At 42.5% G+C, this 288,358-nt stretch overlaps 7 protein-coding genes across 11 annotated transcripts; 5 read left to right on the top strand and 2 right to left on the bottom strand.

Moving 5' to 3' along the window:
• Window positions 1-450: 450 nt before the first annotated feature.
• syt10 (synaptotagmin X) lies at window positions 451-15,572 on the top strand (the record flags this gene model as incomplete). 2 transcript variants are annotated; one of them, XM_080491832.1, is made up of 7 exons in its annotated part: window positions 451-640; window positions 1,326-1,722; window positions 5,976-6,537; window positions 9,075-9,195; window positions 9,450-9,621; window positions 10,725-10,854; window positions 13,417-15,572. In XM_080491832.1, 7 exons carry the CDS (start codon window positions 454-456, stop codon window positions 13,486-13,488), a joined length of 1,641 nt encoding a protein of 546 aa, XP_080347958.1. In that variant the 3' UTR covers window positions 13,489-15,572. The 2 variants fall into 2 exon arrangements, with proteins under 2 accessions (XP_080347958.1, XP_080347957.1); XM_080491831.1 differs by having other exon boundaries at window positions 454-655.
• An 18,273-nt stretch (window positions 15,573-33,845) lies between these two features.
• tnnt2c (troponin T2c, cardiac) lies at window positions 33,846-34,984 on the bottom strand (the record flags this gene model as incomplete). Its single annotated transcript, XM_080491609.1, has 1 exon — window positions 33,846-34,984. One exon carries the CDS (start codon window positions 34,982-34,984, stop codon window positions 34,151-34,153), a length of 834 nt encoding a protein of 277 aa, XP_080347735.1. The 3' UTR covers window positions 33,846-34,150.
• A 5,788-nt stretch (window positions 34,985-40,772) lies between these two features.
• Window positions 40,773-44,859, top strand: LOC308127019 (transcription termination factor 2, mitochondrial-like). The gene is made up of 2 exons (XM_080491761.1): window positions 40,773-40,834; window positions 42,276-44,859. Exon 2 carries the CDS (start codon window positions 42,296-42,298, stop codon window positions 43,481-43,483), a length of 1,188 nt encoding a protein of 395 aa, XP_080347887.1. The 5' UTR covers window positions 40,773-40,834; window positions 42,276-42,295; the 3' UTR covers window positions 43,484-44,859.
• A 269-nt stretch (window positions 44,860-45,128) lies between these two features.
• On the bottom strand, window positions 45,129-58,401 carry cry1a (cryptochrome circadian regulator 1a). Its single transcript, XM_080491760.1, has 13 exons — window positions 57,527-58,401; window positions 50,093-50,201; window positions 49,868-50,010; window positions 49,594-49,778; window positions 49,408-49,496; window positions 48,937-49,077; window positions 48,505-48,816; window positions 48,023-48,174; window positions 47,256-47,458; window positions 46,867-47,097; window positions 46,722-46,787; window positions 46,439-46,543; window positions 45,129-45,590 (listed from the first exon to the last, which is right to left on the bottom strand). The coding sequence occupies exons 1-12, from the start codon at window positions 57,682-57,684 to the stop codon at window positions 46,443-46,445; spliced, it is 1,890 nt and encodes a 629-aa protein (XP_080347886.1). The 5' UTR covers window positions 57,685-58,401; the 3' UTR covers window positions 45,129-45,590; window positions 46,439-46,442.
• Window positions 58,402-65,234: 6,833 nt separating this feature from the next.
• On the top strand, window positions 65,235-235,252 carry btbd11a (BTB (POZ) domain containing 11a). Its single transcript, XM_080491604.1, has 17 exons — window positions 65,235-66,320; window positions 181,591-181,740; window positions 207,152-207,362; window positions 214,153-214,305; window positions 214,497-214,662; window positions 216,652-216,741; window positions 220,423-220,524; window positions 222,214-222,307; window positions 224,101-224,236; window positions 226,773-227,005; window positions 229,299-229,477; window positions 230,599-230,704; window positions 233,011-233,113; window positions 233,208-233,289; window positions 234,109-234,177; window positions 234,314-234,427; window positions 234,896-235,252. The coding sequence occupies exons 1-17, from the start codon at window positions 65,459-65,461 to the stop codon at window positions 235,133-235,135; spliced, it is 3,090 nt and encodes a 1,029-aa protein (XP_080347730.1). The 5' UTR covers window positions 65,235-65,458; the 3' UTR covers window positions 235,136-235,252.
• A 4,950-nt stretch (window positions 235,253-240,202) lies between these two features.
• LOC308127253 (uncharacterized protein) lies at window positions 240,203-247,018 on the top strand. Of its 3 annotated transcripts, XM_080492167.1 has the most exons (8): window positions 240,203-240,231; window positions 240,328-240,550; window positions 242,123-242,325; window positions 243,030-243,131; window positions 243,219-243,314; window positions 243,468-243,578; window positions 243,945-244,068; window positions 244,226-247,018. In XM_080492167.1, exons 2-8 carry the CDS (start codon window positions 240,523-240,525, stop codon window positions 246,853-246,855), a joined length of 3,294 nt encoding a protein of 1,097 aa, XP_080348293.1. In that variant the 5' UTR covers window positions 240,203-240,231; window positions 240,328-240,522; the 3' UTR covers window positions 246,856-247,018. The 3 variants fall into 3 exon arrangements, with proteins under 3 accessions (XP_080348293.1, XP_080348292.1, XP_080348294.1); XM_080492166.1 differs by having other exon boundaries at window positions 240,203-240,550; XM_080492168.1 differs by lacking the exons at window positions 240,203-240,231; window positions 240,328-240,550; window positions 242,123-242,325; window positions 243,030-243,131 and having other exon boundaries at window positions 243,298-243,382.
• Window positions 247,019-261,528: 14,510 nt separating this feature from the next.
• Window positions 261,529-281,813, top strand: igf1 (insulin-like growth factor 1). Of its 2 annotated transcripts, none has more exons than XM_080492036.1 (5): window positions 261,529-261,800; window positions 262,990-263,149; window positions 276,103-276,356; window positions 277,897-277,932; window positions 279,188-281,813. In XM_080492036.1, exons 1-5 carry the CDS (start codon window positions 261,753-261,755, stop codon window positions 279,245-279,247), a joined length of 558 nt encoding a protein of 185 aa, XP_080348162.1. In that variant the 5' UTR covers window positions 261,529-261,752; the 3' UTR covers window positions 279,248-281,813. The 2 variants fall into 2 exon arrangements, with proteins under 2 accessions (XP_080348162.1, XP_080348163.1); XM_080492037.1 differs by having other exon boundaries at window positions 261,532-261,800; window positions 276,103-276,275.
• The last annotated feature ends 6,545 nt before the right edge of the window (window positions 281,814-288,358 follow it).

Raw genomic sequence — 288,358 nt, forward strand, 5'->3', positions numbered from 1 at the left:
GAATTGGCATCTTTATTTCTCTTTTTATTTCAATGTCCACAAATGTCTCTTCTAATTCGCAGGACTGTTGAAGTCTATTTACATAACTATACATAAGCATGAACTCTAATGATCGACATGAATACTGATGAGAAGGATCTATTGATCAGACTTGAGTGAAGACTTCAGGTTGACGGGGACAGAGACCTGTTGGAGGCAGGGCGCGGGGGGGGGGGCTTTGCTCCTGGGCTCGCTGGGTGCGCTCCAACTAGTGGAAGTAATCCCGTTACTGCCACTAACCCAGCAGTGGCTGCGCGCGGCACCGGGTTCGGAGTGTTGACTGTCACCGAGGCGCGGGGAGCGCGTGTGGCGGAGTCGCTGCTCGGTGGATCAGGACGCAGCGCTGCGCCTCCCCGCTGTCTGCCGCGCGCCGCGCCGCGCCGCACCGGACGCGCAGCGCACCGAGGCGCACCAATGAACCGCCACCCGCCCGGCTCCTCCGGCGTGCAATGGCTTAACCGGAGAGACATGAGTGTCCGGACGGAGGACAGCATCACCTTGTGCCAAAGGGCTCTGCAGATCGTCACGGAACTTTGTCTCACGGGACACGTCGACCGGGAGAAATGCTCGGATATTTTCCCCCTGGAGAGCAACATACCAGGTAAAGGATACGCAGGTAAATGGACGAAATCACTATTTTCTATTCCCCCAAATTCCCCTCAAATAAACACTTTCCTCTGTTTTCATGGAAACTTTGAAGCGATTATAGGAAATATACTTTTATGACTTATTAACGTAACTTGTTTCTTTATATTTGTATTATTATTATTATTATTATTATTATTATTATTATTATTATTATTATTCTTATTATTGTTATTATTGTTATCATTGTGTGGTGTTGAACTCTGTGGAAATCTACCTGTTACGCTTCTTGCTGCAGCTGGCTGGTGAAAAAGCAACAGGTGGAAAACAGACTAGGTCTTTCAAATTCTTCCCCTGGCGCTAACGTCTGCACCATTAGGAAAAGACTGCATGCTTCAGCTGCATCAAAAGATGCACAGGCAGTGCAAAGTTTTCATATTTGCAAAAAAGAGGAAATGTCAGCTGCAGATAAGAGCTCAGATTTATGGTTTTTCCTTATGCAAGTCACCTTAAATGTTGTTATGTAACTGTTTATAGTCCTCCCTGATTTAAAAAAATATATATAAGAAAAAGGTGCATATGCTCTCCCCTCTTTCTTACAGCCTGCTTTCTCTCCTGTGTTTCTCCTTCTCCCCTGCATGTTTGTCTGTCACTCTATCCTGCGTCTCCTTTCCTTTCGCATGTGTTGACTGTGTCGTCAGACATCTCTATCAGTCTCCTGGCTGTGGTGGTGGGTTTCTGTGGCCTCGCCCTGTTGGCAGTCTCTCTCTTTGTCTTTTGGAAGCTGTGTTGGCCCATTTGGAGGAGCAAGGCTCTGTCGGCCCACATTGCTGAAAATGGCCTCAGAGTGGGCTTCCCCGAGCCGCCCCCGCCCAACTCCCCGCCGGTCACCGAGTGCAAAGTGGCGGAGGTGGAGAAGAAGTACCCGCTGGAGGCGAAGGTGAACGGACGCAGCACGGTCAAGCTCCTGGAGGCGGCCATGAAGATCAGCCAGACGTCTCCGGACATCCCCGCCGAGGTGCAGACGGCCCTGAGGGAGAAGCTGAGCCAGCAGGCTAAGATCCAGAGGCAGACCACCGAGCCCACCTCCTCCTCCAGGTACCGTCAGGAACCAGCTGCAGGCCCACTTTGGTTATTTCCCACTAAAAAAACCCCCCCAAAAACCCCCACCAAACAGAAACTGTCCTGACAGTTGGTGAGTCGCCACTGTCCTGGAGGTCGTTTGGCACGTGTCAGGCAGACCATCAGCGACAGCCTCGTGACATTAGATCGCCGCCACCCAACAAAAAACATCTTCTCTCTGCAGCTACGGACCCTGTAATCACTTGCATGTGTGAGTCAAGCTTCTATGGTAACGTCAGGAAGCCACTCCAGTAATTAAACAATCAGCCGTGGCCTCTCTTTGTTTCGCAGTCTTGTGTTTAAACCAGAACGTCCATAATTAGCGTTGCTGCGGGGCGGGAGTTGTCACTGGTTTCTGGTGAGAAGCACCAGGCAGCTGCGCTCCGTTTCTCAAAGGAAGACGCTATTGACACTTGCTTTGGCCTGTCGTCAGGACTCGTTAATTAAACTACATATCAGTCAAACTCCATGCGACTTTGAAACAGAACCACCAACTTGAATAATCCTCGATTCCGCCCACATTTTTGTGGCATTAGTTTCACTGATTGTCTTTGTATTGAATGATAAAAAGTAGAAACCGCTTAGAATATGGGATGAAAACTCAAGTCAAAGTATTATCTTTTTGTAAGGAGAATCCTAATATCTATATTTATATTAAAAAAGAGGTATCCCACGAAAAAGATGGCAAAAGTTTTCCTGGGTTTTCAGCGTTTATTAGTAAAGGGAACATGAAACATTAGGTTGTTAGCATGAAAGATTTATTTGGATCAACTGTTTGGATCAACTGTTTGGCTATATATATATATATATATGTTAATATATATATATATATATATATATATATATATATATATATATATATATATATATATATATATATATATATTAAGCGCATTTGGGGGTAAAAACACATGGATGAGTTACTCAAATTAATTACTGGAATCAGATAGAAATGCAAATAATTCATTGACCTTGAAGAAACTATGAACCTTTATCTACACTTGCAGCTTTCAAAATAAAATAGACATATTTACATATAAGTACTAAGTCATAACAGATTTGTCGACTAATGTGCAGCAGACTGGTCTTGAAGAAATGGTCGTGTTCATAACAATACCTCACAGGTCACGTGAACACATCCTCGTGTCAAACATCCTCGCGGACTGAGTAAGTGACTCATCCAGTAAACAGGAGTTTAGTGAAACAGCAACTGTGAAGTTAGGCTACTGTTAATTTAAAGCTGTTAACTGTACGTCTTGTTACTGTTACTTACAGTTGGACATTTTTATGTTGCTATGAGGAGATCTGGGCCTTTTCAGGATTATTGATGCATCTATTCTTCAGGAAACAGGAGTTTGCTGAAATAGCAACTGTTTAACCGATGTCAAACTCATTTAGAGCTGCTAGTTGATCACAGATGAACTGTTACTTACAGTTGGATATCTTTTAGGCTTTGGTCAGAGGAAATGAGTTAGTTCAGGATTACTGATACTTTACTTCTCCTGTAAATGGGAGTTTAGTGAAATTGGAATTTTTAAGCTGAGTAGTAGTGGTAGTCTATCTATTACTCAAAGTTAGTTATCTTTCATGATACTGTCAGAAGAACTGAGTTAGTTTAGGATTATTAAGGCAATCCTCCTCCAGTAAACAATAGTTCAGTGAAACAGTAACATTGAAGTCAAGTTAATGCTCATTTACAGCTGCTAGTTTACAGAAAGTCTTAGTAGTACTTCCAATTTCACGTTTTCCATAATGTTATCAGAAGAACTGAAGAACGCATGATTGAGATGTTCCTTCTCCTGTAATCAGGAGCGAAGCGAAATAGTAACTGTTAAGCTAAGCTAACATTCATTCAGAGCTAAAACTTCATCACAGGAACTTTGTTACATATAATTGAACACATTTCATGCTGTGGTCAGAAGAACAGTTCAGGAATGTTGAAATGTTCCTTTCCCTGTAAACAGGAGCTCATTGAAATAGTAACGTTATGCTAAGCTAGCATTCGTTTGGTGCCGCTAATTTAAGTTTTCTTACTGTGATTTAGAGTTCGACGTCATTCGTATTGCTCAGTCAGTCAAAACAACAGTTTCCTGACAAAGCGGCTCTTAATTCATCACAAGTATTGTTCTTCTCGTGAAAAACCGGCAAACCGAAAAACAATGGAACTTACGTTGTTGCAGCTGGATTAGCAATGGCGGCGTTACGGTACCACATTACATTATTTCCAACTCTGCTTTGTAACGAGTGGTTTGACAGGAGCAACAACAGTGACAGAGACATCACGAGCCGCGGAGCTGAGGACTGCCGGTAATCCCCTCACAGTCGCTTCATTGTTTCCTTTCCCGCGGACATTTGACGGCATTGTTTACCGTGCTCCAATGTACTATTCAATTTTCATGGGCGCCATGTCATTTGTGCCACGGCTGGCGGATCACTGCGATTGTCCTACTGTCAGAAAGGAGGAGGTTGCCAGTTGCTAGGTGATGAGATTGGCGAGTCAAACACGGCCATGATTTTGTCGGGAGATGTCAACTTCACTGAAATTTGCAGCATGCGGGGTAATTGGGTACCGGGCCTCCAACCTGAGGGCTGGAAATGTGTTTTCATTTTGGGCGGTGATGGAAAAGAAAAATCAGTTTTCTGATATGATCTCATTCCATTTTCAAGTTAGAACAAGCGGTTTCCTGCCAACACAATTTGCTGGATTGGAAACGAAGCCATTTTGTTCTTCGAGTGTTTGGCAAAATAAAAGCAAAGTGTGTTGAGATGGCTTTAAAGAGCCACTTTACAGGGGTTGGATGAATTGGGTCAGCCACTTCAGATAATTGCAGTTTACATGCATGAAGCACATGGATTTCAAGTGTCGTTTCTCTTGAGAAGGATTGTTCCATCATGAGAGATACAATCACTTACCACAACGCAACGCTGTCCTCAGAAGCCATTTCTATTAATGGATTACAATTATGCCATGGTAAAATGGTCAATGGATTTCCCTTATATGGCACTTTTTTAACTCCTTGAGCATGTTTTTTAAGCAGTAAATGTTCTACTAGGTCTAAAACCAGGAAAACTTTGTTCCTTTCTTCAGACTTTTTTGTAGTTCTGCTACTAAAGCTGTGGCTTTAATAACAGGCCAGAATAGGTGAAAACAATGTAGTTTTCATGTAGGGCCACTAGTGGGTGCTGGTTTAATGTAATAAAGCCACCTGTGCATGCACGGAGACGACAGAACGCTGTGAACATTGACGCCCCTTTAAACTTTCTTTCTCGTTTGGATCCACTCAGTGTCGGTTTGTTTGAAAGAAATAAAATGCATCTCCACATGTGATCCAGATGCTGGTGTAGTTCAAGTTCTAGATCAGGGGGTCTGCAACCTTCACTTTGATTTTACACCAAATTAAATATGTATGGGGCCGCAAATCATGTTAATAATCTGAAATGAAGAAAAAAAAAGATTTTTATATGTACAAAAACTGAGGTTAAATTCATGACGGTTTAATTCAAATTTACTTTACATTTTTAGCTTTTGGTGAGATTTTTTCTATCTTATGGATTTCTGGCTAATTTCGCTGCTCTAGCTATTTATAGCCGCTCTCTCTTTCCTAATTGCTACAGCAGTTTTTGCTATATAAGCATTTAGTTTTAGTTTTTTCTTCATTTCTTAATATTTTCCCTTTTTCTTTTTTTTCCCATTTTTTCATTTCTGTTCCATCTTTTTCCTTTTTATGTTTTTTTTCTTTTCTTCATTTAATGTCTTTAATCTTGTTACTTTTCCTTTTCTTTGTTTCCCAGAAATGAAAATCGGAACAAGCTATTTTAACAACTTTTTTTTTTTTCCCCCAGTGGATTTAGCTATTTTATCCTTTAGCAGTTCCAGCTAATCTCGCTGTTTTCGCGGTTTTGTTTCTTTTAGCTTTTTCGCCTGGAGATTAGACCATTTTTGTAAATCTGTGTGGAATGCAAATAAACTGATGTAAACAGATGGAGAAACATATAGTCTTGTTTTTCTCAACTACGTCCTATAGCAGTTATCACCTTTGATTCCATGGAAAACTCACTGCTGTACCCAAGTTTACAAACGCCACGCTGATCTTATCAGACTGCTAAAATCACAGTCTGAACGAGCATTTCAAGTGTAGATATGAAGAAAGAAATGAAGATATCCATATGCCAATAGTTCAAACTGAATTTTGCAACATTTACCAGATACCCTCTACCCTTTCCAACAGGCACAATTCGTTCCGGCGCCACCTGCCTCGTCAGATGAATGTCACCAGCTTTGACTTCAGCATGGACACCGCTCCTCTCCGCCAGTCGTCCACCACGAGCATCGGAAGAATCAAACCCGAGCTGTACAAGCAGAAGTCTGTGGACTCGGAGGACGAGGCCAAAGAGCCCGTGGAGACTTGTGGGAAGCTCAGCTTCTCTCTCCGTTACGACTACGAGGAGCAGGCTCTGGTGGTCAGAATCCTCAAGGCCTTGGACCTGCCCGCCAAGGACTTCACGGGAACCTCCGACCCGTACGTGAAGATCTACCTGCTGCCGGAGAGGAAGAAGAAGTTCCAGACACGCGTCCACCGCAAGAATCTCAACCCCATGTTTGACGAGAGCTTCTGTTTCCCCGTGGTGTACGACGAGCTTTGCAACAGGAAGCTGCACTTCAGCGTCTACGACTTTGACCGTTTCACCAGCCACGACATGATCGGCGAGGTGGTGGTGGACAACCTCTTTGAACTCTCTGATCTTTCCCGGGAGGCGGTTGTGTGGAAGGATATCCACGCGGCGACCACGGTGAGTCTGCTTTCGCCTCCAAATCCCCACATATGTCAAAATGATTGCCATTCGATCTTTGTCGCAGCAGGCTTCTGTGCCGTCACCGAGAAAAACAAGCAGAAAATGTGATTCTATGTTGCTCTCTGAACGGTCTGTGGGAGAAATATCGCTCCAATCTCCTCTCCTGACAGTGACTTTATCAACATCGTTCCACACAAGTGGCAGGCGGAACACCCTGCATAATTCAAGTGCTTTGGGAAATGCATTTCGTTTGTTAAACACCCACGTAGCATTTTCCAGTAACTGGCAGGGTTTCTAAGGACATAAATATCACATTAGAGACTAGAAATAACCAACATCAGATACATTCAACAGCTGAAACTCCAGCGTAGGTAAAGTGATTGACATTAGAGACCCCGTATGAACTTTTTACGGGAAAAAAATAAAAGAATTGAATGCATTTAGTCCTTCATTAACGCTTGTCACAATTTTCCTCGGAGCCTTTGCAATATTAATGAATGTTTTCACCGTGATAAACAGTGCGTAATTGTTTTAGGTTGACTCTAATTTCTATGAACGAGTATCAACAAAGGAGCAATTTGTTTTGCAGTGAGACTGACTTCACCCCACACTATTTATATAGCAAATACATTGAATGTATATAAAACCTTGTTTACCCGACAACATTTCATATGAAAACGCATTGTTTTTGCGAAGGAAACCTTTCGAAAATGATGCTTGTTTTCATGGAAATGGCAGAAACACTGAAAAGAGTGTAGTTTTTGTGTTGGGCCACCAGTGGGTGCCGTTGTTTGTTTTTGAAAAGAAAGCACACGCATGCGTGCAGAGATCAACATGCTATAAATGTTAGCAATGGGAGTTCACGGACATTCTAGTGGATAGACGAGCCGGTTGGATTGTTACTACGGTGACTGTTAAACGAAGACAGAGCTCGAACTTTTTCAGAAAGTTGCATTTTTGTTCAGACAAAGAAAAAACTTTTAAGTTAATGTGAAAATGCAGGTAGCTTCGACTGATGCGCTGGTCCTGGTCTCAGTTAGTAATACAGTACAAATAGTAGTTACTTGCAATGAAAGATTGAAAAAACTGGTTATTCTGCCATGTTATACAGCTGGCAGGAATGGCGGCTTCAACACTTCTGACTTGTCGCAATCAAAACTGATGTAAACAAAACGGTTTCAAACATGAAATGTTACGTCTGGATCAGGAGTAGACTCAAAAAATGTATGATTTAGGTGAATATTGTAGTAGTTAAGTTATAATCATGGGATAATGATAAATTACTGATCATGTGTTTTTTTTTGACAGATTTGGCTCATACGTCTCAGTTTCTCATTTCAGCCTGTCATCCTCATCTTTCTCAGTGGGTCACCTGAGAACAACTTTACAGCTTCAGACTACGATTAAAAAGTTGTCTCAGAGTTTCAGGTGGACTGTGAAAATAGGAGGTATTATGTTATTTTACGCTCGAGTTGTCCAATGTACAGTTGAGTGAAAACTGCACCGGAAAAACACAACGCAAAACGATCGTTTGCTCAAGCATGGAGAAAATTGCCGCTGGGCTCGAAGAGACGCTTTTCAATGCTCTCAGTGTTGAAGTGAAACCCCAGAGTTTATTGAAAAGCAAGATGGTGCTAGTAGGGATGTAATGATACCGTTTTATTGAAGGACGAGAAAAAGTAGAAGTACTAACCTTTAGCTACTTGCTGATACAGAGTATTCTCTGCCTCTCAAAATGCTTTAGCATGTAGCATGTAGCACCGCTCAGCGGTTTACCTCTGGTGAACTCTGCTGGTCCGAATGTCTCTGCTGATTAAGTTGCTGTTGTTGTACGAACTATCGTTCGCCTCGTCTTGATTTATTTGTCAGAACATCACCTACAGTCTGTCTTACTTTCGTTAAATTATTCCCACAACTAGAACTGAAATGTTGGGACAAGGAGGCAAAATATTGGTGGAAAAGACCTTAAAATCTGATTAATCTCAAAGCTATAATAATTAAAACAAAAAAACAACAACAATACGATCATAGCTTTTGATTTTTGAAGCTTTTTTCGGGAGTGTCTATCCTGAAGTCACCTAATCCACCTTCAGGCCATCCATCCCCATCGCCTCCTTCACCACATCCCTCCACATCCCTCCATCTCCTGAATTCTTCCTTTCCTCCTCCCGTATGGCAGCCCCATCTCCAAAAGAAATCCATTCAGTACTTGTAAAGACATTCGATTTGGATAAAGGCTGGACTGCTGTAACAATGACTGAAAACCAGTAATTACAAACCTAGTTCTGGACGAGCAGGAGAGACCACAAAAAAAAGTTAGAGAGAGTAAAAGTTCAGTTGAAAGTACCTAAAATGCATTAAAAATTAAAGGAGATAAAAATCTCAATAGCCTGGAACAACAACTTGATTTAATGCTCAGTGCAAAATCCATGACTCCAACACCAGGCTCTGTCTTTGTTTTGGCATTTTCGATCTGCAGAATGTGGTCAAGACACTTGAAATGCATCGTGACGTCCCTCTTTCTTGTCCTCCAGGAGAGTATCGACTTGGGAGAGATTATGTACTCGTTGTGCTACCTGCCCACCGCGGGGAGAATGACCCTAACAGTCATCAAATGCAGAAACCTCAAAGCCATGGACATCACCGGCTCCTCAGGTAACTCCACAGTAAATGAGGCGCACGGCAATAGCAGAGTTAAACAAAGCTGGGCCGAGGCGGCCACTTCAGGAGCGAGGCGCCAGGAGGCTCCCGATGATTTGGCTGGACGAAAAGCACTTTGGCAGAACTTACAAACAGCTAAATGTTTTGGCTGATTCAGTCCCGTTGAGTCATCAACGTCGGTGCGGTCCAAACGTACGGATGATTCGATAACGGTGGACTTTCTTTTTTTCTTTTTTTTCCCTGTGCAGATCCATATGTGAAGGTTTATCTGATATGTGACGGACGGAGGTTAAAGAAGCGGAAGACGACCACCAAGAAAAGCACCCTCAATCCGGTGTACAACGAGGCCATCATCTTCGACATCCCCCCGGAGAACGTGGAGCAAGTCAGCCTGTCCATCATGGTGATGGACTACGATCGGTTAGTTCCCGTGTACCTCATAGCCTTTAGATTTGGGGTGTCAAACACAATCTTGTTCATGTTCTACATTCAGCCCACAGCACATTCAGTGTCATAATAACCTTTAGATTTCAAGTTTTTCTTTGCTGTGTGATGAAAATGTCTTTATTTCCACACAAACCAAACAATCACGACTGAAAACGATGATGATCTCAACGTTAGGCCAATTTTGATGAAACCTTCAGTTGCAAAATACAGTGAAACGTTCCAAAAACTCCTGTCGCTGTTGAATTATGGGTGTTTTTACAAACTCCCCCTGACAACATGGCTTTTGAGGCTAATGCTCGTGGCTCACTTTCATTTCCAATGATATCTCAGCTCAGGTCTCAGTCCTGTGTTGTGTCTGCTACTCTTAAGAAATGTGTTAACAACAAAAAATCTAGGTTTTATTGTAGTAATTTTTCCACTTTGCTTGGTGGTTTGGCCAAATTGGAGCCTCTTGCAGTCCGGTTATGGCCCAGGGGCCTTATGTTTGATGTTGCTGACACATCATCTGCCTTTCTTGGTGTTTTTCAACCTTGTTGTCTCGCCCTGACTTTGTGCTGCTCTCTCTCTCTCTCTCTCCCAGCTCATACACACAATAATCAGAGAAGTGCATGGCAATGTCAATTTCCAGCTTCTTTTGAAAGCTGATTATAATTATAGCCTTGCGTCTGTATTTAGTTGACCATCAGCAGAGTGTGACTCCACGTTTCTCCTTCTTTTGTCCCAGCAGTGGAAAGGTTGTGTGTCCCCTGGAGGTGGTATGTGACTGCACTTGAGTAGAGGTTTTAGGCTTATGGTCTCCAGGGATGTTTCTTTTACTTTTCACCCCGACATGTCAAGATAAATATCTGTACTTTCTCCTCGGATCCTTCAAACCTTGTTTTAACTGCAAGACGATTCAGAGTCGCAGTGAAATGATGGAAGCTGATGGATGTTCTTTGATTGAGTGACGCTTTCAGACGACCCAACAGTTGATTCCAAACACTAAGAAATTCCTGACACTCACCACACTCCACTCGAAGCCGTCTGGATCCAGTCGTGTGTGTGAAAGTGTGTGTCGTTGGTTTGTCTGCCCACAGGGTCGGACACAACGAGGTGATCGGCGTGTGTCACACCGGGCCGGACGCCGAGGGCCTCGGCCGGGATCACTGGAACGAGATGCTGGCTTACCCGAGGAAACCCATCACACACTGGCACGCTCTGGGAGAGGTACACACATCTTAGAAGATAGAACATTTGTCTATTTGGGTTTTTTTTTTTTTCATTTTTACAACGTTGCAGACGCAGCTGCTTACAAACCACCACAATTGATTTCTTAATTTTTATGAAATTTTAAACGGCTCTCTTCCACTAGCAGCAGCCAGAACAAGTTGTTGTTGTTGTTGTTGTTGTTGTTGTTGTTGTTGTTGTTGTTCTTGTTCTTGTGCTGGCTCTTATAAATCTTGGATAAAAGGAGTTTCATTCAATTATCTAGGAAAAAAAAATTTAAAAGGATCGGAGAGATTGCTTTTTCAGAATTTGGAAAATGTATTCTCTGTTCAGCCCAAAGTCAGATGAGAAAATCTGTTTCCTGTCTTTGTTGTTACCAAATTACATTTCAATGATTTAAAATCAACGTAAAACACAATCATGTACAATTTACACAATGTGAAATATGTTGAAAAAGATTATACTCAACAAATTTACACAGTATTCACTAAAACGTCCTAATATAGGACAGTTCTCACTGGAAATCTTAAATAAATGGCTCCGTGCTCTTGTCCTACTATACAATGTTTTATTGGCAAATGAAGCTACTTGTGCTTCAGGTTGAGTTCTAGGAGTGCTCTGCTTTACTGAAGCTACATTTTACATCACTGGTTATCATAGTTTGAGGTTCAAAGCATCAATCAAGTAAAATACCTGCAATGAAAAGACGCTTTAATGTAAAATCATACCAGAACCAGCAGCTGCATCTTAAATAACTAAGTATGATCACTTTGGTGCACTTCAAATAGGAATCAGCTTTGACCCTTCCTGAAGTCTTTTTCTCTTTCTTTTGACAAGGTGTTTCACAACACTGTAATTCCATATTTCACGTGTTATTTCTTTCCTCTCTTGCCACAAACTTTGCCCACCTGACGAGTAGGAAGGCACAGGTGATTACTCATTTTCAGTGGCAAAACTACTTCATGTTTTCATGGAAACAAAACAAACTGTGATCACAAGTAAAGAAAAAAAAAAAAACAAACTTTACAGTCTTGTTCTTTTTGAAACTTTTGTGTCAGAATCGCTCATTCTGGTGAAATACGTCAACGTGTATTAAATGCATAATGGAAGTACACAATGAACATTCATATGTACAGAAAAACAAACTTTTAATTTGTCCAGATGTGCATTTTAAGTTGGTTATATTTGTGAAAATGTAGATGTTCGAACTAATGACAGTGGGTCCGATCACTGGTGCTTGCCTTCGCTGTAATGTTTTACAGTGGACATTTTGGATAATGAGGAATCAAAGAGGGGGTCGTCAGCTTATCTTGGAGCTATAAGTTTATTGATGAAATGACAACATAACGTTCTAATAAAATCTATGTAATGCCACCTTAGTCCACTAGGTGGCAGTAGTGAGTCACTGTTTCTCAGAATTTCAGTCATTTTCTACAGCTCAGAGCTACAACTTTATCTCTGCGGTCAACAATTTTTCGTCACTCAGGAAGTGACTCACTGCACCATCTAGTGGCACAAGGTGGTAATACAAGAAAGAGCGGGCTGTGGCTCGCGAGTTAGCTTGATATCTTTCTTAGCAATAATAAAGAAATAACTTTTGAGTAATTTTTTGACAAAAAATATCAAATACTATACCTTTAAGTAGTACTTGCAAACTTATTTGATAGTAGTCAACAGACATAAGCGCTGAGTTTTCATACGAGTGGATTAGGCTCCTTCATCCATCTTCTAGTTGTTTGGGTCATATGCAAACAATGAAGTTAAATTCCTTTGTAACTTTCCAGTTCATACACACAACACATGCAGTCGACTGTAGTTTTTATGCATTTGGACATATTCAAAGCATGGTCTAATGGCAGTAAATAGGCATTGAAAGATGTTGTGCATGTTTCAATAATTAAAGATAGACAACTTCAATTTCTTTTTCACAGTATAAAGGATCCTGGGAAATATAGACGTTTGTTGTTGAAATCAACAGGAAATGAGTGAAATGTTTGTCTTTTTGATGATAAATCAAAGGTTTTGTGTGGAAAACCATGAAAACTTAAGCTACACTTTTAAATTTGATGAAAATGTGTGTAGCCTTCACTAGGGCAGGGTAATAAGAAGTTTGGTTCTCTCTCGAGCAATAGGTATTGGTTGAATTTATTCTGAATTACTTTGTTTTGACTAAAAATGAGATGAAAAATTAGAGGAAAAAAAATTGACAAGATGCTTTTGTGGACAAAGGAGAAGCTGCAGATGCGCTCTCTAATGAGGAAACAGACAAAGGCGCACAGATTTCTCTGAGCTTTGAAGGATCTCGTGTTGAAGGCTGGAAATTATTTAGATAACAGCAAGATTACGCACTGAGGGCAAAAATGATTACTCCCATGAGACGACCTGGGCATGTTCCGGTGTAATTTAGGTGTAACTACCAGGCAAAGAGACAATTTAAAAGGTCGGGCAGGCCTGGATGTCCAAAGATGAATTTGCTTGTGATCACAGTGTGTCCACGAGACGAGACAATGAGGACGGATTCCCTCCCTCTGTAAACGTGTTTGTCATGTTTTTACCTCGCAGTGGCCGGGAAGAGCGGCAAGCTTTGAGAGCCAAGGTTCGTGTCCTTCGCCCAAACCTCCACGGACGCCGTGACGATGTCAGGTAGCGCGACCACGACGCCCCCGGCGGGAGACCACACCTTCTTTTCCAGATGAAGTCTCTGCAGAGAGTCCCACACCGAAGTCATCCTCTTTTGTTCCTTCATGTCAATGCAAGTCCTTCAGGTGCTCTACAGGGCAGGCTATGCACCGCACTCACAGTCAAGAGTTTGTTTAGCGCACCTTTTGAAGTTCTCCATAGGTTTTATTGACTAAGCGGTCCATGCAGACCCCTCCATGATTTACCTGCAGCTGCACCAATTTTTCAACATTTCGAGCAACATCTTTCTGGCCCCAGCGTCCTTTATTGTGTTCACGTGTTATTCTTAGTCAGCGGTTCCCAACCCGAGGTCCAGAAGCCCTTGAGCGGTCGACATACGTGGAGGCAAAATTAGATTTGCATTTGAAGAAAACCTTTTCTTAAATGCAGATTAAATTAATTAAAGTACCCATCGCTTTCATTTTGAAGGTTCTTACTTTGGTAAGTGAAAACGCAAAGGTTTTGTTGCGTTTTGGGTGTCCGTGCGTTTACACGACAACGGTGGTCCGAGTCCGATTCCCATCCCTGAACACAACTTGTCATCACAACCCTACTTGATAGCGTATTGTTGTCTGTACGCGCGTGTGTGTGTGTGTGTGTGTGTGTGTGTGTGTGGTTTCATTACAAAAACAATCAACAGCACCCACGAGTGGCCCTACATGCGAGCTACATCGCTATCAGCGTTTCTGCCGTTTCAGTGGAAACGGACGGCGTGTTCAAAACGTTGCGAGAACGAAACACGTTTCTGAAACAAAAGCGCAAAGACGCTGCGTTTTCACTTGAACCGTTGTCGTGCAAACGGGAGCGGGACGGAACGTTGGTAACCACTGCTCTAAATGGGACAACGTTGAAGGGCTACGCTGCTCAGATCCTCAAACATCCTTGCCAGGGAGAAACAAACACAGTCTTGCAACAGTTTCAGTTGAAGAGTGCAGATAACTGAGCGTCCACAAGGGCTGGCTAGTTTTTATTTTAGAAAATCCACCAGCCTCGAGTGTGTAGACGCAAGAATCCAGTCTGCAGGAGTCTCATGATTACAGAAACAGTAGCAGATACATGTAGCACACTCACGTTCAGAGGAACTGACAAAACAAAATGTGCAGTAACTTTACAGTAAAGTTACAATCCTACATCAGCCTACAGACATTCCCACAGATTTCTATTCATTTTGATATGAAGTTCAAATTATTAAATTTAGTTAGCGTTCAGATTAGTATTTTATTATCCTCTCGGACTCTCAAATCCCTTTTTAAAAAAGTGAACAGATGATGTTTGCTTGGACTTCATCTTCAATGGACCACTTGAAGAATAAAGTACTGCAGGAGTGAGTTCCACAACATAGAAATACGTTTGCGCTTTTGCACTTCCCGTCGACTTGTCTCGAAGTTGTTATTCAAATACATTTTTTGGTTTTTGATTCTTTACATAAGCTTGAACCTTAATCCAAAAAAGCCTGTAAAAAAGAAAATTATTTTTAGATGGAGTGTAGCAGCTAAGTGAACACTTGAATGTCTCTCGGCGACGGATGATGACAACGTTTCATGCAAAATATGTTGTGGATTCTCAAATTCCTCGCTGCTGAATCACACAGTTAATAATGACGACAATGAGCTCGGCGTTTAAACTCGCTTTGTGTTGCTATCAAGTGTATCGTGAAATCAATATTCAAGTAGGAGGGCCGTTCCTCCAATGAACAAACTCGGTAATTTAATCATTTTTTTTGATGACATTTTCCAAAACACATGAAAAAAAAAAATCCCATTCTGTCATCCCTGCAGTACTTTACTTTTTATTAAATAAAATGTGTTACTTGTTCAACTATGAAATTTAACAAAGGGTTGGTTTTCGTTTAAGATTTCTTCATTTCAAAAGTGTCCAAATGGTCCATTCATGAGGAATTGGGAAGTGGGAAAGTACCTAATTGCAAATTGGAACATCCAAATGCCGTCTTTGTCTTTTTTTTTTTTAAATTGACTCTATTTATTGACGTTAAAGTGAAACTAGTCAGAATTCATCAGACCAGCATGGTTAAATTGCTAGCAACCAAAAAAATAAATAATATTTCCAAAGTGGTAACTTCCAAGTTCCCAATTCCATTACTATGATTTGACCATTTTCATTATTTCACTTTTAGTAATGCTTATGTTTGGACTGGCTAGCTCTGCGGTAACGTTTTCCAAAAAAAAAAAAAATGAATAAGAACATGTCGTCTGCATAGGACAGTTTGTGCTGTTTTTTTGTGTATTGGACATGCTGCTTTAGCCAAATATATGTAGCAATCAGTTGCACGTTCACACCACGTTCACATTGTAATTTACATCAACTTGTAACAACAATAACAACAAAAAAACAGGTAACTACATAAGGATGACTGTTATTCAACTCGTCAAACAATAAGAAAGTGTGCCATGTAAACAGCGGGTTAAGTTTATTTTAAACAACGAGTAGATTATTATTGATTCAGGGAATTATAATCTATAAATCAAGCTCCACTGACATTCAAATATTTGCATAATTTAATGTCAATTTTTACATTAAGCCATATGAAATTAAGTTCTAAAGCAGAACATTGAGTCAGCTTCTCCGCTCGCATGAGTAATAAGAAATTTAATAAAAAAACAACAACATAGCAAATAGAGAAAGGCTAAATACTGTTATCTTACCTGCACACGCAGGTAATGATGCTTTTCCCCGCCCGGCTCTGTCCTTCATATTGAAAAGAAATATTTTTACTTGTAGCATGCTCGTCATTACTTTGCACACTTATCGAGAAAAAAATGTTTGGAGTATTTTAAATCTGAAACTTTGTGTTTACAGTTGTATATATATATATGCTTGTCAATGGCACTTGAACTTGTTTGTATATAGCAAAAAAAAGGGAAAAAGAAATCTACAAAGTTGTTGTAAACCTATGGAAATGGAGACATCACGATGTATTTCTATTGTTTAGTGATGCTTTCTACAGCTCAGACTTGTAATCGAGTGAAATTTATACGCGTTCTGTAATAGTTGTGAACAATTAGTCAAAATGAAGAAATCAGAGTGACGCCAACTCTACCTATGAAGTTATTCCATGTTTAGGAGATTAAAGGCTTCGAGCTGTAATCGTTTGGTTTGAATCTATATCGAGCAAGAACAACTGCAACTACTGTCATGATGTGTACAGTTTGTGATAACTTTTGTAACAATTCAAAGTCGATATTTGGGATATAATTTATTGTATCTGTTTCATATGTATTTTAACAACATAAAAAATAAAAATAAAGACTCACAGCTTGTCTTTGTTTGTCTGGGAAGGAGCAACATTTTGTCTGGAGTTAAATTGCGTTACGCGACATGACGTTGTGTAGCCTTGCACTGTGTTGCACTGCAGTTCGGTTTATCATGATACGTTTTGATCAAATACATTAAGTTGGGTTACGTAACAGTGTGAATTTAAAAAATGTTACGTTGCATTATGGTATGCGATGTAACCTCACAACGTTTAATACAAAAGTTGCACTGTTACACTTACATTACCTTACATTGTGATGCATTCTGTTTTGTTACACCATCACATCACGTTACGTTACATATTGTTATGATATTTATTATAACAATTACACTCTGAAAAGTTGTGGTGCATGTTGTTAATGTTTAGTTCTATAACATTACATAATGACATGTTACATAACCTTACCTCATATTACAGTTATGTTGTATTTTTTACATTATGATACATTATGTACATGAAGTACATTTTGCAATATTACATTACAATCCATTATGCCATTTCAAGATATTGGATTTCTGTACGCTCCATTACATTGTGGTACAATTGTGTTATGTTACTTGCTTTATGATACTTTATGTTGTATTAGGTTCTGATACATGTTACTATATGTTGCAAAACAATTACGTTGTGATACATTACATTACAACGTATAACATTAAGTTGTGTTTTGTCTATGTTTTTGAGGTTACATTGTACTTACAGTATTTTGCAGTTGCATTATACTATGTTACGATACATTAAATTAGGTTACAAAACACTGCATTTCCAATTGTTATGTTATGTTAAACTGATATGTGAAAAAACATGACAATATGTGACAGTACATTGCTTTATGTTATAGTTAGGTTGCTGTACACAGTGTGGTTACATGTTACATGGACCAAAAATAATGTGATTAAATGCCTAAACGATTAAATCGGTACCATATAAACACTAAAATCCGACAAAATTTTCACCATCCGATTGAAATTACGATAGCAGGAGGTGGTGAAGTCTAGTTATTGGTCTGGTCATGGTCCACATAAACAACACATCGGCTTCAGTTTACCTCACGACAAAAGGAGACAACAATTTTAAACATATTTAAAGTCTTCAAGATAGTTGAAAGGCTTGACAGTCATAAAGATCTCAATAGAAACCTGTTTGTTTACGTAAATGGGAAAATCTGATCCAAGAATCGGAAGGAGTTTCATCAGATTGACACAAGAGTGACCATATAAACGAAGCTGCTGAGACTCTGTCCAACAACGTGACGCCTCGCTGAGCGAAACGCTTCGCACCAGTCTCTCACACACGCTGCCAAGTGACACCCAGTAAGTTTAATTACTGCTTTCCGTGAGGCTGTTCGCGCCGAATGGTTTCGTCTCGATAAACTACGGAGAGAATAATGAGATTATAGACCAGAGACGAAGCAGTGTTGTCACTCAAAGCTCCATAATTACTCAAACTAAAATGAATTTGACTCTTTGGTTGTTGAATATGTGAAGTGATTGTACAAGTTATTATTTTTTAAAACAGTTTTTTTGTCTCAAAGGTCACATTGTAATTAGAAGCAAAAACTCGTCTATCATTTACAATCTTGACAATTTCCACCTTGAACATTCAGCAAAAATTGTAAGACAAAAAGTTGCGAAATCTGTTATGTGCCTTTTGAAATCGCAGTTTATGAGCGGTCAGGGCTGTAGAGTCACACGAGTTAGATTTCAACGAAGCTCTTTATCTTTAACTGAAGGTCAGTTTACATCACACTTTAATTTTGAGCAATAAAAAGCCAGAAATGTACTTTACATTTATTTAGGAGGTGACAAATAAACAGTATTTACAATTTCTGCCATTAGCAATGAGACAAAAGCACAGTTATGATTATTTACTTACAAAAAACTGTAACTAATTTGTGTATTATGATAATTGGTCATTGAATGTACCAGTCTGTAGGGACACTTAGCACCACGTGATCTTGTTATAGTGTATCTGTAATTATTTCCCTTCTTTTCTCCTTTATAGTTTTTTTTTCCCACTACTGTTATGTGGTGTTACATTGCATTCTGTAAAACTACTTTACTGTACGTATCTATGAACCGTGGAAAGATTGCATTTAAACATTTGGAAAGTGTAGCTGTGTTGATTACACACTCTTGTGGCCACTGGCATTAAAAAGAAAAAACCTTTTACACGACATCGTTTCAAGAGAAAACACAAAGTTTTCACGTCGTCGTTGCAGAAAAGTTTCACGTTTGCACGGCAACGTTTTGAAAACGATGTAGTTTGCGCGTATGACCTCCAGTGGGTGCTGTTGTTGGTTTTTGTAATGAAACCCCACACACATTCAGCAGAGAACAACACGCTCTGAACATTAACAATGAGAGAACACGACAGACGACCAAGGTGAATTGTTATTACAGTGACTGTCAACTAGAAAACGACGGCGAATACGGCCTTGGCCTGTTTGTTATTTTTTGATTTCTCTGTCATGTTTCAGTAAAGCAAAGACCACAAAATGTAATCCACTGATGTAGACTGTCCTCTGTATCCAAATTACAGTAAAGTCCATTAAACAAACTATGTGATTTCCTATAGCTGAACCTCTTTAAATTCTGTGTTCACCACAAAGCGTGCACAATTCTTATCATAGTACCAACCGGTTTGCCAATATTGGAAAATGAATGGCTGAGTTTTGAGATTGTCAGATCTTTAAGGCGAACGGACTCCGGCCTCTTCTTCCACTCACCTCCGTTTGAAGATCAAAAGACAAAGCGCACATTTTCATGTTTCGGGCGCCGCACAACATGTGGCGTAACTTCCTTTTCATCCATGATGGCAGGCGGACACAGACAAAAGGCTGCTGCTATGTTAGTTTCCTTGGAAATGGAGGCTGCCCACTCTCTGCCCGCCAAACCCGTATTTAGAGGTGTAGCTTTAGTTAGCAACGGCTAGCAGCTCCATGTGGTGATGCATGTAATTAAAGCGTCACCGTTTCCTGGGGGCCGATTCGGGCTGCATATTTAACGCAACAGCTTTGTGAAGACCGAAGAGGAGATCGGACAGGCCTCGCGTCAACAGCGCACCTGTCAGATTAATCGTTACGTGCATCCTCAACTTTGGAAAGACACAGATGCTTTGAGTAATGGCACCTTGTGAGAATTTAATCATCATCATCATCGTCTTGTCGAGGAGTCTCCGTGTTGACGATATATTTACAGCTCATTGCAAAACATTCAATAAATTGCACAAAAAGTCCTTGTCTCAACAATGATTAGGAAAAGTGGTGTTGCATGAAATCATCCGGACATTACAGCGGCTGGTGTTTACAGGGTTTCCCACATGAAGAGATCGCTGTCCACAGACAGCTCTGCTTTATTCTCGGACCATATTCCACGGAGCACTGGATACAAAGGGTCAAAGGTGGACTCGTTAATGGAGAGAACACGGGGGCTGCTTCTATTAAAAGAACAATTACAGTTAAAGAGGCGAGTGGACAGACAGTTACACAACGCCACCGCCCATTACAGCCTAACGGTGGATTTTATTGCCGTCATTAGGAAAAAAGAAAAAAAAAAGCAGCCTAGAAGCTCTCAGACATGTGGTCACGTATAATGCCCTTCCACTGGATTACATAATCCACACTTAAAAGTTATGATGTGAAAACTTCTCCGTTAAATATGGTTCCTTTTTCAAAAAGGACGAGCCATCCGCGAGAAGCACATGAGACATTTTAGGGAAATGATGAAAAGTGCAAAACTAACTTGACAGATGATTTCTCCGTCTGGAACACGATTTGGACCTCGTCTGCATTTCAACACCGATCGGACACCGACGGTCTGCTCTTCTCTTGAATAATGTGTAAAACCTGAGAGTTGAATAAAAGGGATGAAGGGTGTAGGTTGATATGATTTCATCTCATCAGGATTTGAAGAACTGGTGGAATAAAACTCAAGTTTCCACTTAAGTGATACAAGGATATACACATATATACATCTTTCCAACGCACCATGTGTATTGGCTAACCAATTACTAGAGGATTTGAAAAATCAGCTTAATTAGAGAGGAAATGTTGAATAATTTAATGTATCTACACCACCAAATTTACCTCCTCTGTCTGATACACATATACCTCATATTTACTCAGTTTACAGATGTTTTATTATAGTATAAAGATGATATGATACAGGATATATTCATATATCAAATGTACCCACCATGCCAAATTCATCTCGTTCACATACACAAATTTACCCACCATTGTTCCAAACACGTGTACTTACATTCAAAAATGTGATTGGATTGGAGTCAATGGACAGCTTAGTTTCACTCCATCCTCTCAGATTTCTGCATATAGTATTACCACATATTCTGCACTATAAGTTGTACTTCATTTAGTTCTTTGACTTATATTAGAAATCTCTCAAAACATACCAGTACTATCTGGGACCACTAGATGTCACTGTTTGACAGCAGAATGATGCGACCGTACCACCAAAAAAAAAAAAACATCTCTCCATCCAGAGAATTTCTAAAATTCACCAAAAAGTAAATGCTACATAGCAAAACATATGTTAAATATCATAAAATTGCATCAGAAAGAGTTCAGTGTGTGTGAGAGACTTGTGAAGGACGGAGGAAAAGCAGAGAAACTGTTAGCGAGGTACAGAAAAGAAGGACGGGCTAATCGTCGGTTAAAAACATGACGACTGGAGCTGAGGAACAAATTCACCGAAGGTTTAGGAACAAAAGCTGCAATGAAGCCTGGGCGCTGAAAGAAAATTGAATTTATCACCAGTGCAACTTTTGTACCTCTTCATGACGCGTGTTTTGAAAGGAACTGGGCAGAATTCGATGGTTGAAACTCGTTCATATAGACACACCGTCTACAACGGGGGAGTCAAACATAAGGCCTGTGGGCCAGGACCGGCCTGTAACAATTTCCAAGAGAACATTGAATTCTTTTAAGAAATTTCTTAAGAGGAGCGACAAAACACTGAGACCCGAGCGGCAATATTGGTGTAGCTGCTATGATTCTACCTCCGCATGTAGGTACATGCTGTTTTGAGCCTCTGCTTCTCCAAAACTTGCCCTAAAAGTGATATTTCTGCTCCTCGTGACCTCGTCTTGTGCTGCTTTCCGAGGTCCGGCTCTCCAGCAGCTGACGGCGGGCACTCAGACCACCAGGGGCATCTCTTAAAACTCACTGACCATTTTACAGACGTGGTAACATTGATATGTGCTCAAAAAAAGAATAAGACAAAAAATCATGACAGCTCAATCGTCTTGTCAAAATGTCAATGAAATCTACCGAGAGGAGGCTATTTGTGAAATTACGGAGACATTGACAATTCCCGGACTCCCCCGTGAAAGTAGACTCTGACCTGAGCAAAGCCTTCCAAATACCAAGAGAAGTAACCCGAGACACGAGGAAGAGCTGAAAGGTTGAAGCTTGCCTTATGAAGCATTAGACAGAGACGACACAGCGGGAACTGGATTGATGCAAGTGGCTATAAATAGATGTTTTACCCCGTGGGTAAAAGCTGAGAAATCCTCTCTCATTATGCTTTTTCCCTCAATTGATTTGCCTTGACAGAAACATCCAGGTCATGAATAAACATGAGACAGACTGATAATTAGACCCGCAGTAGAAGATTTCATCCTCCAAAACATTATATACTAATTGTAGTATAAACAAAAGAGCCCTAAAGAGCGGCACATTTCTAGAATTTTATTCCTCATTTGTCAGAATATCACATTTGTAAATGGCTTTTACTTGTACATTACATTTTTACTACGTCAACTATAATGTCAGGCACTGGCAACAGATTTGATTTAAAGTGTCTCGCCCAGAGACTCTTTTCAAATTTTCAAAAGAGAAGACTTAATATTCTTATAACATATAATACAGTATAATAATTAGGGATGTCCCGATTGCGCTTTTTGGACCCCGATACCGATCCGATTTTTCAGAATTGAGTATCGGCCGATACCGATACTTTCCTGAGCCGATACTTACCTTGCTATAGCAAATATACTCAATCGTCTATTTTTTGAGCAACTAAGATGTCTGAAGCTAAAAGCGCTATTGGCAGAAGCTTTGTTTAGCTAGGAATTATTGTAAAACTCACTTATTGAAGAGATTCAAGACTCTGCAGTCTTGAATCTCTTTTTTATGTTAACTTAAACAACTTCACCTAGATTTTGTGGCAAATAAAATTTTTATTTTAAATAAAACCCAGTGAATCAGTTTGACTAACATATAAACTATAAAAAACTACAACATAAACAGTATTCAGTAAAACCAATCAGAAGAACCCAATTCCACTTCAAAGTGTCTTTGACTGGTTGGGTTGAAAATAAGTCCTAGATGTAAATCTATCTCATCTATCAATATAGAAACACATCATCGATATGACAGATGCCAGAGCTCAATAAATAGGTTGATTTGCATTGCAGTTGTTATGCAGTCGCAGTTTTAATCCATTCTCTTAAACACTTTTTATTCGAGGGCAAAATAGGTTACGAGAGCCATCCAATGTCCTCAGAATCTTTCTTCCAATCTTTTCATCCTGTAGCTGATTCTGAAGCACCCTTGTTTGAAGCTCTGTTTCACAAGAAGACATGATGAGCACCTCTGAGGCGGGAAACAAGAGACTCCACGGAGGCTCAAACAGGTGTGAGCAGCAGCACTATCATTACGGTGGCAGGGAAATGTGGTAATAACAGGTTGGTGGTGGAAAGTTCTCCTGCTGCTCGGCTGATTTACATGACGGGCAGGGCTGGAGGCGGACGGCATGAATCACCCGAGTGAGGACACGGCACAGGAGCGTGGTCCTGAATTCCAATGCAGCCGTTTATCAGATGCCGCTCGTTCCGGCACAGGTAAGGCTGATCCCAGCAGTGAGGAGATTCATAACCGGAGACAGGGTTGGGTGTCCGATGGTACAACAGGTGGGAGGAGACATTCGCCACCAGAAAAGACACGAATAAACATGCACAAACAAATCAGCACGACCTAATAAACAAAGGAATTGTGCTCAATCAGCGGCATGTCGATGACTTTCCACTACACATCCATCCACCTCCTGCTCTGTCAAAGGTTGAGCTGAACATGTCCCCAGATGACATTATAGGAGCTCGAGGACACAAATGATTTCTACAAAGAGGGACATTTCATAATTAAACCTGATCTGCTCAGAGTGCAATCCAGCTAATCAGATCCCGATGGTTTCAGGGGCAAAACCTCATTTTGAGGTCAGAAAGCAACTTTTATGGACTTTAGTTTGTGTCTTTTGTAAAAGTCTGTATCACTTATGTCTCAAGATATTTTCCATGCGCCGTCTTGATGGTAATGCTGCGAGGTGAGCTGGTTCCTGGTAATAGGATTCCGAGTTGTCTTGTGACTTGAGCCAACAAGTGTCAGTGTTGTCTGGTTAAGCTGTACCAGCTAGAGAATGAGAAAGTTGTACTAGAGTCTAGGGAAGTTTGACCAATTTCAGTTATTTGGACAAAGTTCTGTCTCGGTGCGTTTGTACCAACCAAAGTTTTATTATCAATATTAAAAGTAACTGTCCATGTATTTTGATTGATCGATTGACTGTACTCTGTTAATCCCACAATGGGGAAATTTACTTTATATCATTTACATTTACAACAACGAACAAGTTAAAAGCTATATAGTATATAAAGTTAAATATGCAATATACCCACTACTTAAAAGATAAAAATCTGCTAACAAAAACGACACATTCAAATTGTGCTGCTGTTGTACAAACTTTCACACTGCGTGTTTGAGTGCGGACTAAACCGCCAGGGCAACATCATGCGATTACAACAGTTGCTCGTTTGGGGGCGCTATGGCTGGAAACAAATGCTGACCAGAGACATCCTCTGGCTCCGCCTGCTGGAAAGTCCACTGAGGTGAGACCTGGGGTGTTCACACTGTCTGAGTGAGCTCACCTCTTTGATCTGGATCAGACTCCCGTGGAGCGTTCACACATGCTCAAACGAAGCGGACTTTCCCTGAAACGAGCTCTGGTCCGGATCAAAGTGGTGAGGATTTGAGTCTGGGTTAGTTCTAACAACTAGAATCTGTGTGGTGTAGACTCCAGCAATGCCACATTTCTGTATTTATCCTCTGTTAACTCACTGGAATTAACAAGCATGCACTCGCATTCACACGGGTATTATTTAGCATACACATGTATCCGCGCTAACCACTGCACAGAACAAACTCACAGCTCCTTTATTACAATGACTGCACAATTTGCAGGGTGCACAATTTGCAGAGTTTGTCATGTGAACACAAGCAAATCTTGATCATTTGCAATGAATGTGAAAGTCAGGAGAATAATACTGAACATAGCAGGTAAATGTGTGATTCTATGCTCAGTGCAGGATTAAATTCTTACCATGTGGTTTGGTTTTCTTTCTATGAATTAACAGCCTACTCTCCGGCGCTGAGACACAGTTCTGACCTGCGTCCTCACGATGTGTCTGTGGGCGCCGCCGCCAGGAAGCTGTTGGGTAACTGCAGAGTTTAGTATTTATAGTGTTTCCCTACAGTACATGACAACACAGAAGCACACACACACACACACACTCGAAATGACTCACTCACTGTTCTACACAGCTCTGATACATTTGCATTACCCACACCATGCTATTATTAAAAATTAAGTCGATTACCATGCAAGAGGTTTTTCTTTTTTGGTGACCGTTTTAAGAATTTAAAGCTTAACCAGCCTCCACTGGCCTGTGGAGGAAGCTGCTCCGGTAACCAGACCCCTGACAAGTATGAAGTTATCAACCAGCCATGATTAAAGGTTAGCAGAGAAGAAGCCACATGGGGTGAGGACACCGACAAAAGGTATGACATAAGTCTTCTGAGCTCTGAGACGATCTGAGTTTCTAATACAACAAATTATGACACAAGCAGAAAGAGCTGGCTTACTTTTGTCATTTAGACCCCATTTACACGAAAAGGTTTCAAGTGAAAGTGAAAATACATTTACGTGTCCACGTTCTGAAGACGATGTCCGTTTTCCTCCACCTCCAATCATGTTTCCACGGAACTCTAATTTCTGACACTTTGTTTGACATTTCACTGTATTTTGCACCAGATGGGTTTCATTAAAATTGAATATATGTTGAGATTGTAGTGATTTTCAGTAATAATTGTTTGATTTTGTGAAAATATCGACATTTTCATCACATATACTCTGTGCCACAACAACAGAAACCATTTAAAGTTTACATTTAAAGGTTATTATGGCAATATTTTACCACTTGAGAAGTAATTGGGCCATATGTGGCCCCTGAACTAAAATGCATTTGACACCTTTGCTCTATAGGTTCAATAGTTTATATCATTTATTATCGTAATTTAAGAAGAAATGTAAATTTTTTTATAAATAATACTATTTACAAAATTTACTTGAAATAAAAACTTAAATAAACTGATAGACTGAACCTGGGAGGACTCATATTAAGAAACTGTAATTAAAACAGTTAACGGATAAGCAAATAAATGATCATGATTATCATTAACTACATGTAACTAGCAAACTAGAAAAAAAATTATAAAATACCATTAGATCACAAAAGTCTGCAACTCAAGAGCAATCTTGGAGAATGTGATATTTTGGATGATTTATTTCTACTATCATGTAGTTATAATCTGTACTGTAAGAAAACATGAGCAATCATTAGAAAACTACAGTTCTGTCTTGTCATAAAAAATAAGAAACCTTATTTCTAATAAAAAAATGTCAGTGATGAAATCTTTTGTTGAAGCCACTCGATGGCGGAGCCTCCACTGAGCAGGTCTGGCATTACTGTAATTGTCCTGGTACTATACAATGGCACTGTCACAGACTGAAGTACTTATGAACTCCGTCTTAAATGTGTGCATTGACGGGGCACGTCAGACCTCCGCAGGGACGGGGGGAAGCTGAGGAGGGGTGGAGATTAATGCCCTGTCTGATAGGCTGAATCTCCTTTATACCTCCTGCTGCAAGCAGCTCCCACCTCAATTTGGAGGAGGCTGGAGATAAACCCGAGGAGCAGCGTCTCCGGGGCAGCCTAATTTATCCACAGACCCACACACACTCCCGCATTCCTCCAGGCAAGGTGTGTGTGTGTGTGTGTGTGTGTGTGTGTGTGTGTGTGTGTGTGTGTGTGTGTGTGTGTGTGTGTGTGTGTGTGTGTGTGTGTGTGTGTGTGTGTGTGTGTGTGTGTGTGTGCAAGTAGAGCCACGACACAGAAAACAATAACAATTGAAAATTAAATATAAGATTCTATATATAATTACTACTTATAACCAGGGATGCACCGATACCAGTATCGGGTCCGATACCTGTTTTGGGTCCGATACTGCACGGAGTACCCGTGAAAGATCCCCGATACAACGTGGCGATGTCATGCGTCAGCAACGTGGGCAGCAGGTAAACAAGAGAGCATGAGCGATGTCAGTGGTTTGGAGATTCTTTGTTATTATTGAGAACGATAAAGGTAAAGACAAAATATCAAGACGAAGCGAAAGCCAGTTCGTACAACACCAGCAACTTAATCACCAGAGACATCCGGACCAGACGAGTTAGCTCGATGTCGCTCATAAAGCATGCCACAAAAGACAGCAGTTCGGGACAGATTTTCTTGTCTCAATCCGCTCTGTTTGGAACGTCAGCTGATCAGATTAATTGGTCTCGGACCATCCCCGAATAAAATGTGTTGATCCTGTCTGTTTGGTCCAGGACTTCTGGGACGGATTCATACCTCAATGACCAATAGGAGCAACGCACAAAGCCACATGAAGCCTCTTCTTCTACTTCTTCTGGGTTTAACGACAGTTTGCATCCATGAAGTTGCATTACCGCCATCTGCTCGTTCTACCTATCTATATTGTTTCCCTCCGCTCCCGACGGCCATGATGACAGTTTCCCTCTTTCTCTTATCAGCAGCTTCTTCGTCCCTGATGACTGTTTCCTTTCTTCTTCTTCTTCGTCACTTTCCTCTGCTGGTTCCAACTCGTCCATACCATTCCCACCGCTCAAATAATCTTAACACAAACATATTTCCTGTGCCAAGCAAAAGGATTCATCAAACCGTGTATGTTTCCATCTTCTGTTGCCTGGCTGCCTAAAGAAGACAGACGTGCGGCCGAGTGGCACATCACTCTGAAAAAAAGTTGCATGCTGACAGACGTGTTAAACCTGCTCCTTAAGCACTTTTCTCCTGGACAATTTCCATCATCTGTCAGCGATTCAGACGAGCTACAAGTTCTGACATCTGGGTTTTTTCCACTCTGTTCAGGTTAAATATTGTATTTATTTTAGAAATAAGGGTTTGATTAAATTGATTTAGTATTTGATTAAAGTGGGTGCTGTTTGTTTTGGCAATGAAACAACCCACACGTGTCGATAACAATCAACATAAACATCATCACTGGGAGAACATTCGTATTGACAGTCAACCAAGGAGCTTCCAGAGCAACATGAATCTTTGTTTCATGGCTGGCTAAAAAAAAAACCTGGGACATTAAAACAGCTTTCAGACATCACAGCCCATTCAAACAGTTTAAGGCAAAATTTTCAAACAGGTCACATTGATCTAGAAAAAAACCCTCAGAGCTTCAGTATAACTCGATAATGGAGTGTTATTACTGTGACTGTCAACTGCAAAACTCCCAGGAGAATATGTCATGACGCTCTGGAGGGAAAAGGTTCCTGTCTGCTGAGCATGTGGACAAGAATTATACACAACGGAAGTACACATTAGTACATATGCACAGTTTCCGCTCTCCACACAGAGAAGAAGCACAAGCCAGAAAATTGTGTTTTCACCCGTTTACACGAGAACAGAGTCACAGCTCCACAGTTCCACTTTGGGAGCTGTTTCAAAAAAGTTGCATGTTCAGTGTCTCTGAGCAACAATGTTGTGTAAACAGACCCTTAAAACGTAACAAAGGTTTTGCATTTTCAGTTGAAAACGTTGTCATGTGAACGGGGCCTCAGACTTTCACAGTTTGGAAGCTACATCAGCAATATATTACAAAACTGTTGCTTTTAGTAGTATTTATAATTATATAGTCCATTGTGTAGCTTTAAACAATATTTTTGAACAAGTATGTAGAAGAGGAAGTATGTCTCTATAAATAGAATAGTTTGTAAATGGATTAGTGTTGAATGTCAGATTGTAACTAAGTATATGGTATATATGGTATATATTTAGTTATGGGGATAGTTGTTTTTATATATGTGTGTGTATAAATATATAGATAGATAGATAGATAGATAGATAGATAGATAGATAGATAGATAGATAGATAGATAGATAGATAGATAGATAGATAGATAGATAGATAGATAGATAGATAGATAGATAGATAGATAGATAGATAGATAGATAGAGAGATATTTCTGAAGTGTGTATATGGTATATATTTATATAGCTATGTATATAAGGTATATATGGTATATATTTATATAGCTGTATTATATAATTATAAGGCTTTATTATTAATAATTATAAGGAAAAATAGGTAATAAGGGGTGTGAAATTAAAAAGGTTTTGTACAATGTGCGGTGTTTTGTTATGTTTTGGCCCTATGTTTATTTTTTAAAAAAGTACTTTTTCTTTCTTTTGTATGTACAAAGAAGTACTTTTTTTTTTATACATGTTTCGGAATAAAATTCATTCATTCATTCATTCATTCAAAGAATGTTTTGTAAAAAAATATATATATAATTATAAACTACACTTTAACAGCATCTAACTATCTTGTATTCAGGTAAAGCAGTATTTTCTTGTAATACACCTGATTCCTTTTAATCCAATCCAAAGTCAAACTTGCGCTTGTTATTACTTCAGTTTTTTATTATTCTTGAGGTTTCACTTACTTTTATTTTTTTCAATTAGCACCTTTCTTGTCACATTGCACTTTAACTTTGTCCTTAACGGTGCTGTATAAATAGAGATATTATTGCCTGCATAAATAAATTCCGTTTTTATCCCAAGAAGACTGAGAATGACTCATTAAATTTCAAACCAAAATGAACCCAATAACAAGTGTCTGGTCAGAGTTGAAAGTGTGGCCGGGGAGCAGTCACTCATTATCCACCTGCCTCCACTGAGCACTAATGAGCCAACGACACCCCCCAACCCTCCCTGCCTTGATGACCCTGCAGGTGGTGCTGTTCCTGGTGAACGCACATATTAGCGGAGGTTTACACTCTGCATGCCGCGAGATGAAACAAAGCCCCACAAACCACAGAGGATCCGTCACGGATTAGCAGACAGATGAATAAATATGTGATTAGAGCTACTTCTTATCAACTTCAGAGTTCTGGGAACAGTTTGTACAGATCGGGTATGATAGGTCATGCCTTTGTCACCATCGTCAATACAATCCGTCCACACCTTTCAAATGGAGTACACAGTATGTGTGTGTGTGTGTGTGTGTGTATGTGTGTGTGTGTGTGTGTGTGTGTGTGTGTGTGTGTGTGTGTGTGTGTGTGTGTGTGTGTGTGTGCGTGTGTGTGTGTGTGTGTGTGTACGAGAGGACATTTATACACTCGAGGGGGGGTAGTACCGACTTCTCTACGTCTCTATGGTAACCTGCGGGCATACCTCCTTGTCTGGGAGGCTTTAATGGGTTGTCACGGCCATGAGACCAAAACAGCAGCAAGGCATCTGAGTGACAATCGAGATCCGCGGGGGACAGCAATGTCCCTGAACCTTGGTTTGACACATGTTTCACTGCAGGTAATGACTGGGGGCTTTCACTGCAGTAGAGAATTGCCCCCCTGCGGGGGGGCAGAACTTTGGGGCAACTGGAGGGGAATTGTGCCTTGGCCCGGGTCTCCAGCGACATGATACTGGGTTCAGGCTCTAGATTTAGTCTGGATTCCAATACAGCGGGCTTACACACACACCGATCAGCCATAACTTTATTCTTCACCTGGCCTCTGAAGGGGAACGGTGGTATCCAACTCTAAAATATGAGCAAAAGTGCCAAGTGGATTGGACTTGTTGGTCCATCCAATCCAGGAAACGCTCTCTTGTTTGACCTGGAGCTTTGAGATGTGCTCAGAAACTACTGGAAAAATATGATGAAAGATCTCAAACTGAAGAAAGGAGCTGTGGTCTTGAAGATACTCCGGTCCATTTCACAAACTTGCTTAAATCCTCCACCTCACCCATATTTCTGTTTCTAACACATCAACTAACTACTGAAACCAGCTGCTGCCAAATAAATCCCACCAACATGCAGATGCCATGATAAAGAGCAACCTGCCAGTGATCATAATGTTATGGCTGATCGTTGGAATACCTTGCCATAGTGCAGGAGTGGTAGTAGACAGAGACGCTTTGAGGACAGAACACTAAATAGAAGTGAAATATTTCTGTTAACTTACATGTAATTTGGCCTGTCTGCATGTTCTAAGGACGATTCATGTTACCGAGCGGAACACTCACAGGAACGGCTTGGTTCACTCTGACCTTTGGGACCACTTTGTTTTAAATTGGAGATAAAAATGTATTCCTAAATAATAGGTATGGGAATCCAACGTGCACGCATTTGATATTTTTCCACTTTCGAATGCATTTAGCAATACAGGAGTATGTTGAGAGGGGAGTCGTTTTCACAACTAGCTCTTTGGTTCTGCCAAAATATCAACATTTATGATCACATATACTCTCCACCACAACCAGTGTTGCCACAGTTACCTTGAAAAAGTAATCCAAATATATTACTCTGCTGATCACTGCCTGGCCTCCGGCACCACGTTCATACACATTTAATCTTTGACCTCCATTCTTTGTTGTATTTATATCTGATCAGATTTTACTATTACTGGTATTTTATTTACCCGCTGATGTAGTTGTAACTTTACAAGTAACTTTAATCTCATTACTGGTTTGGAAATAGTAACGCGTTAGATTACTCGTTACTGAAACAAGTGGTCATATGAGAGTAAGGCGTTACCCGGCATCACTGACCACAACAAAGAAAAACTTAAAAGTTTGAATTTAAAGGTTATTAGGGCTCTATTTCACCAGTGCGGCCCACTCAAGATGAAACTGAGCTGACTGTGGCTCCTGAGTTGGACACCTCTGGTCTAATCCCTCAAGGATGCAGCTTCCAACACTCACATGCTCCAAGTTGGTTTTATGACGCCCTCTAGTGGAGGCAGCCTCTCATTGTTCAACGCTTCCATTTCGACCTGAGGCAGGATCACGTTTTCAAAATCCCAATACTTGTTGGCTTCCTGCCATTTGAATGCAGCGGAAAGTTTATTACTTTAAAGAGTTCCGGGGAGCATATTACAGAGATAAATAATGTAGCATGCATCCTACACTACCTGCTTATCAGCCCATCAATATATGTTCTGTTAAGGAGATAATAAAACATTTGCCAAAAGAGTGTGGGAGGAAGTACAAGCTCATCCAACCGCATACTTTCATTATCGGGTATCGAAAACTTATGATTTGCTTCCATTTTATATAAAGAAAAGAATATGGAAAATCATAAATAGACTAGTGCACGTCCATGCATTCATGCCTGCAAGTACCGGGTTACTGTGAACCCCCAATTTCACACAGGCAACAACAGAAAATACTATAGTTATACTTTCATAATGTAATCTTTCACTGTTTTCTATTAGTCTATTGTGCTTGTCGATTTCTATGTGAATCTTTACTCTGAAGTGAACTTGTTTTGGGTGTTCAGTGCCATTTGCGTTTCATTTTTATTCTCAAAAAGATCAATAAACTTTTATCAAACTGGATTTATTTAATGTCTTAGCAAAGCTTTAATTTATATTGTTTAACTGGTGATTTAACGGTGAACCAATTCATAATGCTTAACCACAGTGGAAGGAACACAATCATGAACAAATGTCAATGTCATCCTGATGTTCCAGATTATAATTATGAGTAATTTAATAATTATTTTGGCTTTAAAATAATAAGTTGTTTTATCCAAGTTAAAAAAAAAGAGAGTTGGTAATCCATGAGCTGACTGTTTCCATAGCTTCAAATTTCAATCAGATCATCACAGACTTTTCAATTTTTGTTAACATTGATTGTAATTTATTCTATTTAGAACGCGAGTTCCATTCTGAATTGAATTGAATTCATCTTTTTGAGGCTGATGTGTGACTTTATAATAGAGAAAATGTGTAATTCCTTATGAAAGGGTTGGTAGAATTCTGGTTTTTGGAAACTTTGAGGTACAAAAACAAGAAATTTCTGTATCAAAAGCTCTATTATTCATCTGTGCATTATAATATTTTCAAATTATGTTTTATGCTACTTAAATTAAGTAATAATGTTATCATTTATTGAATTTTTTTTTATCTATTAGTCAAATCAGCTTTTATAATCTTTGCCGGTCAATACGTTTTTGGTCGATTTAATTGAACATGACTCGCAGGTGTAATATCAATATCAAATTATTGGTTTGCTTCACACCTTATTGATGCATTTATCTTAAAATTGTGCAAAAGCATCTGAACCCTCGCGGGTTAGTATGTGGATACACACAAAAAGTCGAGTAAGCCATATTTAAAGTACTTTTAAACAAATAAAGTATTGTGGCACAGTAGTTCTCAATATAAGAGAGTTAAGTGGATTTAAAGTAGTTTTATTCTGACAGGAGTACTGACTTATTTTAGATTTTGATGTCTTTAACTGGAGTAACGTCCTTTTCCAACTTAAATGTTCAATTCACTTGTAGTGAGCTCTCTGCGAACGGGAAACATTGACAATAAATCTCCGATGTGTGCGATTCTTCTTTCGCTCTGTGACCTTCTTCGGGGGGCCGTGACCTTCCGGGTCAACGTCTGAGTCTTTTACGCTGAAAACGCTGCGAAGCCGCAGTGTGAGGAGACTGAATTAGAGGCGTGAAGGTTCAGCTGTGCAGCAGCTGTTTGACTCTTTCACCCAGCGACAACACTGCTTCGCCCAAGAAAAGAAAGTTCCCACACTGATCCTTGTTTCAGGCTCGCACGTCTCTAAAGGATAAACGGAGACACGTGGAATTCTTACCCACAAAGACACGAATCTCAATTTATTTGGAAAAACATGGAAACACGAGTGTGAAAAATTCTACGTAATAAAGTGAAGCTGAACAACTTGTAGAGACAATTTAGGGGAAAAAGAAAATACAAAGCTTGAAGAGGTAAAAAAAAATAAAATAAAAAGGGAATTCAAACCTGACAAAATTAAACTGAATGATTGGGAATACAGTTAATCTCAATGGGGCAATAATCTATAATCTAGTCCCTGAAAGCTTTCCTCATAAGAATAGGAAATAAGGGTTAAATCGTCCAGCTGTGATCCGAACGCCACCGCCGCTCATTTCCAGGAGCCAGACTTGCCTTTGGCCCCGCGGGAGGTCTTGGAGGCCTTGGAGCCCCTCTGGTGGTCGCTGACTCGGTTCCGCAGCACGTAGATCTCGTACTTCTGCCTCTTAAGCTTCTCGGCCAGCTCGAACTTCTCGGCGTGCAGCTGGTGGAGCCACTGCCAGAGGTCCTGCGCCTTCTCCGCCAGCTTCTCCTGGTTGAGGTGGTCGATGTTGAGCGGCTTCCTGCGCTCCATCAGCGCCTTCTTCTTCTCCTCGCGGGCCGTCAGCTTCTTGCCCTTCTTCTGGTCCACCTTCTGCAGGTAGCCGCCGAACGACTTGTTGGAGAAGATCTTCTTCTTCTTGGCCTCCTCCTCGGCGCGGAGCTTGGCCGCCTCCTCCTCGCGCCTCACCCTCTCCTCGGCCACCCGGGCCTGCCGCTCGCGCTCCTGCTCGGCCCGGACGCGCTGCTGCTCGGACCGGTCGGAGCGGCGCCGCTCGATGCGGCTGCGCAGCTCCATCAGCTCCTCCTCCTCCTTCTGGCGGTTGGTGAAATGCAGCTCGATCAGCGTCTGGAGGTCGTTGAAGTCCTTCTCCAGCCTCTTGCGGTGGAGGTCGTCGAAATCCACCTTCTCGCCATCGGGAAGCTTCGGAGGGGAGATGTTTGGCACGTACGTGGTCTTCGGACGAGGCTTGGACTCTCCTTCCTGCTCATTCTCCTCTTCCTTCTTCTTCTTCTCCTCCGCTTCCTCTTCCTCCTCGTTCACGTCTTGTTCTTCTCCCTCCTCCTCCTCCTCGTACTCCTCCTCCTCCTCATACTCCTCCACAATGTCCTCAGTGTCTGACATGATGGTACCTCGCAGGCCTCACAGGAAGACGAAGTGTCTACCACACAGAAGACGGGTTTTTAAAGGTTTGTCTTCGTCATGTGACCAGGCAGATGGAGTGGTCTATTTTCTCCATCATCAAGTTTTGTGCCCCCCGCCCCCCGCCGCCCCCTCCTGTCTACAGCGACCCTCCTCATTCCTTTGTAAGGACAAGATGAGAGACTATTTCAGAGACACAACAGATGCACACACACACTTGTGCTCGCCAGTCCAGTAAAGCCACAAGTAGTAAACTCAAATAATGTGCAGACCTTTAAAGAGCTCAGGGAAGGAAACTCCGAACAAATCAAGGGGGATTAAGGAGAAATGTTCGACAACTTCCCCACACCGTGGAGTCATGAGGCGCTTCAAAACTTCCATTAACGAAGCACATTTCAGTCTCTCAAGCACGTCAGAGCCCGTGTCGACTTTAATGACGGGAGGTTTTGCAGCTGGCATGTTTTCCAGAACGAGACATTACTCAGAGTAACGTTGAGCCTGGGTAGCACCGCGAGGGATTCATTTAAAGTCCCAGTGTGGCACGCTTTAACTTGAAACAATGCTGCGCCAAACTCCACACTAATCCTTGAATTAGGATTGACGACATTTTAGCCTCTGCAGGAATCTGTGGCGGCAAAAACTCTTATGATCCAATTTAATCTATACTCGGATATTAACAATACTTACATTGATTTTAACCATTTAAAAACTTCCTATACTGTTATGGTGGTTAGCACTTTTACCTCAAAGTAAAAATACCCATGTTGGAGTCCAGGCATGTGCAGAGTTTCCATGTCCGGGGGTTTTCTGGTTGGGTTAGCATGTTGGGCCACCAGTTGGCGCTGTTGGTTGATTTTGTAATAAAACCACACACACATGCATGTAGAGATCAAAATATCATAAACTAAAACTGGGAGAACACAGACATTCCAGTAGACTAAGCTGGATTGTTATTACGGTGACTGTCGACGATAAAACTACCAAAGCCCAGGAGAACCTGGACTGGGAGTCCTCAAACTTTGTTGTTATTGTCCATCTACTGAGCATGTGCAGAAGAACTATTTATTACAGACATGGTGAGACGGTTTCTGACAGAAACAGCAAAAACGTGCTAATGTTTATGGCATATTGCCATCTGCATGTGTGTGTGGTTTCATTACAAAAACTAGAACGGGCACTCAATGCCACATTTGTCACCATGGAAACCAATGGATTACAAGGTTATTTGAGCCACCACACCACTCCATCCATCATTTGTCGTGGTCGTTTTATTTACCGAAATGTTTCCTATTCATCTTTGCGTGCATCAGTGCATGTATGTGCGTGCGCCCGGCTGGAGAAAAATGGAATTTGTCCCCACAACAGAGTAAATATCTTACCTCCCCAGGAGCTGTTTGATCCCAAAATCTAATCGATTGGTCCTTGGATGATGACGAATCATCGTTGAAGATTTCATGCAGATCAGGTGAGTAGTTGTTAAGAAAAGTTGGTGAAATACATACATACATACATGCAAATAAATAAATAAATACACGTGGAAAAAGACATAACCTTGATCCGAACGTTTGTTGGCGAAGGTAACAACCAATAGCTCCCACTAGTGGCCTTGCTGAAAAATAACATCGTTTTCAGCTTTTCCTTTGTTTCAGTGTAAACAGGCATTGTTTTCAAAGTTTTACAGTGTAAAACTTTTCATAAATGAACACCAAAAAAAAGATGCAGTTTCACTTGAAACATTGTCGTGTAAACGGGGTCAGTCCAGTCTTAACCAAAAGTTACTAGTTACCCGTGAGACAGTGGCGTCGGTGCATTTCAGACCGAGGCCTTCACCAGTGCTGGTCCGACTCAATCCACCTCGCAATAACTTTTTTTATGGCTACAAAAACCATGTTACCATGCAGAAATGCAGTATAAAAAGCCTTTGCTTTACAGATAGATACTCGTGTAGCCAGAATAAATACCTTTATGAATTAAAAAAAATCCAAGTTCAGTCTCACCTTCAGCTGTCGCTGCATAGAATAGCTGCTGCTTTTCTCAAAACTTCTGAGGGTCGAGGACGGTGACAAACGTCAGACAAACTTTTCGTGGTCTTGAAAATAATATAATGGCAAATAATAGAATCCTGAATCCTGCCATAGAGTTTGTAGTGAGTGCAGATAAATTGCACTGGACCTCTGGCTGGAGTGCTGCGGTGCGTTCAACGACCTCTTGGAAAAGTCCGTCCTAAAAATTGTTTTGACGAAAAATTTGCAACTAAATTTCTTTATCTTCACCTTTAGTCATTGTGGGTTGATAAAACCGCTCTTAAATCAACACAACTATAGTTTTGTTCATGCAGCTCGCTACAGATGGAGTCAGCTAGCGCTGGAGAGTGAACTCTCTGACGATCCAATCAGGGGGCTTGAATACACTGACGTTAGGCGCTAGGCCTTCTAGAAGGCCCTGAGTCGCCAATATCAAAAAATAAATAAAAAATAAATAAATAAAAAGTCGCAAATATTAAAATCTGATTGGTTGAAGCAGCAGCGTGACCGACACTTGTTTTACACTGCAGACGCCCGCAGAATTGAAGTGAAGGCTTCAGGCAGATTTCTTTACCCCTGGCAACAGGTGATGGCTGAAATGTGATTGGTTAAAAGCTTTAATATGGAAGTACGTGTCCGGAAGTAGCGCAGCCGGGGGAGGAGCTATGAGAGGAAGCGGACAGACCATTTTAAATTATTTAATAAGTATTCATGGACAAAATATAATCAACATCAGTCTGTGATTCTGATATTTTTTCTTAGGCCTCCATCCAGGCCCGGTCTGTGCCAAGACAAGAAGAGTTGTGTGAAGTTTGGGATTCCTATGGTTTGAAGCGACAAATCATGTCACTGACTGCTACTTCTGTACTACTGATGTGATTGGGATGAACAGAAAGAACCAGAGTAACCTCAAGTATCCTGATCCTGTCGTCCAGTTCCTGTCTTTAGAGAACTTCCTGACATTAGTGAGGAAGATTCCTCCAGTGAACAAGTAATAGAGGAAGTGATTCTCAGTGATGACGCTCCACATCCTTTCTCCCATAAAGAGCTAAATGATCCAGCTTTATCAATGTCTATTACTCAAATGACAGAAATCAAAGTTTGTAACATATAATTAATAATTAATTGTGTTGGAAAAAGATTTTTTTCTTAAAAATCTATTTCTGGTGAGATATATTAACTAAAATCAACCGATAATGAAAAAAATATGATCAATGCAATCAGAAGATCAGGCTTTCTTCAAAACAACTTTGCGTAAAAACCTGACCTGGTGGAGAGAAACGAACATCATTTTCGGATTCAGCGGTGCTAAATGGTCCTAAATCAGTTGAAAGAACATAGACAATTTACAAAAACTTTTTTTTTTGTTACCCAGTGTTATGATTCAATCTTTGAAAACTACTGCAAAAGCCAACGTGTAAATCTTGAAGTAAAGTAATGTAACTGTGCGCAAAGTTGCAAGGGAAATGATCAGTGGCTCTATTAAAACCATGAGCGAAAAGTGGCACTTAAAGCAGCACAGACGTCAGAGAAGCGTTTCACTGAGAACAATGACGTCCAAGAAGAGCTTTGCTGCTCCGTCTCGTCTCCACTTTGGAATGTAATTAAGACATTCTTGCTATTTGAGGCTCTTGTTGCTCTCACTGGATTAAAGCGTCACGGATCCTACGCGGCGTCATGCAAGAATGTGCTCTCCGGGGTCTTGAGTTATCAGATGGAAAAGGACAAAGTCAGTTTTTAGAGGATGAGTCAAGTGACGGAGAGAGACAGGTGCTCTGTGGGACTCCCCAGTAACTCGTTGCTCCTCAGTCCGGGGCTCCTGACGCTCCTGGTGGCCGAGCACTCCGGATTATCTGCACTGCACTCGCATCACGAACTTCCTGGGGGTGACGACGGGCTAATCGTGGCCTGCGAGGACCACAAAACAAGTCTGGTCCCAGAGTGGACTGAAACATGCCTGTGGGCAACATGAAGACGGCAGGTGGCTCCGGGCTGATCGAGCCAAGCTGAGTTAGTGGTGGCAGGGGACAACTGCGTCCATCAGTGGACAAAAGCAACAAAGGAGGAGGCTATGAATAGCTACTGCAGTTTAACACAGTTTAACATAAACAGATGAAGGCACACGGGCAGACTGCTGGCAGCTCAGAGACAATGGAGAAGAGAAGGAAACCACATCCTGAAGAGGTGGAGCAAACCAGAATGACCAACAGAGTCATCACATTCTGACAATAATTTCATAAGATAACATTTTCTGGTCAATTCCCTTGAAAATCTAATCCAATCTAATCATAATCCATAAAGAGAACTTCTTAAAAACAAACTGTTCTATTGTAGGTTTTGTACAGTTTATTCATAGATTCAAGATTTTTTAATTTGTCCTTTTTTTCCCTAAACTGACAGTTTGGCTAAATAGTCATACTCGTATATTAAGGGTACTTCACAGCACTCTCTTTATTAATGTTATATATTGTTTGTTTAATTACATTATTGGCTTCATTATATTTAAATGGTCAAAGTTATTACACTTAGTGGCCATTATTACATTACTGGTTCTACTGAAGTGAATAATTCAGGGGTTTAAATACACACAAAACATAAATACGTGTACTTTCAAGACGTCAACAGTTGTCCTCTGTAGTTACAATAATCTCTTGTAGTTCGTAATGTGCTGTACAGTTTGGATTCATCTGTAATCTAATTTCCAAAGACACTTCAGGAGGGTCGCAGAGACTATTTCAGAGAGTTTTAAGTCAAATACTCAGGAAATGGAGTAAAATGTTAACCATAGAGAGAATTCCCAGTCTGAACCACTGGTTTGGCGATTCTCACTGATCGAAAACAGAAGTATGTGCATTTTACCCTGAACACACAGCGACCTCTTGTGGTTAGTTATGTGCAGCACAGTTTGATTTGTACAGGAGGATTCAGCGCTACACATGTGAGGAAACCAGTCTTGATAATATAAGAATCAAATATACAAACATGACATTGAATAGAATAATTCTACCCACAAAACCATTAGGTGAGGAAATAAGTGAAGATAGAACTTGCATTATTACAACATTCTTCAGATTTGGTTCAATACAAAGTAATGCAAAGTGCATTTAAGATTAATAAAAAGTTTCTTAAATGGGGAATAAAACCTCATTCCGTTTTAGATTTATTATTTGAAATGTATTTATTATAGAAAAATAAAGTTAGTAACGCTGTCATTTGTTGCCGATAACGTCTCTCTAAACAAATGAATGAATGGATAAATAAAAAATAAAAAATAAAAAATAAATAGGTAAATAAAAAATATAAATAAATAAATAAATAAATAAATAAATAAATAAATAAATAAATAAATAAATAAATAAATAAATAAATAAAGCTTGATCGGCACCACACACATTGGATAATATTGCCCGGTCCAATATGGCGAAGTCTTTGACGTAGCAAATAAAACGTGCCCGTTGTGTCATACCTTCATCTGATATTATTTTTACTATACAAGAATATAGTTTTAAAGTCATGCTCTGTCATTTTTTGACGCAAAACCGGGAGGAAAAAGATAATAGATTGTAGAAAGTTGCCCGGTCCAACATGGCGAGCCAATGCGGCGTCCGCGTGTGGATACGTCCGGACCTGAGCCCAGCCTCTACTGTGATTGGTTGTGACGGGTCCAACCCCGCCTCCCTCCAAAGAGCTGTCACATGCCTCTCATGCGTTCCGCTGCGCGACTCCGCCCACCGCTCCTCCTCTGTGTTATGAAAGCGGAACGGAAGGCGGAGCTAACTCTGTCCTCTGATCGCAGGCTGAGAAGAAGGTAAATTCAACCACCATAATACTTCATTCTATTCATTTTAACGCGGAAACAACACTTCTCTTTGTGCCTTCTCTTCCAGCTACTAATCCCTCCATTGTTTTCGTCTCGTGGCCGCTCGTGGCCGCTCGTGGCCGTTTGCATGTACTGTACATATCCTATAGATCACATACAGTACATGCACGTACTGCCAGCAGGACATAGTGTTCCCTCTGTTTGTAGAACAACTTCTCTATAACCATGTACATGCAGCACAAACCCCCACACATTCATTCACATGTTGTATATATGTGTAATTTAATCTTCTGGATTACTGAGGATGTCTTAAAGTAGCTCAGGGGCATTAATATATATCAAATGACTTGCAGTTTAAGCAAATATTCCCCAACACGATCTGTTTAAATATAACGGATACAGATTTTTGTCATGCATTTGTTCTAAACATGCAGGTTGAACATCTTCTAGAGGTCAAAGGAGGACGCTAAGGTGATATTGAAATGAAACAGTCAAAACTCTTTTGCTCACGTTTTAGTGTTTCATGTATTAGAAACTCAGTTACGCAGTTAAGTCTTCACAGTGTCAGATATGGGATTTGAACCTAACCTTCCTGACACTGCTTGCTTGTCTTATCTCTAATCCATGACTCCCCTCATCATAAAGGATTGTTATTCACACTGGACCTGGTTAGAGGAGTCTGATGCATAAATGTGTTTAATGGAAGCTTGTGGTTGAATTTCTTTCAGCATTTTGGGATATTTTGAGGCTCAAATCAAGATGTAACTAAATAGCTTCCTCCTCTAACATCCAGATTATAGAGCATCTTCCTCCTCTAACATCCAGATCAGAGAGCATCTTCCTCCACTAAGATCCAGATTATAGAGCATCTTCCTCCTCTAACATCTAGATTATAGATCATCTTCCTCCACTAACATCCAGATTATAGAGCATCTTCCTCCTCTAACACCCAGATTATAGAGCACCTTCTTCCACTAACACCAAGATTATAGAGCATTTTCTTCCACTAACATCCAGATTATAGAGAATCTTCCTCCTCTAACACCCAGATTATAGAGCATCTTCTTCCACTAACACCAAGATTATGGAGCATTTTCTTCCACTAACATCCAGATTATAGAGCATCTTCCTCCTCTAACATCCAGATTATAGAGCATCTTCCTCCACTAACATCCAGATTATAGAACATCTTCCTCCTCTAACATCCAGATTATAGAGCATCTTCCTCCACTAACTGCTGTAACATCCATATTTTCAGTAACTTTCAGTGATATGAACGGGCAACAGTGAGGATAGAAGCGTTCTAAGTGGGAAATTATTGGATTTATTCAAATGATGTGAGAAATCTGATTAAATAATCCATACTTGTAATCACAGGACCCAGAGGACAGTTGCCAGGTTTTCCTGATTCTCTTTATTCTGCTCACAGATCCACTCCAGACGTCCATCATGCTGCGTGTCACCACTGCCTCCTTGTGCACCTACTGCCAGAGGATGAGGCTGCTGCTCCCTCCCTCCTCTGCCTCCGCCTCTTCATCATCATCATCCTCCTCCTCTTCATCATCCTCCTCCTCCTCCTCAGTGGCCTCTCCTGTCAGAAGACTGGAAAACCAGTGCACCGTGGACGCCCTCTACGAGCTCTCGGTGGACATTCGGAAAGTGAGGAAGTTCAAGGGCTGGGTTCTGTCCGAGGGTTCTGCGTACGTGTCGGAGACCGCCGACCTGCTGCGGGACATGGGAGCCGACACCACGGCCATCGCCCGCATCCTGGAGGACCACCCTGAGGCCGTGCTGTGCCAGCCCGGGGACGTGGCGGCGCAGCGAGACCTCTGGGTGTCCGTGTGTCCCAACAAGCGCGAGCTGATGGGAATCATCGAGAAGTTCCCCGCCTCGTTTTTCACCACAACCCACCACGGGAACCAGCGGGCCAACATCCTGTACCTCCAGGGCCTCCGCCTCAACAAGAGGATCATCAGCAGGCTGATGGCCAGCGCCCCCCAGAGCTTCAGCCGCCCCGTGGAGCGCAACAAGGAGGTCATCCACACGCTGCGGGAGATCTACCTGGACCTGGGTGGGGACGAGGGGAACCTGCGGGTTTGGCTGCAGAAGCTGCTCAGTCAGAACCCCTACATCCTCCTGCGGCCCGCCGAGGCCTGGAGGGACAGCCTGGGCTTCTTGTGGGAGCAGGGCTTCACCACGGAGGAGCTGCTCAGCCTGGTGTCCAGCCTCAGGGCGTCGGTGGCCGAGCTGCAGCCCGAGTCCATGCGGCAGGCGCTGGTCTACGTGGAGGGCGTCCTCTCCTGCTCCAAGGACGAACTCAGGCAGGTGGTGATCCGCTGCCCCGCCGTCTTGTACTACTCCCTGCCCACCCTGATGGGCCGCTTCCAGGGGCTGATGGACTCCGGGGTGAGCACGGAGCAGGTGAAGGAGTCCCCCAACGTGCTGGAGCTCACCACGCAGATCGTGCTCTACCGCATCCACAAGCTGGCCTCGTACGGCTACGACGTGCGCTCCGGCTCTCTGGACGTTATCGTGGGGACCAAGAAGGACTTCGAGATGAGCTACGCGAAGCTGCATCTGCGGCAGCAGCGGCCGCTCTTCAACCCCGTCGCCCCGCTCAGATCGGCGGAGGAGTGACGGTCAGGACGAGAGCAAGCGCAACGAGAGAGGAAATCTTGAGTTCTCAGTTCCAAATCCGCTTTATGGTCAAAAGTGCAGGAAAGTCTGTTTATTCCCTTTTAAATGCGCAGTACAGGGCGGCGATGAAGTCCTCACGCTATAATGTGGTCGAGTTTCACAATAATGATCTGCAATGCAATAAATCTAACGGCGCACTTTCTCTCGGCCCTAATTTAAGTCAGCTGTGGCTTTACATAATAATACATAAACTCATGCAAATAGTAAGCAGTGGCCCCGTTTCCACCACGTCTCCCAGTGAAAACGCAAAACTTTGGTTGTTTTGCGTCTCAGTTTACGCGACCGCGGTGCTCAGAACCAATGAAAACACAACGTTTCTGAAACGCGTGCACACCACGGCGGTAGTAAATAGTACGTCTGCACATGTGCGAGTGGACGGACAATAACGACAATGGCGGCGTCCGTCGTGTCATGACTCCCTGTCCATATTCTCCCGGGACTTGGGGGTTTTAGAGTCGACAGTCGGAAACCCCAAAACGATGCGTTTTCTCTTGTAATGTCGTGTAAACGAGGCCTTATGAAAAAGTAAATTTATTTTAACAGCAGAGTCTCTTTTACACAAGGGCAGCGGTCGTCTCCCAATCAGAAGGTTGCTGGTTCGATTCCACATCTCCCTCTTTCCTCACGTCGAAGTGTCCTTGAGCAAGACGCTGAACTCCAAATCCATTGCGATGGATGGACGAGGCAGCCGCCTCCACTGGTGTGTGAGAGGACGAATTCAAACTGATTTCCCGGCTTCTTGTGCTTCTAATGTTGTAACGTTATTAACTGATGATGGACGAGGCAGTTTGAACGGCGTCCCTGCCTTCGTCTCCTCCTTGACCCACCTCAACACTAAGCCGGCGATGACTCCCTCTGCCGACGCGTTTACAGACATAAACTGTATTTTATGTGGCAGACGTGAAAATAACAGCAGATTGTGGCAACTGGAAGTGCAATAAATGTAATAATTTTACATTTTTAAATGACATGTTGTGCCAAAAAGCTGTTTTGTATTTGAAGCGTGCTCATCCGGGGTGTGCGCTCCTTCAGGGGGAAGCTGTGGATATTACGCGAAAAACTCAGAATTTACTCGAAATAACTCACATTTACTAAAGCTTTCAAAGCTTTGTGTTTATTGTTTTAAACCTATTTATCGCTCATTTATCAGCATCTCAAATAACTTATTGTTAATTTCTGGAGTTTCTTTTGAAAGGATGAAATCTCATTTCTCACACATAATGTCACATGACACAGTATGCAAGCAGACAAACCAACAGACCGAAAGCGGTTGTATTTTTAAACCCAGTTTTTATTAAACAAGCACAATAAGAAGGAACAAGAAACGAGTGAAGCGCGTCTCTCCAGTGGGACATTTATTGGGGATTGTACAGTAAGAAGAACCGGGGGAGGGGCATGGTGATATGAAGGCTTTGTGATCCTCTCACTTTTTCTCAAAAAAAACCATTGAGGAGGAAAGAAAACAATCCACTTGTACTGAGAAAGAAAGGAAACGATCCAAACACTTCAGGTAGTATCTACACTGAACCGGAGTCGACGTTATTAACACACAAGCTTTCTGAGCTCTTTATTATTATTATTGTCAGTGGTTTGTTGTTACTCCCTAGAATGGACGGCGATAAACGGTTTTTTTTTTTCTTTTTTTTTTTATTATTGAAAATTTCCCAGAAGGAGAATCCATCTGCAGTGATATCTCATATCAAAAATATATCAATGGGTCTATGGCTACACAAAGAGAGAGAAACACACATACAATATCCAAATATGTACAAGTTGTATGTGAGCTGCTTTTTTAGCAAATTCATTATATACACAAGGAACACGAAGCCAAAGATACACACAGTGTAACAGCCTCTCCCCGCCGGACCGAGCAGTCCAGGATCTGCAGTCTGCAGGAGAAATGTGTGCGTGGATCTGAAGGGCGGTGGGTTCGGGGGAGGGGGCCGGGGGTCATGCAGCACCGTAGGGCCGGAACAAAATGTTTTAAGTGTCTGTTTCCTTTTTGGCTGTGTACACGGTGCGACTGGTGGAGGGTCGGCAGAGGAACCTGCAGGAGACAGGAAGACGTCCAGTCAGTCGGCGGGCGACAAAATTTAGGACCAACGTGATTTTAACGACTAAAACAATTTATCTGGAGACGAAAGTAAAACAAAACGTGAAAACACAAAAGTATTTTAGTCCACAAACAGCCCATTTTCGTCACGAGAATAATAACTGTTAAAGTTAAGCTTCTTTTTTAAGTTTTTGTTTGTCAAGAATGATTTATTAAATCAATTCCTGTTGAAAAGGTAAAAAATAAACGACATATATTCTGTTAAAATACAGTTATGACATAGAATAAATATAATAAAGTTTAATCACCATTATGAAAATACAGTATTAAAAAAAATGATAACCTCAACCTAAAGTAAGTTTTAATGAAACTTTCTGGAGTGTCCAGAAAACTTCTCCTACAGCTGTTGCATTATGGGTATTTTTTTTACAAACTCACCCTGACAGCATGGCTTTGAGGCTAGTACTAGTTCTCTATCTTCCATGGCAGCATCACCGATATCTCAGTTTGGGTCTCAGTGTTGCGTTGTGTCGCTACTCTTAAGATATTGGTTTAAAAAAACATCTGTTTTCTTTAAAAAAAAAACTTTTTCTCATTGGAATAATAACCATTTATTTCCTCCACGTAGCCAAAAGAACTAAACTTTGAGGACTAACTTAAGAGTATGCGTTGGTGCGGCTCAGTGACGTACCACTTTCACGTTATGCAACGTGATTGACACGGTTACAGAACCGGCAATTGGAGGAGAAACTTTAAGTGCCGCTCATTACGCTCGGTCGTGCGTCGGTATAACAGCGAGCGCGATATAAACACAGCATGTGTGGCTGAGCGTTTGAGCTCACCTCTTTAGTGGTTGCTCTGCCTCTGAAGTTTGGAGCCTTTCCAGTTGCCGGCGTCCTCGCTGTGGCGTTTGCCGCTGGTCTGAGAGGCGGAGTGATGATCGAGCCCTTTAAACACAACAAACACAGCTTCCACTAATCAGTGACCTACTAAGAGGAAGACGGCTCAGACTAATGATAGTGAGGTTTATACAGTCTGCTGCAGCACAGTATTCATCTAAATAAAAACCGTATCACTATAATTAGCTGAGGTGGCTTTTTATTTACTTTCTATTTTATTACTGACCTTTTTGCATCGCGGGCCCGGGAATCTGCTGAGTGTAATGCATCATGGCGCCACTGGCAGGGTAACCTGGAACGGCACGCGAGATTCGAGGATTAGAAATGGCTCCGCGAGCACAGAGACGTCCAGACGGTCCCAAGACGCTCACCCTGCTGATTTGTGGCCATGGCGGTTTGCGGTTCGCCCTGCAGATACATCATGCCGCCGCTCTGCCAGTCGGCCTGGGAGTGAACCGGCAGCTGATAGCCTGGAACCACAGAGCTAGAGGGAGCGGCGGTGGCGTGCGACGACTCCACGGGGAATCCCATCGAGTCCCCGGACGGCTCGCTGCAGCCGTTACCGTTCACCCCGGAGTTGGATGGAACTGAAGCCAGAAGGCCTGCGGACACAGGAAACCGTCAGGATCTCACACAATCAGAGTTTGTAAGAACTTTTACTTTTTTATTTGAACGTATCGATGGCGTAAAAGCCACTCGGGCCTTTTTTGCCCCTCGTGGTTTGACCCCCCCCCCTCCCCCATCGTCTCCCGCCGCTCACCGAGGCCTCGGTAACAGGACAGCTGCTGGTAGATCTGCTTCATCCTCTCGATGTTGAGGCGGCTGGCCTCGGCGTGGTGCACCATGGGCTTGGGGTAATGCACGCCGATGATGCACTTGGCCGCCTTCTGCACGACCTCCGGGGCGTTCCAGGGGTCGTAGATGTACTTGGCCGGGAAGCCCCGCAGAATGGGCAGGTAGCGCCTGAGAAACGGACACACGGGGAGCGTCAGTGGGCGAGTAGTTCACTTGGACAAACACCGTCAGTGAAGTGATATGAACACACCAGTGAGTCAGCGTCGCCCCCACACGCAGATGGAAAACACACAGGACATGTCAGAACATGACACAGTCGCTAATCCAACCTTTATCGAGGTTTGGTCTCAATTTAAAAGTCTAAATCTTATAAAGCATTTTTGACAATAAAGTCAAAGAAACTTTGAAAAGAAATTGAAATTTCAAAAGTTTGAGAAAAAACCCCAAACAAGAAGAAAAATAAAGCTGAAATAATGACAAAAAGTTAAAAATAAAACCATAAAAATTGTGAAATGTCACACGAAAATTTGGAAAAATATTTAAAAAGAAACTGAAATGATTAAAGAAAGTAGAAACACTACGAACGAGATTTAAGAAATGGTGTAGATACTGGTTGTGAAGTGGAATTTACGAACAATAAAAGTAAAAAAAGTGTTGTTGATACACAAAGCACATCCCAGGCGACTCCTTCGGATCAGTTCTCCAAACTAACAGTGAACCTGTGTGACTCACCGGATGTAGTCCCCGTTGGGGTCGGTGCGCCGCCCGAAGCCCACCGGACAGTAGCAGTGGAAGAACTGCTGGAAGAAGGAGCTGCAGGAGAGCCACATCCAGCTTCCTGCGTTGACGCTCCAGTCGGCGTCCAGCAGCAGCTCCTCGAACACCTTCGCACACAAAACGGCTCCAGTTAGACACAGAACGCTGTCAACAGGTTTCGTTTCCAATGGATTCCAGAGAGAGAAATAAGTGTAATAATTATAATTATAATAATAACAATAATAATTGTTTTGATTGTGTGGACAAGTTTTCCAGAAGATTTTCTGGTTCCAACGGATCATTATTGACTTTGAGACTCTGGGTTTGGTTTAAAGATTAAAAAATAAAAAAAAAGGCATTTCAAGACTTGGAGACTGGAATTCACTTTGTATTTAACTCATCAGTATTGCTCAGCATAGTAGAAGCAGCACTAATCAGGAGAGGGTATGAGGGGGTACCTTCATGCCCTCCTCCCAGCTGATCCACAGGTCTCCCCGGGTCAGGAAACAGGCCACGGCGTGCCGGGCCAGGTGGTGGATCCAGCCCTCCTGCCTCAGCTGGGTCATGATGGCGTCGATCCAGGGGAAGCCGGTGCGGCCCTCCGCCCACTTGGCCAGCGCCTCGGCGTTGCGGTCCCAGGGGATCTGCACGCAGATGGGGTTGCTCTCCATCTTGTCGAAGCAGGGGTTGTTGGTGGCCGCCGTGTAGAAGAACTCGCGCCAGAGCAGCTGGCCGTAGAGCGAGAGGGGGGGCGAGCTGTTCTTCTTCACCTTAACGAGGAAGAGCAGAAACAGGTGAACCTCCAAGACACTCAACAACCACCATCAGGTTTCGGAGAGCCGACTTGCTCCTCGCTCTGGTGTTACGTTCTGGTCCCGGGCTGCACCTACCTTCTTGTAGAGGTCGGTGAGTTTGAAGTAGAAGAGGCGGCAGGACAGGCAGCCGAAGCGCAGGTACGGACTGAGGCCCGTCGGGCTGGCCAGCAGCGAGTTGGCGTTCATTCTGGGACGCTCGAAATTGGCGACCCACGCCTGAAGACGACAAGAGACCAGATGTGGAAATGTGGAAACGCACTTCAGGAAACTGTCAAGTCTGATTCCATTTCCATTTTAACTGGGTTTGAACTCTCTTGGTTCATTTTTGCTTCGTATCTCAATTGGGATTCGAACGTCGAAACCACCACGGATGTCGACAGGGGACAGAGTGATGATTGCGAAGAGACAGATCTTAAATCAGGGGTGTCAAACGTAAGGCCTGTGGGCCAAAACTGGCCCAAATAGATGAACCAACCCATAAACAGTAATGGAAATGAAGAAACCCTAGGACTCATGAAGACATTCTCTTGGTCTGATTTGACTCACCTTCCTCTCCAGGTGCCTCTCTAGTCGTGTGAGGGCTTCAGTCTCTCCTCCCGGCCACACGGCGGAGGACAGACCTTCTGTATCGAAACCTGCAGGATCACATCAGAGCACGTTAAACTGACTTTCCTGAGTCTTTGACCGTGTGGAATCAGCTCTCGGGTCCATTGGGGGGGGGGGGGGACTCACCCAGTTCTTCCAGAGACGGGACCCCGAACTTGTCGTCGTGGTCCTCGAACAGCGGCGTCGTGCACTTCCCCATGACTTCTGCGGTGATGGACTCGGCGGGGACCTCCACCGCCTCCATGCGGCTGATGAGGGTCTGGAACCGCTTGTAGGTGAGCGGGGACTGACCCCCGTTCAGCTCTATGATCCTGCAGAGTGACGGCGAGATCAAAGAGTCACGCACCGAGTCAAACGCCTCGGGGGCGGAGGCGGCGACGAGAGTCGAAGATGTACTCACTTGTCCAGGTCATAGAGTGTGTGGGAGATGCGGACTGTCACCTCCACTCCAGCCTCAGAGGCCAGCTTCTTGATGGCTGCATCGCGCTCCTTCCCGAAGGGCTCGGAGTCGTACTCATAAGACAGACGAGTGATCTTCCACTCCTGCAGGAAACGAAGCAGAAACAAAAGTGAAAACGGAGTTCAAGAACGGTTGAAGTGGAAAACGTGTGGAGCAAGGCTTCACCTTGAAGAGTCTGGGAAAGACATCAGTGGGTTGGCCTCGGATCACGAACAGACGGGAGTTGAGCTTCCGGAGGCTGGAGTCCAAGTCCTCGAGACTCTGCAGTAAGAACCTGCAGGAGGAGCAGAGAGCGGGACGTGAGCGGCGTGCGATCAAACTGCTTTAACGAGGGGAAGCAACCGTCTCTCTGGTCTACACAGCCTCACTCGTGTTTAATTACTTCTACAGCGGGCCGGATGAAGGTATCCTGAGAGCGAGCGAGTGGCTGGGGGAGGATGAAGGAGGGAAATGATGAAGAGATTCCAGTTTTTCTAAAGAAACGAAGACTGATACGTGGTTATTTTTGTCCAAACAAAACTGTATGACTGTCACCCGAACAAAATAATAATGAGATTGCCATGATATCATTTTCTCTTCTTTATAATTACATTCAATTCAGTTCTGAATTGTTTAAACTAAATATCAATGAAAACACACAATGGGGCAATGCAAAAGAAGCGATTAGTGGCACGAAGAACTAATTTCCACATGAAGAAAATATAACCAGTCGGGTCTTTTCAGTGAGAAAGCAGAGCGACTGACCAGGCTACAGTCACTAGGAACCTTTCACTGTGAACAAGGAGACACAGTAACTGTGTCACTGTTAGATAATGATCAACCTGAAACTCCTCACTATGGGATGAAATTAAATGTATTATATGATGTTTCAAACCCAGCAGAGAGCTCATATTGGGAAAGTGCAGGTCGACGTAGAATCGACGGGTACAGCAAAAGAAGGTTTGGTCAAAATAAATCAAGATGGCTTGATGGTTAATGTGCTGATATACCGTATTTTCCGGACTATTGAGCGCACCTTAATATTTGCTGCACCGGCAAAATTTAAAAAGAAAAAAAAAAAAAGAAAAGTACAAGCTGCACTTGACTATAAGCTGCAGGTGTCCACGTTGTGACACGGCAGGAATTTCACTGTGGGTTTGCTCATATTTTCATCAATCACCAACCAGCCAAACCAAAGAATTTGTCAAAAACCAACCAACCTTCATCCATCTATACTCGTTCTTTTCAACCTGCCATTGGGGAAAGGGACACCCCTAGCGGTTATGGCCGGCAATGTACATTCAACTGAGAAAGTAGAGCATTAGGTAGGAATGAAATGCAATAAATCTGATCGATGTCAATACTTTATAACATAATTTGAGATGATCTCAGCAATATAACCAGAAAAAGAAGCCAAAAATTCAGAATATATGCGAGGCACAAAACAGTAGAACACTTCTTGCCCCAAATACTTAAGGCTTAACGTGAAACCGATAATGTGTTTAATAGCTGAGGAAACACTTTTCTTCTGCTGTGTTCACTGTGGTTGGAAGAATAATTACCCTTAAAATAGAGCAAGCACCTTTAAGCCGATGATGTATGTGCTCCAAGCATCCAAATTTCAGGTTATGTAAACTTCCCCAAAAATCGTTCTGACTTGTGTTTTGCTTACTTCATGCAACAATTATGTCAATGACATGTAACTGCCTCCAACATTGAGCCTCACAGAACTTCTGCAGTTTGAAAATACTTATTCCTACTGAATGAAATGGGCCAGTTTGCATCTGTGCAATTCTGTGTAAGTAACTTAATGTGACCTCGACGTGGCACCAATAGACCAGAGTTACCAGGTTACTGAGTTTTGCTGGAAAGAAATCGTTTGTTTTCTCAAGGTGGCCAAAACAACAACAAGCTTGGTCCAGGACAGAACTTTTCATACTACATAAACAACTCAGGTGCAGAAATACAACTTCTACAAAAACCCCGCCCACTTAGAATTTCTGACAAATCAGAAAACAAGATACAAGAATCGGTTGGTGCAGAGTATTGTGTGAACCTTCGTAATCCTGCAGTACCTCTTCTACACAGAACTGTGCTAGTTATCGATAAGCACAAATGTCTGTCTTCTCTCGTGTTACTTTATTGATTCCGGGTGATTCTGGTCACAAGCTCACTTCTCTAACGTCTAGACTTCAACAGGACTGATCAGCAAGTACAAAACTTCCCCTTTTCAAGAGTCAGTCGATTTCTGCGAAAACTACAAAGAACAAAACAATCAAGGAAGACAAGAATGAAGATCAACAAGACGTGGGAAAAGAATATCCAGACAGATACAAGTAGAACTCAAGAGGACAAATGTCGAAGGGCTAATGCTAAACCAACAGAACAAGGAGAAATAAACAAGAAGGGCGAGGACAAGATGCACAAAAATAAAAAAAATTAAATGAAACTTAATACTGAAAACGGTCTTGAACTTCTCCCTGAGGCTGGATTATGGTGGCAGTGGATGAGTCAACCGGTCTTCATCACCGCTTTGTGTGACGTCAATCAACACAATCGCCACAGTCTGAGCCAACTGGTGGAAATACGACCAACAGGAACATCTCAATGCTCTCACATGTTCTACTTGATTATGTTTTGTACTGCATATTTTACACAGTGGCTCTCTTTAAATCACCCTTGTAATAAAAGGGGGGGGGGGGACACACAGGTACACGTGTGCAGAGGAAGCAGCAGTAATGTGTCGCTTCCCGTGCCGTTGCTATAGGGAACAAAATTCGTAGGTGGAAGATTTCCTGTTATCCTGCAAGCCAAAGCAGGTCTGTCACTAATGGAAAATAACCAGTCCACGCTCTCCTGTGCAGTACGGAATCAAATTACCTCAACATCTGTGATCCATTCTCCTAGAAAAGCTCTCGTCTCCTGATTAAGACACTCCAAACATTCCAGCCAGATGTGTACAGGATGAAATGACAGTTTGAATCACAATGGAAGGACTCAATTTAATGCCACAGTTCTGGGAGTAAATCCACCATTAAATGTGAATCTGAATGTGGACAAAGACGTGTGACTAACCATCGAACTTAAGGATTTGACTTCAAACGTCTCACAGAAAGACAATCGTTTCTACACGTGTTTCTATATAAACGACAAGCCTCAAAAACAATACGCCTTAAGACTACAGTTAATGATTCTTTTCATTGCAGAGGTTCACAACCTATCCTAGCTTACATAGCAAGCCTGTCACCAAATACACTATTTTCACGCGGCTCCAGCTCTCTGCAAACCTATCTTGACCACGATGCCACCAGCTGCTTTGTGCTCCTGACCTCTGAGGTCAGTGTGTGACGAGACAAAACCAGACTCATACCTCGAGACTCCGTCACCATGCCGCCGAGGAATCCCCCCCATGTGTGTTTACCGTGACATTCGCCACACTGTGCTCTCCCTGCTCGGCCCTCCTACCCTTATATAAACATTACCGAGCAGCGCCACTCTAATTACCTCCGCCTTGAACCTCTTCCCCCTCGGCGTGAAGGTCTCTTTTCGTAACCACGACCCTTAAACACGAGGTGAAACTGAATATCAGACGGACGCTGCTTTGTTGGGGATTAGCGTCTGTACAGTGCAGCGAGTTGTCGGGGGTTACAATGCGGCGGGAAAAACAGAAGTAGGTCACAAAGTGTGGAAGGCGACGGGAGGTTTGCTACAAACACACTGACCTACTTGTGCAGTGCCTGGCAATGCCAGAGGGGGCCGGGGGGGGGGGGGTTCAGAGAGGATGACACCCCCCGACCTGACATCTCGTCTTTCACATGCTTTCCCTTTGATATGTGGGATCTGAATGACCCAGAGACTGAAGAGGCCTTCCTCGCTTGTTTTATGTACAAAAGCCTGTGTGACAATTTAATCACACACTAGTGCAAGAAATGAATTACAAATACTGCAATCAAGTATAATTTTGGGTTCTTTTTTAGAATATGTAATTCAACCCATGCTTGAGTACATTTTGAACTTTAAAAATGGTAAAGATCTTGTTTGAAACACAGATTTCTTTACCGATGTTTGGCAAAAAAGTGCTTCAAATCAACCGAACGTCTGTTGTTGACCATGCAAGCAATTGTGACTGCTGAAGCCCCCGTTTACACAACGTCTTCCAAGTGAAAACGCAAAACTTTTGTTGTGTTTTGGGAGCTGAAAATGCGTGTTTTTGAAAATAGTTCCCAAGGTGGAGCTTTTTGAAAAGCTGTTGCGCACATCTTTTTCAGGGTTTTCTGTCGCTGCATGTAAACGAACATTATTTTCAAAACGTCGATGGTGTAAACACAAAACTTCTCTGAAACAAAAATGCAAAAACGGTTTTCACTTGAAGTGTTGTCATGCAAAGAAGGTCGAAGTAACCTGCGTGTTTTGTTTGCTTGTTAAGCTCTGTCACCTGTCACTGTTGAGCTTAACCCCGTGTGTGGACATTTGGCCTGGCGTCACTTATTTAACTATTTAAATATCATTCTTTCTCTGTGGAGCCAGGTAAAAAGAATCCCCCCATGGGATTGAAAAAGTACTCTGATTGTGATTGATACTTTGAATGGTTTTGGAGAACAGTGCTTTGAATAAAAGCTTTTGGTGTAACTGTTCTCTTTCCACCTCTGCTGACGTGTCCAACAAACTCCATTTTGTTTTCCATCTACTCCACAAAAGATAAAGATCCCACTCCAACACATTTATGACCCAACTTCTATTTGTCTGAGATGTGCTCTTCACACTGAAGATGAGACATTTTAATCCACTCAGAATGTTTTTCTCTCCATATTTAGAGATGAACGGTTTTGCTCCATATACATGTCCGACATGTGCAAATAAATAAATAAATAAACAGATAAAGGGAATGAATGAGGGCAAAGTGAATGATGTGCGTGAGCACTGCGTCACCGCCGTTACGTAACCATGGAAGCAAAACATGGATGCTCAAAACAGACACGCCTTTCCTAATGCTGCCGCTGCAGCTGCCCCACTCTTCCAGAGTCGGGAACCGCGTCGCTCACCCGGAGTGGGAAAAAGAAAGGAAAAACATCCAGCGAGACCTCCCGCTGCACTGCACACGTCTTACATTCGCCAGAGGCTCGCTGGTTTCCATACAAGGCCGGACACGGCGCGAGCCGGGCGGGTAAACGTCTGGGCCAGAGACCACACAGACTGAGATGACTTCTAGAAACACAGGAGGATTAAAGAAACAGGGACAAACTGCGAAACGTCCTCTAATCTCAACCGTCCTCTCTCGCTCTCTCTTATCTCACTTCACATGAGTCTGCAAAGCTTCCTACACATTTGTGTCACCCGGACTCAAAACGGCTCGTCCCCGCCTCGGCTGTCAAATTCCTGTCGAGAGTCTGGAGTTCAGGATGCGTCGCTTACATAAAACCGACTGGAGCTGAGTGGGGAAGGCCGTGTATGTGCTGTAAAACCTTAATGTGAACCAGTCTGCGGCCGGCTGCATGCGTGACGAATCTCTGGAGAAACAACGATTAACTGTTATATCATCGCTAATTACAGTCTGGCAGGCAGGTGATCATCAAAACACCAAAAACACTATTTACCCAGCTGAGATCATGCCTTGATTTCTGCTCTAATTATTTATTTTGCCCGATTTAATTGATGTAATTGGTGTTTCCTCCGTTCCTGACGCTCTGCTGAAAGGTGATTACAAGGCGAAGACTCCAGTTTAATGTGCGACTGCAGCTGAGTACGTATGATTGAGTGAAATGCGTTTAAATTAGGAATTCAATGCTCATGTTGAAGGTGGAATATGGCATTGTGTGACTATCAATCATCATCTGGCTGTGCCACGCAGATACATTCATTTGCTGAATAAACAATCAGACCTTTCCAACATGAATAAGAAACAAAATTAAGAGAAATGTTTGAGTGACTGGAGTGCAGGTACTTGACGGTTTGTGTGTTTTATAACCAGGTCAGGAACTAATAAATATGAGGAAGCGTCGCAGTTAAAGTCCAAGGGAAGTGAGATGAATAACCGAGTTAATAATTAACCTCTCAATGGCTAAATGAAGAACAGAAATATTTTATTAATATCAGAGGGAAATTCATTTTTTTAAAAGAAGAAATGGAGGCGGCTCAATCCACCCAATGGGAGAAGTTTGGGGGTTCAGTGTCTTGCTCAATGGCACTTTGGACAGGTGAGGAATCAAACCCAACCAAGCCACAGCCAATTTATATCTCTCGCCTTCAAAACTTGGTTGAAATTCTGATGGATTCTTTTTCATTAATTCATCTGTTGATCAAAATGATGAAGAATCTTCAAGCACTTGGTCGTCTTCAGGATCGAGTTTAATCTGAACACGCTCCAACCGAAAATCATTCTTTCTGTATAAATATGAACTTTTATGTGGCTTGACAAGATTATTTTATTAACTGGTTTATACTCACAGCAGAAAGGATTAGAAATGATTGGATTCTTTACATTGTATTGATTTTTTTTCTTAATCATTTAAGATAAAATCATGAAGAATTATACTGTGAAGTGACATCGAATGGATTACAGTCTTATGTGGCCAATTTAACTAAATAAATTACAATTAATGCCACATTTACTTTATGATATAATAATTTACTGAGTGTATTCATAAAACGTATATAAACAATTAAGTATTTTGCACCAGATTGTTTCATTAGAATTGGCTTTACAGTGAGATTGTAGTCATGTTCTGTAGTAATTGTTTGGTTCTGTCAAAAATATCGACATTTTCATCACAGATAATCTACACCATGACAAATGTTTTTTCAAAATTTTACATTTTTCGTGGCACTATGTAACCGCTCCGGCTCATTCAAGTTGAAACTGGACTGAATGTGACTTCTGAACATAAATGTGTTTGACATATATATTGAATCAAATACCTGCAAAATACTAAATATTTAGATATAGAGTAGTATTACTCAAATGCTGACACCGTTTTCAAGTGAAAGCACCTGTGAAAGCTCCTATTGTTAATGTTTATTTGTGTATGGTTGTTTGCACCCGTGTTTGGTTTTATCACAAAAAATAGATATAAAACAGAAGCGTCGACTCGTGTTCTAACATGAAAACCACGCCATTTACAGTTACACGACAGCGTTCCAAGTGACAACGTCTTGCTCTCTTCAGAAAAGTTTAGCGTTTACACGGCAGCAGCAGAAACGCTGAAAACAATCCAGTTAGCACGTTGGGCCATGAGGTGGCGCCGTTGGTTGTTTTTCCAATGAAACCACACGAGAACAATATGTTATAAACTTTGACACAATCCAGAGCAGCTGACATATGTATGGACAGATGACGAATTGGGTGCTGTTCGGGTGAATCTCAAGTATAAAACCACCAATATCTATGACAGAACTAGATTGGGAGTCATGCAGCTGTGAAGGCCGCCATGTTTGCTACTCACGCACTTGTTAACCACGGCGGTGGTGCGCATGTGCGAGTCTGGCGCGTCAAAGAAAAGTTCCACGTTCGGAGCTGGTTTAAAAAGGCGAGTGTTTTCATGTAAACAATGCGTTTCTACTTGAAATGTCGTGGCGTAAAGTGCGAGTGAACAAATGTGTCCTCCCGTGGTGTCGCTCTCTCACCTCCACCTGTTGATCCCCACGTTGGAAGAGCCCGCGAACCAGGGGTCGAGGATGTAGACGCAGCGGACGGTGTCCGCTCCCAGCAGAGATTCCTTGAGCGACGGGTTGTCGTGGAGCCGCAAGCCCTTCCTGAACCAGTGGACCGTATTAATGACCATTACTCAACTGGATGAGTCCTTTTTGGTTCCTTTTTTGTTTTGATTGTCTTTATGAAGCGCTCACTCGAGTTTAAATTCCCACTCTCAACACACACAAAAAAAAAAACAAGGCCACTTGGGAGTCCCGAAAAAATATGATGGAAAAATTGAGGAAATTAGTGCAGATTTTCTTTTCTTTAAACAAAAAAAAAATTATTAACCTTGCTCTAGTTGATTTATTTCCATAGTGTCGAAAAAGTTAGAAACGTGAGTGATCTGAAGCATCGCGCGCTCTGCGAACCCGGCGGGCACTAGGACCTGCTTCAACCGCGGAGCCTCAGCCCGGCGTGTTGTATAACTTGTTTTTCTGAATGGCAAACAAAATGCGCCAAATAAACACTTAAACTCAGAAAAATCTCAGTCCGATTGCGTCTATATTGACAGCATTCACCTATATCTGGATAAAGCAGGAACTTTCTTGCCGTTGACGAGTGTCTGGAGAAAACCTCGCAGCTCCGTGGAAAGCTGGTTATGTAAAAACACAAAATATCTAACTGCGACTTCCGTCTGACACGTGGTCCCAAAAAAATAACGATACTTAGCTGTCGTAAGCCCTCTCTAGGTTCGGTCCGAGCTGTTCCCTGTCGCTGCCGTGGATGTTTTGAGTGGGAATGAGTGAAACTCTTTCCTCTACGTCCGCGAATAGACGCTCTGCCTCATCACCGCACCTACAGCAGTGACTCCGCCCACTGGAGACGCACACGGCTGCGGGCGCGCTGATTGGTCCGAAGCTGTGACTTATGCGTCACAGCGTTGTCACGTTTTTGCAGCGTGTTTGGTCTCCGGGTCTGGAGGAGGGGGGGGGAGGAGGGGATGAGAGGCATGCACACAGACTACTTAGTGAAATGTGACCTTATACAAGCTGAGTTAGGAGGTTTTTTTTTACTAGTTTTCCTGCAAATATATATAAAAAAAATAAAGAATTGTATAGTGGATAAATGAAGCATAGTGAGTAGATGCAAAATAGTTGTAATGATCTCAAATGTGATTTCATACAAGCTGAGTGTTTTTTATTTAATAGTTTTCCTCGAATTATCAAAAAAAATTTATATGTACAAGATAAATGAAGCACCATGAGTATGAACACAGGCTCTCTGAGATTCACTAAAATGTGAGCTTATGCAAGCTGTGCTACCGAGTTATTCCACTAGTTTTTCTTCTAACTATTAAAAAAAGAACCAAACAGATAAATGAAGCATAGTGAGTAGATGCAAAGTAGTTGTAATGTAAGTAATGATAATAATAAATGTAAGTAAAATCTGACTTTATATAAAAGCTGTGTTAGGAGTTGTTGTTGTTGTTGTTGTGTTGTTGTTTTTAACTAGTTTTCCTGGAAATATTTTGAATATCATAAAAGACAAATTGTGCATAGTGAGCATGAACGCAGCCTGTGTAAGAGTTACTCAAATGTGAGCTTATACAAGCTGTTTTGAAGGTTTCTTTTACTTGTTTTTCTGTAAATATTTGAAAAAACAAAAATCCCAATAACTGAAGCATAGATTATCTGAGACAATCAATGAAATGTGACCTTTACACAAGCTGTGCTATCAGGTTTTTGACTGGATTTCTTGTAAACATTAAAAACAAGGACAGATAAATGAATATTAATGAAAATTCACACAGGCTAGATGGTGAAACGTGACCTTATACAACCTGTGTCAGGAGGTTTCTCTTACTAGTTTATCAGTAAATATTTGAAAAATTCTAACAGGTAAATGAAGCACCATGAGTATGAACACAGCCTCTCTGAGATTCACTAAAATGTGAGCTTATGCAAGCTGTGCTACCGAGTTATTCCACTAGTTTTCCTGTAAATGTTTGCAAAACAATTATAACAGATGAATAAAGCATAGTGAGCAGATGGGAAAGTGTTTTAATACACTAAAATGTGACCTTGATATACGACAGAATGAACCCAAATGACAATGACAAATGAAACTATTATCCCACAACATTTAGAGAGATAAAAATGTGTCTCAATTAAATTATTAATAGTTTTATATGTCAATTACTACTTTTTTAATCAACAGAGGCTGGGAAAAACATCCCCTTGACCCCTTGAGAACAACTACCTTACATAACCTATATCCAAAGATAATTTATTCATTTATTTCAATGAAAATTATCTCATTGATAGATTAAATTTAACGGAGCAAGCTTGTGATTAGGGATGTTCTGCACTGGAGTGCTTGTCTGCAAATAATTGTCAAGTAGCCTCCAAATATAAACCTTAAATATAGGATTGACACATGCAGCGTACAGCAAAACCATCCCAATCCAGTATCACTCACAATCAGAAGTGCAATTTTATCCCTTTGCTGGACTTTCTGAGTCTGTCTTAATTCACAGATGTTTTGTGAGTCTGGATAACAGGATTTCATAACTGTTTTGCTGTCTACATCTCAAAATATTAAAGATAAACTACTTTAATAGGATAAAATGGCATCTCTCCTGTGTCATCATATTATTGTCGGTTATCTGAGGAATAACACAAGAGGATGACAGCTGTGGAAAATAGTATTTAACAGTAAAAACGCCTGTCGCTGCAGATTCAGCTCACTAATGAAGCTGTTTGTGTCTGGATTCTTGTTATGAGCTGTAAAATACATAAATTGCATAAGTTCTGTGTTGTGCGCGCAATACGTGCAGCGCTGCTCCGCGTGCGCTTCCCCAGAGGACCCGGATGTGCACATGACGTCTGGTATGAGTCCCCGCTCGTGCTTCTCACATGTGCGCGTGCGTGTGGACGGTTTTAGTCACACTAGTGCAACTTTTGTCCTGAAATTGACCCTCCTTTAAAAACAAACTAACATCACCAGATCACACTTATTTCTATCTTATTTGCCTTTTTTCATGACCTACATTTAGATTGATTTAAATTCTGTGCATATAAACTTGCATCGTTATCAGTTATATATTATCATTCATAATTTGTCTCGTGATGACAGTTAGTTGCATGATGTCTGCTGAAGGTTTGCTTTTCATCAGAGTAAATAACGGCAATGCGTCACACGGTTCTTATGTAAAATGTTTGTAATTATGCAAGAAGAAAGTCGGTCAGCTGAAGCGTTACCTCCGTCCGGCCACTGGGGGGCAGTATAACATCATGAGAGTGCGATTCACTCATCGAAAACTTGACTCATCAGATACAAACAGTGTTAATGAGCTCCTGCTGGATTCAGTTTAGTCTTTGACAAGTTTCACTGCAGTGTTTTCTGACAGTGATAAACCAGATTATAGGGTGCAGTGTAATATTTTTGGGAAATCTTAAATGTATTAATTTACTCACTTACTACTGCCCAAATTATTATTATTATTATTATTATTATTATTATTATTATTAGTAGTAGTAGTAGTAGTAGTAGTAGTAGTAGTAGTATTATATTTAAGTACTATAGGTAGTACAATTCCTTAATTAAAGTTAAGTCAGATTTTTGAAGTATAACATTTATTTATTTACTTATTTATTTACCTATTTATTTATTTATTTATTTATTTATTTAGTTAGTTAGTTAGTTAGTTAGTTAGTTAGTTTCAATGTAGTCATATTATTATTAATTCTATATTATAACTCAAAATTAGATTGACTTTTGAAATGTGTTTTATGTGCTGATTAAAATTTGAGAAATCATTTAAAACCAGTTTTGAAAAAAGTACTTCTCCTGTTTACATATAGCATAACATGAAGTTATTATTTCTATTCATACATACATTTTTTTCTGCTGTCATACTGTTGATAATCTATTTATATTTATTTTGTGTTTATTTATTTATCTAACTAAGTGTGTTGATTGAAGTACACAATGGTACACCCTCACAAACACACGTAAAAAGTTACAAATCACTTTTTCAAAAGTCAGTTTAACGGTTATAAAACTATTTTATTATTTGACAGATGAAAAGGACATCATGACTAATGGAGAATGTTTGCATTACTTGTCCGTCCTGCTGGAAAAACACGAACAAATGATCATCTTGCCGGGGAAATCAAGATAATTTCTCTGTTACCAGGCAACGGATGAGCTCTGGAGCGGTATGGGGAGATGGAGCTGACGGCTGCCCACCTCCACCTTCAGCTCAGGCTTCACCTATAGTTCTACCACCCGCTCAAGCTTGAGCTCCACCTCCGGCTTCGCCTTCAGCTCCACCTCCACTTCGAGTACCAGGTCCTCCTCCATCTCCAGCTTCACCTTCACCTTCACCTTCACCTCCACCTCCACCTTCACCTCCACCTCCACCCCCACCTCCACCTCCACCTCCAGCTCAAGCTCCAGCTCCAGCTCCAGCTCCAGCTCAAGCTCAAGCTCAAGCTTAAGCTTCACCGCCACCTCCACCTCCAGCTCAAGCTTCATTTCCACATCTCGCTCACGCGTCACCTCCACCTTCACCTTCACATCCACATCCACCTCCAGCTCCAGCTCCAGCTCCAGCTCCAGCTCCACCTCCAGGTCAAGCGTCACTTTCACCTCCACCTCCACCTCCACCTCCAGCTCCAGGTCCTCCTCCAGCTCAAGCTTCACCTCCAGCTCCAGCTCCAGCTCCAGCTTCACTTCCACCTTGAGCATAAGCTTGTCCTCCACCTCCACTTCCAGCTCCACCTCCAGCTCCAGGTCCTCCTGCAGCTCAAGTTTCACCTCCACCTCCTCCTCCACCTCCAGTTCAAGCTTCACCTCCACCTCCACCTCCAGTTCCAGCTCCACCTTCACCTTCTCCTTCACCTTCACCTTCACCTTCACCTTCACCTTCACCTTCACCTTCACCTCCACCTCCAGTTCAAGCTTCACCTTCACCTTCACCTTCACCTCCAGCTCCAGCTCCAGCTCCAGCTCCACCTCCCCGCTCTCACCTGAGTTCATCAGCAAGACGAGTTGCAGGGAATCAGGAATCTGTGGCCTCCTGGTGGAGAAGTGCAGTGGAAGCATCACAAGAGATCACAGATAATCCCTTAGTTTTAGGGAAGCACCCATATCACTTATGATTACCAACATTTATCTACTTGCTGACACTGAGTACCGATACGAGTACTAGTTAACTACCATTAGGCCTCCATATACAAATGATACGCGGAGGCGATGCGTTTCTACAAAGCAATGGAGCAGGAGGGAACCGACACAGAAACAGAAACATAATTCCCAGTCAGTCTACTTGCAGTTTAGTTGAATTAATGTAAGGAAATTATGAAAAATAAAACTTGTGTTTCCTTATAGAGAGTTTTATTGTTTTCCTGGGTGCCTGTTCCTGGTCTAGTGAGAACTGTTTGCCCTCCCCTACCGCCTTAATCTCCCTGTGACCTTTGCCCTCTAACATATGCAACCTGTGTCCAATTAATGCAACAACAAAATATATATATAAAGATAACCTGCCAACAATAAGTTAAAAAAAATACCATTGTCTACATTGTCTTTACTCATCACCAGGCTGCAGAAACTGTTTTCAAACTATGTGTAATAATCCCATCCAATAGCAATCAAGCACAGATACTGATAAGAATTGCTGAGAAGTGGTTTTATTCTTTCCCATCCGGTCCCTTCATTTCAGTATCATTGCTCTTCCAGAACTTCAGTGTAGTAGCTTTTGGTGCTGTTGTTGGTGTTGCTGTGTCATACTAAGACAATGCGTACGGGCCTGTGGCATGGCGGGCAGTGTGGACAGATGGTTGGTCCAGCTCAGACGAGCAAGGAGAAGCCCCAGCAGAATGCATGAATCATCGTTCCACCAACTGTTCCCCTCAGCGTGTTTGCACAGTTCAGCTCGCTCTCCTTTTTTGTTTTGTTTTCGCAGCCCGACACAGGAGTGGTATTTTTGTGAAGGGATAAAGCAGAAAAGGGGGACAAGGCTTCGAGGCTTCGAGGCTGCAGGTCTGCGTGAACACTGTGGACGCTTGGAGGACAGCTGTTTTACTGGAGGTCACTTCATGTAACTCTTCGTTTTCACACCATCAAGCCGTTTCACGCCACAACTGGGATCTGAACCCGCTCAAAGTCAAGACTTGACGCAAAAACACCACCGAAAGCATCAAGTGGGGTTGGAGGACTCCAGACCGGTCTTGGTCTAGAGATCACATTTCAAGGTCTTGGTCTTGAGAAGTTCTCGTCATGGTCTTGAGTCTGTCTTAACCCTTAAAGTTTTGGTCTCATGATGCTCGGTCTTGGTCTTGACTGTGTCTCAGTTTAGGTGGTTTTGACTACAACACTAGTAGGGGTGGGACGTGGGGTCCTGGACCCGCTTGAAAACAGATAACTGTGGTTTCTAAATTTACCGTAACACCCGAGGAAACACTGTAATAATAAGAACTGCACCAACACGATGCATGAAACTATGCAAATATGAAGTCATAAAGCAGCTTAAGATCCAGTCCTTCACCTTCCCGGGAGATTTATTGGTGAACTCCTCCACCAAAAGCAATGTAAACCCTTTTCTACGATGGAGAGAGCGTACGTTCATTTAGAAAAAGTTAGGACACATGGAATGCCCTCAAGGTACTTCAGATGATCCTCAACGTTTAATAAAATCCCACCAAATGCAACAGAAGTATTCCTTGTAAAGCCGACTCAGTTGAAATTCATGCTTATAAATCAATCGATCGGTAAAAATCGCATTCTTATGAGTCGGAAAACTATAAAACTTGACTTCAAAACAGATATTTGATGTTTGATCACATCTGTCTATGACTTCAGATGATGGGCAACTTGCCGAAAACAACAATTCATCACTGTTCTAGAGATAGAATATGTTGATTCTAAGAGGCAGTCTATTATTTTTTTTATTTCTTTTTGTGCACTAGAGTATGTTTAAAAAGGACTTCCGTCTTGTGGCATGAAAAACAAAAAAAAGACAAAAAAAAAGGTTAAACAGCATAAAATACAAATGTAGCTGGAGTTGATAAAACATTTAAAAAAGCAAAAGCCAATGGAAAAAAATCAAAAACTGATAAAAGCCTCAAAATGGCAAAAAAAAGCAAACATTTCTTTAAAACAAAACAAACAAGAAAAATAACAAGTATGGCTTAAGAAGCTAAGAAAATAAGAAAAGCAACTTAATCCATGAGAAAAAGGTTAGAAAGTAGCAAACAGGTTTTTTTTTACAGCTGCCTGAAATGACCAAAATAGAGGATCACACAAATAATCTATCTATCTATCTATCTAATATTATAATCCTTCCTTTCACATGCATACACCACAAAACACGTATATATATATATGAGAAATTCATATATCGTAAATAATTCGATGCTGTGTGTCTCTTTGCATGCCTTTATTCTATTCTTATTGTTTCCACCATGTGTTTAGTGTTTTTCTCCTGACTGACAGAACGTCACGACACTGCAGCTCTGCTCAGGGCGGATTGGCTCGCTTGACGCGTCTCATCAGCTCCAGGTATCTTCAGCTGTGTGTGGCAGCAGGCAGCAGGTAGTTTGTCCGTCAGGCCTGATGGATGCTGGAGATTGGGCTGTGTGTGCAGGCTCCTCCTCTCCTCCTCCTCCTCCTCTCCTCCTGTCTGCAGCTGCGCTTGTTGCAGTGTGCGCAGCGGTCTTGGTGCGCTCCCGGATTGCGCTCCTGAAGTTGTTGGAAATCGAAGAGAAGAAAAGTAGATGCTCACATTCCCACTCTGTGAAGTGCGGGGTGGGGGGGAAAGAAGAAGAGGGAGGAATACCTGACAGAGAAAAGCGCAGCAGAGGCGAGTTTGTGGCTTTTAATTGAGAGACCAAGCAGACCCAACAGTATGCGGTGCAGTCATGGCAGGCAAGGGTAAGACAGTCGTGAGGACGCTGGAGGATTTAACGCTTGATTCTGGTTATGGTGGAGCCGCGGACTCGGTCAGGTCGTCCAGCGTGTCGCTGTGCTGCTCCGACACGCATCAGTCTTTGCATGGGGGCAACTGCTGGCATCTGACGGAATCCATGCACAGCAGACAGAACAGTTTGGACACGGTCAACACCGTCCTGGCGGAGGACACGGAGATCCTGGAGTGCTCGGGTCAGTGCGCCAAGCTGCCCGAGCTGGAGGACGTGCCATGGAGCCTGGGCGAGGTGGAGGGCGCGCTGAGGAAAGACGAGGAGCTGATGGTGGGCGACCCTCCGCCGGAGGTGCTGGCGCGCCTGTCCGCGCTCGTCAGCCGCGCGCTGGTGCGTGTGGCCCGCGAGGCGCAGCGGCTCAGCCTGCGCTACGCCAAGTGCACCAAGCACGAGATCCAGAGCGCCGTCAAGGTGGTGCTCTCGTGGACCATCTCCGTCAACTGCATCACGGCGGCGCTGAGCGCGCTGTCCCTCTACAACATGAGCACCGGGGACAAGTTCAGCCGAGGCAAGTCCGCGCGCTGCGGGCTCGTCTTCTCCGTGGGCAAGTTCTTCAGGTGGATGGTGGACAGCCGCGTGGCCCTCAGGATCCACGAGCACGCCGCCATCTACCTGAGTGCGTGCATGGAGAGCCTGTTCAGGGAGGTGTTCAGCCGCGTCCTGCGCAGCGCGCTGGTGGAGAGGGACAACGGAATCCCCAAATTTACGGTGGAGTCACTGGAGCAAGCCATCAGCAACGACTCCGAGATCTGGGGTCTGCTGCAGCCCTACCAGCACCTCATATGTGGCAAGAATTCAAGCGGTAAGAGGGAGAGAGACCTCACACACCTGCAGTGAATATTATTAACTGGAATGTGCTCTGCAGAATTGATTTGGAGGCTCGTGCGTATTTTGCCAGTGAAACAAGTGCGATCCTCCTCATTTACATGCAAGTGGCTGCGTCTTTAAACGAGGCACATTGGTGACTCAATGTGGAGGATGAGACCTGATCTGAGCTGAAAGCTTGAAAAAAAAAAAATTCAACAATACACAAGTCCTTTTTAATCTGTTCAGAGGAAAACAGAGGAATATTTCTTTCATTAATGTATCCGGAGGGTACAGACATAGTTCTCAGTGTGGGAGGACTATGTCCCCCCCCCCCCCCACCACCACCACAAAGCTCCCCAAACTCATGCATGTATCTTTCTCACATTCAAATATAGAATCCTTTACAGACCGATTCAATTGGGAAACAACTCTTCTGGTTCCAGTTTTAAAATTATTTTTTTAATCAAGATTTCTTCTCAAAATGGGAAACTATGCTGGGGAAAAGGCCTCCCCCTGAACCCCCCATGTTGCCCCGTGGTCGGTTTCTGCAGCCTTTTCTTAGAGCTACTGTGGCGAAATGCAGTTTAAAATATTATTTTATCCTCATCAACTATCCTCTGTTTTAAAGATGTGTAAATTTAGTTGTTTAAAGCTGCGAAGGAAGCGGTAAGTGTTCCGATTTTACAAGTCGCAGTTGGATATTTGTGTGGCACAGAAGTGCAGCGATTCTCTGTGGAGTTTGCATGTTTCCCTTGAGCACGAGTCAATGGGGAATCAAGGCTCAGTTTGCACGTTTTCAAGCGCCACTTGTAACCGCTTGTTGTGTTCAGGCTGTTTTGGAGTCACAGTGCAACTTTTCAGAAACGAGGAGTATTTCACACTTGTGCTGTGGACGCTGTCAGTCGTTTCTCTTCACGTGCAAGTCTATCGACATTGATGACAAAGTGTTTGTGCTGCTCACGACAGCGGTGCTTGAAGTAACTGAAAGCGCAACTTTTTGAAAATGGCTCCCAAGGTGGATCATTTTGATAAAGCCTTGGGCTCCATCGCAGTGTAAACGCAGGAAAAACACAACTTTTCTCAACTGTTACTACTGTGCTTTCGAACCACGATTGTAGTAAATGGTTCTTCTGCACAGGACTTGATAGTTTTAGGGTCTGTCCTCACGAGAATGCCGTTTTGCCCGATCATCCACGCGGTATGAGTACCGTGAGGAAAATTCTAAAACACCGGCTCAGCTTTGAGGTGTCGACGGGCAAAGACGCACATCTGTGGAAAACGATGATGTCACCCCCCCATCACCGTAATAACAAACTTTATTATCTGTCCGTACGAATGTCTGTGTATTTTGTTTACAGCGTTTTGTTCTCTGCTGCATGTGTGTGTGGTTTCATTCCAAAAACAACAAACAGCGCCAACTTGTGGCCTGTAGTCCGCACCTACATAGCTTTTATTGTTTGTGCGGTTTTCGTGGAAAGGGATGTCGTTTCCAGAATGTTGCCGTGTAAACTCGAAACTTTACTGAAACCAAAAACACACCAAAAATGAAGGATAAAAAAGCAATTTTCACCTGAAACGTCGTGTAAACGGGGCCTAACAGAATTTCTGATGTTTCTGGAAAGATGCCGATTTATTTATTTTTTTCCTGCGTAAAGGCGTTAACGATGTCGTTTCCAGTTGATCAGCGACTCTGACTTCTCCCCGAGTGCGAATGTGGAACTGTCGGGCTCTTTGAGTTTGCCCAGTGATGAACTAGTGGACTGAACTGGGATTGGCTGCAGCTCCTTGTGACCCTAAGTTGGGTGAAGCAGGCACTCAACCCAGATGGTAAACTAATATGACTATAAACTGTAGAATTATGCTGTGGAACCACCAAACACAAGAGCTTGACAGTTTCTTGAATATTTATTACCCTCAGTTCAGACCTCGAGGCCTGCAGCTCTGAAACCAGAACTGTCTACCTTGATTATCAAAGCCTCGGGGCAACAACAGTCAGAACAGGTATTTACGGCTGGAAAAAAAAAGATCAAACAAAGTGCCAGCTCCTTTTCCTTTTCACGCATTTGTCTTCTCACGGGCAGGAATGCCGGTGTTAACGAGTGTATTTTTGACGGAGAGGGAGGGCATCTGCACATCACGACTGTGTGTGCCGTGATTACGCAGGAACAGGTTTTGTGTATATTTTGCATTCTGGCCTTGTTGGTGATGCTACTCTCTCGCTCCAGAAGGTGTAAGCTGTCAGTGTGGGCTGGCCTCTCTCTTCCAAAGCCCTGAATGAGTTGGCTGAAAACTGTAAAGCAGAAGGGACTCGGAACACGATCCACCAACTGAGATCCAAACTGGGTCGTGCAATATTGACTGAAAGGGAGAAAAAAAACTAAATCATATTGCAACTCTTTTGGTCTGATTGTTTTCTTGTGAAAGTGGAATGGAGGTGTAGAGGAAAGCTGCCTTGGTTAGTTTGGGGATGATTTCTTTCCCTTTTTTTCTCGACTGTGTGGATGATGGTGCTGGAAGCGATTGTGGCAGAATGTGTCTGAGGGAAAATTGACCTGAAAAAGCTTTTGTCGGTTCTTCTATAATGTGTTCTGGAATTATGTCATGCCGGTTTTTCTCTGTCGTTTTCCCCCACAAAATAAAAAAAAATCCGTGCTGAAACGATGATCAAGTCCATGTTCTGGTGCTGTATCCACGGGCCCGTTTATACAACTGTGCTCGGAGCCACCGAGGACACTTCTTGAAAACGGCTCCGAAAGTGGAACTTTTTGAAAATGCTCCATGCGCTGTACACGACTGCTTGGTCTCGAAGCCAAGAAACTCTGTCAACAAGCTGCAGAGCCGAGCGTGCATCCACCTTCACTCCTCCTCCTCCTACATCGTTTCCCGATGGTGCAGAGGAGGCTACAACTTGCTCTCACTCAAAACAGCATGACTCCATTCTGTGACGCTCTGAAAACGTGAGAATTTAAAACGTGCCAGTTATTCTCCTGACCCATTTGGAAAAGTTCTCTTTGTTATTTTGGTTATTGAAGTTGTCGAACCTCGCATAAGAGATTAGCCCAACATCCAGGAGTCTTTTCAGGGAGTCTTGGGTCGTAGGAATGAGGCCATGTTCCGTAACAAGGCAGGAGAAGCACCTTCTGGTGAGAAACATGGACTCCAGCAGGAGAAGCAGCGCAGCACATAACGACTACATCCACACCGCTTCGCACTACCTCCGACTGTACGCCACAGTCTTGCTCTGTCTAATGAGCAGAGAAAGTATGAAGCCTTGGTTTCCAGGGGTACATGCTGCTGTCCAGCCTGAATCTAGGTTACCCAACATTTACATTACAGGAAGAGCATAGAATGAAAGGAAAAAGATTTCTCACAGTCTGAACCTGCTCACTAATGTCCTAAAGTTTGAAAAAAACTGTTGAGAAAATATACTTTTTGGAATATTTCTCCTACTAAAGGGTCGTTACTGATGGTTTAGATGTCAGATATACAGCCTGTGGGTCTAAACGGGCTTTCTAACAACTATTTACTACGGCCCTCAGCTGCTCTGCTTACACCACCCGCCATTACTGATCAATTACAAAACCCAAATTAATATTTATCTTTTCAAATCAATTGAATCAACAAAACCCGAACTGAGGTTGGTCAAAGAAGAATACAGTGTGCCAACACACTGATACAATGATCAACATTCCATGTTACAAAAAGACATTATAACCACATTCTTCACACTGATGAGTGTTGTGTTCCTTTTTAATGAGAGAAAGTTTCACGAGTTCCTTCTTGGTCTTATCACCCATGAACCTGACATTAAGAATGTTTCTCCTATAGAGGCGTACAACTCTTCCCAGAAAGAAAAAAAACTTCCACAGTCATGCGGCTTCTTTAGTATTGTGCCGTATGAGGTCAGGGGACCGTGTTTTGGGTCACGAAGGGAAGTTTTAGGTACATTTGAGCTTGTCAGTCATGGTTGAATAGCCTTGAACGTGCAGCTGTGGCTCAGGCGGTACAATGAGTTGTCTTTTAGCATCAGACAGGCGAGGCTAGTGGCCTGATCCTTCTGTTGTGAAGTGTCACTTGAGCTTGAAGTCGTCCCTGAGGAAGATGTGCACCCGGCGTGGCAGCTTTCTCATCATTGTGGTTCTGCTGAAAAACATGTTTGATATGCAGAATAAATTTGAGACTGCAATGGAACAAAAATATGGTATCAATTTAAGACCCGTTATAATTTATAGTGAAGATTTAATTAAAATATTCCAAGTTGATAGAACTCAAAACGTTCAAGTCTGAAAGTAAAAGTGAACTTTTGCCACTTGGTCCAACTTTGGTTTTACTATATTCTGGCTTTAGGGTCATGGTTTTACTATATTCTGGCTTTAGGGTCATGGTTTTTGGATCATGGTTTAGGGATTTGACCCTACTGCCGTGGCTTTTGGGTCAATGTGTGAGTTTGCAGCTTCGGGGTCACAGTTTCAGGGTGGAGTTGGTTTGGTCATTGCCTGAGACTTATGGCCTTCAGGGTTATAGCTTTAGACTCTTTGTAGTCTAGTTCACTTCTCATAATTTGTGACCCGGTTAATGTGTTGTTTTTTAGTATATTAAATTGTATTTGTACATATTTTGGATTTTCAAAGTGGGTTTGGGATTCCTTTTCCAAACCTTTGTCGGACACATCCATAGTGAGAAGGCATTTATAAGAAGAAACTGACACTGATTATTTTTCCAGAAAGACCGTTTTATATCTGACATAATTTTACACCCTGAATTCTGTTGGTCTGTGACAATGGAGGGCAATGGCTGTGATGTAAAATACTACAAGATACTGCTTGTAAAGTGTTCCCCGGCGACACCTTGTCAGTCTTGTGTAACTCAATTTAATGACGAGTGATGTCGGAAATAAACAGCCCGGTCATCAGCTTCCAAACCTGCCCGGGTGGCGTTTAAATTTGGAATCCCGAATGACTTGATTGCATCTGATTATGTCTGTCATTCGCCGTGACCTTCCCCAAGGAACTGATCCAACGTCCGCGGGACAGATGACACAACATAATGGGATTGCATAGCCTGTTATAGTCAGTCTATTAAATTAGCAGCAGGGTGTGTGTTCTCCCTCCATCGCTCTCTCTCTCTCTCTCTCTTTCACACCATATTTCATTGTGTTTTCTGCTGGGGGGCGGGCTCGCTGTTTGCATATTTGTTTTCTTCTGAGGTTTCTTAATAAGCTCAACTCATAACCACATGACTCTGGCAGAGCCTTTTGTTGTCCATTCTGTTATTATTTTTGCACCCGGGCAGGGGACTCGCAGATGAGATGACAGATTGCCGTCGTTCTGCTGGAGACGCGAGCGCCGGGGAAGGCACATTGGTTGTGATGGATTTCGTGTCATGGTAATTTCATAAGACCAAAGGCTGCACTCGCAGCTTTCCCCCAGCATTTCAGTAAGAGCCAGTGATTGTGAAGTTTTTGTGGAGTTGCTTTCTAGGCCAAGATGTGTTTTTATTACCTGCATCAATTTCCGCTCTCCCTCTGATACTGCCTTCTGAAAATATTGACTTTAATTTCATATGCTTCCTGGTGATTTCACTGGTAGGGATTTCCACAAGCACACGTATAGCTCATCTGAGAAGTGCCTGAAATATCAAATTTTATTACTTCTGTGTCATCGGAGCGTGGATCCCCTTCCACTTTCAGAAAGTAGGTGAAAGCACTGGGTCAGGATGAGATAATAGGAGTGCGAGAGCATGGGATGCTTAATGCTGTGAGGGAGTCGAGCGTGCGAGCAGAAACCAGGCTGGAGTGTCAGCTGGAGGAAGTGCTGCTGAAGGGGCATTGGCGCAGGTCCCTGAGAGATATAATTACCAAGCAGCTCTCTTTAATTACCACGTGTGCTTATCTGGTAGTCATTAAGATTAGAAATTAGCACTGGGGAAACACCAGGGAACTGGAAAGAACAAAGATGATAAATTCCCTCGTTCACTTTTGATGCTCGTCCCTTGTAGTTTCACGTCAACATGTTTGCTGTGATCTGTCTGTGTGGCAACAATGAAAACATTTTTTATTTTTTTTTAGACATTCAGATCCAGCAATTTTCTATGGCAGAATGTCTTTTGAGGTGACGAAGCTGGCTTTTCTGTTTATATCATTTTTGTGGCGTGTGCTAATCACACAACTTTTACTCTGTTTAAAGAAACATTAAGGGAAATTGAAGTGTAGGAAATGTTTCCAAAGGGAAAACTCTATAGTTTCAACATGTATTTTAACCTCACTCAACCAACCAACCTGAAAAGGACTCGAGTCAATCAAAAAAAAACAAAAAAAAACTGAAACAAAACCAAACATCTAAACCAAACACTTAACCAATGAATCAGGCAACCAACTAATGAACAAAGCAACCTCCTCAACACAACTGACAAACCAATTAAAACCAACCAACCAGTGAGTTTTACAGCCTATAAGGATACACGAAGGGAAAAAAACCAAAAACTCAAGATGTGTGAAACCGCTGAGTTTCTTTTGACCACGTGTAAACAGAACTGGTTTACTTCTAAGTCTGCCGGCTTGGGAAGAAACACTTTGAGAGATAGAAGGTGCAATTGTCTTTGTTTCGGTGAGTAAAAATAAATCATACCCAGGAGAGAAATTGTGGATGAGAGAGAACATTTCCTGAAGAATTTGTAGTCTCCCACTCCGTTGGGGATTAGTTCCACTCTTTCTTAAATGAAGTGGGATTTCTTTTCTCTCTTTTTTTTGTTTTTTTGGGGCGATGAATAACTGGGACATGGAGGACGATTTTTTTTGTTGTTGTGGGAAGAAGCCAGTCATCTGGGAACTCGATTTTGCAAATGTTTTTGGTGTGATTTAAATACCAAAGTCAAAATGAAAATGTAGAAATACACAGATCAGCCAGAACAGACCACATTCCTAATACTGTGCACGTTGCTCCTTTTGACAGATTTTCTCTGAACCAGCTTGAAATGATGTGTCAGTTTCAGTAACACGAATCATCGACCTGTCGTTTTTGGTAGTTATTCATTCATGTCAGTGCTTCTGATTTCATCCCTGTTGTCACCAGGTGTCACATAATTTGGAATTACTGAAGTGAAAATCAACAATCCCAACATCACTAATCAAGCCAAAGTGGCTTGCTGGTAAATTTCTTGCCGCCCATGCGGGGGAACCCAGGTTCGAGATCCGGTCGTGTAAACAAATCTTTCAAAATACGTTTAGTTCGGCACAGTTTTGTTTATCCTTATTTCCGCATTTGCACATAGCCATTTATAAATTGAGATGAGGAGCTGGTGGAGGCTCCGCTGGCTGAGATCCGAGATCCTCACTTCAACTTGTACTGGGCCTGGGTTGCAGATCGCAGTGTCAGGACGCTCTGGGTCTCGGCCTCAGGCCACTGCTGCTTTAATTTTGCGTCCATTGCGTATTAAAAGATTTTTATGACAGTGCTTGGCTGTAGTAGTCAAGATGGCAATTCTGCATTTCTGGGAGAAAATCTTTTGGGGAAAAACCATCTTAACCTGCCTGATTGGTGCAAATGTCGGTTCTGTAAAGGTTACATTAGTGTGTCTGTGTGTATTAGTCACACAGTCGGTTCCACTTGCAGACCTTTCACCTTCGGCATACAGCAGGTGGCTGTTTGCTCCTTAGCTACCTGCCTTCGTTGTGTTCACCCGACACGCTCGCGCCTCACTTGAAACGTGCAGGGGGAAAATCGCTGCACCGTCGTCGTGACCCAATTGTTGAGTTCAGGACTGACAGAATCCGCGGCATCCAGGCGACGGCGCGGCGAGACGAGTCCTGGAAGTGTGGAGACGAGCGTCTCCTCTTTGATGTTGCGACAGCTGCTGACAGCGGCTGTCAGAACACACCGTGTGATTAGATGTTATCTGTCAACAGTGCAAAAACTTAATTCGGCACAAATATCCTGTAGGGCTCTTGTAGAGAAATGAACATCAGCAGACAATGTAATCTGTCTGATGAAGGTTTTGGTTTCTTGCTTGCATAAAAGGGCCATTTGCAGCTTAATTTTTTTTCTTCTTATAAGTAAATCTGGAGGCATGAAATGGTCAGTTTTCTCAAATTACTCTGGCAGAAACATGATTTTCCACTTAAGCTTGATGTTGTTGTTGCGTCACTTTCGATTCAGCGTCAGACTTTCCCTGTTTCTCCACCGCTCCACCCGAAGTGGTTCAGGTATGGTAACAAGCATTTCACGGGAAACGCAATACGAACTGCGTCAACGATGCGTTTTTGCGTGAAGCGTCATGCAAACGGGGCCTCGGTTTGAAGAGTCAACACAGACTGGTGCGCTTGGTAATTACTAACTCAAAAAAAAAAAAAAAAAAAATTCAAATAGAGACCAACTGTGACTCACTACTGCCACCTAACGCCCCAAAGTGCCATTACATAGAGTATATGTGTGATGTACGGCACCGTTAATTGTTGTGAGGAGTGTTTTTTTGACAGAATCAAACTATAGATGAGTAACGCTGGTTTTATTACTGGTTCATTACTTTAATATTTTCAACTCTTTGGTCAGGATTTTAATGCATCTGCACATAACCGTCTTTACCGAACCATTTAATTTATCTTGCAGTTCTGTTTACTTTTTCAATTTTATACACATGCAAACATGGATAATTCTGCCTTTTTTATTTTCAACAAGCACAAAACATTCATTTTCCTTGCCATTGAAGCAGAAATTTTGTTTTTGGCCCCTAAAATATGATTTACTTCATATCAGACAATACATACAACACCGTCATATTAGTAATATGCATATGCGCTCAGATATTTTTCCCTACCAAGTTTATACATGCAGAACCTATTTTTTTATATTTCTGCACCCCATATACTATAATTCACCTAAAATACTCCCATATGCTCTTCAAAATACCATACTTATTTAAACAAATACAGTCTAAATTGTTGAGTTTTAGAAATCAAGCTGCTGCTTGTTGTCGGGATTGTGTGTTAATATCAAACAAAGATCAACATGCAGTGATTTAATTGATTAGATCACAAAGGCATATTGTACTACTGCAATGCAGTATTTCTCTGATGTAATGTCATCACCTTGTCTTTTCTGCTTGATCATCAGTTTTCCTTCCAATAGCCTCTTTGATGGAGATTCTTTCAAAGAACGCTCTGACTGCTTGAGTTCGTCTTCACTTATATACTTTCCTGATTTAGACTATAATATTGAGACATAAAGTTTATCACTCGCTTCACAGTTTTACCTTTGAAATGCGCTCGTAAGTATTTGCGCCAGTGTCCTGTAAAGGGTTAACCGGGACGTTTCTGCTGGGCTACTGCAGAAAAGTTGTATATCATGAGCAATCAAATAAAATGGCGAAAGTATTAGTGGGAAACGGGAGCGTGACTGAGGCGATCGAGCAGCTCTCAAAGCGCCGACGTTATTCCATGAGTCACGCTGCCGAGGGTTTCTGTAACGCTGAAGTCATCGTTGGAGCCGGAACCAGGATGTTGGTCTGAGACGGTCACACCCGCTGACACTCCTTTATTGACTCACACGTTTGTTTTGTCCTTCTGGGACTTTACCAATTGCATTTTTTTTTGTTGTTGTTGTTGTTTTCTTGGCGGCTTTACAACCACTTGGACGTGTCTGGAGTTATTTCAATAACTCTCTGTAAAGACGGGAATTTGTAGCTCCAGAGCAACAGGCTGCCAAAATAGTCTCTCTCTCTCGCTCTCTCTCTCTCGCTCAGTCTTTATTCCACTGTTCTTTGTAATAACATGAATTTAGAGCGCCAGAGCAACAGGCTGCCACAATATTTTGCATGACAATGACTTTATGTGGACAGAAAAGCTTCGGCCGGAGGAATGAGAAGTGTGTTTGATTAAAGGGGCTGCTGGGGAACAATGATAGGTTGCAGAGTGTAATCATGTCACTCCAGCAGCACGTCCGTTGGTTCGGTCCTTCATTACCGCGCCACCTTCACTGCTGGCCAGATGATTTCCATTGTGTTTTGAAGCAACAGGCATCAATCGCGGCCTCCCTCTGTGCTCATTATCTCTCCTCTCATATATTTCTGCAGACTCGCGCTGCAGACTCCTGCAGTGGAAGTTGTTTGTACGCGCGGGGAAACAAACATTCTGCCTTTTTTTCCCTCGTCAGATGATGCGCATCTCAGTCCTGCAATCTTTATCTTCTGCATTGAGCCGAAATGTTATTCCACCCCATTTCTTGTCCCTGTGATGCCGTTCTGCTGTGCATCCATCAGAGGTTTTGTATGTGAGCAGCAATGTGGACGGTCACCGTCTCGCCGTGTCTGATTTCACATAATTGGAAAACCCGATTGTTCAACTTTTTTACATGTTGCCACCTTCATGTGGAAAATGCATTTGTGGGATGAGCATCAGAATGCAGTAGGTGGAAAGCTAGTAATGAAGAAAATTTTCTGCATTTGCTGTTTACTAGGGCGCCACCGATACTGCTTTTCAAAAGGAAACGTATGAGTACTAACCTTTAGTAATGATATGAGTATTTATTAAATTATATTAAATTACAAAAAAACCAGCTTCGGCGCTAACGCCCACTTCCGAATAAGTGCACTTGTGCAGTATCGGACCCGACACTGGTATCAGTCCCAACACTGGTATCGGTATCGGACCCGACACTGGTATCGGTATCGGACCCGACACTGGTATCGGTATCGGACCCGACACTGGTATCGGTATGATGCATCCCTATCATTTATCTGTTTGGCTTCATTTCTGGACACCCAGTGATGTGGTGGTTCACGCTAAAGCGAACTGCTTCTTTCATTGTGGAGTCTGCATGTTCTCCCGGGGGTTTTATTGGGAAATATGCGGTGGTATCCTGTGTACATAGTGTGCAAGTAGATTGGAAAATACATCTTTATTCCTTCACCCATTCTTCTCCACAGTTAGCTAGGATCAGTTCAGAGAGATGTGCCTGTTTGTGTGATTGAAATCTAACGAAACTATAACTTTTACCTTTTTAAGAAACAGTAACCAATAATGTAATAATACCCTAAAGTAGCAAAAGTTATTTAACCCATAATTAAGAGGTTGCTGGTTATTACATACCCTCTTTGTATTGTAAATTTAGTTAAATATGCAGGTGACGCTTTATTATTGTGATTTGAGATAAAATAAAATCTATATTGCAGGTAAAAAGCACAAATTAACTGTCAAAATTCATAAATGTGCTGCTAAATGTGTCTTCTGAGTCGATCTATTTGTGGTTTACAGTAAAAAGTGTGATTTTACAATGCGTTGAGTGAAAAATAGGAAACAAAATCTGCTGAATCCTAGTTTCTGTTTGACATTATTCTGCTTTTACGGAGAAAAAAGTATAATTTAAAGAAATGCCATAAATTCTTGTCAAACATTGAGTAAAACTTTACTGTGATTGATGTTATTGATGTTTAAAGTAAGAAACTATGATTCTATAAATGCCAAAAGACAAAAATACCAATGAAATGCTTCAAATATGGTGTAATAAGAAGCCAAATGTCAGTTTTGGTTCACTATATTTGTGGCATGGAAAAAGAAAATTGGGTTTGAGAGAGAAAAAGTCCATCATTTCCTGTAAACATGCAGCTGAATGTTTTTAATGGTGATATTTGTTTCAGTGGACTGCAGGGTCCCATTTTGTTCAATGTGAACACTGATAGTTAGCGGACGTCTTCCAACTGCCCCGATAATCTGAGATTACCACGAACTACAAACCGTAACATGATTACTTCCCCCCCCCAAACCGTGTTCGAGCAGGAGCGATTAAAGGCTTTGCACCCAAATATCCAAGAAAAGTAGTTTTTCTTGGTCCACATTAAAACTGAAGAGTCCAAGAGAAGGCCCCCCCCCCCCCCCCCCCCCCCCAATCTCCACTCGCTCTCCTGATGAGTCGGTTTTATGGGATCAAAAAGAGATTAAGAGCTAAACATAATCAATTGGATGATTTTATGAAAATAAAAATAAAAAAGCAGCTCTGGATGATGTCTGTCAGCAGGAAGCCGTTCTTGGCGGCCTACTTGTCCTGCTGCGTTTCATGTCGTAATACTTGTGAAGTACTTGGAATTTGTGTACCGAGGAGACCTGCTATGTTATATCTTGGAAGATGACTCGACTCTGAAGTTACATCATCCAGGGTAACTTCATGGTGCTTTTAGAAGGTCAGTACTTTTCCCAGCATCCATTTTTCTGGTAGAGTTCAAATTTTGTGACATTTTTTTTGATAAAAAACCTAAACAACTTATGTTCTAAAAAAATCACAAATATACTGAACTAAAACTGAGATTTAGCTTTATAGTTCTCTGGTAATTTTGCCTTTCAGCTTTGGTTATAGTAATTTATTTTGCTCCAATTTCTTAGTATGTTCTTCCTTTTCTTATATTTTCTTAGTTGGATTTAGACCAAAAACAACAACCAAAAAACTAAAATGGAAACCCCATCATTTATTTAATAACAGACACAATGAGAATCCCCCAAATTAATCAATAAAAAAAAATAAACAACTGATTATTTTCATGCCAAACTGCGTGCAGATATTAACAAAAGGTTGAATATTAACAATAGGTGTGAAATAAACTTCGCCTGTGATGGTGTGTGAAAAAACAATGAGACGAGTGTGAAAAGGACACGGATAAATAAAGTGTGCAACGTGTGTTGTGTGTTAATTAACACGGGGTGACTGTGGCGGTTCCCAGGTGGTGATGGGAAATGAGGCTCCTCGCTCTGGGGAGAACCATCTGCTGACACAAAATAGGCCAGCGTGGTGCATCCTGGGTAACGTAGTCTCCGTCAACAACCTTCACACGCTCCGTCTTGTTGTTTTCCCTCCGACTTCATCTCCACTTGACAACGCCGCAATCACAAAAGGAAACACCGATTTATGTGTGAAAGCTCCGCAGTTACGAAAGCCGTTGCTCAACGACGGGCTGTTGTGAAACGCTGACATACTGTCCCGCCACTGTAACTCCTGAGATGAAGTCACTCCGGCTGGAGATGTGGTAATTTAGTTCTCAGCTCCGCCGTGTGCAGGAACTCATCCTCCCACTGACCAGAAGCATTTCGTAATGATCACAAGACGAACCTCTCCCCGCTGCTCCCCTGACTCACCGGCTCCTCAAACTAATCCGCTCTTTTTTATTTGTATTTTTTTTTTTACATTTAATTGGACGTTTGAAGCCTCCTCACTCAGCTCGCTTGGCCTCTCCGCTAATGGCTACTTTCTCTTTTGATGAGAGCTGCTATATGTTTGCTTTAGAGTGAGAAAAAAATCGTTTTTTTAGGCAAATAAATAACCAAAACGCTTCAAATTCTCAGCCAAATAGGACTTATTATATTAGTGTATGTGATTGTATAGCAGCTAAAGGGCAAAAATACGACAAATGTGCGTGAAATTTTAGTTTTTGGTTTGTGTATTATTAGTTTAATGTAAGAAAATGTTATTAGATAGCATCTAAAGTGCAAAAATGTAATCAAATATGCAGCTGAATCGGACATTGTAATTCTGGTATAAAGTAAGAAAGTATGTTTTTATAGCAGCTCAAGTGTAAAAATGCGTCACATTTCAGTTGAAACTTGTGGAAAATGCTGATAAATTTTCTTATATATATTATTGGTTTAATGTAAGGAAATGTTATTGGTATCGAAAATGCAAAAACACCAAAATGTTAAATCAAATTTAGTAAAAAATGCAGCTGGATCTGCCTTTATGATTTGATGTAAGAAAATGTGTTTTTATAGCAGCAAAATTACAAAAATACCCCAAAAGTTCCATTGAAAGTCACAAAAAATGCAGACAAATCTGGCTTCTATGTAGTCTGATGTACGAAATGTGATTGACATTTTGCATTGTGTATTGGTGGTTTACAGTTCAAATATATTGTTATACAGCATCTAAGGAGCAACCACATGAAGATATTTAATTTAATATAGTAAATACGAATTTTCAGATTTGTATATTTGTCACCTGAAGCAAAGAAAATGTGACTTTACAGCATCTAAAGTGCAAAAATACATCAAATGTCACTTAAAACCTGATAATGCAGAATAAATGTAATCTTTGTTTGGTATAATGTTAATTTAGTATAGGAAAATGTTATTAGTTAACATCTAAAGTGCAAACACACCAGAAAGTTTGATCAAGTCTAATGAAATATGCAGCAGAATCTGGTTTTGTGATTGGTGAAATCTGACATTTTACAGTGTATTGATAGTTTGATGTGAGAAAATGTCGTCATATACTATTTAAGTTGGAAAAACGCCCCAAATATTTAGTCAAATCTGGTAAAATATCCTCAAAATATTCTGTTAAATTTGAGATTTTGGTAGCGTTATAATTACTTCAATATAAGAAAATGTTATTGGATAGCATCGGACGTGTAAAAACACCTAAACATTTAATCACGTCTCGTATAATATGCAGTTAAATCTCACTTTGTGATAGTTTGTGTTTTACAGTGAGAAAGTGGGATCGTACTAAATAATTCCTTATAAAAACAATCGACTGTGATTGTTTTGAACTTCCAGGGTGTGTTAACTTCATTACTGCTGGTGGTTGGAGAGTTTACTGCCTCCGAAATTCACCTGGCTGCGTTAGTCGCCATGGAGGAACGCTGTTTCCGTTTTACCGCCCGAGTTTACGGGCCATGTCATGAGATAACGGCGGCGGCACTGCAGAAGACCCCGGGCGTGGTGATAATCACCACATTGTGCTTAAGTGTCTGCATCTGCCACGCGCGGTGATAAACGGCTAATTCAGGTGTTCAGATTAATGATCTGCTCCTAAACAAATGAGGAAAGAGGCAGGCGGCGTTATGAAATCGCCCGAGGACTCAAAACACAAAGATTTTGCTTTTTTTCCTTTTTTTTTTTTTTAAATCGAAGTTGAAAGCGAGACTGAACAATTGATCGCATAAAGAATTAATTTGTGTGAGGGTGCGACTTCACTCACCCTGCGGCGGGTTGCCAGGTTTGGTGCAGCTGGCTACACGGTGACTTCTGATACCTGTGTACACACGCCGCTTTCACGGGATTGCGTAATGAGGGATTACAGTTACTCCCGGGAGTTATTTGTTGCGGCGTGCGAGGCCACCTGGCCGGTTGAACCCGCTTTGCATCATCTCGGCGCGGACGTGTTGCGTCACGGCTCCCGTTTACCAAATGGCTTCATCCGTCTGACTGCAGACTGACAAATACAAATAGACACACAAGTCTTGGCGGAGACGTGGAGACGCCTTCAGCCCTGTGCGTCTTCTACAGCCCACATCTGGAGCCTCGCGCCCTCCAGCTGCAGTCACAGCTCTTCGCTGAAGTTTCATCCTGCAGCTTGGCAGCGTTTCCATGGCAACGGCAAGGATGCACGGTGTCCGTTTCTGATATGGGATGAAAATAACGTATTGACTCTGTAACGGACCGGAAACCTTGTTGACTATTCAGAACTTATCGGGTCGTGTGGATTGATTGAGGGAATTCTTCGCAATTTTTCTTTTCGTGTTGAAACACGCGGTGAATGAATGTGATTGTTTCGTGTGTGTCTTCCTGTTATTCGTCACTTGTGCCAGTTGTTGTGTAATGCCTGTGTTTGTTTCGTGTGAATATTGTGTGTCTAATTGTTGTGAGTCTTCTGTGTGACTGTTTGTTTGATTGTTGTTTATTGTAGGATTGTTGTGCCATTGCAGTTTGTTTTGCACTATATTGTAGTTGTTGTGTGACTGTTATTTGTCTGATTATTGTGTGATTGTAGTTTTTGTTGTGTATTAAGTGATTGTTAGGACTTTTGTGTATTTGATTGTTTTTGATTGTGTATCAGCTGTGTGACTGATGCATGACTGTGATCGAGTGCCATTTGTGTGACTGGTGTGTAACTGTTGTGTGTCAATTGTTTGTCATGGTTGTATGATATGGTTGTAGTTTTTTTTGCTGTGTGGTTATAGTTCTGTATTTTTTGTGACTTTGGTGTATCTATTGATTGTTGTGTGTCTGCATATTTGTTGTGTGATGAGTGTCTATGTGATTGTTCAGTTTTTTGTCTCTGTTGTTCAGCTGTCATGTCATGTAGTTGTTGTGTGGTTTTCTTGTTGAACCATTGTGTGACTGTGTCTGTTATTTGCCATGGTTGTGTGGTTGTAGTTTGATGATTGCGTGCCTGTTATGTTTGTGTATCACCTGTGTGACTGTTGCATGACTGCAATTGTTGAGTGACTGTAGTGTGATTGTTGTGACAATGACTGTTGTGTGATTGATTGTTGTGACTGTTGTGTGATTGATGTGACTGTTGTGTGACTAATTGTCATGACTTGTGTGACTGTTGTGATCGTTATGACTGTTGCGACTGATTGTTGTGTGACTGTTGTGATTGTTGACTGTTGTTGATTGTTGTGACTGTTGTGATTGATGATTGTCTTGACTTGTGTGACTGTTGTGATCGATTGTTGGGATTGTTGTGTGATTGTTGTGACTGTAGTGACTGTTGTGTGATTGTCTGTTGTGACTGCCATTTTCAGTGGCTCCGAGCGCAGCTGTCGCGTAAACAGACGCCCAAAACACAACAAAGGTTTTACATTTTCACATGAAAACGTTGTCGTGAGTCTCAAGCTCGGCGTTCAGTCGTGGTTAAGAGCAGATGTAGGTTTTTTTATTCAAATCCCAACGGCGCCAACTTTATCCAGCCAACAACTCATTTACCTATGCTAATGCACACCTACGCACAGCGGCTGTACGCTGCCATCCCTGCTTCTTCAAAGTCGATAATCCTCAGGCTTCATGGCAGCATTTTTTGTTGTGTGTGTGTGTGTGTGTGTGTGCGCTTTTAACCAACATTCCCCAAAACCAGAATCTCATCAGTACCCACAATCCATCATAATTTCCCAGCGGCTGCCTGCTCCTGTCATCAAAATCCAGTTTGTTTCTGGCTCCATTTCATCCCTGCATGTATCATGGCAGGCTGCTCGCACCTCTCCCTCTGCCTGACCTGCATCCTGCGCCGCTCCACGGTGACTCACACTGAGTCAGTATGAGGATGCAGAAAATGTACACGACACTTGAGGATACCAACAACATTTTCACGAGTGAGGAAGCTTCCGGAAGCGGTCTCAGAAGTCCAAAATGAAATTCTTCATCAAAGTCTCGGGGCCAAAACTGGAAGTTGACGCGTTTGTATTTATTGAAGCGGAGCTGTATGCCGAAGCCTGCAGATCCGGTGAAAGGATATTTAATTGAGTTCAGACTTTTCTGTAATGGACTGTAATCATGCACTGATTTGGACCCACGTTGGTTCTTATTTAATTGGTATTTTCCAGCCTTTTCTTGTTCCGACGACTTCTATTGACCTGCGTCAACTTTTCCCGCCAAGGAGAGCCGAGCCTGAGGCTGCTTGTTGTCTGGTTGTTCTCGCTCATAAATGCAATAACTGTGCAGCGTCTTGGGGTTTCGTCTTTCATCAGTTGGGCAAACTAGTCGAAGACGAACGTCGCTGCTGTTTCCTCCAGAAGACAGTCGGATCTGTGCGTGGTCATGCTGCAGCGGCGACAATGGATCTTTCTAATTGACGCAGACAATTATTTCATTTTTACCATTTTATGAATTTAATTTCCACGGTGGTTAGCGCTCTCGCCTCACAGCGAGAAGGCGATGGGTTCAAGTCTGACCCCGGGCCATTCTACGTGTAGTTTGCGTGTTCTCGCCGTGTGTGCGTGGGTTTCCTCCGGGTAATCCAGCTTCCTCCCACAGTCACAAAACATGCACGTGAGGTCAATTGGTGACGCTAAATTGCCCCAAGGTGTGAGTGTGTGTGTGTGTGTGTGTGTGTTTGTCCTGTGACAGATTGGCGACCTGTCCAGGGTGTGCCCCCGCCCTCGCCCTCAGTAGGCTGGGATCGGCTCCAGCACCCTGCGACCCTGAACTGCAAAAAGCGGGAAAGACGATGGACGGCGGGATGGAATTTCCAATTTGACCCTTTTATGACAAAGACACATTATTTATTTAAATTATATCGCTGCAGATTTATCCCAAAAAAATTTAATGAGTGATTGTGTCTGCCTATTTTTCTGAGATATCTTTCGTTATCTGGCAGATTTTTAATTTAGATGTGTATTTTTGACGGTTTGTTCATATTAAAAATGTGTGAACGTCTTTTTTTAATGTTCTGGATTTCAGAAATAGTCCAGCCATGTTGCTTATGAGCAACAGGCATATCAAATCCCGTACCGGGATGGGAGTGAAAGGGTTAACAGCATCTTTTCATTGCCTGTCGAGGCCAACATCTGCATCTTTCTTCGCTAAATATGTCGCCTGGACCTTTTGCTGGTTGGCAAAAGCTCTCATCCCCACCAGGTCTATTCCAGTGTCAATTTTCTGTGAAAGAAACAGATGGGTGATGGTTCACAGCAAAATAGAAAGCATCCGTGCTGCTTATCTTAATGGTTCTTGACATTTATGCATCACACCAGGCTGCGGCGGACGCTTGTTGTCTACGCTTCATTTTCTTTTTTGTGTGACTATATCTGTGAAATACTCCCATGAATCAGTCGATTGATTGATTGATCATCTGAGGGCAAGATGGCGGACTCTTGATTATCACCCTGGAGCGGTGGTGGATCATTTTACACATCCAGCTCATGCAGGGAAGCTTCCTCATGATTTCAGGTTATCGGCATTTGATCATTGACTCTTTATTGGTGATAATTTAACCCCCTTTGGAACGATTTATGTGCAATAAAAGCAGTTGAAACTTCCGATTTATTGATTTGACTCCGATCAAAACCACATCAGACTCACAATTCCTTTCATAAATAATTAGTAGAGGACCAATCACAGGCGTTGTGGTCCCATGAGCTACTAGAATGGACCAATCACAGCCCTCGTGGGCCTGACTGTGTATCTACATGGAGGAAGTTACACCCCCACATTTCATTTTGGGAATAAGTGTCCACGTAAAGCAGGATTATTGGCTGTAACCTTTTAGCTACGATAATTGAGATTAGAAGGTTTGAATATTGATTATTTATATTTTTTGTTACGATCAGAGCAGATGACATGGTGTGAATTCAACCTGAAACATAAACACAGTCACACTTGTAAAAGTGTTTAAAAGTTTGCCTTAAATACGGTAACTTGAGTATTTCTAATTCAAATAAGAATAAACATGTGACTACTTGAGAATGTAATTAAACATTTGCACGGTTAGAAGCCGGGGGAAGACATTTGTTTCTCTGAAGAGGATATTCTTGTTTAATTGTCGAAGCTGTAAATGGTATTTATTAAAGACTCGTCTCCGGGGAGTGGATGGTTTGCCTTTCCTTCTAATTTCCTCTCGCTAATTGCCATATTTCGCACCCTGAAGTGACTCTGGATCACTTTTCTGACAGTTGTCCTTTTTCTTTCCATCCCTCCCCCCCGTCTCTGCTGGAGGTTGAGGGCTGTGAAATTGGCCAACAAACATCCATCATGGCTTCATTTCCCAAACTGCCCCCCCCCCCCCCCCCCCCCCCCCCCTTTCTCCTCCTCCTCCTCCTCCACCTTCTGCCTCCGGTTTTCAGTCCGCTCCGGTTCTGGTGTGACGCTGTATCACTCCTCCACTGCATTAATCCCCGGTATCCCCGCCGGCGGAGCCGAGGCCGGCTGATGGAGAGTCCTGCCACCAGCTCTCATCCAAGGGAAGCATCGGACTCGTTGGGTTTTAGTGCCACACAATGCTGATGTATCTGTGTGTTTAAAACTTGCTTCTGGAGGCGGGAGGACGGATGTGGAGGAGATAACAGGGATTTCACCTGCTGGGTGAAGGATCTGCTGCATCACTTTGATTTTTCTCATTTTATAGAAAGCGCAACAAGAAAAAGACTCTGAGGAGTTACGGAGCGCTGTGAATGTTGGTCAAAATGTTTTGTTTTCTGGAGTCGGACCGTTTTCAAAAAGTTGCTTTCTCTTGTTCCCACTGAAATGGAGTTGGAGGGTTTTAGCATTGCTAGCATGATAGCCGTTAGCTCATGTCGATGCTAACTGGGTAGGTCAGGGAGCAGCATCACTGTGTGAAACACCGAGCAGGGAGCATCTCCATGGCAACAGACGCTGAGCTTCTTTGCTCTCCTCCATGAAGTGCCGCTTTTTTATGGGATGTTTTTTAGGATTTAATCAGCAACAGTTTGCGGTTAATCTCCACAAATCGAATTCGTTGGTCCTTGGATGATGACAAATCATCCCTGAGACTTTCATGCAATCCCAGTGAGTAGTTATTGCAATATGTTGGTAAAATACATACATGCATACATACAAACCAATCAATAGATACACGCAGACAAAAGCATAAACTTCTTGGCCGACTTCATTGGCCGCCCAACTTTCGTTGGCGAAGGTATTTATACAAATAAAAAGTTAAATAAATCCAACCCCATCAAAATATGACAAAATATCCTAATCAAAAATATTTTATCATGAAAAATCCTAACATCAAAACTGAAGATAAAAAGTGAACGTTGACAAAATGTAAAGAAATAACGGAAAAAAAATCAGGAAAAAGAAGTAAAACATGATATTCTGAAAAAAGGGAAATATATATTACTTTATTAAAATTGTTTTCAGTGATGTAAAATAATAGATTCCCCCTAATTATAATTATAGAGAGTTTAAAAAATGTAATTAAAATACAATTGTTCAGATGATTTTTTTTTAACACGGTTGGTAAATGAACTTCACTTATATAGCGCTATACATTGTTAATCACATTCACACACCGATGGAGGCTGCAGCCATGCGAGGCGCTGTCGATCCATTGGGAGCTATTTGGGCTTCAGTGTCTTGCTCAAGGACACTTCAGCATGTGGATTTGGGGAGATGGGGAATCAAACCCGCAACCATCTGATTGAGAATCGACCGCTCTACCAACCGAGCCACGAGTACACTGTGATCTACTCCGTGAATCTGAATGAGCCTTCTTCTTGCTCCTTCAGGATCGTCGTCCCGTTTCTTCCTCCTCCTGCAGAACAAGATTAACCTCTAAGACGCTTTAAATGTTGCTGCTCTGCTCTGCATGCACAATGACGAGACATAACGGTTTCCAGAAGTCTGACTTTTGCCCCTGAAGGCTGTTTAAAGAGCCGATTGTGTTGCTTTGAATGTCTGAGGCTACGAGCTGGAAGCGCCGCATCACGCTTCAGATGATTGAGCTTTAAAATATGAATATTTTTTCACTTTATCGGTGGAGATTCTTGCCTCTGATATGGTTTTTTTCCTTGAGTTTATAGCTTCTCGATAAGGGATTTCTTGCAGTTTGGAGAGTTTAAATGGTATTTCTTTCACATCTCACCTCCTCTCTTTAGAATTCCCTGCGCTGTACAACCTTTCAAATGGGTTTCCAGCTTCTCATGGTATGAATTTTTACAGTTTCCAATTTCCTGAGAAAGCATTCTCATAGTTTTGATTTATAGCTTGTCAACTGTGATTTATTCAGATTTTTGATTTGGAAATGGGAGTTCTTGTTTGCAGGATTTTAATAGTTTTTTTTTAAATTTACAGTTTCAAGCTTCAGATTATTTGTTTATTTAATTTCTTAGTTTCTGACTTTTGAGATGTGATGTTGCAGTTTCCATCTTTGTAAAATCGATTTCTTGTAGTACCCAGCCTCTAAAATGTAATTTCTTGCATGTTATCTTCTAAAAACTAATTTAATGTCATTCTCAGCCTCTAAAACATGTTTTTACTGCAGGATTCAGTCACCAAAATGTAATTCCTTGCAGTTTCTGGTCTCTAAAATGTCATTTCTCAAGGTTTCCGGCCTCTAAAATATAACTTCTTGCGGTTCCTAACTTCTACAATGATGACATCTTGCAGTCTGTTCCTCAAATATAATTTGGAGTTTCTAAGCCTCTAAAATGTAGTTTCCCACAGTTTCCATGCCTCTCAAATGAATTTTTTTTGACAAGACTCCAACTCTAGTTTTTCTCTATAGTTTTCAGGTTCTCAAATTTGATTTCTTGCTGTTTCCAGCTCCTAAAATGTCATTTTCATTTTATTTTGCAGCTTCTGTGTGTTTGGTTTTTTTTTTTTGTCCTGCAGTTTGCAGCGTTCCTAAAGTGCTTCCATCTCAACACAAAACCAAAAACAAAGGATGACACATCATGTGTTAGACCCCTTCTGACATCTGACCGTGTGACTTCAGTCCATCATGCAGTTTGTGGTTTTGTGGTTGTTTACGGAGCTGTTAGTCAAATCGCTGCAGGTTTTATCGCTCTGATAAATTTTCCGTTGGAGAAAAGTTAGTCTATTATGTGACTTAATGAACGTAAGCTGTGTAATCTGTACTCTTTAGAAGCCCTTTTTTTTTAATTGATCAGTGACTTTGAAGCGAAATTACTGAATTAAAAATTTTTTTTGATTCATTTCCAGCTCCTCAAATATTTTCTAGCACCATTAATGTGATTTTTGTTTCAGTCTCCAGCTTTTATGTGACATTATTTTCATTTCCAGCTTCTGATTTTTTTGCGTTTTATTCAAAACTATCAACATTCTGCATTGATCTTTTAATAATTGATGCTTCAGGGACGTGTCACGGGGATGTATGTTTCCAGATAGCTTTACAAAGCACAGATCTGATTTAGCGCCACCTCTGGTGAGGGACGTATTGCATCTTTTTTTAATCTTATACCCCCGTGAACTCATTTAGGGAGACGCTGCTTGTCAGAAATTTTAGTTCGGGGGCTACATTTCACCCTATTTCATCACAAGTGGGCCGGACTGGTAAAATAGTGCCTTAATAACCTTTATATATAAAGTTTCCCTTTGTTGTTGCACAGAGTATACAAGATGAAAATGTCCATATGTTCACAAAAAACTAAGAATTACTATGGAAAATGACTATAATCCCAACATAAAGCCAATTTTAATGAAACTTAATGCTTTTGGCCCACGGGCCTTATGTTCCTCTTCAGCGTCTGTTTGTACAAACAGCCTCTTGATCGTGGCTCCAGCAGGGCGACATGATGACCATTTGTCTCCTTGCAGTCTCACTGAACCTTCCAATGCGTCGACGTAATTAAGCCCAAAGGTGGAGAACTTCTACCTGATCTACAAAACTGTAAAAACCTCAGCTGCTCGCCGGCGTTCATGAGTCAGCTGGTGGAGCACAGTAATTGGGTAGCGGACTAATGGGGGATTACTATTCTGAGGTCTGGTTATGCAGTATGTGGGACAGCTTGAACACGGAGCAGTGTCACTTTAGGAAGCCTCCAAAATCAGCCACTTATAATTGGAATAACTCTGAGCTGTTTTTTTTTTTCTTCTGCTTCAGTACAGTATGTCAAGATATTCCCAACCTCGCCCACATGCGTCTGCTCCGGCTCTAGAGTTTGTGGAGATGATGTTGAGATTGTGTGCCGTTGCAGCGTTGCTATGGGAATGTGCGACATGATTTAAAGTCGGGAAATACGAGGCACGTCTCCCTCCAGTCGCGCACCGGCTTCACTCTGTGGGAAAACCCTCTGTGGTGAAGTCGGCTCCTCCTGTCATTTGAGATTTATCACAGTGTTTTAGGATGCGTGTGTTATTCCGGTGGATGAAAGAACCGTCATAGACGGAGAAGTGGAGGGGGCCGAGGACATATCCCTGTGGCGTGCCTGTGCTTAGGTTGAGTGCGGATGATGTGTGAGAGCCCATCGTAACCTCCTACGGATTGTTGCCCGGTATCTGAGCACACAGGGAGCTCTCTACAACCAGATTGTCATCTAGTTTACAGGGGAACGAATGTGTGAACGATACAGATGAAACTATGGGACTTTTACTGTGAGGTGCATCAGAGAATCTCTGAATCTATACTAAACTGTTTCATTGGCCTGCTGCCAATGACCACATGGAAGGTGAATTGATTTATTGGTGAAATCATGTCACTTCCACAAAGTTTGTCGGTATCGAACCGTACTTGGATGACCTCCAATGTCACTGACCACCACGATAATCAATCGTTAGGTTGCATCTTCACCCGAGACCGCATGATCTCTGTGTCGGTTTTCACCACGTTAGGAGTCAGAAATGGTGTTTTTTTAACGCTGCACGTCTTCTAGTGAGGCTCTAGAGCATAAGTGTCAAACATATTTTAGTTCAGTGGCCAAAAACGACCCAGTTTTATCTTGTTAGTGCTGGACCGTTAAAATAGTTTGATAATCACCTTCAAATTTTAAAATGTCTGAAAATTAAACATAATCCAACATAAAGCCAATTTTAATGAAATCCTATGGTGCAAAATACAGTGAGAAACCTCACACTGATCCTGCATTCTGCATCTTTTTCACATTTTGTGCTTTGTTGCATTCGAATCATTAAGCTTTGTGGTCTGAGTCTGGACAGGAAGCACAAGGTTAGCGGGTTTTAAGTATCTCTCATGAACGAAAACAAAAGCAGACTCATAAAGGAAGTACAGAGAGGAACTTGAGTCTGCTGATAATTCAGGGAGGATTTCTCGCTATGAGCGACGTGTAGATCCCCAGATTATCCCCTGACCTGCTTGTAAAAACACAAAGTACAAGTCGACTTATAAGGTTTTTCCCACACTTCAACCAACGTGTCAAAACTACATTTAAAACATAAGATGATCTCATGTGTGAGGAAAGAATCAGTCATCGGTTTCAAGTGACTTAAGACGATTAAAGTACAGCCTATTTAAGTAAAAGCTAAAAAGTGCAGCTTCTATAATGTGTTAGAGAGGATTTTAAAAATCTTTATTGATCCATAATGTTTTTATTAATGTATCTTGAACTGTTTTCACGTCATTGGTCAGGGATCATGTGAACACTGTTTGCAGTACTAGATTTGTTTCAGTTTGGCCTCGTATAAAAACCACGAAATCTGATGTAGAAAAATGCAATTAAAGAAATTTTTCTCAAGACCAAAAACTATGATATGAATGACACTTGTACATCTACAAACGTGTCCATGCTAAAGTAGAACTGTAAGCTGCTTTATTGTTTTCTCTTTAACTATGAATCATCGTCATAAAGGTGAAAACAAGCAGTGAGACCGTTTGAATATTTCGAAGACGTGAAAGTACAGATATTTGTCTTCAAATGTAAAAACTCAGGCGCCATTTACACAAAGTGAAAACGCACCAGTTTTTGCTTTTCAGAAAAGTTTCATGTTTAGACAAATGCAAAAAATGATGTAGTTTCCATGTTTGGCCACTGGTGGGGGCTGTTTGTTTATGTAATGAAACCACACACATGCAGCAGAGAACAATAAGCGATAAACATTAACAATGGGAGAACACAGACATTCTAGTGGACAGATGACCAAGTTGGATTGTTATTACAGTGACTGTCAAAAACAAACTACCAAGTCCAGGAGAATTTGGACTGGGAGTCATGACATGACAGAGCAAACATTTTTCTTATTGTCCATCTACTGAGCATGTGCGGAGCAACTGTTTACTACAGTTGTGGTACTCGTGCGCAGTGGCTGCATATCCGCCGTCGACGTGGAGACGGAGCATTTCCAGAAGGTTCCTCTTTGGGAACCGTTCTCCAAAAGTTTGTTTACAGAACAAAAGTGGTCGGAGTCACTGAAAACACGAGACACACAACTTAAAAGTGTTGAGCCTGGTCCATCTGCGCTCAGCTGAAGTCATGACCCCATCTGCTGCTGAATCCCCCCCCCCCCCCCCCCCCCCCCCCCCCAACACACACACACGCACACACACACACACACACACACACACACACACACACACACACACACACACACACACACACGCTAGTATGTTCATGGCCTAAATAAGCATCGAGGAGAAACGTGCAGCAGTGCATTAAATTACTGCTCTTAAAACAGACTTCCTGTAGACACTCAAGGCCGTAATAACCAGTGGTGACTTTGGAGTTTTGTCGTCTCTTCACCTTTCTACAGAGTGATATCAGCATTCTGCCATCGATTTCTGTCCAGATGAGGTCTGGCTCTGGGTTTCAATGCGTATCAGGCAAAATATCTCCAAACCAGTCTTGTCTAGGCGGGTTTCAGGTCTCGTGCTTCAAGGTCTCACTTGGTTGCAACAACTGGCGACGTGAGACAAGCAAATGGGAGGAAATCCAAAAACTGACTACAGTTTTCACTCCGATGACACCGAACTGATCGATACAGGCAACGGTTGCACACAATAATGCTCCTGAAGCTTAACGTAACTCAACAATGGGAACTATCTCCCCTCCGATGATATTGTGGGTGTTTAATACCATCAAGGTACCTATTTGTTTCCTGTACACACAATACATCACTTCCCTTTGTGACATTATTGTTAGAACTGGAGTCCCTTCAACCTTGAAGTGTACCGGAAATAAATCAGTGTACTTCATCTTTAATGCATATAGTGTGTAGTGGTTTATGATGTTTTTCGTTCTGGATTGTAGTAAATCTGTTGTTTTAGTTTTAACCTTGAATTCGTTGGACCCCCGGTTCAAATCCCGGTTTAGGCAATGAAGGCCATCTCGTCACCAGCTTCAATACTCTCAAGTGTTCATAACGCCAAAGTGCAATGTTTACTGGCTTATCACACGATTAAACTTTAAATGTCGAAGCAGAAAACGCATTAAAAAAACCCAACCACTTTGCAGTCAAGGGCGCTGGAACAAACCGATTGTCCTCCTTTGTCTCAGGTGTCATTCCGGCAGTTTGTGACTCTTCTGTGGCAGCGGTGCTGATTTGGTATTGCGGCAGAGCCTCGTCTTCACACAGTCCCGGCGGCGATGCTTTCTGTTTCATTGCGTATTTGTATTCAAGCCTTCACCTACGCGAACTTGGGGTAGAAATTCAGAGCAGATTCTAAGTGGAGTTTCCTTCTCGCAGAGTCTGCGGCTGCTGGTTCTCTCACATCAAAGGAAGCCTGCTGAGGTGGTTCGAGGATTTAATTATCCCTTCCTCTGCAGGTCTGCTGGCTCCTCTGAGAACGTCCCACAGGTTGGTGGACGAGGAGGAGGAGGAGGAGGAAGAGGTCTGCTGACACCATGACCAGGAACACTAATCTTCTCTAAAGCGTTGTATTACTACACTCTTACAGACTAATAAGGAGAGCCTCAACAGTATAGCAGAGTTTTCTTTAACAAACCTTTTGACAAGTTCCTTCCTCATCTGAGACACAAAGCAGCAGCAGGAGCTTAGCAACCGCAGCAGGCTGGTTCATCTGCAGCTCCGACATGTGGGCCTGACGAGGGTGACTGAGTGGGCGTCGTGACAGCGGAGTCAGCGCGACTCAGCACTCCTATTGTTTCCCAGGCCTCGCGCGGCGGGCTTATGGCGCTCCCCAACAACGCACAAAATTTCACTGTCTGTTTAAGGGGTTTGTGGAGGACATAAACATTCATAACGGCGTTATGAGAGGGGATAATGGCAGCTGTGAAGCGTCTGCGAGAGACATTTGGTTCGGGGAAAAAAAAAAAAAAGAGAGATGAATGGTGCGAGAGGAAACCAATAAAAGTGGAAATGTTTGTGGCGCTTATCAAAAATACATGAATGAGCCTCGGTGTTGCTCTGGGGAAGAAATTTCTTTGTTAAAATCAGCAATGTTGATTAGTTTCAGTCACACACATATAAACACTGTAAATCATGAAAATATCCGACCGCGTTTGTGGATTGATGAAAATATCTTTTTTACTTTTAGGTCCCGTTTACTTGACAGTAATTTCAAGTAACTATTGTTGTGTATTGGGCGTCTATTCACGTGGCAACGGCGCTCGGAAGCCACTGAAAATGCGAATGTTTGAAAATGGCTCCCAAGGTGGAACTTTTTGAAAATACACCGACTCCGTTTCCATGGAAATGGGAGAAACATGCAACTTTTCTGAAATGCGGCCACTGCACGGCCGTGGGTAATGGTTCTTCTGCACATGCTCAGGTTAGACAATCAGAACAATGTTTTTCTCCGTCGTGTCACGACTCCTTGTCCACATTCTCCTGGGACTTCGTAGTTTTATAGTTGACGACTGTCAACTAGAATGTCCGTGTTCTCCCATTGTTAATATCTGTGTGTGGTTTCAGTACAAAAACGAAATGGTGTCGCAGTATTTTTTTTCTCTCGAGGTTACCAACATTAGAAAAACGAAGATGAGACTCTGTCGGTGTGAAGCAGCTTCATCACGTGTAGGTCAATATGGAGGCAGGAAACAGGAAATGGAGCAGGAGCTCCTGGAGGCTCATGCTGCTGCTGGGCGAGGAGAACCAGCAGGTGGCTGATGGGAACTCTCGACTGGATCTCTTTAAACATTGGCCACGGCGATGGTGAGGACTTGGTGGGTTTCACAGTGGTGGGTCGAGCGTCAGTGATTGGTTCGTCGTGTTGACGCCAGAGAAAAATGAGCAACGACCTTAATTCATGATTCTGAGTCTATCGATTCCCTACTTCACCTTCATCTTTCCCGCCGATTTGTGGCGGCAGTTCTACAAAATTTACCTTTTCGTTTTTAGAACACGTGACAAGATAACTATTTAGATGTACTCTTTGTAGAAGCTACAACTTCAGCTTTCTACATAATAAATTGATGTTGTCATGTTGGTCTTTGTCCCGATCTGCATGGCAGAGCGGAGAGGCTGCAGTGGTACTGGAGAAACGCGACCCAGTGGTATCTGGAGTCACGTCTCCACAGCTTCCTCTCTTATAGATAGATGGACATTGTTCGCTCACACCTTCATCTCTGCTTCTGTGGATGAACCTCATGTCTGTGCCGCATCCTGTCCTCCTCTATGCACTTATGTCTCCACGGCCTCCTCTCTGCTCTTTTGCCCACTGACCTTCTCATACTTTTCTAGCTCCACTATTGGCTGACCACTCTGCATAGATTTGACTTTGTCTCCGCGGTGACCTCTCTGCTCTCCGTCTTTGTGTAGGCTGACCAGCAGTGGCGTTTGACCAAATCAATACAACACCCAATGTACAAATCCACATCTTTTTCGTAGAACTCCACTTTATTCTCTCAACAGCAGTTACTTTGATTAAAATGAAAACACTATTGCATTTTATAACTGAGGACATTCGCCGTCTGCTGGGAGGAGGAAAAATAAAGTACATTTAGCCGCTTGTTAAGCATTATGAATGATTTTAGCCGAGCAGTCTTGCTTCGGGGAGCGCCCTAACAAGCCATCACATTTATCTGACCTCCGCTGCTACTTTTAAAAATGTTTCCAAGTGAGCCTGCTGGGCTGAAGAGAAAAACCAATATGTACATTTTTAAAGACACTGCGAGGTAAGGCAGTGCTTCTCACGCTGCAGGAAAAAAAAGGCAGACTTTTATTAAAACGAGGGATGCTTAAAAACGACCAAACCTCACATTTGTTTTTAAATACAGGGGCTCTGACAGAGGCCTCCTTTTTAGCACGCCTCCACTTTCACACGGATAAGGCAGAGGAGGTTTTTCCCTGCCGCTCGCTGCAGGTCTTTGCTTCCTCACTTATTTTTCCCGTCAAAACCACCAGGAGAGACGTCTTCAACAGCTTCCGTGATGAAATTAGAATGGCTGCTAAAACAGTCGGGGGAATCCCGCGCTGCCTCACAAAGCTCCTCTTAATAAACGGGAGAAAACCTCGTCCCTGCTGATGTATACGAAAACTAAAGGGAGGCGGAGTCAGAGAGTGGAATAATTACAGAGCGAGAGAGGAGCGAGTGCAGGGGAAAGAGATGATGATGATGAAGAGGAGGAGGTGGGAGAAGAAGATGGGGCGGCGAGGCCGGAGTGGCAGGAGCCCTGTTCCTGCTGAGCAGGCTGGGATAATCAGAGCAGGGAAATGAGCCGAGTCCCACGCAGTCCTCGCCAACTGCCCCGGAGCGACCGATGACAAGCCTGATGGATGGCAGCGTGCGGTGAGCACACTCCTGAGGGAGCGAGGGCGGAGGGAGAGCGAGGGAGAGCGAGGGGGGGGGGGGGGGGCAGGAAGCTGCAGGTGGCCCAAGAGGCAACCAGGTAGAAAGAGGATGAAATAAAAAGGTGAACAAAGCGAGAAAGTGTTTGTTAATGACCGCTGAGAGCGGATGTGTCAGTTATACTAATATTTCTGGGAGGCCGAGCGGCTCCGCCGGCGCAGACATCGTCTCATCGGCCGAGCCTCAGTAGCCGGGTTACAGATCTCCGAATCGCTGCTCACGTCTCCATTTTGGCTTGTCAAGCTGCTCTCTCGGTTGAAGAAATGAGTATTCAGGAAGTGGGTCTGTCATCTTTTTCTGCCGGAAACCCGCCTTAGAAATGTCTTTATCGGTCACCACCGAGAGCGGAGCTTTCAAAGAAAATCTTACGAACAATTAGAGTCGATAAACCAGCAGCACTGGATGCCGCCATTGTTGTTCTTCTCCATCTGCTCGCACAGTTTCAGAAGAACTATTCACTACGTGTGCATGTCTAGAAGCAGCATTAATCCCAATCAAGGTCGGCTCCTCCCTTTGACCCTCCCACAATTAGGCAGCTCTGCTCTGGCACATGGCACCACGAGTGGAAGTACTTCCTCCTCTTCCCAAGATGGAGGTGCGGGCGGAGCCAGTCCAGCTCACACCGACACAGCAGATTTTGAATGCAGCTCAAACGATCCAATATTCAAATTGATGAAAATCGAGGAAAAGCTGGATTTGGGGCAATAAACTTTAAATATAATGTTTTTAGACCAACAAGACCATGTGACAGTGTTGAAAAGCTAAATAACATGACCCCTTTAACTAAGAAAACAGTCACATGGTCCAGCCTGAACTTTCAGCTTTATCAAATAGAAAATACTCCACCACGTAGAGAAATAACCTGCATATTAAATATGGTTCCTGTCAGCGGTCGTCTATGTTGAGACTTCAGTCAGTAAAAGTGACTGGAGCTCGTCTTTCTGTTAGATCAGCAGGAGGTTCATGTTTGATGTTAAAAAGAAGTGTTCTTTCTTCTTCTACATTAAAGTAAAAAAAAACACGACTGTCCCTCAAGAGCTTAAAAAACTCAGTTTCCTTTTAAAAGTGGCTCCACGGGGTCTCCAGCTACATGGAAGATTGCCTCACTTCCCCGCAGTAATTAAAAAATATGTAAATGCTCGTAATCAAGAGTGTCTCCCCTGGCGACGGCGTCCGTGCGACGTTACCGTTGACGGTTTCATAATTAAACAGGACAAAATCAAATAACCAACTCCGGGGAGCACGATTCCATGGACTTCAGCTCAAAAACTGGGCGTTTGCTCAACTGGAACGTCGTCGCACGACAACCTAAATGTTTGATTCACACTCCCACGTGCCTGCGTCCCCGGATGAAGAGCACCTCGCGGGCTCATTGTGGGGATATCAGGCCACCAGGAGAAATAAACAAGGCAGTAAATACTAACTGCTGGTTGTGGGGGGGGGGGGGGGGGGTCACTGTGAGAGGGAGCAAAATATGTCCACAAAACTCACCAAGAGGAGACTTTAAAGAGGCCGCTGACGGATACGGGTGTTTAAAACTGTATAATGAGAATGTCACACAGGCGGCAGGTTAAATCTGCACTGAGGAGAACTTCAGCGTGAGGACGCCGCTGAATCAATCTGATTGGACCTCCAAGACTCACAACCTCCAAAACCAGTCCAACTCAGGAGGAGAAACTCCTCGGCAGTGCAGTTTTCAAAGTGGAAACATTTACAAGTGTTAAAGATTTGCTTTTAGATTTTAGGACCTCGAGATAAATTATTTTAACTGAATGTCACAACCAAGAAAACGAAAACGTGCGACACACAGTGTAGGTCATACACACATCAGCCCACAAATATATACTTAAAGATGCGTTTATATATGTGTATACAGTATATATACTATATGTTTCTGTACAGTAGACACACACAGGACGATGAATGGAGCTCAGATTGTGTTGACTCATTAGAGAGCGCGAGGCGGGCTGCACCTCAGCAGCTTTCAGAGAGCGCGTTGGCGCCGGCGTGTCAGGCCTGATGGAAAGCGACTGATGAGCACGTCGGTGTGCAATCTGAGTCCAGCTCCTAATAGACGTCGATGAGTGAAGCCATCAGCGGCGGCGGCAGAGCTGGCCGATAGAGAGACGTACATTAGCACATGTCACATCTCAAGTCAAGAGAATAGTTTGTGACAAAGCAGGCAGGGAGTGAGGCTTTGTCTCCGGGCAGACCGACGCCGTGGCGAAGCTGCGAGTCCCCACAAGATTCGATTCTCCGTCTCCGTCATTCCATCATAAGTGACACTGATGGATGGCTTTTATAATTAATTCACTTTGAAAATCTTTTTTCTGTGTCCATTATGAAATGCAAATAGCTTTATCTGGAGGTACATTTGGACTGCCCCCAGCTGCCAAAGTCTTCAAAGCTCTTGAAACCTGCTGACTGAGACTTGAAGAATTGAGAATTATTAATACATTTAAATTTTAATATTAAATTAATATTCTGATATATCTATTCTATAATAATTTAATAAATGTATTTTATAAATAAGAATAATTCTAGTTAATTCTAATGTATTAACTGAATAAATTAACATTGAGAATATCATATTGTGTCATTGATATAAATATATAAATATGAGATACTATAGGAAATGGACATAATGCTGTCTTCTCCGTCTTATTCATAACTTGGGGCCCAATCAACGTTTTGAAAACGATGTCCGCCTACACAGATATGGCCAGAATGCTGAAAACGATGTAGTTTTCCTGATGGGCAACTAGTTGGCGCTGTTGTTTGTTTTTTCTAAGGAAACCACACACACACACACACACACACACACACACACACACACACACACACACACACACACACACACACACACACACACACACACACACACACACACACACACACACACACACACACAGAACAAGTACACGGACACACTTTTCACTGTCAGAATCAAAATTGGAATTGTTTTTAAAGAAAGATGTGAAAACACTTCTGCAGCCTCATTTAGCGACTTAAAAACAGCTTTTTAGCGCGCGTACGTTCACAACCGGAGAATCTACAGACTCATTATCAGATATGATCTCTGTCCTGTCTTGGTGGAAAACTTCCCTCTCGTTCTGCATGTATGAAACATATGAAAGGAAAATCTTTTCTCCCCGAGCTTCTTCACATGCAAGGCAGAGAGACGAGCGTGGGAAAGTGTGTGTGTGTGTGTGTGTGTGCATGTGTGTGTGTGTGTGTGTGTTCCTGTACGTCACTTTTTAAGTTGGCTCATGAATTATAGAAAGACTTTCCTTCAGGGAGCACACCAGAAATATTTTGTGGAGAAACTTCTGGTTTTCTTTTATATATTTTTTTCAAAGTTAAAAATAAGGATTTTTATTTATTTTTTTCTAGTCTCCTACGAGAGGATTTCAAAGATTTCCTCGTGCGTCGGTTTCGGTCCAGGTTGCCGCTTCGGGCTTGTCGAGTTTTTTTTCAACCATACTAGTTTTTACTAACTTTTGGACTCTGCACACTCATATTGTTATTTGTAGATTACTGGAGGTTTAAAGAAATTGGTTTGAGCCGTTGAAAAGTGAAAATAAAACTTTTAAGAAACATTAAAACACAGAAAGATAGAAAATACACATCTGCTGAAATGAGCAAATTCCCATAATTATTCCATCAATAAACCGAATGCAAGGCGCTGGGAGTGAAATCTGGCTTTTAGATAAGACCAAAAAACAAACATCTTGACAATGAAGAAAAGTGCTAAAATAATCTGTTATTAAGCTGTTTTGTTCATGTTTTATGTAAAATGCAGTTTTTTCCCCGACATCGAAACAAAAATAACTTTTGTTGATTTCGATTAAATGCGTCCAATCGGAGAGCTGCGTTCAATTCAACGGCTTTATTCTCATTTTAATCAGTGCGAATGGTGAAATATGGTGGAAACTCCTGTTAAACTTCCTTAATTTCAGATTGCTTGTTAATCGTGGTAGAAATAGTAACTGGAAACAAAGATAACCATTAAAATGAGGCGAGAAGTTTCATATATAGCTGATATCTTGTTATATCTTCAATTACTTTAGGATGCTAAATATAAGCTTTATTCTTTTAAAAATCCTCATAAAAAAATTTTTAAATCCTGTTTTTGCAGTTTTTTCCCCCTATTTCTTGTGGTTTTAGCAAATTTTCCCCATTTTATCCATTTCAGTTTTTTTTTTGTTTTTTTCAAAGCCCTTTTTAGCCAAGAGTTACATTTTGAAAACGACTTGGTGTGGATGAATAAAATGAAAACAAGATAAAATGCTGATCTCGGTATAACGTATATATATATATATAGTCAGAGGTTGCAGACCCCTGGTTTGTAGGATCATTACCTCGGATGAGTATCTGCTCAACGGACCTGTTACCACTGGTTACACTTTTAAAAAGAGGGATACCAGCGCCGATCACCACAGGCTTTATAGTCTGGACCTGCCGGCTCTGAATAGATGAGAGCTGCAAAGCGACACCTCGAACTCTCTAATTGACCAGAACACGAACCCCGAGGCCGCTTCTCCAGACAACGTCCGCTCTGTTGTGTGTGACACTCGCGTCTGATTCAGCATGCGCGTGGTCTTTGCTGGGAATGGCGAGCGCAGCCCTCAGCCGGGTCGCGGCGAGCACATCTTGACATTTGTTAAACAAACCCGCTGCTGGAACAACACGGGTGACATATTTATATGGGGGAGGTCACGGGGACGGGATCGGTCCGTGGAAACGACCTACAGCACAGAATGCTGGGAAATGTGAGCATTAATATGCTTGTGTGTGATGTTTTTAAGCGGGTTCTTACCTGTAGCTTTAGCGCACGACGGCCCTGAATGTGCCCGAGGTTGTACAGATGGTATTTTGTATGCTGTGTGCAGGAAAAACGCTGCTTCCAGCTGCGTCTATCCTCTATTCAGCCTGCCAGGATTGTACAACCCCCCGCCCCCACCCCCCCACCCCCCCCAACCCCCAACCGCACGTTTGTGTCCCTGCGTTAAATGTGCTGGTATTTCTTTGTTCCCTTTTTCCACCTCGAACATGAGACTTTCATTAATTTTTTTTACCTTCTCATCACCACACGAGACCATTATCTTTAGCGGCAGTCCATGTTTCACGGCGCTGACATAAATCAGGGCGTAATGAGGCTATCTGTATGCTGCACATGTCATCCGTGAGATTTACGGCCGAGGGCGTTGACACCGCGAGGTCTTGGGTACACCTTGGCGCAACAGTTTGATACTTGGAGACATAACAGGCGCATTAACGGACGTTCATAAGGCCGGGATGGGAATAGCTTCCTGGAGCATGTGATTAGACTGCTCAGCTGGGCTCCTTTAGCGGCTCCGCTGGGTGACTGACTGCAGCCTCCAGGTGGGGCGGATTTATATTAATGTTGCTAAAACCAGCCGGCCGTCGCGTTCGCTCAGCCGTCAGCGTTGTGCGCTGGCGTCGGCGGGAAGATGAACGACACTGAGGTGGGTTACTTATGGTTTTTAATCTCGTCTCGTGAATTCGAGTTCAGGGCTCCTTCCTGTTTTATTCAGCAGGTTTAAGGGAACAAATGAAATGGTTCATCCTCCTTAAGAACAAGAAGAAAGTTCGGCTCTCCAGGTTCTTGCCCGACAAAATCCCGCCTTATTTTGTGTGTGTTGAAGCTCCCTCTGGCGCTGTGCCAACCGTCCGGGCCAAAGGATCTTGTCGAGGTTCTGCATTGTGGTCCACAAACTCTTGTGTGATTGCTCAGATTTTCCTTGTTTACTACCGCATTCCGCCAAAAGTCGGCGACGGGGCAGTGTTCTGCGTACACGCCCCAGCTCGCTAATGACGATCGGCCATGTTTTAAGTTTAAAGGCCACTTCACAGTGCTGTGAGGAGGCGTGGCCTGTGAATTCAACAGGCTCTTCTCGGAGTAGAAACTGTACCACCAAACAAGAATTTGTTTCGGCAGCTGGCTGACGTCACAGCCAAACTTTTCTTCTTGTTCTTATGGGAGTATGTCGGTCCCTTTACGTGGTGACGTCATTCACGCCCAGTGGAATCGACAAGTGAATCGTTTGGTTCCCAATGATTCAGTTCTTTGGAATCGTTTTCCACTTTTCAACTCCCATCCCTACTCTTCTTTCTGTAGATTTCCCTCAAAGGATCCCTCCATTTTTCACTTCCTTTTCTTTCCTGATCGATAATAGATTCTCGGTTGGATTTACAAAGCCTTGGATTACAGTGAACCTAAGCTTGGTTAGTTGTATGATGCGTTATTGGAATAGTAATCATCTTTCCCTGTCAATCGTGTCTGTACAGCATGCAGCATGTGAAATATGCTTTATTTCCCGATGAGAGGGAGATTTTCCATTTCCCTCAGAGAAAACCGAACTCAGAAATAAAGTCACGATAATTCTGAAGTCCTGATAGTTCCCTCTCACTTCCAGATCCACAGGCCTTAAACAGCAGATTACCCCCCCCCCCCCCCCTTGAGTTTCACCACACTAACTCTAAGCCGTACTGAGCTTTGTACCTTCGGGACTGACAACGGCGTGCAGCAACGCTGCCAAGCTGGTACAGTCAGATAGGCACGCAACGCCGTGCTCCTCCCAGAAGATAAGAACGCTGAGAGAAAGCAGGCGAGCACACTGCAGGGGTCAGTGGCTCCATTATGGACGCTCTCCGAGGCCCTCCATCGTCCTCTTATCGGCAGCCACTACATCTCCGACACTAACCAATGATCACGGCTCTTATCGCCGCTCGATCCTTCGCAGGGCGGCGGTCAGTCGTACGGCTATTTTTTAAAGCCCTGTTTACACAACGTAAAAACGCTAAACCATTGTAAGGTTTTGGGCGTTCGTTTACATGACAACGGTACTCAGAGACACTGAAAATGGCACCCAGGATAGAAGTTTTGGAAGAAGCTTCATCTCCATGGAAATAGAGGAAACCGCAACTTTTTGAAACACTCTGACTATGCCCTCATGGAAACGAGAGAAAATGCAACTTAAAAAAAACTTTAACTCAGTCTCTGTGGAAATGGGGGATAATGCAACTTTTTGAAAATGCTCTGTCTCTGTAGAAACGAGGGAATCACAACTTTTTGAAAATGATCCGACACTGTCTCTGTGGAAACAGGGGGAAAAGGCAACTTTTTGCAAACAAGCCAACTTTGTCCCCATGGAAACAGTGGAAAACGCAACTTTCTGAAAACGCTCCATCTCCGTGGAGTCCATATTCTCCAGGGCCTCTGTAGTTTTATCGTTGACAGTCACTGTAATAACAATCCAACATACGAATGTCTATGTTCTCCCATTGTTAATGTTTATAGCGTGTTTTTTGCATGTGCTTGTGGCTTTATTACAAAAACATGCAACAGCACCAACTAGTGGCCGGACATGAAAAGTACATCCTTTTTAACATTTCGGCTGTTTCCGTGTGAATGGACATCATTTTCAAAACATTACCATGTAATTGTGAAACTTTTCAGAAACAAGAACAAGAATCTATGCATTTTCACTGGGAACTCTAAACCTCAGAATCTGTGAGTAAAAGTATCCAGAGGAGGGAAAAAAAACGTGTTTAGGTTTGTGAGTGAGGATGATGAGGTGGTGCTGGACATTTGTTAAGGTAATGGACCCCGTTGCCCCCCGAGCACACAGTAGTGGGCTGTAATTTCCCCGCTGGTCTTCGTATTGACTGACTGTCGTCGTGCTCTGCAGCCCTCAAGGACCTCATCTGTCACACATCTACTTGTTCAGGACTCTCTGTACTGAACTCCGGCCCCGATGGAGTCGTCTGCACTCGCTAAACCGGCTTCAGATGTTTGCCAGCTGTGCAGAGGGCTTCATGAGGATCACTCACACTCGCTTCCGGTCTGGAGTTCTCTTTTGCTGCAGATTCTTCACTTCATAATGCGATTTTAAGAAAAACTAAAGGAGAGGCTCGAGAGACGACGTTAGGAAGTAATCAAACTGTTATTCCTGACAAGTACACATGCACGCACGCATAGAGACACACACATATAATGATGCACACATAGATACACTTGCATACAAATAGACACGCATGCACACACACACACACACACAGCGTACCAATATGTCTCGGGCAAACAAGAACATAATTGTGTTTACTTCCTTGATTGTTTCACTTTTAAAATAGAAAAGAAGAGAGAGAGAAATAATCCCAGTGATTCACAACAAGGCAATGTACCGTTTTTGATTAGTTGAGTCATTTCATGGCTTTTTATCAGGTAAACATGAAGAAACACTCTCGACTCTGCACATCTTCAAACGTCCACTGGAAATCTTTTTGTATCGGTTCTTCAAACGGTCTTAAATTGCGCAAGACCACCGTGTTTCCACTGAATCTTGATTATTAACCCAAAATGCTTTCTAATTGTTGAAAAGCCACAATAGTGTACACTACTATGGAGGGCTAAACGTGTCATCATGCAGTTTGACCTCGTCGGCTGTCTGATGATGTGCCTGAAGGAAACGACGGTACAAAATGGGAGATTATTCCTCCAGTAGTAACACCTGAGTGGAGCCAGCAGCTGTCTGTTAACACCGTCTGTAATTGACTGTGGCAGGGTTTTTTTCTTTTTCCCCGTCCCTCGGAGTCTTGGGGTGTGTTCACGGTAAGCAGGTTGGGTCTGATGACAACAAAACGGCGCTGCAGCTGCTCCGCGGTTCATTTGCTGAAGTGTGAACGTCGCAATTTGGACCCGGAACAAGACGACAGGAGACTCCTCGATGCGTCAGTCCCAGTCGGCCTCCAGTGTGGCGCCATGCTGTGCAGAAGCCAAACCGCGTGCGGCAGGTTCCCCAAGTGTCACGTTCGGGCTGCAGATGCCGGTTGATGTGTGGCAGGACTTCCTGCCTTCATTTATACAGTTTCATTAGCCGCCGATGAGCCCTCAGCTGCTGAAATTTGCACAAATTCTTGTCGTGGTGCAGTGTGCTGTGTTGCACAAGTGAGGAAAGGCATGCAGAATATAGAGATGAGCAGAAGCAGCCATGCTTCATCTCACACAAAGTGATATATTTTTGGTTAAAGCCCAGAATTCTGAATGTTGTTCCAAATATAGATAGTGCGCCTGTTCACCGTCTTCAATCTGCAATGTCTGGGAAATCGTTGTGTGCAATTGTGGTGAAAATGTGAAAAATATCAAATTTAGTTTGTATTTATTTCCAATCCGTTCACTAAAAAAGTCAAAATGTTTGTTTAAACAATAATCAAGCAACGTAGGTTACCTGTTTTTGTACCTGTTTTTGTGGAAACGAGGGCTGAAAACCACAGGTATTCCTTTTTTTTCTTTTTTTTTTTTTTCCCCTAAAAGAACCAATGAAAATGCGTTATTCTGCTTCGGTCCGAATTGAATCACCGTTGATGCAGCAGATCATTAGGAAACTTTTTGATGGTATAATCTGAGCACCAAAATTGGCATTTATATCCCACTGGCCCTTTGGTTACAAATTGATGCCAATTTGAAATTCTAAACACATTCAAAAGGAGCCAAATTGGGCCAATTTGAATGATATCGTGACTGAATCCTGTTTTTGGACTTTAAGGAAATACATTTTTTTTCTGTTGTGATGAAATCTAAAAAGAAAAAAATTAATCTGATACTAACTGAAGCAGACGGAGAAAACTGATGAAACTGGAAGAAATTTTGAAAAAAGTAAAAAAAAAAAAAAAAAAAAAAAGGCAAATATCAGTAAAAAGAATTCCAAAGGTAAAAATGACAGTTTGATTAAACTGACCGACAAAGTGAATTTCTTTCTAAAAAGTCACAGTCGGTGACTTTGTTTGGGATCTACTTTTAAACAAACTTTTGTTTTCCAGTTGTACTTTATCTCTGCTTCAGTGACCAATGAGTCCCGGTGTGACACTGTTCCGACCTCCTTCGTAAAGCCACTTCAGCACTCCGCAGATTTCTCCCGAGGCGGAGGGAGACGCAGGTATTCCACACTGACAAATCGAACAACATGAAAGGGCAAAAGCGCTCCGTCCAATGAGACGGCTCGAGGTGCGGAGCGGAAATGTACCGTAATGAAACTATTACCCTCACAAAGGACCTGGCGTGACGGCGGGCACCAGGCAATTATGTAGAGAGGGAAAGGTCAGTCTCGGCACGTCTCGGCAGTTAACCTGGGGATCGCTGGAGATGGTGTTACGTATGGATTTCCTGGAGCTTCATCAGATAAATGCTGGTAAACAGTTGAGGCATCTTGTTGAATAAAATCTGGAAACATATTGCAGCTCGTTTTAATTGAATACATGTTTTTTTGAGCCTCAATGTTGTTTCTTTTTAGCTTTTAAATGCTGCAAATAAATGATGATTAAATTGTTTTTAACTTCTTAAGAGTAGCGGACCTCATTATCCTCAAGGCCATGCGGTCAGGGTGAGTTTGTAAAACTACTCATAATGAAACGAGAGAAGTTCTTTTCCACACGAGTCAAAACCTCGTTTTTAAGTTTCCCGTCCATGCGACACCATAAAAATTACTCAAAACAATGTAGTACATATGCCAGGCTTATAGGTGACGCCGTAACGCTGCCACAGACATGCAACAAAAAATCTTTGTATTTGAGAAATCCAACATCCAAGTAGCGTCAGTATCTTCTGCAGCTCAATCTGGAGCAGGTACTGTAATTTCCAGACTATAAGCCGCTACTTTTTTTCACGCGCTTTGAACCCTGCGGCTTATACAATGACGTGGCTAATTTGTGGATATTCATGGATTAACGGGCTTCATGCTGCCAGATTCCACTTCCGCATGTTGGTAGATGCTGTTTTCAGCCTCTCCATCTCCAAAACTTGACCTGAAAGTGATAGTTCTGCTCTGTGTGCAGGAATTTCCAGCACCATTAAAGACAGATTTGCGGGAATTGATGAAAAATGTGGGCAATCCCCGAAATTCCCCTGAAATTCCTGCCCTGTTACCACGTGGACACCTGCGGCTTATAGTCAAGTGTGGCCTATATTCTTTTTCTTTTAAAATTTTGCCGTTGCGGTTTATATCCAGGTGCTCCCAGCAGTCCATAAAATATGGTAGTCTGTTGTTGTTAAGTGATGTCATGGAGGAGGTCGCTGGGTTATCGGCTCCAGAGGCGATCGCATCATTGTTTTCAGCTAATGTGCGTCTTTTCCGTCCACACCGAGGCGGCGTTTTCAAATTCCTCCACTCTGGAAGCCGTTTTCAAAACGACTCCATTTCCAGGCTCCGAGCCCCCGAGCCACCACCAACCACCACCTCCCCCTCCACCAGCCGTCACTCACACTCTGCTCGCCAGGATGTTGCAAATGGTTTCTCACCACAGTGCGAGTGCCACTGACAGGGTTGAATCACACTGAAGCCCGGTGGGGGGGAGGGGAGGATTTTACGGAGGGGGGGGTTATTGTTTGTCCACTTTGCAACATGTTTGCTCGGAGTCTTGCGGCGAATCAATGAAAAGCCTGGTGGAAAAATCAAAGCTTTGTGGAGCTGGAGCGGTCGCTGTAATTTATTACAACCATTGTGTTTAATTATCTATTTATAGATTTAATGATCTATTTATAGATTTATTTGAACAGTAACAAACTTGTGTGTGTGCGACCATATGTACTAATTATGGAGAACATCTCAGATCTAACTCAATGTTGATTCAATTCCATGAAGCGATGAACCGAGAAATAAAAGGAATAAAACAGCGGGGCTCGGAGCCGCTGGAAACCGAAAGGCTTTGACACCGTCTCCGTGGAAACGGGGGGGAAACACAACTTTTCTGAAATGCTGGTGCTGCGCCTGCACACAACAACGCCAACCCTTCATGCGAACTCCCGGCTGTCACACTCATTTTAGTTCAGCGGCCACGTACCATTTATTTTGTTAAAAATGTGGAGCTGAGTGAAGCGTCCAACATTTGGTGGTTCATTCCAGGCAGATTATGCTGCTTTTCACTTCAAAAAAAAGATAAATTTTCGGTTTGTGTGGAGGTATGTCTGCCTCCCTAAATGCCAGAGGAAACACATTTATGACTGAGAAGCTGAAATCTGCTTTTTTTTAAATTTTGCCACAGATTCCTCTTTAAATTGACGTTCCTGTTCGTGCTCCTGTATCTTAGTTACTTTACAGATTGCTTGTTTTTAAAACTAAGTTCGATTACAAGTAACTTTTTAGTTACTTTCAGCAGCTGCCGACAACACGGTTTGTTGATGGTGTGTTGGAGCGAGTTGGCCTGTGATTGGCTGAGAGTGGAGAAGGGGGCGGAGTCAGGTGAGCGTGCAGACTGTATGCATGCGCTGCGTGTGTCTGTGTCCGTTTGGAGGAGAACGAAGCAGCGGCCCGGTTCTGTTTATTAATAAAGCGGCTTTGCAGACAAGAAGCTCGTCCTGCTGGACGCTGCAGTAGTAACGCACAGTGACTTGGAGAAGTAACTTTAATCTGATTACTGGTTATGGAAATAGTAACGCGTTAGATTACTCGTGACTGAAAAAACAGGTAATAACAGAGTAATGCTACCGTCATCACTGGTCCTGGGAGACGTCACGGCTCTGCGGCGGATTTAAAGACCATCTGGGTCTCCGATGACTCACATTTAATTCCCTCCAAGTTTTCCAAACTCCTGCGAGGTGGTGTCCTCCTCCTCCTCCGCCTCTTCCTCCTCCTCCTCCTCCTCCTCATTCGCCTCCCTCTCCTCCATCACTGCAGATAAAAACTTCACTAACTTTACAGATATGAGAAAAACTGCAAGCGGTGTGGAAAAGTCCCCAAAATGTTCCTTTGCTTTGTGTAAAGAGACTTGCATGAATTTTAAAACAGTAGAAGGAATCAGCAAAAAAAAAAGAAAAAAAAAAAGAAGCTTGATTCACTCACTTTGTCGTCATATTTTACTCCATATTCACTGTTTTTAGTGACTTTGCTTGAGGAAACTTTTCCCCCTGGAGTATTTGTGTCGACAGAAAGCTGCAAAGCTGAATCTGCTCACTTGGTCCATGAAAATGTGGAGTTTGGGAGGGAAAATTGATGTTACTTTTGAAGCTTTTTGTGCCTTTAAGAATAAAGTTCGAACGTCCGACTGAACATGTGGGAAGCAAACTTGATGTCAGCTTTACGTTAAACTTTGTAGTCTAGGTTAAAATAATTCAACTTTATTAGCATTATTAGCTTTATTACCAGATATGGGGACGGTTATTACTGCTGGAAAACCATTAGAAAGGGTATTTTGCATAATATGACCCCTATAAAGATTAATGAAGACGTTCTGTTGGCTCCTATTCTCTTGTGTTATTTGAACTATTGGTGAGCTGGCCTGTGATTGGCTGAGAGTGGAGGAGGGGTGGGGAGTGGAGTTAGCAGTGTGCAAGCAGGTGGGTTAATAGTTTTGGCAAAACGTTGGTAAAATACATACATACACACTAATAGATAAACCTTTGCCCCAACCTCTTTGTTAGCGAAGATAATAATTTTTTACTGGGCCGGCCCACTTGAGATGAAATTAACCTTTGGCTAAGCCCCGCCCCCTTTAGTTACTGTTGCTGACTTGGACCAGCTGACTCCATGTTTATCTTAAACAACCAAGGTGTCACCAGCTGTAATGCTTCTCTACGGAGCTGAGAATGTTTCTTCGAGTTCGGGCAGTTGGTCGTGAAACGCCATTAGTCTCTTTGCGTTCGGGGGGGGGCGGGGCTTAACCAAAGGCCCTCTGAACTGGAATGTGTTGGAAACCTCTGGTTCAGACTCGTGGTCATCTTGATTTTGTCTAATTTGGGTGACATTCAAGACATTTGGACGTTTATATTTCAGAACTGAAGGTTCATTGACTGTAAATCTGCCTGTAATTGATAAAGATTTATTAAAAAGTGAGAAACAATTTTTTTGGAGGCAACATAACCTGAAGAATGAAAAAAACCCAGCTGTAAATACACAACACACACACACACTACATAGACTCTTCTCATCACTCACCACGATGTCATGCAATTAAATCTGAACACGGGATCTTTGTCTGGGCTCATTTCCAAGAGCAGCGTTAGTCCGAATTGATTTTCCTTTTATACAGCTCCACACGGGCAGAAAAACAACCCTGTAGATTTTCTGATTATCACGTTGTCGAATGGACGCCACGGCGACACTGGTATGTACGTAAAAAAAGAAAAAAAACAAAAACGTGAGAAATTACTGATGATTATGAGATTTCTGCAGAGAACACTTCACATCCAGTCTATTTCTGAACCATTGAAGAATATGAACTGTTCACTTCAGAGGCGTGGAGGCGAAGGTCACCTGACCGGGAGACTCATTCATTGGACTCATTGCCGCTGCTCACTGCTGCTCTGGAAGCGACAGAATAACTGTGATTGAATTAAAGAGGTTGAAGCTTCATGTGCAGAATCACTCGGCGCCTGATTGGTGAACCAAGTTGAGAGTTCATTTTAACTCTACTCGACCCAGGCTGCTGAGTGAAGAAGCTCGGCCTCCTAAACGAGAAAAAATTATTTTCTACTTCACATGTAATGAGGCTGCTCTCGAGAGCAGGAAGTGATGTCATCACAGCGATGAGGAATAGAAATTTAGATGCCAGTAGAAACATACTCCGAGGTGGAGACTTTGTGCAGAGCCGGACTGAAGCAGGCACCTATCAGACGCGGTCATTGTTGCATCTGTTCAGTCTTCTTCTTCCTGAGGTTAAAATATGGAGGCCGTGACGTACGAGTTGGTATCAGCCACTTGACGCTCTTAAGATCAGGAATGCGTAGATACATTACAAACTCTTTAGCAGGATCCTCTTGGGCTCCGTTTGCACGACAATGTTTCACGTGGAAAAGCAGTTTTTGCGTTTCTGATTGAGAAAAGTCTGAAAATATCGTCAATTTACACAGCAATGGCAGAAATGATGAAAATGGTGTAATAAGCATGCCAGGCCACTAGTTGGTGATATTGTTTTTGTAATGAAACACACACGTTTATATGGAAACGTCTTAAAAACAATGCCCATTTCCACTTAAATGGCAGAAACGCTAAAAATGATGTAGTTTTCCTGTTGGGCCACTCGTGGGCGCTGTTTCTTTAGTGATGAAGCCACACATCAATATTAACAATGGGACAACACGGACATTCATATGGACAAACAACCAAGTTGGACTGTTATTTTGGTGACTGTGAACTATAAAACTACCAGGTCCCAGGAGAATCTGGACTGGGAGTCATGACACTGAAGAAAACATTGTTCTTACTGTCCGTCTACTGAGCATGTGCAGAACTACTATTTGTTACGGTGACCAGGACTACTAGTAGCGTTTCGTCAACAAAGTCTCGTTTTCACCTGTTTCCATGGAGACGGTGTCCGTGCCTTTTTCAAAAAGCTCCACCTTGGGAGCCCTTCTCGAAAGCCGTTGCAGAGTAAACGGGGCCTCAGTTCGCCATTTCCTTTCACCGCGGCGGGTTTTTCCTCGAGGAGATCTGAGGGTCGTTACGTACGTCTGCATCGTAATGAAGTCAGGCTGCACTTTCTTTATACCGACAACAAGGACAAAAAAAGTCCCACGGCTCATATAATGCAGCAGCAGACGGCAGGACGCCCACCGGGGACGCTGCGGCGGACAGTTCTCACTCATCATGGCGGCTGACTGGGGGGGGGCTGGAGAATCTGAGCCTCTTCGGTATTCTCTGGGCTGGTTTTTATCTACGTGAGCAGTGTCCGGGCCAAATCCGCTCTGTGCACTTCCTCCTCGCGGTGGCTTTGTAGAGTCTTGTCTCGAGGTCACTGGGCAATTGACCTGAAGTTTCTGGAAGAAGTTGAAAGGGAAGAGTTGTGCAAGGTGAAGGAGGACGGCAGGATGAATCACAGGAGTCTGACAGAAGTTTGATAAAGGTTTGTCCTTTTTCACCCTGGTTTTAGTGGCGACTGTATTCCAGCTCTTTTCTTTAACCTTATCAGTAATGCCTCCTTTAGATGTTTCAAAAAACTTAGAAACTTACTTGTTTGACACTTTCAGACTCATTTATGTGTCACTTTTCTCATAAATCAGTGTCGGGAGGAAAATGTTTAGCAGAAATTGGATTCCCTTTTAAAAAAACAAAAACAAAGGTAATACTCGGGGTCTAAATCCTTATTGTCATTCTTCTACCAAACAGATTAGCCTGGAGCTTCACGATTATATAGATGAAAGTCTTGCTATATTTAATAAAACTTCTGTTTGTGTAACATTTATTAAAATTGAAAACTAAAATGGTGAATTTCTTTATTAAATTAGCAGCTTTATCTGTTCCCGCTGTTTTGACTGTCTTAGCATTCTGGCTCAATTAGCAACTTTAGTAGTTTAGTTAGTTTAGGGGTTTGAGTTAGTTGCCCATTTTCATTGTTATAACTTGTTTAGTGCCTTCTTCTGGCATGATGTTTTAGAAGTGATTATAATTATAATGGAGGCCAAATAAAATGAATTAAGCGTCATTGCACAATATTCAGAGCAACATGTGCAGCAGTTCCAGACTGCATATAAAGACTTACTGTATAATTCACATTTAAGGTTTAATATTTGATGAGTTCTTATTCTTATATTCCATGGATCCCAACTGCTGTTGACGGTATTGTCTTATAATTTAAGAATATGAAAAATTTAAATTTAACACAAGTTTTTTATCATATGTAACACAGGATGAACTGTTAAGGGAGAAATATACTTAACATGGCTGATTCTTATAGTTTTGACTCTGCAGAAGTCTTTGAATTTAATCCTCTGTGAAATGACATGCATCACTTGTAACTAATGTGGATCCCTACTGGACTGGATGTGGTTTCAAGCGGCCAGCGTTCACTCCCACGACGCGCGTTTACAGCTTGTGAATCGTTTTGAAAGGCGAGATAATGATGTGAATTTCAGGAATGCAGTAATAAGTGACGGAGGAGGCCAGCGCCGCGCAGATGTTGCGTTCAATTGCATCGCTGCAGCACTCGGGATAAAAATCTAATAGAGTCGATAAGCAGATAATTGCATGTCTGTCTGGATAACCTAACGACAGACATGCTGGTAGCCGTGGCCTTTCCTCGCAAACCGCATGCTGACTGTGTCATTGACCCCAGCAAGCGCCGCTGCACATGCTGCCACTGATCAATGTCCCATGTGAGTAAGTGTGACATTACTACCTTTGGGCTACTGGCAGTGATTGCACATGTGCGCTGAAACAACACGGAGCTGATGGGCCTCCGAGCTGAGCACTGACAACAACAAATGTTTCACATCACCTCCAGTGGCAGGAAAAAAAACTAAACCAGCTGTGAACTCTTTCACCTGCAAGTCCGTCACACAAACCCACAGCGCGATGTCGAGGCAGGTTTGTTCACCGGGTTCAATTAAACACAACTGGAGGGAATTAGAAACAGTTGAAAATAGTAAAACTACACACACACACACACACACACTCAGGAGTAAATAGGAAGTGGGAAAGGTCGTGATTCCCTGTTGAACTGAGACATTCCTGCTGTGTAAAGTGGTGAAATTCAGGAACTGTTGTGTTGTACTTTTGCCTCTTCAGGGAAATTCGACTTGCTGTTGTTGGTGTTTGCTGTTAGGCTGCATGTTGTTTACAAGCGTCATGGGAATGCATTGAACTGGGAAATGGGACAATCCCAACTGGTAACTACCCCAGGTCCTTGTTGCATTGATGGCAACTGCACTGCTATATTGTATATTTTTTTCTTGAACTATAAGAATAATATTATGAGGTGGTCAAGTAAGTTAGGAAGTTTTGCTCAAAGCATATTTTCAATTTCCTATTAGGGAAAAATACACCCCAAACTGGGAATTATCCACGCGTAAAGTGGTGAAATTCAAGAAATATTTTGAATTTCTTTTTTCTCAATTTTTTTCTTTATCCCCCTTATCCCCCCCCCCCCCCCCTTTATTTTCTTCATGTTATTGGTTGTACTCTTTCCTCTTCAAGGAAATTCGACTCGCTTGGTATTTGCTGCTGTAGGTATGGTATAGGCTGCATGTTGTTTACAAGTGTAACGGGAATGCATTGAACTGGAAAGTGGTTCAATCCTAACTGGTAACTCACTCCCCCAGTTCCCAGTGGCACCGTAACGTATATACTGTATATATATTTTCTTCTATTTGGATACACAGCAATAAAGTAATGTGTAAGCAAGTCTTAAATAAACTCAAATAACTTAAAGTGTAAGTTTAGCTCAGTGAAACTACTGAAAGACTCATCGATTCTTTGTGTTTCCACCGCTGCTGTGTGAACGGACGTCGTTCTCAGAACGTTGCCGTGTGAATGCAAAAACTTCCTGAAACAAAAACGATGCCGTTTTCACTTCAAACGTTGTGTAACGTTGCCTTAAAGTTCCCTGTGTAGATATTCAAGCTCCTTCCATGATACTTGTCTGCCATCTTTAATACTTTCTCCACATAAACTCCGGATATTGACAAATCTGGAGCGTTTGGCCTTGAAGTTTTACTCTTTTTTTTTTTTCTGAACTTCCTGGGGGGGGGTTCTTTCTCTCTCTCTCTCTCTCTCTCTCTCTCTCTCTCTCTCTCTCTCTCTCTCTCTCTCTCTGCGGCGTCTCTCTGTTGTCTGACTTGGCGTTGGACCAGACTGGCTCTCAGTCGGCGTTCGGTCCAGTTCAAAAGACGGGGCCGATCAGGACGCCGCGCCGGTGACGTCCCGGTCGGCTTCAAACTGAGGCTGCGGCCTTTCATCTGTGCAGAACTCCAGCTAACAAGCTGGACTCTGGCGGCGGCGGCAGCGGCGCGACTCGGGGTGGATAGTTGTTGTTGATCTCCAGCCGTTAACGACACTCAGTTTGACCGGCTGTGTGGCTCACCTACAGAAATCCTTGTCTAACTACAGAGCGTTTATCCTCGTTGTGTATTTCCTCATTATTTCCTCTCTGGTTCGCCTGCTCTGCCAAACAAACCTCACGGGGAACAATTAGTAGAAGAAGACGGCAGAATTATATAGTAATAGGCTTAAGTGTAAATTCATCCAGCGAAGAGAAACCGCAGACCAGCGCTGCTTTGTTTCCCTGGATGTTTGGATCATGTTTTCTTGTGCTGCATGAAGCAAAGTCCCTCATTTTTCAGGAACATTTCAAATCTGATATAGTGAAGTTGTTGGAATAATATGATGAAAAGTTTGAATTGACTTTTAATTTGATTGAGTTATCAGTCTCCTTTTAAAGGGAAATAATGTCCCAGAGTGTCTTAATGTGTTTCTGGAGTATTTTTACACTTGGATTGTGAAACACTGCTTTTTCATTTGGTTCAAAGTGAATTTCTATCAAACAAAGTGTCAATCAGCCGTCGCTTGTTACTCCTGGATTCGTCATCTGACATGAGATCCAAAGCCCGTCAAAGAACAAATCTTTTGATATTTGTTCTTATCCCTGTCTCGGGTGTGTGTATAGATCCATTTCAAGGTATTTGAATGACACCGATGCAGTCAATTGGCGACACTTTTGGGACTGATGAAAGCACCTACACTCAAACAAGCTGTTCAGCAAGATGCCACCACCCTACAGTTCTTTAATGTTGACTGTTTATTTTGGGAAGATTTTATAAGCCAAGAAAACTGAGAAAATTTCAAATAAATGAGAGTAAAAGTCGAAAACATTGTTTTTTTGTGAGCCTCTCACAGATTCTACTGTTTCCCATAGTTTCTCATGAGAAGGTTTATTTCAATCTTCAAGCAAATTATTTTTAAAACAACTTTTAGAACAAAAGCCCATGGTTATGAAGACGATGAGAGAAATCACGAGCTAATTTCAGTTGAAATGCTTCGAGCACATAAAAAAGCCTCATTAAACTTTTAGCACTCCGAAAATGTTACCTGCAAACAAATAATCTCATTTCAGGCTCACAGAGGGGAACACTTCACCGCGACGTGTGCGGTAAATATAATTTCCTGGAAACACAGTTGGTCCGAGTTTGCGTTGGTGAGGGGATGAAATGAACCGATGAATAAAACAACAGCTTCTTTTCTCACAATTAGTTTATGAGAATTGATTTTCTCTCCCTATAAATACTTAATGTGACCTCGACATCATCAGATTTGGGATGTGGACTGTGCATGTTTACTGGATGGATATTTAAGAACTCTTATCGACGAGAAAATTACTAAACTTTTTCTTTTCAAATTATGTTTATTTATTCAATATGCGTTTATTTCACATTTTCTTGTTGGAATTACATTATTTATACAGTATTAATCAGGTTTTCTAAAGTTCTTTGTCCTGAGAAACCAATAATTTATTGTTTATCACCTCAACATCTTTATCGTTTTCGCTGTTTTCAAACTTTTTAAATGTGTTTATTAGACTTTAGAGGTTAGATGGTAAACCTGTTCTCTACAGTGTCTAAATCGCCCTTGAGATCAATTATTCCGTCTTGTAGTTGCTATCCATAAATCAGGTGTGGACAGTTTGGCTGGTGGCTGCGGTGACATTTATGCGCGGCTGATTTCTTACTTTTGGATGCTTTTCTTGGAACATCTACTGAGTTGATCTGGCCCGGCAGCTTTATCCCCCCCTCCGGATATTCTCCCTCCTCACTTCTACGGCCAAAAAAAGAAAAATAATCAAAACATGACTGTAATTTGTGATAAACTGCACCTACAATGCCAAATTCTTCGTGGTGTTGATTAAAAAGGCCGCGCCGCTGCCGGTCTGCTGCCCTGCTGGCTGAGACGAGGACTCGCGTGACTTCCTGCCCCCCCCCCCGGGGGGGCTTCCTCTGGGCAGGTAGACCAGAAGAATGACAGGTTGACCTTAACCAAACCCGCCGGCTGACACGATGATTACCACCAGCAGCTGATGAGTGAATCTGGCACGTTTCTGAGTAGAAATACTTTCGTGAAATGGAACCAGACTTTTGAATGTTTGTGCCACTTGGGCCGCACTGGTGAGTGACGTCTCCACGAATGACGTCGCGAGACAAAATGTCTTCCTTTCTGTGTCGTCGGTTGAAAACTCAAAACCACATGGAGGTGGGCTGCTGTTTGACGAGTGTGTAGCGCCAGCTGGTGGCCGGCCGAAGCATAGCCAGAAAGCGGCGCGTCGGTCGCAGATGAAACACGAGTTGACTAATATTTCTGCCTCCAACTCTTGAGGGGACGGACGTTCAACAGTTTAACACGACTCGACACAACGAAAGACAGAAATATTATACCAACATCGCTTGAATATCAATGACAACTGATGTCTTAGTTCCAGACTCAGACAGCAGATTGATGAAGTCCAGCACGCTGTGAGCCGGCGGCTCTATAGGACGGCCAATAAGCCTTTTATCAGGTCTTTTTTTTTCATCAATCTGAATTCTTTCTGATCGAGAGATCAGGTCGTCCCGTTGTAGGTGAACTTTGAACAAAGCCGTTGGATTGTGTCAGTGGATCAATCCGACAGTGCTTTCCACTGCGACGCCTGCGACGCAGCTCTACCCTCAAGCCATTAAAGTGTGTTGAAGATGGATTTGTTAACGGGGCTAATGGAGCATGGTGTGTGTGTGTGTGTGTGTGTGTGTGTGTGTGTGTGTGTGTGTGTGTGTGTGTGTGTGTGTGTGTGTGTGTGTGTGTGTGTGTGTGTGTGTGTGTGTGTGTGTGTGTGTGTGTGTGTGTGTGTGTGTGTGTGTGTGTGTGTGTGTGTGTGTGTGTGTGTGTGTGTGTGTGTGTGTGTGTGTGTGTGTGTGTGTGTGTGTGTGTGTCTAAAATCTGTTACTCAATCTTGCCTTTGCAATAGCTCCTACTTCCACTTCGTCTCCATTTGCCGAAAAGTTTTAGATTTCAATGACTTACCGATTCGACAACGCGTTCCAGATTCCTATATCCAAATCCAAAGTCTAACTTTATTCAGAGAAGTTTATACCTGCCTGAGCCTCACCGCTGGTCTCCAGGAGCTGCTCATGAAATATTGTCTTCTGGCCTTGCTGGGTATTTCTCTGCAGGTAATGCAGCGGAAACGTCAACGCCGCCGACATATTTGTCCTCCCACACTCCCTTTGGTTGAGTTTTCCATTATACAGCATAAAGAACAGGAGTATTTTCCACCTCACTGGCTCAATTGAGATGGGACCAGCTCCGCCGACAGGTATAACCTTCTGATTGCCGACTCCACAGGACGCGGACGGCCTCCTAAAGCACATTTCCTGCGAGCAAATCTTTGACCTTCAGCTGATTTATTAAGGTGCTTCCTCTCTGTTTCCATTTGTACTTAGTATTCTTGTCTCCGCTCAGGCGCGTCTCCTCGGGTACTTTCTGCATCCGCGGGGAGTCGAGTAAATGTCACTTTTTTCTTGGAGATAATTGGACGTGGGAACACGGGGGGGGGGTTCTACGTGTTTTGCTCTGACAGTCTGACATCCAGGTTAACGTCGGCTCGTATCGGCATCGCGACACCGAGAAATTCTGAGGATGACACAGACGATCTGACATATCTCCGGAGGGTTTGTTTTATTTTTTATGTTTTTGTAAGCCATGTGTTCTCCTCAACCTTTTCACTCATATTACTCATTAAAATTCAGAGCTGATGAATATTACAGACTTGGACTGATAAACATCTCTTCGGGACCTTCGTTTGAGGTAAAAGTTCAGCTAACGGTCAAACATTTGACTAAAATGGAAGCACCAGTCTTGAAAACTGGAATGTGGTATTTTGGGTTGTTTACAGGTCCCTCATGTTGATGTCAGTCAACTTTTGTATGGGATTTTGGCTCCATGCTTGAAGTACGGTTTTTATTTTAACTCAAGATCATTGGATTGTGTCATTATGGCCATATCTTTTTTTTTAAAAAGCTTTTTGAATAAAAAAACAAAAACAAACACTTGTTATAAAGGCCCCATTAACATGACAATGTCCCAAGTGAAAACAATGTGTTTCCACAGAAACGGCAGAAAAACAACGTATTTTTCATGCATTATATTATAAAAACATTTATTTAATAAGTGTCAAATCAACCGTCTTTACAATTCCTGCCATAAGCAGTCAAACAAAAGCACCGTTTAAGATTTTGTAGAGACCAAAAAAGGGTAATTAATTGGAGTATTATGATAATTGGCCCAATCTGACCACTTTTATTAAATTCCACGTTATCTGTGAGGTCACTTAGCACCATGTGACGTCGTCATGGTGTTTCTATAATGATATACCTTCTCTTTTATAGTTTTTATAGGCCTCGTTTACGTGACTTTTTTTTTTTTTTCATCTTTGTTTCAGAAAGGTTTTGGGTTTATACGGAAAAGTTTCCAAAACGGTGTCCGCTCACAGAGACACAAGAAAACCATCAGTAGTGCCTGTTTGATGCTGATGCTGTGGTCAAATAGAGTAATCCTGCAACAGTTTGCTCTTAACCAAGCTCTCTTATGGAACTTCGGAAGTGCTAAACGGGTTTCTCTCAGAACTCTTTAAAAGCGAACACACACGCTTGCAAATTGGCACACCTCCTACGTAGCCGCGTTGTGATGTTGCTGCTTTAAAGCCGGAGCCCTGTAATGTGGCAGCGTTTCATCCCCCCCGTCGCATTCTCCCGGATAATGATTTTAGTCCACAGAGTGTTAATGAACCTGGACGGCGAGCCTCTTTCTGCAGCTCTTTCTCTCCTCCACTCCCCCACATCATCTGACCATGTGATTGACAGGCAGCCTTTCTTTTATATCAGTGGGTGGCGAGTTACATAAGGAGAGTTGATGGAGAGATGATTGCCCTCGGTGCAACTTCCTCTATACAGCCTTGGACGTCCAAGTGCCAGTTATCCAATTCTGCTACAACAGGTTGTTTTTTTTTTAAAGATATGTGAAGATCATTGCAGAAGTTTTAATGCGATACTTATTATTAAATCTAATTGAATTTGTGCAGTATTGACAGTTTGCATGTGATTTCTCCTTGTCTATGTAAGCTCGTGTAGTACTTGATTGTTACGTTAACTGTATAAACGACGTTTCAAGTGAAATCGATGTGGGTTTGTTTTTGTTTTTTTAAGGTTTTCCATTTATATGGAAACGTCTTGAACGATGCCAATTTCCACTGAAACGGCAGAAATGCTAAAAACAATGTAGTTATCATGTTGGGCCTCTAGTAGGAGCAGTTTTTTGTTTTTGTAATGAAACCACACACACATGCGCACAGAGAACAACGCGCCGTAAACATTAACAATGGGAGTACATGGACATTCTAGTGGACAGACGGCCAAGTTGTTTAGTTATTGCGGTGACTGTCAACTATAAAACTACCAATGTCTCCGAGCACCGTTGTTGTCTTTACTCTAAGGAAGTGACCATATTTGGTCACTTCCTCATTTCGTCTCGTTCCTTCCAGACGAACAAAATGGTAACGACGACAGGAAAATGTGAGAAAGTAGCAGCGGGATTCATTAGAACAAGTGTTGCTTGTGTAGGATTTTCATATATTTTGTGTGAAGCATTAAACTTCTCACATAAAGATGGATGATTTATTTATTTATTTGTCCCCCCCACTTTGCGTTGGAAAAACACCTTTTTCTTCACGTCTGTGCACAGTGTCACATGACTGGTGTAATATCTGATAAAATATAAGAAACTGTGACATTATATTTAATCAGGATATCCATAAAACCTGTTGAAGGCATGTATAACAACCTTTTTTTTTTTTTTTTTTTTTTTGCATATAACACATAACTTTGTGAAGCCAGTTTTCCTGAATGAGACGCGTTGGGCTGCAGCTTGTGAAAGATGGGCAGTTTCCTGGTCAGTTTTACACTTTTCCTATGGATTCTGTTAAAAATAAGCAGTGGTGTTAAGAGAATAATTCTCATTGTGTCATTGAATAGATGATTACTAACATTGATGCGCCACCCAGATGGATGATTAGATTGAAGTACGCACCTTCATCTTCTGTAACAAGCCTTTGTGTTTCTTATTGATTACCAGCCGCCAGATGTATAACTCACCGTGCCTGGAATAGATTTAAGGGTGTCATCTCTGCTAACATAATGTCCCCTCCTCTTCTCCTTTGCATGCTGCTGCTGCACCTGATCTCCCACGCCGCCTCCTGCAGGTAAGCTTCCTTTAGATCTTTACATCTTTACATCTTTACATCACGCCTCCGCCGCGTCCGCTCGGTTCACTCCCGTAAAGTGCAATGGTTCAGGCCACCTGCCAGGCATGAAAACAATTCACCGCGGACTAACAAGTTGTGAAATTGGGACTCGGTACGTTTTCCAACTGTATTCCAGCCAGTGGTTGTGCTGGCTTTGTTTCATTGCTCTGAATTTGGCCGCCCGGGAAGCAAACGGGAGAAAAACCATTTCCCTTTGTTTGTGTGAATGTGACATCTCATTACTGAGATGGAGCTGATTAATCCTCTTTTATGTTTCATAACAGTTTAAAAAGTGTTTTGATAGTGGATGTTTTTTTTATTGGATATGATCTAATCCGTGGAGGTTTATTATTCCAAGTCAGTGAGTCGCTGCCATCTTTAATTTGCTATTAAAGCACTTTTGTAGTCTTTTTATTATTCTTTGCATTCAAATCCGAGTCGGGCAGCAATAATGATCATCGGGCCGGACACAACTTCATCCCGAGTCCCTGAGGGTCTTCTTCCTCTTCTTCTTCCTCTTCTTCTTCTTCTTCTTCTTCCACTTCTTCAACATTAAAGTTCAACTATCAGAAGTTCTCTGTTATATAATCCATCATCTACTGGATGCTGCTAAATGTTTTCATGGTTCTAAAGTTTTTTTTGATCATTTAGAATTTTTAAATTTCGCGTATTTCATTAATCACTTCATTTTTCTTTCATTTATAGAGAAAATCGCTTTTTTTCGATCACGTTTTCCTGAAGCCTTTTTTGCAGGTTTTTGTCAGGAGATATGGCAACACTGGCACAATATTTCTAATTCAAATTTTTACTGCTTATCTGGGTTTAAATGTGATTTTCATCCGCCCCGTTTGCCTGTTTTATCGTGTACTCGCTTGTCCGTTGCTCGGCTGTTAAAAACATTCCACGATCCCGCTCCATCAGGTGAATAGCTGAACGGCTTTGCTGGATCTTTCTGGGTTTGACTTTGCTCCTCGCAGCAGCAGCCTTCGGCGCATGACGCGCTCTTATCGAAGAAGTCAGACTCCCTCTGCTCTGTGGATCGCTGAGATTCTGGGCTGCGCTGCAATCAATGGCTAGAGAATGGCAGCCTGAAGCAGATGACTTTGCGTCCCAGGTCGGACCTGCAGAGCTTTCAAAGTGCTGGAGGAGTTGGAGGAAGGACAGCGTCCCTCTCCGGGTTGTCCAGCTGTTGATGCTCTGCTTCCAAGACGATGTTCCCGTCGGCACATTTATAGCTTGGCATGACTTACGTCAATAAATGTCGGAGTTGTTTCATTAATTTAGCCAAGAAATGACTGCAATCTGTCTGCAGCCTCCTTCGTCTTATCAAGATGGGAAGGGGTTGTCCATCAAGACCAAAACGAGAACCAGACCCTAAGGGTCCAAGACTGAGACAAGACCAAGACCAGAGAATCCCAAGACAAGAACAAGACATTAAGGATTCTAGACCAAGACAGGACCAAGGCCACTCTTGAGTATTAGTTCAAATTTCAATCCATCCATTCTGATACTCCTCTTTCTATTTTGTGCATTCTCCTTCTTTATTGTAATTTTAACTTTGTCCCGGCTGTAACCTCAGTTCAGGTCTGAGTGGGGGAACAGAACAGAGATCTTTATCTCTGTGAGACTTCCTGCGGAATACAAATAAGTTCGACTGTGCAAAAAGTCAGAAAAATCCAAACTTGTACCAAAGTGATGCAACAAAACGTCTCGTCTCACGGAAGGTCGCCCTGCTAATTATCTTACAACAGCATTTGTTCCAAGGTTGAGTTGCATTTAATGCTTCATAGGATTACAAATACTCTTAATAAAATCACATTAATTAAATAAACAAATTAGTAGCGTCGGCTATGGGAGGAAAAATCAGCATTTTGTCGTTCAGTCGTCTACGTACACAAGGTCGCACGCTGACCTCGCCTCACCGTATATGACTAATTACCTTTAAAATAAAATCTCACAGCTTCCCTTCGTCGTTTTGAATTTCCTGACGGCTCCCTAAGAACACCGCTTACGTCGATATTGACCTTTGCAATCGACTCCAACTTTTTCGTGGGGTTTTGTTTGCATGCAGCCATCAAAGGAGGAGTTTAAGAAAAGGTCAAACATCGGGGGGAGAGTTTAACCGAATGAACTCTCTCCTCCTTGGAAATGGGAATTCATTTCTTACGCCACATTATACAGCAACGTCCATGGAACCAAAGGCTGGACTGGCTGAAGCGTGCACAGTCCAGTGAGCTGATTGCCGCCACGTCAGCTGCACGGCGCCGCCGCTCGCTCCCGTTCCCCTTCAGCTGTTTTGGACGCCGCTGTTAAGAGAGTGTTTCATGTATTTGCCTTAATGTGTCTTCCAGGAGGGATTTTGCAGCTTTGATCCTGCAGCAGCACTCGGTTCTGGCCACCATTTGAAAATAATTGCCCGCTGAACTCAAAACGCAAGCAAAAATTGGGTTTGGCGAGGAAAAAAATACAAAATAGAATGGACGGGGGGGGGGGGGGGTCACCAGCAGGTGGTTGTGTAGTAATTTATTTTTGAGAAATACGACCAGGGTAAAATCAGTTTCTTTGTGCTGGCAGGCGGCGGAGCTCGTGTTGGAGAAATCATGTGAACCTTGTGCGATCTTATGAAAGATGAAGGGAGAGGAAGTATTGAAATGGAACTAGAAGATTGAAACCGGTGTCACGATAAAGGTTTAAGCAATACGTTTTGTGGGATTGGGGTTGCACATTCGTTGACCAAACAAATGGCCCGTTATTGACACAAGTGTGCTTGAAACAAAGTGGTAATGTATACTTGAGGACCCTTTAATAACAGTATTTCTGCTTATAACTGAGTACACTGTAGGCCGGGAGTGTCAAACATAAGGCCTGTGGTCCAAAACCGGTCTTACTTCTACAGTCACACTTCAGTTATAGGTTTATTGTATAATATTAAAATGTTTTATCGGAAAGTGCTTGATTTTTTTCTGTACAGGGTATTTCGTATTTTTTCTTTGCTGTAACAAGTACATTTTCCCATTGTGGGACGACTAATGTATAATATAATATAATCTAATATAAAGAGGCTCTAATTTGGTTAAACCACCAAGAAAATGGTAGCAATTTCAAAGAAGTGACATTTTTTAAAACACAACAAAATAGAGAAAACACAACAAAATAGAGAAAACACTACAGTTTTTTCAAAATTTTATAGTGTTTTCTCTAATTTGTTGTGGTTTGGGGATTTAGTAGTGTTTTTCACTTCCACACCACCGTAGGTAAGAGCAGTGTTTGGATGTTGAATTCCTGGGTTTACCTTCCACTGGCAGTCGGGTGAGGAAGTAAATCCCTCCACCTGGCTCAGGCTGACGGGCTTCGCGTCCTGCAGCAGGCGAGCTGGAACGACATGACGGATGTTCACCACAGAGAGAGGCTCTTCATCACGGCGTAATTACCACGCTGCCCGTGTTTGCTCTCCACTCAGATGAAAGGAGGACGGCTCACATTCACAACCTTGAACTTTAGCGCGCGCTGTGAAATGTTTGTCTTTTTCTTGACAATCACAAGTTCAGCCGCACTTGTGTTGCCGGGCGATAGCGCTTGTTTCTTTGTCATGTTTGAGTTTCTCACCTGGAATTCTCTCGGAGCTGCTTTGCAGCTTTTTCTTGGATGTTTGGGGGAAACACAGAAGCTGCTGAAAGCTGTGAGCCTCCTGAGAGTCATGAAAAGCCCTTTTTTCTCCTCGAAGCAATGCAATAGATTTTGATTTTAAATGCGCTAATTGTTTCAATTAAAGTTGTTTTAAATGTCATTTTATAGCTCTTGGTAATTTAAACCATGGTTAACATTCAGTTCACATATATTTAAAACTGACATTTTCCTTAATGTTGGTTATCATATTGTAAAGTACCATAAAGTAATCTAACCTACTGTATTGTGTCAGAATATATCATATTGTATCGTATCATAATGTTATGTGATGTAGTGGATCATAATGTATGATAATATAACACAATGTATTGTCACACATCGTAATGTACGTTTCATAAAGTGATGTGACTTTTTAAAATCTTACATATTTCAGCATTTTGTCACATAACATATCTTAACAGATTAGATTGTAATATTGCATATAGTAACATAGTATATAAGGTATTGTAACATTGTCACATAAGATATTGTAACATAATGTGTAACATGAAATTGAAACATGACATCGAAACATATGAAATGACAGTATTGTATATAGTAACATAACGTTTCGTAACATTACATATCGTAGCATAGTGAACTATCACAATACATATTGTAACATGTGAAATTGTAACATAACATAACATCATAACATAACATATTGTAACTTATTGTAACATATAGTGAAATATCACATTACCTATTGTAACATATCGTGACATAAGAAATTGTAACATGACATATTGTATTTTGACAAAATACAACATTTCTGAACATATAACATGACATAAGAAATTGTAACACATCATTACATCACATATAGTAATGTATTGTAACAAATGGTCAAATTGTATTAAATCATATCATAAAATATTGTGACAATAATAATAAATGGTAATGGGGCTGGTGATCGCGGTACTCGCTAGCCACATTGGCTAATTAGATATTGTTTATGCAGAGACGCTGCGATTCCACCTGGACCGATAACACAGCTCATCATAAGAATGGCCTTCAAGAGCTGCTCAGATTTAACTTTATTGAAGGTAAAGGAATTAATTAAAAGGACTTTTGACTGCATTCTTTATTCTTTACAAGACTTGATTAAAATTTTTAATTCAATTCTGAAGAGAAATCTTAAGGTATGCTGCAGAGGAACTTCGTATTTTGAGAATGAGAAATAAACACCTTCTTCATGCTGATGTGTAGAAGGAAAATACAACGTGATTGCTTTCAGTTTAAGGTCATACACGACTGCGTGGGGAGTATTAGTTATGTGCTATCTTTAGCGTGGGTAAACACTGCATAGCTAGTATATTGCTCTTCTATCAAGCTGTCTGGCACTGAGAGCATAGGCCTTGAAGTGCAATTGGAAATACATAATTTGATGAGAAATCTTTTTGTCTCCATACATTGAAGTGTGCTGTAGCCGTGGGAGGTGATAAATCATACTTCTGCTTTGCTTGGAACAATGCTGGAGCTCGCAACCACCATAAATAAACCAGCAATTGCACACTGTTCACCTCCGCCCACCACCCGAGATCTCACGATGGACCAGCGACACCTAAAGAAAAATCATCCTCCGTTCATGTTGGCGTCTGATGAAAGCTGAAGAAATTATTAATGTGAGGAATCACCCTGCTGGTGCAACACTTCAAAACCTCTGAAGACATTGTTGAAAAGTTTCTCTCGCTCTTGTAAGACACAAAGAGGAGAGCGGTGGTTGCAGCTTGGTGGCCTGGCGAATATTTCAGTGTAACAGCTTTTTTTTGTGTGCGTGTGTGACATTCGGGACAATGTCTACAATCCTTCTGCTTCGAAAACGGTTTTATTATTTGGTCTGGGATGGACTGAAAACTGGAGTTTTTCTACCCGATGTGAAGAAATGATTGTGGGTTTTGTTCAGCTTGCTTCCTCTGAGGTTGATGATGGTAAAAAGTAAAAACACAAAACTTTCCTTGTGTTTCGGTTTACACAACTACAGTGCTTGAAGCCACTGAAAACACAATTTTGTGTAAACGACTCCCAAGGTGGAGTTTTTCGTAAACACGGGGAAAAGGGGAAAACTCAACTGTTTGAAAACGCTCCGTCTCCATGGAAACGGGCAGAAAATGCTCCGTCTCTTTTGAAACCGGGGGAAAACGCAACTTTTCAAAAACGAAAATGTAGGTTTTCTGAAACGCTGCTACTGGTCATGGGCCACCAGAGGAAAGAAGAGAAACAGGATGTCGAGTTGGAAATGGTCGAGTGGAGATTAGAGAATGATTCTTAATGTAGAAAAGATAAAGAAAAGAAAGAATGAATGATGGGTGATGACTTCATGAAATAACTAAAATAGTTAAAGAATGAGGGATAAGGATGAAATGGACAAAGTTGGTGGTACAGTATATAGTGATGGAATATAGGAAGAAAAAGAATGGATGAAAAACCCCGGAGTGACAGAAAACTAGGGGAAGATGTGGAGTGATGAAGAAAACGATTGTCAAGAGAGTGAGGCAGGATGAATGGATGAAACAAAGGAGGGTAGAAGAAGGCTGAGGATGAATGGATGAAACAATGCAGCTTTAAACCAAAAGAGCAATGCAGGCTCAGATGAATGAATGAGATTAAGAAATCGATGCAGAATGAATGGATGAAACAAACGGAGATGAAGGATGAGGATGTAAGTAGGAATGGCTGCATGAATGAATGAATTGCTGAGTGGACATCGAGGTGGATGCAGAAGTTAATTGTATTTATTTTTGCAGTTTAATCACATTTAGGAAGTTCCTCTTCCAGATATTCAGAAACCTTTTCTCTCCTCTCCTCCTCCCCCCATCCTGCTGGAGGTTGTTATTGTCTCTCCTTCCTCACATCCTGTTAGTATTCATGCGGCAGCTGCCCTCTGACTTCTGCATTTGTCTTTTAAAGGGATATAATTAGCTAATGGAGTGTGTGTGACTCAGGTCAGTTAGTCTGAAGCGAGTTTCGAGTCAGAAGATTCAACCAGGCCCTCGATTCCATTGAGCTGCGATATGATTCATCTGGACGGATGTTGGCTGCCGTTGCTTTTTGCTTTTAAAAAGCAGCCATTGCATAAATAACTTTAAAAAAAAAGAAGAAAAAAAAGAGGAGCAGCTGCTATAAATGATACAATGAAGAATATGAAGTACGTGTTGAGACTAAATGTAATTTATCTGGATGTTCTGTCCTCTCGGTGTATAATTTACGTCAGCGATGCACCGATACCACTTCTTTATGCCATATAGCCAAACTCGTACTCGTACGCAGTCGACACGCGGAGGCTACGTGTCGACTGCGCTGTGCGTACTAAAGACGGCAGATGGAGGCCGAGCTCGCTATGTGCCGCCACGCGCATAAAGTCACGTCATGCTGGCCGCGTTGTATCGGGGAGCGTTCATGAGTGAGGGTACTCCGTTCAGTATCGCAGCCGATATCGGTATCAGTGTATCCCGAATTTAAGCAAAATCTTTCAGATTAAAAAAAGGTGCTTTAGCTTAATCAGGACATGCTGCATGGCGCTGGGTTCATTCTTTCCGATAAACCCCACCTGTTGACCTAAATCACATCTGAAGTGTTTCCTGTGCTTCCTCGCAGCGCAGGGCCGCGCACACCCCGATGTTTTTGCTCCTGTAAACAAAGTTACATAACGTTGTCAGGGTGCGCAACGCAGGCAGCCAAAAACCCTGCAGAGCATCTCGGAAGAATCTGAAAAATTCAGAGCTCCGACCGTGAGGACGCATGAGCCGCTGCCCTCGTCTTACGTGTCGGCTGTCATGTTTTTTCAAGAAGGACAAGGGTACGGCGGCCACGGGGGGCTCACACAGAGAGAACACCCCCCCCCCCCCCCCCCCTCCTGCTGAGGGTACACGGGCTTTTCGGCTGCAGTGCCAGCAGACTTAAGCAGGCAGATGTTGTTGGACGGCTGCCGTCAAAGAGTTCAGAGTCGGAGCTGTGGACGGAAAGTCAACTCAAAGATGCACAAAGTTTTGAGGTGCGAAAAGTTAAAAAGAAAAAAAAAGAAAATGCATCTGAAGGATTGCAGGCGTTAGTTAAATAGTTTTACTCGGTAAAGACAGAGGACAGCTTCAGCCAGAGGGGATGTAAGACGATAAATGGGTGAAATGGGTTTAGGGACACATACAGCCTCGTTTTATCTAGAGTGGGCTGGACTGGTGAAATAGTGCCCTAATATCATTTAAGTTTAAACTTAAAAGGTTTTTTTTTGTTGTGGCGCAGAGTATACATGATGAAAATGTCTCTATGTCTACAAAATCAAAGAAATACTAGAGAAGAGGACTACAGTCTCAATATAGAGCCGATTTTACAGTGTAAAGTCCAGAAAGCGCATCATTTCAGGTTGTTTTCGGAACGCGTTCCAGAGAGGAGAAATGTGATAACGGCACCTCGGCATTAACATGCGGACGGACAAGATGCACATTTGCTAAAAACGATCGTCCGCAAAATGGCGGACAACGTGATCCCGATCGAGCTGCAGAAGCTACTGATGCTGGGATTTCTCCATTTCTGCATGCTTCGTGTCTTCTTCCGCGTTTTGTGGTGTATTTCTGTGGTAGCGTGACAGCGCCACCTACAGACCTGGCATATTTGTAAAAACGTCAGTTTGCTCCTCCCAGACTTGGTTGTACATATTTAAATGTTTATATTTTACCTCTGATGTACTGTATTTTCAACCATTGTGTGTTTTTTTACTACTGCTGTCACCGAGGCTGCTGTCACAATATTTCACTGCTGCCAACCCTGAGTTTTGACATTGCTACAGAGCGACAATAAAGGACTATTCTATTCTATTCTGCTCACGTTGTTTTGAGTAGTTTTCCAGTGGACAGGATCTGAGGCCAGTATGATAGCAAGGAGGCAACTAGCTTTCGGTGCAGCATCACTGATATCTCAGCTCTGGTCTGAGCGTTGTGGCGCTACTCTTAAGAAATTTGCTTTCAAAAAAATCAATGTTTTCTTTGAAAATCTCACAATTTGCTTGCTGGTCTGGTGGATTCGAGCCTCTTGCAGGCTGGTTTCTGCCCACGGGCCTTATGTTTGTTTCCCCCCGATTGAGAACAACAAATAGACACATTTTGTTTTGGTGGGAAAGCCTTCATTGATGGAGAGGTAGATGGTACCAAAATGAGTTTAATAGATCACAGATCCCCTCAAGCTGTGCTGGAGTCGCTGTTATGTGCGGCTGGTTACGGTGAAGTCGAGCTATGAATATTTGAGGAAGTCTCAGAGTCTCTACCCGCCAACAGTTAAGTTGTTTTGAGAGGAAGAACTGATGTGAGCTGTGTGAGACGTGCACTGCTTCTCCTGTGGCTTCACAAATAAAATGCGTCATTAATAGACCGGCCGATAAATAGCGAGGGTGCAGGGTTGTTAATCTTACAATAAACATAATGGCGAGTGCAGATTTAACAACAACAGCACGTATATTGGAGAATTTTTATGAAATGACTCAGGACAGTTCTTCCTTCCCCGATCGCCCTCAGTGGCCTCCACTGTGGATCTGTCAGACGTTCTCACGTCAGCTGAACAGGGAGGTCAGAGCCGGACAGTCTGCAGACTGTGTGCAGACAGTCTGCAGCCTTCATCACTGTCAGGGTGAAGATGAAGAGGTGTGTGATCACGGGGAGAAAAGAGCCATATGTAATCCTCCTGTCATCTTTCAGCAAGTTTGACCCGGGATTAATAACGCATCTCTTTTCTCTGCTGTCGCATAATTCTGCTTTTTCCTCATGTAACTGAAACAAAAGGACATCTCTGGTTCGAACAACAGTTATTTTTGAAATTGATTTATTTGTTTATTTATTTATTTGGGTTAATTTGTTTGATTGGTTTTCAACATGAATATGAAACAAGAAACAAAATAAAGAAACCGCACCGAATTTGGCTCTAAACAGAAGCAGGAGGAAGTTTAAACTTATCCCGTCGTTACATCTCAACCACTTAACTCAAAATTACACATATATATTATATGATAGTAAAGACTTATGTCTTCATATCGAACAACAGGGATTGATATGCATATATATTTAAATAAATGAATGATATAATTGTCTCTGATCATAAACATAATTAAAATAAATTCAATATTTCAAGGTATGTTTCTCCATTAAAATCATCTATCATATTACACACTGCAAGAGCTGATGAAGTGTCAAATATATGTTAATGTGGTTTAAATAATTTGGTGACAAAGATTTAGTGATCATTTTGAAAGCAGTGAAAACTGAGCGGCTTGATTTGACCCGAGTGAAGCTCCTCCCGAGTTTTCCTCAACAGTTTGTAGATGGCGGCGCTCTGACATGTCTCCGGGCCGCCGCCACCGGTCAGGACGCTAAAGTCGTGTCCTCTGCAGTTTGTGTCACGTCCACTTCCATCTCTCTCTGAGCTGTGATTCAGTCCAGATTTAACGCGGGAGAAACTGCACATGTCTGGAGTTCAAGAGGCTGTTACTGGATCACATCCGGGCGGGTTCATGACTCCTACCATTTGTTGTGTCTCATATCGCTTTAGCTTTATTAATGACGGCACTGCGTCCAAGGTCATTACGTTGAGGCTCATCAGATTTCTCACACCAACCTCCGAACACAAGAGCCTTCAGAATCCTGGTTATGTATCCAGAGAAGAAAATATAAATTTAGAAACTCACACAGGTGCTCTAAATGGTGTATATACAGATAGATTGTTTAATGTTTGAAATCCAGAGATTCTAACTAACATTTATACCAGATGAAGATCAAACCTGAATCAAAACAGAGAGACTAGAGGTATAGCGATGATCGACACTAGAGATAGAGAAGGAGATACTCTATAGAGACGAGAGATAGACGGGTCAAGAAAGCCGCGGCAAAAACAACTATAGAGACTAACGTCATGTTGGCGAGAACAGAAGGGAAGTATATAGTTTGGAGGGAAGCACATGGCAACAGCAATGGGACAAGAAGAAAGAGGAAGACATCTGTAGAGTATTCACAATATGGTGGGAGGGATGAGGAGTGGAGGAGGCAGTAGGGAGGAGGAGACCGTCTTTACCAGATCAAGAATTGGGCCTACATGCTGAAATAGACTGCAAAGGCCTGTTGGATGTTTCCCTACTATATCTTTTGTACTATGTCAAGAATCAGAAACAGTGGAGGATGTGCTGGTGAGCTGCAGGAAGTCTGGAAGTGAAAGAAGGAATATGACGGAGGAATTGAGGAGAGAAGGAATGGAAGGAGGAGTGGGAAGGAAGAGGAAGGGGCAGAAGATGTTTAAATGGGTTTCTAAAAGCGACGGGACTGTTGGGGAAAGTATAGCCTGGTGGGAATTGTACAGACTAACTGGAACCAGCGGACGGAGGTGGTGGAGCTTAGCGGATGCCGGTGACGAGGAAGAAGAAGGGAAGCGGTCATCAGGGACGAGGAGAGCGCTGGGAAACAATGTAGATTGAGAAAACCAGCAGATGGCGGTATTGCAACTTTATGGATGCAAACTGCCATTAAACCCAAAAGAAGGAGAAGAAGGATTATATATAGACGAGAGGGAAGGAGACAAGCGAGACTAGATATAGATAGTAGAGATAGAGGAGAGAGATTAGATATAGAGACGAGAGAGACTGAAGATGAAGACTTGAGATACTAGAGAGAGAGAGAGAGAGAGAGAGAGAGAGAGAGAGAGCGAGCGATTGGGGAGAAGATAGACTTTGAAAAATGACTTGTTGATGTTTTCTAAAAACTTCTTCAGTTGACTGTTTCTTTGAATCTGCTCGAGTTGACAGAGACTCACTCATCTACTCGGTTCCTCTACGGGTCAGAGGTCGTTTGTCTCCTCAATCAGGCAGGTTAAAGGTTGACTACAAAGTCTGCGTGGAATCCGCTGAGCAGAGTGCCAGTGTGTGAAATTCTGCTTTAATCTGATCAGAGCGCATCCGGCTGTTTTCTTAAGTCAAGGTCTGAGTGACATACATTTCATCATGCCGATATAAATACAACAACTCGTCACTGCTGAGTGTTTCCACAGCATAAATATAGCTTACATGGTGAAAGAAGCATATTTCATCTTCAAACACACTGAAACTGCAGAACTGTGTATATATTCTTAAGATAAACTGACACCTTGTTTATGTTGTATAACAGCAAGGATTGGAAACATGAGGCATGGGTACACACTTGGCATCGTCACTGGCCCACTTTCTCAATTTAATTCATCACAGATCAGTTCTGTATTTTGGAAATGTGTGCGTATCGTGGCTGCACATGACAGCCTGGATTTATCAGGATTTGTACATATGTACAAATCCATGCACTACAAATTCAGAGTAACAAGTTTATGAATGTAAAAGATTAACTATTAAATGATTAATGAATTATTCAAATAATTCCCCAGAATTTTTAGGATGAACTAATTCAAAAAGGAAAACAAATTTAAAGCCGTAATGTTTTGTGGCCACGGGGGAGAAAAATCAAGAAGTACAAAAATCCATCCAGAGAAAACGGATTGTTAATTTGTAAGAATAAAATCTCAGAGCACAAAAAGAATAACATCGTCAGCTTCATCACAAGAGTCACAACAACTTCATCACATGTTCACATGATACTGTGCAGTTTTGATAACAATCAAAGAGACACGTCTTCCAAAGCCCAGACAACACAGTGAGTGTTGGTTTGTGTTTACAGCTGTGGGGGAGTGGTTGGCATGGGTTGTGCCTCACAGCGACGGGGCTGTGAGTTGGAGTCTGTGTGGAGTTTGCATGTTCTCCCTGTTCAGTCTGAAAAGTGGCATTTGAGGGTAATTGTCACCACGATGGATTTTATGTTGCTTGAAAGGTTTTCACTCCTAAATTATATTTAAACGACAACAGGCTCGGAGCCACTGAAAATGCAACTTTTTGAAAATGGTTACCAAGGTGGAACTTTTGGGGGAAAAAACGGACGAAAACACAACTTTCTGGAAACGGTCCGGCTCCGTGAGACGGTGGAAACACTGGTCCTGCCCACGTGCATCACGGACGTAGCGAATAGTTCTTCTGCACATGCTCAGTAGATGTACAATAAGAACAATGTTTTCCTCCGTCGTGTCACGACTCCCAGTTCATAATCTCCTGGGACTATAGTTGACAGCCCCCGTAATAACAATCCAACTTGGTCGTCTGTCCTCTAGAATGTCCGTGTTCTCCCAGTGTTAATGTTTATAACGTATTGATCTTTGCTGCATGTGTGTTTGGGTTCATTACAGAAACAAACAGCACCCACCAGTGGCCCAAAGTGACAACTACATCGTTTTCAAAACAATGCCATGTAAACTTGAAAGTTCTAAAAACAAATAACGCAAATCGATGCATCTTCACTTGAAACGTTGTCTAGTAATGGGGCCTGAAGATAGAACGACTTGAGCCACGTAGCAACAGATGAATAAACAAATATTTTGTTAGCAGCTGAATTCATTTTCAAGGAGGCAGATTTGAGGCTTTGGTGCCCTAACGAGACCTCCCCTCCCTCCCTCCTCCTCCTCCTCCTCCTCTTCCTCCTGCGATAACATAAACCTTCTTCTTTATCTCTCTCCATGTCCAATCTCTTAATTATACTCTGTTGCTAAGTCTGCCTCTTTATTCTTTTTGTAGTGATGCCACAGATAAGGCCGCTGAGGGATGAGAGATCGATGTGAGCGAAGCGCTGCCGCAGGGGCTTCAATTAGAATTTGTCGCAGTCCCCCCCTTCTCAGTTCGCAGCAGATCATCCGACGGGGAGACACGCCGACGTGCACACATCCAGAGGGGAATAAGTGGAGAAGCAGAAACAATGACAGAGGCTTATTTCCTTCACACGTGGTGGTTTCTTCTGGAGGCGGCGGGGAGGGATCATGGTGGCTTTGTGTGGCGCGTCCAGCAGGGTTATTAATCAGTTGCGGTCTAGATTGACTCTCCTGACGGGGATCAATGGGACCAGGCCTCACGCAACAGTGATCAGGCAGCCGCCGGAGCTCGACTGGAGGATTTGAGGGAGGGTCGCTGTGTGGAGAGCTGTGAAAATTGGACTTTGCCAAGAGATCTGAATCGGCTCTGAAGATTCTCGTCGGGCCGGGCTTTTGAAATGCGCTTGGCTAAGCTCTGGTATTGATCTACAGAAGAGGACAGCAGCACATATCGTTTAGGGGTTGACGGAGAGCGACAGATGTCTTTTTCTAAAGGCAATCATAAAAGCCTTCAGTGGGCCTCGGAACGCCTTCCTGAGCCGGCTGTGCTTGACCTGACAGCTTGTTTGGAAAGTTTTCCACTGATTCGCAGTAGATCTGGCCTGTCGTACCGATAGCAGAGTGTAGGTTATTGATATGTGGACAGATTGATCCCTACAAGTTACATTCAAACAGAGATTTCAAAAAATCGAAACCAACTACGACTCGATTACTGTGGCATTTAAAGTCTGTGAGGATGGATTGTGCCCACTCCTGAACCCCCCCCCCCCCCCCCCCCCCACACACCCTACAGATTGTTGCAATACTGCTGGAGTTAAGCAACTAGTAAACAGCGAGATGGCTCTATAGAGTGTGAATCAAGTTATTGGAATTTGTGTTGAAAGGTCATTTTACACGACTATGGACGTAAGCAGGAACGACACTGAAAGAACCTTGGGTTGATTCTAGTTTCTAATTTCCTTAAAGGAGTCAACACCCAGAAATCACATTTTGCCTTGTTTATTGGAGTCGGACCTCAGCTGAAGATGCCTGAAAATCAGGAGTTTGAAAGTCAATTTATTTTGTTTGGTCCTCTGTTAAATATAGCGGATGAATACTAACAGGAGCAGTATAAACTTTGTTTAGTTTAGTTAGTATCAGAACTACCGATACCGATACCGGATCCGCTCCATCCCTACTGAAAAAGGGTCAGAACGCGCTCTGGTTTTTGTCCTAATGAATTTTGCTTTAAGTGATGACTCCTTTCTTCTGAGTAGCTTGTAGTAGGTGTGTTTCTGTACTTCACTGTAATTGGCCATCGGTCATCAGGAGGAGGTTGGTCGTGTGTGTGCGTGCGTGCGTGCGTGCGTGCGTGCGTCCATGCGGAGACTTGTTGTTAGGGTTCTCATGTGACTTTTGTACAGCCTTCTAGATTATTTCCATGATCTTCAACAAGTTTTCTCAGTGATTTCTGTGGTTAGGGTCGTTATGTGACCTTCGTACAGTATTCTAGATTCTTTCTGTGATTAGGGTCCTTACGAGACCTTCACTACAATTAAATTAATTCCAAGATGGATGGAGTGTCTGCGTGTTCGTGCGACTGATCGAACGTGTTCGTCGTCTGAGGTGTCGTCAAACGGCGGGAGACGGGAGAAGAGCGGTATGAATGCGGCTCATTGCAGTCGGGGGAGAGCTGCCGTCGCTGTCACACGCTGTAAAATGTCTGATTTGTCACTCCGGAGGGAGTCCGAGGAACAAGGTGGGACTGACTTTCAGACATGGAGAATCTGAGAGTCTGTTGCAGAGGTGTTTAATAAGTCCTCTGATGGAGATCGCGGGAGTCTGCGTTCTTGAAAGTGCCTCGATCTGCGCCGTCTCTTTCTGTCCTTGTGTAAATCTCTCAGCTCTGCAGAGTGCAGTGATCCATTCTGATCAGGCACCTTTACTGAATGTCACCTTAATATCCCCACAAAATCCCTCAAAAAGGCTCCAAAGTCCCAAAAGACTCCAGGAGAGTCTCTTAAACTTGCTGTTTACTGCAAGAAGTGTGTGGACACCACATTGTCACACTGCAGAAAGTGTAAATATTCACTTGGCTAAAGGTGGAAAGATGCATTTCCGTTATATACCAACTTCTTAAAAGAGCAAACGAGCCGCTTTCGTTGAGTTTTCATCACTGGTCAAAAATTTGACCAGGGAAGCATTTTTCAGAGTGGAACTGGAAAAAAAACTACCCATAAAGCTTCAAAATTATTCATGAAGCAAGTGTCTATATTTGGTCACCTGTGCGCCGGGTTGCCAGATCTGACCGTTTCCAGCACAAACACAAGCTGAAAACCCAACCAGCTCAGTTCAAAATCCCAAAGTCTCAATGAAACCATCGCATTCATAATAAACTCACGTCGTCATAGCAACCATCAAAAAGTTGTACCATCACAATGTGAAAATTGCAAATCAACAGTTAAGAATTTCGAGCTTCAAAAACCTCGATTCAGATGATAAACAATCAACTCGTGATGACGGGGTCACGTTCGTAGGGATTATGCCTTTGTGGGATGAGCAGCAGACCTGCTAGTGAGTAGAATCTGAGTAAAAACTTCTTGTTTTTACTTTCCGGCAGCAGCTGAGTTTTGGCTGAATTGAATCTTTCGTGGCTCCAACAGAGACACAAACACCGCTCAGCAGCTCTGACCCGCACGTCTTCACTTCCCGCCAACACGACCTGTGTTGAGTAAATAAGCTAAATATGACTGTGATTATCCAATATCACCTTGGCTTCCAGTCGGCAATTAACCTGAGTCCGACCCGGCGGCATCAGCGAGAAATAATCTGAGCAGCTGCTGCGCTGACGAGCCAGCGAGGAAGAGGAAGAGGGATAATCGATCACATGAAAATCATTCAGCCCGTCCACATGGAGTGCAGAGTGGCCTCAGGAAAACATCGATCTCCGTGTACCAACACAGCTCGCTTTGCAGGAATATCTCTAAATCACTGCTTCTGACACACAAACCTGCTTTTACGTTTCTGTGTCCTCTCATGTGGAAGAGACGGGAGCTTCACTGACGGGTCAGCTGGAACGTTTTAGTTTTAGTTTCTTTAATTTCAGCAGTTAATGGGAAACGTATTTGTGTTTAGCTGCTGGTTAGCAATCATCCAGTCTTTTTATTGGAACCTTTATGTATTTGTAGATATGATGTATCCATCCATCCATCCATCCATCCATCCATCCATCCATCCATCCATCCAGGTACTTTGAGTCCATACTGGGTACAGATGTTTAAAATGAAAAATAGTTTAAAATAGAAAAAGAATACCAATTTATAAACTAAAATTGAGCCATTTTTTGTTCTTCAAAAAAGAGAAAGCATAAAATTGTATAATATAAATTATATGAATATTTATAATATATATACAACCTTATAATATTTATCATTATTATAATTGTAATTATTATTATTATTTTACAAATTTGTAATATTAAATTTAGTCATTTTTTTGTATTGTTTTATAGATTAAAAAATATTTTTATATAATTGAAAATAAAATCAAAGAATTCATAAAAACATTAAAAGAAATGTAATATATACATTAGTTACAACATATAGTAACATATCAGGATAAGTTATACTCCAAAAATGATCCAAAGTCAAACGTATTCCTGAAATTTAATTGCGTCAGTCCTTTTAAGGGAAATCTTAACAGTGACCGTCAGTGAGCGCAGAGAGAGAGTGTGTGTTTTGTAGGATTAGGAAATCCCTCCCTGATGGGATTATTCTGTGTAATTAGCTGAATTTTATTGTGTTCATCAGTTTGGGACGAGATTCTTTTTATTAATGAGCCAAAGAACAGAGTGGCTGGTACGCAGAGGGACCGTCTCCGCGTGGATGGAGGAAGAAAACACGCCGAGGTGGAGTCGTTGCCATGGTTACAGATCACGACCTTGCATCATAGCAGTTATTTTTAAGTAAAAGTACAGCTTTTCTTCACTGATGTGAACTAATAAAAATCACTTAAATATATTTGTAACTGTCACAGTGCAGTTTTAATGCTTCCATTACACCCATTTACTTCCATTGTCATTTATTTAAACTGGTTTCAAACAAATAAATCAAATCCTTCATGTTTTATATGTAAGACAGAAGTACAGAACCAGACTACCAGCCACACACCTCACTGATTATCATTTTAAAATAAACTGAAGCTTGTTCCTCTCTAATTATTATCATTAGCTGCAGCTTCTGTGCTTTGGCATCTTCTTTGTGCTGCAACAACTGCAAGTTTCCCCTTGGTTGGACTAATAAAAGGCAACTTATCTGATATAAGAAGACTCAGGAAAACAGGTATATTGTGACCGATAATCCCTCCTCTTCCTCGTCCTTGCTGGCTCTAATTGTAAATCCGACGCCAGTTTGCTTTTCTTACAGAGCAGTCTGCAGCGTCCTGCACCTTTTGTTTAAAAGGCATTTTTACTCGTTTTCGCCACCCTCAAAAATGAAATGAAACTAATTAAATATCGTGTCGAATGAAATACTCCTGAGAATCACCTGTAATGATTGTCATACAAGTGTAATTACATTCTGCACGTATTCTAAACACAAGTTTAAAAATGACACCGTGGATGTCATCGTGGTAAATAACCTTTTTTCACTTCTTATTGAAGTGCGTTTCCCACTTCAATCTATAAGGGCTTTTGGTGGAACATTTATCAATGTCAAACCAACTTCAAGAAAAAAAAAAGTCTTATTATAGGTCAGAAAAAGAAACTTACTCTGGAAACATCCTTCTGTAATTTCTTTTAGTAATTTCAAATTAAACATTTTCATGGTAATGTCGCTCTCGTGGCCCTTTTCCAGTCCCTTCAGGACCCACCGGTGGGCTGCTGAGCACGCTTTGGGAATCCCTGACCTCGAGAGGGGAAGCCAAATTGAATTGGTTCAGACTGAGCAGTAATAAAAAGCCATGCTTATACTCAGAATGTGTTTGAAATGTGAATATTGTTCATTTAGAATGGACAAAGCATAAGTTCATATCGCCAGGCTTTTCTTCAGTGCGCTGCTTCTCTCCCAGGACAGAACATAAAGCCATTAACGTCTAAAATTCCAACTATTAGCACTAAGTTTCAGGTGGAAAATGTCCTTAATAGTGTTTTATAGGCCTTCATTTAGCAGCCGTACCTCTGGGAAAGCCCAACCAATCCTCATTTAAGTGCTTTCTGCTTAATTAGATGTCCGAAAATTAAAAGGAAAAAAAAAGTCCCAGGATCCTGGATTAACTCTGTAAATTGCTTGTTTTTGTTTGGCCATCAGTCCAAACTTAAGATATTCAATTTCCTGGAAGTGCTTTGGCACATTTACTAGAAAACGACATTAAATGAAGGAGTCACTGAGTACAGATCATGTTTCTGCCTCAGCATTTCACGACCTGCTCCAATAACTTGATTTTCCTGCGCCCATGTGACTATAAATGTATTGTTCGTGATCAGTATGCAGCCGCTGGGTAATACAAACCCACTTTTATTCAGCGAGCTTCCCACAAAAAACAAAAAAACAAAAAAAGCTCCCGGTGAGTTAAATTGCTCTCTTCTGAAAAATTAAAAGTCAGCAGGATGTCAGCGCGTCTCACCGTTGCGTTTCCCCGCACGCGCCGCCGCCACTCCTCAGGGTTTGTTATCGCACTCTGATATTTCGTACCTGTCAGCCCAACTGTTAATTATTCATGGTTAATAACCTCCTGCACAGGCTTAATTTCTGGCCCTGACATTTCATTAGCTCTTATCAGATGCCTTCATTTGTTTTCTGGAATCACATTTCGGGATATTAAGTGGGGTGGCATTAACTTCTCTGGAGGAAAATTATCTGACAAACCTTATAAATTGCAAAGCGTGTAATAATTCAAACACGGGGACAAAGACTTTGTACGTATTCTGCCTCTGGAGGGTTGATTTGTCCCGGATCTTTCAGGGGGATTTTTAACCTTGATGTCGGTTGAGAAACAGGAAGTGGCGATACGTACTGGACAGTGAGGGTTCCACGTATAAACTTCACTCCATGTATGATTTCTAACTATTTGAGTAGCTGATGCTTCTTCTCCATCTGACTTCACGCTAAATCGGCTCACGACACCACCGCATGGCACAAAATGGTATTACAAGACTGGACAGGTTGTGATGGGCGAGCGACCTCATTGCTATCAAACTGTCCTCAAAGCCATGCTGGCAGGGGGAATTTGTAAAAACACCCACAATGCAACCAGTATACGTTTTTTGGACATGACACTGTATTTTGCACCATAAGGTTTCATTAAAATTGACATTTTTGTAGTAATTGTTTGGTTTTAACAAAAATATCAGAATTTTCATCTCGTATAATCTGTGGCACAGCGAGGAAAAACTTAAAAGTTTCAATTTAAAGGTTATTATGGCACTATTTTAACCTGATCTATCGGTTGATTTTTTACTTTTGTGAGTTTGTTGTTTAACCACGAAGGTTAACAGACACACCATTTTGATTTCATCCGATATGAAGACAGTGTAAATAAAGTAAATAAAGCCCTTTTCTACCCAGAAATATGTTGTAATCTGAGTAGTTTGCTCAGATTTTGTATTTTTCTTGCAATGTTTGAAAGCCCTTCAAGTTTCAAGTGAAAATACATCGAGAAGCGAGAACAAGGAGATGGCTGAAATGTTGAAAACAATGATGGAGTTGTCACGTTTGGCCACTAGTGGGTGCTGTTGTCTTTTGTAATGAAACCACACACATGCAGATAACAATATGTGTTTTATTATTATTATTATCATTATCATTATTGTTGTTGTTGTTATTTTAATGTTTACTGTCTTAAGTTTCATTTTTTATAACTTCTAAAATTATTTAAAAATGGCTACAAACTGCTAAAATTGCTAAAAGAAAACAAAATCTAAATAAAATTGTTGGCTATAAAAACAGTAGTCAAAATGTTTGAAAACGTTAAGCATGGGCCAAAAACAGGTCAAATGGTTGTAGTGGCCAACATGACGTCAACAAAATGGTCAAAAAGTCAAAATCACTAAAACAACCAAACTTGCTGAATCATGAAACGTCGCCGTGAATTCAATGAAACTACAAATATTACCTAAAGCTGCGTGATCTTTTATTATTAAACATGTTTTCTGGCTCCAGAAGATTCCTATTTGGTGGAAACGTGACAAAAACGTCTCTTTTGATGGATGCAGACACCAGGTTCAACCTCGGAAGCCGTTTTCAAAAAGTTGCATTTGTCAGAGACGTTGTATAAACGGACGTCCAAAACGCCGCGAAGACGGTTGGACATCTGATCTTCTGTCTGCCCAGTCGTCAAGAGTTCACCTCTTCCAGCTGAACAAATACCGTCTCCACTGTGGTATCGGATCAATCTTCTTTCCCTCGGCTCTGCTGCTGCTTCTGCTTCCTCTCACACTCCAGGGTGGAAGGAGGTGCGGGGCAGGAAGTGTGCCTCTGATTAGAGTGAGCCTCCTCTGAGCCGTGACCCCTCCTGACCGCGGCGGCGCTCCAGATCTGCAGATGAGGACGTTTGACGGAGGCAGCCCTCCATCTCTTCCCTCTCTCTCTCTCTCTCACTTTCCCTCTCTCTCTCTCTCTCTCTCTCTCTCTCTCTCTCTCTCGCTCTCGGAGGCCATTGTCTATAAACATTTTCCTTGTCAAGTGCCGGCCTGTAATTCACCTGGCAGCTCCCTCAGCGTTACGTAAGAGCGCGCCAGTGTTTTTACAGTAAAAGTGAAAGCTGTAACCCAGAGGACCCGCGGCACCAGCAGATCTTGCTCAGGCACTCAGATTTGGGACGATCCGACCGCAAACAATCACGCGAATTGCAGTCTATTTTGGTTCCTTACAAACGTTAAACTGCGCGCCATCTTAACGGCGAGATAATTCCTCCTGAAACAATGTTTGAAGCTCGAGCCGACGTCTGATTTCAGCAGCGTCACGTTCACTAATTCACCCTCAGTTTGGCTCTGATGCTCTCGATCTATTTATGAACTATAATGTTGACGTTTTCACTCCACAACTCTTTGTCTGTTACTCTAATAAAATCTCTTAATTAATCTTTAATAAATCCCCCCCCCCCATTTATTTAGAATTTGATCATTTTAATTGAATGAATGCATCATTTCAGTCACGTGACATTTCAAACGTGTGTGCAATCACACATGTACACCAATGCTGTAAAGCCTGAGATGATTTAAGGCGAGCTGTTTGACCTTCCTGATGTTTGTTGTTTACAGGAGAAGGGAACACCCTCCTCTCTCTCCACATGAGGCATGTGTATAATCCTCGAAGTCGATAAATGGCTGCACAGGAATTCAAACCAAGTGTCTATTCCTCACACAGAAAAATATTCCCTTTAATATGCAGTTGAATTATTACATGATTCCAGATTGACCTTGTCCTGTAATGCAATAACACGCATCGGTAGCTGCCAAATAATTTGTGCAGGCTAATTTTGACTCAACATTGAGGGAGCAAAATATAATTTTGAGATGAAAAGTTCAGAAATTCCCCCAGCACAGCATGAAAACTTCAATCAAGCTTCAAGGTGAAAAAAAAATAAATAAAAAAATCCCTCCTCGGTATTAGAATTTTTATTATGTATTTCCAAACCTGCGAACTGATACAGTTTTACAGGATCTGTCACACTGAGATTTAAACTGAAGTGATAAAGAAAAGCGATCAGAGCTGATTAGAGGAGAAACGGTGAAGTTGATGTCGGTGGAAAATCCGGAGACGCTGTGATGTAACAACCTAACAAGGCGGGAACGCTGGTGGCGCCTTGTGGACGTTGGAGAAACACGTACCGACTCAAGTTAGAGATTCTACGTGAGATGTTGTGTCCTCAATGTTGTGTGGTGAAAAAGCCTCCAACCTGTGCTTGCCTATATGAATACATCGTTATGCCTCGGCTTTTCATGCAATTTATATCAAGTAATGAGTTATATATGAAAATATTGCAGTCAGTGCCACCAGCAACCACTAGGTGTCACTGTACAACAGCAGAATACCGCTACAGTACCACAGAAACTATTGCCATTATACCTTATGTCACGGACAATGAAAGAAAAATGCCACTCTACAAATCACTCATCATATCCTGTAAGAGAAGAGATTTATCAGAAAATTACTCTTATTCATGGCTAGTAATTGAACAAAAAAAAGTAAATAATTCATGCATCTGTTGTAGGGCTCCACGATGTATTCAAGCAAAACCTGTGAACACAAATATATCAACATCATCTGCATAAGTGTTTATATTAGTGCAAATCATATCGTTCTCTCAATTCTCAACACTATTGACATTTTTTTTTATACCGTAGTGATGACTCACGTTTGAGGTGTAACGTGTCTCTGTCCTGACAGCAGCTCAGCTTCAGTTCGGTCTGGAAGGATTAAACATTCCCCGTGTGTTGGTTTGTAAATTCTGATAGTTCCAGCTCGTTCGCTCAGTCGGCAGACTTAAAAGAAACTCATTTAAACTGGTTTCACTGTGGAGAAATGAATTAACGTTTCAGTCGTGTAACTAAATCTTGAGGGAAAATAGTTTTTAGACATGCTTCAATTTTCAAAGTGGTGAATCATAATCTTTCATATTAACGGAATTACTTTTTTTTCTGGGGTACTTGTAGTTTTGTAAATATTTTTTTTTTGAGGATGCAATTTTATTCATGCTTGTGTACATTTTTCATCAAATAATCCCCATGGCCACCTTTTCTGGATTATACATTTTTGGGAAATTCTTGCTCAATATACATTTGTTTTCGAAACACATTGAATTCTTGTCATTTAATGTACATTACTGTTTGAGCACTTTAAAAGTACTTATTTTATGCAGATAAAATAAATGGAATTGAACGTGTCCCCCTGACAATGAAATGACATCAGATTATACCTCACTTTGCTCAAAAAATACTTCATGAAAAGGAAAGAATACATAGTTTAATCACTCCATTGTATAAACCACGTTTATTTTTTTAGATGCAGAATCATCTGAATTTGTTCTCCAGCTCTGGATGTTATGCTTTTCGCCCTCTGTTAGCAGTTTTTCCTCTTTTTTCCCTCCTTTGTCTTCTCCACTTTCTGTTTGACCTTTCTCCTACTCTGTTTCTGTTTCCTGATGCACATTTCATCTGTTTTACTTTAAATTCTGCACAAAAAAACCATCAAATCCAATGGTTATGGCGGTTTTCAATACTGTAGCAGCTTTCTGTTGTCATACAGTGACCTCTAGTGGTCGCATCTGGTATGTGCTGTATAATTTGACATATAAGTTGCTTCTTAAGATAAATCACACGACCAGCCAAACAACTAATAAAAGCGGAGCTTATAGTCCACAAATTACGGAAACAAAAAATCAAAGTAATGACAATCAGACTGTTTGTATTGTTATATTTTATCAGCAACTAATTAAGATTTGAGCCATTATTGTTGTTCTTCAAACCGTAATGCAGAGGTTTGCTTCAGGAATCACTTCAGTTACGATGAAAAGTTGAGAAAAGATTCTATTAGTCATTCTTCACTTCACTCCAACTCAAAATGAGTCCTTTTTTCTTTTTCCTGGGAGACGAGGAGCAGGACTGAATCCTCCCAGCATGAAGGTTTCTCCCACTTTACTCCCCTCTGACGGAGGAGAGAAGACATTTAAACGCCCCGGTCAATTTGATCACGTACATGCTAATCTGGATTGATTTTGACTTTAACCTTAATTAATCTGCCGGCTTGTAGCGCCGCTCGCCGCTTCAGGAGATCCTGAAGGTCTCGATTCATTCGGCCGTCATTTGTTCGGCCATCCTGTGTTCAAATATTAATCCAAAAAAAAGAGCTAAATTGCTTCATTTAATGACTTGAGAGGCGGAGGTGGGTGAAGAATACCCGCCGCTCGGCTTCTCGGTTGGAGGAAGATGGTTGACCGTCTTTTCTGTCACAAATGATTTCTCCAAATTTAAAAGTTGAGAAGAAATCTTCTTTGACAGAAAGTTAAGTACACTTCTTTTTGCTTTTGGAGTGGCGATCACTTCACCAGCTGTTTCACTTTCTAGAACTCTCACCCATTTCAGAACTTTCAAGACTTAAGAACTCTGATATAGTCTATAACTTTTCACATTCTAGAAATTCCTCACATCTCAGAAATTCCCAGATCACATTGAAGATCTCTGATGTATGTTAGAACGCTCCAGATTCTAGAACTTTCCAGATGCAGGAATCCTCACACATTCGACAACTCTGCCAGATTCTCTGACTTTTTCCACTTTCTAGAAATGTCACAAATTTCAGACCTTTACAAATTAAACAACTCTGATATATTGTAGAACTTCCCAGATTCTAGAACTCCGAGAGATTCTAAATCTCAGGGAGGTTCTAGGACTTTTTCACTTTCTGGAACTCTCATTTCAGAAATTTCCAGACTGAAGAACTGTGATATAAATCAATTTATCCTAGAACTTTTCACATTCTAGAACTCTTGCACATTTGAAAAATTTGCAGTTTCTCCAACTCTGATGTATTCGAGAAATATCCAGATTCAGGAACTCTGATGTATTCAAGAATTGTTCACATTCTAGAAATCTAGCACATTTCTGAAGTTCCCAGATCAAATACTAGAACCATGATACATTCGAGAACTTTCCAGATTCTACAAGTCTGCCAGATTCAAGGACTTTTCAACTTTGTAGAACTAGCACATTTTCTGGAAATCTGATACATTCTAGAACACACAGATTCTAGAACGTTTTCCCATTCTAGAACTAACACTCTGACAGATTCTAGAACCTTTCCACATTTTAAAAACACACACAGACTGAAACTCCCTGACAATCTGTAATTCATCCACGTTCTGATCTCACATATAGCACTCTCAAATTCCCGAGCTGTCACACATTCGAGAACTCAGACACGTTGTCAAACCTTCATATGTACATTCTAGAACACTGATACATTCTAGAACTCTGACATATTGGAGAACTTCTTATGAACTTTATTTCCACTTGTGTCTGTTCAGTGAAGTTTTGATAAAAGTTTATTTTTGGCTTTTTGTCTGTCAGCGCTTATTTCCTCATTGCAGCAACATTGCATCTTCAGCCTTCACCTTGTGCTCCACTTCTACAAACTTCCCCGATTGAAATGTTGATCTGAGCTACATAAATGAGATGCAGTCAAGTCAGATTTGTACTTTAATTTTTTTTTTTTTTAAAAACAACCTTCTTTCAGCAAAGAGTTCAATCACGAGTTATTCCAGGTGTTGCCGTTGCTGTAAGGAATCGATTGTTGGACGCTCGTGAGACAATTAAGTGGAATTACTGTTGGGGTCGATAAAACCGTTTTCCTGAAGAGAGCTGGGATCTCCTCAAGTGTTTTCTTCTTTAAATCGACTCGTCCTCGTGAGATGGAGACGAAGAGCCTGTGGGGGGAAACTGCCACAATGCCGAAACAAAAGGTGGATTCAGATTGTGGAGGAACGTGTGTGAACGTACAGGAAACCTCCAGGGCCTTTTTATTCAGGCTGCCATCAAGCAGCACGCCAGCAGATTGGATTAGCGCAGCATTTAGAGAATTAAAACACATTCTGTGGAAAATTGATCAGGGTGAAATGAGATACTTGAAGAGAGCTCAAACCTTTTTTTTCTCTCTCTCTCTTTCATCTCCCGTTCTGAGATTCACGACAAGATAATTCTCTCCCTGAAGGCAAAGATGCATATCTGACAAAATATCTTCCCTTCACTCTTTTATACGTCTAATATTCCCAGATTTACTGGCAGCACCTTCATGACACTCGTGTATCAGCAGAGGTCAAAGTCACCTATTACAAATACTCTCTCTATTGCAAACTCATTGGATTTTGGAGTATTTCTACTTTGAGAACGATTCTTTAGTATGTAATGTTACACTTTCAAATAGTTTGCACCATATAATCTTGACAAGAAATCTAATATATATATTTACTTGCACTATAAATTAATGTCTGGATTGCAAATCATTTATTGATGCGATGTAATTATGAACTTTAGGATGCAACAGGACTAACTTTTGCTAATGTTAGAGAGGCGTATCTACCAACCTATCTACCTACCTACATCTGAGCCGACCTACCTCTGTACCAACCTACCTCCTTATCTACCTACCTACCTACCTACCTACCTACCTACCTACCTACCTACCTACCTACCTACCTACCTACCTACCTACCTCTGTAACTATCTAACTACCTATTTACTAGCTTACCTACCTCTGTACCTGCCTAATTATTACTTGCCTACCAACCACTGTACCTACAGTACCTACAGTACCTATCTACCTACCTACATCTGTACCTACGTCTGTACCTACCTACCTCTGTACCAACCTACCTACGTCTGTACCTACAGTATGTACCAACCTACCTACATCTGTATCTACCTGCGTCTGTACCTACAGTATGTACCTACCTACCTACAGTACCTACCTATGTACGTACCTTCTTGTGTGCCTACTTGCCTAACTACTTACCTTCCTTCCTTCCTTCCTTCCTTTCTTCCTTTCTTCCTTTCTTCCTTTCTTCCTTCCTTCCTTCCCTCCTTCTCGGTGTATCTAATTATTTATGTTATTTTTCCCTGCAGACTGATGAACGTCTCCTTGCTTGCCCTTTCTTGAGTCAGCGGGTCATTTGTTGGAGTTGTTGTGTTTTGTGGTAGATCTCTGGCGGGAGGAGGTGAAGCCTTCACAGTGCAACAAGAACAACTTTCACTCTGTGCTTCATCACCGGCTTGTGTTTGCACATGTGTGTCTTGTGAGAGGAGCTGGGCCTCATTAGTTCCCGTACCTGTCTGCAGCCTCCTGCAGCAGTGTCTTCGTCATGGAGTTCATGAGAATAACGATCAGCCGCTTTAATGGAGCGCTTTGTTTCTCACCAGCTTCTCTGACCTCGATTGGGGAAAACAAGTCAGAAAGTGAGCAGGGTTTGTGTTTCCGAGCGAGAGAGCATCGCTTAAGTCAAGAAAAACACTCAATGGATTTATTTCCTGCACTTTTTTCTCTCTACTGTAGTCAGAGCTGTTTTGAAGTGGCAGAGCAGAATTTGCATGATTTCCTTCCCTCCCGTATAATCCATGTCGATCTGCCACGAACAATTATTGTCACTTCCTCGGCACAGAAAAGATCAGAAAACAGTGAAAAATGTCCATCACGGTGTCCCAAAAGGATGAAATGATGTCCTTGAATGGCTTTATTTGGTCTAATAACTTGAATTTATTCCTTCACAGTGATAGAACTCGGAGAAAAGCAGCATGTTTGAGTACAAAGATATGAAATTTCCTTTAAAAACACAATAGAAATCTGTTCAGATATGCAATTACAAAGCTGGCAAAGGTAATTTTAAGCATTTCAAATAAAAATATGTCTTAAACAAGTATAAAAAACATCACATGCTCTTGAATCCATTTACCAATAAATAGAATTTTATCAAAATTTCCTTTTATAAAAGCAAATCAAACAAACAATGTCCTTCAATGATGTAGCAGCAGAATGTATATTTATTCTATTACACGTGCATTAGATGTTAACTATATATAAGGGAACTAAAAGCAGTTTGTGAGCACTGAAGCAAATTACATGGTTGTGTGTTAAGAGATGATTGCACTTATTGGAAAGGGCAAGTTCTGAATGTTAATAAAGGAAGAAGGTCCTCAGTTGGAAATAAGCACTCAGACATTCAGTCATCCGACACACCAGCAGGCAATGACATAATCCTGGTGTAGCGCCTCAGGGGCTTCAAGCATTGATTTGGCTCCGACAAATAAAGTTAATGAATAAAAGTCGTGGGGGGGTGAGCTAAGGAAACGACTCCTCGCAATGCGACCTGTATCACACACCCTATATTCCATGTCCATTTAGACAAATGCACTAAATAGACAGCGTGTGTTACTCTACACGTGTGAGGCTTCATTGACATGACAATGCTCAAGTGAAAACGCAAAACCTTCGGAGCGTTTTGGGTCTGTTTGCATGACAACAGTGCTCAGAGTCACTGAAAACACAACTTTTTGAAAACGCTCGGGCGCCGCCGTCATATAAATTTGCAAAAACGACCATTTTTTGAAACGCTTGGGACTTGGGCCAAGTAGACTGCGGATACGCTGCGACTGCGCGTGCAACAGTAAACTGTTCTTCTGCACATGCTCAGTAGATGGACGATGATAAAAATGTTTCCTCTAGATTGTCATGACTCCCAGTCCAGATTCTCCTGGACTTGGTAGTTTTATAGTCGACAGTCACCGTAAAAACAGTCCAACTTGGTCATCAGTCCACTAGAATGTCCGCGTTCTCCCACTGCTAATGTTTATAGCGTGTTGTTCTCTGCTGCATGTGTGTGGTCTCATCACACAAACAACCAACGTCACTAATTTGTAGTCTGACAATGACAACTTTTCAGAGTTTCACCTGTTGCTCTGTAAACCTGAAACTTTGCTGAAATGAAAATGCAAAAACTAACCGTTTTCACTTTGACTCAGTCCTTTTTAGTCGATCAACTTCCATGTCATGTTAGCATGCTCTCTGTGCACAGCTTCGGTAGACGATGTCCTACATCATGTGTCCACTGTGTTCACTGAGAACGGAGCTCCTGGTACGAGTTGACACAGTTCGGGTAATTATAGAACCAGAATTCTGGGTTAACGATTCCCACGAGAAGAGCCGACACACACCCCGTGTGAGGAGTCGTTTTGACCCGGTGTTACCCCACATCACTGCGTGATTCACTGACTTACTGGGTTTTTAAAAGACAACTAGTAGTTTCTGTTGAATTTGCTTGTTGTTGGGCTCTATTGGTAATAAAATGCAGAACTCTCTTTGTGCTAATAGTGTTTTTTATTAAAAGATATTTGGTAAGTCTTTGTGTATAATCAAACCTGCAACTGTCATACCTGTTACACGCATGGCAGATTTCCTGTTGGTTGAAGGTTTATTATACTGAAATCTGATATGATGAGACACATTATAAGACACATTTTCTGTTATATTGTTATAAAACCCTTTTGAATTGTACGTTTTTTGGAATTTTTCAATCTTTTCATGTAATTTAATCACCCAAAAACTGAAAATAAATCAAGCTCATAATCTGCGGCTGCACCTTCACGTTAGCTCCTATCAGAGCGCCACAAATCTCTTTTCCATCAGCCCGCCTTCCTTCCCCAAAAGCCACATCCTCGGCTGTTTCGTGTATTTAAGGATCGCCTATGAATATCTTGTGCTAACCCAGTGGGTGAGGTCAGCAGCGCGACGCCACAGCGGCAGAGCAGACAGGCCTTCCTGTCCGTCCCTGCGGCTGCGACTTTGACTGGTGCCAGCAGGCTCTGTGCTTAAAAAAAAAAAAAAAAAAAAAGGCCATAGAGTGGCTGCTCCCCGAGAGGAGAGTGACTGTATATGGACAACTGGTCCTCCAGCTGACCCAGCTCCCTAATTGGCCGGCCTTACATAAGCTGGACTCCCCCTCTGCACTCGGAGGGGAAATACCATGAGTGTGCATGCAAGAGCGAGCAGTCCTCCAGTGTATGGAAGTGGTGAGCAGCATGACTCTAATCCTGCAGTCAAGATTGCATAAGAAAACTGGAAGAAAAAAAAAAAAAAGGAGGAAATAGTTGAGTTTTCAGCACCGGCTGATAGAATCTGCGATGAAACTGCCAATCGCTGGACTTTCAGTTTGTTATAGCGGAGCGTCAAGCCTGGTTGCATTTCACTTTTAATTGGCAGATGCGATTTCCCCCGGTGGGCAGTGGATGCTGTCCGTGCCAGCGGCTTTCTGCGGCGATCTTGTTTGTACGACTTCAAAGGTTTCGCAAATATTTAATACGTTTTCTATTTACTTCATTTTAACTTTGCCGATCAGTGACGCGTGAATCCGAGCCGTCGGTTGAATGCAAATCACGTCAATGGAGCTGAGCTGTTTGGAAGTGGAAACACAAAACTTTTGTTGCTCAGTCAACGGCACTCAGAGCCACTGGAAATGCAAGTTTTTGAAAACGACTCACGAGGTGGAACTTTGTGAAAATGCTCCGTTTTTAACTCCTTGAGAAACTGTTGCCTTCGTGCAGCAGTGGTGTCATTTTCTGCTGCGTCCTTATTGGTTGTTTGCAGCTGTAGCTTGTAGCAGCAGCCGCATTGCGAGGTTTTAACAACCGGAAGATGATCTCAGGCCGTCTGTGTTTGATGCCAGTCGTCCATGAACCCCTCTCACTGTACAACTACAGATTTCAAGCCGTGACCAGAGATCGCCCCGACTCTTCATCTTTACTCGGGAACAGCCGAAATCCATCGGATTATAGCCGCTTTGAAGCCGTACGAGTGTATTGATCCATTTTTTTTTAAGTGAGTCTGTGATGTTTCGTCCATTTCGTTGATGAACCGGACTTCGAAAGACTCTGAAACCAATGAATCTTTGCACAGCCCAGCACTTAACTTGAGAGCCGGGCAGCACTGTAGGTTTGTGTTCAGTTCATTAATTTCGCCAGAATCCACCATCCTTCCAGCTAAAGTCTCCTCAGAGCGTAGCGCCTCCCCCGCTTCCCGTTCCATCTAATAAGAAGCTATCAGGAGAGTCATCATGGGGCTAATTTTAGTACAAGGTACTGTGCTTTGTGGGCTGGAAAGTGCCTGGTGTTGATCATAAATCAGAGAAGTTCTGTCTGTTGGGCTTAGCAATCAGACGTAGGTTGACTTTATTGAACATTCGGAGAGTTTTTGGTAAATTGCTGTTTGTTGCTTGCTGTGTTTTTAGTTGTTTATTTTTTTTATGCAAACACATCTAATCCATGCTAACATAAGTGCAGTTTCCGAGCAGCTTTTTGGTCTACAAAGAAAACTATGATTTAGTGGTTTCCAATCTGGGCATCGGAAACCCTCAAGAAATCTCAAGTGGGGCCATACGCTCTAAGATCAAATCATAATTTGATTTGAGAAAACCACAATAAGACACTTTAGAGCACAGGTGCCCAAACTTGTGGGTCAACTGCAGCCCATTTTACTTGACCTGCCACTATAAATATAATAGATTGTAACTCATCCATCTTCTATAGCTGCAGCTTTATTCTGTTCAGGGTCACTGGGAGATTGTAACCCTCTCATGAAAATTGAAATTGATGCTTGGTATCTCAACAGAAGAATGTTGACCAGCGAGTGATGGCAGAAGGTTGTTGACCACTCGAGTCGTAACCTTCTCCCTACTAAAATGACCGAAGTCTGCAGCCTGCAACCCCCTGTAGTGGCTCCCTGACAGTCTCCCAATCTCCAGGCTAATGAAATAGCTACAACTCCTCTAATAATAATAATAATAATAATAATAATAATAATAATACAGTCAAAATGGTTCAACTGAAATCATTAGAATAAAAAGAAATTGTTTCAGGAAAATAAAAGAGTAAAATAACCTCCATGGTTATTATTGTCATTCTACTGTGTTTGTTGAGGAAAGTGTATTTTCTCTGTTTCCATGCAGAGCAGCGCATTTTGCAAACGTTGCTCTCTCCAAACAGTCCGGCTTTCAGTGACTGCCGGTGTCGTGGCGGTGTAAACGAAACGGCTAAAACGCGACAAAAGGTTGCAGATTTGACAGGAAGTGATGCCCAGGGAGAACGTGCAAACGTCACACACTGATTTCCTCCAACCAAGGCTCTGCTGCGCTACAACGGTGTCTTATTTTGTTTTCCTAGAAAACATTGTGCCACTTAAGAAAATTTATTTTCTTCTCTTGTTTTTTTTTTTTTTTTTAATTTCACCCTTCAATTGACCAACTTTAAAAAGGTGACTCAAAGTTTCGGCGGCGCCGCAGAGAGAGTGCAGGTGTGTGTCGGGGTTTTAAGGGGATAAGAGGCTTTTTAGTCTTCATGCCTTTGTGACTAAATACTGTTTTGGATTGGCTCAAAAGATTGATACGTGTCCAATTACTCCCTCAGCTTGTTCCTCGAGGATGCTCGAGGTTTTTCAACATTTTTAATCTGTCACACCACTCTTGAAAGTCCTTGTGAAAGCAGCTGCGTGACAACAACACCCTGCAGAGGCAGCTCGCATGGTGGAAAGCACAACGGAATGAGTCGGCCCGCAGCTTATGCCCCGTAAAGATAAAGACAAACCCGATTCCTCTGATATGGGACGCTGAAAGGTAGCGAGTGTTTACAGTTACTGGCTGAAGAGCAGAGAGGGAAGCCACCAGATATCCCTGAAGACTTGACTCCGGCATGACGCTGCAGAAAGAGCTTAACGCCGGAGAAAGCAGATGAATGAAAGAGACGGTAGCCAGGGAGAGAAAGCGCTGACTTTCATGGCGATGACAACAAAGGTGGGCTTTCCTGCGGAAGAAATGAAGGATATTCCAGCTCTGCAGTGAAAGAGAGATTATGCACAATTGTTCCTTGCTGCTCGTCTGTCGTTCTCATTCAGATGGTTCACTTCTCTACCTCATCAGCTTGCACCTATAGCAAGATCATCATAAGAGGCTTGCAGCGGTAAAGGCAGGCGTCGCACATGACAGGCCGATTTCAGCCTCCAATCGTCTGTAATAGAAAGCCCACAGATCTGCCAGCTCGTGAAATAGGTCATTTCTTCCTTTGCCCGGTGAAGTCTTTTAATCTTGAGTCCGACAAAAGCAAAAAGGGGGTAAAGAACAATACTTTCAGGCTGCGGAATTGGCTGCCACAGGGCACTTTTATTAATCACAAAGAAACCAATCATCTGCCGGCCTGATGAATGATGGATGGCGACGTCTGCAGAGTCCCGTCAAATGTCGGGGCTCAGAGGGACGAACCCAACAAATCAATCTCCTCCTGCGATCGGCGCTGCGCTGCCCTCCAGGAAGAAATCCTCAATCTGTGCCTGGAGTGTCCCTCAGGTGTTGCTCTTTTCTTACACTTTCTAACGATTTTCCCAGTCACATATCCCGCGTTTTTCAAAGCGCCGCGGCCTTGATTTAATAGTAAATATTGGCTCGCAGATTCTGCTGCGTGAGACGTGAAAGGCTCTATTAGCAGTCATTTGTGCAAAGTGGCAGGCACGCTTTGAAACATCCGCCTGGATTGTCTGCAAAATGAGATAATCTGCATCTGAGTCAGCAGTATAGATAAACACTTAACCTAATTCCAACGCGGAATATTATTGAATGCAACCATTGAATGGTGAACATTCAATTTCTCCTTTTTCATGCATGATTTGCGGAAAAATACAACTGTTACTATCTATAACCTGTGCTTTCTGGATGTTAAATGCAGGGTGGAGGATGTTGTTTTTGTATATTCTACATTACTCTTGTTTTTTGTATCGTCGCTTCCTCTTTTATTACATGGGGAGCCCACTTTGAGTTTTTTTCCGTGTGTATTTTCATTGTTCATTTCATTGTTGGTATTTTCCTTCGCCATGTTCCCAACCATGCATGGATTATTAAATGATTACCAGGCGCAAAGTTCTGACATCCCGGTCCTCGTTTGATGGAGAAACATTCTCTCCTCGTGCGTCACCGGAAGAAGAATAACAGTGTTAGTGAAAGTTATGGCTCCGGCCGTAACAGCTTCAGCTGAAAATAAATATTAATAGTCCTCATTACTTTCAAATTCCGTGATTGAGCGCGGTCGTTATTTCAAAATCCTGACATTCTGGGGCAAGCTGGATAATTAATGGGAATATATCGACAGTCATCCCCGTTAGAGTCCCGATGGGAGAAGGAACGTCCTCAATGGAGCTCACCTGTCTCCTCATATATATGCTAATAGAGCCAAAGCAATGCAGCAGGTGTTTTGTTGTTCCTGCTTTATTTGAAAGGAACCGTGAAATCAATCTCCAGTCGCAACGAATGGCGACGCGTCGTGTTTGAAATCAGGCTGAAACAATCCGAAGCATCTCCATGTTAATAAAGCAAGCGGAGCCTCTCGGAGATGAAAACCGTCATGGGGGGGAGGTTAAACCCCCCCACCCCCCCGACAGCAGGGGAGATAATAGAGGAGGCCTTGTAATCACAGCAGAATACAGTAACCGTGTTGTGGGATTGAAATCTCCCTCCAGAGGAGTCATATTGGATCCAATAAAACGCTGCGTATATTGTTTGCCGGGGTCGTTAGTGATAACGATCCCATCCACTCGCTGCTTGGATTCCCCACAGAGGAGCTGAACGCGTTCGGGTCGTTCGGTTTACTGCGTGTGTCGGGCAGCAGCCTTCGAACTCGCCGTTCGTCTTATTTTCATGACTATTCCTCGTTGTGGTTTTTCTCTAACAGTGACGTATAAAGGATGGCTGCCATTTGTAGGTGGTGCGAGAACTTTTAAAACAAATTGCTGATCTTAAAGACGTCAACACAAACTTTTCATTTATAATGTCATGATTGCAATACTTTTATTACCATGTATGTTTAACGGACGACGGCTACATTGTGTTGAGACACAAACACGGGATACAATGAAAGCTTGCTGCTGCTTTCTGGCCCGTCAGTTTCCTGCTCCTCCTCCTCCTCCTCCTCCTCCTCCTCCACCGCAAAGAAGAAACTGTGTCACGCTGACACTCGCTGTTACGCCGCTCCACTGCGCCAGAAGCAGGAGGTTAAATAGTGCAGAGCTACTCGGTGTACAGGTAACCTCAGTGACCCCGTATGATGACCAGATCTAGTCGGTGTTACGTCACCGCGGCTGCTAACGAACCGGCCGGGGCAGAACAAGGTTGGAAATATGGAGCACGTTCAGATTTAATTAAAACAGAAAGACAACGAAAATACTCAATTTCTGTTCATGGTACAGAAAACAGCCTGATATGGTCTGAGTTGTCATGTTCTCTCCCCCCCAGTGTGTGCAGGGATTCCTCCGGCTGCTCCACCTTCCTACCCCGCCATTGTTGTTGTTGTACATCTACCCGCGCGTGTGCAGAAGAACGATTTACAACGGCCGAGGTGCGCACGCGCAGCATAAACGCTTTCCCGGTTTACACAAAGACGGAGCCCGAGCGTTTCCGGGAAGGCCTGAGCACCGTTGTCATGGAAACGGACAACCAAAACACAACGGACGTTTTGCGTTTTCCCTTAAAAACATTATGTAAACGGGGCTTGATTTTTTTCTTCTTCTTCACTTTTATAAGAAATACAAATATGTAAATAAGTAATAGTCTTTCAAGATGAGGACGGGTGGAGCAGAACTGCTCTTATCGTCGATACATTTCTTCAAAGTGGTTCAAAATTGTGATAATATGGTAGTTTTATTGTTTCCTCTTTCCTTAATTAATATTTGCAAACACATTTCGTTCGATGTAATTGACATCGTTTTCTGGATTTGAGCAGATACACGAGTCATTTTAGCGTCTGGGCCTTTAATCAAGCCTCTTGTTTCCCGTTAGTCGGTAACGACTTGACACACTTCTTCTTCTTCTTCTTCTTCTTCTTCGTCTGCTGTGTGGAGGGAACGCAGCGCAGCGCGGTGTGGGTAGTGAAGTGGTCCTCACGTTGGCCCACGACGCTTCACTGCACTTCTGCAGAGCCAGGTAACTAGGCAACAGAGTCCACGGAGGTGGGCTTTGCAGAGGATGCTGCAGAGACACTCTGACTTGTGAGATCCTCCTGTTACGTCACACCGAGTGGAAGACGAGGGAAGGGGGGGGGGGGGGTCATTTATTTTTATTTATCTGGTGGAAAATGCAGGGATCTCCTCTTTCTCACCGCTGTCAGTTTTTCTAGGTTGCCCTGCGAACAGAAAATCTCGAAATAATAAACTACAATTTAAGTGTATATTTACAACATAGATTACAGGTTAATATAAAATACAAAATAATAACTCAGTGATTAATGATTACTTATCGCAATCAAATTAAATTGAATGAGAAAATGGAAATAAAATTAAAAAATATATATTAATAATTATTTAATTGTTAATGAACTAAATATTAATAGTAATTATGGTAATATTTAGAAAAAAGCAATGAAAAATTTTGGGATTATGGATAATCCAAGATTTAAAAAGAGAATACAAAAGAACAAAAAGATAAAAATTTATATTTGAGAAAATACTAATTTATTTGTAAAAAAAAGTCTTGAGAAAAAAAATATGTGGGAAGAAAAACATTAATAGGAACCATGTTATACCAAAAGGACACACACACACACACACACACACACACACACACACACACACACACACACACACACACACACACACACACACACACACACACACACAAATTCCCCTTGTTTAGATTAATCCTATAAATCCGTGGGATTAAAAAGCAGCAGCTTTAATTTTTCATATGTAAACAAAGTCTTCTGAGGCACAAAGCAGGACTTTTTCTGAATAAATAATAGATTGTGGATTATTTACCATGACAATAGCAGACTGGGTGTCATCTAATCACCTTTATGTTTATCTGAGCTGCAGCGTAAAGAGTTGATTTTTCATCCAGCTGGTTTGTTTACCGGCTTGTTTGTCGGTTTTAATGAAAGTGGAGGTAATTAATTATAACATAGAACATGTCCAGGTGTCATTACCTGCAGGGAATGTGTCACAATGATTGCTCAGTCGTGACTTCTCATAAAAAGTCACAAACTGTTCAGTTTTTTGCCTCCTGGGTCATTAACGTACTTTGAGTTTTTTCATATTTGGAATGACTTCCCAGTTCCTTCTGCGCCCATCAGGCCGCGTTTGTCCGAGCTTCCTCGAATTGTGGCAATGTTTAATTCACGAAGGGCTTGTTGTATAAACCAGAGCGTGGTTGTCAGCTCAGCTCTTCCTCTCCGGCTTCCTGCGGCGGCCTGCAGCTGAAGTCCGGGTGGGAAACGAGGCCTGGCAGGTTCAGCGCCAGCCTCCGAACACACGTGTTGGAGGATTTACAGTCGAGCTTCCTGTCAGTCAACCGTCGGCCTTAAAGATGATAAACACCTTGTGACGTACGAAGGAACTTTGGTCTGCGAAGACGTTTCCTTTTTACTGTATTGTTCGCTCGTTTTGGCTTCTTCATTCTACTTTCATCTGTTTCACCATCAGTTTTGAATTGTCAGTAGACATCATGTGTACTTTGAAGTTTGAAAATGAGCACAAAGCTGTAATATCGTATTGTTACTGCGACACATTAGCTCATGTTCAGATCCTATTGGCCTTTTGGCGCCGTTTCCACAACAGTGTTTCTTCGACGTGTCACCACCGTGGGTCCCTGAGCAGAACCCCTGACCCGTAATCCGTTACTCTAATATGACCACCCTGACACATTACTTTTCAACATAGTTACTTTTTAAAACAAGGAATCATTAAAGTGACTTAGTTACTTTTTAAAGGAGTAAGTGTGGCAACACTGCTCTTGACCCCCATGAGCTCCCTGCGGCGCCGTATTGCGGCTGCACCTCCTCGTCCTAGAGGCAGGATGAGGTCAGTGCGGGGGAGAAAAGGAATTTCCCCAAGAGGACGAAGAAAGTATGATGAGTTTTCGTTCACCTGAAGATCCGCGATCATTTACAATGTGTAGAACTCCAGAAAGCGTCGTCACTGTCTAAAGCGGTGTCATTACAGTACTGTGCTACTTCCTAATGAAGTATTGAGATATTTGAGACGTAACAGTGTTCGGATTCGAGAAATAAAGACACAACGAGGAGAAACAATGAGAGCTGATGGTTCCGTTGTTTGGAGCTGGGTAATGAACATGATGATTAATCGTGCTCGCTCTTCGTGGGTTTGCATGTCAGCGAATGTTCCAGTGAAACGACGACGGCACCTGCTCTGCAGCCGAGCTCCGTCCCGCCACAGATGGAGACGGATGAAGTCACGCTGCCCTCTTCTGATTGTTTTCTCTTTGTCAATTTGGAGATTCCACGGCTGACAGCCGACGCAGCTGCTGCCGCGCAGTCACGATCTGCCGCCGCCGCCACCGCACAGTAATTGTCTCATTTCGTGGTAACGCCGTTGAACTAATCTGGGCTGGAAGCAGCAGAACTCTGACACTGAAGGAAGCGGCGGCAGCTGTGTGGGAGGCGTCGGCGCAGAGTTTACGACCCTCCTTCTCTTTGTTTAATCTCCTTTAAGTAAACCAGGTGTTCGCTGCCGCTGCTCTTTAAAGAGGCCGACGCCACGACTCCGTTAAAAGGTGGAGGTCGTAGGTGACTTTCGCCGGCTGACTGTCGCCTGTGGCGGTGACAGTAAGTGGCAGGCGGGACGCCCTGCTGGAGCTCCGACCCGAGTTCCTGGTTGGCCCCTGACCTCGCCACGAGTCAGCGCCGCCCGTCAACGTCTGCTGTCAGCGGCGTCCATGACAGGCGAGCCGACTCTTCACTGCAGAGTTAGAGAAAGATTCCTCAACCAGGCTGAAAATGGCATCAACTGTACTGCAAAACCAATAATTAGTCATTTTATACCATCAAACGTTGCATTTAAACTCTGGTTGCAAACTTCCTTTTCAATTCCAAACTGACACTAATAATATTATTACAGAATCAAGCACTCACATCTGCTCCACCAAAGGTTTAAAAACATGGACAGGAGTGTCATATTGAGCGCACACACACGTTGAAACCAATTTACTAACAGGACACACTGAGGTTTTTGTCTTACACGTGTGAAGAGTAGCACACACTCCTCACTTTGCTTCATGAATAAGGATCGTCACGTACCAGAGTTCATGCTGATTAATCAATTCATTAATGTACGACTAAATCTGATTTAAGACCTGTTTATGCCTCAATGTTTCAAGTGAAAACGCATCATATTTGCATTTTTGGTGGATTTGTGATAAGATATTTTATTTGTTTTACTTACTATTCTTTTGGTTTTGTGAATTTTCCTAAATCTGATTACTTGTATTCTCCAGTAACTTTCCAATATGTTTAATAACTTTCCCTACCAACACATTTTCATTCCATTTCAAGTCTTTTCTGTTTGAGTACATCACTAAGAGTTCCTGAAAAGTCGCATGATCTATCTTGTCAGACATCTTCGTGTTGCACCTCCTGGTTTCCTTCTCTTTGTTTTCATCTGAATAAAAGTGCTCATTAACCACGACAGGAACTGTAAATCACCGACACACAAAACTCAGGATGCAGCTTGAATCTTTGAATCTATCATCGGCTCCACTTCAAGCTGCCCAATTGTTGCTTTTTCCAATTGATACTAAGATCCCAGTTTATATATTCCTACATTTGACTTTGCCTGATTAAGTTCAAACCGTTTTGCATGTAATTGGCACAAGTGCTGATATATATTCTTTTTTTGTAAAATATTTTAGAATTGCATGTTTTCTTCAGCTACTCCCCAAATCTTAAATTCCTAATTTTCACCTGTAAACTTGATTAATTCAATTGTTTGGTGGCTTTAAATCACCCAGTGAGGATTCTAACCCTAAAAGATGAGTTTATTGAGCAGCAATGTTCCGCTGATTACAGCCAATCAATTGAACAACTAATTAACAATCTCATTAAGTTCTGAATGTCGTGATCTGAATTGTGACGACAAAACAATTAGAAGTTTTTTCTTGATAAGGACTCTTTTAACCCCAGAGTGCCAAAATAGAGTGACTATACTTCTCAATTATGTGTTGACAGTCATTAAACAAAATCAGTCATATTTTAATAGTTTATTAATACTCAAGAATCGGATCATACAGTCAGTAGATTTCAATAAATGACAATTTACAGTCTGTGCAGCACCGGAATGGACCCCTTCAACCTGATGCTGGTTATTGATGGTATGATGTTTTTCTTCCTGTATCTGATTCAGGCTGGGTTTACGCTGCAACATTTCTCATGAAAACGCATCGTTTTTACATCTTCATTTCAGGGAAACGTTTACACGGAAACGGCAAAAATGTAGTTAGCGTGTTGGGCCGCAAGTTGGCGCCGCTGATTATTCCGATGACTGTGTTTTTAAGCCGAATGAAGCCGCTGCGGAGTGTCTGCAGCCGTCAGGTCGGCGCAGACAGGAAGCGAGCGGGCGAGCGTGTAGCTGCACTCCTCCCGTCATGTTCGCGAAGAGCCGATCCGCGGCTCGGAGGCGCCGTCAGAGCCCGACACTAAGCTCCTCGTCTCTCCTTCCTCTGCCACCCATCACGGATTTATCTCCTTTCAAACAGACCGCGAGCGGCGTGTCAGCGCCGCAAAGTCACGCAAGGGCAGCTGTCAGAGCAGAAACGGCGGGGCCCGATTTCAGATTTCAAAGCACAAATAATCTACCTCCCCTCCGACTATGCTAATCTGACATGTGAGAAGCTTTTTTTTTTTTTTTGCCGTGTTTTTTTGCTCTAAATTCTCTAACCTTCTTACTGGGTGCCCCCCCTCCCACCCTCCACCCCTACTCCTTACTCCGGCGAGTCTGAGCTCGGTTAATTTACCTCTGAGGAGAGGTTGAGGAGGGACGGACCTGACACACTTCCTGACGTGTAATTACAGCAGCAAAACTCGCTGGTTGTGTGTCTCGTCTGACTCCTCCTACTGACGTTATAGCGCTGTGTCTACCCAGTCCCTTCACACTGGAAGATCTGCGTCCCGGAGTGCAGGAGCCATGATGTAGTTCACCACCAGAACACTAGGGGGCGTTCCAAGATGAAACTCGGTTACTATCTAAATGCTCACAGTTGAAGTTGAGCCTGCAGAAGCTGAACTTCCCGGTGAGAAAACGTGGATTTACACACAGATCAGAGGTCAAATCCTGAGCGATGTACGTGTTCGCGTTGAGGAGGATTGAATATAATCAAAGAAAGAACAGCGACTTCCTAGAACTTCTGAGAAATATCTCTGTGTTGCCCTGCGAGAACGAAGCGTAATAACCCGGCCACACCTGATTCCCACAAGAGAACGATTTCACAATCAAGAGTGACGCCAAACACACTGACGAGGACATTTTCTGTTTCATGAGTTATTTTGGCGAGAACTGAGTGAAAAAAATACCTTGTTCTTTCTGCTGCACATTTGATCAGTTTTCCTTTTAATCCAGCCGTGCTGATTTGAGTTTTTTGGCGACATTGTTCTTGCTGTTGCAGCCTTCTGTTGTCATAAAGTCACATCTAAGTAATCACAAATGGTTTGTACAGGCATATTTATTTATACATGAGTCTTATTTTAGTCCATAGAATATGGTATTCCAATCACGAGAAAGCAGTTTGTATTTGCATAACAGAGTTATCAATAGTACAAATGTACCAGTGTGAATTTACTGCCCTCTACTGAATGTTTTTTATCCTGAAGCCAAAAAAACTACAAAATATTACTTATACTGTAATCCAGAAAATATGGTAGCTGCTCTCACTACCGTCCTGTAGACCTTCAATCAGTCTCCATCCAGTCCATCCTGTCCTTTCTTTGGACAGTCAACAACAGTTTTCCTGCTTAGTTTGCATCAGTGTGCATAACAAGGATCCACATTCTAATCAAAAAGTGTGACTTGATTTATAAGGCTGATTGTATTTCAGAAACTTTTCAGCTCCTATAACTCTTGAAGTTAGCGCACCGTCTCACGTCGAGCTCGTCTTCTGGTTCCTGTCACCTCAGCTTCCATTAACGGTGATATTTTCTGTTTGTGGTGACACGATAAGCCCATGTTTCCTCCCCCGTGTGACAGGCATGATCAGACCGGCTGCCAGCAATCGATTCCTCCTCAGGCGTCAAGGTGGCGAAGCGTCTTCGCCCGAGTCCGTGTCACTGACACGGTAATTGTAGTAAACGTCAGCCCTCGTATTCACACACTCTGACATGCTTTGTCATGTCGCTCTGGCAAATCTAAGGAAATGGAGACTCGTGTCTGTGGAGCGCTTCCTCAACCACTTTTATTCTCCTGCACCTGCACATCGAAGTACTGGACTGCGACGACGGTTTCCTGCAGTTTCAGGACAGTTTAAGGAGATGAGAATAAATTATTCTTTGAATACAGAACACAATTTCTTTCCACTTTTTTTTTTTCACTCGATCTTTGTTAGATTTTGCCTGAAGGTGAATGATCTGCAGGAAACGACAACGTTTTTCTGTCTTTGTTGCATTAGAGTTCTCTGTTCTGCAACAGTTTGATTACAACTATTGAAGTTGCTGTAGTTTGCATGCCAGGCCACTAGGTGGTGCTCTCTTTTGCAAGAACACATGCATTTGTACTGTGTGCAATATAATTTAAACAGTCAAATTCTTTTTAGATCTTTGTTGTACAGGTCCACTCAGTATCTGAAGAGGAAATGTTCTCCCTGTATGCAGATGATGGTGAAGTAAATGTTAGTAAACTTACACTCCATAAAGTGAGCATCAGAAAAAGTATCAACTACTGCGACAAGTACTTTTCCCTGTCAACAAATTAAATATTTCACAATAAAGTCATGTTGAAATTGATTAGAAAAAGTGATATAACTTAAAAAAAAAAAAAATGTAATACAAGGTTCAATATGAAGAAAAAACATCTAAATTATGATTTTCACTTTACTTTATTAGAAACAAATTGCATAAAAGCTGCCATATTTTTTATTATTTATTTTTTCATTAATAAATTCATGCCTAAACCAAAAGATCCGGGTGCTCCTCTGTCGTGGCTTCTCTGTGCAGTTTGCATGTTCTCCCTTGTGCTCATGGTCTCCAGCAGGTTCTTCCTTCCGCACTGCAGAAACGTGCAATTTAAAGTATTCCCATTGTGTTTGCAGTGCTGTGTTCAGTGAAGCGTCCACTCTGATTATAAAGGGTATAATTGAAGGATGGAATAATAGTAGAATCCATTCAAATGAGGATTTGCAGAAGATGGTGTAATGAGGTATCGGTAAAACTGCGTTGGCGGCAGCGAAGGCGGAAATGCTGCTCTTCTCATCAAACCTCATGAATGTAAAGACTGTGCAACTACTTTCTATTTTTCAAAGCCCGTTTTCAAACTGAGACTCCGCCTCGCCCAGGATTTCACTCCAGTTTCCTCCCACACTGTATTTACAGCTGCTCGTTTCATGTGAGTGATGCACTTTGTAAAGCCCACAACACTTCTACCGTGAAAAAAAATAAAATAAAAAATAGAGCAGCACCCTTCACACACTTCATCCAATTCAACAGCCGATGGTGTCGATGGAAAGTGAAAATGACAAGGAAGTGTCAGAAAACTCAAAATGACTGCCGGCTGCCGAGCGCGTTATTGTTATCGGGATCATTAAATTGGCTGAACTGAGCTGTCGCTGCTCGGCTCGGAGGGAGGCCACGGAGCAGGTCTGTGTGAATTTATTTAGAGACGGGAATCCTCTCATTTAAAATGCTTTTTGTTCACCTGCTGTAACCATTTATCCAACAACCATCGCACTTTGGAGAGGTGACCAGTCCATCACGGGGCAAACACACAGAAGCACAATTCAGATAAAAACCCAGCGTTTTTGCGTTTCAGAAAAGTTTCGCGTTTTCACAGCGTTGTGAAAACAGTGTATTCAGCATGTTGGGCCACAAGTTGGTGCTGTTGGTTGTTTTTGTAATGAAACCAAACACATGCAGAAGAGAACAATACGCTATAAACATTAACGATGAGAAGACTGTCAAAATAAAACTACCAAGTCTCAGGAAATTCTGCACTGGGAGTCACGACACGACGGAGGAAACATTGTTGTGATTGTCCTTCTACTGAGCATGTGCAGAACAAATAGTTTTAATACAGCCGTGGTGCGCATGCACAATAGCAGCGGTTCAGAAAAGTTGCGTTTTCGCGCGTTTCCATGGAGATGAAGTTGGAGCGTTTTCAAAAAGTTGTGTTATCAGTGGCTCAGAGCTCTGTTGTCTAAACTGAGTCTCAAAACGCTATGAAAGTTTTGCAGTTTCACTTTATTCCATTAACATACTCCTCCCTGGACCACGTGATCCAAAAACACTGACTTTACTAGACAGCTTTTAAAAAAGGGCCAAATTAACGTCTTTATTTCAGTAAAAGTAAGACAAATTAATTTTTGAAAAAGTTTTTTTTTATGAGACTGATGAAACTGAATTGAATAAAAATAACCAAATTTCAAACCTCTTAATACACCAATAGTGAGAAACCAGTTTCAAGTGTGATCAATTTACGATTACCTGTGAAACTATTGATTGATTAGTTTAACAGCAGGGGGCCACATGTGGCCCACAAGCTCTTCTTGTTAAAAACAAATAATTCAATCTTGTTGAAATTGCTTTATTTTTACTCTTTACCTGATTTTATCAAAAGATATTTAACAAATATCAATACGCCTTTGCATTAAAACAAAGGTAAGTTTTATTACGGTATCATTGCACTTGTTTGGCCGGGTTAATATCGGATTTCGCCGCATGAAGGCCTCTGAAGTCGTTTGACAGCAGTGTAATAAACTGACAAATGAGAGAAAATATCATTAAATGCATGAAAATTACATAAATAAAAAATGGCCTCATTTCCTGGTTAATATGAGGAAGAAAATCTCCTGCAGCGGAAACCACCCACCACTTTAATTTGCTTTGGCAAAAGACGATAAAAACAAACTATTTGGTTACTCAGCCCTGTTTGAGAGTGTTCGGAGGAGGCTGCCTGCCTCTCTGTGGGTGGAATCAAACATCGCAAATGAGACTAATTCGGGAAAAAAAAGATTGTTTTTACGATCCATATGTTGTTTTCTGCAGATGCTCCAGCAAACAGGTAAACAAAGCGGCGAGCGTCGCCCCCCCGCTCGCTTCCTGTGGCGTGCTGGACATATGGAGGCCATCTGGGCCGGACGCCCGGGCGGGTTCAGGTCGGGCCGCGGGTCGCGTTGACCCCCTCAGCGCCGAGCGAGGCAATAGATGACAGACGTTCCTTTAACACGCCGGGGCGGTGGGCCCGGGAGAGAGCCGCGGCACGACCCAGCTCCTCTTTTTATCCGTCGCAGAGCGTCTGGGATCTGTTAAAGTTTCCTCTTTAATCCCCGTGAATCATGCAGGTTTGATCAGAGAGGTGCAAGCTGCTTATCAGAGAGGAGCTGAGGGGCTCAGCGGCTCTACCTTCTTCTTTATTTCTGCCTGTTTTGGAAGACGTTTGGCTCTTACCTTGCAAAATCACGTCTGGAGCCTTTGGTGCAGTGGTTTAGCACGCAGCAGCTCTGGCCACTGCTCATGTTGCTCGTGTTACTTCATATTGCTCCATGTTGTTGTGTGTTTATTTGAACCAACTCCATTCAAAGACACACATTTGGTTATTTATATTAACTTTCTTTGTCACAATAGTCATAAATCATATTGACGTGTCTTTTCTTTTTTTGGTCTTAATGGAGTCAAAGGTGAAGCTTCGGCACTGATTAAAGGAGGATTTCTTTAGTTTCCGAGGTTAAAATTCTAAAAGTTAAACAGCGATGGCTGATAAAGACGTGGTGACAATCATTGGAGCCTGAGTTGCACTGCTGGTAAAGTTGATGGTAAATAAATAGGATCTACGATACATTTACACTGTCTTTTCTAATCAAAATGAGAGAATAGAAGAAGCTTTAAAAATGTATGAAAGAGGTTCCAGATAATGAAATTGGTAATGAACAGGCTTATCGCTTCAGCTGCAGACGGACACTTTAAGCCTCCGGGCTGCCGGGTGAAACATTGTTTTTTTTCTATTAACTGCAGCGACACGCTCTCTTCTGGTTCAGTTTGTTGAAGAAAAAAAATTGAAAGAAAAGTGATGCGAGCAGGACAATAAATGTGATGTAAGCAAACAGATCCATGCAGATGCAAACTGTGTTTTGGGAGTTTTATATGCGTGTTTGAAATTTGTTCTTTCACTTATGATGGTTAGTTCAGGAGCCTCGTACAGTCCAGCATGTGATGAAAATGTTTATATAATCACAAAAAAAACCTAATAATTACGTTTTGTGTGTGACACCCCTGATTCATTCATTCTTTTTAATGAATGTATTTCTGTAAATATACATTTTTATATTCACTTAATCAACCCCATACATGTTTTTTTGTTCACTTACTTTATTTCCATTGTTGTTTTCAGTATTTCCACATTCATTCCTACATCTACATCCATACCCACATATATTCATTTATGGTCATAAAGTAATCGACACTGGTCAACTGAATGAATTTTAAAAAACACGCTCACTGATTTGATTGTGCGTTTCATTTCCTGACACATTTATTCAATCATTTTCAACTTGTGCCATTATTCGACCGTCGTCACATTAAAGTCTGCCTTGTCGCCCAGCGGACTCTCACACAGAAACACTTTAAATCTGCTCTCGCGCCAGCTGGAGGAGGTTCTCTGGTTTCAAACTCACAGATCTTCCATCTTTAATATGTATCAACTCTATACGTCACATGTTCTACAAACATTTTATTCATCTTAATTCTGTCGACCGTTTTATGCTGCGGGAAGAAATATGTCATTTGTGGTATTTATTCCAGTTTTATTCTATTTTGAGTACAATGTCCGAGTGTTTTTAGTATCATTTAAAAAAACCGATGTTAGATTAAATGTTTATTCTTGTATTGTTCCTTATATTACATATGTATAAGAGCTCCAGATAAAAACAAAGTCTGAGACAGTAAATCATCATCTGATTTGCATATTAAGCAATTAGCATAAACTAATCTCAGAGTCCAATAATCCATATTCATGAGTTCAAACTCGCTCAACTCGTCATGTTATTTTGACACGCCGGCTTCCACATGTGGATAAATCACGTTTTCATTCATTTAGGAATAAATAGATTTTTCACTTTCTCATTTAATCTCAAATAAATTCAAGTAGGAATTCCTTCATCTATGCAGGTACATATTATCCATTATTACAGGACAACCAGTTGACCACCTCTGATACACAACTTTCTGATTAAATAACTTTTAAATCCTCGTGAGCTTATATGGCGTTATTTAATGTACTCCTCTTCCTCCCCTCCTACGCACGTTTCCAGTCCTTCGGTTGATTAAACCTCTTGTTTGTCTTCAGTTGCTGTTAAAGGCTCAAAAACAGGGGATTACGTGATGTCAGCAGAGAAAATAACAATGAGCACTTGGTGTAAACTCTCCCGAGTACAAACAGACAAGCTCAAATTTACTTGCAAGTGGGATTAATGTCACTCAGTTTGTGAGTTATGATGAAGAGGAGCGAGGTGGAGGAAGACGACCGGGGACTCCGCTGTGAGGCTTTTATTAGTATTTATTAGTTTTCACTTGAAACATGTGAACCTTTTGTAAACGCGACCTAAATCTAATCCCACCTGACATTGGGCGAAACGTTGTGTACGTCGGTCATGTTTGACTCCCCTGGATTAGTGGCTTGTAGCGTTACCTCAGATTATACCCGAGGCTTCATGGAGTTTAACGTTTAAAGCTTCATCCATCAATCCAGACACATTCTTCTTAACAAAAGTCACTACATGCAGTGAATTCTAATGAACAAGTTTTTTTTCCAAATCCATCATGTAGAAGAAGCCTGATTTAAAAGTGATAAGTTTTCCTTCCTGAGTGAGGCAGAAATAAAAGGTGGGATAGACTTTGGAGACGGTGGCAGAGACAGATGCATTATTGATCCTCATAAGGTCAATAAGAGTCTGTGAGTATCCGCTGCGATGGCGCTGGAAAGCAGGCTTCCCTCTGTGGTGCCGTGAGTCAGCCGTGTCGTGGCTCCTGCAGAGTCGGAGGAGGTGCGGGGAGTTTTGCTGGATGCTTCTTTGATTTGGCCGCAGGGGAGGATGAAGTCTGAGCTTCGGGTTCGGACCAGAAGTAGCCGGAGGCCAGTTTGACTCTCAGCAGAAAGGCATTTTGGGAGAGTTGCACAATCGATGACGGTCCGATTTGAGGGGATTTTGTTGTCGGGCTGATGCAGCGTGAGGAGATCCTGCCGAGGATGGACACTGGATCAGGTGTTTGTGTGGCAGCGGCATCCTGACGTGAGGAAGACTGACAACATCGAGGAGAGACGAGGAGAGACGGAAACTCGTTCGGACGTTATCAAGCTGGCGTGCTCCGGCAGTGAACTTTACTTAGAACACCGTTTTCGAGTGAAAACGCAACAGCGGTGCTCGGAGTGAATGAAAATGCAACTTTATGAAAATGGCCCCCAGGGTGCAACTTTTTGAAAAGGCTTTGACTCTGTCAATAACGCCATTGTTAATGTTAATAGTATTTTGTTCTCTGCTGTATGGGCGTGTGCTTACAAAAAGAAACCGCAGCACCCACTAGTGGCCCAATACAAAAACTACATCGTTTGCCATGTGCCGACTGTTCGGGATGGAGCTTCGAAGTGTTGTTTTCTCCCGTTTCCACGGAGACGGAGCATTATCAAAAAGCTCCACCTTGGTAGCTCTTTTCAGTGACTCCAAGCACCGTTGTCACGTAAACAAACCATATCACACCAAAAGTTTTCCTTTTTCACTTGAAATTGTCGCCATGGAAACGGGCAGATTGGAACCTGTACTGATTCATCACTAGTAAGATGCGTGTTTTTTTAGATCACAATACTTCATCATAATATTTTAACACCCTAACAGTGTCTAGCGTCTCTGACCTCGTCGAGCACTTCCTGTTTAGCATGTTTCTTTTATTTACCGGTTGTTTTTGAGGGTTTTGGGATTCCAACACAGGCTCGTCTACAAAGCTCTGAATGCCTGACTTGTTTTTCCTTCCTAAAGAAGCAGCCGTCACTCAGTCAACACCAGACCTGTCTGAACCGCTTCATGTGGGCTCAGACTCAAGTGTCTACCGAGAAGATTGGCTTGTCAGAACTTTACGAACGGGAAAAGGGTTTTGTTTTTTTTTTCTTTCTGGCTCGTTGCATAACTTTTCTTCCTTTCTTTCGTACCGGAGGGCGACACTCAACCTGAGTTATTCAGCTCAAGGCTGCATTAAACCCATAAAGAAGACCTAACTGAGGGTTATTCTGCAATTATGTGAACTTTCTAGTCAGGAACATTTACATGGAGTAAATTGAAGATCATTTTTATTTGTGCAGAGGTCGTTTTTTCTTTTCTGTTCTCCTTTGACTCTGCGAGTAATACGGCTACTTGAGTGTGCGAATAAATGGAGTATTTGCTTTGTCACTTTCAGACCACTTAATGCTGACCCTCTCCGACACGGCAGCTTCTCTGATATCGCTGTTGATTGCGGCGTCTCGTCGGCCCCGGCGACGGAGACGAGTCCACCGAGACCCGAACACGGCGAGAATACAGACCGCTCCATTTGAATACATCATATCAGTGTGTTGTAAACAACAGAGCCGCTGACAGACCCCGGTGTCGTTACGAATGTCCTCCTCCAAATGAGGGTTGTAAATATCGTCGGGCATCTGGCGCAGCACCTGCAATCCGTCTGTCTCGGAGTGATAAAGGTGCCCGGGCGATGAAGGATGGGGCTCATCATCACGCTGATGACTCTATCGAGGCGACAAAAGCCAAACAAAGCCACGGCGATAGAAGAGCCTGGACATATGGCTTTTAGGACGGGAAATATCGAGGCTCACTCTGTCGCCCGCCGACTCGCTGTGGACTCGGCACACGACCAGGAAGTTGTTTGGAGGACCATCTGGTGCAGCACCTTTCTCACACCCCCCAAAAAACTTTCATTATTTCATAAATCTGTCTCCTGCAATTGGTATTTGCTGTAAACATTTGTGTTGGGCAACACGTGACGCAACTTAATTCTCTGGACGACGGGGAAGCCTCGGCGCTTTCTACCCTGTGTGCAGTTTATTTTAGAGACGATAACACCTTTACACATCAAGTGACGCAGTGTCATGATTAACGACGCACCGACACATTTTACATCTGGAGCAAATAAAACGTCACAATATGTCGAACATTGCAGTATTTTCTGCCTTTCTAATTGCCTCAAGCTGATCCCAGGTAGATTAATGTGGATTTCTGCGGAGCAGTGGTGAGCACTGTTGTCCTAATGTCAAGCAAACGTCAAAGTTGGAAGGATACAAGCACATTTATAACCGTTTACATATTAATTTTTTATGTAGATTTAACCATGCCAATATGAATTTCCCACTTGATGCTTCACAATCAATTTTCTTCTGAGTGTTTCATGAGCTAAATATCAAATTTGAATGGCACAGTTTGCATAAATAGATTTTTTTCGGGGCCTTTAAATGACCCATTTTGATCGACTAATCAATCAATTGACTCACCGTGACACAGATCTCGCCGCCAGATTTCAGCCCCGAGGTTCACATAATCAACAGTTCGATGAACTCTGTGCGTGCGTGCGCGTGCGTGCGTGCGTGCGTGTGTGTGTGTGCGTGTGTGACGACGACTGCTGCGATGCATCTCCAAATATGCTAATGTATCAGAAGCAGAATGTGTTGAAACACATGGGGGGAGTTGGGGGGGGGGGCAGAGGAAGGAAAGTTTTTCCCGCTGCTGAGAAGCAAAATCCTTCCAGGCGGAGGCGTCTGCGGGTGCAACAGTTTGCCGTGATTTATTTATGAGAGTGTGACGGCCGGTCCTCGTTGGCAGACGTCACGGGAAAAACAACCGCGGCGGAAAAACACTCGATCTTTTGAATGCTAATGAGCGGCGAAGCGGCGACTGAAAACCATCCCACCTTCTGAGCCCCTTTATCCGACTCAGGCCCAGTTTTCACTGCGTTGTTGCCCGGAGCCACTGAAAATGCAACTTGTTCAAACGCTGCTACTGTCCACTCGAATGTCCGTGTGCTCCCACTGTTACTGTTTATAGCTTGTTGCTCTCGCGTGTGTTGTTAACACCAACTTATGGCCCAGTGTATCACGGGACAAACGCAGAGATACACATTCATACTTATGTGTAATCAACTGAATATCTCGTTTTTGGACTATAACCTGTAGAAAGCCCTGGTCTACAGGCCGGGCCGGACCTTACACGATGTCTCATGTTGTTTTCATTTTAGTAAAGTTTTGCATTTACACAGCAACATTTTGAAATCGATGTCCGTTTCCAGGAAAATGGCTGAAACGCTGCAAATGGAATCCAAAACTCAACTAAAGTTTAGTCACAATAAAACGCACGGAACATTAAAAACATGTATTATCTCACAGCAATGTTTGCACATTTTTTAATCTTATCTTGAACGCACTGTTTCATATTAAATTTGCAGTTTGCATCATGTATTTAGTAGGTTTTGCCTCGCTGACGTTTTTTTTGGCATAAAGGTGTGACTTTCCAGAGATTAGACGGTCTGTCCCGAGCAGACGGAGCTCTTACGCTTCTGAAGTGCACGGAGGAATCAAGTAAAACCTTTTCCAGTTTATCATGTTTTCCGTGCGAAGCGGCAGGTTTTCGCTGGGCTTTTGATCTTCAATGAGCTCAGTTTTCGAATCATTGCAGGACCTGGTTTTCACCCCTCTTAGGTGCGGGAGTGCGGGGGTTTTCCATTAAGGCTGTGTGCTGGATAATAAGCAGGCCTTCTCTGGAAGCCTTCGCTCTGTTGTCTGTTTGGAGAGCCAACAGGCAAACATCCAGCGCTGCGAGTCGGGAGAGTCAACATTTGGAAGATCAGAAGCAGAGTGCCATGATGGAGCCGATGATGTCCGACCACTGCGGAGCCGCTGCCGCCATTTCTGTCCACAAGGGGCAGTACAGAGTCACTGGAGCGTCTCCATCCTGCGAGATTTCTTTTGCGATATGTAGATTGATCTGATTTTTATTTTATTCTTTTTTAGGGGGGAGAAAGAGAAGAAAAGGAAAAAAATGATGATGATGGATAAAATTGAACTTCAAATTACGTAACATAATTTTGCTATTTTTATAATTTTACCTGGTTCTTGTTGACGTTATTCGGAGTCTCGATCAGATGAACGATTGTCAACATTCTGAATTAAAAAGTCATTGTGGCATTGTGCAATTCTAAAAACTTCGACTGAATTAACACTGTCATGTGAACAAATCTAAAAATAGAATACAAATAGCTTGTAGCTTCGATTAATTTGTAACTCAAATCGAGAATTACTGTTCAGATTGTAGCGCAAAGCAAAAGCCCTGATTGGACATCTGGATATTTGCACTTCGTGTTTATGTGAACAGGAAGTGTTGAACAGCCGTCCCCACCGACTCCGACCTTCACAGATTACTCTGCTTTGCTTTGAGGTTACGTCATTCCTGTTGGTTGATTATGTCCAAAACAAGTAAAGAAACAGTCATATTATACAGCACAGTGCGCATTGTTTCACAAATAACCTCCAGAGGCGTCACTTTCAAAGGAATCAGAGTGAACTGCATCGTGGGTTGTTTTTCTGTCATAATAAACCACAATGAAAGATATGCATGCATGTAATCCCTGCTAGTCCACCGCACCTCCACTTCATTTAAAATGTATTAGGATAACCTGTTGAGCGTGTACGTTACGCCCTCTGCCATGAATACTCAATAGGACGTTGCGGAGGCTGTTTATTTGGTCCACTCCTGCACAGTTGAGGCCCGGTACCGGCAGCTGGGTCACGGATCTACGGCTGACATTTGCAGTTCGCCAGTCGGGTCAACCATTTAATCATTTTGGCCATTTCACTGCTAATGCAGCCCGAGTGCCGAGTACATTCATTCATTATTGATGAGGGCATAAATGTCTCTGCGGCGTCGTGGGTGCAGGAGGCGTGATGTGTTGTGGTGGTGGTGGTGGGCGGTGGGGGGGGGGTGTTCTCCACATGCCCCCAACATGCATCCTAATTGTCAATTCCAGCAAATCATTAAAAAAATAGCAATTTATTCAGGGTCAAATTAATACTTGACATGTGAGTTTTATGAAGATAAGTGATGCAATAATTGCCGACACAGTTTGCACGGCTTCATCGACTCGACAGACCGATCAGCCGTAACATTATGACCACAGACCGGAGACGCTTTATCATGCAAAATGTTCACCTCAAAGTTTATGTGTTGGAAGCAGAATGATGTGCAGTTGTGAGGATTGGAGTGTTTGACAGAGGTTCACTGTCTACGTACATTGGCCAGGATGCTCATTAACGTTGACCCATGTTATCAAACTGCTGCAGAAGTTCATGCTGATTCTGATAGAACGCTGTCAGAATACACAGCGCAGCACAGTTTGCAGCATGCAGGGCGTTAACGATAATCTCGCTCACATCTAACTCTGATGGTTGAACCCAGACGATGCAGAATATATGGAATTCTAAAGCATTGAGATGCTTTTTTTTTTTTTTTTTTTTTACCGATTGACTAGACTTCCCTTTCTGCAGAAACAAAGACGATCCTCAGAATCTTTAAGTCGGCATGATCATCGCTGGACTTCTCATTCCCCTGATCTCAATCCAAGCGAGCATTTGTGGGATGTGCTGAAAAAAAACAGTTGATCTTGTTAGGTTTCACCTCACACCTCGCAAAATCTTAATTCTCTATGAGATTTCCCCTGGCTCAAGAAAGTTTAAATTAAAGATTAAATACATAAAAGCAATGTTATGACTGAACTTGCACATTCGGTCATAATTTTATGGCTGATTGGTACAGTTGCTTCCTAATTCTTGATTTGTTCAAATAAATATGAGGCGATAAACGAGAACTTTAATGACACAGTCAACATTATTTGTCTTTTCATAATGTTCCTCTAATTGTTCTTGATCAAAGCCTGAAGTTCTGAGTTTATAGACGGTTGCTTTAGCTCCACTCCTTTTGAAGACACTCTTGTTCTCGGTCTGTTGGGCGTTTTGTTGAAGTCGCTTTAATCACTGAGAGACAGAGAGAGATTTGAAATCGTCTGGTGGTCTGAGTAACTCTGAAGAAGAAGAAGCAGAGAAGAGAAGTCCCTCCCCGTGACCCGTCCACCTCTGAGTCTTGTGCTTTCCTTTACAGTAAAAGAAGCATTGGGGGGGGTTCACACGTTATTTGCCAGCTCGGTCCAATCATTGTTCGGCAGCAGGCGCCTGTTGCCATGGCAACTACCTGTTAATATTCCAGCAGAGTTTTTCTCACTGAGGAGCGGAGAGCGCCACTTTTTCTTGCTGCAGCGAATCGATTGGACGGTTCCTTCCGAAGACGCCGGCGAGCCCCCAGTGCAGCGGAAACACCTGCATGTGCCGACGACGCGCCGACGACCTCGCCGACCTTGACTCGTTTGTTTTGGAGTACAGCGGAGGCTCCAAAATGAAAATCTTCTGAGTGTGATACGGGCCCCGGTTCTCACCGGGTAACCAGAGTGTTTCTCTTGACCTGAGGTTTGTCCCCAGGAGGCTCCGAGGTCCAGCATTAAGGAGCCGAGCCGACGCCGTTCAGTCGGCAGTCTGTCATGTAAAGGTGATGATCATGATCACGAATCCCATTAATCTCTCTGATCTCACTCAGTCAGGACAATCCAACATCTCCAATCTGAAAAGACCTTCTGAGAACCGAGCTGCTCTGGGAAACTGCATAATAAAGCAAACGTTACTCTTTCAGATGCGCTCTCACTCCTGTAGGATCCATCTTTAGCTGAAGTTGTAACAGGATTACCCATTTAACATTATTCCAGATAGGATTAAACAAATTTTATGTTTTTTGTGTTTTTTGTTCTTATTGAAGCGAGACTGGAAGAAATAATAATTTGAGTCAGTAACTCCTAAAAAAAACCCAAAAAAACTCATTTATTCATTTCCAAAGTGAAGCATGCAAAAGAGGTGAAATGGATCACAACACTCACACTTCACCGCGTTTGGCGTCATGGATCAGATGTTTTTTTTTTTGCTTGTTTGTTTTTTTTCCTGGAGCAGCAAATCTAAAATGTCAAAAACTCCTTTTTGTTTTTTTCTATATTTTGGGTTTCGAAGAAAATTCAGGATTTCTAAAGACAAAAGACAAAAACAGATTTTTTTCGGCAAGAATCTTGATGCTTGAAGCAAAAGAAAAGATTTATACAGAAGATCATTTGTCATTTTTTGGCATTTTAATTCGAAATAGGAGGCATGTATGTATATTTATGGGTCAAGAGGCGATTCAGACCTCCGTGAAGCTGCGTCCTACTCCACGCAAAACTCCCTGAAAACAGTACCAATCATTTGTGCTGCATTGCTAAAGAATTCCCCCAGGGATTAATAAAGTGATTCTGAGGTTTTAAAGACATAACAAGTTTATCGTGAGACGATGACGTCATGCAGACCCCCACATTGTCCGAACTGAACAAAAATAGTTTGTTCTGCTTCCTTTTCTGACCTTATACTAACCTCAAGTTGCCTTTTGGGAGAATACAGTTGTACATTTCATACTTGCCTGTAAAGAGGAGTTTATTACAGCTTCATATAAAATCAACATCAATAATAATAATAATAATATTAAAACAAACAGCTCTGGTATCGAAATAGTATTGGTATCAACAGATATCCAAATTCAGGTATCGGAATCGAATCGGAATGAAAAAAACTTGGATCAGTGCATCCCTACTTATATTATCGTCAAAAGGTTTATATATGGATGTATATAACATTTATATGTATGTGTGTATATGGAGTGTATGTGGTTGGACTCATGAATTAATGAAAAAAAAGACAAGCAATTGTGGTCATTAGTCCATGTGCATATATACATATATATTTATCTAATAATCTACTTATATTTACATAGTCATATCTATTGTGTGCCACTGTCCTTACAATCTTTAATCACGCAATGTGCAGTTTCTCAATGTTGGACTAATAAAATCTAGTCTGATCTCGTCTACTCTAGCGTCCTGGGATGTAATGTAATCTACGTCCTCACTGCTCGTTTGACCAGATTCTAAAACTTTTGAACTTGGTACGATTAGTTTGGAAGAAACAAGGAAGTTCCAAATAAAGATTTTTAACTGCATCTCAGCGTCAACATTCATGAGTTCACGAGACAGAGAAACTTTCTTCAATATCCACGGGGAACTAAAATCAACTATGATCTGTTTTACCACTGGAGACGCATCGTATACGTGTCACTATTTAAAAACATCTTATATAATGCTAATGTTTTTAGCTAAAAGCCGGCAGCTGAAGTGCATCGAGGCATGAGGCGTCGCCTCTGGCTCTGTCAGCAAACTCTGCAAGACTTTTTTTTTTTTTTTTGAGTAGTGCTCGAACTCGGGAATGTTATTTTCAGTTCTAAGGGCCGAGTGTCTTTCTGCAGCCAGACGAATAGCTCCGCTTCCACATGTCAAGCCGTGCCATGAAACGAGCAGTTTTTCTCCCAGACCAAACAATCCAGTTGTCAGCTGAGTGGCGTGCGGCAGTGTTCTTCGTGTCCGGGTCCGTGTGCTGGACTTCATCTCGTTCTCTGGACGTAGTGCGTCTGGAAACTGCCGGAAACCGATATGTCGAGCCGCTTTCAGCTCTAAGCTCCTTCACTTCTCTCGTCTCCTTCAGAAAACCTTTGCAGCCCCTCTGAAGGCTTTAATGAGGCTAAAACTGGGCTTTTTCCTGAGTTTGATCGCCTGAGAAAAAATTTCCAGCCTGTATATTGACTGAAATGACAGGCCTGTCAGAGCATGTTTGCTGGCTGAGGTAAATACAGCAGAGGATGGATCGTTCCACTTTCTGAGAACTGACCACACGTCTTCACAGTGCAGCTTTTAATTTCTCCCTGCAATATTAACCGACTTAGCAGTTTCTTCTAACAGCTAGAAAAGCTTTTTAAAATGTACCAGCGTCCACTGCCTGTCCTCTAGCGAAAAGGACAGTAAGTGGACATGGGTAGGTTTTACCGTCTGTGACTCTTATACAAGATAAATCAGCTTTCGCTATACCTGTACCTATAATCTTGTGTCACCAATTTCCCAGTGATCATGAGGGCGTCAAAGAAAACAGCTGGGGGCCACATGTGGGCCATGTCATGTATAGATTGATCTGATAGCTCTCGGTGAAGAAAATTGCGCCCAATGTGAATTACAGCTAGAAAAAAAGGCTGAATGCGTGTAATAAACGTATGAATGCTGAGGCCCCGTTTACACGGCAACGTTTCACGTGACAACACCTAATCCATTAAAATAAAGGAGTGCGTTTACACTGCAGCAGTGGACAAAGAGACAACGATGTAGTTAGTCTGCCGGGCCAAGGGAGGGCGCTGTTGCTTGATTTTTTTTTAAAGAAACCACACAGACATGTGTGCAGAGAACAATACACTATAAACGTGAAGAAAATGGAGGGAACCCGACATCCGCATGGACTGATGACGCATCGGATGCTCTCGGGTGAGTCTCAACTATTAAACTACTGATATGGACGATAAAACTAGAATACTGACCACGAGTCGCACCACTACGGGTCCACCATGTTTGTTTACAACTGGATGAGCGGAGGGAGGGGGAGAGATGCGCAGTAACAGGCTCCATAGTCTCCGGCAGTCTCTGCAGGAGGGAATAGCGACCATGAAAGAAAGCCGGTATAAAAACTCTGGGGATAAAGTGCATCCGCACACCGGTGTTGTGTAAACGGACCACCCAAAAGTGAAGTTTTGCGGGTACACTCGTATTCGTTGTCGTGTAAACGGGGCCTCAGGCAGAACCTGCAAACAACACACCGAAAGCCTCTGCATGAGAATCGAACTGTCGTCGCCGTGTTGTGAGATAAGAGAGCAACCCACTGCCCCACTGCGCAGCCTTCTTCACGTTCCAGTGCGGCACAGCCGCGTCTTTCTTCCATAGTTGGGAGCTGTATGAATCGCTTTGTGATTTTATTCTCTCTGCGAAATGAAAGCTTTCTCCCCGAAGATTTATCCTCAAACAGACGGCTGCAGTGTGTAAATGCTTGTACAGCTCAATATTGTCTGCATTATTTATGACGGCCCGTATGAGCAGCAGTATTTCTGCGCGGACGACTCGGTGGAGGATTTCGGTTTGCGGCTCCCGGCTTTAAAGTGGTCCTGTCCCCGTGACCCAGTCGGTCATATCTGTTTATCTGGGATTAGACTCTTCCTCCCACTCCTCATCCACTTGCCTGGGAGGTCGCGGGAAAAGATGCGGTTGAGGTGAAATCTGAGGCTCGGAGTCTCACGTTGCCTGTTTTTAATCAGACGTCGGTGTCAGCGTCTCCTCCAGCCCGGGCTGGCTTCTCTTCTCACCTCTGATGTTTATTACACAAACATCACCCAGGATCAAATATTCCTCCTTTTTTTTTTTCACCCCCTTTCTCCGCCTCTTTTCCACAGAAGCCAAGTGTTGGTGAGAGATAACATGCAGAGGGAGTGGGAGGTGGGGAGGGAGGGAGGAGGGGGAGCTGCAGAGTTGTTTATATGTCTTGATCTGACAGGATGAATAATTCAGTTTTTAAAAAAAAAAAAAAAAAAAAAAAGGGCTTCCTGGCACCCAGGATCACATTAAAAGAATAGTTTCGGCTAGAGAGGAAAAAAAATATAAATAGGTGACGACAAAGACGGGAGGTGTCGATTACAGAGAGCATAAACAGGTTTTTCTCACTGAGGAGCGGAGAGCGCCACTTTTTCTTGCTGCAGCGAATCGATTGGACGGTTCTTTCCGAAGACGCCGGCGAGCCCCCAGTGCAGCGAGTACCATAGTACCATAAAGTACCATATTTCCCAGACTATGGCCCTGTTTACTCAACAACATTTTCAAGTAAAATCACAGAACTTTTGTTGTGTTTTGAGCGTCCGTTTACACAACAATGATGCTCGGAACCACTGAAAACAAAACTTTTTGGAAACTTTTTCCTTCTGCACATGCTCAGTAGATGGACAATAAGAAGGTCTTCCTCCAGTGTCATGACTTTTATAGTTGACAGTCACCGTAATAACAATCCAACTTGGCCGTCTGTCCATGCAAATGTTCCTTGTTCTCGCATCGCTAGTGCTAATATCATCTTGTTCTCTGCCACATCTTTGTGGTTTCATTACAAAAAACACGGCACCAACTAGTGGCCCAACATGCCTACTACATCATTTTCAGTGGTTCTGCTGTTTCTGTGTAACGTTGCTGTGAAAATATGAAATTTTTCTGAAACGATGCATTGTCACTTGAAATGTTGTGTAAACGGGGCCACAGATAAGTGAGAAAAAACAACCTACATGCTTCTAACTAACACTTCATCTTTGAGATGCATTTGAAAATGCCTTAGTTAAAAACTGTAGGATTTCCAGAGTCGCTTGGCTTTCATCACATCCTGCGGAGTCTTGGAAACCTGCTGCACATGAATTTTCTATTTGAACATCACATATTTCACTGGAATCCCATCCCAGACACACCCTAACACCAGCTGCTGCGTCCACGCTGCTCAGAGGTGCAACTGCAGTGGAAAAAGTTATGTAACTCTTATTCCAGGCTCTTGAAACTTCCCCGGAAAAGGCTGTGGGAAGACGAGGGAGCAGGTCACCCACGTGGGAATACTAGAATTTCTTGGGTTGGACACTGTGGGAGGAATTCGAAACAGATTTTTCATTTTTGTGGCTCATGATCAAGCCTCACTGTGTCCACTGCACGGGGTCTTTTGTCCTGCGCTGGCAACAAATGCATACACGATGACCAGTAATTGCTGTTTGTGGAGAAATCCCACCGTGCTGTGTCATTAAGGATTACTGCTCAGCCTGGTGTGGCTTTCCATTCTCCTGCTGCAGGAAAAAAAAAAAACAACCTCAATAACCAATCTGTCACCGGCCAGCAAACACACAGAGCCAGGCGGCAACAACAAACCCCTAAATGGATTATTTCTAGTATAATCTGCTGTGAGCTGTTTGCAGGAAAACACAGAAATTTACACCTGTGAACACACTGAAAGGAGTAATGCTCAAGGTCAGAGAGAGAGAGAGAGAGAGAGAGAGAGAGAGAGAGCTCTGAACGGTGAACTTTAACACACAGGAAAGACAGAATCTCATGTGTGTTATCCTCCCAAGTTGGTTCCACATCGCAGTTCTGTGAAAGTACGCTGTTCAGGCTAATATGCATAATAATAATAGGATGATAATAATCCTATTAGTCAAAACTGTCCTCACTGGGACTTAATGTTTTATCGTCAGTACAAAGCTCTGCTGTGTTGCATGAATGTGTGTTTGAACTTTTAGGTATTTTTTTTTTTTAGCATTCACTTGTGTTTTTCTGCTCGTCAATTTGAAATCAGCAGAAGAAAACTACATTGCCGGGGCTGAAATGCACCATAAACAAGAGTGAACCGGTGACGTATGGACAGTGGAGACCCGCTGAGCCTGTTTTTGACCTTTGACCATGTGTGTCGTCTCCTCTGCTTCCAGGTGTGCTGAGCCTGCCTGAGAGTCTCAACCTGCACCGGGACCAGCAGCGGTCCGGACGAGCCGGCGAGGGTCCGGGCTACACGCAGGCTGAGCTGCGCACGCTGGAGCAGTCGCTGCTCGCGACCCGGGTGGGCAGCATCGCAGAGCTCAGTGAGTGTCGTACGGACGCATTGACAGCTTGACCACGTTTACTACTACGTTCGGCGTTTCAATCCACAGTTTTTTTCAGTCGACGATTCGCAGAATGAAATTTCATTTGGCATTTATTACCATTAGCATTTTAGCTTATGATTAGCATTAGTGTTTCAGTATCCATTATTACCATTAGCATTTAGCCTATGATTAGCATTAGTGTTTCGTTATCCATTAGTACCATTAATATTTTAGTCTCCGATGAGCATTAATGTTTCAGTATCCAATATTACCATTAGCATTTTAGCCAATGATTAGCATTAGTGTTTTGTTATTCATTATTTCCATTTGCATTTTAGTCTCCGATTAGCATTAGTGTTTCAGTAGCCATTATTACCATTAACATTTTGGTCCAAGAGTAAATGTGTGTTGAAGTGGATGATTCGTTCCATTAGTATTCAGATTACATTGTGATGTGAGTGCTGCAGTAATCGTTGGACACACTGGAAGTGATCACTCAGGCTGATATTTCCATGTCTATTTGTCAAATGGCCCCATTAGAGTGAAAGAATTCCCCCTCCCCGTCCCTGAAGGCCATCACGGTGGTCTGCCACTGACCCGGCATTACTCTGCTGTCCCCTCGCGGCCCGCCTCACCCGTCCCTTACCCCCCCCCCCCCCCAACGCCCCGGCCAGGACGTGTCCCCCAACAGCTGTTTGAACACCCGTTTGAGTCCCAACGGAAACCTTTCAATTCGAGGTCACTGCCGGAGTCCCAGGCTTTGAAATCCGGAGCTCCACCTTTACCTCGGGCGTCCCCCGTCCCTCCCCCTGCTTCCCTCCGTCCCCCGCAGACATTCGCACTGTGTGTGTTCGACCGCACAGCACATCAAGAATGAGTAAATCTCTGTGCGTCATTGATTGAAGGAAGATTTCAAGGTCTCCTCTTCAGCCCGCCGTCGTTCATCATAACCCGCGGTGGAATAACATCGATACAAAGACGAAGAAATGTGCTCTCACATCTGCAACACATAATAGTCATTGGATCTGCCACCACAGGGTGAACTAATGCTGATGTGGAGATGACAAAGCATCAATCCGACACTTTCTTCATGCACAAAAATGACCCGCAGAGGTTTCTACACATTAAAGAATAAGAGGAATTAATCAGCAAATAAATGTACATATCATTCAAAAATACTTTTTGTAATCAACAGAAACTATGAATAATGTCTTTGAAGTTTCATTTATCAGCATGAGTAAATCACTGGATCATTACTGTGATGGAAGGAAAAGGAGGTTTTCTTCTCTGTTTATTATGTTCTTATAAATTAGTTAACTTGGATTTTTGAAGATGTTTTGATGTGATGATTTTTTTTCATAATACCGGTTGGTTGGTTGGTTGGTTGGTTGGTTGGTTGGTTGGTTGGTTGGTTGGTTGGTTGTTTGTTAGTTGGCTGGCTGGTTGTTGGTTGGTTGGTTCATAGTTGGTTGGTTGGTTGTTAGTTCGCTGGTGGCTGGTTGGTTGGTTGGTTGGTTGGTTGGTTGCTGGCTGGCTGGCTGGCTGGTTGTTAGTTGGTTGGTTCATAATTGGTTGGTTGGTTGTTAGTTCGCTGGTGGCTGGTTGGTTGGTTGGTTGGTTGGTTGGTTGCTGGCTGGCTGGCTGGCTGGTTGTTAGTTGGTTGGTTCATAATTGGTTGGTTGGTTGTTAGTTCGCTGGTGGCTGGTTGGTTGGTTGGTTGGTTGGTTGGTTGGTTGGTTGCTGGCTGGCTGGCTGGCTGGTTGTTAGTTGGTTGGTTCATAGTTGGTTGGTTGGTTGTTAGTTCGCTGGTGGCTGGTTGGTTGGTTGGTTGGTTGCTGGCTGGCTGGCTGGCTGGTTGTTAGTTGGTTGGTTCATAATTGGTTGGTTGGTTGTTAGTTCGCTGGTGGCTGGTTGGTTGGTTGGTTGGTTGCTGGCTGGCTGGCTGGCTGGTTGTTAGTTGCTTGGTTGGTTGGTTGGCTGGTTGTTAGTTGGTTTGGTTGTTGGTTGGTTGGTTGGTTGGTTTGTTGGTTTGCTGGCTGGTTGGTTGGCTGGCTGGCTGGTTAGTTGGCTGGCTGGCTGGCTGGCTGGTTAGTTGTTGGTTGGTTGTTAGTTGGGTGGTTGATTGGCTGGTTGATTAGTTGGTTGGTTGGTTGCTGGCTGGCTGGCTGGTTGGTTGGCTGGCTGGCTGGTGAGTTGGTGGTTGGTTGTTAGGCTGGCTGGTTGGTTGGTTGAGTTGATGGTTTTCAATTTGTTAGTGAGTTGCTCAATTAGGTAGTCATTTGTTCATTTATCGTTCGGTTGGCTGTTTTGTTTGTCCATTTGTTAGCCGTTTAGCTTGTTTGTTGATTCATTAATTTCTTTCATTTATTAGTTTGTTAGTTGTTTGTTTGCAAGTTGGTTGATTCAATGATTTGTTCAAACGGTTTATTTTTAGTTGGTTTGTTACTTAATTGATTTTTTTAATCCATTTGTTGATTAGATGGTTTATTTAGTTTAATGTTTAAATATTTCCATGGCTTGTTCGCTGTTTGGTTGGCTTGTTTGAGCCTTCTTGAGATTATCAGCTGACGAGTTAGTTTGTGAGTTTCCTTCTTTTTTCTTTTGTTTCTTTTAATGCGAAGCATTTTACTCACACGTACAAATGACTGAGGTTAGTTGTGTATCGACAGGAACAAACTGTCCAGAGTAACTTCTTTCACAACATCAAATGTGCTCGTGAAAGTCATTAGAAACCAAACAAGTCCGTTTTATTTAGATCCTCCACAAAGAATAAAAGAGTTTTAACAAACATTGAACATACAGAATGTGATTCTGGACAAATTAATTCATCACGCTAAGAAAATGTACATGTTTATTACAAATACCTCTCTTGTGGTTTATTAATAAGATCCCAGTCAGCTGTGTTAAAGACAAAACTCTCCACGCTGCAATGTGCTTCTGTATAGTCGTTAGTTTTCACATCGAATTAATGAGGCGACAGAAAGTTTTCATCTTGTTCTGAGCAGCTCGTTACGCGGAGCTTGGAGACCTGACAGAAACATGTTGTGGACGCCACACATGTAAACAGTGAAGAACGAAAGCGAGACATATGGTACACGGGGGCGTTTCTTACATGGTAATTAACAGAAACCCACCAGCTACACACACGGCGATGATAAAAGCAAATTAACGAGTATAGTTACTCTAAATATGCATTAAAAAGCTGCCGTTTATTCTGGATAATTTGATGACATTAGTGCGAAGTGTTCCCGGGCGAGCTGCTCACGTGCTTGGTTTGCGAAGTAAAAGCTGCTCCGTTTGATCCCTGTATAATCCGGTTAGCATGTGGCTAGCAGTGCCCGCGGCCATCCGGCGGATTTCAGCTGGTTCGGTGGCGTGGTTTCCACCTCGTGACGCATTTAGTGAACAGATTGATCACCAGCGGTCGAATCAGCCAGAACAAATCTGCTCACGGAGTGTGTGACGATTGCATTAAGGGCGCTGCTTTAAGCACGTTCCACCATCTGCCTTCGCAGCGATCTTAAAGTGGAGGAGTCTCTACATCGGATTTCAGATTGGTTCGTGTACAGGTTTACTCGAAAGTGAAAGAACCTGCAAGAACCGCACGGGAGTAATAATATGTACACGGAGTTCAGTCCTTCAGAGTCGATGCTGCGTTCAGGAATGATAAAGTGGAAAATCTCCCAAGACGTCAAACTCCGAGCTTCGATAGGCGAGGTCAGCATGATGGATTTCTATATGAGGAAAAAAAATCAACTAATAAAATTATTTTAATACAGCTGTGGTGAGTATAGTCACAAATATTTTTTAAAAAAATTACTTTTTCAACTGGGAAGCTTCCAGTTTGATCTTTTTTTTTCATGGGTAACTGGGAAAACCCAATCCCTTTCACACAAACTCTCCATTTAGGCCTCGTGTACGTGACATTTTCAAGCGAAAACGTAGCTGTTTGTATGTCAGTTTAGACGACAACGGCGCTCAGATGCATTTTCAGTTGAAACATTGTCGTGTAAACGGGGCCTCAGTGTGCCTACCTTCATGAATATGGAATATCGGTGTGTCTTCCAGATCCCTTAAAATTTGACCTCGTGATAAATGATTAATTTACCTGAAAAAGTCTTGCGTTCATAGTTGTATGTCAGTGTTTTAATCGTTTTATAATGAGGCGTAAGAGCTCTGCTGTTCTCGTGGTGAGAGACATTTCTGCAGCTGGACCCACACGACTTTGATTTGTAAACTTTATTGTGACATATTTTCAGTTTTGGGTCCTTTTGAAGGTGTCGAGGTCTTTTCTGAGTTTTTGATGTTCTTCTTTTTTCCCCACTGGTTTGACCTGTTGACCGATTCGAGCAATAATCCATGAAAACCTTCATTCGAGTGCTTCTTTTTCCTCATAGTTTTATTCTTATTCTTATACTCATCTTATCAGAAGTGTCATCTCCTTGAAAATTTCACTCTAAACATCCAATAAAGATTTTTAAGAACCCCGTTTCACCTGGTGATAAGTGATTAAGCAAAATTATTTGAAGTGATACAAGTATGTATTATGTACTTAAAAACACCTCAAATATTTTATTAGGAATAATGAGCTGGCTAGTTTTATTGTATTTTTATTTAATTTGACAACATGATGGAGATACCAATAAAGGTGGAAAACAACAATATTTTAGTTTGGGATTTTTTAGTTTCAACCAACATTATTTGCAGGTAGAAAAATAACCAGTATATGATTTGAACCAAATTTCAGAATTCGGTATGTGACACAAATATAAGATTCTTAAAAATCCTGATAATACCCATCTTATAAACACATTACTAACAATAATTTAGAAATAGAAAATGTGGTCTGTAGTGATAATCCGGGCACTCTCTATCTATTTGTGAACAATATTGATGCAGTTTCTCGCTTCACAATCTGGTGCAGCCAGAAGGAAAACACAGAATGTGCATGAAGCTCCCGAAAATAGTCCCCAGGAAAATCCAATGTGCTCCTGTTGGAGCGTCGTGTGCCACAAATTACAGTCCCCAGCTGCTTTAGGAAATTAAAAACCCTGCGTTTGAACCGTGAGTGAGCCCGGGGCTCGGGGAAATCATTAGGTATCGACAGACAGGCCGACCCCCTGTTAACTCCGGCTTGTTAATGTGATTAAAAAAACCGCATCAGTCAAAGAAAATTTTTATTTTATGCGGACAAGTTGGTGAAACATACATGTTTTTTTTACAGGTCAATCATGAAAAATCAAATGAAAATAGAAGATAAAGCACCAGCTCATTTAAATTTCTGTTTTAGTCGATGTTCAGACTGCCTCTAAGTGTTTAAAGTAGAAACCAGACAAGAGGAATAAGATAGAAGGTGGTACCAGGAGGGTTGGAGATAAATAAACACTGGTGGATTTAACGTCTCTTTCAGATACTCTGAAGAGTAAAAAGCTGTTTAATGTGGGAATTTCTTTCTTTCTTGGGATAAAAAAAAAGACAGAAACACAGAAGTTATTTCAGTGATTTGGAATTTAAGAGAGTCGACCTGTACAAGTTCAATAACGTCAGTGTATAAAAAGCCAAATTACAAATAAAGCAAACCTTCTGAAGTAAACACACATACCTTGGCTGGGATTCATAAAACCAGTTGATGAGCTCGGACCTCGTTTTCGTGACATTTTTAAAACATTGTTCGTTTACACAGAAACAGCAGAAACGCTGGAAACAGAAGCAGATTACACGTTGGGCCACTAGTTGGAGCAGTGGTGGCCTACAGGTTAGAGAATTTGGATTGGGGATTTCACAAGTTTGAACATTTTTCATTTTCACGGAAAAACAGACACGAAGATGCGGTTTACGGTCGTAGAAATGTGGGTCCCTCCAGATGAACGTTGGGAACCACTGCTCAAACACACACTGATCAACACTATCACACTTCTCTGCATGTGTAGATTAATCAGGTTCTCCTTTCCCTGAAGACTGATGGAGGTTGTTTCACCTGAGAACTGGTTTAATTCCAGCAGTTATCTGTAATGGATGATAATGTGAGAATGTGTCTAATCAAAGTCAAGGATGCGTGAAAAGTAAATATTCCGTCCAACACCAGCTCCTTAACCAGTCTGTTAAATATTTTTTCAAATCAATTCTAAAGTAATAAAACCTGGACAATAAACACGACGACGTGGGAGCAAAGCCGCCCCACGGAGCTTTTTGTTTCGGTAATTTCACACCCGACTTGTTTGGTAATTAATGGATAAGAGACGAGTCATCATTTCATCCACAATCTCATCCTCTGGAGGTGACTAAGTGAGGTCGTTATTTTAGAAGTCATCTGAAACCTTCATATTTCTCGCCGTGGTCTGGTGGAGGGCAGCACGTCGCCGCTGGCAGATTTAAACAGTGGGCGCTCGGGAGGTTTACTCTTTTCCTCGTATTTCACGCAGAAGGGGGACTCCTCCCTCCGTTTCCCTTCATGTGTGTCGCTATAGGATCCGTAGGTGCAAAGCGGACATATTGTGACCAGGTGTGACGGAGAAAGACCCTCCGTCTGTCAGTACAGGGGTCAGAGGTCAGCCGCCGGGCAAATAAATGATGGAACGTGATACCGTGCAGGGTCCAAACAATGAGGCCCCCCGACCCTGAAACTGGGCGTATACCTCCACTGCACAGAACGGCGCTCTGTTAAACACCAGTTCCACAGTATCACCATCATTTTTCTATCTAAAGTATTTCTTTATATTAAAGTTTGTCGTTGTTGTTGATCAGTGCCGACGAGCACATTCTCGCTCAGGTTCAGTACGGTTTCATCTTGAGGGGCTGAACTGACAAAATAGTGCCATAATAACCTTTAAATTTATGGCTGTTTTTTTTTTTTAAGTTTTTCTTTGTCGGGGTGCAGAGTATACCTGATGAAAATGTCTACATGTTTGCAAAACCAAACAATTACAACCAAAGATTTGAACAGTCGCAACGTAAAGCCAACGTTCATGAAACCTTTTTGTGTAAAATACAGTGAAATGCCCAAAAAACAAAAACAACTTGAGTATTTTTACAAACTTACAGCGTGGTTTTGAGGCTAATGCTACTTTAGGATCTTTCAATGCAGCGTCACCGACGTCTCAGCCACGGTCTCAGTGTCTCACTGAAATTTGACTCTTTTTAATAGTTATATACCTTTTAGTTAAAAAAAAAAAAAAAAGTTATATTTGTTTGGACTTTGCTTGTGAATGTGTCCAGTTGACATTGTGTGGTTGAGATTAACTGGACGTTGAGGTTTTGAATATTTCATTTGTTGAAAATGCCAGATATTTTCAACTGGAACACAACTTCACATGCTGGTATATGGGGGCACTATTGTAGCAAAACTATTTGTCAATGCATATAGAGAGTTGTCTGTCTATATTTCAATCTGTCTGTCCAAAGTCAGAGTCCTCAATGTGTTAAAGAATTTGTCAATATAAACTTTGAAACTGCAAAAGTCGTCTTGTAATTTGTCTGTCTGTAATTAGGTATTTAAATGTGTAAAAAAAATCTTTGTAAAGCCCGGGGTTTGCTGCCCTGAGTTCAATTACAAACATCTTTGTACGTATTGACAACAAACAATACGATGCGGTCTCATCTAGAGACAAACATTGCCAGACGTTTTTTAACCCGACGAAAATTTCTATTTGGGCAAAGAAACACATAGAAATGGAAGCTAATTCATCATATTAAACAAATTGCGCCAGATCAATCTACATAACTTAAAAACCCTAATTAGGCCTAATTATTGTTATTGCCTTGATAGCTTGTTGTTTATGAATGAAAATTACTTCAATTATGTCTCATAAATATTTGGTTATTCCGCAGTGCGTTGTTTACTCCTTCCTGCTGCTCCGCGTTAAATTGGTTTCATTTGCGGTGCGGCGGCGGCTTCTTTCTCCTAATTCGGCTAAAGGCGTAGCATCGAGCTAACACGATAGCCACAACCAGATGATCCCACAACGTGAAGACTGTTTGAACCGTCGTCTCCGCTCGCTTTGGCCGCTGAATCATTCGCCGTCCGTCCTCCGTTTGTTCGTCACCGGCGCAGTTTGCATTAAACATCTGGGCATCACCGGCCTGGCGTTGTGCAGGGAAGACAAAAGCCGTCCCGGAGAGATGAGTCATGGTGTATTCTGCCGTGCGCATGACGAGGGAAAGTGCTCGTTCTTCAGGGCTGAGTGGGTTTCACAAATACAGGAATCCCCTCCTCCTCCCACAGCGCTGCAGGAGCTGAGTGCTGCTCGGAAAGGGTACAGAAAATTGCACAGTAACAGGGCGTCATTTGTCTTTTTCCACGAAGCGATCGCTGCGCTTACTGAATACCTCACTAACTATAATTTGGACTGAGATGCACATGAGTGTTTCCTCCTTTTTTTTTTTCTTTCTTTTGTTTGACCTTGTGCTTCAAATGTCTACCTATAACCCGTCGTGGTAAAGGACTAAAGCCTACATCTCAGGCAGATTTCATTATCATGGCTGCTTCCTCTCCTCTGCTTCATTATCCCTCGCTCTCTATGTGGGATAATGAGATCGCCCCACACACAGGAAGCTGTTACGTTTCCTCTCAAGACCAACTCATTTTTCATCATATTAGAGATAAAGTACTTTTTCTCCATCGCCCTGCATCATCATTCCTAATCTGCTACGTCTGACCTATTTCTTCACACAGGTAATAATGGAGGAAGAAAGACAAAAGAGTCAGATTTCTCTCAGGTTAAAAAAAAAAAAAACCTCACTAAACTATCAGGATTATAACTTCAAGTCAGTTTTATTTTTATACAGCACCAATCCTCTTTTGTTGATTGCTTCTTCTAATGTGTCGCGTGATCGTCCAAACAGCTAAAAAAAAACAAAAAAGGGACTTTTATTCTGGAGAACATGCAAATATGTTTCTTCTCGTTAAGCAGAGATAATGGCAATTTCAACATAAAACTACGTTCAGATACAGTTAAAGAAGACAAAACAAAAAAAAAGAGAGTTTTATGATTGTGCTCAGTCCGAAGTAACGTATTTTCTGGAGTGTAAGTTCTTTTCTTTTTTTATCAGAAAATACGGTAATGCCTCTCACCACTATAGCAACTCCAGGCGACTCAGTTAAAACCTTTTTATTAGATGAGATAAAAACTGATTCAGTCATTTTTAATCAATGATCAACGTTCTGAAAGCCAAGATGTCCTATTTCCGACTCTGTATTCATCGAAGGTCTGACTTTACGACAGACTTAACAGCTTCTGATCCGGTGGCGTGTCTCTGATGGACATCCCACTGTTCTGAGGACGGTTGTCATTTTTGTCCTCTTCGCTTCACTTCCACCTCTCAAAGGTCCACCTTTCAGAGCTGGACGGCGACTCACCTGTCCATCTTACAGCCACCTTCACTTCTGAGGAATAACAAAGGGAATGCTCCCCGGGCTTCAAAGCCCAGGCTTGCTCAGTCAATCGGGGGGGGGGGGCGTTCTTCTTATCTGTCTCCCAGCACCTTTAGCAAGGCAACGAAGGCATGCCGACACAAACAGCCCTCGTCACAATCCCACAACACACACACCTCTTCATTCACACAAAAGACACGAGCCGGGCGATCTGGCAGGCTGTTGCTGCATTCTGCAGTGATTACCAGAGGCTGGATTCATTATTGTGTAATGGTTTGAAGTCCCCAGATACCGACCACGGGCTCCTGCACACTCAATGCTGCGGAGATTAAATACAGATTAAGGAGCTGCCGGTGGATAACCGCAGTACTTTTTAAAAGCGAAAGGTGTCGGAGCGTGTTTTCACACAGAGAGGTCAGGTCTCACTTTTAGATTCTTGTCTTTTTAATGAGGAAAAAGTGGTTTCAGTGATGTCAAGGTGCAAGAACTGCAGTTTAAACACGCTTCATATTATTGAAAAATCTATAGCATTCAATCATTGAGCTGGAGTTGTGCAATAAATTACCTTTACAAAATAAATGCATCTGCAAAAATATAGGCGGAGCTACATTTTACTGTGACTACTTGTGTCCACAATGACAGAGTTTAGATGGAATTTGACAAATTTTCCTCTTCCGAGTTGGATATTAACAGTGTTGATAAAAAAAAAAACTGTTTTTGTAATGCCACTACTTTTGACAGTTACGCTCTCGTACCGTATTTCCCAGACTATAAGTCGCTCCTTGGTATAAATCACATTTCTCAAAACGTGCATTTTAAAAAATCAGCAATATGGATATATTTTATAACTTTTGAGTAGCTTTTTTATTTGTGAGAATATTTTGTTGGTTTCAGTAAAATAGTAATAGAGGTTTTTTTATGTGATAGTGTAGAATTCTTGTCATACAGCTCAAGTTGTAAAAAACAGGCAAAACAGAAAAAGAGCTGTTATAGCAAAAACACCCGAAAGAGCTAAAAAGGCTATGTCGGATAAAACAGTTCAGCTAAAACCATTAAAATTACCCTAAAGACTTACACGGGTGTAACGTGTAAAATGGCTAAAATTGCGAAAAATCTAAAATGGTTAAAACAGCTAAAATGACTAAACTAGTTATATCAGCTACAAATCTGTCTTGGACAATAAAGGTTAACCCTCCTGTAACGACCAAAACAGCAAAAATTCATAAAATCAGCAAATGGCAAAAAAAGCTAACATGTTATATTCGCTTTAAAAAAAAAAAAAAAAAAAAACTGCTGTTGTTAAAATAGATAAAATGGTTAAAACAGCTAAAATGAGTAAAAACAGATAAAACAACCATCGAGTAAATAGTTAAAAGATCTAAAATGGTTATAACAGGCCAAACTGTGACATGTAAAAGGCTCAAAAGTTTATGTCGGCTAAAACAGTCCAGGCTAAAATTGCTCAAATCAACAAATGGCAAAATAACTTAAATGATATAACAGGCAAAACAGCTAAAACAGCTCAAATATATAGAGATGGCTGAAAAATACCAAGTGGAGAAAATGGTTGAAAAAAGCTAATCTAATAATCCTAAAGTAGTTGTGTTTGCAAAAACAGTTGAAAGAGTTACAATAGCTATAAAGGCGAACAGCTAAACTCTATTCTTGTTTTCTTTAATGTGAAAGGTAAACATTAATTTAGCTTTTCTAAAGCAGTTTTGGTCATCAAGGTTCCCGACTGCTGATTTAAAGTATTATTTCAGCTTGGTATGTAAAGAAACAAACGCACTCATTATGTGGTGTAGCGCCATCAGGAGTCCTTCATTTATTTCTCTTTTGCTTGTATTTTAAATCTGTTTACAGTTTTTTTTTTTGCAAGCTTTTTTCAAGAATATCTAACAGGAGACAACAGTAGAAACACGGCGTTATGAGTGACGGCCAATTCTGAGCTCAGAGTCCAAAGCTGCTTCTTCATCTGCCCAGAAATAATAATACCTTCCCTCAAGGACATGAAACTGGGCCCGGACTGGATTCTTCACCTTGGGCATTTCTTCAGAAACTCTAATCCATTGACAAAATGTACAAAAGCTGTTCTGGAGACTGAAAGGCAGGACAGGGACAGATAAAGATCTCCGTGATGGAGGGACTTTGCTGGCAGTGGTGAACGAAGTGTTCGGACAGCCGACGACTCGTTACGCCCAAGCAGCTGCCGACTCCGCCGGGAAGTCGAAGGGACTGATTATGGAACCTCGAACGCAGGAACAATTTGAAACTCTAATGATGCTGTTTGGCCTCGTGTTCCTGAAACCTTTGCTCCTCGAGGACACAAACCCAGAGCGAGGACCCTCCGGTCCAATAACCCTCCGACTGCCGGGGACTGGAGACGAGGCTGGTGGGATCGCTCTGCTTCCCGTTCACGTCCGAGGTCGGCGACCGCCGCTCCCTCTCCGGTCGGCGTGGACGTCCCGTGCCAAGCCCGAGCGTTGGACTGTAATTATTGGATGTATTGCATTTTTAAGGAGTCGGCTGTGTGCGAGCGCTGAAGTGTGCGACTCGTCTCCGGGGAGCTACAACAGCCACGGGCAGATGCTCTTCATTAATAGTTATTACCCATTAGCCTTCTGCGTGAGAGCCGAGGATCCTCAGCGGCGCCTCGGTCGACTACTTGTGACTTCAATGGCCGAGGGACAGTCTGAAGTTATCTGTGTTTAACATCCACTTGAAACTGGAGTCCTGCTGTAATGAGGTGGACCTTACACCACAGACGCTGCAGGGAGATAATGCACACCCGCTAATTGACTGTTTTGGTTTTTTTCGTGGGAGCCGTAAGGCTAATAGAAGTTCGGGGTAATAAGGCGAAGAATTGAACAGGCTGCTTTTAGTTCCCACCTCTGAGTTTCCACACCAAAAAATTTACTGCAGCTGTTTGGAGACACAGCTTGGTGGCTTTGTGGTGATGCTTCGTAGGAAGCGTCTTCAGGTGATAAAACTGCTGCCGTTTTCCAGCAGAATCCCCTGAAACCACCGCCATCGGGTTGGTTGTACCATTCCGTAAAGAACGAATAAAGTCATTTGTGTGACATTTGTCGGTCAAATATGAAAATAATTTATAAATAATAGGTTTTTTTGTGATATTGTAGCTTTTTCTGTTGTTTTACAGTGACATCTAGTGGTCACAGATGGTATGTATATTGAGACCAGACAAACTAAACAATGTGTGACTGACAGTATAGTCCAGAAAATATGGTCGAATATTATATGAACTTTTAACTTGATCGTATCACAAAATATTTTATTTCCAAACCGTCCAACAATTCTAATAAAAATGCATCAATTAACTGGAAAGACTGCGATAAAGTTGTTAAAACTTCTATATTTGCATCCTGATTAACTACTGAGTTTTCTTTTTGTATTAGCCTTTGTCATTTTTTAAAATTTGAGACTTAATCAACTTGTTGTCGTTCATATTCTGCTGCAAAATTACATTCTGCTGCTTCGGAGGCTCTTTTTATTCACATTGAAACACTTTTATTCAGCTCATAAGCAGTGAAAGCTTAAATTACAAAAAAGAGAAATAGAGGTTTAAATCCATATACTAGATGAAATACCAGATACTGAAAGTTGTTGGTTTTTTTTACATAAAAGGGCAGACACACTCTATTATTGCATATTTGTTGACGATTCTTCATCTATAAAGTCCCGATCGTAAAGTAAATAGCTGGACTGTCCATTTCTTCACGCTCTGTTATTGTGATTTGCTTCTTAAAATGACGGGATCAAACATGAGCCTTCGCCCCAAAGCATGAATAGTTTAAACTCATTTGGCACAGTGGATAATAACGACATGAGAACATTATTTATTATGGGCCGTCAGTCTGCAATGGAGGTTCAAAAAAAAAGGAGCTATTAAAGTCTCTAAAAGAGCCATTACGCAGAATAAAGTGGCATCCATTTAGAGGATCCCTCCTGCGAGTGGCTGGGCAAGACGACAATAGGAGTGCGTGCGTGCGTGCGTGCATGTGTGTGTCCTCCTGCTTCATTTCCACAAACTGGAAATATCTGGAAAAACTAAGATAACATGACGAAACGAAGTGAAGCTGCGGTTCACAGGCTCCCTGACAATGAGACAAGTCATTATCCAGAAGGTTCTGATATTATTTTCCTGGGCTTTGTAATAGTCGGTAATGAGCACGCTTTGTCGGAGGCATCCCCGGGACTTTTACAAATGAGCCGCATCATTGCTGTTTTTTGGAGGGTTTTCTTGATGTTTCCTGCACAGTCATCCCTCTGAGGGGCCTGATCCACTCAAGGCTCAGGAGGGTGAGCCTGTCTGATAGAAGCACAGCCATCAATTAAGCACATTTGTCTTCACAAATGTAGGGTACCGGGTGTTTATGCCAGAAATTATGAACAAAGCTTTTCTAATATGAATGAGCACAAGCTGAAAAATACATGTCTGATCATTTTGTTTCTGCTCAGCTAAAAGAGCAACAATAGTGATGCCCTAAAAGTGGGCAGAAACTCGATACGTCCACACGCTGGAAAAGAAGCTGATGTAACAGGATGCACTGGGGATTAAGACCCTGTCCACACGACAACACCGTTTCATGTAAACGCATCGTTTTTGTCCAGTCATCCACACAGTGCGGCGCTTTAGGAGCCTGAAAACTGTTTTTTTTTGTTGTTTTTAAACGGGTTCCAGGGTGGAGGAATCTGAAAACGCCCTCGGTGTTGACGTGTGGATGGACAAGACGCACATTAGCTGAAAAACGATGACGCCGTCTCCCCACCTCTCGACCCGATAACTCCGCGACGTCACTAAGCAACAACAATGGCGGACTACTGCCACCTACAGGACTGGCATATGTACAACATCATTTGGAATGGTGTCGCGTGGATGCTGATGTTTTCGTGTGAACAGGAAACACTTTAAGAACAACGGGGAGAATAACTACTATTTTGGCGCTCAGTCTACAAGAGGTGTGGCTTAACGTATCTGATCCATTTAGTATTTTAGCTTTGACTAATATTCAACGTGTCTTCCAGATAATGTGGCCCAATACGCGAACTGGCATCGCTTTGTAAGCAGACATCGTTTTCACAACATTGACGTCGATACGCGTAACTTTTCTGAAACGAAAGCACAAACACGATGCACATCCAAATGTTGTTATGTAAACAAGGTTGTCACGAAATGTAAACACAATCGATTCCAAGCAGCTCTAACTGCCAAAATCCACTGCCTACGTTGCTTTTTACTTGCGCCATGGCGCAACGCAGCGCTAAAGATTCGTAGAGAGTCTGTTTCCCTAACTGGCCACCAGCGGAGGAGTCACACACAGACACAAAGCAGAACCTCCAGTCCAGGTGAAAATCCACATCGTGGTGTTTTTTCTGCAGTAAAGACAGATTTGATGCAGAACCGGACGAGCTTGACTCTTTTTTAATATTTTGCAGCTTCTTGCATCACCTCATTTCAAGTCTAAACTCCCTCCGGGGAGAACCAGGAGCTCCAGATTTGACCCTTGTTGACACCCAGAGCTTCTCCAGCAGACTCCTGCAGAAGAAAAGTAAATTTTTTTAACAATGTGATGTGATTCCGAGCTTAAATAGTTTCATATTTAATGTATTCTGCACCCCATGGTCACTTGATCCTGAGGTAAAACAGATGGTACCACGCTGCTGCCTTCAAGTCAGTGCTTTTTTAACTGTTTGCCTCCAGATATCCTGTAGTTTTTGGATAATACTCCAAAGTAAGTAAGTTTATCTGAAGAAAACTTTCTGCATCTGTGAAGTTAAGATGAAGTGTTGTGATTTTCCAGGCTGAACTTCAAACTTTGAGCGAGTCAGCAGAAGAACTCGCTGCATCGATTTGTTCACAACAATAATAACTGGGGTTTCATTGAGTGTTTTGAATAGTTGCATAATATAAGTGTTTTGTTGGATTTATTATTCACTCAGAAAGCAAATCTCCACACAAGAGTGTTTAACGGCTGAACTACACACTGATCAGCCATAACATTATGACAAGTCAAGTGAGTAACACTCCTTCTCTGGCTGTTTAAAGCAGGAAAATTGTCCCAACTAATAATGTACTACCTGCCAATAATTAAATAATCGTGTTCATTATGAATGCGATAAAGTCAATAACATAACATCGGCTTTAGTCTGTTTAATATTACAAATGTGATCCTGTGATGCAGCTTAGACACTATTTGGCAGGTGGTTGTAATGTTATGGCTGATAAGTGAATACTTTTTAATTAGAGCGTTTGCATTTGTGTTGTGGCTCTGGCTTTGTTACGAACCCTGCTGCTTCTCCATGTTGCCATTTATTCATCCACGCAAACAATGCGTCGTACTCTGATGCGCTGAGTGTCGGAAGAGGCAGATTAGAGGCTGGATCAATGCTCCCCTGGTGACTAACCCCGACACGCTCCCTCCTGAAGAAGGAAAAACACTCTGATACGTTTTGCTCTTCAGTTGTGGTCCTCTGTGGTTGCAGGCGGGTTCACAGATCCACCTGCCCAGCAGGTAACCTCCTAGAGCACAACCCGGGATTATTGAAAGCCGAGAGTATTAATACATGCAAAGAGCCGCCACCACCGCCACACTGCGAGTGAGACGTACACATTCTATCCAGCTACAAACATGAGTCTCAATCAGCTCCCTGGAAAAATGCCTTCATGTAATCCACACATGAGATGAGACTAATTAAAACAAAACCTCATGGGGACAAATGGAGGGAAGAAGTGCATAAATTAGATAGTTTCTCCTTAGAGGATTGGTACTTCAGTCTGTTCATGTTGAACTTTGAAAGTCCTTCATCCAACCAGTTTTCATTAAAGGAAGTTATTGGGTATTGATTGGGGATGAGTCCGTTCATGTTGGTCTCAAAGGGAGAGAACACGGAGAACCACCAAAAGCTCTGTTTATGCAACCATTTGAGTCACATTGTTTGAAGTTCTGCCTTCACGCATGAACATTTTTGAAAAAGAAGTTAATTGACCCCGAAACGACAGAAAAGCTAAAAATGATGTAGTTAGCATGCCAGGCCACAAGTTGGTGCTGGTGGTAGTTTTCATAATGAAACCACACACGTGCATCAGAGAACAACACTCTATTAACTTAAAGAGAACGTGGACATTCTAGTGGACTGAATAGAACATGGACTGGGAGTCATGACACGACGGAGGAAACAATGTTCTTGAGCATTTATTTACGAAAGTGTTTCCTTCATCTACATGATGGAGTCAGACCGATTTCAAAAAGTTGCATTTTCCCCGTTTCTAAGAAGACCGAATTGGACCTTTTCAAAAAGTTGTATTTTTCTCCATTTGCACGAGACTGAGTTGGAGCATTTTCAAAAGGTTCCACTATGGGAGATGTTTTCAAAAAGTTACGTTTTTCCCGTTTCCAATGAGACAGAGATGGAGCGTTTTCAAAAAGCTTTCCGACCACCATTGTCATGTAAACAGACACAATGGAAGTTTTGCTCTTTCACATTAAAACGTTGTTGTCTGTTTCCTCCAAAAGTCCAAAATCATGAATTATAGGTTAATTGCTGACTTAAGATTGTGAAAATGCATTAAAGTTACTCCACCAGAATCCGCACGGAAAACATTTAGAATGAAGCAGCCAGTTTTAGTTGATGATGTACATCTCTAATACGTTGTCAATACTTTTCTGAAGGAAGTTCGTCATTACACTCGTACAAACGTATTTCCAGCATTTAAATTTCCTTGAAAATCTCCGGGTTTGTTTGAAACTCTCAAACTTTCCCAAGGCAAGATCCAGTTTGTACACTTGATCTCTCAAGCGCTCGATCCATTTCACAACATTTAAGATTGCTCTCGTGGCTTGAAGAATCTTTTTTATAAAGTCTTAATTTTTGGGGGGCTGAATCGATCAAATGTTGATATTTTTGCTTGAGCTGCCGCGTCGCCATCTTTGATATCCGATAAACTCATGCGGCAGGTTTCCCAAGATGACGTCAGTTAGGAAACATAAACAGTTTGATGGCTACAAATTTGGCTTGTTTGTAAGCATATCGACTTGTGTGATCGATTTAGGAAACTGCGGGTTGGAAATTTGTGGAAATGTGTGGTGATGGTCTTCTTTTATTGTATTGGTTTATTCTCTGTGCAGAAGTGACGCCTTTCACAGGAAGAGTTTGTCTGGCAGAGTCGCTTTAATACATCATTTAAGTCTTGCAAGTCTGCAGGGGGTCCTCGGTTCGAATCCCTGTTGCATCAGCCATGGTGCAAGTTGCAGTGATGACACCTGTTTCACCTGAATGGACAGTGTGAGAGACCGGTCAGTTTAAAGCTCCCATTCATCAGTGACCCCCCCCCCCCACCATGTCCCGTATTACAACTGTTGAGTGGTGATTAATTTCCACTGCTTGTAGAAGTATCTGCTAGTTCAGTGTTGATAATGACATGTCTTCTAATTGACTGTGATTAATCATTGCCATGGAATTGCTAATGTGCCCCGGAGGCAGAGCTCTGAGTCAGTCGTATTACCCAGTGGTGATTAAACGTCCTCTGCGTGGCCTCATGGGAGCGATCGGCCATGACAGTGTGTCACGGGACCGCCGAGGAATCGTCCGTCAGGCGCAGCGCGCCGGCTTTTCGCTCTTCGTCCGCTGCGGTTACACTCTGCTCGGCTGGTTAGCGATTCCGAGTGAAAATACTTAAATCTCATCATGTCAAATGGCCGAACAATTCAAATATATTCTAATTTCCTGAGCTCACGGGCTCAATGTGCTGTTTCGACTTTAACACCAGACGGCGGCGTCACTGCGCGTCAGCTCAAATGATTTCTGCTAATTTCCTCCAAAGGCCAGCTTGAACCAGTGGTCAAGTGGTTAGCACTCTGGACACACAGCGGGAAGACCTCGATTTGATTCCGGCTCCTTAAAGTTATTGAAGTTCTCCTGGAACTAAAGTCTGAATCCAGACTTCTGGAAGATTTGCACACATTTCTCCTCTGATGGTGTCTGATGTCCAACGGCTCTGTAGCTCCGACTAGTGGCAGGACGCTGCATGACGGTTAAGAAACACCTTGTATGATGACAAAAACCACTGACTGAGTCATATTTCTTGTGCCGAGACAAAGATTTAATAATTTATGCCTATTTTAGACGTATATAAATTTAGCTGTGATGCAAATTAGTGACATTTGAATGTAGAATATGGAGCATTGGTGGGATGAATACGCTGCTTTAACTTTCCAGCAAAACAAAAGCAGTTTGAGGTAAATTTGTGGCAATAGGTATTAAAGGGTTGAGTGTGCTGTTCCTAATTTTTTTTTTTTTTAATGAAATGATACCAAAGGCGGTCGTGCATCTCATCCATCTCATTAGAGTTAAGACTTTTTGTTTTTCTCTTTTGGGGGAACAAAGCTTGTTCTTTCCCAGAAGGGCCTCCATGCTGCGACAGGAGATGAGACGGTGGAGAAACAATACCACCAAAACTCCCATTAAAAATATCCTTTATATTTTGTCAACAAGATAAGAGATGACATTTGCAAATTCAAACGAAAATAAAGCTTAACATTTTTTTTTTTTTTTTTGCACTTTCTCTGAAGCACATCAAGAAAAGCATTTAGGCTCCATTTACGCGACAGTTCAAGTAAAAGCGCATCGTCTTTGCGGTTGTTGTCTTAGAAAAGTTTTGCACTTACACGACAAGACTTGTAATGGCAGAAATGCTGAAAAGGTTTGAGTTTCCATGTGCTCAAAGGTACGAGGCACGAGGTGGTGCTGTGGTTTATTTTTGTGCAAAGAACAATACGCAGTAAACAATAATAATAATGATAGCACACGGACAACTGAGTCGGATTGTTGTTACAGTTTTATTAACTGAGTTTATAAACTGACCCTAAAGTTTTGTGCTTTCGCTTGAAAACGTTGTGGTGTCACCTGGGCCTACGTCGTTCACAGGAAATAACGATCACGGGTATTTACGCTGAGGTCATGGTGGTAAAATGACGTTTCTTTGCAGATTTAAGTTCATTAGAATCCGTGCAGATCAGTTTTTACTCTCTGAATCCATAATTCTGTGTGAACGTCTCGTGATGTAACACAAATAATTCTCTCATAAATAAAAGCTGACGATAGTGACAGTCCAGGTTTTGGTCGATATCAGCCAGAACATCAACATTTAAATATGTTCACGTCTTCTATTATTAGGACTGTTGATGCTTGATGTGGCCAAAATTTAATTTGAGTTGAATTGCTTTAGAAAGCAAATGATAGTTCTATAAAGGTTTAGAAATGCTTTTGGGGGTTTGTGCTTGTATATTGCTGAAGAAAAACTCATCATCGCTGAATTAGTCCACATTAAAGTGAAGACACTGTTCAGAGTACAACAAGACAAAGCAGCGCCCGCGGTGCCGCTCGTTACCTGAAGATAATCACATTGTGCTTCACTATACGTGCAGACAAAGTCAAATATCCAGCAAAAAGCAACCTTATCTGATCTGAAACAACCCAATTTGCCCGATTTACTGTCGTCAAATATGAACAAAAACAAGCGTGAAAGTTTCTTTTGAAAAGTATCTTGACGTTAGTTTTCAGTAAAGTCTCACTGGAGATGCTTGAACTTGTCTTCTCATGAGTCAGAGGAGAGACGTTTCGCTACCTGTCATGAGCTGTGCGGAAACGTCAAACCTAAAACTTGATTTACTTTTAATGCAGCAAAAGAAAAAAGAACGAGGCAAATGATGCGCTCACGGCTGCTGTGAAACAGAGTTTAGAGATTTCGACACCAGTGGACCAAAGCTTTGAGTTCTGCTGCTAATGCACAATCTTGTAGGTTGTGTTGTTCAGTGAGACTCTTAAAGACCAAACAACTCCCACATTTCTTTGACACACAGACAGAAGGAGTTTAACACTGAGAGGGAACATTCTGGAATTCTACCACGAGAATTTTAGAACGTGAGAGAGTTCTAAAGAGTCGCACGTCTTTGAAAACAGCACTTTGGTCAGAGAAGACAGCTGGTTTGAAGAAGGACAAATCAAGACGGTCTTATTGCTCACATATACAAATAAGTAGAGAGTCAAGGGTCTTGCTCATGGACCCACTGTGGTTCCAATCCCACCGTGAGATTCGAACCTGCAAACCTCCGAAGCTTCAGGTGAATCATAAGTGACCTTATGTCACTTTTATTTTGTAGTCATTTCACTGCAGAAATGTAAAAAGGAACATTTCCCTCATAGCAGATGTTTCAGCTTTGAGCCGCTTTACCAGTTTTATTCTCACAGGAAGAAAGTTTTGCTCGGTGGCGAGTCCTTTCAAGAGGGAAGGACTTAGCTGGGAGAAAAGACGACACTAATCTCTCCCCGATGATCAATTCAAATGAGATGACGCATGAAGCCCATAGGAGGGTCGCTCAGATAATCACAGCAAAGGAGGGGGGAAAAAAGCAAATGTCGTCCTGGTGACAGAATCAAAATCACTTGAAGATCTTAAAGAGATAACATGGGATTGGTTTCCCTTTGAGGCACAGTGGTGTGAAGATTTCTGCCAACGTCTCCATCGCGTCGCTGAATTATGTTCATTTTGTCATCTCAAACTTTATGTTATAGTCTCTGTCGTATCGTCGCCCATGTGCACCGTGGCCTTCGTAAAGTTTAATAGCCCGAGAGTAGTCCTCTAACAAACAGGACAAGTAAATGGATGCAGATATATTTTACCAACTCTTCTTAAACAAGATAAAACAGCTTTCTCTTGTTTTAACTGCCATAGCTTCTGGAGTTTAAATCACATGTTTTGTGAGTCGTTTGGCTGGTTGTGCAATTCATATTAAGAAGCAACTCACAGATCAAAATATCCCGACGCTCACTTTCTTCAGGGTGCATTTCTTCGACAGTTCTGCTTGATAGCCGTGTCTACATGCTTTTCAAGTGAAAATCAAAACCTTCGGTGTCATTACATGACGACAGTGCTCGCAGTGAGCCGCCTGTTCGTAGCATACACGCGTATTTCTTTGTCTTTGTCTCCTGAACGTTCATTCGTGTCTCATTTTGCTTTTTAATATTCAGGCTTGTCGTGGTGAAGCTGCATAAACACCCTGCCGAGCAGCACGGGGATCGCCGCAGTACTTGAAGTGGGAAGGTTTTCTCCGCCTGCTGAATACTCCAGAGCACCGAGCGTGCATAGCAAACAGTCTGCCTACTCCTGCACTTCCTGTAGAGTAATGATTGCTCTCTGCAATTATTTATAGGTAATATTGATTTATTTTAACGACCTGGGGTCAGGCTGTTTGTCTGCTCGAAGCGGGAGGATAAATTCTCACTTTTAAGAAGTTGGACCAAGGGAGTGTTCAGCAGCTGTGAATGCTAAATAGTTTGTGATTAATCAAGAAAACTTTTCTAATTTCTTCAAACTGTGATTAGACTAAGTAGGATACTATAACCCCCGGTGCAGTTTTGGACATGGAGGAATAAATTTACACGGTATTTTGGCAGCAAATTCGACTAAAGAAAAAAAAAGTTTCTGAAAAGTGTATGCCGGACTTATGATTAACACAGAAACATCTTTATCCACAATAAGTCAGCCAAAGATTCCTTCAAGCTTCTAACATTGTTGGTTTTAGGGTTTTTAACTGGCACCGTTTACAGATGGCAGCAGCTCAAGTTCTTTGAGGTCTCATTCCCCAGTGATGGATGGAGGGATGGTGGGATTGGGAACAGATTCAGGTGGACAGACTGCCGTGGTGACGAGGAAGAACGCCCCCTGCTGGACTCCCATTCGAGGTTTACCAGGCATGTCCAACTGGTCAACCCCCGACCCAATGGAGAGATTCTATCTCCGGTTTATTCTCACAGCAGTTTGAGGTTCACCCCGAAAGGAATGGTCGAAGATACGGGGTACAGGGATGTTAAAGTCAAAGAGTTAAAGCAAGAACGAAGATAGATGGTTCTTAATCATAAAAAAAACAAATCCAGAGTTTGTTTCTATTTTGGGGTCTTATGGTGCCAAGTGGCTCTTTGCGCTGTAGACATTGTAGTACGTGAGTAGCAGGGAGAAAGAACTGTGGGTTTGTTAATATTGCAGTTCTAATCACGGTCAAAGACGAACAGCCTGACATTTCGTTGGCCTGTCCGAGCACCCGGCGGTTTCAGTGCGACAGCCGGCTCGGCTGCGTTATCTCCGTCCTGCAATCAGCACCTTCAGCAGCTCGCCTTAATCTTTTCCCGCATCAAGATGGGAAGCTCCTCTCCAGTCGAGCATAATCGTGCCAACGCAGCGTGTTTGTCTTGTTTTCAATTATTTATGGTTGTATTCTATCCCGTCGATGATACTCCCCGGCGTCTGAGTGCAAACTGTGCCTTGTTTTCGCCCGACTGCCTGTGAACTCTGTCAGAGGCCTTTAGCCTGACAGATGGAGAACCTCGGGCGCGGGCCCACCGTGTCGCTCGTTCGAAGAAACGCGGCTTCAACGCCGGCCAACTTTCCTCTCGTTGGGTATTTTTGGAATAAACAATCAAACCACATCTGCGAATGCGTGTGTGTTTGCCCTTTCTCTTCAGACTCTCACACGTTCCGCTCCATTTGCGTGTTGCTCGGGTAGCCGATACGAGAATCTGTTTTGTATCCGAGCTCCAAAAGCCTGTAGCATCAGTAAACTGAAGAAGTAATTAGATCAGTGGGGGCATCCATTTCTCAGAGAAATGAACCCACACTACAGTTTTTTTTTTCTTTATTTTCAGAGCAGCATTGGGTTTTTTTTTTTTAATGGCCTCATCAATAAACTGCTGTGCAGCCGTCTCAATCTGAGAATTATGACTCTACACGTCATCTCTAAACACCAACGATGAAATAAAGTCCAGAAAATGAGTAAAAAAAAAACAACTAATAATTGAAAGAGAGCTGCATAGTATGAATCCTGTCATCCACTATACTTATTCTTGATGCACAAAAAGTCATTTTTATGCATGATTACAATACATATATATATATATATATTTTAATGCCTCTTCAATAAAGCAATGATTGATCAAATTATTGCAAAACTACTGCTACGACATTGGCTCAAAATATTATATATTGTGCTTTTTTGCATTTAATGAGGCCAAATCATCTAATATTATATCCTTTTATTCCCATAAAAAATACCATGTTGTTTATGTAATAATAAATTATTGACTTATTGACTAATATTGCAATATTGGCTTATTGCATAATTTGGAAGTGATTATGATATTGGCTATTACATTATTCTATGCAACAATATCTCTTTGTATTATGAATGGATTTAGGATTTGACAATATATGTTTATTCTTTCAAACTTTCTGTCTTCAAACTGTATTGCACTGAAATGAGTCAACAAGTGCAGACATTTTTCCTCAGAGAAACAAAAAACAAAGGCTTTCTTTTTAATATGTGCAGCTGCTTCATTCTCAAAGGTTTCTATTATGCGAGTTGTTACCTGGGGAAAGATATTCCCTGGTTTTTGTATTGCAGAAGTCTAATCAACGCCCACAGTTTCGGCTTCTCAATCACATCTGCTGTCGTTCCCGTCGTCAGTTGTGCAAGTGGGAGAAAGAGGATTTCACCTTTCTCCATCGTTACACTGTAAAACTGCACGAGCTGGATCAAGTGCTTTAAATTGTTCCGTTGGACGAGCTGAGAAACTTCAGGTTTGCACAAGTGTATTTAAACTGAATGAAAGTGTAATCGTGGTGTTATTATGCAAAGCCGGTTTTCCGACAAAAACTAAAATGTGGTGATCCAGTTCATTTCTCCCTCAGTCCACCTTGTGTTGTACCTGCAACATGAGGAAGTTATGGCTCTTTCTGCAGAACCGGTCCTTTTGACTCAATAAAAACAGCCGGTTCTTTTTGTCTCAATAAAAAGAGTCGGTTCTTTTGACTCGATAGAAAGACTCATTTTCGGTCACTAACGAAAGCAATGGTTTGTCGGTTCCCAAAGGCTCCACAGATTTTTGTGACGGCTTAAATAAATTTATTCCTGTGAATAATAAGAAATGTACTGTAACTATGATGGCGTATGTCATGTAGTATTTAACAGACTTATGTCATAGGCTGCATGTAAAAATTGGGATTTGCATTAACTATGCAAAAATGCAAAGACATTTTATTTCATATGTTAGTTTTCTATAGTGCATCCTGACGGGTGAAGTTAAAAGACAGAGAATTGGAATTCAATGAAAGAGAAATGTTATTCCACATATGCAGAGGATGTCGTAGTAAATGGTAGTAAATGTACAGCTGGTTGAAAAGCACTGGTAAATTCTAAAATACTTTGAATTCACCCATTGTTCTTAATTACATGAAGATCTGTTAATTCTCTGAAAGCTATTTCCAAAAAGAGCTGTTTTAGAGACTTGTGATGTCGTTGTTGTAAATGAAGAGCCAAAACGTATTGAACGATTAACGCTTTGGCGTAAACAGAGCCTGTGACCCCGCCCCTTCCTCTCCCGATTTGCATAGCGCGTTTCTCCTTTCCCATGTTTTCATATTTAGCACGTTGACGTACTCGCTGACCCACATCGTCACTTCCCGGTGACTCACAGCGGCCACGTGGGAAAAACAGGAAGATAAAAGGGAAAAATGAAGTAGAGATACAACGAGAATGAAAGAAGTGTGAGAAACATCTGAGTGCTTTTCTGAGAGAGGCTCCACCGTGTGCGTAAAATTAGTTTCAAGGCAGTTGTGTGGGCACACGGTGTGTGTGTGTGTGTGTGTGTGTGTGTGTGTGTGTGTGTGTGTGTGTGTGTGTGTGTGTGTGTGTGTGTGTGTGTGTGTGTGTGTGTGTGTGTGTGTGTGTGTGTGTGTGTGTGTGTGTGTGTGTGTGTGTGTGTGTGTGTGTGTGACTAAATGTGTGGTGAATCAGAGTGTGTGTGAATGGGGGAGTGTGCCTCCACACTTCTGCAGGAAAAGGGTTTGTACTGAGCGGGCAGGACTACATTTCCCTGTCACAGTCTTATTAGATCGCCTTGATGAGATTCTACCTGTGATTTGGGTAACAGGTGCATCACGCTAACGTGTCGACCCTGGTCCTGCAGGTGACCTGGTGTCCCGGGCCATGCACCACCTCCAGCCGCTGCACATCAAGAACGCCAGCAACGGGACGCCCGTCCACCAGAAGACCAACACCACCGTGGTGCACTGGGAGCCCGAGGCGCTGTACACCCTGTGTTACTTCATGCACTGCCCCCAGATGGAGTGGGAGAACCCCAACGTGGAGCCCTCCAAAGTCACCTTACAGACCGAGAGGTGAGTCCGGCTGCAGCCGTACAGACGGTCTCAAAGCAGAGAAAACTAGAATGGGTGCTCGGTAGAGCGCATACATTCGCCAGCGCCACATTTGTCACCATGGAAACCAATCGATTACAAGGTTATTTGATCCACCACACCACTCCTGCATTATTTGTCATTCGTTTGAACTGAAATGAAGATGTTGTTCTGTTGGTTCCTTTTCTTCTGTGTTACTTCAAGTAAGTTGTCATGTTCATTTAATTTGGGTTAATAGTTATTGCGAAAAGTTGGTAAAATACATATATATATACAAACCAATAAACAAATAAATACACGCGGACAGAAACATAACCTTCGCCCCCAACTTTTGTTGACGAAGGCAACAACCAGGTCACATTGGTAAAAATGTACTTTATTGATCTTTTCAGAGGAATACTTCCACCATTTCACTCGTCTTATTTAGAATGATAATCCCAGCTGCCGGGGGTCAGGGGCCTTACTCAGGCCCTGTCCACACGACAACGCCGTTTCCACATGGCGCAGTATATTAGGAGCCTGAAAATGGCGTGTTGAGAACGGGTTCCAGTGTGGAGAACTTTGCTCCCTGTGGGGGAAGGGAGAGCCTCCATGTTTAAAATGTAAAACACTGTTTACCTTAAGCAAAGGTTGATTGACTGATTGACACACACGTGCAGCAGAGAACAATCCGCTATAAACATGAACAATGGGAGAACATCAACATTCTAGTGGACAGACGACCAAGTTGGATTGTTGTTATGACGACTGCGAACTATAAAAATACAAAGTCCAGGAGAATCTGGACTGGGAGTCATGACACCACGGAGGAAACGTTGTTCTTATTGTCCATCTACTGAGCATGTGCAGAACTACTAGTTACTACAGTCTGGTGCTCATGACCAGAGGCAGAGTTTCTGCCATAGACACATTTCAGAAAAGTTCCCCTTCGGAGCCATTTTCAACAAGTTACGTCTTTAGTGTCTCCGAGCACTGTTGTCATATAAATGGACTCCCCGAAAGAACGTTTGCATTTTCACTTGAAAACGGGGCCTCGGTCTCCCCGCAGTCCGACTTTCTTGCACAAGTTCCTTTGTGCCCCAGCAGCGCTCTGGCGAGAAGCTGCGTGGGCCGGTCAGTGCTGACACGTCCCCGGGTGCAAGGCGGATTGATTGAAAGCGGGGGGACTTCACTGCAATGGACACACGGACAGATATCCCTACATCTCTCCAGCACTGTGAACAGATAAAACTCCCTGCGCGCGGCCCTGGGGAGCACGAGGAATGTCAGGCGGAGCGACGTGTCAGCAGAGTCTCGGGTCCCCGGAGAGGAAAAACTCTCTATTTAGCATTCTGCTGAAAGCTTTAAGACGAGTGGAGGGAGGCTGCAGAACAGCAGCAGAGAGGAAGAAGAGAGGAGACATGATTAACTGAGATGAAACAACTCGTGGAGGATTTTTACGTAACAAGAAAAACATCACTAACGGGAGATAAATCGCTCTTGTGACTTTTACAGATCTGTCATCAGTGCATCTTTAGACAAAGAAAAACTAATTGAATTGAAAGTTTTTTGTTTTTTTTTTCATGTCGGTTAATTTAACTTTTACCAGGGGTCAACCTCCAGGCCGCCTGGGGGGCTGGGGTGACGATAAATCTCTGTGAAAAGCGATGCAGATATAAAATGTACACGAGTCAGCGTGTCAATATCTGAGATCCTTGATTAAACATGAGCTCAAAGCAAATATGCGGAAGGGCTGCACAGACGGTAAACACCACCGTCCCGAACGGTTCCTCTCAGCTTCGGCGGGAAATGCTTTGTGGAGAAATTCCCTTTGCCAGAGGGTCACGAGGAAGAAACAGTCTGAAGGGACCTTCACTGATGAATCTGTGTTATAATTTAACCCACTATAACGTAAAATCAACACATTTTATTTCATGTTTTCAGGCTTTCTAATACACGTCAGGGACTACTTTGTGGTCTTAAAGGGAAATCTTCTCTTTCATGATCGTTTAAGCTCGGATCTGAGTCAGAATTACTCCCGACTGTCATAATCGATGGTTTCTTCCAGGCGTTTGTTGTTGAAGGCATCCTGAATCGTTTATGAAAGGGGCAGAGACATAATGGCTGAGTGCAATCGAGGAGAAAAAGAGAGATCCTGAATGGGTTTTATGTACCAGTCACTTATATTTATATTGAAGCGCCTGAACACATTCGCGCTCAAAACACTTCTCCAAAAATTGTGCAATGAACTGATTAAAAAAGCCGAAGAGACGGAGAAAATAATCCTTTAATTTCCAAAACACAGACATTCACATCGTCTACGTGTGTTTGTATTTATCGCAAATTATATCATGAGCGAAATCCGATCATGACATGGCTTGTGATTATACAAACGAACAGAACAAATGATAAGTTTAATAAAGTTACAAAGATTCATCCCAATTTATTAACCAGAATTGTGTGATCAGCCAAATAAATAAGCTTATTATGGACCGACAGAGAAAGAGAGCTGCGATTTAAAGAACAAATATAAAAGCACGAATACAACTCCAAACACCAGTGCTCTTTCTCTCGCCTCAAATTAACACCAACTGAATTCTTCCCAGTTATTAGATTTCACAAGGAGAACTTTTTCACGGCTTTTGTGTTTCTGTCAATCACTATTTTTTTTAAATGTTGTAAAAATAATTTAGTTGAATGAATAAACTGCCTTTTACTTTTATTTTGAATTTGCAGTCGTATCATAGTCGAGTCTGTCTTTTGCTGTATTTCGACGGCGCATGTTGATCTAACGATATATCGTTTAGCCTTGAATAAGAAGTAATTTTTTTATGTCGGATTTCCTTCGATCTTTTAAAAAAAATAAGGTGATTTAAGCGAACCTGTGATCATCGTGTCCAACAGCCTCGGCTGCATTCCATTTCTTTTTTCAGTTCGCTGTAGAGAAACACAGCCTGTCAGAAATCTCACTTTCATCCTCTTCAGCTCCGCATCTTTCAAAAGCCTTTTCATTTATTCACATCATACCAGGAGAACAAAACCCTCTTTGACATAAAGAGGTGATCTCCCATTTCTTCGAGGAGCATTATCCTTGTTAATACGCATCTGAATAGAGGAGCAGTGGTTTTTTTCCACGCTGTGAGGAATGAATGTGATTAACAGGAACCCAGGAACACCGCAGACCTTTGTTAGGTGCTTCGCTTTTGGCAGATTTCTCCTGAATGTCGCGTTCATGATGTAGATTGCAGCTGGAAGCCAGGCGATGGCTGTGCGGTTCTCCTGGAGCAGATGTGGAAGCAGCAGTGACACTTTTCGTCAAGGTTTGGGCTCCCGATGGTGATTCAGGACCAAGACCAGACCATAGCATCCCAAGACCGGAGCGACTATCCATGAATGTGATAGTCTCTCCTTCCACTCCACAAGTACCTGATTCCTCTCACACTGAGTGCAATAATTTATTAAAATATTTTGTCAATAAAGTCAGTGAAATCAGAGCCAAGATCCCCTCGTCCTCTCACCAGCTTTCTGCAGGGGCTCCCAACATCCCACCCTTCATATGAACAATAGGCATATCTCCAAACTGCCCTTTGTCTCAAAAATACTTGAAAAGGTTGTGGCCAAGTAGCTTACATCTGCTCTCGAGGCACATGATATGTATGACCCCTTCCAATCTGGTTTCTGTAAACGTCACTCCACAGAATCTGCTCTGACTAAAGTCACCAATGACCTTTTGATGGCAGCAGATGATGGGAAATGCTCCGTATTGGTACTTCTGGACCTCAGCTCTGCTTTTGACACTGTGGATCACAGTATTCTGCTAGACAGGTTAAAGCAGGTTGTGGGTATCTCAGGTTCTGCACTGGACTGGTCCTCATCCTACCTCTCCCACAGGAGGTTGTCTGGTTCAGTCGGCAAGTTCATGTCTGACACAGCCCCTCCGTCCTGTGGTGGACCTCAGGGATCTGTCCGGGGCCCATTACTATTTTTATTGTATTTATTGCCTCTGGGTCAGATAATTGGCAGTTTTAGTGGGATTTCTTACCATCTGTATGCGGATGACTTTCAGTTATATTATTCTTATAAAGCCAAAGAGAGAAATAAACTTTCCATTTTAAATGACTGTTAAAGGCCATTAAGATGTGGATGACTGACAATAACCTTCAGCTTAACACAAGCAAAACAGAGGCTCTTATACTTGCCCCCCCCCCCCCCCACACACACACACACCCAAAATGGATACCACCCATTAGGCAGCACAATGGGTCATTAAATAATCCCTGGGTGTATCCTTTGACCAGTCTCTGTCACTAGACAGCCATGTAACGCCCTTATCTGTTAAAATCAGTTCTTCTGTAAACCGCCTTCAAACCGTCCAAAATGCAGCTGCTTCTCTTTTAACAGGAACAACCCGGAGAGCCCACATCACCCCCGTCCTCTCCTCCCTCCACATCCCTCCACATCCCTCCATCCTCTCCTCCCTCCACATCCCTCCATCCTCTCCTCCCTTCACTGGCTCCTGATCACGTTCCATGTTCGTTTTAACATACTAGCGCTAACTTTTAAAGCGTCACATGGCCCAACACCGTTTTATATTTCCAACCTCCTTCACCCATATGCCCCAAATAGAGCGCTCAGGTCTGGCCAACAAGTGCTGCTTACAGTCCCACACACCAAACTCAAAACCTGTGGTGACTGTGCATTTGAAGCTTTTGCACCAAAGCTGTGGAATGCTCCTCCACTTCAGCTGAGATGTGTTGACTCCTGTGGTGATTTTATGAAGCAGTTAAAATCATTTTTATTCAGGCAGGCCTTTGACCTATGGCTGCTCTATTTTACTTTTTTTGTATAACTATGTATGTTTTTCTTGCTTCTGTACCTTTAATGATCTTATCTCTGTTATTTATTTTAAAAAGAATTCTCTTTTAGCGCCTTGTGACACTCATCTCTGAAAGGTGCTATATAAATAAAGTTCTATTCTATTCTATTCTATTCTATTCCATTCCCAAGACCAAGACCAAAACATTCCCAAGACCAGAACATTCCAAGACCAGCGCATGAGCCGAGACCGAGTCAAGACCAGGACCGGTCTGGAGTACTTCACTAAGTCACTGACAGAATACTTAACGATGGATCAATGGATTTCTTCCCATCTTAAAAATCATTTTACGAATGTGTTCCAAAGCAGATCTCTGACTGTCGGACAGATTCTAAATGTCTTGTTGTATGAAACATGGCTGCAAATGACATTAGTGAGAACAAGCGGGGTTAGAATGACTAATAGAGGCACTAAAGCCGTATTTTCTGCATTGGAGTGACCAAATGAAATAGAAATATATTAGTGGCAATGATTTGACAAAGCACAAGAAGTGTTCCGGGCAGTGCCGCACATGTAAAGAGGCTAAATAATAATGTGAGTAATGGCTGACCTGAATGGAACTGCTGGAGCACTGAGAGGGGAGAAGATGAATGGAGGGTAGCAACATGTTTATCACACACACACACACACACACACACACACACACACACACACACACACACACACACACACACACACACACACACACACACACACACACACACACACACACACACACACACACACACACACACAGAGGAAATAAAATGATGAAATATGAACATGTCGGCCAGGCAGGACCCATTATTAGGATTAAAGAAGGTAATTTCTGGGGGTTGCAGCAGCATCGAGGTCTTTTTCTGGTTCTGTTATAAATGATCAACATTGATTCGGTGTCGTATCATGCTGGAGCATCTTTAACTACAAAGTTTGGTGGGACCACCGTCTTTATTAAGGGGATTTATTTGAAAGGTGAATGAAGGAGCGGGAGGATGTGTTCACATTAACATAGAAAGGTCTCGTTGTGTCATTTTGTGCGTAAACACTTTTCCATCAACGTGAGCAGCCTCGGTACTAAACGTATCAATAGCAAACGGCGAACAGCAGCTACAGTTGTCATGAATGAACAACTTGTTCTGCAGCTTAACTTCTTGACTGAGTCGTTTGGGATTGTTTGGAAGAGAACGATCATCTGGAAATGGCATCCAGGGCAACTTTATTTTTTAAAGAGGTGCCACAAAGTGCTACTTTTTGACAGCAGAAATGCTCCTGCAGCACATACCTGAGTAGACAGACAAGGTTTCCTCCGTCGAGTCACGACTCCCAGTCCACATTCTCCTGGGACTTGGTAGTTTTATAACAATCCAACTTAGCCGTCTGTCCACTAGAATATCCGTGTTCTCCCATTGTTAATGTTTAGAGCCAATTGTTCTCTGTGCCCACATGTCTGGTTTCAGTACAAAAACAAACACCAGCACCCACTAGTGGCCCGACATGAAAACCTTGTTGTTATCTTTGCCACGGACATTATAAAATCACCCGTGTTACTACGGTTCAGATGATAACCTGGAAGACGGTAAGAATATTGTCTGATCTTGTTTTCTTTCAAATTATGAAATGAAATCATGGGATCACCAAACTAAACTATATGAATAGAGGCAGTTGATGCGGATGTGGAATATTTCCCTGTGTCCATGTCCACCCTTGGCGGAGGTCAGAAATCTCAGATTTTTCTGTTGCGGTTTCAAAGCAAAAAAAAATTCTGAAACAAAACGTTTTCACTGAAATCATTGCGTCTCAACTCGACTCGCCCAAAACAACATTTTGGTTTTCTCAACTTCCGCTGCTAATTTCCCCCCAAATGACAGTAATGACTCAGATTTAAAAAAGGGAACGTCTCCATGTGATTGTTAGTTTGACGTGATTCCTGCTCTGCAGGCCCTTCCTCGTGCTGCCTCCTCTCATGGAGTGGATCCGCGTGGCGGTCGCCCACACCGAACATCGACGGAGCTTCTCCGTGGACAGCGACGACGTGAGGCAGGCCGCCCGGCTGCTGCTGCCCGGCGTGGACTGCGAGCCCCGCCAGATAAAGTGAGGATATCGTGCTTATGGCCAGAAAGTTTTCAATCCTTGTCCTAATGGTCTGTGGAGAACTGTGAGCCCTCACCCGACCTGTGCCCTCCTCATCATGTGACCTTTGCCCTCTACATATACAACCTGCGCAAAGAAATAATGACTGTCTTGAGACAGTAATGGATCCTCTGCGTCTGTCCACCCTCCAGGGCGGAGGATTGTTTCTGCGCCACCAGGAAGCTGGACGCCGCCTCCACCGAGGCCAAGTTCCTGCAGGACCTCGGCTTCAGGATGCTCAACTGTGGGCGCACGGACCTGGTGAAGCAGGCCGTCAACCTGCTGGGGCCCGACGGCATCAACAGCATGAGCGAGCAGGTGTGTGGCGTGCGCACACACACACACACACACACACACACACACACACACACACACACACAGCTCCATAGGCCTTCATAAGCATTTTGATTCTAATCATAATGTGATGATGAAGATTAATAACTGCGATGTATAATATTCACACATTGTTTTTACATTTTAATTATTACTTCCAGTAGTAATAAGCACTGGAGATGTAGCGGGAATGATATTTTCAATGATAGTAAGACGAAAAGTAGTAGTAGTAGTAATTGTAAAGAGTACTGTTCATATGTTTACCGTGCAGTAATAGTAATCAATCAAGTCATAACTTCATTGGCGCAGACATCATCTATGGAAATGAGTTTTGACGCATTTAAATATCAAATTTCTTATGATCATTTATCCCTCCGTTCAGTTTACGATCAATAGCTGAAATGGTGCAGAGCTCATTTGGATGCAGCCTGACTCTCCTCCATCTCTGATGTGTTGTAGTAAAATAACTGATCGGCCCGCGTCTCTTGTTTTTGTGTCGTCAGATTGAATTTAATTTGACTTCAGCAGGTGTGTCATGGAGAAAGAAAAAAAGCCCCACAACAAATAAACTGGCAGGATTTCAAGTTGGCAAAGCTTCTGGGCTGTGATTCATGCGTCACGACTTCGCGCTTTGGTTCAGAAATGACAATAAAAATCCAAAACGTGGAACGGTGCTGAGCTGAATCATTTTGTAACACTACTGTTCACATGAGTCACCATGTTGGAGTAAAGTTAGTTGACCTGCATCCTTGAGAGTACAGAAAGAGTAGTGTTGTTGGTGCGGCGCGGGGTGGTAGCGGTTCGCTCTGTCGTCTCACAGTGAGAAAACCTCTTGTTCGATATCAGGTCAAGGTTTTAAAATGTGCATCTTCTGCCTGAGTACACGAGACTCATATGATCTAGTGTAGTATTGTATTATATAGTGTAGTATCATATGGTATCACACAGTATAGTACCGTATTGTATCATATGGTAAAGTATCGTATAGCATAGTATCATATAGTATTGTATCGTATCGTATAGTAACGCATTGTATCGTATCGTATTATAGTATGGCATCGTACAGTAATGTGCCATATCGTAAAGTATCATATTGTATAGTATGGTATCATACAGTACAGCATCCGATGGTGTAATATAGTATCATATCATATAGTATAGTAGCGTATTGTATCGTATGATCGTATGGTATACTATAGGAATCATTTAATATCGCATTGTATACTATACTATGGTATCCTATCCAGAGTACAGTACAATGCTGGATTGCATCGTGTGGTATTGTATAGTACCATATTGTATCATACAGTACAGTACTGCACAGTATAGTATAGTATTGTATAGTATAGTATAGTATAGTATAGTATCAAACCGTACTGAACCATATTGTATCATATAGTATAGTATCTTATCATGCAGTACAGTGCTGTATTGTATAGTATCGCATTGTATAGTATCGCATCATACAGTATACTACCATATCATACCGTAAAATAATAGATACTAATCTACTATAACTCTACTTAGTTTTACTACTCCCACTCATTTACTAACTACAACTACTACAACAATCGTATTATTGGTTGTTGGACCTCCTGCATCAGTGAGTCTTGGTCGTTGAGGACGTCGTCTGTTTTTCACTGCTCTTCCTTCACTGGGCCATTTTTAGTCGATTCTGATCCTGCAGATCGGGAGGAATCCGGACTCTGTGGTCACGCTCCTGTCAAAACTCAACTTTCTCTTGCCACTTTTCAAATGTTCTGCTTCTAAGACTTCAACTTTGGGACAAAAGTTTCACTTCCTGCTTGATATAGATCCCTCCAGCAGGAGTCACCATAAAGCGCTAATCCATGTGTATAATGTGATGGTTTTATCTCGCTCTGCTCAGAACAAACTGTAGAACCTTATTATTGCAGAATAAAGACATGACAGTCATACCTGAACCGATATACCCCCTCCCCCCCTTCCCCGCAGGGTATGACCCCTCTGATGTACGCCTGCGTCCGGGGCGACGAGGCCATGGTTCAGATGCTGCTGGACGCCGGAGCCGACATCAACAGCGAGGTCAGTGTCGACCGTCTGCCAGCCGCTCCACGTCAATGTCTAAATTGGTTCATTTGCATCATTGTCGTCTGTGTTCCTGTGAAAACCTGTGTACCCCCCCCCCCCCCCCTACGACCCCCCACTTCCCTCTCCCACCTCCCCCTCTGTCGTCGCTGTCTCTCAGCTCATTACATGAAGTGCACACTGAACGGCGAAGAACGAGTAGCGTCTGCCAGGGAACACTGATGGCTTTGCCTGATACACAATAATAATAATAATAATAAGACGAAGAAGAATACACTCGCCGTGGCCTCATTACGTCCAGCGGCGGTTCGCTTCACGCCACGTCAATGACGCACCGCTGCCGTTGCGAGCACGTGCACTGAGTGTAACCTGCTGCCACGCTTTTGTACGGGAAGCATGAACTCCATCGCACCTGTCTGTTGGGTTCAGGAGAAAAGACGGAGCCGCCGCAGAGGGAGTTCATGAGCTCATGGGGGGAGAACATTGGATGGCGGCGATGTGGGGAATCGCGGCAGAATTTCAAGTGAAACGCAGCGAGAAAGTTTGGCTTTTGAAATGTTCGTTTCTATGGAAACGGTGGAAAAGCTGAAAAACGATGTAGTTGGCATGTTTCCTTTTGTAATGGAACCAGAGAGCGATATGCTATAAACATTAACAATGGGAGTACACAGACATTCTTATGGACCAGGAGTCTGCAACCTTTAGGAACTAAAGAGCCGTTTTCACAATTTTTCACCAAATAGAATTTGTCTGGAGCCACAAAACGTGGAAACTCTCTGAAACGAACGAAGAACATCTTTTAAAAAATTGTTATACAAAACAAAACGATTGGTTGCATTCATGGAGTTTCTTTATGAAGGTGCAATTCTGATATATTTCATTTCATCTTTAGATTTTGTATTAACCGTCTTTAGAGGTATTTCTTTTTTTTTTTCTTTCTTTTTTTTTTTTTTTTTCCCACTTTATTTTATGCATCTTGTCTATTTTAGCCACTTGAGATTTTTAACTATTTAGAGCCTCTAATTGTTTGTTCATGGTTAAACCAGTTTAAGCGAGACGAAGCAGTTTTTTCTATTTTTCCTTCTTTCCTACTTTTTTTTTTTTCCTTTTTTCTTTTCCAATGTTCTTTTGTTCCTGAAGAAAATTCTACTGTACTAGCAATTTCTAGTACAGACTTTAACAATTTTTACTATCTATATTTTTTTTAAATTAATATTATTTGAGCAGTTTTATCTATTAAAATTTTTGGGGGGGGGAAATTTTTTCTCCCTGTTTAAACTGTTTGACTTAATTTTTCAGTTTTTAGCCTGGAGATTAAACCTTTTTTTTTTTTTTAAATCAGTGCGGTATGTAATTATAATCACATGTGGCTCCAGAGCTTTAGGTCTTCAGACGTCTGGTAACAAGTTGGATTGTTAATCTTTATCTCTCTTTAGTTGCGCGAGTATGCAGATGAACACACTATGTAGAGGATCTTAGTAAACCAGAGGATTCTAGATGAGAGTGAACCACGTCACATGATTTAACCTGATATAAAAACACTATGGATGGACCTCGTCCCGGAACTAAACTACAGTACATGATGCTTTTCCTGTGGTGTGTATCTTTAACCTGTTCTCAGTTCAAATAGCCAGTGAGCTCATGGACTCTCTCTGCGCCGTCATAAAGCTTCCCTGTTCATTGCTGTGATTGCTCCGTTGGTTTGATGTCTGTGTTTAAAGCGGTGTTGACTCAAAAGCAAAGCGCCGCCTGCGTAAATCATCCCGGACCTCGCCGTGTTGTTAATGTTTGAAGGCTTGGTTAACCCCCGAATTTACAGCTGCGAAATGGAAACTGGCCAGTTTTATGTGTGCAGAGGTTGAGCCTGTTTGCTGGTCCATGTTTTACACCAATGAACACGTATAACTCACTTCTTTAGGAGGATGTTTTAGATCTGCATTACAGAAAAGCAGGATTGAGCTGGCGAGGAAGGCTTTAGATTGCCCAGATGTGTCTAATAAAGTTTTTTTTTTTTTTTAAAAACTCTTTCTACACTAGTTGGAAATAGGTCACCTGACCTTTGGAAAAAAAGTCCCAATATGAACCAGCAAGTACAGGATATTCTGAAAATCATTGAGAATAAGCAAGAAAAGCCTCTTTTAGTGATTCAAGTGATTCTTGGTTGTTGCCAAGGGTGACGACGCAACACTATTCTCTCTGGTTTATTCAGGATTTACAGAGCTTGGAAAGGTCGCTTGGGTTCGTTTTACATGTGCGGCTCTGCATCTCGGACACACAACAAGCTGCCATTCACTGCCATTAAAAAAGATTTGTTCAAATATTCTACCTTAGCAGTTCTATGATAATAATCAGCTAATGTTCGATCATTAAGTTGCTGCATATAATTTTAGTTGTTTTAATTGTGGAGTTTTACACCAGCACAGTGTATATTTACATCGTTTGTGATGTTGATTTCTTCACATTCAGATCATTAAATGATGCTTGACACCATAGAAATGCTTCCAAATGGAGCTATGTGGTTGAACGATGCTATACTTTCACCCCATCTTTGGTCACAAGGCCAAAAAAAAGCAGATTTATTTTTCTCACCAGAAAATTTTATGAAAAAAATATGAGTCTGAGACTCCGTGAGTTATTTTCTGGCAACTGTGAGCACCAAAGTGAAATTACATTCAATTCTACTGTTTGAACTGACATAAAAAGTAAGGAAACATAAGTTTAATGGTCCATTTTCCCTCCACTTTCATGAAACATGAAGACGGAGGTTTCTAAAATTGTAACTGTGTATGTATATGTATATATACTGTGTATATATATATATACATATACATGCCTCGTGAAGGTGGAGGGAAAATGGGACAATAAAAAACTACATTTAAAGTGCTAAAAGACAAAAGAACGACAAAAGAGTTTCCACTTGGAGTTAAAAAGTTTTAAGGTTTTGTGAATTTGCGTCTTTTGGTCATGGGGCAAAAATCAGTTCAAATATTTTACCGGCTGTAAAAATGTCAAAGGTTATTTTACAATAAATAGTGTTGATGAAGGGTTACACTGCTAAAAAATATCTAAATGGGGACAAAACATAAAAGAAAAGGTTAAAAAAACTTGGTTGTTAATTATATCATTCTTACATTTCTATACAGCATATATCTATACTTATATATCTAAAATTCCAGTCCAGTCATTGTCAGCAGTTTGTTGTAGTATTTAATAAAGAAGTGATATGTGAGGTGTGGATCAGCGGTGTTTGTCCTCGGGGGACTTTAGGGAATCGTTTCTATAATTCAGTCGGTGATGAAGCCACTTCAGGAGAACCTCAGCTGCTTTGCTCGTGAGTCAGTACCTTCCATCCCGCCGCCGCCGCCGCCGTCGACGCCCGCGTCGTGTCGGTTCAGAGAAGAGAAGCTGTAGCGAGGTGAAGCGAGGCCGGTCTGACGTTGTGGTGGGATGTAGGGAGCCTGGAAACCCGAGGCAGGATTCAGGCTGCTTCAGATTGAACTCAGGGGGGGGGGACTCTCCCTCTGCCATCTTTGCCCTCTTATGCTTCCACTCCTCCTCCTGCTGCTGCATACTGCTTCCCCCTCTTCCTCCTCCTCCTCCTCCTGCCATCCCCGCCCTGAGCTGTGACTGTTAACGGCTGTATATCTCTCTCCCTGAACCTCACCTATGACTTCCCAGGTGCCCAGCACAGTAAACAAGCACCCCTCAGTTTATCCTGAAACGCGCCAGGGGACGCCTCTCACATTCGCCGTGTTGCACGGACACGTCCCTGTCGTGCAGGTAGAGACGTTTCTGATGACCTGTAACCTTTGACCTGTGGCCCCTCGGCCTGTCCTTTAGGGATGATGATGATGATGATGATGATGATGATGATGATGATGATGAAAATGATGATGATGATGATTACCATGCTGAATCTCTCCTCCTTTGGTCCCCGACCTGTGGAGTTGTGTAGCGCAGGAGTGTTTTCTACTCTATCTGCTCTAGATCTACAGATTTCAAAGTGTGGGGCAGTCAGGGGAACGCCGTCTCCCAACATGAGTTTTTTATTTCAAATTACTTACTTACCTACTTAAATATTTTAATATAAATAGATAAATTACAAAAAAAAAATGATGCCATACATACATACATACATACATACATACATACATACATACATACATACATGCATACATACATACATACATACATACATACATACATACATACATACATACATACATACATACATACATACATACATACATACATACATACATACATCAATTGTACGTATTTAGAGTATATTATCAAAACTCGCAAAACAGAACTCGGTGTGACTGTAGATGATTAATTGTTTTATATTTATTTCAAATTGTCTGTGTGTACAGATACATGAATAATATACATTTAAATTATGTAGAAATAGACATTGATAAGTATTAAAATAAAGATAAATCATATGCATATATAATTTTCTATAGTTTAAATTGAAAATGATAAATAAGTATGCAATTTTTCCATTTATTTATAAATATAAACCAATCAGTTACTCTCACAATGAGTGGTCTGTGGTTTAAAAAAAAGAATAACAACAAGAGTAATTATATTCTGTAACATTCTATATTTAAAATTATACATTATATATGTATTTACACATCAACACACACAATTTAAAATCAATTAAAATTAAATCAGTTACTCTCACTGTGAGTTTTGTGCATTTTGATAAAATGTATTTACTTATTTATTTATTTATCTGGAAAAAAGAAAGTAAATGTCTGTATACATATAGACAATGATAAATGCAATAAAAAAAAAGAAATGCTGAATTATTGTAAAAAAAAAGAAATGCTGTTTTGTTCATTAAATCCACGTCTATCTTTATATGCGTCAATTTTCAAATTCTGGGATTCTGATCACGAGGATATAATTCCTTCACAATAATCAAAGTTGCATACTGACATAGAAGATTAGAGAATCACGAGGAAAGCAAACATGACCCTTGAGTGAGCGACGTTGCAGCTCCCACACTTTGAGAATCGGCAGGTTTCGAAGTGTGTTTGTGTGTGTGTGTGTGTGTGAGTGTGTGTGTACAGACTCCGCCCCCCCCCCAGTTTCTCCCCAGCTAAAGTCCTCGAACAGAGAAGCTTCCAGAGGAGACGTGTTGTAGATCCTGTGTCAAGCTGCCTGAGCGGCATCGTCCCCTTCCCTTGAGTTCTCAGTTTGCATCGGCGCACTGAGAGTTTGTGGAGGAAATGTCTCCAACCAGACCCCCGTCCCCCGATATGTATCTAGGAGAAGACAGTGTCTAGAGGCCGGGGCTCAGGTGTCAATCAGGTTCTTCTTCCTGCCCGGCCTGAGTGTAACGACCTCGTCTCCTCCTTCCCCCTCATCTGTCCATCCGTCCCTCTTCCTCCATGCCCCCCCCCCCCCCCCCCAACGCTCTCCTCCTCTTCCTCCCCTCCCATTACATCCATGCCACAGTTGTTGCTGGACAACCGAGCGAACGTGGAGGGCGCCCTGCAGGATGGGGCGGAGAACTACACCGAGACGCCGCTCCAGCTGGCCGCCGCCGCAGGTAACCGTCCCGCTCGTCCGTCCGTCCGTCACGGGTTGGTCCTGACATACTTTGCTCTTAAGTGCACCAGAGGGCTTCATCTAATTAATTCATCGCTTTCAATTAAGACCTGAGAGCCGGGAACGACTTCATCACGCTCACGACTGAAGAGCCTCAGTCAGACCAAACTTCATTTTTCCCATTTGCATAAACGCACCATTATGGTGGATTTGTGAATACCTGGGAAGAGGGAATTACTTCCCAGGAAGATAGTTACATATTTTCCGAATACATTGTATTTGTTCTAAACTAGAATCTTCCCACTAGGAATGTGGGATACCTTGGAGCCATCGAGGAATCAAATCTGATGTTGCATCAGACATTTTCTGACTTTCTACCAACTTAGAAGTTGTAATTTCCCAACTGCAAACTTTCCCGCTTCCCATCTGGATAAACACTCCATTTTGGGAATGGGAATTCCCGAAGTGGTAACTCTCCAAGTTCCCAGTTGTAACGTGTTTTTGGAGCAGAAAATAGGGCAAATTATTGAACTGCTAGTAAAAACATTTGCATTCAAAGTGCATTTAAAGTGGAAATTTCCCAAATGGCAACTTTCCAAATACTCCATACTGCTTGGAGTGGATAAACAAATGAGTGACTCACTGCTTTGGAAAAAGTGTCAATTCATTCTGAAAATAAATTCTAAAGTGACATTAGGCGCACGGTCTGTGAATGAGTCTAGTAGTATTAGCGAGGAAAGCCAGCATGAACTCTCTAACCCTCAACATAAACTACTCTCACTACAATTGTTCTACCACACAAACAAACAGAAGAATATGTAAATTAGCTGCTGGAGGCAGAAACGTGTTCCTGTAGATATGTTGCACATTTTCCCAGTGATTGACTTTTTTATTTACAATGCAGATATTTCCTCGGCTCCCCTCTAATTAACCTTTAAGCTTGTGACGGTTTCCATGGCCGACCTTGGAGGAGTGTTGGCAGCCGCATCGCTATGGCAACAACTCGGAGCAACAGATAGTCAACACTATTTACATCCCACCTATTAAAGCATAAATAATGCAAGAAGAAGCTGGTTGTGGTAATGAGTTAATGAGAGGAGAGACTATTTCCGTGCAGGTAGCAGCTGCAACTTGATAAAATAAAAAAATAGAAAAAACGTTAGTTGCATCGCAGCTGTTTATATGCCGCACTGTTTAAATACCTGCAGCGGCGCTTTTGATATATCTGCTTGTGTCATCCTCAGCGTTGCAGGTTTCACCGGCGCGGTCACTCGAACTGAATTCAAAGCCGGAATGCAGATTTAAGGGAGGAAGGGAAAATGTGTTTTCATGATTTATGTTCCGCTGACGAGCTGCTTAAAACACTAAACGGAGAGCAGCGTCCCTCCGGCTCAGGAGCTGCAGTGCAAACAAAGCCCACTTAAAAAACGTCAATATGGAGTACGCATCAAAAGCTGTAGCCAGGAAATTTACACATTCTGTATTTAAAATGAACTTGAGACAACAATGAGATCTATTGCAAATGTGTTTTTATTTTTTTTTAATTGATATTAGTGGAAATATAAAACTATTTACACCCTGAGATCATATGGAACATATGAAAAACACTGTTTCCATGGAAACGGGTGAAAACGCAACTTTTAAAATGGATAAATAAAAAAATCTCACATAAGATTGTCCATATGAGGTCAAACAGAGATGACGTGGTATTTTGTTATGATTAGTGTATAAAGTACGTCAGTAGCGTGGACGTAGTGTGTCGTGGTGTTGACTGCCGCGGCTCTGGTTCCTCAGGTAACTTTGAGCTGGTGAGTTTGCTGCTGGAGCGAGGAGCCGACCCCATGATCGGGACCATGTGTCGAAACGGCATCTCGTCCGCCCCGCTGGGAGACCTGAACTCGTACAGCCTGGCAGCAGCACACGGCCACAGGTGGAACACACACACACACACACACACACACACACACACACACACACACACACACACACACACACACACACACACACACACACAGGCCAAGATGTGTCCATTACTACAGTATTGATCCATTTACACGCTCTGCCCGCCTCCCGTCTGCCCCTGGAGATCCGGCCGGCCGGCCACCTCCTGATCCTGAAGTCCATTCAGGCTCCATTTTGACATCATTTCCTCGCCGCTGCTGAGTCAGACGAAGCCATTAAGAGTCAGAGCCGTCAGGAAACAACACCACAATGCAGTATTATTAGGACAATCAATTATAGGCGGCAGTGTCTTTTTAACTGAGGAGACGTCAGCATGCACAGGTCAAGCCAAAGTTTTGTTGGACTGCGGCTCCTTGGACAGAGTTTATCGTCTTTAGACGATGCAGACATTAGTTTCTGTTACCCTTATGAAATATTCTGGCTTTAACTCGCTTTTAACTAAACAAGCTCACAAAAGTATTGATCCCTCTTCAACTTTTCCACATTTTGTTCCCAAGGTGGAGCTTTTTGAAAACACTCCAACAATATGGAAACAGGGAAAACGCCGCTTTTTTAAAAACGCTGCTAACCACGGCCGTAGTAGAAAAACAGCTTTGCACATGCTCAGTAGATGAACAATAAGAGGTTAACGTTTATAGCATGTTGTTCTCTGCATGCATGTGCGTGTGGTTTCATTGGAAAGATCAACAGCACCCTCTAGTGGGCCAACATGCTCACTACATTGTTTTCAAAATGTGGAAATGCGAGACTTTTTTTCAAACGAAAATGCAAAAACAATTGACTTTAACCGTTGTGGTGTAATTGGCACCTCAGTTATGTGATAGTTTTGTTCAGTTGACAGGTAAATATAAATAAAACTATTCGATTGTAGAGATTCTTTTTTGTTGTTGGCATCCGGAAAATTCACTCAATTTCATGTTGAAACAAAGAATTTCCTCACTGTTTTCTACAATGTGTGGAGGAATTTATGACAGGACGACAGCAGGAGTAAAAAAAATATGATAAAAAGAAAAAATAGGTGGATTCCTTCAGGTTCAAGGAAACATTTTACAAGAAAGTCAATTAAAAAAACCTTTGTTTCCCCCGGTTGGTTGTGGGAAAAGCTGGAGTTGTGTGCATGCGTCCCTGACCTCGGGGCGCTGCAGCACCTCTGGGATGAACTGGAGTATCAAGCCTCATCGCCCAGCATCAGTAGCAGAGCTCTGAAGCGCCGCTGGCTGCAGCCACACACCGTGTGAGGAGCCCGAAACCCGAGAGGCAGGAGCTGCATGCAGTGGTCACTAAATAAAACACTGGATTATGTGGCGGCAGGGGAAACGATGCACCCGTGCAGAGATGCACGCTGTCGCCCCAAGAGACTTAAATATTATCGTATGAAGAGCCCGTCGCTGATGAAACAAGCGGGCTGAGACGTTTTGCTGCACAAGCTCCTCCTCGCTGAAGCAGATGGTGCAGCGACGGATTATCATCCCGCGATCACGCTGGATATTTCATGTGTTCATTCTCCTGAAACGGCGGCGTCTGTTACTGATGCATCCTGACGTCACGTTTTGCAGCATGAAATCATTTCTTTTATTTCTTTTTGCTTTCTTTTTTTTTTTTTTTAAAGTATCGACTTCAATCTCCACAATATTCCACACAGCAGGTTCGGAGCACAACACCGCATTTGTGCTTATTAAGTATGTGAGAATATTTCCAGTGTCATCAGAGCCGAATGGGCCTAATGTGGATTTAATGCAGCTGGTCCAGGCCTCGTTTGGGTCCATTATCCTGTGTGCAAACATCCACTCTGCAGTTGTTCCTGGTGCTGATGAGGCTGGTGTTAAATTACAAGCATCTGGTATGAAATGCTTGTAATTAAAACACCAGGCTCGATGATGCTGGTGTTGAATTACAAACATTTCTCACCAGCCCCATCTAAGCCTGGAGTTAAACTACAAGCAAAGACAAGATTGGCATTGAATTGTAGTAATTTCACACCAGATGAGATCGGTGTGAAACGCTTGGAATTTAACACCAGCCTCATCTGGTGCAAAATATTTGTAATTGAACACCAGCCTCATCTAAGCCTGGAGTTAATTTCCGAGCAGTTTACACCAGGTTTAGACGAGGCTGGTGTTAAACTACAAGCAAATACAAGTTTCGTGTAAAATTACAAACAGTTGACACCCGATGAGGCTGGAGTTAAATTACCAGTATTTCTCACCAGGTGAAGCTAGTGTGAAATACTTGTAATTTAACTCCAGCCTCATCTGTGCCAGTGGGAGATGCTCAAATATAGAAATCTGAAAATTTGAGTTTTCACAGCCGTCCTGATTTTGAATAAACAGAAGTCGGTGAAAGTAGAGGGACGGAGGTAGTTGTGGTGGAGCAGATCATATCTCACTTGTAGGTTGCCGGTTCGATTCCTTCCTGCTTGGTGGTTTTCAGTGTTGTTGTGTGAATGAGACTGAGGAGCGGTCAGCGAAATCCTTTGACCATCGTCTCCACCTGTTCCCCTTCAGGAACGTGTTCCGGAAGCTCCTGTCCCAGTCGGACAAAGACAAGGGGGACGTGCTGTCGCTGGAGGAGATCCTGGCAGAAGGCTCGGAGCCGGGGGACAAGAGGCTGGTCCCCCAGGCCAACGGCAGAGGGACCCTGCGAACAGGAAAGGCCAGGCTGCGAGCCCTGAGAGAGGCCATGTACCATAGCGCAGAGCACGGCCATGTGGACATCACCATAGACATCCGCAGCTTAGGTCAGACTCACTAACGCATGCCGCGCCGGCGCTCATGCCGCCTCGCTCTCTCGGTGCCTCCAGCTGTCCTGGACATGTGCTCGTGCTGTGCCTGTTCTGTCCCGTCCCGTCCTGTGCTGTCCTCTAACACACACACCCCTCCGCCATCAGAGCTTCCCACACCACCACGGCGTGAACCCGCCGATCAAACCGTGTCCTCGAGCTCTGCTCACTTTGTTAACGTGGCGGTCTTCGGATTCCGCGCCGAGGCCCGATGAGGATTTATTGATCTTTCACTGATCGCACCAGCAGGTTCGATTAGCCGCATTCAGGTTGCGTGGGAAATTTGAGCGATTTCACCACAGGCTTGGCTCGCCAGGCGGAAAGACTGGAAAGCGATCGTCTGGCTCGGTTCAAAAGCCTAAAAAAAATTTTTTAAATACGCCTACCAGCACGTCTCAGGCTCAGCAATTAACACATTATGTCTCATTTGTTTAATGAGTACAAAAAGTGTTAAAGCAGACGCAGCGGTTTACTCATGAGATATGACCTGTTAATTAGCGAGCCGCGGAGGCTGCTGGGCAGAGTTTCAGTGGGCAAACTCGAGCTGCTTCCTCCTGTTTCCTCTCAGTCTCATGATCATCATCGTCACAGCGTCGAAAGCAACAGCGTTTAGGAGAAGACGTTGGTTTAGGAGGCGAGGGCGACGATCAGGCGCAGGAAGATCGGAAAATGTCTCGCAAATCAAAATACGCGAAATATAGAAAACACTAATATTGAAACAGAGGAGAAACAATGAGACTGGACTCATTGACACAATAAGAATTCTATATTAGTTAATAGACCTTTTACAATAAGATGAGGTACAACATGACAAGATGCTAGAGGATAATATATAGATACAGGACAGTATTATATTATACAATATGGCAATATATGTAAGATATGATGATGTAATAAGGTGACATATGATGCAAATAAATTGGATACTATACAATTAGATAGGATATGATACAGTGATATGTGATAGGGATACTATTATATTTGTTACAATACATAATATGTATATATTATAGATGATATATTATCTAAGAGAGTCATTTATGGTAACATGCTCATATAAGCTGATATATGAACTCAAGTGATGATTTAAGGAGATATAATATATAATGAAATAATGCAAACATGTATGATAATGTTCAATGAGATATAAGACATTATAAAGGTACAGCCAGATCTAATGTTATATATGATAAGATACATAAAGATATGGTTTGTTCATATATGATGAATAACTACTGATATATGATGAGATATGATATTTATTTACATATAAAAGATGTTCGATCAGGAACTATGTGATAGTATATGGTAGATACAATATGATGAGCTACAGTACGAGAATATGTGGAGCAGTAAAACTATATACGATGTAATACAATCAGATCAAACATGATGTTATATGATAAGATACAATTGATCATTTAGCTGATATGATGTGAGAACATATGAGAAGCCTGATCATGTCGGACGTTTCTGTCTCATCCAGTCGAGTCCTTGTCTCCGTGGCTCCTCTTGTCTTCGTTTGCATCTTTTTTGTGTTTGTCGGCTTGATAAAGACACAAAGTGTCGATTCTGTGTTGTTGTTGTTGTTGTTGTTGTTGTTGTTGTGCTCCAGTACATGAAGTTAGTGTTGTTGTTAAACCTCCAGTGATGCAGAGACACAGTGATTGGTTGATTGATTGGTTGAGTGATTGGTTGTACCACACACACACACACACACACACACACACACACACACTGACTGAACACTAACAAAGTATATTTATTATTTTCCATCTCTGTATATCTCGAGATTAGAATCTGACCCGATGGATCTTGTGGTGATATTTTTCCTTCGTCAGCTTTGATTTTTCAGCTCAAAAACTAAAATAACTTTTTCTTTTCCGTGTTAAATTGTCTAATTTTCTCCAACCGATTTTTTTTTTTTTTTTTTTACAGTGACATGAAACACAAACGCAGATAAATCGATAAGTGGAGTTAAACAGATTTTGGCTCATTTCATTTCCTCCATCTCTGGAATTCCTTTAATGACATTCAGGTGCTGCTTCTTCCCCCCTAACCCAGCTCCCACCTTGCATTCGGCCTTCAGCTCACGCTAACACCCCGCAGTGATGGAAACATGGTCGGTTCTGTGGCCCTTGACCCCCACCTGCCCCTCGCCCAACCCCCACCCCGTCCTTCTCTCCCCCCTCCCCCCCCCGGGCCGTGCACGCCCGTATTCACTGTCTGCGTCTCCGCTTGCTGTCCCCAGGGGTTCCCTGGACGCTGCACACCTGGCTGGAGTCGCTGCGCACCTGCTTCGTGCAGCACCGCCGCCCGCTCATCCAGGGGCTGCTCAAGGACTTCAGCTGCATCCAGGAGGACGAGTACACGGAGGAGCTCATCACGCACGGCCTGCCGCTCATGTTCCAGATCCTCCGGACCAGCAAGGTCCTCGCACCAGCACCAACGCTCGTTAGGGAGGCGTCGCGTACGACGCGTCCCCGTCCCCGAGTGCCAGCGCTGACATTAACGCTCGTATTTGCATCTACTCAGCCGCACTCTGGAGCATATTAACACTCATTTGCATCACGTTTTGTCCCAGAAAAACAAAAAAAACTAAAAACTTCCCCCTCAAAAAAAACAAGCTGCTCAGAGAGCAGGATGATCTGTAGAGTGTTTGTAGATGCCGAGTTTCCTCTGTGCTTACAAGGACCTTCGTTGTTACAAGCACGTTTCACGAATCTCATGGAAGAAGGGTGTTTTAGCCCTCAGTTTTCACTCGCAGGCTCCTTTTAGGCCCCGTTTACACAAAGCTTTCAAGTGAAAACGCAAAACTTTCAGTATGTATTGGGCGTCCGTTCACAAGACGACAGTGAAAACACAACTTTTTGAAAACTGCTCTGATTCTGTCTGTGTGGAAACGGGGGGGAAAACGCAACTTTTTGAAAACGTTCGAGCGCCGTCTCCATGGAGCTGGAGGAGACGCTGCTACTGCACATGCTCACTACGACCATAGTAATTAGTTCTCCTGCACATGCTCAGTAGATGGACAATAAGAACAATGTTTCCTGCAGAGTGTCAACTCCCAGTCCAGATTCTCCTGGGACTTGGTAGTTTTATTTTGACAGTCACCATATTAACGATCCAACTTGGTGGTCTGTCTTTACCAGTGTCCTTGTCCTCCCATTGTTAAGGTTTAGAGCTTATTGTTCTCTGGTGGTTTCATTACAAAAACAACCAACAGCACCCACCAGTGGCTCAACATTGAAACTACATTGTTTTCAGCATTTCTGCCGTTTCCGTGGAAACTGACATTGTTTTCAAAACGTTACCGTGTGAACACGAAACTTTAATGAAAACTCAAAAACGATGCGTTTTTACTTGAAACATCGTGTAAATGGGGTCAGACAAATTATGGGATGATAATCTGACACAGAAGATATTCCCTTAATCCCAGGGGGAAGTTCTTGTTAGCGTTGCTCTGCGATCCACACAGGCTACGCCAATTTAAAATACACATAACTCAAAATAGAAGCATGAATCTGGTTCCTCTGCCGTTTGTCCTCCAGAACGAGGTGATCAGCCAGCAGCTGTCAGTCATCTTCACCAAGTGTTACGGACCCTTTCCCATCCCCAAGCTGACGGAGATCAAGAAGAAGCAGTCCTCACGCTTAGGTAAGAGAGCTAAAAATAACCCTCCTTTTTTTAAACGAGTGACGAGGAGCCAAGGCGACCTTCACGTTCTGCTTTAAGGAACTGGTTGTATCGAGGTCAGAGGTCAGTCTGTGGTTCTTCTGTTTCATAAAGGAAATGGATTCTTAACTCGGTTCTTTATGGTTGCTTTTTTTTCTGAAACAAGTCAAAAGCCTCAAACTCATTCTGAAGATTCCAGAAAAGATAAATCCACATTTATATGAATCATAGAAGCTAATTTAATCCAGGTTCCTTTACTGAGCTGTGCGTCTTTATTTAAAGTCAACAAGTATGAATTTGATTTGTTTACAACCTTAAAATAAACCCAGTAGTACGGTAAATTTAAGTTGACACCTGTCGGCTAACATCCAGATTAAAGAGCATCTTCCTCCCGAAAACATCCAGATTATAGAGCATCTTCCTCCTGAAAACATCCAGATTAAAGAGCATCTTCCTCCTTCTAACATCCAGATTATAGAGCATCATCCTCCTGAAAACATCCAGATTAAAGAGCATCCTCCTCCTGAAAACATCCAGATTATAGAGCATCTTCCTCCTTCTAACATCCAGATTACAGAGCATCTTCCTCCTGAAAACATCCAGATTATAGAGCATCTTCCTCCTGAAAACATCCAAGATTATAGAGCATCTTCCTCCTGAAAACATCTTGCATCCAACATGTGACTAGTTGTCTTTACTCTGTCAGTCAAATGTGGTTTGATGAGCTACATCATCATCATCATCATCATCATCATCATCATCATCATCATCATCATCATCTCATTTCTGAACACGTCGTCCCAGGTTTTTTGGGGAAACCAGGTTCTGCCTGAATTGAAATGATTTTTATTATTTTTAATGTCCGATACATCAAATCATTTGCCTTCATTTGTTTAATTAGTCCATAAAATATCATCGCTCTGAGAAAATGATGCAACAATAAATAACCCAGAGGTTTTTTTTTCTTCTTGTTTTTACACTTTCAGCCAAGCAGGTCTTAAATTCTGGTTTATGTGTTGATAAAAACGTCTCCAAAAGTCTTAAATTCACCTCGATTGCTTCTGGCTTTGTTTTGCTTTTTATAGAGCAAATGTTTGGTTTCCTGCAGATTTACTGAGATTGTAAATTTTGAAAATCATTCTGAACTTTTGTAAACAGAAAAGAATCCAAAATGTCTTTTAGTGGTTGTATTATATAGATATTGTGCTTTTAATTGTCTTAGAATGACCATTTAAAGCATTCTTTCAAGGGATTGACTGAGATTTGTATATTTGTTTTCTTCTATAATCTGAATGTTGACACAATGTAACAGATATCTGGAAAAAAATGTATTTCCTATCAGTTTTACAAATATTTAAGTTTCAATCAGCTTTATATCCACATATGGTTTTACAGTCATGTCACTTTTATATACTTTAATTTGAGGATTTTTAACTAAATATTTTATCCAGATATTGGATAATAAATTGAATTGAATAATTATTCAAATTAAGTGCATTTTGAAAAATCTAATCAAATAATATTGAATAACAGAACTTAGATGGCAGTCATGTGCTGTGCTGCAGCGCCCTCTGCTGGTCGTGTGACTATGTTCAGCAAAACCTTTTTTTTAACCTTTTCCTTTTAGTAGAAATATATACAAAAACCCTTAAATATAATTGAAAATGTGTTTATTTAATCAGTTATATCTCCACTGATGACATAATAAATACATAAAAAACTTTTTTTATGGTGAATTGTTGCCTTATTACCAAAACTACTTTTTTCCCCCTTTTTTAAAAGATATCCTAATATTTTGAGTACGTAGTATTTTATCCTGTATTTTTAATTCTTATGGATTACAAGCTAATGTTTTTTTTAATAAGGCAAATTGCTCATATTTCATTTTTTTGTGTCAATCTAAAATATAAGCAGGTTTTACAGCTTAAACTCTGGAAAAAAATATTTTTCATGTATTTTTGTATGCTTCATGTGTATTTATTTCTTATCCTACACAGTTTAAAAATTAATAGTGGAGAAAACTGAAGAATGTAAATGTAAAAACTGAATTTCAAGTTTCAGATCTGCAAGAAATATTCTGAAATAGAACTTTAAAACATGAAAGACATGAAAGCTGGACCTGTGTTCTAAGAAAAAATACTTAAAGTCATGCAATTCTTTTAAAACTGGATGTCTGACTGTTTATAGTGTTTTACATCATGTTGATGTCTCCAACCTGAATGTTTGAGAATATAAACAAATTTTTAGCCTGATTAGCCATTTTGTGTGTGTGTTTGTTTCTTCCTCAGATCCACACTTCCTGAACAACAAGGACATGTCAGATGTGACCTTCCTGGTGGAGGGGAAGCCTTTTTATGCACATAAAGTGTTGCTGTTTACAGCTTCACCCAGGTTTGAAACGATGAGCTTTAATCCACCAAATCAGCTCTGTGCATCAGTAGCAATGGAAATGTGCTTTCATGATGAGATTTGTGTTTTTTTTCAGGTTCAAGTCGCTCCTGCAGAACCGACCAGCAGCGGAAAACACCTGCATCGAGATCAGCCACGTCAAGTACAACATTTTCCACGTAAGAACGCCACTGTCACACTGTAATCTCCTTTTCCCACTGCTGAATTGTGCTGAATCATGCTAAACGTTGAATCATGCTGATTTGTGTTAAATTGTGCTGAATCATGCTAAACGGTGAATAGTGTTAAGTCGTGTTGAATGGTGCCGAGTCATGCGAAATAGTGAATCATGCTGAATCATGTGAAATTGTGCTGAATCGTGTTGAATTGTACTGAGTCATGCTAAATCATGCGAAACATTGAATCATGCTGACTCATACCGAATGCTAAAATTATGCTGAATCGTATTGAATTGTGCTGAATCATGCTGAAGTTGAATCATGCTGAGCATTAAATCATACTGAACGATACTGAATCATCCTTAACGTTGAATCATGCTAAATCGTGTTCAATTGTGCTGAATGATGCTGAATCTAACTAAATATGGAATCGTGCTAAATCATGCCAAATCATGCTAAACCGTTCTGAATTATGTTGAATCGTGCTAAACGTTGAATCATGCTGAATTGTGCTGAATCATGCTGAATGTTGAATCTTGCCGAATTGTGCTGAATCATGCTGAATGTTGAATCTTGCCGAATTGTGCTGAATCATGCTGAATTGTGCTGAATCATACTGAATGTTGAATCTAGCTGAGTCTTGTTGAATTGTGTCGAATCATCCTAAGTTGTGTTGAATCATGCAAAACATGCCGAATCATACTGAATGGTGCTGACTAATCCTAAATATTGAATCATCCATAATTGTGCTGAATCATGCTGAATGTTCAATCCACCCGAGACTTGTTGAATTGTGCTGAATCATGCTCTGTTTCGCAGTTGGTCATGCAGTATCTGTACTGTGGAGGCACCGAGTCGCTGCACATACGGAACACTGAAGTGATGGAGGTGAGACGGACGTCCACAAACACGAGCTGAGACATTAGCGTGTTTCAGTCCACCTTGTGTGTCTCATCGTGTCTCACCGAGTGTCTCACCGAGTGTCTCACCGAGTGTCTCACCGAGTGTCTCCTGTCCCCTGCAGCTCCTGTCTGCAGCCAAGTTCTTCCAGCTCGAGGCCCTTCAGAGACACTGTGAGATCATCTGCTCCAAGAACATCACCACGGAGACCTGCGTCGATCTCTACAAGCACGCCAAGGTGAGGCGGCGGAGCGGAGGCGCTCAGATTACACACAGTTTATGGACAGAAAAGGATTAATTCCGTACATCTTCACACGACACGAGAGCTGGCAACGTCAAAAGAGCTTATCGATCGCTTTTCAGGATGCAGCTGCTCTCGGCAGAACAAACGTCCACTTCAGCGCGAGTGCGCCGGCGTTATTTGTTTATTTACATATCGACTTATCGAATGTCGGGTCGTTTTACTCATCAGCAGTCGAATTACATTCAGATCAACTTCCAGCAGGATTAAAGACGTCGGGCCGCTGCTCAGATTAGCGTTAGCCTGTAGCCACAGAATGTCATAAAGTCCTCCGGTGAATCTGCTCTGATGGTGAAAATGTGACTAATTTTGGGGAACCGACGTTAAAAGATGTTGAAAACGCGTGTGGATCTTCTTCACTCCGACCAGGATTGTCCCACTAACCTGTCGTCTGCTCGGCTGCAGTTCCTGGGGGCGTCGGAGCTCACGGCCTTCATCGAGGGCTACTTCCTGAAGAACATGGTGCTGCTGATCGAGCTGGACGGCTTCAAGCAGCTGCTGTACGAGCCGCCGCCGCCGCCGCCGCCCGACAGCCCCGCCTCCAGCCCGGGCATCTGCTCCGACATCCTGCTGGACCTGGAGAAGACGCTGGCCGCGCGCATCCACTCCATCCACCTCTCCACCTCCAAGGGCTCGGTGGTGTGACCCCCACCCCCACCCCTCCCCCACTCCACCCACCGGATCCCTCATGCCTCCGACGTCCCTTTAACTTCCCCTGGAGGATTCGTAGAGAAAACACAAGCCAACAGCGTCACTTCCTCTAAAAAAAGACAAACAAAAACAAACTTCTGACTTTGTTCCTCGTAGGAAACGTGCATGAGATCCACGCTGTAGACCCCCCCCCACACCCCCACCCTCCCCCACCCCCACGATAGGTAGAGTTAGAGCTTCATCCTCCTCTCCTCTCCTGGATCCCGACGCTCCACCACACGCCACAACCAGAATATAATCCCACTACTACAACCGATAAGAAGTGATTTAGTAGCAATGCCGGCAGGCGGACTTTTAGGTTGGATCACTGTGTTATTAAAAACAAAAAACAAAAAAAACTGTGTGCAGAGGCCAAACACCTTCATCATCTCCGTCATCATCAGAGGAACTTCCAGAGGGACAATCCCCCCCACCCCCCCACCCCGTCCTCCGTCACGTCTCCGCTCGTCCTGCAGACGTTTCTTTCTTCCTGCATGAAAACAAAACCTCTGTGTAAATAGAGAGTCGTGCTGGCCCCGCCCCTTTTTATTTTTTAAACGGATGTACAGTCCTCGCTCCACCCGCTTGGCTTGATGCTCTCGATGAACCCCCACCCCCCCAGACCCCACCCCCCACCCCTCCACCCCCTGTCCGTCCTCTTTCTGCCGAAGTTGCATGTTTTTTAATGTTTCCTCCCGTTTTTAGATGAGCGTCGATGCTTCTGACTGACGTCCGATTGGAAGGATTTTTGTAGATTTTTAACCTCGAGCTTCACGTTCAAACACACGGATCCACGACCATCATCACAAGCATCGATATTTATTATCTCATTTATCTTTTTTTATTTTGAAGAAGATCCAAGTCGGACCATTGATTGACCTTCTGCACGACCTCACGCTGGATTAAAAAAAACCCAGCAAAACGAGATATTCTGCTTTGGGATCCAGTTTTTAATCACTAAAGAAATATATAAAGATACATATTTCATTTAAAAGGGATTAAAACATTGGGAGACACACCGACTTCAACCAAACTCTTGAAATACTCCCATAAAAATCTAATCTGTGATGAAACGTCACCAGCGGCTTGTTAAAAGATGTGCAAGGTAATCCTTTGTGCTTTTATTAAGTCACACCTTATTACCGTGAGAAAATAATCCAGACTGGAATTATAATGAAGAAAAGTGACAAAAAGTGACATTGAGCTCTGGTCTCATGTTTGACCAGATTTAATCCGGCTGGATTATGTGTGTGTTTTAACATGCAAAAAGCTTTTGGAGGCAGAAACAAGGAGGAGTCAGTTAACTTCCAGGAAAATCTGGAATTATTAGGGAAAATCTGGAAGTTTATTGAGAAAAACATAAAATTCTTAAACCGAATTTTGAAATTAGAGAGAAAAAAGTGTCAAAAGCCAGATTAAAGAGGAACTGTCCACAAACTAGGATTTATGTCTTGGTGGTTTTGGCAGGTTTCGTGGACAAATACCACAGTTATACACAGTTTAGCATTCCCAAATGGCCAAAATTATACACATTTTTACCAAGTTTAGCATTTCAGTTTTCTCTAATAAATCATAAAAGACTTGACGGGTGTGTAACTGACAGAAATTGCACATATTTGACCAATTCTAGCCTCTTAAAATCCTCTTGTTTCTAGTAAAATGTTGAAAAGTATTAAATTGACCACAATTATGCACATTTTATCAATTACAATTCAAAAAAACTCTAAAAACCATTAAAATCTGTTGGGAAAATTGACCAACATTCAAGAATTTCCCTCTGGGATTAATCAAGTATTCCCTTTTTTCTGGTTACTGATTCTGCGGCCACCAAATTTGGAATTTTATTGAGAGAAAAATAGAATTCTTAGTCACAATTTTGAGAATAGAGAGAAACTGTTTAATCTTTAAATTTTAAAAAAAAGTGTAAAAAAGGTTGATTAAACGGATTTAAAAAGGTTTTTTTTCTCCCATACTGTCCGAAGAGGAAGTGGAGAAAAGGCGGGAATTAGCAGGTTTACAATTTGAGCTCAAATCCATTAAATTTAACAGAATTTGCATGAAAATTGAGATTTCAGTGCCGAAGGTGTGCAGCGATCCCTCCCTGTGTCCAAGTGAGGAAGTGAAGCGTCTACTTGGCTTAAAAAATAAAGAATAAAAATAATCCACCAGCTCTAATGGTTCCCAACCCGACTTTATGTCTCATTAAATTCAGGATTTAATGAATGTAAGAGTGCAATAATCCAAATATCTTCAAATTGTGTCCCTTGATCAACGTCATCCTCCCACTGCGTGTCTTTATTCTCGCTGCATCGTCAGGAAAACAGTTTGAAAACACCGCAGCAAACTAAACATTAATCCCACTTTATGTCCATTTATTAGAACCTTCGTCCTGTAAACACAGAAGAAGAACTAGAGAAATGATCCTGCCACTTTATTTTCTTACCTGCAGACATAAACACTGTATATTTTATTTTACATCCCACAGATATTTTGTTTTAGAAAAGTGAAGGGAAAAAAAAGATTATATAGTAAAGATGCTTTAAATGATGGAATCCAAGCAATATTTTTCATCAGATGCAGAAAACATGTAAGAAAAATCACTTTAGTTTGAATATTTGTGCCCCAGAATTTGTTTCCTTCAGTGTTTTCCAGGCCACTCTTTGAAATACTAATGAAACATTTCAACCAAGAATACCAACATAGTATATATATATGTTCGATGTATAAATTATGTGCCACTTATTAGTAATAAAATGTGTTGAATATTGTCAAATTGATTAAAATCACACAAATCTGACCAATTCTAGCAGCTAAAAATCTTTAATTAGTAATAAAATGCATTGAAAAGTGTTCAATTCACTCAAATTATACACATTTTATGATTTCTGGTGCAAAAAATGTCACCTAATTGGTCACAAGCACACATATTTTATCACTTCTGGCTCCAAAAATTGTCTAACAAATAAGAAAATGTGTTAAATTGACCAAAATGACACATTTAACCATTTCAAGAATTGTCCAATATGCAATAAAAAGACATTGAAAAGTGTAAAACTGACCAAAATTGCACAATTGTGACCAATCCTTGTTGCTAAAATAGTAATAAAATGTGTTGAAAGGACTTAAAATGACCAAAATGACACAAATTAAAAAGATTTGCTTTTGAAAATAGTTTAATGAATAATGAAATGTGTTGAAAACTAAAAATTCTAGCACCTAAAGATTCTCTAATTGATAATAAAATGTATTTAAAAGCGGAAAATTTGTCAAAATTGAATCCGGTTGACCCTTTATGGTTCAAAGAATTATTGAACAAATAATCACATATGTTGAATTGTGTTAAATTGATGAAACTCAAGTTTTGACCAAATCTCCACATAATTCTGTAATAAGTGATAAATAAGTAATAAAATGTAAAATTGACCTTATTTTTGTAGATTTTACCACAAAATTCACAAATCTGTAATAAAATGCATTAAAAAGTGTGTGCTTGACAGAACGTGCACAAATGTGACCAACTGTTGCAGGTAAAAACGCTCTAGTTAGTAGAAATCTGTTGAAAAGTGTTAAATTGACCAAAATTACACAAATTCTGATGCAAAAAAAAAATAAAAAATCAACTAATTATTGATTAAATGTGCTGAATAGTGTCAAATTGAGCAAACTAACACACATTGAGTTAACTATTGTCACACAATTATTTAATATATAAAAACAATTGTGTTATATTGATCAAAAGTACACATTTTATTAATCCCAGCAGATAAAATATTCTCTAAATTGTGTCATCCATGCAGGGCTTGTCTAAAACCTTGTCTACACGCCGTTGTTGTCCCTTGTGATTCTGCAATATGACAAAAATGATCTTGATTTGCACGTAATCCTCCGACTGGCGCTCATTTCCAGTCGCCGTTTTGATGGCGGCGACCCGTCCTGATCCCATAACCCCTCACACACACCCTCCCCGTCCCGAATGACAGTCTTGTTTCTATGTGAACTAAATGTGAACTCTCAGATGCAAAGTGTTTGTATGTGTGTGTGTGTGTGTGTGTGTGTGTGTGTGTGTGTGTGTGTGTGTGTGTGTGTGTGTGTGGAGGTGAAAAGGTTCAAAATGATGTCAAGCACTGCTGGTGCCAGAGTTCCTGTAGCCTCACGCGCTCGCCCGGCAGCAGTGAGCGACCGCATGGCTCTCCTTGTTCCATGTTGTTGACGTGCTCCGTCCCGTCCTCCTCCTCAACTTGATTTGCCTGCGTATTCGTTCCCGGTAATAAAAACCACATTTCTCCGTCGACAGGTGGAAATGTGCATGAGGGGGAAGGTGGTGCGGGGGTCAACTTTTGCTAACTCTTTGATTTCTTTCCTTTCTTTGATGAGAACATGTATATTGTACAAAATATATAAATATATATATATATATATATATAAAAATATAAATTATACATGGTGTGAGAGGCAGGGACGTGGAAGAACGTTACACTCGTGATCCGGTTTCTGTCGTTCCATGACATGCTTTTGTGGACAGCTAATAAAAAAGGCCACACTTTAAATCAGTTGGTTGTTGTTTTTCTTTTATTGATTGATGATGTACACATGATGCCTCCGTTTTCAATTCAAACTCCTGACATCAGCAGGTTGGAATAAATGATTTCTAAAAATGTATTACATTAGTTATGTGAAAAGATCGTTTCAGCCCTAGGAATGTTATTAATAAGTCATTAAATTAATTCATGTATAAACATTTAAAAATGCTTTCCAAGCAGAGCAGCACTCACACAGAATTCAATACATTTAAGGCCCACAAGTTGTTAAACATGTTAATATTTATATTTCAAATGTTTATATCTAATGTCTTTGTAGAGTTTAAATAAAAAAAACGAACAAAATAGCCTTTAAAACAGATTTAGGATGAAATATGATGAGGAAGTGGGGTTAGTGAATGGATAAGATGGTCTTAAACATTTAGGTCCAGTTCCTCAAACGGCCACCAGGGGTCTCCACATACTGGCGTTGCTTCGTGTCCGCCTCCCATTAAGCGGAAAGGAAGAAGAAAGGTTTGTTTTCTTTGCAGGGGTTGCTCAACTCGAATAGGTGATCAAACTGCGCTTTTCCTCCCTGTAATATTAACAGAAAAGACGTTTTTCTTGCAGCTCGCACGGGTGCACGTTAACCCATAAGAGACCGCTGCAGGGAAACTAGGGGAACTAACTACGCCTGCGCACTCCGAGGAGAATATCGAGCCGCCCTTCCTCCCCGCCAGTTCGCACCGCAGGGTCGGCCCGACGTCGACTTACAACGACCCCGAGTTGGTTTTCGTGTCTTATTTTAAGACTTTCCAGAGCGACATGGAGAGCCCGCAGCGTACTGAACACGGTAAGCTGACGAGAAGTCAAATACACCCCCGACTGTGGGAGTGGTGGGGTTTTCTATTCCGGTGTGTGCGTCTGATTTTGAACATGGCGTACCCCGCTCTGAGATGGCGGTGGCTTTGTGCTGCTGCGTTAAAGCAGCGGGGAGACGGTGCATGTTATGAGACGGAGGTTAATTGGCAGTTAACCTGCACTAACTTCTATTGTTTAATCACTACAAAACGTGCTTTGACACCGCTGAGACGACCTGGTGACCCACTGCGTATCTTAGCATGAGTTAGCTCCTGTCGCTACGTGATGATGCCTTCACGAGCTTCAACTAAAAAGCTGCAATTAGACATGTTAAAAAAACATATTAAAGTATGAGAGTCATAAAGCTGTGAAAACACAGCAGTCCCTGCGTCTAACAATAACACTATGATTCGCGATATGAAGCCATGTCCCTAAAAACTGAATTTAACAAACTTGACGAGTGTGCGCTGCCACATCGCCCCGTTTGATGCGGTGCTTATTTCCGATATGCCGCGATTCCGACACTCTGTTCGGAGTGTGAAGGCATCATGCCATTCCCTGCTGCAGGCTGTGGTGCGTTCAAGGACCGCTCAGAAATGATAGAGCTCTTAATCCATATTAAAACTAATTCTGTAAACGTTTTAAATCTTCCATTTATTAATATTGTTGTTGTTGTCCGATGCGCGACATTTTCTGTAGCTATTGTTCTTTCCTTAAAAACGATGTACTTTGGAGAGGATGAGAAATAGAAATATTTTTGATAAAATGATTGTTTCATTATGTTTAACGTTAATTTTACATTTGTCTACATGATTTAATTTATTTCACCATGAGTTGGTAAATAAATAAATAAAAGTTCAACTCTGTTTGTTTTTTGTATTTACTTATTCTATTTCTCATAAACTAATTAGAAGTGATTAATATGGTATTGATGTAAGAAAAACCTAAGTTAGTACATAATTTCTCATTTGTGACATTTATGTAATATTTGTTCTGATTATTAAAAAGATGAATGTAATAGATCTTATTGTTGATCAGATTTTCCCTCAACAATATAGATAATAAAAAACTGCTGTAAATTTAATAAAAACAGGTGAAAAAAGTATTATTTGTTTAGAAAAAGACTTTGTGTGATTTTAAAGTTGTTATTCCTTTAAACTTTATTTTACTTCCATATTTTTGAAATTTTCTGTTATTTATTTTCAATTGTAATTAATGATTGAATGTAAAAATGTTGAATATAGAAATGTTACTTATTCAAGCCTTCTTATAATAATTAATATTTACTGTTATTTTTCCTATATCATATGGAGAAATTTACTTGTAATATCAGTTTTCAAGCAACGGATTCAATCATAGTTCTGGTGATGTCGCAATTAAAAAACAAATGTAGGTACTTTGTTTTGTGCATGTTGCTGAACATCGCTGGTAAAAGACAAAATGCAAAATAACTACAGATTATATCAGATTTGTGAAATAATCTGAATGCCAAGAAACGAAGCAAGTATTTTATCTTTGAATTAGGAGATTAAAATGAACATGTTTTCTCCTCTCTCTCGCCCAGACGCTCCTCTCCTGTTGCCGTCCCTCCGCCTCTTCATCCCCCCGCTGCGCCTGGCGTCCGCGGCCATGTGGCACGTGGTGCAGCGCGGCAGCGTGTACGACTACGGCCTGGTGGAGGAGTTCGTCTGCACCGTCACCGACATCGTGCCCGAGCTGCTGAGCGCCGACCACAAAGCTCAGCTGCTGCTGGGACTCCGAGCTCGAGTGAGAGAACAAGTCCCTCTAGAGCAGGATTGCTTTTGAGAAGATGTAGAAACACGCAAAGGTTGAAGTGACAGAACTGCAGTTTTGATGCGTCGCAAACTCCAAATGAAAACTGAGCGGAAAAATGCACATAGAAAAAAAAATAGAACCAAGAGAAAGAAGAATGAAAAAAATGTCAGACACACACATCATCTGCTTGTGTGTTTATTTATGGTAAATTGTGTATTTAATACTGTATGACATTATCAGTCCTAACACACACACACACATTAATATCTCACAACACACACACCCATTAACCCACTTCCTCACTAAATTTCATCCTAAAGCTGTTTTAATAAAACATTTTGAGAATTTTTTTTTTTAACTCTCCTAAGACACTAAAAAATCAATGCATATCAATTATTAATATCTAAAAAAAAAAAAAAAAGTGTACAACTACACCTATTAATGTTTTTTCCTCTAAATGTATTGATTTCTGCTCCGTGTTGTCTAATCCTCACATCTGAGTGCTGCTGTGCTTCAATATAATGTTTAGAAATATAAAAAAAGTACCTTAAACATGATTGTCTAATGAGCATAAGGATACAAACTGATGAGCTGGAAGTTGAAAAACCATCGAGTCTTCAGGGAAAAACAACTAAAGCGTCTTCAAGATAAAAAGTCTGGATTATTAGATGTTGAATTCAAGCTGTTGGTTTCAGGTGGTTCTGGAACTGTGTCGCTCCGACCCCGTAACGGAACGAGAAAACATCGAGGTCCACCTGGACCGGATCAAGACCCTCGTCTCCACCTGGGCGGCTCAGGTGAGCTCCTCCTCCTCCTCCTCCAGACAGCGGGCCGCTCTCAGGCGGCGGCTTCTTATAATCCGTGCGCTCCCGTTGTCGTTCCAGCCGTGTTTCGCCGAGGTCGAGTTCCCAGAGTCCAACTTCGCCGATCAGGTGGAGCTGCTGTTGAAGGACCCAGAAGAGAAGGAGAAGTTCTTCCAGGTATCGGTGCGCGACTAAAACTCCTAGCTCGAAAACTGTGAAATGGAGCGGGATCCCAGTGTCTCTGGGTAAACGATGTCCAACTCGCCTGAGTGCAGATGGAAGCAGAATCCATCCAGAGACTTCCTGACCGGCCTCCTCTTCTCCCCGCAGGATGTTTTCCCCACAGATTTCGGGCCCGACTACGACGGCGCCCTGCAGGTTCTCATGTTGGATTTCCTCTCCAGGCTCGAGAAGCTTTTTCCAGTCCCGGACATTCAGCAGGTAACGAAAGAAAAAGACTTTAAACGTCACCGAACGACTCCTAATAGATCCTGGTGGGGGGAGCAGGTTACTTGCTTCAGATTATCTTTGAAGTTCATATTGAAATAAAACTCTTCTCTGCAGTTTGATACGCATAAATAATGAAGAAAACGGGTTTGTTTTTTGTCTTAACCAAAATATTTGGTTGTTTTTTGTGTGTATTTGTGAACACAGAAGCTGAATTTGTGCACTTTTGCACGTTTTGTCCATTTATTTCCATTTATCTTACTAAGATGTTATTTTGTTTAAAAAAGCACTTTTGTTTGCTTGTAAACATCCCAGCTTCACAAAAATGACACTTGTCTGTTTTGTTCCGCGCGCCTCCAGACTGCCGCCATGCTGAGCGCCGTTCCCGCCGCCCTGGAGGAGTGCGCCCACTCGGTTCCCGACCCGCAGCACCTCCGGACGGTGCTGCAGTATCACACCACGCTGGGACACTTCGACTTCTTCGGTCAGTCCCAAACCTCCGGCCACGGAGTCGATTCATCGCCGGGTCACAGTGAAGCTTTGAGCGTCGGCAGCCCGACGAGTTTGGAATGTTTGGAAAGGAAAAAGATCGGACTCTGTTGTGTACCTCTCTGCTGACCCGCCTCTCGTTGCCTCCACAGATGAAGCGCAGAGCCTCCCGTCCTCCTTCGGGAACTGCATCCTGTCCTCGCTGTCGCTCCCCCAGCTGGAGAAGGTGGTGATCGACCCGGAGCAGCTGCAGCTGCAGCCCAGCGCCCAGCAGATCCAGGGCTGCATGACGGTGCAGCTGGAGGGCGAGACCGTCACGCTGCTCGACTACATCCAGACCGAGCAGTCGGCGGAGCCCGGCGAGGCGGAGGAGAGCGAGGTCAACCTGGAGGAGACGATCGCGGCACACGAGGACGACGACGAGGAAGAGGAGGAAGGAGACGCCTTGAAACCGGCAGCTTTTCAGCCTCTGAAGCAAAGCAAACGGCTCCAGATGAAGATCAGGACTCTGAAGGACAAGAAAGACCTGCTGATGGCGAAGAGGCAGAGGAAGAAATACCCGAACAACAAGACGTGTCCGGTGTGCAGCAAGACGTTCCTGCGAGCCGCCGCCATGAGGCGCCACCAGGAGATCCACGACAGCAACCGAGACCTCAAGTACAAGTGCGAGAACTGCGACAAACGCTTCCGGGACCATTACGACATGAACCGCCACAGCATGCGCGTCCACGAGAAGGGAGAGGCGTGCGGCATCGCCAAGGAGGAGGAGTCCGACCCCAGCTTCTTGGACATGTCCGAGGACAAAACCTGCTCGCTGTGCGGCAAATACTTCGCCCGCCAGGTGGACATGGAGCGACACATGAAGTCGCACTCGGAGGACCGGCCGTACAAGTGCTCCTTCTGCGAGAAGAAGTTCAAGAACCCGTACGTCCTGAAGAGACACCAGAAGGACATCTGCAAGAGCCGCGAGCAGAGGAGGCTGAAGAGGCGGGACGTGCAGCGCTCCGACCCGCCGCCACCGCCGCCCGCCGAGGCCCCGGCGGAGGGGAAGGTCTGCCCCGTCTGCAGCAGGATCCTCCCCTGCACCGCCGACATCGCCAAGCACCTGCGCTCGCACTCCGAGGAGCGGCCCTTCATCTGCGTCGCCTGCGACAAAGGCTTCAAGTACAAGGACACGCTGAAGAAGCACCAGATCATCCACGGACACGAGGGCATCCGGGAGGAGCAGAGGAAGTCCGTGGAGCAGATCCTCGCCGAGGTCGGCGACGCCCCCGATCTACATCGGCTCGACGGCGACCCGGACGCTCCGGCGGAGACTTCCGAGGCGCCGCCGCCTGCACCGGTGCAAAAAGTCCCCAAGAAAGCCCTGAAGGTGTGTCCGGTGTGCTCGAGGGCGTTCGACAGCATGAAGACCCTGAACAGGCACGTCCAGAGCCACACGGACGACCGGCCGTACCACTGCGTCCACTGCAAGAAGCGCTTCAAGCACATGCACGGCCTGAAGAGACACCAGATCTACGCCATCTGCCACAAGAAGACCGCCCGCTACTTCTGGAGGAAAGAGCTGCGGGGGGGCGGGGGTGGTGGCGGCGGCGGCGTGCCCAGCGAGCCGGCCGACGGCCAGCAGCAGGGGGCGCCGCTCAAGATCCCGGTGTGGTGCTCCAACTGCGGCAAGCACTTCGAGTATCCGTCGGAGCTGAAGGAGCACCAGGAGGACGTCTGCAGGCTGGAGGAGCGCGAGGTCATGGGGTGCAGCGACTGCGGGAAGGAGTTCAAGAGTGTCACCATGCTGAAGGTGCACCAGCGGATCCACGACCCGCTCTACTGCAAGGAGTGCGGCAAGATCCTCGCCAACCAGGCCGCCTTCGACCGCCACAAGCTCATGCACCGGCCCATGCAGTGCACCATGTGCGACAAGACCTTCACGCTGCTGCGGCGCCTGCGGGAGCACTACGAGAAGCAGCACGACTTCCTGGGGCCCTTCCCCTGCACGCAGTGCGACAAGACCTTCATCCAGCTCTCCTACCTCGCCATCCACCAGCGGATCCACAAGGGCGAGTTCCCGTACGCCTGCGACCTGTGCCCGGAGAAGTTCCGCTCCTCCAACTGCCTGACGGTGCACCAGAGGAAGCACACGGGCGAGAAGCCCTTCCTGTGCTGGCAGTGCGGCAAGTGCTACCGCTCGGCCTCCGAGCTCACCGTGCACATGGGCACGCACTCGGAGCAGCGGCCGTGGGCGTGCACGCAGTGCGACCTGGCCTACCGCACCAAGCTGCAGCTCACCAACCACGTGGAGCAGGTGCACATCGGCGTGCGCTACCCGTGCACCAGCTGCGGCAAGCAGTTCATGAAGGAGACGTCGCTGAAGAGGCACGAGCTCATCCACACGGGCGAGCGGCCGCACCAGTGCACCGTGTGCGGGAAGACCTTCCTCACCGCCAACGAGCTGCGCCTGCACACGCGCTACCACACCGGCGAGCGGCCGTACAAGTGCGAGGTGTGCGGCAAGGCCTTCATCCAGTCGGGCTACCTCAAGTCGCACATGCGCATCCACACGGGGGAGAAGCCGTTCAAGTGCGACGTCTGCGACAAGGGCTTCCGCCTGTCGTACCACATGAAGAAGCACCGGCGGACGCACGCCGGGAAGCCCAGGAGCTTCGTCTGCGAGGAGTGCGGCGCCGCTTTCCCGCAGAAGAAGTCGCTGTGGGAGCACTCGTTCACGCACGACGGCAAAATGGAGTCGTCCGCCTTCCCCAGCGAAGTCCGAGTCGAGTTCCAGTAGAACCTTTCAAAAACTTTCTGTACATGATGTTCAGGTCTCCGGTGGAAACTTTTGGTGTTTGTCAGTCACTGCGTTACGTGTGAATAAGGTTTTATAGACCCGGAATGTATTAAATTCTCTTTATAAACTTGATGTTGAATTAAAAAAAAAGCATACATTTTTCAGTGGAATTGTTTCATTTCTAGTAGAATCGATGTCGCTGTAGAAGACTCACTCACGACTCACATGATTGTCTGAGTCTTATTCAACAACGAGGACGTTTACATGTTTTCAAGTGAAAACCAGAAACTTTGGGAGCCGTTTTCAAAAGGTTAGGTCTCCATGGAAACGGGGAGAAAACATGTATTTCCATTATTAATGTTTGTAGCGTGTTCTCCGTTCCATATATTCTGCAGGACCCCCGATGCGTTATCAATTGAATCGTTGTGCAAACAGGGTTTGAAAGGATAATAATACATGTTCTCTCAGAAAACCTGAGGATGAAGCTCCGGACGTTCAGAAGAACGACACGCTTTGACTAAACCCTTGATCGGAGACGAGGAAACGCGTAAAGAAGTTTAGAAAACGATGAGCTGCTAAAATGCTCTCTAATGTTTTCCAATGGAAAACCAGCGAGATGTGGAAGAAAAAAACGAGAATAATCGAGTGTAAAGGAGTGAACGTACGATCAGCTCCAGATGATCTGAAGTTCCCCGTCAGTAGCAACTATATGAAATGTCTCACTCTTTTAATGTACTGTAATTGTTTGAGGTGCACCAATAGTTGACCCTTGTGAGGGAGAAATCTAAATACTGACAATTCATTTCATAGACGGATGGTAAAAACAAAAATCCATCTTTCTTGTGTATTTTTCTGAAATATCAGGTGAATAATGAGCTTCTGTGCAGGTATTGGTTCATGTGAAGTACTTACAATTAAAATTTGTATTAATTTATACATTAGATGAATCATGTAGAAATAATCTAATCCATTAATTTTTCTTGTTAAAAATGCATCTGTTAAATTATTTAATCTTGGATAATGATTTTTTTCTTTTTAATTCAACACTTAAAAAAAAAAATAAAAAAAGATTTATCCGAGAGCTGTGTATCTGCGTCAGTGTTCATGTTCAACCACTAGGTGGCGGAATAGTCACGGTGATGAAGCAAAGGAGTGACGTCAAAGCAGGACCGAAAGCACGGATGTCTGCGTCGCACGTCAGCCGCGCCGCCATATTGGACCGGGCAACTTTCTATGTTCATGGTAGGAAGCTGAGGTTTGTGTTTACTTTTTTGAAAAGATTCACATTATTGGCCTTAAAAACGGTCAGATATACAAACCTTGATTAAAACGGGTATCTGTAACCCATTTTCATATTTACTACGTATATATAGGAGTTGCTTTTAATTAATACAGCTATTCTAATTTAACATGGGGGGAATTAACATTATACATTATATTTTATGGCTTTAATGCTTCAATTTCTCTCCTTTTTAATGTGTTTTTATTGATTTATTTTTTATTCTAATATACCCCTGCATATATTGGAACTATAGAACTATCATCAGACTCTGTCAATTTGAGTTTTATTTGCAGGTTTTTGCTCCTTTTACCATGATGGTCAGTTAATAAAGGTCAGACCTCAACTTTCCTGTATTTCGCGTCTTATAATCTCAATGAGATCCAAATACTCTGAGTTGAAATGAATGAAAAAGGCTGAATGTTGTCAGTTTGAACATTTTCATTGTGTAAAATCTGATGTGTATAAATAAATGACATGAATGTTAATAGTTTTCACTTCAAGTCACTTTAAAATATTGCAAAATAATCATACAATCAAATCACTTGCAAGGTGGAAAACTCACACACATTTCTAGTTAGAAATAAATCCCGAAATTGGCTTTTAGACTTTAGTAGTCCTTAATATAATACGAAATATATACAGATGCAACTGTTGCTAAGATCTACTTTGATACATATAGAATCCAAATCCATGTTTTTTTTCACTTCAAACTACATTAAGAAATAATTACAGATATTATAATAAATAAAGTCACTGGGGAATATGATAATTTATATTTATTCTAATAATTTGAATTACAATAATTTTGGGACTATAAATCACATCTGAGTGTTAGTGGTACAAAATGTGTCATGAAAGGGAGAAAAAACATTCTGTTGTTATATAGATATGAAAAGGTATGTACTATATACACTGTATTTATATATATAGACTGACAGACAGTGGCGGCTGGTCAATAGAGCGATGCCCCCCTGCTGGAACCAAAAGGATTATTTTTATATATATATATATGTGTGTGTGTGTGTGTGTGTGTGTGTGTGTGTGTGTGTGTGTGTGTGTGTGTGTGTGTGTGTGTGTGTGTGTGTGTGTGTGTGTTGGGTGAGCAGCCTGGGGCGATGAGGAAAGCCGCCCCGAGGAGGCGGGGCTTAGTAGCGATCTGACCAATTACTGGTTAACACCAAGAGTGACTGACATGAAATTTAACTAATCAGCGTTATTTGACTCAGTGATTTGTCTGAAGTCCGTAATGGTTTGTTCTCGCTTGTTTTTACAAGATGTTGACATGAAGGCAACAAGCTGTGAGTCTCTGATTATAAACTCAGTCACATCTCTTCTAATTTACTATTTGTAAAGGAGAAATTTAGCCGAAAAGCTGCAGGTCAGGTCCAACTTTCTCCAGTATAGTTATTTTATAGATCCACACAAACAGAAATGCGTGCAGAATTTTGCAAATGTGTCCCGCTTTGTTTATAAATGTTTAGATATGATCATATTTATTCAGAGTTTAAAAAAAGCAGTTTATTTTGCACTTCTTTTTTTTTAGGTTTCGCACATAAATTGATGTGTTGTTTGAAAATATACCTGACATACCTTTTATTTTCCCTGAACTCAGATTAACTATCATTTCAACTAAACCAGCCGCAAAACACATTCATTTTCTAAAAGGGACTTAATGAAGCATCTGCTTGTGTTTGTTTAAAGGTATGTTAATAAAAAAAAAGTGCTCTCTATTCATGAGCTGTTTAAAAGAACTATGTTTCATCACTGGGGGACCTGTCAATCTAATAAAGGCCAGATAGTTGTAATGTGGTTTATACTTACTTAAATGAAGTTAGCATTGACTGAAATCGATTAATAATGAAGAGCCCCGCCAAAGAAAGTTATCACCAGTTGCCACTGTATATACAAGTTGCACGACCAGGCAAACAACTTGCAACTCATTGCCCCAAAACTACGGTAAATCATCATACATGCTATTAAGTTATAGCTTTCTTCACGTTCAAATCGGCTGATATTATGATATATTTCATGTGGCCATACCGCTTTGCATGTGTGTCGAGAAAAGCACTATATAAAACCCACGTATTATTATTATTATTATTATTATTATTATTATTGGTCATTTTTACATTATTGGTTGCTCCATTGATTAAATAATTTTTTTCCCTTTTGGTTCCATCCTGTAATGTTCCAGCGGTTCAAACGTCCCCTTGTCTTCCTCAATGGATTTGAAAACGTTTCTCTTGATGTTCCTTCTTGATTTGGGTCACGGAGGGGAGGTGAAGAAGCCGGACCGGATGAGAACCGCAGCCCTGCAACATAAATAATCCAGTCTGCGTCCTCCACCCACACGTTGGTCCTCTGCAGAATCTCCCGGCTGCATGCTGAGCTGCAGGTCTTTTTTCACTTTATGTAACACGTTTCGCAGCTCGTGTTTATTCAGGGCTGCACATCGACATCCATCTTCTGCTTTTCCTCAACGGTCTGCGTCACCTGACTGTTGACGCAGCCTTTGAGTGACAGTCGAAAACCGCAGCATCATCATCATCATCCCCCGCGTCCGCGAGAAACTGCTCCCATCCCAGAAATCAAAGGCCGACGGAGCGGGAGTCTCTCCAGAGTGTTGGGGAGCAGATCACTTTTTAACCCCGAGCATATTGATTTATTCAGGGCTGTAATTGCTTCAGTGTGTCCTGGATTACCCCCCCCCCCCCCCCCCCCACCCCCCACCCACCGTAATTGAGGCCTGGCAGAGCTCTCTTTCCTAGACACAAGCTGTGTGGTGCCAGGTGGTGGTGAAGAGGAGCCCCCACTCCCCATCCAGACAGAGCAACAGAGCTTTTTACCCCCCCCCCCCCCCCCCCCCCCCCCCGAAATCCCAAGAAGCCACCAGAAGCCCACCATAAAAAAAATCCAGAAATCCAAAGAAACCCCCCAGAAATCCCAAGAAAAAGACTCACCCAGAAATCCCAAGAAACCCCCCCCCCCCCCCCCCAGAAACCCTCCATAATAAAGCCAGAAATCCTAGAGAAAAACCCAGAAATCCCCAAAACCACCAGAAAACCCCCAAAGAAAAACTGGAATTCCTCGAGAAAAACCCAGAAACTTTCTAAAACCAGAGAAACCCTCTAAAAAAAAAAATTCTAGAAACCACCAGGGAACCCAAGAAGTCACTTTCCCCCGACCCCCCCCCAAAAAAGAAACATCCCCCCCAAAAACCCAGAACCCCCCCGCCCCATAACCTCCCCAAAAATCCCACAGAAACACAACTCTTAACTGTCGTCTAACTCACCCTAAAAGTGAAGTTAACTTCATTGTTTGAGACATTGAACAAGTGTCATATTGTTTTAACTCAAAACATAAGAAAGAAAAATCTGTGAGAAATGCAGAGCAGGTGGACTCACTACTGCCACCTAATGCACAGGGGTGGCATTGCCTGCATGTCACAACCTTCACCTTTATTGAGCCTCAGTCAACATGGACGGACAGAGTCCGTCTCCTCTCACCGAGCTTTCCATGAAGTCTGAAACCGCTGGTAAATATTTAGTCTGGCTCCGTTCAAAGTTTACAAATTCTGCCTTCTTGTACGTCTAAAACTCACAAATTAACATATTTTAAATCCATTGTTTAATCCCAACAAAACCACTAATAAATGGGTACGAAGTCACAAAGCAAACAGAGTAGAAACGAGTTCTTTCAAGCTTCTCAGTCTTTATGAGAATAAAACAAATGCCTACATTGAAAGGCTCATAGCAGAACACACATCAAGACAACGATGACAAGACTGTCGTTTATTAACTTTCTGTTTGAAAGCTTTGAATTGAAGAATATGACAAACGGCAACTTTGAAGTATTGAGCAATTCATTCATGGATCGATAACAAAAGTTCATATCATGTAGAACTTCTATTGAAGCTCAGGTATCCAGACTCCTGTGAAAGACGAGGAAAACCTCACACGGTCATGTACTCCGCTGGTGTCAAATTACAAGCACTTGGTGCTGCATGAGCCAGGGCCCGTTCAGACCCGGCGTTAACATGCGTTCCGGGTGGATGACTCATATCGCAACCGGGCCGTGTAGGGGAAGTGATGCAGAGATCATAATACAATCTAAAGTGGTTCACCCAGTGTAAACAGTGTGCGTCGGGGCTCGCCACTTGTGATCAGATCACCAGAAACGCATGTTAACGCCAGATCTGAACGAGTCCTCTGAGACATCCCAGGACACCTTCAGGCCCGGTTTCCACGGTGACGTTTTCAAGTGAAAACGTACAACCTTTGTTGCGTTTTGAGTGTCCACTTGCATGACAACGGCGCTCAGAGCCACTGAAAACGCAACTTTTCGAAAACAACTGGTGCCCCGTCTCCATGTCTCCGCCCCACGACCGGAGCAGATAGTTGTTCTGCACATGCTCAGTCGATGGACAATAACAACAATGGGAGCGTCAAGACTCCCCATCCAATCAGACTCTGTTGTCTGTCCATGCGAATGTTCCGTGTCCTCACCGTTGTTCTCTGCACACGCAACAGCACCCACTAGTGGCCAAACATGAAAACTGCATAATTTTAGCATTTCTTCCATTTTCGTGCAAACAAACATCGTTTTCAAAATGTTGCCAAGGGAACGGGAAACTTATCTAAAAGGAAAATGAAAGAACTATGTGTTTTCACTTGACAGAGAAACTTAAATGAAAAATAAATGAAAATGTTAAACTCAACCTGGTTTCTATTCATGACTTCTTCTGCATTATGAAGTTACTTTTTTTAGAAGAGGAAGCTCAGGTGTCACATCCCAAAGCCTGGTGTGGACATGCTGATATCGTCTCATCCAGTATGTCCAACATGACAAATTACAGGCCTTTCCAGCTGATTAAAAAAATGTAATAAAATTTAATCCAAATTTAAATCAAAATCTTTTTTTTTACCAACCCCTTCATAATTGACAAAACAAAACAAAAAACAGAGAAGAATTCTGCTTTATTATCACACAAACACATTTTTACTGAAGTTCCTTAACAAATCTAAACGTTTTTCCATAAGAACAGCGGTTCGATACCTTCGCGCGCCCTGTGAGCGAGCAGGCAGCGGTGCTGTACACTGATGACCCCAACAGTAGCTTCTATTTATTCTCCTTTTCCTTTTTTTTTCCTTTTTTTTCTTTAAAGCTGAAATCAACCACAGAGAAAACTTTGGGTTGGAAAAACTCGTCCGACTCATCAACATCATAGAGAAGAATCATTCCTGTAATCGTGTGTGTGTGTGTGTGTGTTTGTGTGTGTGTGTGTGTGTGTGTGTGTGTGTGTGTGTGTGTGTGTGTGTGTGTGTGTGTGTGTGTGTGTGCGTGCGTGCGTGCGTGCGTGCGTGTGCGTGTGCGCGCTCTGCTTTTTGCTTCCAGCCATGTTTGATGCTGCACGCAGGTTTTCTGCAGAAGCTTCATCTGTTTCCCTTTGTTGTTTTGTTTTGTTTTGTTTTGTTTTGTTTTGTTTTGTTTTGTTTTGTTTTGTTTACTCTCACTCGAACTTCTTCTCCTGTCCTCGGGCTTTTCATCGATTCGCGTCGGTTTGCACTCTGCATGTCTGCTGTCTGCATCCTGTGCGTCTGAGTCGGACGTTTGTTTGGCAGGAGCTCCTCAGCGGGACGCTGGCAACACTGCAAGAAGTGTCCGTGTGTGTTTCAGCAGCTCCTCCAAATCAGATGGCGGGACTCCTTTTTTTTTTTTTTTTTTTTTTTTTTAACTACATTTTCATTCAAAAGTACTCGTTAAAAATGTGCACATCTGTAAATTCAAGAGGTATTATTGTATTACAGTGAATAAAATATATAAAGATGGTCGCGTTTACCCCAATAATGATGCATTTTTACTCTTTTATCTTCAATTGAATATGAATAAATTGAATATTATAAAGACACACTACATTTTATTTCAGTTATTTATTGCAATTCATTAAATCCAATGAATAGTTTGAATTGCTCGTGTTTGTCCAGTGAGTCCAGTTTTTATTTTTATATACAATATTTGATAGAATTAGACGTTTCAATTGTTATCGCTTATTTAACATCTTTTCTTCAAACATACTTTTAAACATTACTGTAGTTTTCACTGTTCCAGCTGTTTTGTCGAGTTTTAGCACTTTATATCCTTTCAGATGTTTTGGAAATGTTTTTCCAGTTTTACATTTTCAATCTGTTCTCATTGTTTTAAGCACTTTAATCCTCTTTGACTTGATTTTGAGCCATTTTAGATGTTGTTATGTATGATACAGGAAGCAGTGACCTTCATTAATCTAATTTAGTATTATTGTCTCGGAATGACGGGAAGTTGGCGAACACGGTCACTTGAAATGTTAAAATTTAAAAGAAGGAAGAGAACAGAAACAATCCCAACTGGAGGTTAAAAAAAAAAAAATTGAAAGGTTTAAAAATCTGTTTTGGGAACGGACACTTTTTGCAGCGAGCCGTATCTCCTTCCCACACCAGAAGGCAGTGAAAACAAGCCTTTTCCTGGTCAATGAGTTCACTGGGACGGACGGAGGGGGGGTGGGGGGGAGAGGGATGGGGGGTGAGGGGGGGGGGGGGGGGGGGGGGGGGGGGGTCAAACGTCTTGCAAGCAGTGAGAAGGGAGGGAGAGAAACCTGGCACCATTCACCGAACTGGGCATTAGAGATGGTGAGCAAGCGAAGGTCACCCCCCCCCCTCCTCCTCCTTCCTCCATCTTCCTCATCCTCCCACTCCTGCATCAGCACATCATCAATACTGCCAGACCGCAGCGATAACAGGAAAAGTCTGCGATGAAGCATTTACACGCAACATTATCTGATGTTTCTTCTTCTTCTCCTCCCTGATAAAACGTCAGCAGGCTGGCTGTGAACCCCCCCGCCCCCCAAATTTCCTGATCTGTCATCCCAACAAGGTCATGCTCCGGTCTGAAAAGCAGCTTTAACCCCCCCCCCCCCTTCAGATCAGAAGGAGCATCATAAACATCGTCCAGGTCGTGGCGGCGTTGTGGCGAGACCTCCCGGAGAACAGATCGAGGTCACTTAAACGCTGCGTCACGACGACGGAGGTTCGCAATCGGAAAAAAAAGCCCCTGGATCGATGGGGGAGTTGGCGCGACGCTGAGGATTTGAGCCCGGATGCATTATTTATAGCAGCGCCTCACCGTGAGTCTGCATTTCTCGCAGACTTCTTGCTGCTGCCGCCTCAGGGTCGTTCGCTCGCTCCTCTCCGTGAGATGGACGGCCTTCACAGGAGTCACACATGCTTTGTCTCAAAGCGAGTGAACGTCCCCGATGTTTTCCACATTAGCAGATATGATTGTAGCAGCTGCTGGGATCCACGGGAAATGAAAACATGGCGAGTCTGACGCTTTCACTTTGCTCCATGTTTCGACTTATGAGTGTGACTCTTCTTGTTTTTGCACCAATTCCATCATTTTAGTTCGTCCTTATGACACCTAAAGAATTCAGTTCCTAACAAGAAACATAACAATCGTGGCGATAACTTTGGTCGAGGCTCTAAATCGGCGGTCCGACATCACACTGTGAGGTCGGGTCAAGGTCGGCCGTTGTCATGGCGATCAAAGGCGACCTGCGATAAAATTCGGACCGTGCGAGGGATTATGGGAAAACTGCGTCGACGAACTAACCAATAGAAATGCAGTGTGAAACAAGAGCAATCGGACATTTCCGACGTCCGCCAAAGGTTGACCTGGACTCAGAAAATGTTTCCGGATCACCTCCAGATTCTAATGGAATCTTCCGAGCCTTGATATCTATCTGTGGTGAAAATTTCCGACAAAATCGGTCCAGTTGTGAACTAATCCTGCGAACAGACGTAGGAATCTAAATATATGTCCAAAAGAGGGATGTGAACAAAACTATTTGCGGGGATTTCTCTCCAAACACATAAATGCCACGAGGGCAGACGCTCTGTTTATGCTTCACTAGTTTATTTTTCGTGGATGGATGACGCACGCTAATGACGTTTTACTCTTGTCGACTCAGCTTGTTGCCGTTGTGCGATCTGGACAAAGAAAACTTTGTGTCGTGGCTCAAAGGTAATAGATTCATGTCAAACAGTGTAAATAGCTGTGAACTTATGAGATTGTTCAAATCTGTAGCGGGCATAAGTTCTTGTGTCTCTCTCTGGCACCTCTGTGTGTGTGTGTGTGTGTGTGTGTGTGTGTGTGTGTGTGTGTGTGTGTGTGTGTGTGTGTGTGTGTGTGTGTGTGTGTGTGTGTGTGTGTGTGTGTGTGTGTGTGTGTGTGTACATCTCCCGTCTCCCCACGTGAATCTTCAGACGTCTTCCACCTGTTGCTCCACACACAACGAGCCTCTGTCTCTCCGGTATCTCCGCTGGTGTAATCTGTCCTTGAAGGCTTCTATCTGAGCCTGTGGCATGTTGTCCCGGGACAAACAACAACATCAGTGAATGAAGGCCTCTTTTGTAAGGGAATCCGAATAAAGAGAATTGTGAGAATTCCATGCGACGTGCGAAAAGTACCAATCCAGTCGGATTCCGCTCTGCTTCATGACTTCCTTCCGTCTCTGTCTTTTGCATTTGTGTTTTATCTTTGTGAAGACTTTATACTCTGAGACATGCAGAGACAGAGTCCACACACTCACAGGTCATTTAACTGTAAAGATCGACTCAGTCGGCGGACACTGCAAATCTCTGCAAATGTTTTGAGATATTTTGGGATTTTAATTTACGAGCAAACGACAGTGTGGAGAACTTTCTGGCATGCGACGCCTAAAGAAGAGGCAGAACGTCCCCCGGCAGCATAAACCTACAGCAGCTCCTCCACGAAATGACCCATGGCTACTTTAATCAGTCTCAATCTAAAGTAGCCTGACTTGAGCAGTATTGGCGGTTTTATTCTCCACAGGAGAGAACTTCTGACTCCTACTCCACTTTCGGGAACTTCGGGATCCCGCAGGAAGCCGTCGGCCTGAGAACGAAGTGTTCTGCCGGGACAGTTTGCTACTATGAGCTTGTGATTTTCACAGGGAGCCAATAAACAGAAGCCAAAAAGGGAGAAATCGGATATATCCATCTTGTTCCTGTCAGTACTCTCCCCGTAGCGTTCCGGATTAACTGGAGGCTTTTCAAAGAAGTTCCGGGACATCCTGATTACTGAGGAAATTGCACGAGTCCAGACTAAAAAGTAACAAATACTCAAGCGACTTTTTCACTCCGAGCTAAAATATGAGCTAAAGCAAGGTAGTCCTGCAGAACTGCTTTAAATATAGCTCTGGGGTTCCTCATAGAGGTAGAATTAATTCCGTTCAGCGTGACAACATGGTCAGAAGTCCGTTTTTTGTTTTTTTAAATACAATATGCGATATTAAAAAACAACAACCATTTGTATACATTCCATACTCAATAACCAGGAGAGTGAAACAAAACAGTCACCAAGTCATCAAAAATAAAAAATGTTAAGTGCGGCTGCTAAGTCTACTAAACGCAGCAGGTTTTGTGATTAGCTTCAGCCCATTTATTCTTGCAGTACCAGTTTGCATCACCAGATGGCGTATTGAGTAAGGCAGCGTTTACACAACTTTTCAAGTGAAACATGCATTGTTTTTGTTTCAAAACACTTTTGTGTATACGTGGCGATATTTTGAAAACAATGTCCGTTTACACAAATGTCTGAAATGCTGAAAACGATGTAGTTAGCAGGTTGGGCCATGAGTTGGCGCTGTTTTCATAATGAAACTACACACATACACGCAGAGAGCAATACGCTATAAACATTAAGAATGGGAGTACACAGATTTCTGTATGGACAGACGACCAACTTGGATCGTTATTACAGTGACTGTCAAATATAAAACTACTAAGTCCCAGGAGAATCCGGATCATGATATTCTGGAGGAAACATTGTTGTTATTGTCCATCTACTGAGCATGTGCAGAAGAACTGTTTACTACAGCCGTGGTGCGAATGAGTAGCAGCGTTTCCCTTCTTGTACTGTGGTTCATTCATCGATATATAAATAGTACGGGAAAGGATGTTTGAGGTCTTTATTGTCATTTTCATGCTTTCACATGTAAACAAAATTTGATTCACAAGACCAGAAGCATCCATAGGCATAACAATTAAATAATAATTAATTGAAATGGAATTTGTTGGGTGGGTGGAGTCTTTTTCCTAAGGAGTGGAGTTAAATGGTCTGTTTGTTGGGTAGGCGGAGTCACTTGGCCGATCTGCTCCTGGAGATGGATGATCTCACTCTGTGGTGTATAAACCAGGTCAACATGGTGCAGTGGTAAGTGGTTCTGCCTCACAACAAAAATGTCTTGGGTTCAAGTGTCTTTCTTGCCCACAGTTGGGATTGGCTCCAGCACCCTGAGCAAAGTGGTAAAGAGGATTGGTGGAGTTCCTCTCATGTTTTGCATATCTCCCTGAATCTAATGACACTGAAGCTCCTGACCAAACCCAATACAGAGTGTTTTGGCTTTCCAGGACTAGATTCCTGAAGGATTTGCTTGTACACACTTCATCCCAGTAGGTGGCGGTAACACACATTTCTGTTGGTCGACAACTGCCAGTCAAGAAGAAGATGACCAAATGAACCTCTGTCCAACATGGCTGCCATCTTGCCCGTGTGCTTGTCAAACTAAAGATTTACATCTCAGCTTGAAAGACTTAATGCCTGAGAGACAAAGCTTCATCCAGCTAAAGTCCATGTGGAAGGTGGGATCATGATCAACCAACCAACCAACCAACAGCAGCCTCATGTTGTTTCAGGTTGTTTGGAGACTGCTCGTCATTTCCTGTCAGACTGAGATCTGATTCTCTGCCTTCACGTCTGCAAGGTAGGAGCTGCGTTTTGAATTGTTCAAGATGTGCTTTAGTGCTGAAACTCTCGACGGGGTTGTTGTTTGGTCATGTTTGCATCGTTTGGCTTGTTCATGTCTTTGGGAGGTTGAGTTTGGCCTGCAAGGCGCCAGCCTCTCATCTGCCACAGGTCTGCAGCAGCTCTGTCTTAAACTTCTCTTTCGGGTTGTTTCTACAACTTGTGTTTCTTCTGAGACGTATGGTTTTATGGTAAAACCCAGCTTGGGTTTTGTCACGTAGTGCTCTTCACCCACACTTCCACTTTGTTGGCAATCATAAGCTGAGCTAAACGTTCATGTTTCATCTCAGCTTGAACAATTTAATGCTGGAGAGACGACGCTTCAACCGGCGAACGTCCGTGCAGAAGGTAGGGTCATAACCAACCACTCGGCAGCAGGATGATGTTTCAAGACGTTTGGAGACTGCTCCTCACATCCTGGAAGATGAGATCTGAGTCTCGGCCTTCACATCTGCAAGGTAGGAGCTGCGTTTTGGATTGTTTGGTTTGATTTGGTTGTTTGTTTGTTTGTCTTTGCACCGTTCGACTCGACGTCTCTGGGAGGCCGCTGAGTTTAGCTTGCATGATTCCATCTGTTCTGCTTCATAGTGCTTCCAAGCCGTTTGCACACATGATGGCAACAAGTCTGTTGTGATCATATGTGACCTGAACTTATCCGCTGGGTTGAATTTATTTCACAGGAGTTGCTGGTAAACCCAGCGTGGGTTTTCTCACACACACACACCTCCATTCCAGTCTGCTCCTCGTCCTGCCAGCTCACAGTTCCACTGCTCTACATAATTTGAGCTCCATGTGCTGACGGTCCTCTGCTGCTTATCAGTGCTACGTAAAGATGCCGGCTTGGCCCCTGCACTTCAGCCTCGGGCGAAGCCTCCTTCCCCCAACATGTGTGTCGATGCCTCGGTTCTGCTGAGTTTGCGTGTTTGGCAGAAGCTGTGAAGCTTCTCGTGTCGATGTCTGTTTCTGGGATCTGCCGGCTGCTAATTTCATCTTGTATTGAACTGCTGCTCATGGTGATAAGAATATGACACGCGATACTATCGTTTTTTTCTGTTGGTTGTCAGTCATATGCATCATGATTCTTTGACATTGGTTTTGTATACTTCCACATGCATGAGGGTAAATGTTTGGTTTTTTTTTTAAAAAAAGCTACAATTCTGTGTAGATACAGTAGAGGTTAAGTGATTGAGGTTTTCACAGTTTGTCAGATGAGTGACTGATGGACGGACTTTAGTGGAAGTAACTAATAAAATTTGCAGGCTCACAAAATGAGCCGAAGGCTACGCTCACACGACAACGTTTCAAGTGAAAATGCAACGTTTCAGAAAAGTTTCACGTTGTCGTGTAAACGGACACCCATGACGCTATGAAAGTTTTACATTTTCAAGAGAAAACGTAAAACCGTCAAATTTTGAATCAAATAATCCTTAAAAAAAATCTTTGTATGAAGACTCTTTTTTTTTTTCTGGTGTCCTTTGTCCTCCTCATGTTTCTCTCAGGTTAAACACCACCGACGGTGTCATGCGGGGACATTTGATATCTGCCATGTTTTGACCCACTTTTACCCCCAACAAACCCGAAAGTGTTGCGTGTCTGCAGCCTGAGTCCTTGGATGCAGCCCTTGCTTGTGATGCACTTGCCACACTCTGGCCGAGCATGCTGGGAAACGCTGGTGTCCTGTTTTATGATTGGGTCACTGCACTGATCTCATGTTGAGCGATTGGATCAGTGTTGATATCCCGTCAACTCCCTTTAAGCCGCGTGGGGCTTTGCTCTGTGACTGTGAGGGGACATCAGGGGCCCTCAGGTTCACTGCACACGATGATGGGTGGGATGGGCCCCCCCAAGTGCATCAGTGCAGCTAAAATCTGAAATCTAGCTTCACTTACAACAATTCCCTGGAGCATCAAATGTCTGCAGACCAACTTACTGAAAATCTGCAGAAAAACTGAGCCATCAAGCATGATTATTACAAGAAGTTACCGTGACACTGTGCAGGAAAGCTGCAAATCCTGCACAGTGGCACAAACTCCTGCGGTTTTCTGGTTATCTCTGGCACTTTTTCAGTTCCACATTGCAATAAAAATGTCACATTTTTTCCACTTTGCATGCGTTTTGCTTTTCATTCCACCTTTCAAGTCGGTAGCCGCGTGGTGGGTAAGTGGAAAGGGGCTTCTAACGGTTTATTTTAGCGTTAATCAGATGGGACTGTTGTGACACGCGGTGCCAAATTACGCACGGCGACCGAGAGTCTTTTAAGTTTTCCTTCACAATATTCCAGCGCATAAAAACTACGTCCTGTGTGAGCTGCTGTTGGTGGTGGTGGTGGTAGGACCGCACCGCTTTTTTTCTATCTTCATCTGAACTACTAACCAAGTCTTAGAGAGATCAAAATTCAATCCCGTTCTGAGAAAAAAAAAAAAAAAAAAAAAAAAAAAAAAAGGAGAGAAATGACGTTATTTGAATATCTGCCCAAAATCCTTAATGAATAACTTAGGACGAGTAGGAGGCAAATGCTGCCCCAGCTGTTTCCTGTTGAAAATGTCTGTGTAATGTAGATAAATGTGAGGGATTTTCTCTCTAAATCCGTCTCCTGTTCGCTAAATCTCACTTCTCCAAAACGAGCCTGCGCAATGGAACAAAGTCGGAATATTGAGATGTGACATTGCCCGCATCTCATCCTCTTTCTCCCCGTTTTTAATGACTTCAAACAAGTTCATTTTCGCCGGGCTTTGTCTTGCGGAGACCCGTGGGGATGTCTAGCGCTCTTTCCTTTCAGTGGCATTTATGTGATGTCTTCAAGGTAACTTACCTGATTTCCTTTGACACTTTACATTATCACCTTGCTTCTTCACTTGCGCACTACTCGCACAGAGCATCCTTAACCTTCTTTTAGATGAAATAATTAAAAAAGACGGGCATCTCTGCCGCGCGTTTTCACTTTGCAGCCTTTAAATGCATGAGAAATGTGCAATTATTTTCCATTTTTACGCATTTTTATGCAGTTTTGGGAGCAACTGCCCTGCATGTGCTGCTTGATTTCTTTCTCTTTTCCAGGAGAAAAATCACACATTGTGCATGTTTTGGGTTGATTTTGTCTTCTGGAAACCTTTGAATCGTGCATGAGTTTGACTACACGGATGAATGAAAGGGGTGGATTTCATCCTTTTGCGCCTCTGTGCGCTCTGCGCTCCTTTTCCACCAGAAAGCCCGAATGCTGCGCTGCAACTTTGAGAGTAATTTACTGCTGAGTTTGCAATATTACGTTTCTAAATATCTAACCTGATGCTGCCGGGCTTTGAGAGGCAGGAGTGCTTATCAGGAAAGACGAATGTGATGCGGTTGAATGATATTTTGCGTCTATTCTCTTTATTATGCCTATTTGGCCGCGTCAGCTTCCTCCCCTGGCACTGACCGCACTGCTTTTTTTCCCCTCTCACATTTTGGATCTCCTTTTGTGCGTATGTGTGAGTGTGTGTATTTGCTTCTTTTACTCCTCTTTAATAGGTTTTGTGCGTAAAAGCGCGCTGGCAGCTGGGATTTTGGCATAGATTTGATGTTCATGAAAGATTTTTTTTGTTATGATATGATCTATTTGGATATATTTTTAGGGGGCTGGGTGGAGGGATGATACAGAGAGGTTGTGAAAAGTGTGTTTCCAGTCTTGGACGCGCACTGCTCGGTTGCGCGCAGACGATCCGGAGCATCCGAGCTGGTTTGCCTTCTCTTGTTGGCACAAGCTGTAAATTTCGATTCAGGACAAATTATCAGTGAAACTGGCACATCCATTTCTTTACAATTCCTACTAATATTTATCAATGAATCGTGCACAGGATGAGATGTGTGTCCAAAACGAAAATATTGGGCGCATTTCTTGACTTTAGTGCGTAAAAAGTGCTCCAAGGAAACTTACTGGTGATGCTGTGTGAAAATGTTAAATTTCTCTCTCTCTCCTCTGTGTGTGTTTTGTGTGTGTTTGTGTGCGCGCGCAGAGTGCGATGTGCTGTATCTCCTGTAGCCACACCCTCTCACTACTGCTGTGCGTCCTCACCCTGACTCCGGCGGCAACAGGGGCGGGCCCTGAGACCCTGTGCGGGGCGGAGCTGGTCGACACGCTGCAGTTTGTCTGTGGAGAGAGAGGCTTTTATTTCAGTAAGTGCACCTTTTTATTTATTCATAAAGGTTGGCTGTGGAAGTCCCAGAGCTCTCCACCTCTCCAGGCGAGCTCATAAATAAAAAAGCAGCCGGTTTGACATCTCGTCTTGACTTTCCCTGCATTAACGCTCCTTCCTTCATTCATTCCCTCCTCCACTGTTACATCTTCTCTCCAGCTTCATCTTCAAGATGTATCAGCTACAAAAAAAAAAAAAAGCAGCTGAAATATGGAATGATAAGTAACTGGGTGACAAATCCCATTTTTTTGCCCACAGGAGAATTAAAGGGACTTTAAGTGGAATTTGGCTGACAATGTTGCAGAAAAAAGAAGCGGTAAAAAGTAAATGTTGCATTTAAATTGTTTTTTTTTAAAGTTTTCCACCATAGAAAGGGGAAAGCTACCCAAAGAAAACTCTCAAGCAAAGAATCCAGGATTTAAATCTCCAATTTTTCCATTAAGGGGTATGACCCAGCCCAGAGCAGCACAGGATATATGGAGCTACCGAGGCTCGGTGCAGTGTTTTCCACTACTTGTATCCTGATCCGTCTGTCAGACACCAGCAGCGTGACTGTACATTAGCACTGGATCTGGCTCAGATCCTGCAGAGCTTCACTTTGACCGTCTCACTTCACCTTCCTCTGACTCAAATCCATCAATTAAGCCAATTTGCATGAAACATCCTGGAGTCTGGTTTATAAAAGATTCCCACAATAATTAATTGCCCCCTTCTGCTCACGTGCAGCTTTGACACAACAATCCATTATTGATGGTTTGGTCGGGTCCCAGAGTTTGGGGAGAATTTTCCACATGTGGTCGAGTTTGTCAGCTGCCAGCTTTTAAAAGAAAAAGTTATAAGATTTCTGTGGGAGATCAGCGTCTTTAATGCATTTTCAGTTGTTCCTCTTTCCCAATAATTGATTTATTTATTTATTTTTGCCTTCACCTGAACCTGAAACATTGTATAAACACACCTTTTCAGGGTGTTGTGACTGACTGATGAGGTGGATCCATGTTTGAATCCCGACCTCACGAGAAGAGTTCAGTCAGGCGAACTGAAGTCGAACGGAGGCAATGCTAATCTGATATTCTGCATGCGTGTGGCACAAATTATGTAATCTTTAATGTTCCTTGCCTTAACCTTAAATCTCATCTTTTGGACAATACTACTTGGTAATTGGTTCTCCTGCACATGCTCAGTAGGTGAACAATGAGAACAAAGTTTCCTCCAGAGCGTCATGACTCCCAGTCTATATTCTCCTGGGACTTGGTACTTTTATTTTCTGGCCATATGAATGTCTGTGTACTCCCATTGTTAATGTTCCTAATGTATTGTTCTCTGCAGCATGTGTGAGTGTGTGGTTTCAATACAGAAACAAACAGCGCCGACTAGTGGCCTGGCATGCTATCTACATTGTTTTCAGCGTTTCTGACGTTGCCGTTTAAACGGACATCATTTTCAGGATGTTATGTAAACGGGACCTTAACCTGCGCAGCCTCTTTGCAAACATTTTGAAACCAAACTATTGCGAAAATGCAAATTTTAATCACTTTATTGTGTCAAATCAACCATAAATAGGTGTTTTTACATTGTAGGAGAAATCCATCTTGAGAAACATGCGAACTCCACAAAGAAAAGCCCTCAAGTCTGAAGTCTTGCTGTTTTATTAACACTAACGGCTGCGTTATAGTGCAGCCATTCAAAGCTGAACATCACAGTCTGATGGTAACGTCCTCTTTGATGTTTGATCGAATTTTGCCTTTGGGATTCATTCACGGAGGAACATGCGTCCAAAACCTCGCCGCAACCCATTTGCGATACATGTTTATCTTCTGGACCACAGCGGTGGACCAACTCCAGCTCGCAATTCCAATACGCCCGCCGTTCTTAATATCCAGCGGTGGATCCTCCAGCGCTCACCAGCCGGTCAAGGTACCAACAATATGATCCTTTCACGGAAAGAGCTCGGCGTACGCTCTAGCGTTGTGCGCGAGGGACATTAACAGTTGGGCTCAGAGGAGGACGGACAGGCTGGGAAGTGAACAGTAGCACCTCACGGCTGCCAGAGGACGACTCTCCAGTTGTATGGGCGCGGTTTGGTTCCGGTTGGTTGAACATGTGATAAAAGCAGGATTGATTGAAGGTCTGTGGTTCTTGCGTGTATTGAAACGCATCTGCGTTGGCCCTGAATAATGGATCTGCTCCAGAGCTGTGTGAATGCAACTCTGCAAGATCCTGAACTGAACCAGAAGCTGCATGAACCAGCTTGTTGACGAGCAACAAACTGTCGGATTAAAGTCGCAGTCACCGTTGGACTGCAGACTTTGTCAGTATTTTACACCAAATAACATTTTTAATCTTCACTATGAAGAGAAGATGGTTTAACCAAAACAAGATTGTTAAATTTATGTAAACTAATCATTTTATACTGAAAATACTTTATTATTGTTGTTGTTGTTGGCCATTGAAGACTTTTAGCTGTTCTCAACATTTTTAGTAGGGTAGCAGATGTTATAGATTTTGTTTATAATATTGCAAGGCCACTTGTTGTCCGTCTCAAACTTTTTTCCAGATTTTTACAGGAGAAATTAATCTGTAAAACCGACTTCATCCCCAGGGCTTGTTACGGTTAGTTGTTTAAGCGCGTTTACAGTTTTTAGCCATTTTAGGGTTTAAAATGACTCAAACTGCTAAAAGGACTCAAACAGGTAAAATGACTGCAATAATCTAAACACGAGACGACTCAAGCTAATAAAATGATTCGAACTGCTAAAACGACTCCAATAGCTTAAACGACTTGAATGACTAAAATGACTCAGATTGCTAAAACGACTCGAATTGCTCAGACCATTCGAACAGCTAAAATGACTGAAATGGCTCAAACTACTTAAACCACTAAAACAGCTAAAACTACTAAAACATTTGGAATGACGTACACTTATTGTAACGACTTGGGCGTAGATAACGTGTGTGTTACCAGAGCTCGGATGTCGTGAAGCACTTGAATCATGAGTTGACATTGTTGAACGAGTTATGTAATTAATGGTTTTAACACGAGAAGTTGCAGGAAGTAGGTCTGAATGTAACTTGGTGGTGTCGCTGTGCACCTTGCTGTCTGCTGATGGAGCCCGCCATCCCCTACATCCCCTCCCACTTTTCCAGGACCAGTCATTCTGAGCACCGGGGCCTCCGCTCGCCGTTTGCCAGAAAGTAGCTGGAGCGCCCCCAAAGCTACTGCGAAGCAGCGAGTCTTGTTCGTCCAGATGCTGCTGGCAGCGCCGGCGTGCTGTGAAGTGGTCGTGACAGGCGGCTCGGCTGCCAGCTTTCTGCCAGTTAGGACTCCTTTCTGCTCCGCGGATTCCCTCCGCTGCGGCCTTTCTCTTGCATAAATGAGCGCTTAAGCTGGGAAAGTGTGGAAAATCATGGCCCGCGCGATCAAACATTACATTACATTACGTTTTAGGAGATAAATGCCTCGAGCTTGGCTCTTTCTGTGGCTATCGGCCGGGGCTTTTTGGCTCCTGGGTAAACAGCTGCTTGGATTTGGAGCTCAAACAAAGCTGCCTGGTTGGGGGTCCTCTGTTTGCGTCTAACAGTAGTTCCAAGCTGTTGAAACTGATGTGAGAATGTGACAAAGGGGGATTTTACGACAGCAGAACAAATGTGTTGACGAACCGAATATTGAAGCCAACGTAACTCATGAAACCTCGTGCAGGACGCACCTCTTAAACGGGAACAGACCTTTTCGCGGTTGGGGTGGGGGGTGTATGTGTCTTCCCCGCATTACCTTACACTGAGCTGTCACCCAACGACACAGCTCCCATCTATCACGGCTACATTTCCCCCCTGAAAAAGAGGCGGATTTCACCGACACTCTATTTTTTTTTTTTTCTTTCTTTCTTTCTTTCTGAGAAGACGATGAGGTTGGAGCAGCGGGGTGCTGCGCGTTGGAAAGTCTTTTTCTTCGCAAAAACGTATCTGGAGAATCCATTTGGGCTTCAGCCGTCTGTAGGACCCGGCGGCCAAAGGAAGCACGCTCCTTTCCCTGAACTCTTCCCCTCCAGTCGGGCTGTGTTGAACTTGGCAGCCCTCTGATTGATAATGTGTCCGGAGACGGTGTTGCAATGACAGTGTGCTCGCCAATCCACCTTAAGCATGCCACCGGTAAAGCAGCACACTACACATTTCCCACCCTGACAGAAATGCTAAACACCAGTTGGTGGAATTTCTCTCTCTCTCTTTCTCTCTCCTTTTTTTTTTAATGAAACAAATTGCGGTCTATGAAACTGAAAGAGAAAAGAAATCCACAACCGTAGTCAGTTTTTCCAATTATTAGCCTGACCTAGAAATCCTCAGTTGTCTTTGTAATGCTTTAGCAGACAGGACCGGGCTGATTTCACCGGGGTGCTCGTTCCATGAATCAGATCTGTTATGGGAGTTTTTCTGGCTGAAGTGTGAGCACTAAGTAGCTCCATGTCCTCAGTCACTTTTAGTTCAAGCTGAAGTGCTCTGTTATTCTACGACAGGAGCGTCGCACTCATTCTGGTTCGGGGCCACAAAGGCGGCACAGTAACCCTAAATTATGGCAGTTCCTCTTGTTTTCCTATTGTTTTAATGCAAAGAAGTACCTTCTGCACAGATTGATGCACTTTTTTGTTAAATGTATTAGTGAAGAAAGCCTGTACGATGAAGAATGACGGCTAAAGACACCAGATAAGAACATTGTGTTGCCCTCTAAAAGTAAAATGCAAACTACAGCATATTCCGAGTATTTTAGTGTTCATGCATATAAGCCAATTTCTTTCCATCCGTGCACTAAACTTTATGAGAGCAAAAATGAAAAAGAAAAAAACACCAGCAAATTGTCTTGTATAAACATTTCTTTTGATGCCAAAATATCAAAAAGTTTTAATTTTTGCAAACTCATTGAGCTTTATGTTTGACATTTTCTGCTTTATTCAGAATGATTCTTTCAGTTAACATCGACTCAAACTTTATTTTTCTGCCACTGTCAACAAGTGCGGAGCTAAAGAAACAAGTTTCAAATCCACTTTAAAGTCAAAGTGAGTGCTGTCACGGTGCCCTCTGAGGGCTGTAAGCCGAGAAACGCCAGAGTTTGTCTGCACTGCATTTAAACATCAAAACAGTGTTTACATTGTTTTCATTCAGTCAGAAAGAGAAAGGCACCTTACCTGGTATCAACCATGTCAGGTAATTCAAAGTGCTTTATGTCAACGTTCATAAACGAATGCAGCATAAAAGTGAGTTTAGAGTCAATAAGAACAAGGATCGATTATAATTTCAAGAATTCAAACGGGCTATAAAGTTACAGTGTAACAAAAACATGGCTAATTGCTGTGATATTTTCGACATTTCAATATACATTTGGAGCCACCCATAAGAGGGAGTCATGAGTGGAAGGAGGAGTCCTGGAACAGTAACCTTCCTTTGAATAACTGATGATTCCCACTCAAATCCACCGTTTAAACGTCACTATGTTCATGTCATACCTTTGTTAAACATTAGGTGGTAGTGCTGAGTCATGTATTTCTTCTTGCTGGTTGTGTCTGGTGAGTAGAAGATGCTTATCACAACTACACCATTGTGTGATAACAACAGTTCTGGCCATGGTTACGTCATTTTCCTGAGCAAATCAATACACCATCTTGTGGTGCGAATTGGTACTGCAACATTTCACAGGCCACATACCTATTGCACCTTTAAAGAATCGATATAGCTTCAAATTACATACTTTCACTTCTTATTATTATATCATTTCAGTTCAGGTGGCATCTTTCGAAAGGTTCTTAGTGCTGGCATGATAAGTTCTCTTCAGGTTTGATGGTCTGTAATGAAAATTTCTGCAAAATGGATGATGGAAATGAAATAACCCTTCACTTTAGGCCAGAACGTTTGTTGTGAATAGACGTCGTTCTGGTAAATATAAAAAGCTATTTTCTCAGGTGGTATTTCAGCTTGTACGTCAGCTGAACATGCGGGGGGGGAAAACGGGGCTGGAAGTGAGAATTTGTGCTTCGCCGTCGGTTGCCATCAGTGCGATTCAGAGTCGGGCTTCAAGGGAGAATGTGTAAACAGCACGTCACACGCAGCGCACACGCTCACACACACGCACAGCCGGGAGCTGTCCCTCAGCAGCAGGGGATTATGTGGATTACAGGATGATCAGGACGCCCGACCCCCCCCCCCCCCCCCCCCCCCCCCCCCCAGCCCGAGTCACACACCGGACCTGGGAGGAGCTGGGATCTGAAGAAAGACCTCCTGTGTCTCCAACAAAAAGGTGTCGTTTTCCCATTAACTTAGAAAACCTCAGAGAATCACGGAGGAACAGAACAAAGAGGTGTCTCATGGAAAGGTTTCGACCCGTACATTAGGTGAAGTCCAGAGTTGAGGGATTTGAGGACACTCCGGGGGCTAAACAGTGCTTTACCTTTATCACTTTAATCCAGTCACATAATATAAGTCCTCCACAAAGAAAAACAAGGATATACCTCGTATCGTTAGCACAGAGATCACTGAGATTTATGGCCGATATCCTTTCTGGCCTCCTTCCCTCTTCACCTTAGCTGGTCTCGTAAATTGCTTTTCATTTTGCGCTCCAGTCGTGGCCAAAGAGTCCTGCATGCTGTTGATCACTCGTACTTGCTCCATTGCCAACGTCTCAACGGAGGTGGATACGGTGACGCAAGGTAACCCAATCTAACCTCACTTGGTGTTACGATATCTCTCCCAGTGGAGAACGGGAGGAACAGTCTCATGAATGTGGCACATGGCCGATCACTTTCACCCACTTTACGAACCCCAGACCAAAAAACCCCAGTCCATTTTACCTCCATCAGGTGAATTTATGACCTGAAAGGCCATTAATAAAGTGAGAGTACATAGGGATTGATGATGTGTGGGAACCGGGGGTTCATTCGTGGTCAGGAGCTGGGGATACAACTGTGAGCGAGAATTCAAGGCACAAGTTCCCACTGGCAGGGCTCTAGTAGACAAAACATGGATGAAACTCATTTTAAGATACTCTGATCACCTCTATTCTGTGTGGATAAGGCAATCCTCCACCTGATAATGTCTTGTTTTCACCTGTTTTACCCAAGTCAGGGTCATTTGGTAATCAAAAGGAATCTCATAAATTTCACTTACAGTATATAGTACTCAATCCATCCATTGGGAGCACTTTGGTATTCTGTGTCATGCTCCAGAACTCTTGACAATTTGGACAGGAGGAGATAGGAGATCAAACCTCCAACTATTTGCTTGAGGGACAACCTGCCCTGCCAACTGACCTACAGCTGCTTATGACTCTATAGCTTAAACCTGACCATGGGAGAAAGTCAGAGTCCCCACTGAAAATGTCTTGACCAAGTCTGGACTTTAACCACTACAACATGGTGTGGGTCAGTTGGTAGAGCGCATCGTCTTCTAATAAGTTTGTTGGTTCAATCCTATCCAGCTTTGCCCACATGGCAGTGTCCTTGATCGACACTGAACTCAAAGCTTCCTCCAATGGAGACCTAGAAATAGTGATAGTGCTCTATATAAGTGAAGTTCATTCAGAAGTTGTCCCCGTGAACCCAGGCAGCAATTCTAAATTCACCCTATTCTCTGCATAACAACATTTAAATAACTCTTCACATCTGTTAAATTTAATCAGACACACTTGTATATGATAATTCCCAGAAGATATCTAAACACCTGTGGGTCTGGCAGTGGAGTTTGGCATCCTGGTAGGGTCAGCAGTTCAATTCCGACCTCTACACATCCAGGTTTGATTCAAGGAAACTGAACTCCGGGTGGCTTCCAAAGGCTGGCAAGCACTTTGTGTAGTAGCGTTGCTGCCATCTGTGTGCAAGGGGAGGAATTTGACTGTGATTGTAAAGTAAAAAGGTGAAAACAAGCCATATAAGTGCAATCTATCTACCAGTCAACGCTCTCGCCAAGAGAACCACCATCGGGCCAATTCCATTTTGTCCATCTCTATCCAAAATGGTTTGAGCAACTCTCTTAATTCATGCGGTGGTGCATTTGGATGAAGCTCCAGTGTCACAGCACAGGAACACTTCACTCCCGCCATAAACTCTTTGTGGTACCAGTGATAAAGAGGTAGTTTCCAGTACTTAAGGCAGCCCTCACAGTCCCTGCCCAGCAGTAAACTGTCTGACACTTTGCAGGAAGAGCGCTATGCCGGCTCCAAGAATCCACTGCTTTTTATTGACCATGACTAGGCTGTAAAACTCAGATGCTTTTTGTGCCACTCTGGAATGGGGGAATCCAGCCATCTCTCTCCGGTACTGCTCCTTGGAGGAATGAACACTATGCGAGCTGAGCCTTTCAAATACCAAACCGGCGATGTTTCATTGAGCCGTGTGGTGACATCAGACAAGGCAGTGAAACTTAAATTCCTCTGAAGACATTAATACGACAGCATAGTTACTGTCGGGAAAGATGCAAACAGACTTGCATTCAATTGAAATTATTTCAGGAAGCTTCCTTAAAGGTGTGTTATGTAATATTTGTGTTCCTTGTTAATCAGTTTGGCCTTAAACGACCACAAAAACCAGTCTTGAGATGACGTCAAAGACAATTTTTTGATGTGCTGCTGGTAAAGCTGTCAAAGTCGGCACGTTTTTCAATTAGTCTCACCCAGTTTAGTCTTGCAAAACAAGTTCACACCACTTGGTGGTATATTGAGACACTTAAAGAAGCCTCAGTAGCGATCCTTAATGCACAATAGTTTCAATCTTGAAACAATTAACTGAGAACAAGCAGCCAAGGAGCCAAAACAGTCTTAAGAACAGACCCCTAGGTAACTGAAAGTTTAAAAAAAAAAAAAAGTGATCAAGCACATAACCTTGAGGATCTCCATGACGAAGATAAATGTGTGCTTCGTATCATTCTCAAAGATTCCATACAGCCACACTGCTCTCCTCTGGAAGGAGGTTCTGCAGCTCCAGAGCCAGAAGAACCAGGTTCTGCAACAGTTTCATCCCCCAAATCATCAGAGTTGAACTCGATAATCCTTCTGGGCAAAGACCCTCATGGTTCACTGTGAAATAGAACTGCTACATCTCAATGTTTCTCTGTGGAATATAGCTCTATGCCATACTGTTGCTGCTTTTTCCATGGTGCAATAAATGTGTGGATGTGTATGTATGCATGCAGGTGTGTATAATTGTATACGTATTTATGTATATATATAGAATTCTTTTACTCCCATTTCAACCAATTTTTGTCAAGATTTTTGTGTTTTTACCAGTCAGATGGTAAGTTTTGTGCAGCAAAATATCATTCAAATGTGCACCAGCTAGTGTATGTTCTGTTTGACAATAAAAGTGTTTTTTCTTTTCTATTCACTATACTTTTTCTATTGATGCACAATAACTTGTGCTTGAGGCTGAAATGCTGACAGACAGGTTTTAAATCTCCAACTCCTCCATCATGTGTGATCTCCATGTCCTCCTCCTAGAATCTTTTGCAAACGGCATAAAGCCACTGGCAGAGAAACAGCTATTGACGCTCATTTGTTTAACAACAAGTCGCATAAAACAACTCTGTTTATGAGGGATTACGGCAGTTATCCTCGGCACCGGAGCATTTAAAAGCAAAGCTTTCAGAGCTGATTATTCCCTGCGTGTTTCTCCCCGACCTGTCCGAGCTGATTATCCCACATGTTGCAGGCAGCGCCGGATGATTTCTCTCCTGGTTCCAGCTGTTTGGGCAGCGGGGTGGCAAACTATTTTCAGAATAATAGCGGATGTTAATTTGCAAGGCTTGTTGTGAGGGATTGGGAAAAACAGGCCAAGCTGCAAGCGGGCAAGGATTCTTTTTTTGGCTTCCAGCGGCTGTTATATAATCGCCGGCCGGGCGGTGGCTAAACATCATGTTTCTCTGATACCAACATCTTTGACATCAGGTATGAAGGTGTCAGCTGAAAACACTCAAACACAACGAATTTGTTCAGACCAAAACACAGAAAACATATTCACAGGAACGCACAGAAGAATAAAAGACCTCAAGAAATTATCATTTTTAATGAGTAAAACCATAATTCCTCCTCCTGGTAGGGTCATTCTTGATGCAAGAAATATCACAAATGAAAAAACATGCCTGAGTCACAAGTGAAATCAGGGAAAGAGGAAGAGCACTGTTATTTTAATGAACAAATCAAAAAACAAACATTAACATCATCTGCATAAGTAGATGGCAATACTCAAGATTATCACACAACGCATGTTTACCAGAAATAATGTACCACTAGTCTTTGCGTGTGGAGTTCTCAGGATCTGAAGATTAGCAAAGTTTGTAATAGAATATATGATATATATCATGATATATCACTAATTTATTGTGATCGTGATATCAACAAGCACACACTCACACTATTAGAAGTGTGTGGCCAAACTGTGATAAATGTTTTTTTTATAAGGTTTATTTAAAGTAGAACTTATCGCAGTTGATTAATAATAATTGTGCAATTAATCTAACAATTTGATTCGACTGACAGCCATAAATGTTTAGGATATGGACTAAACACTGCAGTACCGCCAAGAATCACAGGGGGCAGTGTTGAGATTATAAAATGTCAGAAGTGAAATTTTGAAAATTTCACCTTGTAGCTTGAAGTATGCTAGGTTTTCAAGCTCCAGGTATCTCAGGGTTGTGTAACTCTGCTTGTGGTCTAGTGGTGGAATTTTCATCTTCGAAACAGCAGACCCAGGATTGATACCCCACTTTGCCTTGTTTTTTTTCCCAATTGATTTATTGATTTATTAATTTTTTTATCGGCTATTTCTAGTGCACAACCTTCTCACCAGATCAGCGCCTATACAGTTGTCATTATGTTGCGGCAAAAACATTGTGCGCCCACTGTACTTTAGCATTCGGTGGTGTCACAAGACCTGAAATAAAGTCTTGCCCTACCAAGTATTTACATATAGAAGTGCCACTGGGCACATGAAGTAAAAAAGAAAGCAAAATGTTTATTTCAATAGAACTGTCTGGAAGTTTCATGGAGCTGCTACTGAGGGGCTAAAGAGCCACAGGTTGGAGATCCCTGACTTACAGGATGTTACATTTTGAAGTTTCCACTACCCACAAAGAACCCCACAAACAGCTTGTATTTTCCCATTTTTCTGTCTTAATCTATCCTGGCGTTTTTGTTTCACATTTCTATTTTGAAGGTTTCCAGATAAAACTGCTTCCCATGTTCGCTGAATAATGTATTCGATCCGCGTATTTTTAACTCGGGAGTTGTAGCCTCCTCCGGTCCACGCCTCGGTGTCCGGGGTCCGAGGAGAAGGCTCGAAGTTAATGCGATCTGTCAGCGGCGGCACAGCAGAGCCGTTAGCGGTGAGAGGAAAAGACATTTCCTCTGTGTAGACGCCACATTACGTTATTATTATTTCACTTGGTGACAGGGGAAAGCCCATCAGGGCCGCTTTGCTCCAGGAGTGCAGGAAGACTGTGAATGGAGAGTCCGGGTTTTGATAAAAAGCCACTGGAAGCAAGTCTGGGCGTTGGGTCGAGTCAAACAAAACAATTATCACATTTCTTCCACATTTTGACAGAAACTGTAAAATACTGCACGAACGCCACCTAACAGTGTGCAGATAACAAAAGTTTCCCTGTTGCACAACTCAACACTCTGTAAATTTGACAAGAAATAAGTGGAAATAATGCTAAGAGAACACTGTTATTCTTAGGCCCTGTCCACACGACCCAGAACAAATTCTTTTTTCTCTTTCGTTTTTTTCCCATCCATCACTCCATCAGTTTGAGTCATTTGTATGGTGCTGTGTGCACTGTACAAAAGACTCAAATCGATGTACATATGCCAGGTCTACTGGGGTTGCTGTACCTCTGCCACAGAAAGACATAGAGCATGAAATATCCTTGTGTTCGAGAACTCTAACATCTCGCCTGACTAAACCAGATAGCAGCAGTAGCTTCTGCAGCTCTATCTGAAGCCTGTTGTCGGCCATTGTTGTTGTTGTTTTTAGGTGACGTTGCAGAGAGGGTGGTGGATGAATGACATCTTTTTCAGCAAATGTGCGTTTTGCCCATCCGCAAGTCAAAGCCGAGGCAGAGTTTTCAAATTCTTCCAATCTGGAACCCGTTTTCATAAAAACCTGTTTTCGGGCTCCTTAAACGCAGCGTGGAGATGATCGGAAAAAAAATTATACGGCTGCAGGAAACTGCGTTGTCGCGTGGACAGTGCCTTTGTTGTTCACCTGCAAAACACGTACAAACTTAAAGCTAAATCATGTAATTGAATACACTTTTACAAGAATGATTCATATGCTAAATGTTGTTGCTTGCAGTTTGATGTGAACTGAATCTTACCCGGTGCTAAATTTTGCATGTTGCTGTTTGCTAATGCAATTTCTTTTTTTAAAAAATTTTCGGTGCAGCCTTGTTCCTTACAAAATGCTAACTTCTATAGTTTTCACTATGGTAGCTAATATGCTAAACCCACACAACGATAATTTCTTACGCTTACATACAGCTAAGTTACATAGCTTACATGTTGGGACCGGCGCGCACAGCTTGCTACTTTGAGACTTTCGTTATCGTGATTTTGGTATCTGAGCTGTCCAATATTTATTGTTTCGTTAAGTTGACAAGGTAACATTTGGAACTTGCAGAATTCTAACTTTTTTAGTTTACAATAAGTCAACAGTAGCTAAAATGTATAGCTTACAGTATGTACATTTTGTGGGTAAACATTATTTCACATTGTGTTGCCTTTTGTAGATTGTGTTTTTGAGCTGTGTTAACATTTGTAACTTACAGTGTGCCAACTTTACGAGCTTGTAAAGAATCAAATTTCGGACTTGTCAAGGCTAATTTGGGATTGTTGGATGCAAGACGCTTTGGGCTAACTATCCACATCACCTCTGCTACCTACCTGACCTTCGCTCTGTGTTTCAGGTAAACCAGGCTATGGCGCCAATGCGCGGCGGTCCCGCGGCATTGTGGATGAGTGCTGCTTCCAAAGCTGCGAGCTGCGGCGCCTGGAGATGTACTGTGCGCCTGCCAAGACTAGCAAGCCAGCCCGCTCTGTGCGCGCTCAGCGCCACACAGACTTGCCAAGAGCACCAAAGGTTAGTACCGCAGGGCACAAAGTGGACAGAGGCTCAGAGCGTAGGACAGCACAGCAGCCAGACAAGACAAAAAACAAGAAGGTGAGCACGGCGCCGAACAGATGCACTCAAAGTATCGTGAAAAATCTGTTCCACAGCTTGAAAAACACATTACAAGATGTTTAAAACTAGCATGAACTGTAGCCTAAGTGATGTTAGCCGAGTGTTAACGGTGCCTTCATGCAGCTGGGAACTTGGAAAGTTGTCTCTTGGGAAAGAAATCCCATTTCCGATTTACTCCGAAACAAATCAAATCTGAAAATTCCTAACATTGATTCGGTTTACTTGACCTTCAAAATTTGATAAGTGGGAATAATCGGATAATTGTGATGAGACCCATCATGTTTACATACAATTCCGAAATGCAAAGATTACAACAGCCATTTTTCCATGTTTAAATCCATGATCAGATTTCTATCGAAATGGAAATGTTGGAAGAGATGATTTACTTAAAATGTATCTTATTTTGAAAACATGTTGCAAATAGTGATGCCCACGATCACTGTGCTAGCAGTCCTAATATTGCGGTTAGCGCATGTCACGGTATTAGCATTAGCGGTCCCATTATGAGAGCTAGTAAGAGTTACGGTCTTGGCATTAGCTGTCGTAGACCTTGTCCACACGAGCCAAAACGATCTTTTTGCAGATTTTCCTGTCCACATGGGAAACATCTGCTTCCACACCGCACAATGAAACTGACTCAAAATGGTGCAGTACATATGCTAGAACTATAGGCGGCACTGCAATGCTGCCACAGAAATACATCAGAAATGGAGAAGACATGCAGAATGCAAAAACAGAAAAATCGACAAATCCGACCTCACGTCTTATTAAACTAATTAGCATCAGTAGCTTCTGCAGTTCAAACTTTAGCATGTAGTCCGCCGTTGTTAGGGTTAATCAATGACATGGCGGAGAGGGTTGCAGGGCTATTGGCTCGAGATGTGGGGCGATGACCTCATCGTTTTCAGCTAATATGCATCTTGTCCATCCACACGTCAAAGCCGAGGTGGTGTTTTCACATTTCTCCACTCTAGAACCCATTTAAAAAGAACAAACAACCTTTTTCAGGCTCCTAAAACGCTGCAGTGTGGATGATCTCCCATAAACGATGTGGCTACATGAGATAGCGTTGTCGTGTCATGAGACATCGTCTTAACGTTGGCTGTAATAATGTGGAACCTAAAGGATGTTATGGTCTTAACGTTAGCTGTAATAATGTGGAAGGTAGCGGACGTTTACATGTACACAATCAGCTAGTTCTTAACCCTTCGCATCATCAAGATATTATTCCCGCACTTCGCTTCAACGTCATGGAAATTCCAAATTTTCCCACTTCCCAGTAGCTTGTGAACGCATCATTAGCCAAGAAACAAAATTATTTGCATTAATTAATTCCCATTGTAGTATGCATTAGGATTTTATGTGAAAGCTAGGCTAGCTGTTTCCTCATGTTTTTAACCATCATTCTAAGCTCTCGGGTTGATTATTATTGTTTCGTTATTATCCAAACGTATGCATGTTAGCATTTTGCTAAATAGCAAGTTCAAAGTGTTTAAGTGGCCTCGTTTTTCTCCCACAGAGACCTTTACCCGGACATAGTCATTCATCCTTCAAGGTATGCATGCTAACCGCAGCTCATTTCACTCTTGTTTTGCTCTGGTGTCGTAAGACGATTGTTATAAATAATAATAAAAGCGAGGTATCTGAAGAATGCTTTATCTTTTTAACCTTTTATTAAAAAAGAAAACCATGAGCTGAGTGGTTTTTGTGGTAGCAGCACCCTTCTCGCGCCGCTTCACACTTCTCACATTTACCTCACGAGAGGGGCCCCTCGTCTTTACAAATATAGAGAAGTGCCCCCTCCTTTATATAAAAATTGAGAAATCGAATTTGAATTATATAATGATGATTTAAAAAAATAAATATAAATACTTGTGCAGATTATATGTGTGAAATCATGTTTGTGGAGCTTTGAAACGAATATATCCTCCCCCCTTATCTGCCCCAAATGGTTTGGTCCAGGTTCCTGCCAGAGGAAATATTCATATGGATCTTTTAAAGTGCTTTTACCTCAGCAGCAGCAACAAAAGCAGAATAATAATAAGAAAGGTGAATAAAAAATGAGAAAAAACTTATTATTTCAGAAAAAAGACAATTAGAAGGTGGAAATGTGCAGTTTTTGATTATGTTTCTTTTAAGACCCCTGAAACAAGCTTCCATTTAGCTTCGTCAGCCTCATTTTGACAAAATCTAGAAATACTTTATCTAATTATCTGTGATATTTTATGTCATTGGATAAAAGTTTAAACTAAAATCTGACTCAAGACTGATGAAGCCAGACCATCTGACAATTTATATAATGACAGTTTGTCCCACAAAATGCCGAAAATTAATTAAAAGTGGCATTTTAAAAAAACTAAACGTTTGATTGCAAATAGCTGGCAGCTTAAAAAAAACGTTTTTTTCAAATGTATTGTTTTGAGAGATTGTGATTTTTTTTATGACTTGAAATGAATTAAAATCATGAATGAAATCAAAATGGATAAAATGTGTAAATAATAGCTAATAATAATAGCTGATATAATTTTCACAATTTGTGTTCAAATCTGGGGAAAATAATATTTTGTATTATGGATAAATAAAAACATTAGAAACTGGCACACTTCCACTGATCCACAGGCAGGACTGTGGGACAAATCATTTAGAGGCAAATGGCGGGAATATCATATTTTGCATTTTAAAATGAAAATTCTTTGTCCACCGTGTGATTATGGCACTCTGGAGCAAATCATTAGGCGTACGATACAAGGGAGTATGCTTTGGTTTCTTACTTGGTGTCTAAAAAAAGTGTTGTTGTTCTTGTGTTGCAGGAGGTGCATCAGAAAAACTCAAGTCGAGGCAGCACGGGGGGCAAAAACTACCGAATGTAGGGAGGTGGCGAATGGACAAATGCCCGTCGACTGGGGCAGAGAGAAGGGAGTGGCCTTACCTGGTGCCCCCGTGGAATGGTTCACTGTAAAAACAAAGCAGAGCGGACGCTAGCGACGGCAGACAGAAGCTTCAGAGAGCTAGGCAGCGTTCTTTTCTACACTGCACCATTCCATATCGGGAGGGATTCTTCGTTAACAGACTAGATTAGCTGCTGAGACACGAACAAGAGCTTATTATTACCTCCATGCGTGAGCTGCAGCATTCCCCACCCCTCCCCCAAACTCACCTACCCCCCCACCCGATCCCCACCCCTTGGCTCCAGGATAGGTGGGACCAATCCGTCCCTCCACTCGTAGAGGGAGTGGACACTTTCACTCCTTCGGCAAGACAGGAAACTTCATTTAACGGTTAGCGTCCTGGTTCAAAGCCCAGATTTTACCTACAGAGTTTCTCACGCACCACGCATTACTGTGGATATATTAATTTTGTAAAGGACAGGAAGAACATCGTCATTATAAGATTGTTGTAGTGGTTTAACCTTCGAGCCCCCAACCCCCCCCTCCGAGTCGAACCCCTCCGTGCTGAGTTGGTAGAAGGTTAGAGGCCGACCCAAATCTGCCCTGAGCTCCAGGAAGTGTTGAGAACCTGAGCACTCAACCGACAGTCCGGACACTTCTAGAAAAGCAGATCGAGCAACATTAGAGGGGACCTAGACAGTTGAGGGGGATGTACAGCAGGTACTGCAAAATAAGATGGGGGTTCTGACTGTTTTCTCGATAAATTAAACAGTTTGGTCTGAACTTAACCCTTTATATGGCGCTCATAGACAGCTTTAACCCCTAGAGATGTTGAGTTCAAGACTAAGACTTTAAGATCAGTCTTTAGAAACACCATCATATACCTTTTATGCATTGTAAAACTGAAAAAAATCACAAAGATCTCACTAATTCTGAGATCTCACAAAATTCTCATATTTGGACAAATGCCTGGATTTGTGTGTAAGACTGTAAGACTTTATAGATGCATTCTGCATGTGTGAAATGCATCAGTCAGGCTCCACTGACGTTAAGTAAGAAATGCCTAATCAACAAGGTAAAATTCTAATTTCTACAAATTCAGTAAGAACTACATAAGCATCATCAATCTAAATCTTTAGCCTGACCGCTTATTCATGTATTTTGTGAATTTCATCAACTTGCAAATGTTCGTTTTGTAAAACCAAGACAAAACTAGCGATTTACCCAATAAAGGGTTAAGTCTTTCTTCGGTTAGCCGGCTAGTGACTGTTCGGTCATCCGAAATGGGTCATTGAGGCATTTCAAAGTGCATTTGGCAAAATTTTGTCATCTGTATCCTGTTCACATGTCGCCACCGGGGTAAAATTCGATATTTTCCAGCTAACCGGTGATCGACTTTTCAGTTACGGCAACAACCTGCGGTCAAGGTCGTGAAAGTTTAGTCGCAGAAAGATTGCTCTGAAAACATTTTGAAGACAATGTTTTTTTGTTAGTTTTTTTCTGTCAATCACACAGCTTAGAGACAGAAGTTTAATCATTGATTGGCCTGTGATTATTTGTTCTTACGGAGAGCGTTGCGTCATCTGCGGGAAAGATTACCAGAAAGTCCAGCAGAGACAAAAACACACAGATTCAATGATTTAGTAAATAGTTCTAATCAAAATGACACACAGACACCGGATCACCTGCAAACCACCCACAATGGAAATGAGAGTTGTGCAACTGTGAGCAAGGGTTACACACACACACACACACACACACACACACACACACACACACACACACACACACACACACACACACACACACACACACACACACACACTGAAGTTTCATGAAAAGCCGATTCTGAGAAGTCCTCAAATGAGGACCGACGGCTGTTTGTCCGGGCCGTCATCTCTTGTTCCGCCTCCTCCGCCTGTGTATAATCAACCAGTACTCCCATTATGTTAACCTATGCATTCCTATCATCCAATGTACATGATGGTTTCATATAACAAAACTGTATTAAGAAATCCTATCCACTGTATAATGGTGCTATTTTGTAGTTTGTTACATGCAAGAGATGGCTAAGACAGACTGATGGCAGGGCTTACATCGGAGGTCTTCCCTTTTGCACAGCCTTGTGGCCACGATTTGAATAGTGTTTTTATTTCTAAGCTGTTTCAATAAGGTAGTGAGTAAATGTATCGGTGTGAAATCTGTGAATGCATGGAGAATTAAAAAAAAAACAACAAAAAAGAAAACGATGTGGTCCCAAGAAGGCAAAAATGCAATTTTTTCTACTGTTTTTAAATTATTTTCTCAATACAGATCCCTTATGCCAAATAACTTGACGAAAGTACTGTGAACTGCGATTCTCCCGATTGTATTGTTAAAAGTCATGACGTGCTTTTGTCTGTCCGGAGGTGTGCACGTGCACATCGATGGAAAAACGCAAGGTACTGACTATTGCAATGGCGTAAAGCGAGATCACGCAACTTTTACAGAAGAGCACCGCCTGTGGTCGCATGTGGTAACTACAGGTAAATTATACTCATTCAGCTATGATGCCAAAAAAGAGAAAATCGGGAATTTTCTTTTTGAAAATATTCAAATTTTATTTAAAAAATGAGAAGATCTATGCTACTCTCAACTGCTTAGCTGTTAATCTGACTCTGTCCGAACACAATCCTGCTACAAGCACCCCGAAAGATTACACGTTCAACACTTGAAGTGACCTTCTAAAACATTTTTCATTAAAAACTGTGTTAATGTGTGAGCTTCAGAGGAGTTTATGTATTTACTGCAACGATACAATTAAAAGATACACAGCTTTATGTTATGAATTAGACTAACTTAGACTCGAAAGTTGAAATCTCTGGTAGCGGAGGACGTTTAATGTTTGACAATAACGTTCTTTTCTCTTAAAAGTTGCGTGGTGTCCCTTAAAGAAAAAACGAGGAGTTTGAATTTATTTTGTCCAAACCGTTTGTTTAGCAGCATTTTTATTTTTTTTTTAAATACTTTCACAGTAGAATTTAAGTGTCCTCTTCCTGTGGTACAGTGGTTTTCTAAATGTGGGGGGTGGCCCCCTGTGGGGGGCGCCACAGAGCTTGAGTCGGGGTCCAGGTGATGCTTTTTCCCGGCATTAATATTTCCCTTAACTTTTGAGAAGAAATCACAATAAAAAAGAAACAAGCGAATGTTTGTGGAATTTAATGTATTTTTACATATAAGTGATAGAATAACATGGTTATGATAGTCCCAGACTAAATATAAAGACCTACAAGGGTTTTCGAATTAAAAACACGATGTATCCCAACACTTAACCAAATATGGACGCAGCACAAATCATGAACCAATAAGACATTTCATATGGCTTCTGACTTTAAATATCACTGTTCTATGACAAAAACAAAATAAATGCGTCTTGCGCTTCTTGTTTTTAACTGACGTTGACAGCAAATACGCAGAAGATACAATGCTGTCGACTTTTGCTGTCTGGCCTAAAACTGTGGCTCGCAAGTAACTATATATAGTAAACATAATCGAAGAGCCATCAGATGTTAAGAAGCTTTCTTTTTTATTGTTTGAATTCATGTAATCAGGGGCTGTTCACCCAAAAACCACAACTTGGAAAGTTAAAGGTTCTGTTGATGCTTCCATACTTGGGAAACCACTGCTCCACAACGTCCAAATGTTTTAAAATGGAAAGTTTGTCCGTTCTTCGCAAGTTCGTATCTCGGTCAGCCTGGCAGACTGGAATCGAGAGGAGAAAATACGAACTCCCAGACCTTCAGTTTTACAGTACAAACCAAAGACTTTTTGATGAGAGCGAAGCCTCGTAGATTAAAACCACTAATCAGATCATCGAACGTGGTGTGACGCCATCCCTGTTTTAGCTGCTCTGGAGCGGCAATCTGACTTTTGGTACCCGGAATCCGCCCGTCGACAGAAACCACACAGGAGTCCTTCAGTCACAGATACAAAACCAGGATCGTCCAAATTCTTCAGTTTGTCTGTAGTTTTGAAAGAATCTAAAAATCCCAGAAAGTGGGAGTGTGTGAGTCACTCTATGAAGCGTTTAATGAGAATATTTCCTGAAACTCACTGTCCAACAAACTGTTTCATTACGGCGCTGTTATTTATGGTGCTCAATTGCCTTCTGTATTACAAAAAGAAAAAAAAGAAAAGAATAATACTGACAAACTGTTCACCATTCCTGCTGAATAAACCACTTGTCAACATCACAGAAATGGCTGGAGAATTCTTTTCATGCAGCACGCATAAAACACGAGCCTGGGAAACCATTACTCTGCCACTTCCACAGCATCACACGGGTAACCTCTGCACACACGATTCCTTTTATGAGCAACCCTGTGGATTCACACACATAAACAGCCGATAATTACCACATATAACTTGGTCCCTCATATCTTTTAAGGCGTTTGGGCTGTAGATGAAATCCTCAGCTGGGCCAGGGCTTTGTGCAGTTTCAAACCCACAGGCTAAAACCCAGATAGCCCAGAAAGGAGATTTAAAAGTTAAAAAAATAACTACTATTTAATCAAATCTTTGAATAAATGCAGTTCTTAAATTTCCCACTCGGGGTTTCATTGTTTTTGGTAGATTAGCAGACGTAACAAGACAGTGACACTAAGATCGATGATAACAAAGTAAAGCAGTTTACAAATGTAGAAAATCAGGTGTGTTCAGCAAGTCGTCATGATGAGAAGCACTTCAACGTTTGTTTTGAGAGCTTTGGGGCACTGAAAATATCTCGTAAGAATCATATGGAAACAAAGCCTTTCCTAGTAGATCGTTTTTGTATAAACATTCTAAAGCACACAGTGAATGTTTCTGTTTGTGTGTTTTTCTTAATAAATCATCTGCAAAACTCATGTAAAGTTAAGTGCACTCCATACAGGATATCTTGTGTTTTGGGTTTAATAATATTCTAACAAAGGTGCTAAATACTTTAATGTATTTTATTCATACTGTCATTCTGAGGAGGAAGACTTTAAGAAAAAGCAGACCGTGTTGAGAATAGAAACAAATTACTGAGGAAGTTTTTCAAGAGTTTAAAGTCCCATATACACAAAGTTTTCAACTTTTTGAAAATGACTCCCAAAGTGGAATTTCTTGAGAACTCTCCAATCGGTCCCCGTGGAAATGGGCGAAAACGCAACTCTCCTGAAAACGCTCGGGCACCGTCTCCGTGGAGACGCTGCTACTGGTCATGTGTGCCAGTCCTTTTGCACATGCTCAGTGAAAGGACAATGAGAACAATGTTTCCTGCAGAGTGTCATGATCATAGACATAATATCTGGAGACACCTCATTGACTGGCGCTGCCGACTGGAGCTGACGTCGCAGCACGATGCCATCTTGGATGGGGCACCCTGCGCCTCCAGTGCATTTATTTCTACTGCGGAAGGCCGCCTGTAATAAACGCTTCCCAAATTTTCAGACATAACAAATATGATCGTTAATGCTGAGATACTTTGTATTATGCTTTTTTACAAAGACTGACACTTGATATGGCATAATAATAAATGTTTACATTTAAAAAACGAGAGAGAGCACAAGACAGAAAGAGAGAGAGAGAGAGAGAGATGGTCCTTATGTACACATCAGTAATACAAGTATGTCTTCATATTCATGTTTTTGTGTGCTGTGAGTATATTCAATTCAATATAACTATTTCAGGCACATACTTATGTGTACACACACACGCACACACAGACCCATGATGCTCACCGCTGTATAAAACATATCAAATATAAAAACATAATCGGGCTGAAGTACACTTTCAGGGAAAGGCTGAGAAAGGTCCACTGATCGGCTCTCTTCAGCTTTGTGAACAAAACACGGACAAAGTTGCTTGTTCTGGGTTAACTCCTGTTGACTCTACTGCTACTGGAGAGTGAAATGGCCCATCCAATATGGCGGCGATGCGGGATCACTCCCCAGCACGGATGTCTATCCATGTCTATGGTCATGATTCCCAGTCCATATTCTCCTGGGACTTGGGAGTTTTATAGTCGGCAGTCTCAGTAATAACAATCCAACCTGTCTACTAGAATGTCCGTGTTCTCCTGTTGTTGATGTTTAAAGTGTGTTGTTCTCTGCTGCATGTGTGTGGTTTCATTACAAAAACTAACAGCACCCACTAGTGGCCTAACACGAAAATTACAGCATTTTCAGCTTAAATCTAGATCATCTTCTAAACGTTGCCTTTAACGTAGCACTCTTCTTCTTTCTTCGATACATGGAAGAATAAAGCCAGTAAAGTTTGAACCATTTCAAGTGCTCGTACTGTTTGACATAAAACTTGTATTAACATCATGAACATTTTCAGAATGGGATTGTATTTTCTTGCCCTGAAACAACAGGAACGTTTGGAGTTCCCAGTAATTCTTGCTTCCCATGTTGTCTGTTTCCTGGTCGGTTGATATCAAAGTGGGACTACACGAGTCGGACACCCTTGGCCTCAGACAGAGTTTTGCTCCCTGAGCTGCGTGTTCAGCTCTTTGCAGCGCTGCTTGCAGTGACAGCACCGAGCTCGGACTCCATCACTGTCAGCACTTTTTAAGCGAAAGTATACGGAGCAACAATAAAAGAAGGGGGGAAAAAAAAGAGTCTCTCTGGCTCAGCAGAGCATGGAGATCAAAAACATGAAGCAGCAGGGAAGTTATCGAGGTCCCGGTCACCCCGTCCATCCTGGATGTTATTTCATCCCGTCTCTGCGAACCAACGCAGAATCACTTATCTCGCTCTATAATGGGCCGAGTGCAGCGTGCAAGCTTGCAAGATTTACAGTTCAAATAAATCAAGGGCAATCGTGTGCAAGGAGGTTTGCTCTGTGGCTCATCACCAAGCCATAACAAGCACTTTGAGAGCGCGCACAGACGTAGCATATCATCCAGTCGTAATTATTCCACAGCACAAACATCAGTACGTCTTCGGAACGCTCTGTTCAGTCTCGTACATGCGTTAACTTTGGATTGCGTGGTGCCCAACACGGAAAGATGTTTGGATAACCTCGAGAACCCGGATGGTTCTGGAAGAAGCTCAACGCCTTCACATTGATCCGCATTGCACTCGGGATACAGTGCATCTGAGGACAGCGATTCTGGAGTGAGTGCTGAAACACAATCCCCCCCACGCTCTTCAACTCCTCATCTTAAACACACAATTGTCTTTTGAATGACCTTGCGGTTGTTTTTTACTACACTCACCAATTTTACTACTTATTCTGCCTGGTTGTGAGGCCTCATCGGTCTCCAGCCATTCGTTTCTTTTCCAGGATTTCACTTTGACTTCTAACTCCGTGCCTTTTGTTGTCGGCTCAGCATTTGTTGCTTCCAATCCCAGAACATTCGTGCGTCCGGCGTCGAGTTCATTGTGACAGATTCACAAGTAGCATTGTGAGAAGTAGCCAGATGTAAAACAAGTGCTCAGTGCTACCGCAGCATTAGCAGCTAGATTAATGCCCGTGTAAGAAGGGGCGTGTGAAAAAAGTGTCTAAACCTTTGGATTTGGAGGTTCTCCCTCTTTCTCGATTTCAGTCGACAGTGGAAATTCACTGAGGCTTGATTGTAGCAGGAGAGTGTGTTGGCTCAGCTGTGTGCTTTAAGAACCCATGATGTCAGAGCCTTATTTTCCTTGGAGAGACTCTCATCAGCTGCATTGTTCCAGGAAACCATGGTCTGCTCTCTGGGCAACAAAAAGAAAGATCCTGCCCAGAGCACGACCCCCCCCCCCCCCCCCCCCCCCCCCCCACACACACACACACACACACCCTCACCCTCACCCGACACCCTCTGCACCCCCGAACGCAGCACACCGGCCTCTGCTGGCGAGGTCCAGGACCTGTAGCATCCATCACATTTCATTGGAATCAAGAGTGACGGCGGGGTTATTTTTTTGTTTTTCACTGGAAGACGAGTGTCGGTGATGAAAGGCAGAGCGTTAATACAGGTCGAGGAAACGGCGTGACGGACCCCGGTGGATTGTAAAAACAAACGCCGCTTGCTGAGGTCATCGAGCGGCGTGATGGAAACGCAGCTCCGGCGACTGACAGGTGATGCAAGCAGCTGATGAAAAAATCACGGATTTGAGACAACGGCAGAATCGAATCTCTACGCTGCAGCGAACCCTCGCAGACCGGCGAAAAAGTGCAAGTCAGCAGCAGCTCGTCCAGTCGGAGGAACAAAGTGTACTGGCATCGCCTGAAGACTTGACAAGCTCTGTTGTGGAAACATAAAGATTTAGTAAATAATGTTCATGGATACCCACCAAAACACATCTGTTCTTCATAAGATTATTTGGCTTCGTGGCTAATGTTCTTTGTTAGAAAATTATGGTAATGATTTCTTAGAAATTCACAGTTACCAGATAAATGCCTCCACCGCAGCGGAGGGTCTCTAGAATCCTCTCTGCTCGAGGAGGCCGAGGATCAGGTGGACTCGCCATGACTCGGGCCATCCGCTGACCCCGGCAGTCCACGCAGGAGGAGGAGGAAGAGGAGGAAGGAGGAGGGAGGCTTTATCAGAGAGGGGGAGAAAGGTTACAACAACAGAGCGCCGAGCTCACGAGTTCGAGCCGTGCTCCTGCTGGAACGGCCGTGCCCCTGCGGACGAGTTCGGTTCTTCAGTAGAAGCCGTCTCACTCCAACAATAATACTTACAGAATAAAGGCTGACCGCTCCAAGTAAAATCACTTCAGCTGAGTTCAATAACTTTTATTCATGCTCCGTCTCTCCGTCGCCTGCTCTCCGGCTCCTGTGATGTTAATAAGGTGAGGATTTGGAGCGTTTCGACCTCTGCGTGAGTGTCGATCAACCAGGCTTGAATCCACCGAGCTTCTGTACCATTTGAGCCACGTTATGGTGACTGGGGTACAGGTTCCACCTGGACAGGTGTGCAGTCCTTCACAGGACAGACACACACATTTATACCTATAGGGGTTATAATATGAACTGGAGGAGCTGGAGAAAATCCACCCAAGCACAAGAAAATGGGTAAACATCAGGAAAGGCAACACTGCTGATAAACTTAAGTTTCATAATCCCTCCTTTGAATCATCCATGCAGGGATGAATACATCTC

This window comes from Lipophrys pholis (genome assembly GCF_963383615.2).
Source record: "Lipophrys pholis genome assembly, chromosome: 22".
NCBI classification, from domain to species: Eukaryota; Metazoa; Chordata; class Actinopteri; order Blenniiformes; family Blenniidae; genus Lipophrys; species Lipophrys pholis.

Bases quoted from the DNA above. Each gene is read 5' to 3' on its own strand.
- LOC308127019 (XM_080491761.1), top strand. From the start codon at position 42,296: ATGCTGCGTGTCACCACTGCCTCCTTGTGCACCTACTGCCAGAGGATG.
- cry1a (XM_080491760.1), bottom strand. From the start codon at position 57,684: ATGGTCATTAATACGGTCCACTGGTTCAGGAAGGGCTTGCGGCTCCAC. The intron at 48,175-48,504 runs GTACCCCCTCAT...TTGTGTGCGAAG, and splicing joins GCTGGGAGGAGGGCATGAAG to GTGTTCGAGGAGCTGCTGCT. The intron at 46,788-46,866 runs GTGAGCGTCTTG...GTGCCGTTCCAG, and splicing joins CATGGCCACAAATCAGCAGG to GTTACCCTGCCAGTGGCGCC.
- btbd11a (XM_080491604.1), top strand. From the start codon at position 65,459: ATGGCAGGCAAGGGTAAGACAGTCGTGAGGACGCTGGAGGATTTAACG. The intron at 233,290-234,108 runs GTAAGAACGCCA...TCTGTTTCGCAG, and splicing joins TCAAGTACAACATTTTCCAC to TTGGTCATGCAGTATCTGTA. The intron at 234,428-234,895 runs GTGAGGCGGCGG...GCTCGGCTGCAG, and splicing joins ATCTCTACAAGCACGCCAAG to TTCCTGGGGGCGTCGGAGCT.
- LOC308127253 (XM_080492166.1), top strand. From the start codon at position 240,523: ATGGAGAGCCCGCAGCGTACTGAACACG. The intron at 242,326-243,029 runs GTGAGAGAACAA...TGTTGGTTTCAG, and splicing joins TGCTGGGACTCCGAGCTCGA to GTGGTTCTGGAACTGTGTCG. The intron at 243,579-243,944 runs GTAACGAAAGAA...GCGCGCCTCCAG, and splicing joins CAGTCCCGGACATTCAGCAG to ACTGCCGCCATGCTGAGCGC.
- igf1 (XM_080492036.1), top strand. From the start codon at position 261,753: ATGTCTAGCGCTCTTTCCTTTCAGTGGCATTTATGTGATGTCTTCAAG. The intron at 263,150-276,102 runs GTAAGTGCACCT...TCTGTGTTTCAG, and splicing joins AGAGAGAGGCTTTTATTTCA to GTAAACCAGGCTATGGCGCC. The intron at 277,933-279,187 runs GTATGCATGCTA...CTTGTGTTGCAG, and splicing joins ATAGTCATTCATCCTTCAAG to GAGGTGCATCAGAAAAACTC.